The sequence below is a fragment of the Mustela lutreola genome, chromosome 4 (genome assembly GCF_030435805.1).
Source record: "Mustela lutreola isolate mMusLut2 chromosome 4, mMusLut2.pri, whole genome shotgun sequence".
NCBI classification, from domain to species: domain Eukaryota; kingdom Metazoa; phylum Chordata; class Mammalia; order Carnivora; family Mustelidae; genus Mustela; species Mustela lutreola.
In genome coordinates this window covers 168,698,214-168,986,571 of record NC_081293.1, presented here as the reverse complement: position 1 = coordinate 168,986,571, position 288,358 = coordinate 168,698,214, and the positions used below count along the sequence as shown (strand labels likewise).

The 288,358-nt window shown below is 35.6% G+C and overlaps 2 protein-coding genes and 1 long non-coding RNA gene across 7 annotated transcripts; 2 read left to right on the top strand and 1 right to left on the bottom strand.

Moving 5' to 3' along the window:
* Positions 1-19,979: 19,979 nt before the first annotated feature.
* On the bottom strand, positions 19,980-66,163 carry TES (testin LIM domain protein). The gene is made up of 7 exons (XM_059171644.1): positions 65,945-66,163; positions 42,486-42,571; positions 30,341-30,593; positions 29,123-29,458; positions 27,382-27,597; positions 26,818-26,976; positions 19,980-21,263 (listed from the first exon to the last, which is right to left on the bottom strand). The coding sequence occupies exons 1-7, from the start codon at positions 65,969-65,971 to the stop codon at positions 21,075-21,077; spliced, it is 1,266 nt and encodes a 421-aa protein (XP_059027627.1). The 5' UTR covers positions 65,972-66,163; the 3' UTR covers positions 19,980-21,074.
* On the top strand, positions 37,872-57,909 carry LOC131829654 (uncharacterized). The gene is made up of 3 exons (XR_009352943.1): positions 37,872-38,099; positions 39,056-39,194; positions 57,242-57,909. It is a non-coding gene; the product is annotated as an uncharacterized LOC131829654 (long non-coding RNA).
* Positions 66,164-103,125: 36,962 nt separating the features above from the next.
* On the top strand, positions 103,126-279,570 carry TFEC (transcription factor EC). Of its 5 annotated transcripts, XM_059171639.1 has the most exons (10): positions 103,126-103,193; positions 156,243-156,290; positions 157,237-157,483; positions 241,270-241,518; positions 248,278-248,364; positions 263,851-263,965; positions 265,075-265,131; positions 268,690-268,765; positions 273,659-273,806; positions 274,677-279,570. In XM_059171639.1, the coding sequence occupies exons 3-10, from the start codon at positions 157,286-157,288 to the stop codon at positions 275,055-275,057; spliced, it is 1,311 nt and encodes a 436-aa protein (XP_059027622.1). In that variant the 5' UTR covers positions 103,126-103,193; positions 156,243-156,290; positions 157,237-157,285; the 3' UTR covers positions 275,058-279,570. The 5 variants fall into 5 exon arrangements, with proteins under 5 accessions (XP_059027622.1, XP_059027623.1, XP_059027626.1 ...); XM_059171640.1 differs by lacking the exon at positions 248,278-248,364 and having other exon boundaries at positions 103,136-103,193; XM_059171643.1 differs by lacking the exons at positions 103,126-103,193; positions 156,243-156,290; positions 157,237-157,483 and adding an exon at positions 157,782-157,930.
* Positions 279,571-288,358: the final 8,788 nt, after the last annotated feature.

Genomic DNA, 288,358 nt, shown 5'->3' with positions numbered 1-288,358 from the left:
GTTGCTATCAGTTAACTATCATAAATAATACTTAGATGTAAATTTTGACATTTTGGTCAAATTTCCTCATGGTTATATATATATATATATATTTTTGTAGTATCAACATGAATGTAGAAAAGCAATGAGTATGTTGGTATGTGTGTTTGTGTATGTGTGACAGTGACAGGTACAGAAACAAAGACATAAAGAGGCAGAGACATTTAAGATGAATATTATTTGGCAACATTAAAAAAAAAACACAAATATTTGGGTGCAGGTGCCCCTTGAAGCTGACATTGTGGAAAGACACAAGTTGTGTTTGTACCTTCATAGCGTGCTCAGGACATTATGCTTCTTCCACTCAGCATTATACTGAATGTACATTATTATGTTATACTGTTAGGTTGTAACTCTCACTGCTAATGTATTCCCTGTGTGAATATAGCCATACTATTAGATTTCAATTTCTCTTTTGACCACCAATCTCTGTTGGCTAGAGAGCTGGAAAGAATTTTCGTATGTAATTGATATCCTGCTTCTCTTGATCAGTTTCCTGATGTCTTTTGATCACTTATGACTGCTCTCTTTTTGAGGCTGACAGTCATTGTATTTCCATGAGGGCACTGCTGGCTCTGAGGCAAATCCAATCATAGTTCTCTTTTTGTTTTCCTTGCTCATTCTTTCCTGAATTCTTCTGCTACTGCATATATATATGATCTATTTATCTATCTAACGTTTTATGTAACCCACACACACTTTTTTCATGCTTATCTCATATGCCAGTTATTCCCAATTTTTTTATATTGGGCAAAATGGGAGGTAATTTGGAGACATTTATATGGAACTTGTTGAAAAAAAATTATATATTTTTATTTATTTAATTACAATAAAATACAACATGTTAATGAAGAAATTAAATATTGTCTATATAAAGATGACAAATATTTGTAGTTTTTTAAATGAGAAACTTAAGTTTGCTTTGGTGAAAGAATCTGGTATTTTTGTGTCACATTTTATAACTCAAGTGTCTATAAATTTCCTATTCAAGTCTTATTAATGATGCAAAGTCTTGATAATTACCATCAATGAGACACTTTTTTGGTGCAAGTGTTAGAAGTATTAAAACCATTAAAATATTGTAACAATTTAAATTATATTTGAAAAATTAGCAATCTCTTTATTTCTTACTGACAACTGTAACATTGAAATTTCCTTTGCTAATGAGTCTAGATTTTTAATCCAATAGAATTTTTAAAATATCAAGTATTTGAGATAATGACAAAGCTCTATTTTGGGACACGCCTATCTACACATCAGAGAAGAAATCATACAGCCAGCACATCAACTGAAAACAGAAAGAAACATCCAATATATGGGAAGCTATAAATGTGGGGTCACTGTCCAGATCTATCTTCTTCCTAATATCCCATCTGGCCCCCTTCCTCCTCTCTCCTAACCCCTCTACCAGGTTCACCTTAAGCTATTTGGCCTCTCTGACCCCAACTCCTCCAGTGGCCTCTTGGCCTCATAATGGGTTGATTTGTGGCTCCCCAGCAGATATGTCCATGCCTTAATTCCTAGGTAGATGTTACCTTATTTGGAGAAAGAGTCTTTGTTTACATGATTAAATTAAGGGTCTTGAGATGAAGTAATCATTCTGGATTGTTTGGATGGTCACTAAATCCAATGACAAATGCCTTTATAAGAAGCACACAGGAGAGATTTGACATGATGAGGAAGTAATGGGACCATGGAGGCACAAATTGCAGTGATGCAGCCACAAGGCCACCATCAAAGAATGCCAGCCACCCCTGGCCTTGCAAGCTGCCCAAGGGCTGAGACAGACAGGATAGTGTAGCATGGCCAGTGAGCTCTCTTGACACACTATCTTTGAGGTGGCCAAATAAGGCTACTAGCGTTCAACTCACCCTCTAGTGATGCAGTTTCTTCTCACTAGGATTATTGACAATCTGTATGGAAAGAACAATTGTTTTCTAGAAAATAGCCATAGATTTGGTAGGAAAAAATATAGGTTTATGGTGGATCAGTACCAGGAAATTCATCCAGCAAAAAATATCCCTGACTTTTATTTTAAATTTTATTAAAGCACTCTTTGAGCACAAAGACCCTGAAGAGGTGGTAGATGGTGGTGGAAACCCTTCTATATTTGGGTTTAGAATTATCCTAAATTCGTGTATTAGTGTACTTGAACTTCATCTTTATTAGCTCTCTGACACATTACTTTTTGAGATATAACAAAAGTTTTGAGAAATTTTCTTCAGATCATTTCACATCACAGTTTGGTCTTTGCAGTTTCTTTGCACCAACCCTCTGTCTCTGCCTCCCCTGACCCCACCATGTGCTTCTCCTCAGGTAACACCCCTCCTGCCTCGTGCCAACTTTTCTGAACTTCGTACTAGGAGGAGGGTATTTTCACACAGTGGCCAATTGTTCCAGCTTATTGAAGAATTTTATAAAGAAAACACCAAAATAGACCATTTGGTAATTTAAAATTAGTGATTGGTTAGCTTTTGGGGTTCCTGCACTGCAGTGATCATCTTATAGATTCCATAGATCTTGGGGCAGAGTGGTAGAGAGGAAAGTAGATTCCCTTCTTCAAGGCCAAAACAGGGGAATGTTAAACAAACAAACACAAGCAGAACATGAGGAGTGGCTAAGAGTGGCTTCATGGGGTGAGAGAAATGACAGCAGTCACAACAGCGGTGCAGAGGACTTTCATTTCTAAAATTACCATTGTGTGAACACTGCTGGTGGAGTCCTCTCATCCCAAGGAATACTGTCTGAATTATAGTTGAGAAGTACTAGGACTGACCTTTTGGACATAAATAATCATTCTTGTAGCTTCTTGATAATATGAAGGATAAGCCCCTGGAAGAAGCTGGCACCTCTAGTCTCCCTGGCAAATATTCATTCGTGATTCATTTTACTTTGGCCAACTGATAAGACACAGAGTGTGACCACAGCTCCAAGTACAGTGTTCCATTTTACAGATAGAAATACAGGGCACAAAGATATTTAACAACTTGTTCAACATCACAGTTAATAAGTCACAGTAAGAATCAAACACAGGCAGTCTGGCTAGATAGTCTGTTTGATAAGATTTGATTAGCATTTAAGTCCAGGAAAGATTGCTCTACTGTTATTCAAATAATTGCTCCAAGAAATGGAAAGACATCGTGCATAAGGTATTTACTTGTTAGTGTAAGTTGGTGTCACAGTATGATGGGACAGTATCTCTGGTGTCTCACAACAGGCAAAAGTTATCAAGAATATCTTGCATTCAGTATTGGAAAAATTGAAACTGCCTTATGTACACAAGATTGAGATAATTTTTATTTCAGCAAAATATTTTAAGCCTGTTCGTTTTTGTACCCTGAGGTCTGGAAAACCTGGCATTCTCTTGCCTAGCTCTTCTAATCTACTTTAGCATCATTGTTCCCCATTTTCTAATACAATTAGAGTTTTAGGTTAAAGAGAAGGATTTATTAAAGCAAATGTTGTTTTTACTGTAATGTTGTTTAATTTTAAGAGACTGGTATCCAAGTTGCCCCTGGAACATAAGCTCTGTAGATTGTGAAGTTTAGGAAGGATAAAACATATAGCTGATGGGTATTCTTGAGGAATCTTAAATCTCAGCTCATATGTGAAATTTTTAATCAATATTTGAGAACATATGCAAAATGCTCTTCATTGCCATTAATGTCTAGGAAGCCAGGTTGTGGATTTTGATCCCTAATATAAAATTGAGAATCAGTTATTTAACTGTTTATTTATTTATTTATTTATTTGAGGGTTGGGGGAGATAGAAAGCATGTGCATGTACATGCATGAGGAGAGGGAGAGAGAGAATCCTCAAGCAGACTCCCCACTGAGCATGGAGCCTGAAGCAGGGCTTGATCCCAGAACCCTGAAATCATGACCTGAGTTGAAATCAACTATCAGACACTTAACCTACTGAGCCATGCAGACACTCTCAGAATCAATTATTTAATATACCTGGATTTTTCTTCAAAACTTAATTGTAAGTAAGTGATTTATGTCCATATCCTTTTGGGGGAGAGGCTAGCTCATCAAAAAGGTGGTAAATTTTCATACATTTTATTTAGAGATTAAAGATTAAGTCCATGCTAAAATTGAGTTTGCTCTGGGTTAGCAAAAGTTGTTTGAAGAGAGAAGCTGCCATTTAATTAAAAGCAACAGCAGGTGGAGACAGTCTTGTGTAAAGATGTTTTCAAAATCTCAGACTCCAGTTTCCCCTCTTTTCAGAAATTCAGGCACATCTTTTGCCAGGCACACCACCCGGCTATGATATTGGCATTTTAAAGAAACCTACTCCAAACAAAACACCATATTTGTCAACCTGGAAACTCCTCAAACTGTCATTTTGGATTTTTATGGAGGCCTCACCACCTAGGTATTACTGATTAAATCATTAGGCCATTCATGAATGATCTCAGTTTCTAGCCCCTCTCCCCTTCCAGAGGACTGAAAGATCCAGCCTTCTAATCATATGATTGGTTCCTCTGGCAAACTCAGGTGTGATTGAAAGGGGTTTCATATGAATAACTGAAGACACCTTTATCTCTTTCATCACTTAGGAAATCTGAAGGGTTTTAGGAGCTCTGTGCCATGAACTGGATGAAGACCAAATACGTATTTCTTATTATAAATCACAATATGACAACCTCCAACCTCTTTTTCTCCTGGTCACTTATATTCCTGTTAATGACCCAGTTACAGTGTTGTCTTTCCCTCTGAAATCTGATCTGCTCTCATCTCAACTCCCTTCATGCATCCCCTCTATGGAGGGCTTAACACATTACATGATAATTACCTATTTGCATGTCTGCCTCTCTCCACCACCATCTGGTGAGCTTCTTGAGCTCATTGACTCCTTGTACACCTTGTAAAACATCAGAGTCTTTTTGTAAACTCTGAGCGATTGGTTGTTGAATAAATGAATGAACACAAGTTGATGTTTTCTAATATTCATGAGACTATTATCTGGTAAGTTTGCTGACATCGGCTCTACTTGTTGACCATAACAGACTATTGACAGTGAGAGGACTTTTTTATCAAGCCACAACTGTAAGTATCTAACATAGTTTATTTATTATTAATTTTCATTTTCTCACATCATTCACATATATTTGGAAATACATATTATAAGGTATATGAAGAAATAGCTGAGCCATTTCTTTTAATGTTAACCAGAATTGCCAAGTATCAGACTTATTTCCATTTATAAAATTCATAAAGTAAGAAGGTATAATCATTTTATTGCCTTGTAACCAGAGAAAACTTTGGGTCACATGTACATTCTACATTTCTGAAACATTATTTATTCTCTGTAGTTTGTGAGTTTCACACATTTAGCTTTTAGAACAAATTCTAAGCTTATAGCTACAAATTTTCCAGGTTTTCTAGTCATTCAAAATGGATAAATTTTGAATTCACCAGTCTTTTTTTCGTTTAAGCTGTTTGGGCATTTTATGAGATTAAGCAGAAAAAAAATTTGGTTACCATATCTATTTTCTTTGAAATGAAATGAATTTGATAGCTGGTCTTAATTAATTTTGCCAGATAAGTGTATGTTGCTGAAAAGTAAGCCCATTTTCTTCAACTGAGTATAAACAAGTGAAGAAATATGGTGGGAAATAGTGTTCTTATGTCTATTATGACTTTCAAAACACATTTGTCTTGTAACATTCTTTAGCTTTCTTCTTGGCTTTAAAGATGTGACCTTTCAGACTTTACATTTGTTTGACAGAATTGATGCAAGTCTTTGCAACAACTGTGTGTCTCAATCATGCATCTTTCCACTTCAGCTCACCAAAGGATGGACTACTTTTATTACCTGAACAGGAAAACTGAGTCATCTAAAAGGGTAAAAAACCAGATTCTTTCCTAATCAGAGACCTCAGAGGCCGAATGTGTGCAACTTGGGTCCTATCCCTTTGGAGACAAACTTATGGGAATAAACTTTTCCATAGCAGAAAGACATCATGACTTTTCCGTATTGCACTCCAATTTCTTGAGAATGTGCTTGAAGAAGGATGTTGAACTAAACTCTAGATTTCTGTCTTCTATTTCAGATACATTCCATGCAGATTATGGCACAGTGTAGGGTATACTACTCAGCCTCCCACACACGATGATTCATACGGAAACCCCTTTTACTGGCTGCCAACAAATCAAGAGCTTGGGCTAACAGGGTTTCAGAGGGCACGGATTCAGCGTGAGCCGAGGCTGGGCAGGAACACAGTGTGCATTCCAGGTTGGCAGACAAGCACAGTTTACAATTGCAAGGGAAGGCAGAGTGCTGATGCTGAAAAACAGTCCAGGAGGCTAATAAATACTCGGTAAATGAGGCCCCTAAAACACACAATCGCTCTCTCTTTCTCTCTCTCTCCACTTTCCTTCCCTGTTTTTTTCTCTCTCTCTTCTTTCCCTATTTTCAAAGCTGCGATGTTAACTGTAAAATTTCCAAAGTCCCCTATTCATTGTGTTACAGGCAAGCTGCTGTGTTATCCTTAGCTGTGTCTGCAGATACATACTGATCCGCCCTTAAACTCATAATGCTGCAGTGTGTCCTGGTTTGAATCGGCATTGCCATACAAGGCAGCTTTGAATTCCACATGGTAACCTTTTATTACTCTTTTTAAGTTTTCCCAAGCACTGCCAAACGTCTTGAACTTTGTGGAATGATTATAAACTTTATAAACATAAACCTCTGATTCCACTTTGAAATCTGTAAAAGAATGCTGAAATTATATTCACAAGGCACATTTCAAAACCAAAGACCTAGAACACTATTTTGATTACTTCAAGCCTAGAAAACATTTATTGGTATCATTGGACAATTGATAAATGGGCCTTGCAACAGCTGTGCTGGTTTTCAGGAAGATATACAACCCAGAAACAAAGACTGGGCTGCAAAACTAGCCTGGGTGTCTGGATTGTTTGTACATGCCTCAGATATTTAGAAAGCTGCCCCTTTAAAATCTCCAAAACATTTGTTAGAAAACTTCATAATATAAGTATGTTTCCCTTGGCACCTCAGCAGGGCAGTTCTTGTTTTCGGCTCAAAATATGAGGGATTTGGTTCAGAAACAGAAAGGGTTTTGTCTTTAACGGGCTGACATGGGGCTGCTGCTGGTTGTGTGACCCAGAGTCAATGCAGTGTGGAGCAACTCTGTTCATGAGAGAACTTTCTTTACAAGAGGGGCTAAAGCAAATGTGCATGGAAGAAACCTCTGCGGAAGGACAAACAAGCAAGAGAAAACTTTTTATGTGGTCCTGGTATAGTTTATATGGAATAGGAAAGACATGGAGTCAGTATGGCAATATGGGGAGGCTAGATGGACAAAGTTCAAATGCTAGTTCTTCCTCTTCCTAGTTTTGTGGCTCTGGTTAAATCACACAATCTCACTGTCTTTAGTTTCCCTATCTGTAAAATGATCTGCTAAAACCTACCTCCAAGGGAGTGAGTACATATGTATAAAGCATTTGAACAATGACTAGCTCTGATGTTCAAAAGAATAGTAAGGCAACTTTAAAAAGAGAGTGACTAAGAATGAACTTTGTAAAACAATGTGTTGGCTAAAATTTGCTCTCCCGCTTACCCCAGCACCCACACTTAGGAAAGGTCCTTCTAAAGCTATTAACTCTTCCCTTGGTAAAATGCAGATTAAGTACTCTGAAAAAGGCTCTATGATTATTCCCCCAAAGATCTTTTGGCTAGAAATAAGTAATAAAAATTCCTGTGTTTATTCTATAAGAAACAAGAATTGAGACCTGTACCCCTGGGGCAAATAATACATTATATGTTAATAAAAATTAAAAAATGTTGATCATAGCTAGACACTAGGAGAGGAAGAAGAAGAAGCAGCAGCAGAAGCGGAAGCAGTAGCAGCAGCAGCAGCAGCAGCAAGAATTGTCTCCAGCCTTCAGTAAGGATACTGAACCCTCCCCTAGGGTTAGCCTGATGTGCTTACCCTGTCTTGTGCCACCATAGGGCAGAGGGGACTCTTTAATAAACATTAAATGGTGACGATGATTTCACAATAGTGCCTTACAGTTACCTCATAGATTTTGCAAAACAGCACAGGAAATTTCCTGATATTGGAAAATAAGGGGTATAGTGCCATTTGGTAGAAAATGCGGTGAGGTATGGAAAATTAATTCTGAATGAAAAGTACTTTAAGACACTGTGGTCCTATACCGTCCTCAGCTTCTCTTCCCAGGCCCTATATACCTTTGTTAAACAGGACTGCCAAAACTTTCACTTGTACTCTTACGATTCTTTTTTTTTTTTCTTTTTATGATTTTATTTGAGAGAGAGAAATCACAAGTGGGCTGGGTGGGGAGGGACAGAGGTAGAGTGAGAAGCAGACTTCTCACTGAGCAAGGAGCCAGACACCAGGGCTGGGTCATGACCTGAGACAAAGGCAGACTCTTAATCAACTGAGCTGCCCAGGCACCCCACAATTCACTCTTATATAAGCTTAAATACATTGAAGTTATGATCCCTAAATTGTATAAATTGCAATTCAAAAGAAGTAACTCATTTTTAAATGTGAGAAAAAAGAACTCTAAGAAATTGGGTGAATAAATGATGATGAATAGTATCACATACCACTGTTCTTTGATAAACTATAAGAATTGACAAACTTCCAGGTTGATCTCCAGATTTTATCTCTACATTTATCACAATGCGTAAAACGCCTATCTCCTTTATAAGATATAAGATTATGAACTTCTTGAGGGCAAGGCCTATGTTGTACATGGTTTTATACCCATAGTACTTGGGAGCTCGTGGATGATAATCAAATCCCCTTTCAATCTTCCTTAAATAAATGATGCTTAAAAACTTGGAAAATGAACAAGCCCTTGTGTTCTAAATTCTTTCCCACTGAATTCTTAGCAGCACTAAAGGTGTTTCTCATCTTGGCAACTGGAATGCTGAGGATTCCGTTTGTCTAGCACAGGAATTCAAGAACTAACGTCTATCAATAGGAATATAGGCCTTCCATTTTCTCCAGGACTGTTATACCAACCTCCAGAATGTTCTGTCTTGAAAACAGTGCTCGCCAGGTTTTCTGAGTCAGAATTATTATGAATGTTCCTTATGTTTATAAACTCTACAGGTAGAGTTTATAGACTTATGTTTATTAAGTCTGCACATTTGTATAAATCTTTAAGCCAGGGAGAGGAAAGGCAGATAAAAAGATGAGTTAATATCTTCAGTATGGTTTTTGTATAAATATCATTTTATAGTATATGGAGGAAATTTACATGTTTTGCAGGATTTCTCTTTTATGGATCAACTAATTCTGTTCAACATGACTTACAGATAGTAGGGCCGAGTAATGAATTACCCCCAAATTTTGTGACATAAAGCATCCATTTATTATACTCATGGCACCTATGGTTGGGAATGTGAACAGGACACAGTGGGTTTAGCCTGCCTCTGCTGATATTGGGGCTTTCGCTGGATGACTTGAGGCTGGGGAATGGAATCATTAGAAGACTCATTCACTTATGTCTGGAAGTTGATGCTGGCATTGGGCAGGGAGCCTCAGTTCTTCTCCATATGGACTTCCTCACATGGAATCTCCAAGTGGGCTACTTTGGGCCTCCTCACAGTATAATAACTGGGCCCCATTCCTTGAGATAGGCTAGAGAGATCATATTTGTGAGCTAGCCTGGGAAGGTATGCTTGCCACATTCTGTTCATCCGAGTAGTCACAAAGTCCTCCTCAGGCACAAAGGGAGGGGAGATAGATTCTGGATGGTAAGTGGCAAGGTCCTGGGAGAACATGTGAGACCACAAATATTACTAGGGTTATTTTTGAAAATGCAATCTGCCACATAGGGATTGATAGTCCCATTTTATAGATGAGAAATTGAGACACAAACAGGTTAAGTAGTTGTTCAGAACTTTCAATATCTACTGTACCAAACAGGAGTACCCAAACTACAAGTATATTTTTTAATTCTTCAGTGAAGAGAAAATATACTAAGCTTGTCTTAATTTTACCCTAGAAAAATAGTAACATGAAATTCATTTCAAAGTATCATTGACATATAGTCATGTTTCATAAGGAGACTAGGACCTTTTTTTGTAAGTTAATATGAGATGCCAATATAACTTTTATTTATTGACTTCTTTATCTACCTTTCTAGCCAGTGTTTCCTGAGGTTTAGATTTCAAGTTCCATATACCCCTATAACTGTCTCATACTCAGTGTTTTCCAAAGCAAATTTATTTTTCTGTCAACCTGTCTCCTCCACAAGGACACTTTTCCATTTCTGTCACTGCCATTCTTCCAACTGGAAGGAATGGGGTTTTGGGGTTGTCTTGATTCCTCCTGTCCTTCAATCCCACTGTGACCAGGTATTTTAGACTTTGTTTTGCAATGCTTTTATTTAACTATCCACTACTATAGGTAAATAATGAAAATAACCTCTGTTATTAGAGAAGACATTCCAATATCTCAGTCACTTTAGGATCATTTCTGTTGTCTCCTTAATTTTCTGTTTAGCTGTTTGTCTCCTCCATGAGACTATGAAGAATTGAGAGAAGTCTAATCGTATTCACCTCCTGTTTCCCAGTATCCCCAATATAACACTCGACCTAGTTAAGGTATGTTTGTAGAATTAGCAAATAATCTGCTTTATTTATCTATATTATTTAGGAAAGGCAAACTCCCATGAAAAACAACACTAATTTCAATGGCTTAAAACAGTAAATGCTTACTTCTTGCTCACATCATGTGCCAATGCACAATAGTGTGGAGAAGAGGGTCTCCTTTATCTCTTTGATCTTTTGGCTCCACTATCTTCTAAGGAATCTTAAGTTTTTTTTTTTTATATCTTAAGATTTTATTTATTTACCATATATCATATATAACATATCATATCATATATATCATATCTATATCATATATCATATATATAATATATATATATATATATATACGATGGCAAAAAGTTTTTCTTTCTTTTTTTTTAAATTTTTTATTTTTTATAAACATATATTTTTATCCCCAGGGGTACAGGTCTGTGAATCACCAGGTTTACACACTTCACAGCACTCACCAAAGCACATACCCTCCCCAATGTCCATATTCCCACCCCCTTCTCCCAACCCCCCTCCCCCCAGCAACCCTCAGTTTGTTTTGTGAGATTAAGAGTCACTTATGGTTTGTCTCCCTCCCAATCCCATCTTGTTTCATTTATTCTTCTCCTACCCACTTAAGCCCCCATGTTGCATCACCACTTCCTCATATCAGGGAGATCATATGATAGTTGTCTTTCTCTGCTTGACTTATTTCGCTAAGCATGATACGCTCTAGTTCCATCCATGTTGTCGCAAATGGCAAGATTTCATTTATTTTGATGGCTGCATAGTATTCCATTGTATATATACCACATCTTCTTGATCCATTCATCTGTTGATGGACATCTAGGTTCTTTCCATAGTTTGGCTATTGTGGACATTGCTGCTATAAACATTCGGGTGCACGTGCCCCTTTGGATCACTACGTTTGTATCTTTAGGGTAAATACCAATAGTGCAATTGCTGGGTCATAGGGCAGTTCTATTTTCAACATTTTGAGGAACCTCCATGCTGTTTTAAGGAATCTTAAGTTTTAATGGCCAAACCTAGAGGGCTCTTGCTGGGAAATACAGTCCCACTGGAGATAAGTTTGGTTATCATCTGTCTATCTATCATCTATCACTATTCTTTCAACTATATTTTTATTTATAATAGTCATCTTGTAGATCTGCCGGTCCTACACCTCCTTATTTCCATTCTGTTCTCTGCCTCCTTCTTCCGCCAAATCTCATTTGGGGACATTTTTAACTTTTTTTGTGTACATTGCATAACTCTGGCCTCTGGGCATAAAACTGGTTTGCCCAGTGAGAAACAATTGAGGTCAGACCTTCTTTTGGGGGAATTTGGAATCAGAACCTGGAAGCACTATTAGGGAGGAAAAAATTTTACTTTACCTTTCTGTGTTATTTGGCTGACAAATTGATATAAGACAGATTAATAGGGGAAAAACAAACTTAATGACAGATGTGCAGGAGCCCCATATGGTTATGAGACCCCACGGGAAGCTGGGCAGTTGAAGAAGCTAGCCATCCAGAACTAAGAAGGGAGTAGGGAGTCTGAGACTTCAAAGAGGAGGAAGACAAATTATAAGAAGATGGGAAGAACAAATATTTTGGTAAACAAATGTTTGCCATACCATTCAGAGACAGTGGGACACACTGAGGAATTTGCTTTCCAGATTATGCTGAGTTTACCCCCAGTTTACCACACCTGGTCCATGTTCTAAATTCTTTTAGGCAGGTCAGGGGAAGGTAAAGATTTTCCCCCAAGTCTTTGGGTCTTGATTAACTTCAGCTCAAAGTAATCCACATGCCAAAGTGGCATTTAAGGAGAGGCTCATTTTGAATCCCTTCAGCACTAAGCTCTAATAGTAATTTCTTAGGTAGTGGGGTATAAATGATTCATTTGGGAGAGTTCAAAGCCTTCCCTCAATCCACTCAGACTATTGAAGAGGTCTCAGTTCTCACATGTCATGGTAAAGTCAATGCTTAGAATCTTAGAGCAATTAAAACCTCATTATAGCTATTATGCAGTCCCTTATTATCTAGTATTTTTAATGGCTTTGACCTCTTCTTACTTTTTATATATTCTCTGCTCCTGAATCTTATTTTCCTCAGTTGGCCACATTTAATTTTATGTGTTGGAACTCTTCCATTCTCTCTAGAGCATAAAGCATCATGAGAACAAGAATTTTGTCTTGTTCACTACTTTGTTGCCAGTGCGTGCAGCCATTCCAGGCATATAGTAGATGTTCAATAAATACTGACTGACTGTGAGTGAATGTGTGAGTACCTAAATGTATGAATGAAGCAACGGAAAGAAGTGGACATGGCAGAGTGCAAGAGAAGAGAAACTGGGTAAGATTGAGGCTTGGGGTACTTGTGGAGAGAGGGCAGCTAGAGGTGTAAAGCAAGCAGGCAGGAGAGAAGAGCAATTTTATAAGTATTGCTGAGGGCAGTGTACTACGAACACTTTTATTTAAAAGTTCAGTGCTGGGGCACCTGAGTGGCTCAGTGGGTTAAGCCTCTGCCTTCAACTCAGGCCATGATCTCAGGGTCCTGGGATTGAGCCCCGCATCGGGCTCTCTGCTCAGCGGGGAGCCTGTTTCTCCCTCTCTTTCTGCCTGCCTCTCTGCCTGCTTGTGATCTCTCTCTCTGTCAAATAAATAAACAAAATCTTTTTTTAAAGATTTTTAAAATTTATTTATTCGACAGAGATCATAAGTAGGCAGAGAGGCAGGCAGAGAGAGAGGGGAAGCAGGCTCCCAGCTGAGCAGGGAGCCCGATGTGGGGCTCGATCCCAGGACCCAGAGATCATGACTTGAGCCAAAGGCAGAGGCTTAACCCACTGAGCCACCCAGGTGCCCCAATAAATAAAATCTTAAAAAAAAAAAAAAAAATTCAGTACTGTGGTGAGTGCTGTGAATTGTGTAAGACTGATGAATCACAGATCTGTACCCCTGAAACAAATAATATATTATATGTTAATAAAAAATTTTGGGGGTGCCTTTGTCTCAGGTCATGATCCTGGAATTCTGGGATTGAGCCCCGCATCAGGCTCTCTGCTCAGCAGGGAGCCTGCCTCCCCACACCCCCCCACCTGCCTCTCTGCCTACTTGTGATCTCTGTCTGTCAAATAAATAAATAAAATCTTTAAAAACCTTTTTTTTTATAAAGCACGTACTGAATAAAAAATGCCATTTCATATGTTGAAAAAAATAAAAATTTTTCTTCATTCTAAATTAAAAGATAAAAATTCAAGTAAAATTTTTTTAACTTTCTGAGCTGTATTTCTTCTATTGATCCATTTTTAAAAAAATTGACCAAATGAGTTCCATATCAACTAGTAAAATTCCTACCTGGTTTTCATGACTGATTCGCATGTCACTTAATTCCTTTTGTTATTCGCTATTTTGAAGGCATATATCATGTGTTAAGTGCTATATTGGGTTCCAGAAAAAAATATATAAATACTATTATATTCCTGCACTCGATTAGGGCAATGATGTAGGTACACTGGTACTATAGATCGAAACCTTTGTGGGAGCACAGAGGATGGGTCACAAACAGTAGGGTATGAGTGTGTCATGGATCAGCCTCTTAGCGGTAGCTACCTTTGTAGTTATGGATGAAAGACGTTGCAGGCTTCAACAAACTAAGCATTTGGCTATGGCTAGATAACAATATATATGTATGGACAGTTAGAAAAAGAGTCTGGATCACTGTTGGATTTTTAAGTAGGAGAATAGAAATTCCATCTTTGTTTTATACTCTGGGAGGAAAAATAGAGAAGGAATCACAACAGTGTTTCTCAAAGTGTGGACCCAAGTATCAGCATCAGCATCACCTGGGAACTTTTTAGGAGTGCAGATAATCAGGCCCCACCCAAGACCTACTGATTCAGAAACTCTGGGGAGTGGGGTCCAGTAATTTGTATTGAACAAGCCCTCCTGGTGATTTTGCTGCATACTAAAGTTTGTGAACCACTGAGTGAGCATGAGTGTGAGAGGGTGAGACTATAGCAGGAAGACCTGATAGGAACTTAAAATATCCCTGGTGAGAAACAGTGAGGGCATCAACTACAGTGTTGGTTATGGTATTAGAGAGGCAGGCACAGACAGATGTAAATAAATGTTTCAGATGGTAAGATAAGTCAGCATGGTAGGGGAGCCAAGGAATAAGATATAAGGAGGGAGAGAGAGAGAGAGAGAGAAACTTTGATAGAGGAAGTAACAATGACGTGTGACTTGAAATGGATCAGATAGAATGAGATGGAGGGGGGACAAACCAAGCAAAAATCTAGTAACCAGTCATTGCAAGAACTTCATAGTATCTCTTGCTGTGACTTCACAGCATCCCTGGCCATTCTCTAGCATTCTGCCCAAGAAACACACCCCAAATGATGCCCCTGTCTCATCTAACAAGCCAACACAAACCCCAAGCTTCAGAACTAGACAACTGTCCAGCAAGCCTATATCCTACAGCTAAAGAATCTGAACTCTAAATAATCATTCATCATAGTGGTCCATAGATTCTGAACTCCAAATAATTATTCACCATAGTGTTGAGTTGTTTGCCAATTCAACAGTCATTACCCCTCTTCCTGATTCCCAAAATCAGCAATTTTGTTCTGAGTGACCATGTGCCCAACCCTCAGCGTATGAATTATGATGGATAAGTCAACCATACCTATAGCTTCCCATTTTCTCTGAGCAGGTGACCAAGTTCTCGCTAAGAAATGGAAGGGTAGGAAAGTCTGTTGGGGGTTCCTGGGAAAGATGTTTCTCCTCGAGGGAGTAAAATACCCTTTTGTCCCACCTCTGCTTTACACTTTGGGTGCTGTTATGTGAAGAACTGGTTTTTGAATGAGAGGACAAACTTGAGAACGGAAGGCAATGCATATGGGATGGCAGAATAGAGAGATTAGAAAGAGCTTGTTCTGAGCCCCATTTGGACTAGCCTATGTCTTGTCTTTAAGTACTTACAGCCAAAAACATTCCTAATTGATTACTCATTCTTCTCTAGCAAACTACCAGAACTAACCTTGGTATGTTTCTCAGCTCTGTTTACTCCAGGCATCTAGATTTTTTGGCCTCATTTGGAAATCTGATATCATTCTGCTTTGTAAATCCCTTAATCTGGCCCTATCCCTTCCCACACTTCCTACTTGACGTCTATGTCCTATGAATTCCAACTTCTGTGAACTGCAAACTCCCTGTACTCTTAGCTGTGGCATCTCCTTGTTCCAACTGAGAACCAGTTATCCCTCAAGTTCTCTATTTCCTCTGTAGTATTCTCCAGTAGAGACCAGTAATTTTTGCTCTCGTACAGGCATTCCAGAGTTCCTGTGGTGTCAGTGTCTTCCTTGTTCTCTGTTGGCATTTTCACTAATTCCCTTTTTTTCCCCTAACAAAATCACAGCTCTTTGAAATGTGTATAGTAGATGGCCTCAGACTTTACCACCTATTTCTACCCTTAGTTGTCATCTTGAGTCAAATTCCAGGATACCTCATTTCATTTTTTGATGACTTTTGGCCTCTGGCTCATTCTTCTCTCCACCATTTTCCCTATTGTTATTCTTGGTGACTTCAATATATTTATAGATGTCTATCCTACCCTTGGGCCCATTATTTCCTAGACTCCTCACCTCCAATGATCTTTTCCCCCATCCTACTCAGCTATAACTATGAGGAGAAGAGAAACAGTCAAGAGATACTAAACCCAGCCTTCCTTTAAACTATACCATGATACCTTCACAGTCAGTATTTATGAGAGCATCAACTCTAACGTCTCTGCTATTCGATAATAGCAGATTCTAGTAAAGGTAACTGGGTGCAAGTTGTTTTGTTACTGTCTGAAGGTCAAGATATTCTGGGGTGAAGTATCATTGAGGAAAAATCAATAGTAGCCTTCATAAATGTCAGCATAAAATGCTGTTCAAAACAAGTATAAAAGCCTCATGATACCTTGTTTTGAGTGTTTCAAAATATATTATCAGATTAAATAGAAGTTACAATGACATGTTGTTCCCCATGAAGAGATAAAATAATTAGCTAAAGCTATTTAAATATCTGTTAATTACATGAAAAAAATTTCAATTAAGCAAGCATGTGTTTCAGATTATGTGCTCAAAACACACCTGAATACCCCAGCACAGTGGGTCCTTTTCATATCTGTGAGTATTCAGTGCAATCATCAAAGTTGTCATTGAGCATTTAAATCAGGAGAGGTCAGGTAGGGTCAGAGAATATCTAGTAAGACTCTGTGGTAAAATGCTATTTTATGAAGACTTTGATGGAGTCATAAGTTTTCTGAGGAATTAAGTGAATGCCCAGAAGACAAGTTCAGATATGCCAGGGTATCCTGAGACAAAGGCTTAATACTGATCTTGGGTTATGGTGTCTCTTTGGTAACCATGGTGAAGCTGGATGAGCTTAAACACTGCATGTTGGAAATTCCTTACGAATGAGTCAATAATGAATCTCTTGCCGGTAAAATCAGTCTGAAATACTTCAAAGTCAGATTGGGAAATCTATGCTTGAAGATTTCAGAGTTAAGAAGTCTCAGCTTGGGTTGATTAAAGAAGAAAACCCCTCAAAGGCCCTCATTTGAGGAAAAAAATGATATTTTACAACAAATAGAAATGCTGGTGTGTCTCTTAAGCAACTCACATTTCTTAATGGAATCAAATAACTGAAATCCATTGATTTCTCAAAATTATTACTGTATCCAAGGGTTACAAGCAAAATTCTACTTAGAGATGAACAGGATGTGTCCAGTTTCTGTGAATGAGTTCATGATTAATCATTCTAACATGTCAGATTCTTCTAATAAGGATGATAAATGTATTACCTCACCTCAGTATTCTTCAACAACTGATGTGTCAAAATCTTTTAACTTCCTGGGTCAGGAAAGAAACCTCTCTATTCTCAAGAACCTACAGCAGAGTAGGGAATAAGAGAATCAGAAGTCCCCACAGAACCTTTTAATATCCAAAATGGTGGCTTCTGCAGAAGGGAAAAAGACATCTCTTATTCTCTGTGGTCCTTTATCATGGTTCATATCCTGGTATTCTCTTCCTCCCATTCTAGTTTCCAGAGTATCTCTACTGCTAACTGCATAGACATGGTTGTTAATGCCTTCTATATTGACTACAGAAAGAATAAGCTGTATCTCTGAAAATAATTTGGGTGATAGAGATTTCCATTTACCCTTGAGAATTTAGGAAACAAAAACCTATTCTTCATTATCTACTTTTAAAGAAAAAGAATGCATGAATTCAGATAAAAATATTTATTACTTCCCTATCTTTTCTTATAGCATGGAGAGGATTTAACTTTGGTCCCTGTACCAAGTAAACCATTATTTAGAATTGGCAACAATGCAGAATATAAAATGATAGTGGAGAGTGAGGGGTGAGCATATCCAAATGCTAGAGGGAAAATAAATCATAGAGAATCTAGTAACCATCTTATTCTCTTGTTATAGGACAAAGTATTTAAAAGACTTTTTGTTTAAAAAAGAACCTATTTAAAAAATATTAAATTAAGATAAATTAAAAAATAGCACTCATTCTCTTGTATTACATAAATTTCATTACAGTTCATTTAGTAATAAGTCACAGTAAAGAGTTGAACCCAGTGGCTCTGTATTTCCCAGGCCAAAGTACTTTATTCTTTTAGGAAATGCCTAACATACATGCCATCAGTTATCTTGGGTAGTGAATGATGGATTTGGTCAATTTTCTTGGGCCTCTAACAATCCCCAGACAGCTTGATTCTACCTCAGCCCCGGGAATATAGGTTGCGCAGGCAGACATGTAGAGTAGCTACGTTCATATGTAGGGGAATTGTTTCAGTTTATCCACACATAGCCATGCCTGGGAAAGTTAACTTGTTCAACTTTGTGGAAAAAATGCTACAGAAAGTGGGGCGCCTGGGTGGCTCAGTGGGTTAAAGCCTCTGCCTTTGGCTCGGGTCCTGATCCCAGGGTCATGGGACTGGGGCTCTCTGCTCCGCGGGGTGCCTGCTTCCTCCTCTCTCTGCCTGCCTCTCTGCCTACCTGTGGTCTCTGTTAAATTAAAAAAAAAAAAAAAATGCTACAGAAAGTATACTTGTTGCCATCTTAAGTAGAGCAAGCATAAAGTGATATTTATAGATAATGATGGATACTTATGATATAAGCATTTAATACTCTATGATTAGATTACTTCTTCAGATAAAGTGACTTGTGTTCAAGATACTTTTTCATGGCTGAGGAAGGCATAATGCAGAAGGAATAAATGTGTCTACCTTTATGTTAGTGATAGGATGTGAGTGGTGAGATGGGATATGGAATTTAGGAAAAGCACTATCAGCCAAACAATCATGAACTGGGGAAAAAAAAATCCAAAGCAAATTATTCTGAGTATGTGTCATAGAAAACCACTACTCCCACTATGACAGAAATACTTCAGACTGAAAAAAAGAAAAAAAAAATGAAAGGAAGGAAGGAAGGAAGAAAGAAAGAAAGAAAGAAAGAAATCTCTTGATCTGCTAAACTAGGAAGAATTAATCTACTACTATACCACATCTTTTTCACACTAAGTAGCCAGAAAAAATTGTTAGAAAACCAAAAAACAAGTGTAAACAAGTGTAAGAGTAATAATTGTTAGATTCACCTCAAAAGGATAGAGCTTACCCAAACTTCAGTTAAAATGACACATTTCTGGGCGCCTAGGTGCCTTAGTGGGTTAAGCCTCTGCCTTCAGCTCAGGTCGTGACCTCAGGGTCCTGGGATGGAGTCCTGCATCGGGCTCTCAGCTCGGTGGGGATCCTGCTCCCCCCACCCCACCCTGTCCGGCCGCCTGCCTCTCTGCCTACTTGTGATCTCTCTCTGTCAGATAAATAAAATCTTTAAAAAAACGACACATTTCTTTTCTGAAAGATAAAACTTGTGCACGAATTGAAAACTTAAATTTGTTGTTTGCTTGATTTATTTAAGTGTCATAAAAGGGGCACCTGGATGGCTCAGTTGGTTAAACTTCTGACTCGTTGATTTCAACCCAGATCATGATCTTGGGGTCTTAAGATCTAGCTGTGTGGGGGACTCTGCATTGAGTGTGGAGCCTTCTTGAGATTGTTCTTCTACCCCTCCCTGATCATATGCTCTCTCTCTCTCAAAAAATTTTTTTTTCATAAAATGTATCCCTTCATCATAAAGAAAAGCTTAATTTCCTGTCTTGTGAGAAACAGCCTTTATTTTTGTTTGAGGCTTTCTCTGTGGAGATGACGCCCCCTGCTGTGACAAAGCTAAACTGCAGACTGATTTTTTTTTCCTCTAAGGGAAAAAGGATATGAAGAATAAAGGTACAATTGTTGAGGTGAAAGAGACTTTATTTTGAATATACATATCATTCATTCAGTTTCATCTTTATAGTGCATAGTATATATGGAAATATATATGGAAAAATAAACATAGAAATATCTAAAGATGGAAGTATACAGGCAAAGACGACATTCGATATATACCCTTGAACAGGTTTAGAAGCACCATACAACAGTATCCATTAGAAAAGAGTAAATTCATGCAAAAAAAAAAAAAAATCTATCCAAACCATGGTAGGCAAGTGCAATCAGTACAAGTTATAGTTTCTTGGGTACAAAAGGTATACATGTTCTTTGGACTGGAAACGTAAGTGAATGGCTTGGCTTTTATGTCCAAGCCAGAAATCACCTATAGAAGGAAAAAGTGGATACCACGTGTGACAATAAAGTATTTAAGGCCACAGATGGAGGTCATGAGCTTACAAAGAGAATACTGCGAGGTAGGGCAAGTTAAAAAAAAAAAAAAAAGTAGAGAAATGCAATAAAGCCACCTCTGCCTAAATGAGAAAAGAGCAAATGCAAAAGCATTAGAATGATAATAGCCCTCTGTACTCTGATGCGTTTCTCTTTTCTTTGTCAAAAGAATTCACTGAGTATCACTACAAATTTCAGTGAATAAGATAAGGCAATAAACGCAGAGCCTTGGCATTAGGGCAAGTTTAATTTCCTTTCATTTTACATGAGAGGGGGGAAAAGAATATAGAACTAGTAATGTGCATTTTTTCATTCAGCACACTAATTTTTAAGTGTTCATAAATAGTTTGTTTGGCACAGGGGGATAGGTGTATGAAGATTAATTAAACCCAGGCTTCCACCTCCAAGATTTTACATGAGGAAAGCTAAGGAAAGATAAAAATTCCTTACTGTTTTAAAAATCAAGTGCTTAAAAGGCAGGTTTTAAAAATTGAGATGAAAAAAAAAATCGATAAGGAAAAACAGCAAAGAAAGGCATTGAACAAAATCTCCTGGTTTCCTTTACAGTTTCTTTTTTTTTTTTTCATTTATTTCTCCAAATTGCATTTTACAGTAGAAATGCAGACCATTTAGGATAGCTATGGCTCAATACTGCTTGGTACTTTCCTCTTAAGACATCATCTTCTTACACTCCACTGAACAGAAAACCATCCCTTCTACTGGCATGAACTTCTGCCCAATGAGACACTTGCTGCAGCAGGAACACAAAAAGCACTCTGTGGACGCATGCCAGCTGAAATTGTTATAGGTCACCCGCTGCACTTCAGGGTCGATGGCATTGTGGCACCCTTGACATACCTGTTAAGTTGATTACATAGATAACAGAAGAGGATGAGAAATCAAACTGATAGTAACATTTTCATGTTAGAACAAACAATGTCTTTCTTTCAGATGGTAAATTAAACTGAGAATGACCACCTCAAAAATATATAACTAAGATTGACCTTCTAGTTAACTGTTTAGCCCACCACTGTTAATGGATGTCTATAGAGAATGGGTGTCTCTGAGAAATAACAGGTAAAGACCAAACAGATGATTTGGTGCTTGTAAGATATCCCCATGGTGTTGGAGGCAGAAAGTCTTAATGGTGAGTTTCAGAGAAGTTTCATTCTAGTGTATTCTACTTTACTAATTATAGAAAAGTTTTATGATTTGCTCTATAAATCCAAATGCTGGTGAAGATGTGGAACAACAGGAACTCTCATTCATTATCGGTGGGAATGCAAAATGTACAGCCACTTTGGGAGACAGTTTAGCAGTTTCTTAGAAAACTGAATATACTTTCATCATACAGTCCAAAATGATGCTCCTTGGCATTTACCTAAAGGAGCTGAAAACCTATGCCCACAAAAACTTGCACATTGATATTTATAGAATCTTTATTTATAATTGCCAAAATCTGGAAGCAACCAAGATGTCCTTCAGTAAGTAAAGAGATAAATACACTGTGGTAATCGAGACAATGGGATATTAACCAGTGCTAAAAAAGACAGAGCTATCAAACCATGAAAAGACGTGGAGGAATTTTAAATGCACATTGCTAAGAGAAAGAAGCCAATCTTTTAAAAAAGTAACATACTGTATGATTCCAACCGTATCACATTCTGGCAAAGGCAAAACTATGGAGAAAATAAAAAGATTATTGGTTGTCAGGGGTGGGATGGGGGATTGTAGAGAAGACCAGGTAGAGAGCACAGAGGACATTTAGGACAGTGAAAATATTCTCTACAGTTTTATTATGATGGGTATATGTCATTTGCCCAGGCTATACTTTTGTCCAAACCCACAGAATGTGAAACACCGAGGATGAACCCTGAGGTGAACTGTGGACTCTGGGTGATTATGAAATGTGAATGTAGATTAATCCTTGGTAAAAAATGTAGCATTCAGGTGAGTGATGTTACAGTGAGTGAGATACTATATGTGTAAGTGTAAAGGTTATGTGGGAAATTGCTGTGTCTTCCTCTTTTGTTGTAAACCTAACACTGCTCTTAAAAAACAGTCTTTAAGAAAAAAGATTTTCCTCAGTCATTAAAGCTTTGAAGCATAATTTTACTAATCTTACCTCTGATACATGAGATTATTAACATCACTGGTTTCTAGAGAGTATGAAATGAAAATCATGTTCAAAATAATTAAGGACGCAACTTAAAATACTGCCAGTGTTTGAGAATAATTAGTTTGCACTAAAAATTGTAGTTAATTGGCTTCTGTTCTAAGTCATAATTTATGTATAATCAAATATTATAAAATATTAATACTTATATTTTCTGTGGAATTCAGTGTATGTTATGTACAAATAAATACATGGCATGCACATGTATCCACATCCACAACACACACAATTTTCTTCTTTAGCTGAACATCCATATGAAGAAAATAAATGAATAACCCTCAATATTTTAAGAGAAAACAAAACTACCCTATCGAGACTTCCAAAACACTAGATAGTTCATAGGCTTTCCTGTTTGTGCATATTCTGAATGAATGGAACTATCTAAAGTTTTTAAGTATTTTATAACAAGTAAAGAAAGTGACAGACTGTCCTGCATTACATAGAAGTGTCTAATCTTCAGCACCTTTGGTTTCTTAATGTGAATCCTTCAGAGAGGAGGACATGTCATTCAGCCTGAGCCTCCTTACTTGAAAAGACCTTAAAACATGGCTGCTATTCAGTGGGGAAAACTGGTTTAGGTTGTGAAGTGAGGCCTTATTACAAATACCCACTTCAAATGTGCAATATACTTTCTATGCCTTTTTTTTTTTTTTTAAGGTTTTGTTTATTTTGAGAGAAAGAGAGAGGCATAAGGAGATGGGGGTAGAGATTTTGAGCTTGGCATGGAGGCTGACATGGGCTTGATCCCACAACCTGAGATCATGACCTGAAGAGAAATCAAGAGTCAGACACTCAACCGACTAAGCCACTCAGGCGCCCTGACTTTCCATTCTTTTTAGTGCTACATGACTTCTAATTACAGAGATTATAGCTATTTAATTCCCATGTTATGTCAACCTAGTGTTTCCTGAGAAGCAAGAGAGATATTCTCTTTCCATGATCAATATGTGGCTATTCCTGAATATGACAAAAATGGGTGTTTTAATTACAAGTGAGCTCTTAATTTGTAGCTGTATCATGCAAGCAATTGCTTTTGCATATATTCATATTTTGTAGATTTATATTTAGAACATTGGCCTTTGCAGTTTTCTATCTTTCATATTAATTTTTCAATATTTTAAACTTGTTTGTGTAACATAGACACATCTCACAAATTTTTTTAGAAAAAATTGTTTTTAGAACATGCTTTTAGACCATGACTTATCTTCTTTATCTCAACCCTCTAACAATACTTGTGGATCTTTTCATATCTTTTGAAATTCATATTTTTATTTGTGATTTTAAAAAAGATATAACTGGGGCACCTGGGGGGCTCAGTTGGTTAAGCGACTGCCTTCCGCTCAGGTCATGATCCTGGAATCCCGGGATTGAGTCCCGCATTGGGCTCCCAGTTCCATGAGGAGTCTACTTCTCCCTCTGACCTTCTCCCCTGTCATTCTCTCTCTCTCACTCTCTAGCAAATAAATAAATAAATCTTAAAAAAAAAATAAAAAAGAGATCACTACTATTCAATTATATATAAAATTAAGGAAATTGCTTAGGCTAAAAAAAAAAAACTAATGAACACACTGAATGGTATAGGAATTTAGGCTTTGTGGTTTCATATAATTTAGTTTTTCTAATAATTTGTCATTCATTCCAAATTCTGGCAGAGAGTCCCAGCTAAAACCTACTGCCCCTAATTCTTTATAAATCTGAAAGTTGCCTAGGCCTCATTGAGTGTCTGGGAGATGATGTGCTTTACCACTTTCTGCCTGGCATTTGATTTTTGGGGGTTCTTAAACTTAAAGTATTTCAATTTGTTCTGATTTCCTTCAATTTCTCCTACTTCTTTTAGTTTATTTGTATACACAATGTGGAAAAAAAAAAAAAACCACTAACAACACTTATTGTAATGACCTCTCTGGCAAGAGGTTCCTGTGAAGTCTCAGAGATGTGAATTCAGGAAATGGCCATTTGAGACCAGAATTCCAGAGACCATTCAGAGACAAACTAAGTGTATTTCCCACTATCCTCTTTCTAAGTTAATTTTTTTCCCACAGAAATATCCTGTTTTAAATTGAGTTCTTGCCTTCAGGTCCACAGACAATTTGTTTGTTTGAAGATTAAAAGATCTAAGCAGACTGATGCCCTGAACCACACAATCTTCAAAATTTTACATCATTTAGTATGTGGAAGGGATAGCTTGTTTCATCATTAGCTGGTTTGTGCAGGCAATGGAAAGAGCTGTTCATTTTAATTTTAGGCAAAGGGCAATAGTACATCTTACTGAGAAAGTAAACTTCCTTAAAGAAATCGTACCACATTATAAAGCTAAATGATTTATAAATTTTCTGTCTGTGTTTTCATAATATCTCTGGTTATTCCTCTGTGTTGGTTAGTTACAAGCTAAGGAAGAGAAGCTTATAACAGTTACATAAAGCAGCTTTATCTGTTTAAGGCTTTATTCAGTATTTACTGAGTATCTACTGTGCTGTTCTTGTGTTGGAATTAGAAAACACCGCAGACAAAGTTCCCTGCCTACATGGAATTTGCATCCTGGTCCTTGAGACTGAGGTCACACAGCCCTATAGTAAAATATACATTATGATAACAATTTACCTTCAAAGAAACTGTAGCAATAATATTCAGGGAAGCAGTTTTTAGCTAAATTATGTACCAGGTCACATGGTGATTCATAATCCTTTCCCCAGGTATAAGGAGGCCCTTGTTGATCCAAAGCAAATGAGAAATATTAGAGGACAAAGAAGTCACTTGAACATTTCCTAAGGGCAGACATTGAGGGCATGGAAATAAAAAGGCAAGCTCTGTCCACCAGCTGCTTATAGTCTAGGGGAGGAGACAGAAGGGTGGTATTAATTACACACAGATGTGCTCTGCTGGAGCACAGAGAGGCATCTTACCCAGAGAAAAATGGCTGGAGCTTAGGACCAAAAAAATTAAGAAAGGTATTCTAAAAAAAGCCTCCACTGAGTCTGAGCAGGTGAAACGGGGAACGGGGAGAGTGCAACAGATGGAGGAGTTAAGGTGAGTAGAAGACCCAGAATAGTCTAAAAGCTAGAAAATGCGTAACTTGGTGAATATGATTTGGATTGGGCAACTAGTAGAAGAGGCTGAACAGGCAAGGAGGGGCTGGATCTGGTAAGTAAAGGCTTACTGATTAGGTTTGCGTTTCAGAAAGATTACCTTCCATCATTATGGAAGGTGATTCTGGACAACATGAAGAGTGGACGTGGAGAGACCAAACTTGAGGTCACTATAATAATCCAAATGACAAAAAATAAAGGTCTGAAGTAGAGTATAGCTGTAACTGTGAGGATCTGAGATTTACGGACGAGGCAGAATTGATAGAAAATGACGAATTATACTCAGAGAGTAGATAAAGGTTGAAAACTGGCACTGGCATCAGAACTTACTACGTTATTCCCACAGTACCACACTCCTAGAATGATATAAATACAACAATGTATTCCTTAGCCAGAAGCCTGCTTTACATGATAGCTCTGAGGAACTTTAGTACATATTTTCCTGCTTATAAAGAAGTAGATGTCTATCATTTTAATATCCCTTGGATTAAGAGGTTTACTATATATGGCCAACTTTCTTTATCTAGCCTTTATCTAAATTGCTTATCTCTTGGCCTTCGTGCAATAGCAGCTCTGTGTAAGCAGGGTAGAGCCAAGAAAAAAATATACTCTCACATTAACTATTTGAATGTTTGGCTGATAAAAATATAATCTAAATATGTAGGTCAAATTTTGTTATAGTCAATCAATTCAATAAGGGTTTAAGAAACAGTCATTGTACAACATCCAGGTTAAAAAGAGATAATGAAGCCACAGTTGGGGGCCCTAGGAACATGGAACAGAAAGCAAAAACACTCAAACACAGCTAAATAACACAAACAGCTCCTAAAATCTTAATGTAAATGGACTCTGATCTGTATGATGAGAACCAATCAGTCTCATTTCTATTAAAGAACTTTTTTTAGTGGGGATTTGATAACTAAGTAGCACTTATAATCTATAGTGTAAACTGCACAGATAGAAATCTTGAGGTGGCTCCCAGTCAATGCATGTTATTGTTTTTGAATTACCTGAATTTTAAGACCCTATAGCAGGAATCACAGGTTTCTTACTTAACCACAGTCCTTTCTGTTTCTCATTGGCTTAAATAAAGGCATAGTGTTAAGTCCTCAAGCAGGTCAAAGCACCCATACCCCAGAGCACTTCTTACCACAGCATGATTCTTCACATAGCAGGGCTTGCACACGGGCTTGTCATTGACCATCACATATATTTCCCCAGCTAGGATGTTGTCACAGTCAAAGCAGCAGAAGTGTTTCAAATGCCAATTTTGGTTTTCTGCTTGGGTGTACTCATTGCTGAATATCAACTGGGAAGAGGGCAAAAATAAGAGGAATCACGTATTTTCCTTTTTGCTACAAATGACAAAGCTAGGTTCCATAGACTAGTAAGGGATTTAGATCCACAAGTAAAAAATCAACCCACTTTCCTGATCTCAAAGTCTGAAAATAACTTAATCCTTAAATTCAGGTTATTATTTCCTTCAGTCCAAATCAGTCTTCTATGTTCCTGGACAGTCTTTCATTAGTCAACACAGTTAACATAGACACCCCGAATGACTGAGTTAAAAGTTGTTTTCCCACTCAACTCCTCTGCGTGTAAATATTGGCTAATTCATGTGGACTTTCTGCCAAGGATGGCCCGGTGAAGATGGTTAGGGGACTCTATGGGGGCACCAGAGGGAGCCCATCTATAGGAGCTGCAGGGAACACACCTCATCGCAGCCAGCACACCGTGGTTTCTCACTGTCACAGTAATGTCTGCCACAGTACAGCTTCCCTTTCTTCCAGAAATAAATCATGTCGACCAGGAGCTCGTGGCAGGTACTGCAGACGAAACAAGCTGGATGCCACAGTTTATCATAGCCGGCCCTTTCAGCATAGATGGCTGGGTCACCCTCTTTCATACTCTGTTTGCAGCAGTAGCAGGACTGAAAGGAAACCCGTTCAAAACAATATGTCATTGTAAAACTGGCATTTCTCATCATCAGTGTCACAGGAATTCAGAGAAACAACTTCCAAGAGAAAGAATTCCTACTAAAATTAGTAATTTGTCCACAGAGACAGTAAGATGTCAGCATTTCCGGGAAATGGAATTTCTTGGCTTTCTCCAGGCTCTTCAAACCTAATTCTTGTGCCCTGCTGTAAAGGAGCACTGTTTCCTGAGTTATCACTTACAGAAAAAGGGCAACAATAATTTCCACCCCAACTTTTAAGTGGTTCTCCCAAAATCATTAACTTAGAGCTTATTGGTATTGGTATCTTTCTCTCTCTCTCTCTCTCTCTCTCTCTCTTTTTAAACAGGACTAAGCCTTACTGGTTAATGCATTATTTGTATCTATGAGAAATATATTACACTAAATTTAGCTCTTATATTTTGTTCATGTGTATCACAATTCTCTTTTAATTTCAAGGCATAAGAAAAAGACTTCAATTTCCCTCCTATGAGAGATTTTTAAAAAGTAATATTGGTTGTGTAGTTGACCCTCGAACAACACAGGGGTTAGGGGTGCTGACCCCACACGTAATCAGAAATCTACGTATAAATTTGACTTCCTCAAAACTCAACTACTCGGGCGCCTGGGTGGCTCAGTGGGTTGGGCCGCTGTCTTCGGCTCAGGTCATGATCTCGGGATCCTGGGATCGAGTCCCGCATCGGGCTCTCTGCTCAGCAGGGAGCCTGCTTCCTTCTCTCTCTCTCTCTGCCTGCCTCTCAGTGTACTTGTAATTTCTCTCTGTCAAATAAATAAATAAAATCTTAAAAAAAAAAAAACTCAACTACTAATAGTCTACTACTGATTTGAAGCCTTACCAATAACATAGTTGATTAACACATATTTTGTATGTTTTATGAATTATATACTGAATTCTTACAATAGAGTAAGCTAGAAAAAAGAAATTATTATTAAGAAAATAAAATGGAAGAGAAAATACATTTATAGGACTATACTGTATCGATTAAAAAAAAATCTGTGTATAAGTGGATCTACATAGTTCAAACCTGTGTTTTTCAGCGTCAACTGTATATCCATATAAATTTGAATTATGAATTTTAGGCATGTTCTCACAAGCAAAACTGAATTAACCTAATCATACATTATTCTTGTTTATGGGAAGAGATAAACAATTAACACCAAAATTATGTTTGGAAACAGATTCTAGAGGAGCATGTTGTCTTCCAGCATGACACCAATGCTAACTACTATGTATACATAAAACTCACAATTACCCTTGGCAACAGAGAATCAGAAAATTGGCGTTAGAGGTTTCAAATGTGATGATTGCTAAAATAAACCTAAAATGAATTTTAATTTATTTCCTTCACTTACTCCTTTTGGAAATTGAGGAATGCCACCCCGCCCGCCCCCCCCACCCCCCCGTAAAAAATATTCAAAGAATGGGAAAGAACCTGTAGAAACAGACCAGTTGGGCCAACACCAGGAGCTCTGTACTTACATACTGAGTTTTTTTGTGTTCGGCTGATTTGTCTTCCATGGCCCCCACGGCTGCTGGGGTGCTTCTATCCCCGCTAGGGATGTACATTCTGTTGGGGCCTTGAGCATCCATCTCACGGGGAAGTTTGACATCTCCTACTCCCAGAGCTTCGCTCTTATATTTCTTCACAAACTGTTCCATCTCCTTTACCTCTTTGGGAGACAACTCATGACACTTTGAAGGGTCCTGGTCATGTGCAGGGAGCTGCTTTGCCAGCTGTTTCTTTCGGTACTGTGCCCCCTCTGAGCCTGCCACTGGCTGCTTCTCCTTGGGCAGCATCTGCATGTACTGCCTGGCCTGAACCACAAGGAGACCCGTGTTAACTGAGAGGTGCCTTGGTCATCAGACAAGCAATATTTTATAACACACACCAGAAGCAAATTAAGAAAGAAGGGGGTTTTATCCATTCATAACAGTCTTTATAATATAAATATCTTAAGATATTAACATAATCAAAAAAGGTATTGTAAAATAGATTAAGTTCAGTAAAAATAAATACATTTTTCTCCATGAAATTAAACTTTTGTTGTCAGTGTATAAGAAGATTTTGGTTATTAATGTTTACTTGTGTTATATATACAAATATATAATTGCAAGAGAACACAAATTTTTAGCAGGCATGGTTAAATGTTTAGAACTGCCTATGGATCAAGAACATTTTATCATTATATATAAAAAAAGATATCGTAAGATTCACTTGAATGATTTAATTAGTCTTCTTAAAAGACTTCCAAATGTTATATTTGGTTGTTATAACAGTAAAAGGAGTTTGACACAAAATTACCTTTTTTTTCTTTATATTGTAAAATATACTGTTAAACACTTTTTGAGTTAAAAAAAAAAAGACAAATTCTATTCTTTCAGATAGTCCTTGCTATCTTAAGAGATACCTCTCAAGTATAAGCTAGAAGTTACTAGATATATACAAAATATGTTTTTCATCTAATTATTTAAAAATGTCAGACCATTCCCTCAAAAAGGTTAACATACCTGAGTAGTCAGGAAAATTCTATGAGGTATCTAATTTTACTTTCAAAAACCAATAAAAGTTTGAAGTCAAAGTAATGGGAACCCCAGAAAAATAACAGACTTGAGGTTGATTAGGTCACCAAAGGGACTGCCCTAAAAAAATAGCCCCTGAAATTTAACAAACAGACTGCCCTTCCCCTAATTATTTACCAATGCCTGATTCTGGACAGGAGGAGCCCATTCATAGGTAACTGTATTGATGGAGACATTCTTCTTGGCAGCAACTGGATTGGTCAATATCATAACATTACGTTTATACATGGGAATTCCATCTGATTTTAGCTTTGCAATCAGGGTGGTATATTTGGTGTCTTCAAAAAGTTTTCCCACTTTTCGATCCTCTTCATTGCTCAAGAGGACATCATGCTCTTCTTGGCCACACTTGCAGTTACGACATATTTTTCTATAATTTTGGAAATAAGTTGGCAATAATTAATTATACCTAATAAATAAGTAAGCATACTCATACATTTATAGTTTATAAAATACTTTTATACATGTTCCACAAAATGGTATGGAAAGGCAAGGTACTGGGCAGGGGGGCTTCCAAGAAGCTATCCATAAATTTAACCAAGGAAACATAAAAATGTACCTTCACATTATAAGACTTTAAAAAGTTAGTTGTTCTTTTCTTTTTTAAGATTTTATTTATTTATTTGAAAGAGAGAGAGAGAGATCACAAGTAGGCAGAGAGAGGGGGGGAGGCAGGCTCCCCACTGAGCAGAGAGCCTGATGCGGATCTCGATCCCAGGACACTGGGGTCATGACCTGAGCCAAAGGCAGAAGCTTAACCCACTGAACTACCCAGGTGCCCAAAAAGTTAGTTTTTAATTAAAAAGTGTACACTCAAGGGGGCATATCTGACCAAAGCCTCATCTGGTATTCCTCATTTTCTTAAATCAATAAGTAAATAGAATCACCCAAACACTATTACAGCAAGTTTCATATTTTATTGCATGGTAAAATTTCATAGCCATTACCTAAGTTTTTTGTTTTGGGAATTTTTTCTAAGTGAGAGGGAGGCTGATATAACTTTTCTGATCAAGGACTATAAAGCTATATGCAGCATTAGCTTTCCTCATCTCCTTTCCTGTCCCCTTGCTAATTTCCCTTCCTTTCCCATGTCCCGTTTTCTTTCTCTTTCTTTCCTTTCCTTTTATTCCTTCAAACATTCACTGACCACTTACTATGTGCTCTCATATGTATAAAAAACCAGATAGATGAAAGTCTCTGGAGTTTCAGAGAAATGAAATGAAAGATACCACTAGATGAAAGCTACTGCTCTCTTTCTCCAATCTGGTCTAGCAGGTAATCATTCTTTCATGCAACTTACATGAACATCCATGTGCTTAGCTTATATATAGCACTTAGCTAAGCTTATAGCAATGAACTTAGATTGATACACCCTATAACTGCATTTGTGATAGATAAGTACAGGATATTTTGAGAGGTCTAATTTTTACTTCGAACTGGTGAGAAAAGGGCTCCATAGAAATATTACTCCATAAGAAACTAACATTTAGGTTGAGAATCTGAAGGATAATGAAACAAGTATGGTGTGTGTGTGTGTGTGTGTGTGTGTGTGTTTGTTTACTTGAGATGGGATAAAGAAGAGAGAAGAAAAGCCTCCAAACATTGGGTAGAAAGTGTATTTGTGATGGTCCTGAATTAGGAAAGAATTTGTGCCCTTAGGTCCCATAATCAGAGAAGGCTGGCATGGCTGCAGTGAGGTAAATAAAGGGGGAGTGACAAGGTTGGAGAGGTAGGCAGGCATAAGATCATGTAGGGACTTGTAGGACACATTAAAAGATTTGGCTTTTACTGTAAGAATAAGCAGGAGGCACTGAAGGCTTTTAGGTAATGGACTAACATTAGATCTATCATTCTCAAAAACTCTACCACCTATTATATGAGAATGGATTAGGGGTAGACATAATTGGAAGGAGTGAGATCAGTTCAATTAATATGTCAATAATGCATCCAGTTTGCATGCTACTACTGCTTTACAAGTGGAATTTATATTTTGGATGGTTATTGTTGTGGTCTAGGTACAGTGTATTATAGCTTAGACTATAGTATTTAACAGTGGAGATGGGGAAAAAAAAAAGAACAGATCTCCTCAAAGGTAAAACTGATGAAACTTTGTGGTTGATTTGGATGTAGTGATGCTAAAGGGAAGGCCCAATCTGTCAGAAAATGAACCCAGGTTTCCAGGATGAGTAAGCTGGTGGAAGGAATATAACTATGAAAGAACAGATCTGAGATAGTTGGGAGGGGGGAAGCTGATCAAAGCTCTCCAAAATTCAACTACTGAAAAGTTCAAAATGTCTACAAAACAGGGTAAAGATATCAAGTAGATTGTAGGATATGTAGATCTGGTGTTAAAACTGTAGCCTGTTAGAAAATATAAATTTGGGAGTCGGGGAGTGACACATTTGCATGTAAAGTAAACAGATCACTTTCACTTCCTAGGCAAGAGTACAGGGAAAAGGTGGGGACTCCGGAAGGAGCCTGGCAGAGTAAGCAAAAGCTGGAAAAGGTGACTGAGGAAAACAGAGAAGTTGAGAGACTTTGTGGTGTTAAAAACATAAGCTGAAAGTTAATATAGGGCAATGGTAGTATATAAATCAGAGGGAGGAGTTTGAGAATTTAAAAAAATTTGTAATATCCTTACATTGTTCAGGAAGATATCGAAGATACAGATTAACATTTGATGTTGTTAAGCATGCATAGTAAGTTAACTAGATAACTTTAAAAAAGTTAATATGTTCTTAAAAAAGGACATATTACATATAATTTCTAAACTTAGAAAATGGAAGGGTGATATAAAATGCAAGTAATTAAACAGGAGGCAGTAAGAGGAGAAAAAAGAAACTTAGAAGATTAGGACATGTAGAAAGCACAAATTAAGATAGTTAACATAATCCAAATATACCAATAGTCACAGTAAATGGACTCAATGCTCCAGTTAAAAGACAAAGGATTTCAGACTGAGTAATACAACAAAATCAGACTTTATGCTACTTGGAAGAGACACTTAAAATTTAAGGGCAAAGAAAGGATGAAAGCATAAGGATGCAAAGAGATACATCAGGCAAATTCCAACAAAAAGTAAATTAGATAGTTATATTAATATCACACACTTTAGACTTTAATGCTCTTTAATGAATATTAAAGAGAATCACTACGTAGTGACAGAAATTTAAAATCACCTCTATAATGTAACAAGTATAAAATTAATATAGTTTAATAACCTATTCAAAATATATAAGCAAAAATAACAGAACTTTAAGAAATAAACTCATTATAATTAATAACACTAAAAATTAGAAATAAAGATTTGAATAATGCAATAATCCTGATCAAGCTGATCCATAAAAAATATCCTATACAGTGACTGGAGAGCACTTCTTTTGTGAACAGTTGATACACTTCAGGAAAAAGAACACATACTGATAGACCAAGTCTCAAGAAATGCCCAAGGAATCACCATCAACCACATTATCTGATCAGAATATAAGTATGTTAGAAATCAACAGCAAAAAAAGAAATCAGAGAGGGAGACAAACCACGAGAGACTCTGGACTCCAGGAAACAAACTGGGGGTTACAGAATGGAGGGGGGGGGGACGGGGTAGCCGGGTGATGGGTATTAAGGAGGGTACGTGATGAGCATGGGGTGTTATATGCAACTAATGAATCACTGAATACTACATTAAAAACCAATGATGTGCCATAAGTTGGCTAACTGAACATAATTTGAAAGAAAAGTAACTAGAAAGTACTTTTGAAAGACTCCTAAAAAATTCAATATTGAAACAATCACAATAGGAATTAAAACTAACATTTTTAGGAAAAAAGAAAACAAAACTATTACTTCTTGAAATGCAGAACACAACTGAGGGGTTGCTTAGGAGAAAAGACATAGCTAATATGCTCAAGCTGGAAGACAAAAGAATAAAATTAGTAAGTTTAACTCAAGAAGTTAGGAAAAACAAAGAATAAGTCTAAAGAACATGGAAGATAATAAATAGCAGAAACTAATAAAACAAGTATTTGCTTCTTATAAGATACAGGGGAAAAAAAGAAAAGCATTCCATACATTTTAACATCTCTTCTGACTACATTTTGCTTAGTAGTTTTAGCTCCAGAAGAAAAACAGACAGAATTTTAGGAAGGGTTTCTGGGGAAAAGCCCACACTAAACATACATCATATTTAGTGCATTTGTTTCATCAAGAAAGCAACCTTGCCATCACTTCACTCATACAGTCCTGTGGGTGCTAATCAGAGCAGTAAGAAAAATCAAAGAAAGTGAAGTTATAAGGATTCATCAGAAAGGAGGAAACTAAACCGCTATTGATCACAAACACTATGACTGATCATACAGAAATGCATTAACATCAGTAAGAGTTTAATAAGTTTTCTAGACTTAAAATTGGATTTCTCTATACTACTTAAGTTAGGAAAAAACAACTAAAAATTCTTAAATGAATCTCTTTGCCAAATAATAAATTATTAAATGATTATAGATTTTTGTGTTTTGTTTTCTTAAGGTGAGGTATCAAACTAAAAATATTAGATTTGACTTGTGCAGTCCAGAGAGAGAGAGAGAGAGAGAGAGAGACAGAGATATAGGGGGTGGGGAGGCAAACTAACTTCCTTGTGCACACATTGGTTAGAAATCTTTATTTGGTAAGAATGTGCTGAAGAGTTTGCATATTCTAGTTCAGCTATAAAAGACTCTTAAATCTGGTTATCTCATCCTCCCACCCAGTGGAAAGGAGCATCTTATTCTACTACAGTATGTTCTTTATTCTTGTTCTTTAGTTAACAAAAACAATATAATCATCCATAAAACTATCACATTGCTTTTGGTCCAAGTTTAAAATCATACCTTCCTGAGCAGTCTTTAGTTCTTTAGGGGTGGGAATTTAGTCCTTAATATAGATAAATAGATCCTTATATGTCTGTGAACTATGGCATGCATCCTAATAATTAGCAAAGTGATTGACTAAAGAAGGGAGTAACAAAGTCACAAAGATATGTGATGAAGGATATGGACTTCCTCTGGAAATGTTTATTATCCAGTTCTACTCCATAACAACATGTGCACCCTAAAATAAGGGGAGTTAGATTTTAGAATTTGAAAGACAAAAAAATATGTGAAATAAAGTCTGGTGGTTTCTAAAGCATGAACTATAACAAGCTATAGAATAAATAAGTTCTATTTGCTATGAAACATTATATATAAAAAGGTGTATTAGCCAATGATATAAGAGTCATCTCTATACTTTTTTTTATTATTTGTTCTGGCTATTCTTGGAAGGTTTACGTTCTGAGAATATCTATCTTCCCCATCCATCCCTTCACCCATCCACATACCCTTATTAAGTAGTTTAAATCAGGTTAAAACAGTATACCAATAGCAGCAGTGATGAGGGGAAAAAGAGGTTTTCAGTTTTCTCAGTGGGGAAAACCCATGATTGATTCATGATAGCTTTCAAAGTCCCACACACATTATAAACCTCATCTGCATCCTCGTGGCAGCATGGTGTCTGCAGTAATAGAGCACTTGGCAGGAACAGGGCTGAGGGGTGGAATGGTTCTTTCAGTTTGAGTTGTCATCACTAAGCAGCTGGAGTGACCACATCCCTTTGGGATCCCTTACTCTAGAGCTCCATTTCTAAAATACAAGGGGATAGCTACAAACCACAGTTCAAGAAAGAGACCTATAAAATCTGGGCCAGGTGCCAAGAGCTATCCATTATAGAAATCAATGCTATTTACTAGTTCAAAAAATTATTTTAAATAATATGGGGGGGGGTCAGGCTACAGTGTTTTACATTTGAATCAACTATTTAAATTGGAAATTTTTATTTCTACAAATCTCTCTTAAGAGAGATTTATTTATTTATTTGATTTTGATTTATTTATTTATTTATTTGATTTTGTTTTAATGTATTTATTCATTTGAGAGAGAGAGAACGAACATCAGCAGGAGAGGGACAGAGGGAGAGAATCTCCAGCAGACTGCACCGAGCGTGGAGCCCAATGTGGGGCTTGATCTCACAACCCCAACATCATGACCTGAGGCAAAATCAAGAGTCTGACACTTAACCGACTAAGCCACCCAAGCACCCTCTTTTAAGAACTTTTAAAGTCATTAGGAAGATATCCAGTAAGTTTATCTAAACAAAAATTTTGTTGAGAAATCAGGGGAGAAAAGGATATCATTATCTTGGTACCCAAGAAAAGGTATGAGACTGAGTAGGACATTTATTACAGAATTAACTTCAGCCTAAAATCATCCAGATCTTACACTTCGTAAGAAAATGAAGAATTTAAAAAAAAAATTGATTTTATACCAACCTAAAACAAAACAAAAATGCCATGGGTGAGCACAGTAGTACCCACATGCTGGGGCAATGTTTGTAAGGTTTGTTTAGTATCTTTCTTCAGATGCTTCACTAGTAATGCTTCACTAGTAATGCTTCACTTCTGATGATTTATGCAGACAAAAGTTTGTTTACTACATTTATATGAGCTATACCAATTTGATAACAATTTTTGAAGGAATTATAAGTCAGTTACCACACTTAGCACAGTTGCCAAATCTCTAAATCTTCTAACCTATCCTTCCTATAGAGCACTACTCAAATTCTCCATAGGATGTTAATAAAAGTTAGATTGGGGAAGAAAGAAGGGAAGTGAATTCAGAATTAAGTTTATTTAAAAGAGTCTTTTTAACAACCTTTTTAAAAAAGTTGCAAATGTAATCTGACAGGCCAGGAAGCTCTAAGGTATGGGGGAGTAGGGTTATTTGTACTAAAAAGTTCTTTGTACAAAAAGTTTAGGGTGTTAACACATACACATGTAAAGGTTAATATGCATGACAAATTGGAACTGTATACTCACATTTTTATATTTCAACTTTGGATTTCTTGAGTTAAATCCAGGAGAGTTCACCAAAATTTAGCAAAAGTATTGTCTCAGAAAAATAGAGATTTACAGTTTCAAGCTGAAAGCAGTCAAGATACTATTTTTCATCCCCCACACCCCCCCAAAGAGAAATTATTTTGTATGACTCTTTGTAAAAAATATTATTTTTACAAGGCAAGTAGCAACAACTGGAGTGCTTTGACATGCTGCCAGCATTCACAGAGATTTAAAGGTATGGTCACAGCACAGCTACAAACCATATTTTAAAAGGGTTGGAAGCTGCCGTTTTATAACAAGGATATACTTATAAGGACTTAAGCATGGGCCTCTGTTACAGGATTCCACACAAGGATTAATCCATTTATGGTGGGAAATTTTTAGTTTTCAGCCAGCTCTAAACCAATCAAATCCTCTGGACAGATGTGTGCTATATTGAAGTAACACTTTTCTTACAAAATGCTACTATCTCAATAGAAGGATTTATCGAAGATAAAAGACTCATTCTATTACTTACATGATGAATAACTATTATTCTAATGATATTACTACACTTTCAAAATGAAACGAATGACTATAAATTCAAAATCTTGGGTTTGTGTTCTAACATCTCATAAATATTTTTAGCTCTAGATATTATTTGGAAGTGTGTCCAGAAGACAGCACTTCTTATTGAGTAAATATCAGGCATCCTCAACCTTTTCTTTTTCTCTAGTCTTGTCATTACTGATGCAGTGAAGAAAGAGAGAGCTCACAGTTAAAGCATCATTGTCCACAAAGATGTATATGTCACAAAAGCACCACACTGTAGAGAAGACAGCCTGATGCAGCCCCTAAAGGTCACTGATCACAAACATAGGCACATGGGTTTTAGCTTGTGTTCTGCCTTGTAGAAGGTGGTGTGATGAGGAAGGTTTTGGCAAAAAATTTGGGTCCAAATTCCAGCTCTGCTGTCTATTAGCCATGGCTCTGGTAAGTCATTTAATTTCCCTAAATCTTTGATTTCTCATATAAAATGGAATACTATCACTTACCTCAAAGGATATTATGAAGATTGGTTACAATGAGGGACATAAGATGCTGAAGTAAGCAGAGTTCTAAGATGGCCCCTCTGACCTGTACCCTCTGGTGTTACCCCCATTGATTATGTTACTATGTAGGACAAAGGGAGATTACCCAGGTGTACCAAATCTAATCACATGAGCCCTTTGAAAACAAATTTTCTCTGGCTGGGCACAGAAAAGGAAGCTCAAGAGATTTAAGGCACAGAAAGGATTCTAAGTGGTGTTAGTGACTTTGAAGACAGAGGTGGCCTTGTGCCAAGGAATGTGGGTCGCTCCTAGAAGCTGGGAACAACCTCTGACTGGCAGTCAGCAAAGAAACAGAGATAACCTACAACCACAGGAAATGAAGGAAATGAATTCTACCAACATCACAAATGAGTTTAGAAGCAAATTCTAACCCCACTTTCAAGATTAGAGCCCAACCTGGCCAAAACCTGTTTTCAACCTTTTGAAATCCTAAGCAGAGAATCCAGCTACAACTGCCTTGATTTCTTGCCTAAGGCATAAATGGAATCCATTAATAAGTGTTGTTTTAACCTGCTAAATTTGTATTAATTTTGTTATGCAGCAATAGAAAATCATTACAAGTGCTTATTAGTGTGTGACACATAGGAAATTTCATAAACTATATTTCTTATTAATATCTAATAGGCTCAGACAAGTCATTTTAACTTCCTTGGGTTTTAGGTCTTTGATCTAAAAAAATAAGGTCTGACTAGCTAAGTTCCAAGTTCCCACTCTAAACTTCCATAAGTCTAAGAATTCATTTTTAGATGAATTCTCATTAATTCATTTTCCACAACTGTTGCAACACACCTTGAACAGGCAATCATGACTGCTGGATCTCTTTCTTTCACTCTCCAGATCCATTCTGCACCCTTCTGCACAGTACCCTGAGCCATGCTCTAGGCGGCTAGCATTGGAAGATACCAGCAGGAAATCTGAGTGATGAAGAACAGTAAGGTCTAAGGATTTATTTCCTGGCTTCCTACAAGTGTACAAGGTGCTCAGGCCAAAAATGACCTCTTACTTTACTTGGGGATATGTAGAAGCAGGGAAGAAGGTGTCAAAACTGAAATGTGCCACCCCAATCCCCTGATTTGTATATTGAGGCCCTAATCCCTAGTGTGATGTATTTGTAGATACAGCTTTTGGGAGGTAAATTTAAATACGGCTCAGGTCATGGTCCCGGGTCCTGGGATTGAGCCCCACGTCGGGCTTTCTGCTGAGCGGGGAGCCTGCTTCCCCTCCCACTCTCTGCCTGCCTCTCTGCCTGCTTGTGGTCTCTGTCTGTTAGATAAATTAAAAAAAAATTTTTTTAAATGAGGTCATAAGAGTAGGGCCCTAATCTGATAGGATTGGTGGCCTTGTAAGAAGATGAAGAGAGAAATCTCTCCATGTGCATGCACAGAGACACGTGAGGACACAGAGAGAAGGTGGCTATCTGCAGCAAGAAAAGGTTTCTCACAGAACCCAGCCATGCTTTGATACTGAACTTCTTGTACTTCCAGCCTCCAGAACTAGGACACTATGTCTGTTATTTCAGCCATCCAGTCTATGGGATTTTGCTATGGGAGCCTGAGCTGACCTAGACAGGGAATAAGGAAGAGTTCTCAGAGGTAATGCTTGAACTGAGACTTGAAGAATAGGAAGGACTTTTTGTTTCATGATGGTAAGATGTAGGGTCTTTCCAGCTAAAAGAAACATACACACACACACACACACACACACACACACTTACCAGAATTTCAGGGAACAGCATGTAGCTCAGCAGCTGATGCACAGAGTGCTTAGAAGGGAAGTGAGAGAGAATACACAAGCAAGCAGGAGTTGAGGTTTGAGGTCAAAGATTTTGCCTAAAGGATCAAGCCCAGTGGGAAAGCAATGAAGGTTCTTAAGCTATTGGGAAGTACACAGTTGTATCCGTTTTCAAGACCATTCTGTGGCTGCGTGGAAGTCAGATTGCTAAAAAGTGCAGAATAATTTAGCTCTGATTTTTATAATGTGTCCCATGAAGACCTAAGGGTCCTAGAAGTCAACAGTTACCATGAAGATGGAAGAGGAAGCTCAGTGGACAGGATCCTAGGGCTCTATGTCCACTGTAATCACAGCAGTTCTATGGCCCTGGACCAGACCTGGAATGTTCATTACATTGAGGACAACTGGCCTAGCATATTTTACTTCAATAACTGTACTAAAAATGGCTCATCTGGAGGTCAAAGGCATCTGCCCTCTAGCCTTCCAGTTATGGAGAAAAAGTCAGGGAATTATCAAGAATTTTGAGAGAGAAATGTGTCTGGATTCATGCCAGGAATAAGACAGAACTACTAAGTAATATCTTCTGGACAAACCGTATAAAACTCAAGTGAAGTTGGAGACTGTGGCAGAACCTTAGTCTATTAGGGCTCCTAACAGATTCTCAGAGTATACCAAGGTAAGTAAATGCAAAAATTAAAATTAAAAAGTGATTTTCATGCTATAGAAGTCAGCTCTTCTCTGACATTTTTATCTGAAAGTCTCAGATTATAGTCTGGATAGACTAGAAGAGAAGAGAATACAGTCTGCGATAGAAAAATCATATAGCACAAACAAGAATTACCCTAAACTAACCTTCTGCTTTAGAGAAATGATGCTATCACTTAGGAATGCTACCACTTGGGAATGGCTTTAAAAATGTCATTAGCAGTTTTTGGCAACTGTAGTCAACATAAAAAAGATTATTTTGATTGTACAGTAAGAATCATGCCCAGCAGAGGGCAGTGCGACTCTCTACACAGCCCACAAGTAAATGGTGTGCACCTTATGAGCTAAAATACTCTAATCCAAGCAATCTATTTTGTGTCTAGTGACTTTACCTTTCAAAACCATAACGGACATGCTGCCTAACAGCTATGTCCCTTGAGAAGGGGGCACAGGGAAGAGCCATGAAAGTCTTTTAAAAACCTTGTAATTAAAAACCTCCCTGGAAAACTTTAGCTCCCTACAAATAAAGACCTATACCATCAATTCTTGGCAAGCTGAGGTTTCTGTTGCCTTCACTATTTATTTATTTATTTATTTATTTATTTATTTATTTATTTGACAAACAGAGATCACAGTAGACAGAGAGAGGGAGGGAGAGAGGGAGGGAGGGGCAGGCTCCCCGCTGAGCAGAGGGGCTTGATCCCAGAACCCTGTGATCATGACCTGAGCCAAAGGCAGAGGCTTTAACCCACCGAGCCACTCAGGCATCCCTGCCTTCGCTACTTAAAACTGTCTTTGTTTCCTAAAACTTGCTAAATGAACTAACTTTAAAAAGAGCCTAATATCTCAAATTTTGTTTACATTCTCCTTTTTTTACATTGTATACAGTCCCAATAGCAGATTAAATTTTTTATTCTATAGTTTTCTATGGAAATGCAGTACAGAAGTGGTTCTCAAGTGACATTTATTCTAATAAGGCATCTGCCATCCTAATAATGTATAGTTGATGACTAACTTTTTATCCTCGTCCTAATGATGTATAGTTGATGACTTTTTTCTTCTAACAATAACATGCTGATTCTAACTTTGAACAGATTTATAAACTACTATTACAGTCCTTGACAGCCACTGATGAACAACACTTATATTCTTTATAAGAACAGGTTTAAAATAGTAATTTTTAGATTTATATGACCTACTATCACTTTAAAATATGTAAATAAGGTCTACACAAAATTCACATTTTTGTTTCCAAAAATTCACATTTTTGATCCACTAACATTTGTCTGCCATGTATGTGCACTTGATTCAAACCAAGACCATGGAAATGAATTATTTTTTTTAATTTAAATATTTCAAAGTTTCTCAGCAGTATATTTATAGCTGAAAATTTCGAAGAGCCCTTAGGTTCAAGTCTACGTCCTGGCAACTAACACATGAATGCTTAATTAACCATATTTATTGTTTATTGCAAATATATAGGTAAGATGTGCAAAGTTATCAGTTTTTAAGAAAAGAATTAAAATAAACAGTGACAGATTACCATAAACTTATTTGCCACTCAGAAAAGAGACATATTCAGTAATCTAAACTCATAGGAAATCTGAAGGACAGCAAATAAACAATTCCAGATATAGTTACTATGATCTAATTAGCCCAGTCACACTTAATGATAGGAAGACAAAATAGATTTATTTGTTTATTTCTTAGACTATGACAGATCTACTTCTGAGTAGCCATGCTAGAGAATTTGCAAGAGATCTCCACTGCCTGAGGAAGCAGTGTCAAAGAGCAGAAATTATTCATGTGCTTACAGTTTTTAGAACATTACCTCCAGAAGTGTAGTTCGAATCCTTCACATTTTTCTTTGCATTTTAAACAGGGGGCTCCAAATCCTTGCTCATGACCTAAGCCCATCTGTTAAGGAGAAAACATTGTATATTATAATAGTTTTTTAAAATCTTATGAATTCAATAAATTCCACTTACCACTCCTATTGCTGTAATTTCAAACAAATCTTTTATGAGTATCACATTATTTGGTTAATGATGACACCTAGATATGGATATGGGGACTAGAAATACCTACACAACATACCTTTAATTCTTATTGGCTTTTTCATGAAAAGCACCAGAATACAACTGTGTAGAAGACTATAAATACTGCAAGTTGCAAAAAAGTCATAAATTTATCTCTTTGGCTACTACATGCCCTGTATACAATAGGAATAGGGAGCAAAGAGCCAGAGCTCGGAAAGCAAGTCTGCCCCCAATTAACATATTTTGCAGCAAACAAGGAATATGAAAAAGATTTTAGGAATTATGATTAAAATAATATTATTTCATTTTATTATTTACTATTAATTTATTAATATGTGATCAATTTTATTATATCACATTTATTATATTCAAAATATTATTTATTATAAGTATAATAATAATAGCAACAAGCATATATTGAATGCCAGAAATAGAAGTAAGCATTTACCTAAATCTTAAAAAATCTCATAAGACACTTACAAAGTAGGCAATATTATTCTCTATTTTAGAGACGACAACTGAAATTCAGAGAGGTTACAGAACTTGTTTAAGCTCAAAGTGTAAATAAATGGTAGAGAAGTGATCTGGGTCCAGGTCTTTCTGACTCTGAAGCCTGTGCTTTTATGCCTAGGGTGGAAATAGAAGGGATGTACTATTGCCCTTATTATAGGGCAATAATTTTTTTTAATAGGGCAAACTATTTTTTTAATCATATTAAACAATAATTCTTGGGAACTTGCTGAGACATGACTTAATACACAGAAAAGAAGGTGCAGATGAGGGAAGGACACAAGAAGGTCATGAAAGCTCTTTTACCCAGCTATTGACATTAGAGTAAAAAAGACCAGCCCACTTTACATCAGCACATCGGCAAATCAGCAGTGACCAGGTCACTCTGTATTTTAAATATCACATCAGTGACTGCTGACAGATTCATTACCACCTAGTGCCTGGAGTAAGAGTTCAAGTTGTGTCTTTGCTATGCAATCCAAACCAAACTGTTACTTGTTCCTTGAAAGATCAGTCTCACCATGCCCTCAAGTTTAGATGAAGCCTTTCCTTTTTTTCTGAAGAAAATGACCATATCCTCTTACCATAACTAAGGTCAACCCAGCTGCTCAGGGGAAACAACATTAACTTTTAAGCCAGGTCGTCTCAAGCATACTCTCTAAAGGTGATACAACTCTGTCCAGTACTAACTAAACTTCATCACTTTTGCCATGTCCCCATTACCAAAATCTAAAAAGATTTTGAAGCTGTATACTTTAATACTAGGTGACACTTTCTCTTGCTTGCTTGCTTGTTTTCTTGCCTTTTCTAGGGGAATCAAATTGTTTCCTTGTCACTGATGATCACAGCTCACAGTGCAGAAATAAAGTGGTTTAAGCAATAGAGAGAGAAACCCATTATTTGAATTTTCTTTTCCTTTTTAAGATTCTATTTATTTATTTGAGAGAGAGAGAGAACATGAAGGTGGTGGTAGCCAGATGCTGGACTCGATCCCCACACTTGGGCATCATGACCTGAGCTGAAGGCAGACACTTAACTGACTGAGCCACCCAGGTACCCCTGAGTTTTCTGGTCTTTGTAAGGAATGTGATTAAAGAGTTTTCTCCATTACGATATCCAGACTAAAACGAATGGAAAATCTAAAAAAGGGTACTCTTTTTTAAGCTCTAATTTTCCATTACAGGAAAGTTAACAATCCTGAATTCACCAGGTGTATGGATTTCCTTCATAAGGTGTTTCATGTATTCCTACCAAACTCTGATCCCAAATAAAAATTAAGATGACATTATTAAGGCTTAATCACATAGTTTAGCTTAAATCAGCTGCTTCTAAACTCTCCTGTATATAATTCACAGTAAGAAATACATTTTATCTCATAACTGAGATATGCACACACACATTAAATTAAACGTCCACAAATTCCTACCTGCTTTCAAATCTGAATCACCTGGACTGAGCAACGCCAGCCTTGATAAAATCCTGCAAGCATACTCGAAAAATAGCACCTGATTCTCTAATTCTGAATGGAACTTGGAAGCTTAGCTAATATAACTAGAACCCCAATTGGTCAGCAGAGGTTTTATACTAAGGCCCAGTGCTATTAATTGCCAACTTAGAAAGTCAGCATTGGAAAGGGGCAAATTGTTTCTTTCCTACCTGCTTTTTATCTTTTTACAATAGTGATCGGTTTACCTATAGAATTATTAAAACTGGTGATGTTTCATGAATACATCTTCTAAAGTGGCCCACAAATTCTTATTGCTGGACAGGTCTAGGCATCCCCCTGATGTAAGAGGCCAGGAAACTCAAATCAAGAGGAAGGCGGTTGATGGCACAGCCAGTCAGCAGCTTGCTAACCTAACACTCCTGGTCAGGCAGGTACTCCACTGCGCTGCAGATGGACCTGCGCAGAGCATCGGGTGCAAGCCCGTCAGTTCTCCAAAGATTCCCTGGTTCATTTCTGCTTCAAGGAAAAGGACTACAAGCCTCTAAATGCAGATGACTGAGAGCTTTAGAATGGGAATGTACAAATGTGTCAGGAAGGCTGGGGAGGCTCCTTGGAACAAATGATGCTTGAACTGAGATGAAAGGATGAGCAGCACCTGACTCAGCAGAAAGAGGAAAAAGCACATTTAGGGCAGAGGGGACACCTGATGTCAAGGTCTGTGGCAGAAGAGGGCATTGTTAGAGCTGGGACACCTTACGGCACTCTAAAGGTGATCGAATCAGACTTGCAGCAGGCTGGAGGGGGCTTTTTTTTTTTTTTTCTTTCTCCTTTTCTTTTCCTTCTCCCAAGGAAGAAATAATCTGCTGAGGATGAGACTGGTAGGGAACAAGCACTGGAGGAAAGCCATGCAGGCAGTGGAGGGGATGGTTGGGGACTGGGGGAGCAAGAGCACCCCTCAAGCTTGGCTAGCTGTGCCACAGAGCCCCCTCTGTGGAGAGCAGGAATCTGGCTCTGAACATAGCAGCCATTTGAGGAGAGGGCTCTGCAGCCTGCCCCAGAGAGCTCAGGAACACTGCTCCAGGGTCCCGCAGGCCACCCCCACACACACCCCGGGTTGAGCCTGAAAGGCCAATGAAATCTCTGTCTAGGTTCCTTGGTCCAGTACAGGTTATGACTACCTGAAGAGAGTGGCCCTCCCACCTTTCCAAAGACATACAGTTTCGTTTTCCCCAAATGCTCAGACACAAGGAGGGAGGCGAATCTGAAAATATCACAGAGAAGGAACAAGTAAATGAAAGAGTGTGGAATGAGATCATGGCAATATGATACATATGATAATTTCTAGTTAAAAATAACATACAAATGAAAAAGACACCTAGCTTTCAAAACCATTGTTCATAGCTAAAGGGATTAGAGAGAGTTTCAGACTGGAAAGTTGTTTTCCTAGAGGAATTTCATTAAATTATTTTATAGCTGTTAAGTATTTAACTATAAAACTTTAACTTCCTTGAAACCCAGCAATAAAGATCTCTAACCTATGCCACTTTTTGGGTGAGACCTTCTTCCATATTCTGACTCTATCAGCCTCTGTTAGGCTAAAGAGGCACAATGCCACTAATAACAAAGATACACGGTTCTACTCTAGTGTCTTCCCTAGTGTTTGCCCAGGTCCACATCTAGAATGCAATGTGTTCTCTAATCCTGTTAATTCCAATTTATATGAGAAAACTACACCAGAGTGGACATATCTCTACTGGTGAGAGGCAAACTTCTGTTTCTGTTTCTACCACAACTTTGGCATTTAGGCATCTGCTATCCTTCCCTTCACAAGTCAAACATATTTCAGATGAAGGAAAGTGTGCTCATTCTGCTCAATAACAAAATGAGTTTCCGAGCCAGAGCTGCCCCAGGCACAGTTTCTTGGGTCCTCTTCCCAGACTTCTTTGGGCAGAGGTCATAGGAGCCGGATTCCCCCAACTCTTCTTAATCTTAGTCCAACGGTCTGGAACTCCATTATCCTCAGCCAGTTTCTCTCCCTCCTTCACTTTTGTGTTCAGGATTCCTGGAAGCGCAGGATCCCAGATTCTTCTCCCTCTATCTCTTCCATCTCCTTTATCCTCAACACAGGCTGCACCTTCTGGTTAGCATCCTTGTGTCTTCAAGGGCCCTGGCTGCGACTCTTAGATATCCAGATCATGTAGGTTAGATTCTGCCCAGGCATCTGGGCTTGAGAATTCTTGGGGAGGGGTAAGACAGGGAAGGCATTATTTAATGATACCCAGGATGGGTGCAGGGGAATGTGGGAGGAAGTGGTGAAGGGGAGGGGGCACCCAGAAAGTACTGGCTCCTCAGCTAAGGCAAGTGAAGCTAAATGAAATCCAGATCCCTGGACTAATACAAACACCGAGATATGTGTGCTCACATGTAATAACATGTTGTGAGAATTAGCTATGCCTGGTATTAAGGAAATGATCAAGATCTACATGGCTAACCAGAGAACTGAAAATGCAAAAAGAGCTCCTGAAAGAGTCAGGAAAACTGTGATCTGGTCCCAGGGGTCCCTGACAAGTCCAATGATGTCAGAAGTCATTTTTCTTCTCTGAGCTTCTTCGTGTAGACAATGAAGGAACTGAGAGCAATTCTAACAATCTTTTAATTCTAAAATTATGACTGCAAATCAGGTTTCAGATTAACGTGATCTGAATTTATTATTCAGCATGGTTTTCTGCTCAACATTTAAACACTAAATAGACAATAATCATTTGAGAAAGCTAATAGATTATTGGCTCTTATAGGTCAGAATCATTTCGAATTCAGTTTGGAAGAGTAGTTTATAAAGGAAACAAAAAGTTTAAATTCTGAGGTATAAGACACAGTTCTGTTGCAAGTAATTATTTTAGCAGCAAATGTGATATGGTATTCCCTGCAGAGTCAACACTTAACGCGTTAAAAAAAACATGTTTTTCATAAGCACATAGGTCCCAAAGCTCTCTACGTACTTCATATAATTTTAGTAACACTTTCTGGCCAGTATCAATACAAGGATATAACAGATTAATTTCTCTTCAGCATCCAAAAGAGCAAATCCTTTGGGTTGACTATATTTGGAAAAACTACAGTCAGGCTTTGGGAATACCTATCAAAGTTCTTTCAGAAAATAAAAATGACTCTATAGTATTTACCCTGAAATACTAGTCTTAGACAAATAAGATTTTTAAAATATCCTTAACTAAAGGTTCCAGATCCTGAACTTATATTACCATGATCTATGCCTCAAAACATCCCTTGTCCCCTGCTTATTCTAGGGTAAAAAATGGGAATGGAATCAATTTCTCCATATTCATAATCTCAGGTAACCAGATAGGTTGGCAACATTTCAAGTGACCCTGCTGACCCAGGAAAGAGTATTGTATGTCAGATACTTTAAAGAAAAAAGAAAGAAGGTTAGGGAACATCTGGTATTTCAAACATGGTCTGAATTGATTTGGCGATAATTTCAGTCTGGAAGATATTATGCAGTATTCAGGGTGAGATCATCTGATTCATGCTGTTTTCATAACCAAATTTCCCTCTGGAGCAAAGAATCATATGTGGTTACTAAACAAGCAAGTGTTACTAAGACTTCTTTAATCATTTTAGAATGAAGCAGACCTAGGTAGATTATAGGAAATATGCATATCTTCTCTTTCTGTACATGTGCATGTTATTTACCTACTTATCACATATGCAGACATACATATATTCATATTACAGTCTTAAAGAAGCATTTTAGATCTCGTTCAAACAAATGAATATTCTGAACAAAGGAACAACATTTCCAAAAAATAATTTCTCTCAGCACATGGCTCTTTTAAAAACTTGGTGTGATCTGGGAAGTTCCCCCAACCTGAATCTATTTGATTCATCGGTGACACAAAAATTTAAATTGTTTTAGAATTTTTGTTCATTGGCTGTTTCCCAATCTCTACCAAGATTTGCAGTACTCACCACCAACCCCTAGAAAGCCAGACTTAAATATAAAAACAGAGGCATCCTTCAACTTTTGGATAGTTTGGTAAATTTCTTAGATGAGAATACAAAGAAATAATTTATGATTAAGAGCTACTATTAATCATTTCTAGCAAAATTGCTATATCTTTTTTTTTTTTTTTTGCTTGCAAGAACAAAAACTTTCCATCTCTCATTTAAGTTCGACATACTTAAAAGGAAGAAGGAAGAAAAAGTTGTTACCACTCACTTGGTTGTACAAGCTGGGGCCCAGAGTCTTCCTTGTCCCTGTCAAGCCATGCTTACTATGCTCCAAGTCTTGCTGGTCTCTCCTCTAAAGACTCCATGGTTTATTCCCCTCACCTCCACTCCACTGCTCAGTTTCACACTTCTATCATGTCAACCTGGACCACTCTCCTCAATGATCGCTCCCTTTGATGGTGTCTTATTGCCACTCTCAAAATTATTTTAATAAAATCTAAAGATGATCACAACATTCCCCTTGTTAGATGCTTTTACTTAGTTCAATGAATTCCACAAGTCTTAACATGGCAGAGAAGGTTGTTTTCAATCCACACCTCTCTCTTGTTCCTTCTACTCTCTTCCTCACAAAGCTCGGCTTCCCAAAGGAGCTTCTCCCCTTTGTTGGATCTCATTCCTTCTCCTCCCTCTGGCAAAATCCTTCTTTGTACATACCCAATTCAAACATCAGTTACTATGCGATGCCCTTCTTGGACTATTCTCAGCCAAGTACTATATCCCCATCAGTCTATTACTTAGTCCTTTTTTACTGTGCTATGACTGTTTAACCTCAGTTTACCCCATTAGATTACAAGTTTCTTGTTCATATTTGAATCCTTATGCTTGCCACAGGGCCCAAACTTGACAGAAATGCCAGAAAGTTTTATTTAATATTTGCCTTAATTATCTAATGATCTTTAACATAGTACTTTTATCTCACAAGTTCACATAGTACTTTTACCCCAGGGAATCCCACTGGATTTCAAAAAAGAGAAAAAAAGAAAAGCAGCTCTGGTAGGGCTAGTTATTGCCCAGCATGGTTCTAAGATGGATCATCTCATTTTATCCTTGCAACAACCCCATGAAAGTCTCTGAGATACTATTAATTATCTGCATTTTCATCCAGATGAAGAAACCAAAGCAGAGAATTTTTAATTTGCCCCAGGTTAATTAACTTAATTTTTAAATTGTATTGCAGAATGCCTATTCTTAACCATTAGTGCCTAAGTGTAGGTCATGAACATGGAAAGATCCTGGAGATAACTACTTAGTAACTTAGTACTACTTAGTAAGTTAGTTTTTTAACTACTTAGTAAGTTAACTTTTTAAAGATAGAAAGAATAGAATATTTAACTTGATACCATGGATTATAGCTCAAGAATAGAATAATCAATTAAGGGTCTTTAGTTATAAGATACTTCTTATACAGAAGCAAATGGGAATAAAACTCTTCACTGTAGATTCTAGGATTTATTTCCATATTCCTTCAGTTTTTCAGTGCCATAAGTGCAAAACCAGAGCCCTACATGAATCTGTATCATAAAATTCACTATGAGCCAAGTGGACCGACATTTTTATTCACACACAGTAGTACACCATCACATAGATTATTGTGTTAGGAAAGAAAAGGAAACAAGTGATCTTTCAACCTAGTTTATACTAAATTATATTCTGGAGGTACTGTGTCACTCTTCCTGGAACTTTAACAAATTAAGTAGATAACTCCCACTCAATCTGTCCCTACATTTTTAAAGGCAGACCAGAATCAGGTAAGCGACATACGGACTGTCACCAAGGCAACTTGTCTACTTCAGTCTGAGATGTAATCAGGTGACAGCAGATCTCCTAAGACATCTATACAATTTCAATAAATATGATAACTTTTTGACAAAGATCAGAAGTAGATCCTGCTACTTTTTTCTAGTTCTGCTAGGATACCTTGAAACATTTCTAACTATGCTTTTTCTTCATGAGCAGTGGTGATTGTGATGGTGGAGCTAAAAGTACCTCCACCACCATTTGTTAAGGTGTTAGCACTGCCAGGCACAGCACATATACCATCCCATTCAGTTCTCCAGACAAGCTTTGGCAAAGTGTTTTCTTCTCTGTTTCACAAAGAAGGGAAGTAGGATTTGGACATATTGAGTAATTTGTCCAAGACTGACCAACTAGCAAGTGGTAGAACTGAGACTTGAATCTTAGCAATTATAACTCCCAAGTCCTGAGCTCTTTACTCCAAAGCCATCATTTTTTCTTCTCCAAAATGAGAGTTTGAAGATAAATAATAATTTAAATAAGTAATATTTCTCATCTGTAACTTCTCTGGAACATTAGGTTTTGATCTGAAAAACTGTCTATTCCTCACTAGCCAGGAGCTCCTCCTTCCTAGACAAATGTGAGACTGGTTATAAGGAACCTGAATGTCTGCACACCAGCTGCACTAACACTGAAGGCCCTGAGGTGATTATTCACACATGCAGGAAGGCCTGCAGAAGAATGGGGTGCAAGTCAAGGAAAATCTCCAGGGTCTGGACACAAAATAGGTCTCTTCCAATGTTATATCAAGAGGAAAAATGTTTTAAGAGAAACAATGAATCCAAAATATATTTATATCATGCCCTGGAAAAAATAAAATAAATAAAACAATGAAATACAGATGAACAAATTAAATTTCAAAGCTGGAAGATGCTTATTCAAACTAGTAGACTTAACATTAATACTGAAAATTATTTGCTATGTTATCTATTACCTATACATATATATTATCTATATATACATTATATAGGATATATATATATATATTTATTTATAACCTATATACACGTTACATAGAAGATACCATATAGTGGCCAAGGGTAATATAATGAGGTAAAAATTGAAATAATACTTTTCATTTTTTTCAAATCACTAAATTTCTAGATTTATAATGTTAAATGTCTGTACTGGTTACAAATTACCCCCAAAACTCAGGGCCCGAAATAAACATTATGATCTCACAGTTTCTGTGGGTCAGGCCATCTGGGAGTGGCTTAATGAGATGAACTGGCTCAGGACCTCTTGCCACATTGCAATCAGGGGTCAGTTAGGGATGCAGTCACATCACAAGGCCCAAATGGGGCCAAGACCCACTTTCAAGCACCCAAGAATGAGAGCACCCAAGACAGAAGCTGTGGCCTTTAATCCTGGAAGGGACATATAATCATTTCTGCCATGTTATACTTTTTGGTAGCAATTGACCAGGTTCAGCTGACACTCAAGGGGAGGGAAATGCACAAGAGTATGAATTCATGTGGTTGTGAATCAAATGGGGGCCATCTTAGAAGCTTCCTTGGGGCACCTGGATGGCTCAGTTGAGTCAGTTAAGCATCGGACCCTTGGTTTTGGCTCAGGTCATGATCTCAGGGTCCTGAGATTAAGCCCTACAATGGGCTCTGTGCTCAGTGTGGAGTCTGCTTGAGGTTCTCTCTCTCCCCATTCCCCTGCTTCTTCTGTCCCTCCTCCTGCTCTCTCTCAGCTAAACAAATGTTAAAAAGAAAATAAAAAGCTGTCTTCTACAACCTCTTTTCTGTTTTGATTTTAAATCCAAAGACAAATGATTTGTGAGGAGACAGACATATTACAAAGGGAGGGGATATAGGGTGTGCATATCTACCACTCATCTTTATTTTTTTTCCATTTCAAATGTTTAAGTGTCTCTTCACCCAAATGGGCATAGTGAACAGAACTTTGCCCCTTCCTTATAAATACTTCTATTCCTATTGATTTGTTAGCTGTTCACTCAGTCAGGAGCAGGGAACAATCTTCCAGAAGATAGGGTAGAATATGATTTTTTTTTTTAAATCTTTTTATTTTTATTTTTATTTTTTTTATTTTTTTTTTAAAGATTTTATTTTATTTGACAGAGAGAGATCACAAGTAGGCAGAGAGGCAGAGAGAGAGAGGAGGAAGCAGGCTCCCTGCTGAGCATAGAGCCCAATGCAGGACTCGATCCCAGGACCCTGAGATCATGACCTGAGCCGAAGGCAGCGGCTTAACCCACTGAGCCACCCAGGCGCCCCAGAATATGATTTTTCATCTCTAAATCTTATTTTCCATTGATCTCAGCACATATACATACTTTTGGTAGTATATATATACATATACATACTGCTTGTGTTTTAGAACACAATCATAAATTGGAATATAAAATGTCAAGTTTGAATAGCAAGAAATAATCAGAAATCTATTTAAGAGAAAAGTTTCACTATTTTTATACTATGCCATAGTCCTCCTTAATAAGTACATTAAAAATAGAAAAAAGATTTATATAAACTTTATTCTATTACATAAATTTATTTGATGATAGAATTAAGGAAAAAAAATTATAGCACTTCTTTGTGATGTCAGAATGCAAATTACTTGATTCCAATTAGGCAGTAGTTATAGTCAGGAGTTCCTAACTGTACTGCTTACCTATTCAAAGTCTAATGTAACCTTACAGTACCATGAGGGAAAAAATAAGTTAGAAAAATCTACACTTATTTTAGGTAAGCAAATGATTAAAAATGTATTGTTTGTTCAGTTTATACTAGTTCCTTATTTTTCAAACTGACTACTATCAAAATGTTTTTATACTATTGCTTAAAAGAAGTTGCTTGAAATGTTCACCAATAGAATACGTCCTCGCAGACTCTATTCAAAGAAGGCATTATCCTCAATCTGTTAATTTGAGAAGGACAATCCAGGCTATAACAATGTCACAATAACAGGTTATGATTGCTACTGAAATGATTTCTTAATTAGGATCGGCTGAGCTCTGGCTCTATGGAAGGACACTGCAGTGGCATGTGCTTTTATACGCAGCCCTCAAAACCTCCCAATTATTAGCTATAAAAGGGATTTTTAAAACCTGATTCCAAAAGGCATCTGTAGTAGTCCCTTAAAAGAATTTAGATCATAACAAGCAATCCTAATTTGGTCTTGTGTCACTACCTCAACAGCTGACTCTAAAAAGTGTATCCCACACATGGCTGTATCTTCAGAGGCTCTTACTAATACTCTGTATGTCCTAAAACTTGAGTGTTGTCATCATTTTTGCCAGGCCTAAGGGCTATAATATTATTTCTTTAGGAGTAACTTGTTATAACAGATGAATGAGGGTGTGGGGAAGGTAACTATATACTTGTTTTACTTATTGCCCTTAACTGCTTATCTAATCAGAACACATACAGGAAGAGAGCAGAACAGGCATGCTTTTGCAGAGCAGAGAATGAAGGGAAAGGCTTGAGGCACTGGCTGAGCCATTGAGGGAACAAGAGGGTCCAAAGGAACCTGGAGAGTCAAGCCCAATGGAGAGAAGGCATAGAAAAAGAAGGGGGTGGGGAGGATAAAAAGCACAAAAAGACAGTCTTCTCATTTTCTACTCTAGCCCAGAATTGGCATTCAGGGACATTTAGAAAAAACAAAAACAAAAAACCAAAGTCCAATAGCACAGACAAGGGTCTTGGAAACTGCATGTTGTCACAAAATTCTTGATGATATATTCAGGTGCCTGTTAAAGGGTTTTAAGTTCTATGCAGAATTTTCTTTCTTCTAGGCTGAATTTATTGATAGTGATCACAATTCATCTGTTTATTGTCTATGTGCAAGCACCATACTTCGTGCTTTAAAATGTCCACTTCGGTTATCCTTATACCCCTGAGAGATCAATAACTGTAACCCATTTTCTGATCAAGATCCCAAGGTTTAGAGTGTTAAGTAACTTTGCCAAATTCACCCAGCTTGTAAGTGTCAGGGCAAAGAAATGAACTCAGGATTCTAAAGCTGATAACTGCTGCAATTCAGCTGCTTCAATTCATTTACTTATTGATGTCAAAGTCTAGTTACCTAAACAAAACTGATCAGGGAACATTAACAGCATTTAATAATTAACACTAATTAAGCACTTGCTAACTGTGCTGTTTACATACATTGCTTTGTTTAATGACAAAATTACCCAATAAGGAAGTATTTTCCATGTTTTATAGATAAACTCCCTGAAGCTAATGAAGCTAAGAAACGTGTCCAAATTTCTAGGGGTGTATCAAACTGGAATTCAAATCTCTGTCTGGAGCCATCAAAGTCTGTTCTGCAGCCTCTAAAGTCCCTAACTGTGCTCCACCAGAGTGGGCAATGGTGGACCACTGGAGGATCCTGTCCTCTGGGTTGACTTCATCTGGTCCATGAGAAAGTACCAACATCTCTATTGTTTTTACTTGTGACATCTTAAAAGCAATATGGATATTAAGCCATCAAAATCTGTCTTGCCTGACTTTACCTTTAATTTCTCCCAATTTCTCTTGGGTTAATTTTCTATTCTGCTACCAATGGCACAGTCTAACACATAGCAACATTTGAATATTTGTGAAACCTACTTTCAATTTGTTGCAGTAACAGAATTTGTAACTCCTCTTAGAAATCTTTGACAACTTGCCATTCCCCAGAAAACCCCCAGAAAAATGAGCCCTACATTTATTTACATGGAGATCACATGACTTAGGTGGAGTGAGTTTGAAGAGGTCTGAGTCTAAAGGCTAACAGAAGAATGAGAAAAGGCTCCTCTAAAAATCAACCAAGGGATACTGAAAGATTAATTTTCCTTTATAATTTTTCAAGAGCTTTTGAAATATCAGTAGTCTGTGATATTGTGTAGAATATCTTCTCAGAATAGACTCTGATACATGAGAGATCTTCAGGAAATTATACTTCAGCCCACAAAATTCAACAGTCCCACTCTGGCATGTGTGCTAGATTGAAGTAATGATCCCAATTCTTCATTGTCAGGTAGCAGTATCAAACATTCACACCCCATATTAGGCTTAGTGAAATAAGTCAATCAGAGAAAGACAATTATCATTTGATCTCCCTAATATGAGGAAGTTGAGAGGCAACGTGGGGGGTTTGGGGTAGAAAAAGAATAAATGAAACAATATGGGATCGGGAGGGAGACAAACCATAAAAGACTCTTAATCTCACAAAACAAACTGAGGGTTGCCAGCTGGGAGGCGGGTAGAGAGAGGGTTGTGTGGGGTTATGGACATTGGGGAAAGTACATGCTATGAAGTGTGTAAACCTGGCGATTCACAGACCCCTACCCCTGGGGCTAATAATACATTATATGTTAATTTAAAAAATTATAAAAAAAATTCACACCCTTGCCATAGCTGCATAGTCACTAGAATGGACTGCTCCTCTCTTTGACTTGAGTTTGGATACATGGCTACTGGGGAATAGCAGAGGCTTAAAATGTGTTCCTACAATTGGACATGCCCTCTGCCACTCCAGCCTTTACTTCAGGGATCCCATGATCTAAAGATATATGGAGTCAAAGTGGTCCCAACCCACAACCTGGAACCAAACCCAGCCTACACAAATTAGACCCCAGTGTGAAATTTCCACCTCTCCTTCAAGAGATGATATAGTGTAATAAATAAGAATCAGGGTTAGGACGGAGAAACAGATCCTTAACAGCAAGCTCAGTGACACACTTCCACAATTTGAGCCTGTAACTGAGGAAAATCAGAAATTACTGCAGATCACCTACCTTTGCTTTATTTTAGAAGAGTCAAACTGAATATGTTAATGGAGTAAATAACAAAGGTTTACTGACTTTTCCCTTTTCACTGACTTTTCTCTTGGTTCATGCTGTTTATTCTTCTTGCAATGCCTTCTTTGCCTAATGAAACCCTCTTTACCCAATAGGAGTTAGTTGTTGTTGTTTTTTAAGATTTATTTATTTGACACTGAGAGAGAGAGGGGGAGAGAGAGAGAGAGAGGGCGAGCGAGCGCACAAGCAGGGGGAGAGGCAGAGGAAGGGGAGAAGCAGAGCAAGGGAAGCCGGATGCGGCACTCGATCCCAGGACCCTGAGATCATGACCTGAGCCGAAGGCAGTAGCTTAACCCACTGAGCCACCCAGGTGCCCAATAGGAGTTAGTTTGAATGTTGTTTCCTCCATAGAACACTCCCCAATCCATCCAAGTTAATTACTGCTGCTTTGGAGACTTCATAATAGTTGTCGGTATTCTTGTGATTGCAGTGCTACTCAAAAATGTGGCAGTCTGTGAACTACTGGTTATTAGTCTGTGATGAGACATATAAAGAAACTGAGAGTAAGCTATGAGGGATTATTAGCAATTTGACAGTAATTTTATGGCAATGCAGTTAATAATTTTTTAATTGGCCTCATCTTTCTTTTTTCTTTTAGCAATTCATTTTTAGGTTTTTTTTTTTTTTTTTTTTTTTTTTTTTTAAATACTGGCCCATGAAAGATTCAAAGTTTAAAAAAAAAATGGTTCCTCCCCACAGCTATTTTGAGCAATCCTATGTTACAGCACTTACTTCAATCTATCCAGCACTACAGTTAACTTACATATCTGTTCAGTTTGTCTGTCTGCCTTTTACCGACCAAAGCTGACATCATAGCGTTTGGGGGATACACACTTAACAAGTGACATTGATAGCAATGAAGTTTTTGTAATCTTACATTTTAAACTGCCCTTTAATATTCTCTATGAAGAACAGAGGGTAACTTTGTTTTGTTTAACCCCCAATTACTTTTATTGTAGGCTTATACCTCATGAAGGAAGAAATATTCTTTACCTTTACTTTGTGACTCGCTCTATGAAGACTTTCAGAGGTTATACTCAAAGAAACAAAAATCCACTTGACTTATGCAAGATCGTTTTTCAATGAAAACATGCTATTACTTTATCTTCAAACAAAGGAAGGGCAAGTTCACTGTGGCTGCAGACTTATTAATGGACTCAGCACCAAGGCATTTGTGCGGGCTCTCAGCCTCTTTTTTTGCTAGGCTTGCTGCTTAGGTAAGAAGCTATCCAACAGAGCACCTGAAACTTCTTTTACAGTTTTGTACAGTGGTCAGAATGTCCAAATAATAAACACAGGCTGAATCATTTGTGATTTGAGAATGATCCAGCATTTCAGAGATTAGATATATTTGTTAGCAGCAAACATGTTGTCATGTGGCAGCTGAGATGTCAGCAGTCCTCAGTGCCTGGCTTCTCAAATACAGCTTCCCTTCATGCCTTGCTCAAACCCAAGAAGCCCTGCATTTTTAGTAGACTACCCAAGGACCAGACAAACTGGGAATCTTAAACTATGATCTTCTGCTTTTTAGAATATAACCAAAATAAAAGCAGCAATACCTGGAATCAACTAATTTTTATAGCTATGTACTTCTCAGTGTGGCAGAAACAAAGTACTTCCACAGCATGTTCTCAAAATATACCTCATGAATTTCTTGTGGTTCTTTTTTCATTCACCTTCTGTTCTTTCCTAATATTTTTGTCATAGGCAGTGGGTAGTGATTATAGTAGTTGATTGAGAAGGAAAGAAGAGAGAAGCAATTAAGAAGTCATTTTAGGGGCACAGCACGAGTTTACATTAGAACATTATAGTCATGCATACTCTTATATCTCTAATTCCTTATTATTTATGTAGGGAGTTAAGTAAATTGGATACTTGGGGGAAAAAAACAGGTAAAACAATCTAAATATGACTGAAGCCCTTTTATAGGAAAGTCAAAGACTGGGGCTGGATAATTGAAAAGCATACAAATTTTAATACATGGACATTTACCCAAAGAGCAGGTGTGAACTTACCAGTTACCAAGTTATTTTTCCTTAAAAATCCTGAAAATCTATGAAGTTTTGATACCTGTTTTCAATTTGGTTAGTCTGTTTTCCTCTCCTCGAAAATGTTGGTTTCATAATTCATAGTTTATATAATGTTCCCTGAAACTCACCACCTTGTAAAGAGCAAAATAATTTCCTATAGGTACTATATATTAGTGATCTAATGAGCATATTTTAAAAAATCATAGTTTCATGTCAGTAGTTACCAAACAAAGACTAGTAATGACTGTAAACAGAAAACATAATCCAGAGATGCCTGGCTGGCTCAATTGGTGAAGCAGCGGCCTTCAGTTTAGGTCATAATCCCAGAGTCCTGGGATGGAGTTCCACATCAGTCTCCTTGCTCAGCTGGGAGCCTGCTTCTCCCTCTGCCTGCTGCTCCCCCTGCTTCTGCTCTCTCTCTCTCTCTCTCTCTGACAAATAAATAAATAAAATCTTAAAAAAAAAAAAAAAAAAAAAAACCCAAAACCACAATCCAGTAATGACTCTTGTAGTACATTTCTAACTAGGAAGAAGACTTAGTTTGTGTAACTTTACAGGTATAATGTAACTAATTACAGCCTTATCAATTTGTGAGCTTTTTCACATCCTAATATGTAAAAGCTGCTTTCTCATTCTTTTTACATTTGCCAATAAGATAAATAAGAATTCATAATTACAAAGTTTTCCAAACCAGGAACCAATACTATGAGTTACTACCAAACAATGCCCCTTCTCTGTGTTAGAATTCTAGTGTATTGCTGACCAGTAAGTAGTATTATATTATATTATATTATATTATATTATATTATATTAATGGGTATAATCCCAGTTGTGCTTTTGATAATTTATTTTTATATTTACTTTTTTGGTCTATCAAGAGTGTAAATTCTATGACACAAGGTACCTTACCTTTTCTGCTCATACTACACTTGCAAAGTCTAGAACAGTGCTTGGCACATGAAGTACTCATAATTTTTAAATAAATTATCTTAATTTGGGAAAGAACTTTTTTTTTTTTTTTTAAGATTTTATTTGTTTATTTGACAGACAGAGATCACAAGTAGGCAGAGAGGCAGGCAGAGAGAGAGAGAGGGAAGCAGGCTCCCCGCCAAGCAGAGAGCCTGATGTGGGACTCGATCTCAGGACCCTGAGATCATGACCTGAGCCGAAGGCAGTGGCTTAACCCACTGAGCCACCCAGGCGCCCGGGAAAGAACTTTTAAAGACAATAAAAAATCCATTATTTTTTCATTTTCTTGTAATTAAATACCGAGGAAAGTGATATATCACACCTAGGATTAGCTGACCTAATGAAGCAGTTTATTATGCATTTGAAACTTCATACTACACATTTAAAATAAAATAATTAAACTTAATGTCTTCAAATACTTTACAAATAAAGGTGAGTTAAGTAAAAACAAGTTGCAAAGAGTTAAAATTTATTAAAAATTATTTAATTTATAGGTTTCCTCATGAAACTCACAGAACTGCATAACATTATACACTATACTATTTTATTAAAATTACACATATTTCTATATTCTTGCCTTATGTGATTTCTAAGCACTGTGGAACATTATTACACTTGGTAATTTATCAAAGTCAAAAAGAGTCACAGGGTCTGAAGAAATCTTAGAAATCACTTGATTCCCCTGTTGATTTTTATAGATATGGAAACTGAGAACCAAAGTGGCCAACATCACAGACACTAGAGTAGACGAGGATCCACTCACCAGCTCAAAATGTCACTGACATCATACTGATAAATGGAAGTGAGAAAGCTGATATACTACAGATCTCTCCATTCATGACAGGTCTTTACATATACTGACATTTTCTGTTTTTGGAGCACACTGGATAATATGGTTTGTAAAAAAAACCTTATATTCAAATTAGCGTAGGGCCAAACTGTATTCCTACTTATAGTTCTCAGAACAAAGAATACTGGAAGTAGTCCTCTTTTGTCAATTTATCATGTTCTTCCTACTAAGTAGGCCTTTCAGAGTAACCCTTGTTGCTCTCTGATGGCCCTTAAGGTTAATTCCATGTTCACAGCGCTGGTATAATTCCAGAACTCAGGGAGAGCCTCGTGAAATAGTTGATCATTTTGGTGTTTGCCATTGCTTTTTAATAGATGTTCTTGTATCAAGAATGGGAAATTTAAAACAATAATGATAACAACAACAACAACAACAAAACAGTTCTCCTTCCAGCACTGATTAATTTTTTTTTTTTTAACTCCCCTATTCTTTGCTATCTGGTCTGCTGGTCCAGTGGCACACTGAGCACTTTGCTGCTGGGGGAAAGAAAGGTTTAGCCTATCAAGCGATGTATGGATAAAGCTTTCTATCAGCTCGGCTTCAGCAGGTAGACGGACTCTTCTACAGCTCAACCCATAAGTGCCTCGATACAGTTCCAGTTGTCACTGATAACCCCAAGCACAGAGCGAAATGCTGGGTCGCTATTGTTCAAGGACCATATTTAGTAGCCAGGAGGCAGCATTACCGTTGCTCCCAACAAAAGCTGGAACGTTGGAAGAATCCTAAAGGCTGTGGTCCAGAATATTATTGGAGCTTATAAAATTTCTTTGCCTGTAAAAGTCTCTGAGAAGGACTTTTTCACAATATGTTTATTTTATTTAGACTTTGTGACTGTCCAAAGAACGTCTGTGGCAACTTACACTAAAGGGTAAATATACAACATGGATAAAATATAAATAAGATACAGAAAACCAGTAGGGTGGTAATTTTATTGGAATAGAAACCACTTCTTCCAAATAATTCCTTAAAACAAAAAATATGAAATGCGCTCTTTTGCTTATTTCTTTTTTTATATTAGGGTAATTCATTTAACATATATTTAGCAAACAAGGGAAAGATATAAGAGGACTCAGGGGCTAGAGGACAGGATGGAGAAGAATGGTTCTGAAGACTATGGCTCAAGTTAGGTTAATCTGAAACTGCCAGAACCTATCTAAGCCTGCTTCTTTTGTCTTAAAATGAGGCTAAGATCTACTTCATAGGATTGCTTTGGACAGCAAACAAAACTATGCAAGTATAAATAGAAAAGGAATTCACTGTTCAAGAAGCTTGAAATCTAGGTAAGAAGAAATCATAATCTAGAGGGAGAAAGGAATGAATGTCCGAAGAGTTACAGATTACAAACTTTGCGAATTCAGAAGAAAGAGATATAGCTTCTAGCTAGGAATGAGAAGAAAGATTTCCTGGAGGACAGGGCGTGGTGGGGAGGAGGGGAGTGTCTTGAAGGATGAGTAATATTTAGTATTGTAGATGAGAAAGCGAAGTCAAGGAGTGAGGTGATGGTATGTGGTAATAGCCAGCAGAGAGATAAAACCCCAATTCTACTTCATAGGAGAGCATAAAGGAACAAAATCAATAGAAAACCTACTACAGTTCTATTCAAACCAATATTCAGGGCAAGTTAGAGAAAGTGACTTTTCATATCCAATTAATGTAATGAATCACCCCATGGGTTAGCAGAGATAAAAGCCCAGCTGAGGACCACTTCACTTTCTTCTGTACTTGTTCTGAGAGACAGAGTAACTGCCTCTTAGGCAGAGACCTGGCAGTACCTTGCCCTCCCATTACCCCCAGCTTTGCCAATGATTCTCACAGCAAGAACAGCTTCAAGCCGAGAATCCAACTGTAGATTTGAACATCCAGGTCACCATTTACTTGCCTTTTCTGCTTCAATCAAGGGCCACCTAAGAGAAAAGTCTCGTTGTAATTCCTAATGGAAATGATCTTTGTGGTTCAGTACTCTTGCCAACTGCAGTCACGTGGTTTCACTATGTTTCTCTGGCTAATGACAGAAGCTTTTAAAACAAGTTTGGATGCTGAGAAAGGGGATTTTTTGTGACCTGTAATTGTAAAAGTGCATCTCATCTTTTTAAAATAAAATTAAAGAAACAAGGAAGAGAGTCCTGGGAAAAATATGTAAGGCGTTAGGAAGGATCAAAAGACAAAGGTTAGAAAGGAGGCAAGAAATGAATAAGAAGTAAACTTAAAAGCTCTGCAGCAATTCCAGGCAGCCTAAGGGAAATTATGGGACTTCTCCTTCTCTCTGGTATGTTTTTAAAGGGAAAAAAGTGATTCTCATGGGAGAGTAACACAGAAAGGAAAGAGGAAAACAGCTGGCTGTGGGCCATGATTTACCATTCACCACAAAATGAGACTCTGTTTCTGCTTTTGAAAGGCCATTGTTTTTTCCAAGCAGACATGGCCTCTATTATACAAAGTCAATTACAATGAAGAGACATAAAACATAAGGAAGAGATCTAGACAAATAACTCCGAAGACAGGGCACAGACATAAAAGTCACATTCCACTCTAAAATATTAAAACAAAAACTCTGTATAACCAAACTAGCTTCACATCCTAGCAACAGCTCACTTGCTTCAAACAAAACAAAATATAGCAAAATTTAATTATAAAAATCTCTTGTTTTTATGATGGTGGGTTTTAACTGGTAATTACTCCAAATCTGTGCAAATGATGTAGACACCCAAGTTCTCCTTTTATAAACCAAGAATCCTATAATAGTATCATCTACTTAAGTTGTTATGGAATAAGGACAACCTTTAATTCTTTTTACACAAAATATTAATGGGAAAAAAAAGTAACATTTTTCATTTGCCTGGGGAAAATTCATCATGAAATCAAGAGTATAAGGGTTTTAGAAGAAAAAAAAATGCCACATATCTTAAAACTGACGTCAAAACAGTTTTATATAAATGGTTGTGTCTCTGTTCCAACTTCTAACCTGGCTTTTTTAAAGGTACATTCAAACTATTACTTTCTTGTATACCCAAGCCAAAAAGAAGGGAGACTTGAAAATTAGCCTACCAAAATGATAATAGATCAGAGATAAAAATCTTATAATGCTTCCTTCTTCCAATATGTTGGAAAACATTTTCCAAAAGGAATGCAAGTTTCTTTTTCAGATCACGGCTAAAACTGTAAAATCTATTCCTGGAATCTCCAAACATTTTGTACAGGAAAACTTTCTGTCAAACCCATAGAACATCAAGCCTGTCGAGGATTCTACAAAGGCACAGAAAGGATTATGGTTAGCAGTCAAATTGGACATTTTCTTGGGATCCTTTAGTAGTTTCCAAATTATTGGTTGAGGACTCTGCCCTGAGAATCAGCAATGATGACAAGGTGGTGAAACAAGCATTTGTTACTGTCATGGGATTGTAAGAGCTTTAAATTTATAGAATCCTTTTTCTCTGGGGTAAAAGAAGGACAGAAGGAGGATTAGAGAAAAGGGTAAGATTCTTGGATGAAAAAATAACCTTTTAAACTAAAAGGGAGGTGAAAGAGAAAAATTATATCATATATCAAGGGCATTTTAAAAATCATAATCCACCTTTTAAAACTAAGGAAATTGTTTATATATAATGTCTCAATTTTTCCCTTGTAAGGACATTAATTCTTAACTTTGGACTTTCTCCATCAGAATTACCTTTTTTGTCTCAAATAATTTCAAAATCACTTTTAAATGTTGACCCCTTGCCCTTAAGTGCATTTCCTTTTTCAGAGCAGTTTTATGTTCACAGCAAAATTAAGCACAAGGTATGGAGTTCCCATATAACTCCCTGCCCTCCTATCTCCCACATTATCCTACCACAGTATCAATATCCCACACCAAATTGGTACCTTTGTTACAACTGATGAGACCACACTGACACATCATTATCCCCCAAAGTCCAGAGTTTATTTTAGGGCTCATTCTTGGTATTGTCCATTCTATGCATTTTTACAAATATATACTGACATGTAGCTGCCATTGAAGGTAGCATACAGAATATTTTTACTGCCCTAAAAAATCATCTCTGCTTCACCTATTCATCCTTTCCTCCCCCAAAGGATGCTGACTCTTATTTTTTTTCTTTTTTTTTAAGATTTTATTTATTTATTTGACAGACAGAGATCACAAGTAGGCAGAGAGGCAGGCAGAGAGAGAGGAAGGGAAGCAGGCCCCCTGCTGAGCAGAGAGCCTGACGTGGGACTCGATCCCAGGACCCTGAGATCATGACCTGAGCCGAAGGCAGCAGCTTAACCCACTGAGCCACCCAGGCGCCCCGGGTGCTGACTCTTAAAAAGTAGTTTTTGCATCAATATTTATAAGCACAGTCAAGACCTCCCAAATTTTAGACAGGTATTAAATGGCTCTTACCCACTTGAAAAAATTAGCAGTTTTCAGCAACAGAAGGATAACTAGGCAGCAAACAAAATGCTTTCCTAGTGACAAGCAAGATTAACAAATGTTGTGTCATTTAAAAGGTCAAGAATAAGAAATCAAAAGGGAATAGAAAAGACTACATTACTCTTATAATTTACATATGTTTTCCTGTCCTTAGATTCCCTTTTGAATGTCAGTTCTACTCATAAGTGATAAGCTAATCTTCTACTGCAAGTTTTTATATTTCAGCAGCTTCCTAACCTAATATTTTACATTTGCCTACATTTTCAAAAATCCATTTGTGGGCATGAAACAGAATTAATGCTCAAGTCAAGAACTCTGTCTTTAGCAGATGAAATAATAGCAACATTGGCAACCATAGTGGACAAGAGAAGAAAATTAGGTTCTATTTTTTTTTTTTTTCTCCTTTCTCTCTCTCTGTAAAACTCCCTTCTCTATTTGATAAGGGACAGCTAGCTTAAATTTACCGCAAAGTAAACAGGAGCAATTCCCCGCAATGAGACCTTTCACAAAGAATGTTATACTGGAATGTGACATCAGCATTCCTTCTGAGTCACAGTCTGGTGCCCACCCCTTTCTCCCAGGAGACTTGAGGCTCCCGTAGTCAGGGAGCAGCTCAGGTAGGGCTGTGGGTCCTGAAGCTCCAAAGGGAGGCAGAGGGAGCACGGGGGCTGGGGGCACAGCCAGGCGGGAAACGTCCCCGGCGTTAAACCACTGGTGACTATTGACCCTTTGGGGCCAGCTGCCGAAGAGGAAGAACGTTTTCTCTGAGAGATAAAGCACTAAGAGGAAGACAGTGCGTGGGACGTCAATAATGAATGGGGGGGAAAAAAAAAGGTGGGGGTGGGGGAGAAAAAAATCATTTTCACGTTATCACCAGCCGCGAATGCGAAGGAAGTGCACTAAATCAGCGCTCACTTTCGAGAGGCAGAGCAGCCAGGGTGGGAGGGGAGGAGGTCGCAGCTGTCGAAGTCACCTCACTGCTCCTAAACCACAAAGGCTTAATAAAGTTGAACTTCCTGAGACAGGAAGAAGAAGTGTCACGATCTCGCCCGAACTCGCCCTGCCCTCATCCTTTTCTTCTGGGGAGGCACAGGCGCCGCTGAAACATACTGAGGAAAGTTTCAGACACCTCCAACCGTTGGACGTGGGGAGACGGGGAGCAATGCCCCGCGCCCGTTCTCGCTCTCGCGCCCGACTCTCCGTCGCTCCCGGATCTCAGGAGTTAGGCGGGCTGCCAGGCATCCCGGCTACCGGGAGAGGCGGGTACCTGGCCCGGGGCTACCGGAGACCCGGGGCGGGCTCGCGCCGGCTGTCCCCGTGCGCCCCACCCGCCGCCCGCAGCCAGGGGGCGGCGTCCCGCGCAGGTGAGGCGGCTGCTGCCCGCCGCCCGCTTCCCTCCTACCTTTTTCACTTTGGCCTCCAGGTCCATGTTTGTGTGTCAAAGGAGTTCCTCCTCCCGTCCAGGATCTCACGGCCAGGATCGCCTGGCCTCCGGCTTCGCTGCGGTACTGGTGGAGGACCTGCGGGGACTCCAGCGCCGCTGCCGGAGCCACTAGCCGGCGCCGTCAAACTTCCGCCGCCCAGTCCGCCGCAGCCAGCCTGCGGCGGGGCCCGGGAACAAAGAGGCCCAGGCAGCCAATGGCAGCGGGGCAGCGCCGGCCAGCCGCCAATCACCGAGCGCCGCACGCACCTTCGCGGCCCGAGCGGGTCGCCGGCAAGGTGAGGGGCGGAGTCGCATTCCGATAGCCCTGACCTGGTCTCTTTCGATGCACCGAGCGTCTGCAGATCCTCTTCGGAAGAAATTGAGTTCCACCCAGCCTCCACCTGAAGATGAGGAAGACCCCTTTCCATTCTGGCAGCTCGTACCTGTGTTTGCCTGGGACTTTAGATATGAGTCCTTGGGGAGTACTTATCTCACTGCTTTGCTTCTTGGTTTATTTTCAGAGCAAAGAGAAAGACTTGAGATTGTGGAGACTGTTTGGGATATCTATGATGGTCATTGCACCCCAGTTTCACCACTGAGTTGTAGAGGTGGCCATTTCCCAAATGCTTTTCTCCATAATCCCAAGCACTGGCAAAGAACCTCATTCACAGACTTAATGTCCATAAACAAGATTATACATGTTTTCTGAGCATTCAGTTGTTCAAAAAGGGCGATGATGTGAATCGCTTCGGATAGGTTGTGTCATTCCTTTGGAAGAAGGGGCGTGTCCTTTGTCCCTTCTACATGAAATGGTGTGAGGCTCCTGCTCATGTTCTCTTGCCTTGATGAAATTTCATAGTCATAACAAGCAGTACTAGTGCACCAGAGCTAGGATCCATTTATGGCCTCATTCATTACAGCCATTACAGCGAATACCGTCAGATTGGTGGGTCTGGAAGGGATCCTACGGATTTCTGAGTCTAGCTTTCTCATATTTCTGGGAACTGAGAACCACGGAGGTGTAGGGATCTGTCCAGTTTCTTACTTGGGGGCAGAGCTAAAGCTCATGAGGCAGTGCCTCCAGCATGTTTGGGAACATAGACACAGTGTATTGACTAAGAGAAGAGAGAGAAGAGCCCATTTCTTTTTCAGTTTGTGATAATGACAAATAATTACAATGCACAGACCAGGGGTGACCTAATCTAGCATCTATTTTTAAAAAGAAATCCCCCCACAAATGTAGATATCTGGGTACAGATGTCTCTTCCTTTACCTCTGAAAATTCAGTAACTGAAAGCAGCCAAAACTCGTATTAGTCAACACTTTCAGTGTTTTGCTCACTTGGCTGTTTGCTAGCACCGTTCAACAGAGCATTGATTTATAATGTGCATGTTTTCCTCATCCTATTAATAAACTAAGAATGGAATGATCAAAATGGATTGTGAATTTTTCATTCTAACTCAGTTGAAGTAAAACTTTCCTTTCTCATTTTCCCAAACCATCTTGAAATATTTGGGCCCCTACAATGTTTACCGGGTATAAGCTCCCTGAACAGGAGGCTTAGCTATGACTAGGGAATTTGGTCTCTTTCAGGGAGCTTAAGAGATGGATAATGCCCAATAAAACAGTCTAAATAAGGCATCAGAAAAATGTTATGACATAAATTTTGGGCTTATTTGGTGGGATTTTGGAGATGACACTAAGAAAACAATTGGAGACTTTTTTTTTTTTCCTTAAACCATGAAATTCTGCCTTCTCCCTCTCTTTCTTCCCAGCTCTCCCAGCCTCATTTTGTGTTGGTATCATTAGCAAGAATGGAAGTTGATTTCTATCTGGAATCTACTGTGCCAATATTATAGAAAATAAAATGGAGGTGGATAAATGTTAAGTTAGGAGGATTAAATTGTGAGTCTTCATTTAGTAATTCAGGGGTTAAGCTAAAGAGATATTAAAGAGAACTTGTACTCTTGACTAAGCATAATTGACAGAAAAATAAATAGAAGACAGCATACATGTTTCTGGTTTGATCACCTATGTAGATGGTTCAGGAAAAGATAGAATATATGATGAAGGGCACAATTTTGTTTCATCGTGCTTTCTCTGGGGGATGGTGGAGAAAATGTTCAGTTCTGAATATATTGGATTTGAGGTTGGGATATGAGAAAAAGTATCTAAATACAAATCTTAGAGATGAGAGCTGGACTGAAATGGTGATTTAGGACTCAACAGCCTACATAGTTAAATCATTAAAAGTCATGGACAGAGTAAGATCAGCATGGGAGATGGCAAAATAAGAGAGTATTACAATTGAGCAAAGCTGAACAAGAGAAGCACAGAAAGGACATGAGAGCCAATTAGAATATAAGAAAAAAAATTCAAGTAGAGTTCTAGCAACCAAGAGAGGAAATTCAAGAAGGAATTAGTCAACAAGGTCAATTGTAGAAGAGGGCTGAATTCCCATTGGATTTTTAAAAAAGAAAATCATTAGCAAACTTGTGAAATGTTAGCTATATCTCACTTGAAACAGGTTGAGGGCCAAAGTAGGACAGTTGCAAAGGATATGGAGAGTTAGAAAGGGTAATCAATGTTATTAAGGAGGTGGAGAATATTGGAATTGATTGGTTTGAAAGGAGGGAAGATAAGGAGTCTAGAATGACTCTTAGGCATCTGTTAGGGAGAATGGTTTGATAGATCTAACTCAATAAGGTAAGAAACAGAAGAGAAGGAATATTGAGAAAGATCATTGGTATTTTGTATATGGGTTTTTTTGTTGTTGTTGTTTGTTTGTTTGTTTGTTTTTAGAGCAATTGGATTGAGTCTGGTGATCCAAAGAAAGATGTGGGTTAGAGATTCAGATGGCTGATTATAAATACAAGGCATACACATATATGTATACACATATACATATACACATATAAAGAAGCACACATAGTAAACATACCATAATCACTAGGAAAAGGAAAGTTTTCTACACAAGTGAGGTAAGATTTCAAGACAGAGATGATTATACCTCTCTCCTCAATTGTTAATGTGGTTCCAGAAGTCCTCTTTAGAAATGTTTATTAACACATGTTAGAGGAACTCCTGTGCTACTGGTAGAGCTATTATTGCTCCTTAGCAGCCTGTATAGGATTACATATTGTCCTGTAGGGATGTACCAACATATCTCAGAGCAAACCATTACCTATAAAAAATTTTTTTAAGTTGACCAAACAGTAGGCACTGGCTAAGTTAGTAATGGATGATTCATATGATAGATTTATTAGAGGTTCTAAATTATAGTAGCTTAAGAATTTTTGTAATAGTGAACAATTACATTATGGGAACAAAATAAAATATAGAATTATATACAGACTATGCTCACAACTATGTAGAAATACTTTGCACAGAAAAGGGACATGAGAAAAATACACTAAAATATCAGTAGTGGTTTGTCTTTGATTGGTGGGTCCCTGGGGATTTTTTCCTTCCTTTAAAAAATATTGCACGATGAGCATGACATATTTCTTAATGGAAAAACCTTCTTTAAAATATTATTCAGAGCATTTTAGGAAGACGGGACAGTGACAGCGTAATTTTCAATCTCTCTGTAAATCCCTATGAAAAAAACAAATTAACTAGTTAGCAAAACCAAAAGCCCATGGGCAACCTTTGCAATGAAACTAGGTGATAAGGTATCTGCATAAACCCCAAAATACAAGCAGTGAAGACAAATCACTAAGAGCCTCAAGACATGTATGTATAAACAATTTTGTGGGAGGAGGGAGGGAAGGAATAGGGTGATGTCTGATGGAAAAAGAACTCAAGATGTTCTCCACTTATGCATCTTATTTTTTCCAGTTCATTTTAAAATGTGGCGGGCATTTTATAACAGCAATTGACACAGTAAGAATGATTAAAGGGGGTGAAGCAATCTCGTGATACTTCAAAACTGGCCTTCAAGGATTCCCTTGTAGAAGGACCCACAATAAGAAACTGCCCTGAGGAAAATAAAAATTGAGTAAGATGGGGCAGAACAGATACTGAAAAGTGAAAGGCTACAGAAGCACTCTTTAACATGCTAACCAGGAACCACATGCAGTTATTTAATGTTAATTAATTTAATTAACATAAATGAAAATTTAAAATTCAGCTTCTCAGTCACACTAGCCATATTTCAAGTGCTCAACAGCTAGAAAGGGAAACAGAATCAGGGACCCAAAGGCACTGCAGTATTTTTTAATATGTCATAAAAACAAGGAAAGATGGAGTTCTCTGAATTGGGGCACAATTTTCTGAAAACTGCCTGTTGATAAAAGTTTAGGAAAATTAATATCACAAAAATGAGCAACAGTAAATTATCAAGCTCAAACTAAATACAAAGTTATCATAAGAAAAAAGTCATAAAAAGAAAAAATAAAGCAGAATAACTTCCCTACAGATAATGAAAGAACATCAGAAAGATGTGTTCACAAAACGAAACTGTAAACAATTATTTCAAAACAAGCTAAAAGACATTAAAAAGTTAACATGTCAGGAAAAAAAAACACACAAAGCAGAATTAGAAAAACTCAGAAGAGAGGTGATAGAATTCAGAAATGAAATTAGAAATGAAAAAAAATTACAAAAATGAAGACTAAGTGAAAAAGAATACAAGGGCAAAACTGATGATGCCTCAGAAAAATAGGTAAAAAGGAAGGTTTTTATCTAAAAAATCAAAAAGAAATGAAGGGAAAAAGAGAAAATATTCTAGAAACAGTAACAAATATTGAAAATAAGATAAAATGATAGACATATGAAAGGGAGTATCCTTGACGAAGAAAATCAAATCAGAGGAACAAATACCAAAAACTGTAATTCAAGAAAACTTTCCTGAGTTCTTGTCAACCCAGAAACTTTCCCACTATGATCTGTCCAAATTCCTGGTCCACAAAATTTCTAAGCCTACTAAAATGACTGTTCTATGCAACTAACTTCAGTGGTTTGTTATTAAACAATAAATGCTACAACACATTTTGAGTTTTACCAAAACAAAAACAAACAAAAATCTAAAATGTGGCATTGGCTTTGGGCAGGAGTGAGAAGAAACTCAAAGGCATTTGAGGATGCTAGCTGAAAATCTAAGGGACTTTTAGGAGACAGCTGAAATTGAAGGACTTTGAGGAGGCTATCAACAAGGGTTTAAAGAAAAATATGCACATGTTACTGGAAGTGAGAGAAGAAGCAGCAACTGCTAAGTATAGCAGATAGTTTGCCAAGACTATTGTCTAAAGTGAGGCAGAAATACTAAATCCCTAGAACTTGATGACTGCAGAATATAAAAATGCCACCTGGCTTCTTTTTACTGCTTATGGTAAAATGTGAGAAGAGATGAACTGAAGAATTCTGGCACTGTTACATTAGAAAGAACTGGTACTTTCTGGTTTGAAAAGTAAAACTGTTTCTTATACTCAGCATTCCCATAAAGCAAATGACTTTTAAATTAACAATTAAGATGTGGTATATATACACAATGGAATACTATGCAACCATCAAAAAATGAAATCTTGTCAATGCAACGACGTGGATAGAACTAGAAGGTATTATGCTAAGCAAAGTAAGTCAATCAGAGAAAGACAGATATCATATGATCTCACTGATATGAGGAATTTGAGAAATAAGACAGAGAATCATAGGGGAAGGGAGAGAAAAATGAAACAAGATGAAACCAGAGAGGGAGACAAACTGTAAGAGACTCTTAATCTCAGGAAACAGACTGAGAGTTGCTGGAGGGGAATTGGGGTGGGGGATGGGATGGCTGGGGGATGGACATTGGGGAGGGTATGTGCTATGGTGAGTGCTGTGAATAGTGTTAAAAATGATGAATCACAGACCTCTATCCCTGAAACAAATACTATAGTATATGTTAATTAAAAAAATTTAAAGTGGACTTCTAGAAAAAGACCAAATCTAGAGTGGTATATAGGAGCCTTTTTTAAGACTTCAGAAAGATCTAGAGGAGTGACTTATGTATAAGCTTTTACAGACAGAAGGCCCCTAATGTCTCAAGATTATGCTTCATAAATCTACTCCATTATGTCTGGAGCCTTTGCTGGAAGACCAGAAACCTAGGGGTGGCTCAGTGTTTGGGAACTAAAATCATCTGAAGTTACCTTCATGTGTCTCGTTGCTGATGGCTGTTAACCAGTACTACCAGCAAGAACATCTACAAATGGTTTCTCCATGTGTTCTTTCAGCATGGGTTAGGTTGAACAGCTTCACATTCGGTAGCTGGGTTTCAAGAATAAGTATCCCAAGAAAGCAAGGTGGAAGTGAAGGCATTTTCTGAACTAGCCTCCTAAGTCTTATGGCATCACTAAATTCTGTCAGTTAAGGTAGTCACAGAGGTCCAAGGGGACATAGACCTCACTATGCAATAGGAAAAACATCAATATCACATAGTAAGAATGTGGTATGGAAGATAATTTTGTGGTCATCTTTGGAAAATACAACCTACCATAGGCATGTATTTCTTTTTTTTTTTTTTTTTAAGATTTTATATATTCATTTGACAGAGATCACAAGTAGGCAGAGAGGCAGGCAGAGAGAAAAGAGGAAGCAGACTCCCCACTGAGCAGAGAGCCGGATGTGGGGCTCGATCCCAGGACTCTGGGATCATGACCCAAGCCGAAGGCAGAGGTTTTAACCCACTGAGCCACCCAGGCACCCCCCCAGGCATAGATTTGAATCCATAGCAACGAATTGGGTCTTTACCTCATCCATTCTCAATTTAATTGTCTTTTGTCGACCAGACAATAGCCAGAGATGGTAAAGCCTTCACCCTGCCATTGGGCTGATCCCAGGTTACTGTATTCTGTAATGAGGGGTTGAAGAGGCAGCCAGGCAGGGAGTACGCAACAGATAATTTGGTGAATCACTGGAGATTATACCTTCCCCATTTCTCTGACTCCTTCTGAAAGCACCTGTGCAAGCCAACATTACATTTAGTAAAAGACAAAGTGTTCAGTCTTGGTAATCAGCAGACTTTCTACTTCTTTGTATTTCTGGCTACCAACGGAAAGGACTTCTCTTAACAAAACTGTTGATTGATCCCAATGGACCCTTTTCCTCTCAGATGAGCCAGCTTGGATCCTAACTTGCTTCTGTCTTATAGTTTATTAGAGGCTGTAAGAAGTCATCAACACCTCCAATACCCTGACATTTGCTGTGGAATTTTCCCATGTTACAATTTTGGTGTACATGGCCTGTGTCCTAAAAGAAAACTGGAAAGAAATTTCACCAAGTCTCCTGAGGTCATTTTTAAAGGATTGTTATCTCCTCATAGCCTCCCTCATTGAACAGAATCACATTTTAAGGTGTTTCCTTTGCAATACATGCTTTAAGATAGTAATTTCTCAGTGTCTTGTCATTATCTAGTTGCATATGACAGAAACACAGTCTGAATTAGTTCAAACCTGTTGGGTTTATTGACGCTATTAAAATTTTCTTTTCTCTTTCTCTTCCCCTCTTCTTTCTCCTTTTTCTCTCTCTCTCTCTTTCTGGTAACTTCAGATTCATTCTCTCAGTTTCTCCATATACGGAGGATGTGCCTACAGACAGTTCCAGGTCACATCTTTCATAACCAAATAAACGAAGGTTCTTCTTTTCAAGTTCAAATTGAAAAACCCTGGGAGTGATCTATAATCAATCTAATTTTCTCTTTTTACTAAAATGAGGCGATATAAGCTAACCTTATTTATATCTGTCCCTCATAATCTTAAGGCAAATGCTGGCACAAAATACTCATTTTTATATTCTAGGAACAAAACTTTTTTTGTTGTTATTTTGATTGAGAAAACTCCATAATATTGCACCAAAATGTAGTTGGATTTATTTTTAACCTAAACCTAGAGTACTGAATAATCCCTTTTGAATTGCCGAATGAATTTAGAAATGATGTAAACAGTAGAAAGGAAAGATACTGTCTGTTTCCCGCACAAGTCACTGTGAAATGTTAACAATAATGCTAAATATATGCCCACTACTTTCCTAGGCAAACAAGGAAAATGTGATGTAAAAGATAGGATTGTAATAGAAAAGTACGAGACATTATAGCATTGCAGTTTATTGAGGTAATTGGCTAGGAATCCCTGTGTGTCTTGGAGTGGAGAATTTCACATCATTTCTAAAACAAATATTTCCTGGTGGGCAAATGAAGGGAGTGCTGAATGATATTTCTGGAATTATTGTCTACGCAGCATGTTCCCTGGGTAGAACGATACCTTTTAGGAATAAGCAATTAGGGCTTTTTTGGTTTTGCTCAGTAATCAAGACAGCTATGGAAACATTCTGTGGATAAAGAACCATGGGCACTGTCATGGACTGAATGTTTGTGTCCCTCTAAAATTCCGATGTTGAAACCTAAACCCCATGTGATAGTATTGGGGGGTAGGGCCTTTGGGAGGTGAGGTCCTGAGGGCAGAACCCTCATGGATGGGATTAGTGTTCTTACAAAAGCGATCTCAGAGAGTTCCCTTGGTGTGAGGAGGACACAGGAAAAAACTGTCAACTATAAACATGAAAGCAGGTTCTCACCAGACACCTAATCTGCCAATACCTTGATCTTAGACTTCCCAGTATCCAGAACTGTGAGAAATAAATTGTTTAAGTCACCTAGTCTATGCTGTTTTTGTTATGGCAGCTAGAAAGGACCAAGATTAGCATCTTGCAAAGTTTAAGCAAATATCACAGTCTTATATTCTTTTAGCTATTGTAGCAATTTGTTTTCTAAACAATGTAATTATGGTTTTCCAGTAAAGAGTTGGTACGGTGCTATAGCATAGAAAAAGAGAAGTTGACTTGTATGTGAGATAGTGTTATGTATAATTCCTACAAACTCAAAGCTCATAGATATTTTAATTCCACATTAATTATAACAGAACACCTTGCTTTAATTACGACTTAATAGTGAAACTGTAATTTTATTTTATAGTACAACATTCCTCTATCCATCATATTGTCATTTAATAAACTTTCTTACTTTAACAATTTAAACAAGGCCTCATTTTTTAAAACTGCTTTTTCTTGGGTATACCATTTCCTGAGAGTCCAATATGTTACTGCTAAAGGAAATGTTGTACTTTTAAGATTGCCTCTTAACTGTAATATAAATATGAGTCTCTGGTAAGTCTCAGTGTGGTCAGAAGTTACTAATTTATTTTTCATAAGTTGAATCAGTCCTAAAAAGGGATGGCACCAGCCTTTTGGCGACTATTTTCGTGTCGTGCTTACTATAATAGCTGGGTAAAGAGGAAAATCAATTATAGTTTTGAAAGAGATGTAGATTTTGTTCACTTAAAACTCAGGCTTTTAATCTGTGGATAAAAACCTAGCCTGGAATTCGTCTGAAAGACATTTGCTTCTACCATAAGAGGGTGTAGTAACTCTAGGCACCTATCATTTAAACAAATGGATTAGTCACAATAATGATGTGAGAGATTCTCCAAATAAGGCCAACATGTTCTTTTGGATACGTGAAAAGTAAATTGTGCAATAAAATTTCCATCATATTTTATCTGTTTCCACTAGGTCACAGAAGTTGGATCAGTATTCATATGCATATGAGAAATTCCAAGAATATCAAAGGTGAGTGAATTAATTGACTTCTTAAGATGTAGTTTCTGTGTAACCTTAAAAAGTAAAGACCCAAACATATCCAAAATATGTATACAGTTAATTTTATTTTATCCTATTCCTTCTGCTTTGGTGAATTAACAGGAAATAAACTATGTATTACATAGTGTTACTATGTGTTACATTTCACTGCCCACAGCATACTACCAACTCCATTCAATTTAACTCAACTCAATTTAATTTATTTCATACTGAGAGCTCATGTCTGTCCTAATCAATATTGTATATACCCCAAAGATGTAAAATTATTTTCTTTCTCTCAGGTCCTAGTGTGAAAAGAGTAAGTAGTAGGAAATAGTTAAATAACTATTTACTTATTCAATTAATGGGAACTCCCAATGATAGACAGTAAGTGCTATAGACTTTAAAAGCAAGATGTGTATAAACATGTTTATAATAGTTCTCTTCATAATTGCAAAAACTAGAAATAACCAAATTGCTCATTTTCATTGAAGAAGATAAGTAAATTGTTTATAGTTATACAATGGAATGCAATTTTTAAGAGGAATGGAGTATAGCTAGATGCATCAACACTGATGGATCTTATATATAATGTTGGGTTGGAACAATTAGGTAGCTGCATTTAAAAAAAGATACAGTTTGGTCTAGTCATACTGTATACTTTTATAAACTCAAAGATTTAAGTGAAATCATTTGAGTATTGGAAGAAGACATAGAAGAATTTCTTTATAAAATTAGATTAGGAGGGGTGCCTGGATGGCTCAGTGGGTTGAGCCTCTGCCTTTGGCTTGGGTCATGGTCTCAGGGTCCTGGGATCAAGTCCCGCATTGGGCTCTCTGCCCAGAGGGAGCCTGCTTCCCCCCGTCTCTCTATCTGCCTCTCTGCCTATTTGTGATCTCTCTCTATCAAATAAACAAATAAAATCTTCAAAAAATAGATTAAGAAAGTACTTTTATAGCTTTGATTAAAAATCTGGAGCTACTTTTAAAAAGATAAAACTAATTTTTTATATATATATATATATATTTAAAACAAAACAAAACAAAACAAAACACTGTGTGGCCAAACTACCATACTCAAAGCCAAAAAGATAAATGACAACTAAGAGAGGAAAATTATTACTCATGTAATGGTAAGTATTAATATGCTAGGAATTGATTTTTTAAAATGTCAATAATCTAAATGAAAAAATATGCTGTGGCATGAAAAACTAGGTCACAGAGAGCTTAAACATAAGAAAAACATACAACTTCACTCAGTGAGACAGTTTCAAATGAAACAACATGATGTATACTTTTCACCAATTAGATTAGCGAGAATCTAAGTTTAATGAGATAGGGAAACAGGAATTTATATGTCATTGGTATGAATATAAAATAGTGCATCCTTTCTGAAGGGCAATTTGGTAATACCCATCAAAATTACAATCATATTTCCCCTTCAACCCAGAAGTGCCACTCACAGGAATTTATACTGCAGGAATACATGCATGCAGAAAAATGGAGTCTTATTATCTGCATCATCGTATTTGTAAAAGATAAGAGAATAACTCATTGTCCATTAATTGAGTACTGGTTATAGAAACTATGGTAGATGCACACCATGGAATGTTATGCAGTTTTCAAAAAGAAAAGAATGTGCTATCTTGTACAGATATGGGAAGATCTATATGCGATATTAGGTATTTTTTTAAATGAAAAGGTGGGAAGGGAAACATAAGAACATATAATACAGTTGTGTTTGCTTATATTGGAAAGATCCAAAAGAAAATAATGAGTGATTTCCCATGGGAAGAAGGTAGAGGGGGACATACGATAGTTATAAGGGGAAGAAGTAAGATTTTTCAGTATATTGTATTATACTGTTGTATTGTTTTGATTTTGGAACTTATACACAATACCTACTCAAAGTAACTAACAGACGTATGAAAATAAGAAGGAACAAAGTACAGAAGAACAAATACAGTGTGATTGCTCTTATGTGAAGTTTAGAAAGAGACAAAATATATTAGTTTATTATTTTAGGTTATATACATGGATGATAAATACTGTAAAACAAACCAGGAAATGATTAATACAAAATCCGGAATAGTTATTACCAGTACTGGGAGTGGGGAATCAAGGTATAGAGCAAGGTAGATGCAACTTTAGAAGGAAGGGAGGGAGGATAGAAGGTTGGGAGGGAGGGAGGCAAGCAGGCAGAAATGCAAAAAAGAAAAAAAAGAAATCAGTGAAAGCTAAAGGAATTCGGTAAACCTTCCTGGGAAGGAGGGAGACTTAAATTGATTCTTGAGGGTGTGGATTCCAGTAAATATAGTTCACATTGATGTATTATTTTATAGCTTACAAAATGTTGTCTATACATAATGTCATATTGAATCTGGATAGGCAGAGAGGGACGAGAGCAGGCATCCAAAATTAGGAAAATAGCTTAGCCAAGGCAGAGTGGGCACATTTTGTGTTACACAACCTTGAGCGATCAATGTAGTTGGGGAGTGGGATTGGGCCTTAATGAGCAATAGATCAACAGGTTCATAAAGTTTGATTATAATGGGATTGGGAGTTTATCTTAGAAGCCATCAAATGTGTGTTTGTATGCAAAGACAGCTCCAAGAAATGGTTGACAGTTGAACATAGTAGCATTTTTTAGGCCCTGCTAAACATTGGCTCTAGCCTTGAGACGCCTCACTAACAATCATCTGCAGGACCAACACTGCTCATTCCAGCTGCTCAGACAGGTATATTTTTTATTACTTAGGAGGGTGTTCTTTAATTTCTACATATTTATAAGTTTCCCAACTTTTTTTCTGTTTTTGTTATTTTCTAACTACATTCCATCGAAGTTGTGTCTTAGACAACATCTCCGTCATAGAGGAAAAAAGATGAAGGAGTGGGAATTGCTTCAGATTAAGGGAGACATGACAGCCAAAAACAGTGCATGGTCCTTGACTAGACTTTGGTTTGAAAATGTAAAAACAGGGATGCCAGGGTGGCTCAGTCAGTTAAATGTCTGCCTTCTGCTCAGATCATGATCTTAGGGTCCTGGGATCAAGTCCTGTATTGGGCTGCTTGCTCTGTGGGGAACATGCTTCTCTTCCTGCTGCTATTCCTGTTGGTGTTGATCTCTCTCACAAATAAATAAATAAAATCTTCTATATATGTATATATATAAACAGCTATAAAATATGTTTTGAAGACAAGTAACAATATTTAAATATAGATTGGGAAATAGAAAACATTAAGAAGTTTTCTAAAGTTGTTGGATGTGTTGACAGTACTGTTAACAAGTGGGAGATGCTCTTATTTTCTGAAAATGTAAGCTAAAGTAGCTGGCTTGAAGCAAATAATGTTTATTATTTATTTTATAATGAGTCAGGAAAATCATGTTGAGGAAACAAATATGGCAAAATATTGATTATTAAGTATCTATGGGTGATATTGTGCTATCTCTACTTTTCTGTATTATGAACATTTTCATGGTAGTAAAGTTTAAAAATCCAATATAAAATTATATATATATATACATAACTTAATTGCAATAGAATCTGTTGGAGATAATGGAGTCGTTACAGAAAGAAAATCTGCAGAAATAATTAGAAAAATGCAAAAGTTTAAGAAACAGACATTTTCCCCCCAGCTTTATGTAGTTTCATCTTTTCTCATTCTAGGGAACAGGCTTATTTTCTCTCTCTCTCTATTTTTTTAGAAGAAAGATAGTTTCTAGAGTCAGAACAACATGATGGAATTTTTAAAAAAGAATAGTTCTTGGGGCAACAGGGGTGGCTCAGTCTGTTAAGCGTCTGCCTTTGGCTTAGGTCATGATCCTGGGGTCCTGGGATCCAGCCCCATATCCAGCTCCCTAACCAGTCAGGAGCCTGCTTCTCCTTCTCCCTGTGCTGCTCCCCTCTATTCGTTCTTTCTCTCTCCCCTTCTCACTCTCGCTCTGGGTCTCTCTCTCTCTAGTAAATAAATAAAATCTTCAAAAATGGAAAGAATATTCAGCTCATTCCAGGCTGCCTGAGGGCCTTACTGAACTTTATACTATCTGTATATTGGGGTCTAGTGTGTCCTAGGCAGATACCCAGTCCCAGTTCTTGAAATAGGGAATATGCGCCATTCACGTTTCTTGTGACAGTGGTTGCCAATACAAGAGACTACACAGAGGTCAATAAGTCACAGACCAGGAATTGTTTGAAGGACCAATCTGAACTTCAGCACAGTCAAGAGTGCCAGGCATCCAATAAACCACTGCTGTCATGAACACCTGGTCTTCTTGCTCCTTGGATATCTCTATCTGCTGGAAAAACTCTTAAAATGGTAGCTGCAAGATACTTGTTGAAGGCATTGCCTGATGGACCTTGCAGAAGATATTGGAGACCCCTGGTGGCAACATAAATGAAAAACAGCTCACCACAAATTCCCAGTCTTCCTAGTGTGTAAAACAGAGTAAATGGAAACAGCCATAAAAAGGAATGAAATCTTGCCATTTACAACAGCGCAGATGGAGCTAGAGAGTATAATGCTAAACTAAATAAGTCAGAGAGAGACAAATACCATATAATTTCACTCATATGTGGAATTTAAGAAACGAAATTAAGGGAAAAAAATGAGAGAGAGAGAGAGCGGCAGGGGAGAGAGAAATCAAGAAACAGACTCTTAATTATAGAGAACAAACTGATGGTTACCAGAGAGGAGGTGGTGGGGGGGAGGGGAAGGAATGAGTTAAACAGGTGATAGGGATTAAGGAGGGCACTTGTGCTGAATCATGATGTCATATACCTGAAACTAATACAGCACTGTATGTAAACTAACTGGAGTGATAACTTAGCAACAACAACCAAAAAGAAACTAAAGCCATCCTCTCTGAGTCCCTTTTATTTCTCTGACCTTTCTACTTAATTTTTCGTTTTCCCGGTCTTTAAAAACATTGTCATTCCTTAAAGGATTTTCCTTGCTATCTTTTCACTTACATGTTCTCCTTAAATGACCCCATCCATTCATCAAATCACACATTTAACATGTTTTTTTCTATGGAGTCTATGTTCATATTTCTAACTCCCTGCTAGCCATTTCTATTGAGATGGCTCTTAAACTCAACATGTGGAAAGAATTATTTTCAAAATCTGTTAATCCGGTACTTCTTAGGAAGTGGTGTCACAATACAGCCAAGCCAAAGGACATATACTTCAATAAAGTATAAAGGTACAAAGAGTCTTGCACACTTAGCATGTACCCGGAACAGGGCTAGTGCTGGCACAAGGAAAGTAAAAACACATCTTCGAGTAGAGTGAGTAAATAGATCCTTTATTTTTTTTTTTTTAAGATTTTATTTATTTATTTGAGAGAGAAAGAGCATGAGTGGGGGGAGGAGCAGAGGGAGAGGGAGAAGCAGACTCCTGGCAGAGCAGGGAGCCCGACTGCTCTGCTCCACATGCAAGGTTCCACGTGCAAGGCTCCATCTGCTGGTCTCCACTTAGGGCTCCTTCCCAGGTCCCTGAGCCTAAGGCAGACACTTAACAGACTGAACCACCCAGGTGCCCTTTAATGTGAGAGGAATGTATATTCTGTTTTGGGAGTTTTGAGAAGGAGATTTAACCCAGCCTGAGTGGGAAAGATTCAAGAAGAAGGATTTATAGAAGAAATTCCTGCCAAGCTATGCATTATAAACACGAAGAATTTGTGTTATGAGCTGAATTGTGTCTCACCAACATGCATAAGTTGAAATCCAACCAGTACTTCAGAATGTGACTGTATTTGGAGATGGTCTTTAAAAACCTAATTAAGATGTGGTCATTTGAGTCAGCCCTTATCCAATATGTCTCTTGACCTTGTAAGAAGAGGAAATTTGGACACAGATGGACACAGAGGGAAGATGATGTGAAGACGTGGGGAGAGGATAGCACTCCACAAGCCATCAACCCTGTCGGTACCTGGATCACGGATTTCCAGCCTCCAGAACGGTAAGGCCATAAATTGGTGTTGTCTAACCTACCCAATCTGTATTATGTCGTTATAGCAGCCCTAACAAACATGTATTCTGATTTCTTTTTCAGGATAAAGCTAAGACCTTTCTAAGTAGAGGGAAGAAAATATGCAGAACAACTAATAATGAAAGATCATAGCTTAGTTGGGAAGCTGTAAGTAGTTCAGTAGGACCAGATTACTGGTCATGCTGTGGGGAAGAGACCTGGGAAATTTTGAGGAGTAAGGTTAGAAAGACAGGAAGAGGCCAGTTTATGAGAAGAGCTTGTGTGCCAAATTAAGTAGTGGAAATTGGGATGAAGACATTATGGAATTAAGAGAAGTAGTACTAAAAGAGACCTTATATTGTAGTTACCTCCCCCAAATCAAAGTTAATCATTGGTGTACAACTCTTAGGGCTCTGTCTAATCCAGTTTTCCATGTTAATAACTATTATTTCATGAGGTCCACTGTATAAAGAAATATTTTAAGAACTACATTGATCCTTTTCTCTCACAAGATTTTTATCCCCCCAAAACAACCTAAATACTTCTTTACTGAATTTAATATCAATATTTTTCCCTCTACCCCTTCATGCCAAGATTCAATGATTTATTCTCTCCAGGGTTTATGTTTTAACAATATGTGGAATTTGGAACTCCTGGGTGGCTCAGTTGGTAAAGGTACTGATCTCAGGATCGTGAGAAGGCATGGGTGGCAATTTATTTTGGTTGTTCTATCTGTAATCTACCTATTACCTTTTAATTCTTTAGTCTCCCATGGATAGAACAGAATTGTTCTGCTTTTGTAAAATAAGGTGTAAGCTCCATGAAGGCAGCGGCTGATAGAGTGCCTGATACATAATTGACAATAAATGTATTTTTGGGAAAAATACAATTTGCACTTAGCCATCAATCATCAAATCTTCACAAGGTAGTTGTTCCTGAATTAGAGAAGTACCCAAGAATCCCCTGGGGAACTTTTCCAATATGTACATGTGCTATTTCCTCTCAACACCAAGTCTGGATTTGGAAGAAGGGGGATGGAGTGATCCAGGCATAAGTACAGTGAAAAACTTCCAATATTACTATGATATCCCCTGCTGACTGAAGAGGGCAGAATTTGTGATTCCTTTCATCTCAGTTAAACCCCTCCCACCTGAGTACAAGGATGAGGAAATATGTTAGGTAGTGGGGGAAATGTTTTGGAAAAGGGGATTTTGCCTAGAGCTTTTCAATACATTCTTTAGCTGCTTCTGTTCCTAAGGCTGGTCTCCACCGAGAGCAATGTGCTGTGTAGTCTTATCTTAAAAATGGGGGTTTTGGAAAGATGGGAAAACCACTAAACTTAGAATCAAAAGCCCAGGGTTTTATTGTTAGCTTAGGGTTTTATTGGTAACTTACTGCACAGTTATTAGGTTTGAGGTCTCAAGCAAAATAGATAACTCTCTAAGCTCCAGTTTCCTCACCTGTAAATAAAAGTAATGATGTCTATTTGAAAAATACAAGTATTCGAGGTCTGAACTGTTTTTGACTAATGGCTGTACTTGAAAAGTACCACTTACCATTCTGACCTTGAAGGCATGTGTTTTCCCTTAAAGGAAAGTGCTATTTATGGGGGAAAGGAGTGTGAAGTTCTTAGTAACAGGCTTCTAGAGTTAGCTGTCTTCACAACTAGAATTGCTGCAATGTGATTTCTCTTCCTATAACACAAACCAAGGGCAGATGCAGTGGCTTTTGGTAGCAGAAAACTGCCCCTTTTGCTACCTCTTTAGGACATGGCAAGTCTCTGCTATGTCTTTTAAAGCCTTTATGTTAGCAATTTGATGGTTTGTTACCACTAGAGTTTTTTCTGCATCTTTCTCAGGGACTTTTTTATTCCAAACAACTGAAACCTAGAAGGTATTTTGCTCTGAACATGAGAAACTGTTAAGATTACAGGGGATATCATGGACCCCTCAGTAAAAAGGTGGTGTTGGGCCTCATAAGATCCTGGGTCAAGAGCTGAAAAGCCACAGGTGCTGAAGAATGTCATAAAACATTAATATCCTACATGTTTGGGGTGCTTTGCAATGATGACTCTCATTTAAAATAGGGAATATGACACAAAAGATCAGAGAAGTTGATCCTTTAAAAAATAAGGACATCCACAGTCTTGAATATTTGGCTGTTGAGCCATGAACACTAATATTCTTTAAAATTTTGTTTTAAAATTTACTTTGAATTTTTTATTTATTTTAAAATTGATGAATACATTACTTAAATACTGGAAAACAGGAAAAAGTAAACAAAATGCCTTATTTTTCTATCATCATAACACAGAACTATTTTTTGGAGCACATTTTCTGATGCATTTCCCCCCACCCCCAACAAATACCAAAAGGAAAGCAGGTAACCTCTTGGTTAGGGGTTGAAGGTGGGGTACCCACAGGAGTGCCTTCCTTATATAGACCGATTTCTTTGAATTCTTTCCTTTGTGGCATTCAAGGGAAGCTGCATAATTTAAACCTAATTTGTTTGTGAGACTGCTGTGAGACAAAGAAAAATATTGATGTTTAGCTGGAGTGGTGTGTATTCTTCTGGAAGACAAAGGGAATGCTCTCTGCAGATCCAAGGTAGAAATAGTGTTAGCCTACTGGGACAAAGACTTCAGGAACCCAGACGGCACTAGTCCAAGAGTGTCCACAGGAGAATGTCCACGGGAAAGCTGGCAGTGAGACTTTCCAGGGCCTTAGAGAAGTGTGCAGGGGAAACAGCACCACTAACTATTGAAGAGACATGGGTGAACTCTATAGATAGACATTTATGTAAAATATCAAAGAAAAAAAACCGAGATAGGAAGGGTAAATCCAGCAGGATAGAAGTCCTAAAATAGCCAAAAAATTATGTCAGGAAGAAAACTATCAGACATAATAGAAGAAAACACCTCAAATTAGGAGAGACACAAGATTTAAGATAGAAAGAATACATAGAGTTCAAAAGAGGATGTAAGACAAAATGACCCATACCTACACACATTCGAGGGGGTTCAGGTATCCAGAAGGGGAAAAAAAAATCCCAATATTGATAGTTTTCCTAAAATATAGATCTGCAGTACTTGGACAATTCGAGCCACCAAAAATAATTTATTTATTTATTTATTTTTTTAAAGATTTTATTTATTTATTTGACAGAGAGAGATCACAAGTAGGCAGAGAGACAGGCAGAGAGAGAGGAGGAAGCAGGCTTCCTGCCAAGCAGAGAGTCCGATGTGGGACTTGATCCCAGGAACCTGAGATCATGACTTAAGCCGAAGGCAGAGGCTTAACCATTGAGCCACCCAGGTGCCCCCCGAATAATTTATTTATGCTCCAATAAAAGATGGAGACAAAATTGAGGGATGCCTTATTTGGTCTTTGAATGTTTTATGTGGTAGAAATGATTCTAGATTGCTGCTCTGATATAATGGATGAACCTCTGTCACTCCACTGCCTCTCCTAAGAGGTGGTAAGGGAGTTGGGGTGCTTTTCACTTTTCATAACTGGAACAAAAAGATCCTCACCATCAAAGTAGAAAATAAATGGAACTTTATTTTAAAAAATCCAAATTAATCCTCTTGACTAATATTTCTCTCTTAGAGTTGCAGATTTTTCTACGCTCTCTTGCAAAAAAACCCTGGTTAATTAAGGGCCCGAGAAGAGGCCCTCAAAGCAGGAAACAGGTAGCCAAATATACTCTTAAACAGTCATGTTCACAGCAGTATTATCTGTAAGTAACCAAAAGGTGGAAACAGTACAAATGTCCATCATCAGCAGCTAAATGGATAAATATCTCTCTCTCTCTCTCTCTCTCTCTCTCACACACACACACACACACTGGAATGTTGTTCAACCATAAAAAGGAAGGAAATACCGATACACACTACAACCTCGATGAAACTTGATAACATTATGCTGAGTGAAAGAAACTAGATACCAAAAGTCACATATTGTGTGATTCCATTTATATGAAATATCCAGAATAGATAAATCTATAGAGACAGAATGCAGATTTCCAGAGGCTGGTAAGAGAGGGAAACAGGGAGAAATTGCTTAATGGGTATGAGGTTTTATTTTGAAGTGATGGAAATGTTTGGAACTTCATGAAGTGGTGGTTGCCCAATAATGTGAATGAACTAAAGACCACCAAGTTGTCCCTTCAAACAGTTAATTTTATGTTATGTGAATTTCACTATAATAAATTACTGAGAAAACAAACGAATCAAAGAAACACTTGAGACAGGCTTTAGGCAATTTTCTTCAAGCTCAGGACACTACATTTCATCAGACAATTCCATAGGAACATTTAATCCATTTTGCCTGATATTTCACGATAACAAAAGTTATTTCTCCAAGGACAAATTCATTACCTGTTCTGATCACTTTGCACTAAATGTGGTCTCTGTGGTGGTAGAATTCCTACCAGTGGTTGGCTGGGAGTAGGAGTTTGATTGGATATAGCGTGAGAAAACTTTTCAGGCGATAGAATGCCATATCTTGAATAAGATAGTGGATACATGGATGTACACATTTGTCAAAAATTCATCAAGCTGTATACTTATAATTGGTCCACTTTATTAGATGAAAATTATAATTCAGTAACTTTGATAAAATTAAAAGAAATAAAATAATCACGCAATGCATTATTATGATGACACCAGGAAAAATAAAACCCAGAGATACTAAAACATGCTACCTCTGATGAGTGGGATTTGGGAAGCAGTGTTGGGTGGGAAACAATTGAATTTCACTTTATATACTAAGTTATTCTATTTCTGTGTGCAAATATCAGAGTTTTTTTTTTTTGTTTTTTTTTTTTTTTTTTTTTTTGGTGTTTTAAAGCCAAGAGAGGGAATCAGGGTGGGAGTGGGGTAGTGAGGAGGAAGGGCTTGGATACAGAATTTAGATGCCTGAGTGTCATCCAAGGCTCTTGCTGTTGAAATGAAAGAGCTCTGGGGAAGGACACCATTTAAGCAGCAGGAGCTGTCTTTGTTCATGACCTACCTCAGTCAGTGCAGAATGGGGCAGCCTCCTTCTCTGGTCAACAGTTCTTATCTGCTTTATACATTGAGTCCAGCCACTGTGGGAGGAAGACCATCACCCTGCCTGTGCTTGAGGATCTCTCCCACTGCATAGGCAACAATCATCCCATAGGTACTTTGAATCCTTGTACTTGGTATAATTCTGCCCCAGTTTGGACCTTTTGCTGTTACAGTCCAGGGTATTGATGAAGGCAGGGGCAAGTTGAACTTTGGGGATAGGCATGACCTCTAGGACAGCTGAATTTGGGGATTAAGGAAGTCAGTATTCTTGCTTTGTTTAATAAATTTTAGACAACTAGGGTAATTTTGATGATGTATGAATTTCTAATCAAGAAGTAACTTTTTTTTTTTTTCTTAAGAGAGAGAGAGAGAGAATCTTAGGCAGGCTCTATGCCCAGCCGAGTATGGAGCCCAAGGTAGGGCTCAGTCTCACCACCCTGAGATCATGACCTGAGCTGAAATCAAGAGTTGGATGCTTCGGGGTGCCTGGGTGGCTCAGTCAGTTAAATGACTGTCTTCGGCTCTTCGGCTCAGGTCATGAGCCCAGGGTCCTGGGATCAAGCCCTGCATCGGGCTGTTCTTGCTCCGTGGGCAATCTGCTTCTTTCTCTCCCACTCTCCCCTCCTTATGGTCTCTCTCTCTCCCTGTCAAATAAATAAGTTAAAAAAAAAAAAAATATATATATATATATATATATATATATATATATATATAAAGAGTTGGATACTGACTGAGCAACCAAGGCTCAGAATGCACTTGGTGCATTCTAAGTGTTAATATTTGTTGGATGAATAATATTTATGTGATTACATAAATTCTAGAAAATAGAGGAAAGAAAAACAAATTACCACAACCTTAATCTGTGACGGTTGCAAAGGCACCCCAAGAAGGAACTTTTTCAAACAGGGGAGTTTTGCCCAGGTGGCAGGAGACCAGTGAGGGAGGAGGTGAAGGTCACAACCTGATATTTTTGATGTTGCTTGTGTTTATTCCATGTCGAGCTCTATTCATTGGAGCCAACTTCATAGAAATTAAAAAAGCAAAAAACCAAAAACCCAACAACTCCTAGAGTATTATTGGCATATATATTTGACACTAATTCTTTGAAGTCTAAAATAAAATAATTATTTGCTTTTTTTAAAATTTGAAGATAATTTATTCTAACCAGTAAGGATTTAAATTCGATATACCATGTATCTTGATGTTTATGGATCCCCTTTCTCTGAGAGGTAACAATTGAACAGTTTTATTTCTCTGTGTGTATTATAACCTGTCAAACCTGTCATGAAAGTACTAAAGACAGACTGTAACTTTAACAGTATGACAGGGTTTTGCTGCCACCTAATGGAAAAGTATCATATTTTTCATTATTCTGCAATAGACAGTTTTCTTTTTACCTTGATTATTTTTGAATATTACCTTTTATATTACCTCGAATATTATCTTTGACCTTGAATATTCATATAAATCTGTATTCATTATTTTATTAAATATACTGCAGTTGGAAATGATTTTTTCTTTTCTTTTCTTTTTTTTTTTTAAGATTTTTGTATTTATTTGACAGAAAGAGAAAGAGATCACAAGTAGGGAGAGAGGCAGGCAGAGAGAGGGGGGAAGCAGGATCCCTGCTGAGCAGAGAGCCTGATGCAAGGCTCAATCCCAGGATCCTGAGATCATGACCTGAGCCAAAGGCAGAGGCTCAACCCACTGAGCCACCCAGGTGCCCTGATCTTTTTTTTTTTTTTTTTTTTTTTCATTTCTATTAATTTTAATGTTATTAAGGTTTGTGCGCTATGTATATGTGTTGTGGTGGTGGTAATGCAGGAGGTATAATAGAATGTAAAATTAGTTTGAATAAGTTTTAATATAAGCATCATGATTTATTTTCTATAATTTTGTTTAAGTGAAATTTGCTAAAGGTTTAAGGATATAATAGATGGGTTGTGAATATTGAACTATGAACTATGAATATTGAACTATGAATTGCTCTATGAACTTAGGCAATTTGGGTAATCTTGTGAATGAAAAGAATTTTTATTCATAATATGAAAGGATGGCAGGGAAATAAACAGCAAAAACTTATATATGTTAGGAAAAACACATATATGTATAGTTAGATAGATAAATAGATTTACCTACTGATCTAAAAATATTAAAAGTTGCTTTTTTCTTCTTATAATCTACTTTTACATTGCACTTATTTAAAATACATGCCGGAATTGCTTTTTGACTCTTTTCTTCACTGATGAATGCCTGGTGTATTCTAAGTGTTAATATTTGTTGGATGAATAGTATTTATGTATTACATAAATTCTAGAAAATAGAGGAAAGAAAAACAAATTACCACAACCTTAATCTGTGACGATTGCAAAGTTTGGTTGCAGAATATCTCATCTGCATATTCTGGAATAGTCCCCAAATCCTAAGGATTTTCTCCCATTCCCAGTTTCCCTTTGGGCTCTATATACACTCTCTGGAATATAGTTGCCCAATATATCAACATCCTTTTCCCAGTGGACCCATAGAAATTCCTGGCCACCATATTCCTTTATCTCCCATAAAACCATCATACCCAGTTTTCAAAAAATATATGACTTTGAAAAATATCTTTCCTTCTCATTTTGAAGAGACAGATGCTGAGGCTGTATGATTCCTGAAAGACATTGATTAGGAAGGTTACCTTAGTTTTTAGTTTTCAGTCTGCCACCATTCCTGAAAATTCTTCACACTTTAAAAAAAAAAAATTCATTCTTTCCTTTATTTGTTTCTAATTAAACTAAAAGGAGGGAACATGGGTATGTCTCAGAAGTTCTATTTTTATGTCAAAAATACATTAGCTTTAGACATTGGCGAAAAACTAAAAGCATTATAAATATGTGTGATCTTGACCTATTTTGAAAATTCTGATATCCATATAACAAGTAAGACCTTTCTTTTTTTACTAAGATGTAATTGACATATAGCATTGTAATTAGTTTCAGGTATGTGACTTCTTTACTTTAGGTTGAGAGCAATTTAAAAAAGGAATTACAAGGTCAAAGGACCAAAGTTAAGTTTAAGTTAACTTGACATTTCTCTTGAATCCCACGTTATGGAATCTAAATACTTAGAGCTTCCCTAGGATGGGCATTTATGAATGCCCTCTGTTCCACCTTCTAAAGATAACTGGCTAGTCATGTTTCCTTTCCCACTCTGCACTCCCTTCCTCAACATTTTCCATTTGAAATTCTACTATATTCTCTTGGGAAAACTCTACCACTTTCCACAGGAGAGGGCTATCAGTGCTTGGATCCACATGAATCTGATACTTTGTGCCTCAGTCTAATGGACACTGACATTCATTACCGCTCAGTCTCATAAGGGACGATGAATACAGGTCCATCTATTAGAGCTTCTTTTTTAATGCCTTCACAGCAAGAACTGTAAGGTCTGCCAGCCTCTTTATTAGCGAGCTTATTATCCAACATATCTTTTGCTAAAGCAAATGGTGAGGAGTGATTATGGGAGGTTAAAATATAGGTTTTCCCATTCAGCCATGCAAGCAAATTTTCTTTATTTTGATCATTTATACATGCCTGCTATTTTTGTACTGGGAAATTTGAAGGATGGGCATAAACATCAATTATAAGTAACTTATACTTTTCAGTTTTAAAATGGTTTCTTTGGGTTAAATTTAGTATCTCCTATATTAATCTCAGTCTTTCATATAGTCTCTTCTTCCTTTTATAAAACTTATCTCAGGGTCAAGGAAGAACATCGGCTTTGCAATTTCCCTTTATCTGTGTATTCCGTGGACCTTGGGTTGGGTTTTTTAAACATCAAACCCCACTCTCCTAACTTAGTCTTTTGATGATACAGAACTTACAGTTTACCAGGGCCTTCCTTGAGGACTCCATGTCCACTGTTGCCACTTCTAATGTGTCCTCGGGTGACATAATTTCTCTTTTGTTCTCCTGGTATTGACGTGGTGTGGAGATTGCTCCTCATGAACTTTGTCACCTCTTCCATCTGGCCAGGTTGTATCTTGACTCTTTCTGGCTTTATGTTTCCCTTAAGGTTCAGCTATGACTCTAATTCAGTCTCTTAATATGGGGCATTGACTTCAAATCTCTGTGCTGTAAGTTAATTTCCTACTCATCCAAACCCCTCCTGGAAGCTCACTTCATGTACTTTCTACCACACAAGGGAACTAACTACTGGATTGCTTCTCTGTTAATCAGGAAATGGAGGATATGGAAACACCCTGCCCCATGTATCTAGGCACCTTTCTCTGCCTTTGCTGCTTTGCTGTTCTCCAAGGTGTGAGACAGAGTTCTAACTTAGTTGTTATCAACTTATTTGGAGTTTCAGAATTTTTTCCAATCACTGAATTGAGGCCTTTTCAGGTGCCTACATCTTTTTTCTTTGTCTTGGACCTGTTTTATCTAAATTTCTCTTCTTTTTCCCTCCACCTCCCATCCACCTCCCCACCCCTATACCCAACACTCTCCTTCCCAAACATCTATTCAAATCCAGTGGGCCCATTTGAGCTTCAGGATATTATGTGATACCTTCTCTGCCTGTATCTTATTGGAAGATTTTATATTCAGACATCTGAGCTTGATATGCATAGGCAGACTTTAGATTTTGGAACATTCTTTATTCTTACAATAAATTCTGACTTTTAAGAGTATTTTCTTGATGTGGACTCAAAAATTTAAACTTTGTATTTTAGAAAGAAGCAGTGACCTCTTTCCTCTTAACCCTTTCTCTTTTTTTAAGGACACTGAACCTTAATGCCTTAGCCTTAGTGGTGGAAAAAAATGTCTTTAAAGAAAGGAGAAAAATAGATTAATACAAGGAAAAAATATGATGTGAAGTATTTCAATATGCTTTCATTTTCAAACTTCTATTTATGTATTTCTTAGGGCACGGAAGAAACCATATTGAGAAAAGATATGTTCTATTACCAAAGCTTTGGGGCACCCTTGGTATGATAGGTTCCTAGTAATATGCTGAAGAGATAGGTAAAATCACAGAAGAAGATCTGTTTGTAGTGGTTGCTACTGCTGTGACATGGAGAATGGCAAGGCCTGGATTGTACCATTTTGCTTTTGAATCACATTCAGATAGAAGATATAGGAATATGGATATATAGCTAATTCTGTATGTATTATATCTGTATATCTTATATACAGGTTCTCTTATAATCATAAAATAAAAATTTAAAAATCATAAACACAATTTTGAATCAAAATATAGATAAAATTTAGTGATAATATATTAACAATAACAATTTTTCTTTGTATAGTAGTTGCCAAAATATTTTTATTTCATTATGTCATATAGAAGCTTCAAAATATTTTAAGTTCATATACACTATGGAGTATTATGCCTCCATCAGAACGGATGAATACCCAACTTTTGTAGCAACATGGATGGGACTAGAAGAGATTATGCTGAGTGAAATAAGTCAAGCAGAGAGAGTCAATTATCATATGGTTTCACTGATTTGTGGAGCATAGCAAATATCAAGGGGTGTTAGAGAGGAGAAGGGAGTTGGGGTAAATTGGAAGGGGAGGTGAATCACGAGAGACTATGGACTCTGAAAAACAATCTGAGGGGTTTGAAGTGGCGGGGGGGTGGGAGGTTGGGGTACCAGGTGGTGGGTATTATAGAGGGCACGGATTGCATGGAGCACTGGGTGTGGTGAAAAAATAATGAATACTGTTTTTCTGAAAATAAATAAATTGAAAAAAAAATGTTTTAAGTTCAGAATGATATCCTATTTCACAGATGAGAAACAGAATCCAGGGAGGGCTAAGTGCCTTTCTCACATGTGTTACTAATCAGTGTCATCTCATGAATGGTGTTAATCCATATATGGTTGTTGTTATTATTGTTTAAATCATTCTATAATAATTCTAATAAATGATATAGTTAGTAATCGTAATAATAGCCTTATCTCTTTTCTACATGACAATCCTTTACCTATTTGAAGGTTCTTATTATGTGTCTCCATCTTCTCTTGTTGTTATACCTATCTTAGTTTTGAAAAGAAAGAAAGGAAGTAAAGAAATCTAGTGGGGGGGTATAGCCAATATGGGTGAAAGAATCATCATCAAAAGAATAACAGGAGGGTGCAAAACCAGGAAGCTGACCAGAAAGTCTACTTTGAAGGCATTATAATTGCACTTAGAGTTATTTCTCTTGACTTTTCCATCCATTAGAGCAAGTCAAATATGTGCCCTCCTTAAAGAAGGGCACTGGGTGTTATATGCAAACAATGAATCATGCAATACTACATCAAAAACTAATGATGTACTATATGGTGACTAACATAACATTAAAAAAAAGAACAAGTCAAATAGAATCTTAAAATTGGGAGTAAAATAGCAAAGGTAGAACTATTCAATGCTGAAATTCTGTAGCACCCAGTGGTGTCATGGCAAATATTTAACCACCAGTTCTTAGTGGACAACAAAGGCCCTTGTTTTTAGTGTTTGCTGATTTTTGTGGTGTAAATACTCCCATGAGGGCCAGTTTCAACCTACTAAAATGATGTCCACAAACATGGAGTTTGGAAGAGGTGCTAATAATTATGTCTTGTGAGATGGTACAGGCCAGTTTAACAAACCACTGGTAGGTTGATTGCAACCCTAAAATGCTACCTAGTCTTAGCTTTGAATATTTTTAGTGTCCCACATTACCATTCTACTATTTGACAGTTCTAATTATTGTAATTCTTTTCCTGATCTTGCTTCTAAAATTACTTTTGCTCCACTTTATCTCTTTGACCTAGTTCTCCTTGTTTACTGTCATCTTAAATCTTTTCTTCTTCAGTATATGTCATCAAGTCAATATATATATACATATATATGTATATGTATATGTATATACATGGAAAATGTCATATATCCGTATATATGACATTTTCCAGAGGTCAGATCACCCTGACAAACTACTTTGACAATATTCTTCATTGTTACTCTTCCTTTATGAATTTAATATTTATAATTGACCACATAACAGAGCTCAAAAGAACTCTTATTTCTCTCTAAATAGATGTTTCTAATACAGACTAATTCTATGTTTCTTTTTCTTTCTTTTTAATTAATTAATTAATTTTTAGCAGTCACATGATATAACTTGACTTTACTTTTGAACTTGTGATCAACTGTCAAAAATCCCCTTGGTCTTTTTCATGAGGATGGATGTTTTTACATGTGTTCTCTGTCCTAATCAACTGAACTGTGGAAAGTTAGCCTTTAGATTAGCCCAAGCTTCTCATTCTAGAGATGAGAGACCTAGAAATCACAGAGAGATTAATTTATTTAAATAAGACTACATAGTTTTTTTGGTAATAAAGTCAGGTCTAGACCCAGATCTTCTGGTTCCTAATTCTTTACTCATTTTCTTGTATTCTATTATTTCCTCTTACTCTTAGAATACTGTGAGGTAGGAAGAGCAAGATCTATTAATTCTACTTGACATATGATGAAACTCGGAGTCAGAAATACTAAGTCATTTGTCTAAGATACATGGGCAATAATGCCAACTGAATTTTTGAACCTAAGTGCAAAGCTGTTAAATACTATATTTTTCAAGTATGGCCCTTTACCTTAGAATATAGGATAATTTTAATTTTGACTCTGTGATCCAGTTTTAACTATCCCTCCCATTTTCCTATCATTTATAACAGTATAAAGCATAGGCCTCTATCTGCAGGGTCCTGGCAAAAAAACAAGCCAACTCATGGTTCAAGAGACTTTAACAAAGGTATTCTATTGGTTTTCCAGGACTGCTATAGCAAATTACCACAAACTCAGTGGCTTAAAACAAAAGAAATTTATTCTTTCACAGTTAAGGATGCCAGAAATCTAAAATCAAATATTGGTTCCTTCCAGAGGCTCTGAAGGAAAAAAATGTCCATGCTTCTCTCCTAGCTTCTAGTGTTTTCCAGCAATTCTTGGCACTCACTGGTTTATAAAGGCATTGTCACATAATCTTTGTGTATCTTTCTGTGTCCTCTCCTCTCCTTATAAGGGCATTGGTAATTGGGCTCAAGACTCACCCTAAATCCAGGATGATTTCATCTCCAGATCTTTAATTAATTATATCTGCAAAGATCCTATTTCCAAATAAGGTCACGTTCTGAGGTGCTGGGTGAACAGGAATTTTTGGGCAACACTATTTGACCCATTATTGGTACCATTTACTAAATTGTGTGTAGAATAAGGAAAGAAGCAAGAATGACAAGCCCTCACCGGTCCTAGGCTTGAAGGGACAAGAAGGTAAAATTGTGTTCCAGGACCTCAGTGATCAGGAGCAGTAAAGAAGGGAACCATTATAGGGGCGCCTGGGTGGCTCAGTGGTTTGGGCTGCTGCCTTCGGCACAGGTCATGATCTCAGGGTCCTGGGATCGAGCCCCGCATCAGGCTCCCTGCTCTGCAGGAAGCCTGCTTCTCTCTCTCTCTCTCTCTCTCTCTCTCTCTCTCTGCCTGCCTCTCTGCCTACTTGTGATCTCTGTCTGTCAAATAAATAAATAAAATCTTAAAAAAAAAAAAAGGGAACCATTATGGGAATTCTAACTATAAAGGGATACAGCCCCTGTTAGGGCTCTAGACTCAGAATAAGTAGAGAACAGTAGGGAAACATTCTACCATTTCTTTCAATTTCAAGTCTCCTTCCAATGATTCTTATTAACCATATCCAACCAGAAGCCAGATGTATTAGCTTCCTATTATTGCTGTAAAAGTGACACAAACTTGGGGGCTTAAAACAATTCAAACTTATCATCCTGCAAACCTATCATTGTTCTATAGGTCAGAAGTTCTACAGACAGCTCAATGGGTTAAAAATCAAGGTGTCAGCAAGGATTGTTTCTTTCTGGAAGCTCTAAGGGAGAATCTACTCCCTGGCCTTTTCCAGCTTCTAAATGCCATCATTTACATTTCTTTGCTCATAACTCCTTTACTCCATCTTCAAAGCCTGCAATGACAGACTGAGTAACATCACATAGCAATCACTCTTACCTCTTTTGCTACCTAAGGTAACATATCCACTGGATGCAGGAGTTAGGATGTGGACATGATTGGGAGGAGCCATTCTTTTGTCTATCATATCAGTGAAGGGTTTCAACCTCCTGTGTAGGGTTGGATCCAGGTTATGGGGGGGATAGAGCTTATACAGGTAGGAGGCCATCTGTAGGAAACATAATTCAAAATTGACTTAAGTACAAGGCTTTACAGGGACAATAGCTGAGTGTCCCTGAAGCTGAAACTTCATTAGCTTCCAAGTAAATCAGCCTCTGCTCCTGGGCACAGAGAAGGGCAAAGCAGGACAGAGAATAACCTGGGGTAGAAGTGGGGCAAATGGGCAAGAATCAGAATAGCATGCCTTATAAGTTCCCCTAAAAGCTGGTTAAAATTTGGACTTGTTTAGAATGTCCTGGCATTCCATCAGTGCTTGTACTTCAGGATGATCTCATTGTTCTTTAGTCAGTCATGAATAGCTAATATTTGATCTTTTTGTTTGGGAGGATAGCATGAGAGAAGGTCAAGAGCCCTGTGAAATGGACTTTGACCATGCATTCATAGAGCTTGGGCTTCACCCATTTTTTCCTCTTCCTGCATTTAAGCAAATGTGTGGTAATCCTATGGGGCTTAGTGCATTCCCACTCAATACTATTCCTTCACCTTTGAAGGCAGTGTAGATTTTACTGACTCCTTTCTCTCCAGTCTTCCCTTCAGATGACCTGTAGTAAGTTGTCTGCTCAATAATCCAGAGAAGGTACCACTGAACCTTAGACTTCATAATCAGAAGTTCAGACTTACTGTGTTGCCAGTGGAACTCCCACCTAGCCACAGTCTATTCAATTCTAAATTTGCTTTTTTTTCCTTGTGACTATGTAGTGATTTTGATACAGAATTTTCCTGCTAGACCCCTTCAGTTCTAGGACTTTACAGTGTAGTCATATGACAGCGTGTCAGCAGTTCAATTCCAATATCTGCCCCAACACCACCCAGGGACTTTCTAACAAGAACTAGGACTGTTATTACTTGTATTATTACCCAAGTAGAATAAAGAGGAACTACATGAATAAGAATAGAGAAGTGAAGAATACCAATTGCCCATGTCTTGGTAGTTTAAAAAAAAGAAAAAAAAAGGAGTAAACTCCACTGTAGAGTTTATTCTATGAAAATAGATCTTCTTTCTGAAGAAAGTTTTGTTTTCAGGGTATTTTCTTGCTGTGTTTATTTTATCTCTATAAGTGATGAACTCCCTAATTGCCAGAATTGTACCAACCTTCCAATGGGGGTTGCATTGAAAACAGAAAAAGTAAGAGAATTAATAGTACTGATAGATTGAAGATGTTAGCATACACAATCTAATGATGGACATTCTGGCTAATGTTCTTTCTCAGTTTAGGTCCACTGGGCAAGTCACAAAAACCAGTAATGAAGTTAGGTATGGGCCATTTCTAAATTCACAGTATGGGTTCTGCTTCTTACAATCTATCAACCAATACCTTCACTTGATATTAGTATCTTAAAAAAGAGAAATTTCTAATTTTGTGTAGAAAATTTCTTAGACCTTTTGCTCCAGTTATCTAAACAAATATGAAAGGAAATGTTAGCAGTGGAGTAAAAATCAAAGGAAACTCAGGGAAAGGGAACTTAAAATGAAAGTGAGGTTTATTTGAAATGCTAGAACTTTCCAGAAGTTCATTGCTTGATTTAATCTAGTCCATGGAGCACAATTTAATCTTTGATTCAACAATGGCACCAACATAAAATGCTTCTTTAACATGTCCTATGCAAATCTTAAATACTGAGAGACCTGACTGGCCTCATGACTGTCACTTACTAGCTGTATGATTTTGGGTTAAGATAAATTCTTTAAGTCTCTATTTTCTAAGATTTAAAAATGAGGATCATATTATCTTCCTTAAAGTGCTGTAAGAATTAGTGGTAATGTGTGTAAAATGCCTATTGCTACTGCAGGCAATTATGGTACAGTATTAAAATATTACATATTACATAGAAATTCATAATTATTTTCTATAACTCTTTTATCACATATTTACTTTTAAGTAAGAATTAGGGGGATGCCTGGGTGGCTCAGTCAGTTAAGCATCTGCCTCTGGCTCAGATCATGATCCCAAGGTCCTGGGAGAGAGTCCTGCATCAGGCTCCTTGCTCACTCAGGAACCAGCTTCTCCCTCTGCCTGCCACTCCCCCTTCTTGTGCTCTCTCTCTTTCTCTCTGACAAATAAATAAGTAAAATCTTAAAAAATAATAATAATAATAAAATAAAATAAGTAAATATTAGAATTTAAAACTAACCTCTGGCTGGGGAATTATATGCATTTGTTTGTTAATGGAGATGATCATTTGGGGTGAAATAGACAACATACATCTTTAATCTTTCTCAGTCAAAGGGGTTTTACTTTGAGGACATGGTCTGCAGCTGTTTATTAAAATGTGTTTCTCAGAGTCCACAGTCTCTCCATGGTTCATCTCCTCTGACTTTCCCCCTTTCATTTTCCCCTTCCTTCTCCTAATGTGCTCCATGTTATTCCTTATGTTCCACAAGTAAGTGATACCATATGATAATTGACTTCCTCTGCTTGACATATTTCACTCAGTAAAATATCCTCCAGTCCCATCCATGCTGATGCAAAAGTTGGGTATTCATCCTTTCTGATGGCTGAGGGTTTTAGAGGGGAGAGGGTGGGGGGATGGGTTGGTCCTATAATGGGTATTAAGGAGGGCATGGAGCACTGGGTGTTATATGCAAACAATGAATCATAGAACACTCCATCAAAAACTAACAATGAACTGTATGATGACTAACACAACATAATAAAAAGTAATCAAAAATATGTTGAAGGAAAAGAAAAGAAGGGCTCAATCACAGCTACATTTTACATAGCATGTTCTATAATTCTTAGTCTTCTAACCATGGACCACTGATCATTTTTAAAGTACTATGTGGAAAAATAAAACTATTTCCAGCAGTATTTGGTGTAAATACAAAGGGTATAAATACTTAAGGGAAACAAGTATATGAATATAGAATCATCATAGCGAATGATAGCAAGGAAAGTCACTCACTGATTTTCCAGATTTTTCTGAATAAGTTAGAAGATACTATAAAGCTATATTTTAGTTTCTTCCTCTCAGGTTCCATATTTGTAATCCTTTGTGAAATTCCCCTGTGGCAGAGTCTCCTGAATGTCACAGAGATCAATTCTTCCCTCTTTTATTAAAAGGACTCCTGAGTTTCAGCAGGGTGCACGGTTGCCCAGCTAGCCATTGTTTCCCAGGTTCCTCCCTCCCTCTCCCAGTTCCTTATCAGACTTCATTTTGACCAAAAGAATGGAAAAGAAAGTGATATGTGCTACCAGAATCTGACTGAACTGGGACAGGGATAAGTACATTGGCCCAGAGATAGAACCCCTTAAAGTAACAGATAGCTCACACCAGTTCTGAGACCTCTTCTCTGTTATGACTCTAGGAGCACAAGATAAACGCCCCCCTTTAAGCCATCATTATTTTAGGACTCTGTTGCAGAAACTTGGCCTGTGCCCTATTCATTCAACCCATCAGAAGAACACAGCGGCAGCCTAGAGAAAATGTTGGCATTTTCTAGATAAACATTATTGTGGTGTCTTGACCACTCTGACTGTACACTACTGACAGCCAATGGCAGCAGTCAGAAAGGTCAGAGATCTCTAAACATTCCAGAGATTTTTTAACTGAGCAGCGGTTTCTAGGTCTGAGCTGTGCCAGCATTAATCATCTTAGGTCATAGTAGCTATTGGAGCAACTGCTGCCTCCTGTTGCTGTGACTTTGTGATGTAGACTGCCAGCAGTATAAATGTCTCTCTTCTTTGGCCCTGGACTTTGCCCTGTGGCTTCTTTGGTCTGGGCCTCATACCTGATCCATGACCCCCCAACTGACTTGAACTTCTGACTTTGTAATTGTCCTTGGGAACTGCCTGGGAGTGCGGGTCCTTGTTTGTTTTCTCTGGCATTAAATATTAGGCTCTGTTTAAGGGGGTCACTTCTTGATCAGCTCAAATTTCACCGAAATTTAGGGAAATGCCGTCTGTAGAAAGTTTGAGATTTGTAAAGTCAGACACTGGTAATAGTCCTGCTGATCACGTGCACCAAAGGGAAATTTCCTTGCAACAATAGAAACTGGCGACTACTGAATATTTTGCAAAATGACATGTCACAGGAATCCCACCATGTTTTCCACCGGTGGATTATAAGTCTTACGGAAGATTTCACTGATTTACAAGCTCATCTTATACCTCCAGGCTGATGTCCTTGTTGTACTTCAAATACCTGTATTACTCTTCCTGGCTGTTCTTTCCAAATAGCTCTTCTGATGTCTCCGGAAATTGGTCTTCAGGGTTTTTTGTGTGTTTGCTTGTTTGTTTGTTTGTTTTTAGTCATGCCCCATGATCCACTGTTTTCTATCTAGATTGTCTTGATTCCCAAACTTCCTCTTGAAGATAGGTTTTTGAAAATAATCAGCCTTCAGCAAGTAAAAACTTTCTTCCTCCTTGACCCTCTTCTTTTTCTTCCTTTTCTACAGATGTTCTTAAGGCAAATTCTCTGCATCTCTTAAGGCAAATTCCTCTTTCCTTCCCTCCACATATGGAGAGGCTTTGGTCCTGTCATATATATATACCCCTACATATGCAACAAATTCCCTATCTTCACTTGATGTGATGAGCACAGGGTGATGCATGGAATTGCTGAATCACTATATTGTACCTAAGCTAGTATTGTGCTGTATGGTAACTATACCGGGATTAAGGGAAAAATTCCCTGGCTCTCCAGTTTGACTCTTGTCATGGCATCTCTGAGAATGGATATAGAAACTGTTATCTATCTATCTATCGATCTGTCTCGATATCTATATCTATATATATCTTCAGGTATATGTGCAAATGAGATAAACATATAAAATTATATAAATATAAAAATAATACAGATATATATATAACAAACTACTTGGAACTAATTGTCTCACCTGGACTATTTCATTAACCTTCCAATTTACCTTCCTGCATCCACAGTTGGCTCTCTTACAATCTATTCTCCACAAAGTAACCTGGATAATCTTTTGGAAATGTAAGTCACATCATGTTTTTCCTCTGCTCAAAACCATCTAAAGCTCCCAACCCAGAAGAGCAACACATCAGCCTAGAGGTGTAAGATGAGCTTATAAATCAATCAAATCCTCCATCAGACTTGTAACCAATAGATGGTAGACAAACTGAAATATTGTAGGATTACTATAACATGGCATTTTGCAAAAATACTCAATATTGCCAGTTTCTACTGTTGCTTCTTATTTTTCAAACATACTAAGAACACTCTTTCTTGGGGTCCCTTACTGCTGTGCTCACTGCCTGGAATGCTAGTCCTTCAAAAATCTACATGGTTTATATTCCTTCACTGAATTCTCTGCTTAAATGTCTTAAAAAAAAAAAAAAAAAAAAAAAAAACTTCTCTTCTTTGAAGATTTTATTTAACTTTTTATTTGAGAGAGAGAGAGAGAGAGAAAGCACACATATAAATGTATACATGCAGAGGTGAGGGGTGAGGGGAGGAGCTGAGGAGGGGTGAGAGGGAGAGAATCTCAAGCTGACTCCACACTGAGCATGAGCCCAACATGGAGCTGGATCTCACAACTCTGAGATCATGAGCTGAGCTGAAACCAAGAAAGAGTTGGAGGCTTAAACTGCTGAGCCATTCAGGTGCCCCTCTGCTTAAATGTGTTAACAAGGAAGCCTATACAAGGAAGCCTTTCCTGACCACTTATTGAAGTCTTCCTTCTTTCCTTCTTCTCTCACACACAGCCTTTGCTTGTCACTGCCTGTTTCTGTCCATTAGAACAGAGAATTTATCTAATTTGCTCAATTATCCTCTCTTCTAGTGCCTTAAACAGTACCTGGCATGTGGTTAATGATTAATAGATATTTAACACATTAAAAAAAATTGAAGACTAACAATGTATTTCCTGAAAGACTTGTTCTTACTTAGTCTACAAACCAGAGTTAGACATCAACTAAAGGCTTACATAATTGTTGGAAAAGAATTTGCCTTTAGTTACGAAACATTTGTTCAGTACCCATTGTGACAAAAGATACTTTACTAAGTGATTGGGGATTTAAAGTACAATAGAACATATTTCTGTCCTCTAGGAAGGGCAACACATAAAACTTGTGTATTATTTTATTTGATACTGAACATTGTTACAGAGAAAGATACATTATTATTGTCCCTATTTGTAAAATGGGGACATAACTTAAATGTAACTTAAATGTAGAGTGCTTAAGTGACTTGCCCAAAGTAATACAAATTAGTGAGAGGTCCAAGCTTTGCTACTAACTAGTTTGCCTTACTTGGACAACTGTCCAGAGTTCCAAGCCTTGTCTTCTTTCCAGTCTACCACATTGCTCTTCAGCACATCCACTGTCTCTGTAGTGCATATATTTGCCACATTTTGCCAAGATGGCTCATAGGAATGAGGAGAGGTTTATTCTAGATATGGATAGTTAATGGTACAGTTTTGAAAATAGAGCAACTATAATTTTATCCTCTGAACCAGTAAGCATTGGCTAGGTTAAACATATAACTTCCAGATCTAAGTAGTTACTAAAATTGTTTCTCATTTATGCTATAATCTCAACATAGGTTATAGGAGGGCTCTGTCCATTAAAGTTACTTGGGGTCCTGGGTTGATGGAAGCTGTTTGGAAACCTAAACATGGTTTGGAAACCATGATCACAAAGACAGACGGAAAGGAAGACTGTAGAACTGGGTACCAGCAAGTAGATGTTTCAAACCCTCCCGTTTTGCTGCCATGGTCTCATGGCCACTCCAAACTTCGGGTGAGCCTGAAGTGTAGGAGAATGGAATATGGGTGAAAATGGTGAACACTGGTAATGATTATCCCACCCACCCACTGACAAATACACACACAGACACACAGATGCTTTGTATGTTACTTTTTTTAATGGAAAGATGACTCCTTTGTCCTCCAAAATCTTTGTGGTGAGACTGTATTTCCTACTTGTGTTTAACTGTTGACTTTTCTGGAAGGGTCTTGTAAAATCCAGGGAAACTGAACCCAGATGATGATGACAGAGAAACCATTTATCTTCTCCCAGGAGCCTTCTTCCATCAGTAGTAATTTTGTCCCCTTATTACACATTGAAATTTGTCCTTGCTTCTCAGTTTTTTAACATCACTTTTAACTTTCATTTCTATACAGATAGTTATTGATAAAATAATAAGGTTTTTGATAGATGGGGGAAAAAGAATTGGGCTTTTTTTTTTTTTGTAACTGCAAATTGTTCAAATCGTGATCTGTTAAATATTACTCACTCTCTTTAACATTATAGTTAGGAATATGAGAAATGAATGTAATGCCAAAAAGAGGAACTAAATCATGGTTTATCTAGCTCAGTCTCACTTAGAAGGAGAACACGTAGAGAAATCGGAGTACACAGAGCTGTAATGCTTACAGTACATAAAAAGCAAATGGAGAGATTGACTCTTAAAGATTATGCTCCTGAACCATTACCAAAGGTAATTTTTTTCCTCTATGTTATTTAATTAGAATAATAAAATATGAAATTACTTATATTCAGGGCTTGAAAGCACATAACTCTAAATTGCAACTTAATTTTACATGTTTAAGTCTTATAAACATTTAAACTTTAACTTACATTTTGCTCCATAAGTTAGAAATAGATAAAAATTTTAATGCTGTTTTTAAAATTATTGGTCACATTTTATTATAAGGTTTCATTCTTATAAATTTAATAGAAGAAAAAGGAAATGGGGAATTGAAGAACTGATATGTGAGATTTCTAAACATTATTCTTTTTTGACTGTGCAGAAATGGCTTCAAATTTTGCCAAAATCCATAGAGAACTGGAATGAGTATGTTTTCTCATTTTATAAAATATATGTGTTACAAAGAATTCACTGAAGACATGATTATTATATATATGATGTAAGAAATGTTTATATATCTATCATCTATCAATCATCTAATTTTTTAAAAAAGCACAGATAAGGAAGTCATTTTATTGATATGTTTTTGATGCATTATAAATGTGAAATTTTGACAATTATATTTCCTTAAAGTGAGGCATAGGTTTGAATTTTGTAATTTAAGTTGAGACACCTCTCAGTATCCACTGCAGTAAATGTACTTGCAATTTAGTGCTCATATCATTTATCACATTTAATAGCATTCAGGAAGCCCTTGCATGGGGAGAAATGAGTTATTTAAAAATGAAAACTGTTAAAATAAATAAATCACTTGAATTAGATATGAATGATATTAAATATGGATTATTCAAATCATATTTGTAAGGTTGACTTTCTTTTTTGTTAAAGCATGATAAACAATGTAACAATTAAATAATTAGTACAATTTATAGTGTTTTAGGGACAAAAATGAAAGAATATTTGATTATAACTTTTTGCTACTTCATATTTTTAATATGAGCAAATATAAAAAAAAGCAAGTACAATTAAGCAAAGACCTTCAACTCAAATCATATTAATAGGGATTTGTGAAATACTATAAAATAGAAATTATGTTGTTATAATATGGCATTAATATTATATTTTTACAGGTGTATGCTATCACAAAAGAAAGAAAAAATATATCTGCTTATCCATTATTGCCCATTTTAAACAAAGACTGTACAGAACTTCACAACATATTTTTATAGCTCAGAACTCAAAAAATTTCCCCCTTGGATATCATTAAAATTTCCTTTAGCTACCTTTCACTTTTGGGGGGAATTCTGTCAGAATTTGAAAAAATAGAAAATAAATCGCGTAGAAAGCATTATTAGGATGTGAATTTGTTAAATTCAGCTGGAGATATATTTAGTTGCTTAAATTACATGAGACCAACAAGAAGAAGGAATACGTACTTCAGAGGTTTGCATAATTTTTCATACAACTAAATAATTTGATTTACTCACGTTAGCTATTTCCTTTCTTGTCCATAATTCTCATGTAAAGGTAGAGTTTTAGTTGCTATTTCTCACTGAAAATACAGAACAGATTAAAGAAATAATCATTAAAAAAATACTTGATAGGCTGTGAAATGGGTCAGAAATATTTTTTTTTCTTTTTAAAAATTTATTTATGTATGAGAGAGAGCATGCACAGGACTGGGGGGGATGGGCAGAGGGAGAGGGACAAGCAGACTTCCCGCTGAGGACCCTAAGATCATGACCTGAGCCCAAGTCAGATGCTTGACTTACTGAGCCACCCAGGTGTCCCCAGAAATATCTTTTCATAGTGTTATACTGGAGAATCTCAGGTGACAGATACATGATTGAATTTTAGATGTATTTTTCGGTTGATTTGCTTATGACCTTTACCATTCATAGACTTCATAGAATTTCCTTTTTTGTATTTATAGTCAAACCCCAAAATTCCGATGGCACTATTGTTATTTCTTAGAAGAATGTTAAAACACATACAGGGGGTAATGGTAATGAGTGTGAGCCACACTCATTATTAGAAAGATAAATATGAATGTGGAAAATGGAGAAGCATTTTAAATGTGTGTGGAAAAATATAGGAAAAGGGAATATACTGAAACCACTTAAGTATCTTAATATAATAAAGACTTTCTGAGATCTGCTATGGGTAGTTTAACACAGTGTTACTTCTAGAGAATACGTTTTAAAAATCTTTGGAAATAATTTCCAAAATGCTAGCTGTTGACTAAAATCCTCCCCAAACAGACTTCTGGTGAGATTAGTGCATTCTTCCCCAGCTCAGAATAGAAAGCACAGAGCTATTTTTCTAGTGAGAACAGGCTGCTCTTCTGAAAAAGCACCTCCTATGCAGCTCCCCCAGCCAGTCCCTGGCTCTGTATTGTAGTGCTCCCCGTCACCCTGACCAGAAACCTCAGATGGTTAGATTTTGTGAGTCCATAGGTACTGCTTGAAAATGCAGGAAAGACAAGAGCTGCTGTATTACTCTGCAGGGGAAAATGAAACTAAATTTAGATCCGCATTCACCAAATCTAGCATCAGTTGTTTTGTGGCTCCTTCATAGTGCTTTGGGCTGCTTTCGGATTTGCACATTTCAGGAACAACATTGTGGAGACTTTGTTAGTCTGCAGTGGTCCATTGGAAGGAAGTTGCTCTCAGTGCTCAACTGTTTCCGGTCTCTGTGGGAGGCCTGCCACCTCTGAGTTTCAGTCTCACACTGTACAACTTGCTGCCCTCTTGTCTCACCAAACACCAAACCTCAAGAATCTAGCTGCCAGGGATCAGGTCATTTGCTGCTTCATCAGCCTGAAAGCTTTTTTTTCTTACAGAATCCACTTTAGTATCTTTCAAAACTTGAGCCTTTAACGCAAAATTTTTGTTAACTTTCCAGTGCTTAAGAAAAGTTCAACCTGGGGCACCTGGGTAGCTCAGTGGGTTAAAGCCTCTGCCTTCAGCTCAGGTCATGATCCCAGGGTCCTGGTCCTCTGCTCGGTGGGGAGCCTGCTTCCCCCTCTCTCTGCCTACTTGTGCTCTCTCTCTCTCTCTCTCTCTCTCTCTGTCAAATAAAATAAAATAAAATAAAATAAATTAAAAAAAAAAGTTCAACCTTAGCTATTTCACTTTAATCCTGAGGTAGTATTTTCCTAATTTTATAAATGAGGAGATTGTGGCTCAGGAAAACATTTTTAAAACTTGTTGTGTTTATGTGAACAAATAGGGGACATAGAATTTAAAACTAGGTACCTGATATGTGCCAGAAAAAGAATTCAGAGTTGGATAATATAGACATGTCCTCAAAGATACTGGTATGTAGTGGGAAGGGAGACAATAGATACACAAATGAATTAATGCCTTTCAGTGTGATAGAAGTTAGTGTGAAATTATATTAGAATCTAAGTGAGAAAACAGGAGGGAATGAACAATTCAGTATGGGGTGTCCAGGTAAGGTTTCTTTTCTTTTCTTTTTTTTAAAGATTTTATTTATTTCTTTGACAGAGATCACAAGTAGGCAGAGAGGCAGGCAGAGAGAGAGAGGAAGGGAAGCAGGCTCCCTGCTGAGCAGATAGCCCTATGCAGAGCTCAATCCTAGCATCCTGGGATCATGACCTGAGCTGAAGGCAGAGGCCTAACCACTGAACCACCCAGGTGCCCCACAGGGGAGGTTTCTAAGAAGAAGGAACGGTCTTGACAGTTGGGAGGAACCAAACATTCAAAAAGAGGGGAGAGTCAGGGAGAGTTATTTTGAGTATCCTTGCATTTATCATTTCCTAGTCAGTCCCATCCCTACACTTAATGTCTTATTTCTTGTTTTCCCTCTGTATCCTGATTTCCTCCCCCCAACAAAAAAACAAACAAACAAACAAACAAAAAAAGAAAGACAAAGAAAAACCACTGGCCAATGCCTATTAAGTATCTTTTATCACCACATATTGTGTGTGGTCACTAACCCATTTGAGTTATGGACTATGTTTTCTTTGCTGTGCTATTCCATTTACACTGATTATAGTAAGTATATATGTATACTATTGAAAAAATTTTGATATGTAATGTTACTTTAATTTCCTTGTTTGTTCTGAACATCTAGTATCTTCTAAACTGTTGTTAGGGAAACTAATGACAGAGAAAAAGAAGAAAAAAATGGGGAAAGTGAGCTAAGGAAGAAAAAAGAAGAAAATGGTGAGAAAGAAATAGAAAAAGGAATGATTGTTAATAACTGTGGGCAGGGTGCCTGGGTGGCTCAGCTGGTTAAGCAACTGACTTCAGCTCAGGTAGTGATCCTGGAGTCCTGGGATCGAGTCCCACATTGGGCTCCCTGCTTGGCAGGGAGTCTGCTTCTCCCTCCAAACCTTCCCCTTCTCATGCTCGCTCTCTCTCTCTCAAATAAATAAAGATTTACAAAATATATTAAACAAACAAACAAATAAACAACTTTGGGCAGCAAGATACTAGCTCTTTCCACCTGCTTGCAAATTTTGTGCATGTGAAAGGAAAGCTTTCCGAGACAGGAAATTTTAGGGATTATGATATGAAAATAGGACATGAAAAAGTATAGGAAAAATCATCAGAGACATGATGGAGGCCTGATATATGAAATCAGAACTCGTTCTTTGACTGAAATCCCCAAATTATTTTCTAAGTGAGCAATATTAGTTCAAGATACTTCAGAATAAAGTTTGGTATTACACACAAATGTGGAGATGACAAGAGAAGGCCTCTAAGGCCAACAGAAGCCAAGTCTTCCATATTGTCTAACATGTGTATATAGAGAGAATTACTTGATCATAGGATGTGAAAATGGAAAATTTGTTAATAACCTTTTAGTCTCAAACATTCATTTTGGAGATGAGGAAATGGAGACCTGTATGCCTTTTCCAAGCACAAACAAGGAGCTGTTAGGAGACCTGACTAGATTTTACATCCTGGATTCCTTTCCTAGTAAACTGAAGCCTATTAACATGGACATGGAAGATGTCATAAGTGGACTACACTTAGGAGACATAAAATTAAGCACTTGAGAAGTCAAGCAGAAATTCTAGAGAATCATAATAAAGAGAGAACTACAAAAACATGTTATGATTTCTATGTAGGCCAAACTATTTGAAGATTCAAGGCTGAGTGAGGGTGGGTGCAGTTGTGGGGAAGCAGATGTGAAATTAAATATTTCTCTGACTTTTAATATCTCATTTTCTTTTTTTTTTTTTTTTTTAAAGATTTTATTTATTTATTTGACAGAGAGAAATTACAAGTAAGCAGAGAGGCAGGCAGAGAGAGGAGGAAGCAGGCTCCCTGCTGAGCAGAGAGCCCGATGCGGGACTCGATCCCAGGACCCTGAGATCATGACCTGAGCCGAAGGCAGCGGCTTAACCCACTGAGCCACCCAGGCGCCCAATATCTCATTTTCTATCTTTTAAATGTCTTGCTAATTGTGGGTTGATTATTATATTAGAATTGTAATCTTAGGACCAATAAAAAGTTGAAGTAATTTTTAAAACAGATTCTTCTTTTTGAAATGTATTTCTCAGATTACCCATTTTTTTGGAAAGATTTTATTTATTTATTTGATAGACAGAGATCACAAGCAGGCAGAGAGGCAGGCAGAGAGAGAGAGAGGAGGAAACAGGCTCACTGCTGAGCAGAGAGCCCGATGCAGGGCTCGATCCGAGGACCCTGGGATCATGACCTGAGCCTGGGATCATGACCAAAGCAGAGGCTTTAACTCACTTAGCCACCCAGGCACCCCTCAGATTACCCATTTTTCAAAGAGATTAATTGCTTTATGTTAGAAAGAGAGGGAAAGAGAGAAGGAATGGGGGAGGGGCAGAAAGATAAGGGGAGAGAGAGAGAGAGAATTGTTAGCAGACTCCACTCCCAGCATGGAGTCCAATGAGAGCTCAATCTCATTACCCTGAGATTCATTACCTAGGTCAAAATCAAGAGTTGAACGCTTAATTGACTGAGCCACCTAGGTGCCTCAGTTCCTAGTTTTTATAAATAAATAATGAGATTCAAAAATGATAATATCTAATATTCAAACTTGTTAATGCAAATGTGGGCAATTGCCTGTCATTGTGCTGTAAGAAAATTTTCTCTCTCCTCTTGGTAGTTCTTGTCATCCCACTAAAGGGAAGCCTCTGGGGCCATATAGACAGTTGTCCCACTCTGCCTCCAGTATTGGCTGAAGTTCCTTCAGGGAGCAACAAGAGCTATAGGGTCTGTATTAGGGTAGGAGAGACAGGTACTTGCCTCTGGTGCAAAATTTAAGGGAGCACCAACAAATTCAGAAATCAAGACAAATAATATTTTAATCCAATATTTTTTTAAAAACTGAAAGCTTTTAGCACACACAAAAAACCTGCCTAATGAACAAAGTATGACAGAATCAGTAATAACATGGTTCCAGGCCATATCAGAGCCTGAGGCAAAAGAAAAAAAACTCAATAATACTGATCTAAGAGTTGGGGAGAATGGGGAGTTTTATTTTATTGGTAAGCTGCATTTTAATTAGACAGCCATGTCACAAGGAATGTTATATAAAAGGTGGAAAGATAGAACGATTTATTCAGTCAGCTAATCTAATCTTTTTGACATGTTAGGATTTCCGATTAAATGTGTGCCTTGAGGGTGGCGAGGTGGGAAACATGCTTGGGAGATGCTGGAAATGGCAAATGAGACGTTTTTAAAAGCTGGACATTTCTCATCAGAAATGTTTTTCCAGTCCTGGGAAGACATTAGTTTTGGTTAAAAGCAAAAATATTGCTGAGTTTAATAGAATCACAATAGAACAAAATAAAGCAAATCTTTTAACTAGTCTTTTGAGGTAGACCCTGACAGGCTTGTTGTAGGTTCAGTGACACAGTAAGAAGTACAACATGGAAATATGTCAGCCATAGAGCAAGCAATTGCATTTTGTAGAATGTAGTCCTTCTTCAATACCTTAAATAATGTGATGTTTGACCACATGGCTATGGCTGCTTCCCTTCACTTGTTTAAGTTCTATTCATACTGCAGTTCTTAATTTAAGTATTAATTCCTCCAGGAAACTGTCTGATTTACTATAGAGTAGATCCCCAATTATATATGTTCATTCGACCACATATTTGGCATTAATCAAAATGATTAGCATATCAGTGAAAGAAAAAGAAATCATACTAAGTCTTTCAAAAAGAGTGAATTTAATAGAAATAATTAGTTATGCAAATGGTGGAAGGGTTGATTCTACACCCTGGTGTCTTTCTATTGAACAGGGACCTATTAACATTGATATTGGGGATGCTAGATTTGTGGGGTACCCTCTGGAAATGTAAAAGCAGGGTGAGGTAACCCAGACTGGGACTGTGAGGTAACCTAGACTGTGTTTGTGAGTTGTCAGTGTTCCTAGCAGGGCTCCACAACTGCCAACGAGGATGATGTCGCATGGGCTAGTATAACTGAAGTGGGGAAATCAGGGCCAAGGATGGCACCCCTAAAAGGTCGTAGCCACTTTGAGAGATACAATCACAAGGCAAAGAGAGAAGAACAATGTCCAAGGGAGGGGGGAGAGCCATGACTTCTCCTCTCCTACCGTCTTCCAATTTTGCATGAATGCCTCTTATTGGCCAAACCTAACTGAAGGTCAATTGACAAGGGATTCTGGATAATATATTTATAGAGGTCCCTGGACCCCTATGTGACAGCACAGAATATGGAAGAAAGACATGGAGCTAAGGCACACAATGTAGTAAACTAAATAATTATATTAATTAATGCTGTTATCAGGGTAATGCTAATCTTTCTAGGCAGTGTAACTTCTTTGGGTCAGTGTTGTGGCTGCCTTATTAACTAATATATTTCCAACACATTTCATAGTTCCTAGCCCACTGAAGATTTTGAATGAATGGAAAAAATGTATGAATAAATATTGTCATTTCCATTATACTTACAAGAGTTATGATTTTCACCAAAACTTAGTAATGTGCTCCTTCCAACAGCAATGTGAATAGGAACTCCATGATTTACCAAAAGAAACAAGTCCTCTATCTAAAAAAAGTGAAGGATAGAGGTGAGAGAGAGGAAAAAAAAGAAGTGTGTTCATAATGGTTTCAGAGCTTAGAAAATTTTGTTCTGCCTAAGTCTTAACTGCTTTATCCATCTAGCCCTTATACCTCATAGGACACTCTAGTATATGTATTAACTAAGGAAGATTTTTCTTTTTTTTTTTTCAGAAGTAGCAACACTGGCATTAAGTGAAAAATGGCCACTATACCTCAATACTCATAACTAAGATTAAAAGATAGTCTTTCTAAGGCTGGTTCAAGGCAATGCTCAAGTAGACACTGTGTTCTTTACCGTTATGGTAGGGCAGGACCATTCTTTTCTCCTTACGGTTTCATCTAATTCTCTGTTTAAAGGATGGGCCACCAACCCAAGATTTTAAAATGTAGCAACATTTTAAAATTTTAGGAAACACTTCTTGTTTCCCCTCTCCTTTTGAGACTCCAATTACATGTATATTAATTCATCTGAAGTTGTCTCACAGCTCATTTGTGTTTTTCATACTTTTTCCATTATTCTAATTTTGAATCTTTTCTATTGTTGTGTCTTTAAATTCACTAATCATTTCTTATGTAATATTGAATCTGCTGTTAATCCTATCTAGTGCATTTCCCCCCCCCCCTTCATTATAAATTTTGTTTTGTTTGCTACAGCAATGAAGAAATAGGGGCTTTGGTTTTTTCTTTGCCCAATTACTAATCACTAATAATCACTACTGGCAAAGCAAATGATCAGAGTAAGAATGCAAAACACAAAATGAGTAATAGCAACTGTGACATCAAAAAAAAAGAAAATAACAAGATCATCATCATTGTTTACCTGAATGATAAGGAATATCTGCGCTATTTATCCAGCTTATTGGTTTTTACTGGTTTGAAAGCTTCTGCAGTTCCCTGGCTAGGATTTATGTTATCCAGTGAAATTTTCATTTTAGATACTATATTTTCCTTTTCTAGAATTTAGATTTAGGTCTTTCAAAATATTCAAAAACCTTTTTTTAATAGGTTTGTATATTAAACTTTTTTAATAGGTTTATGCTTTCCTTTACCTTCTTGAACATGAGGCATATGGCTATAGCGGCTGTTTTTTTGTTGTTGTTATTTGTTTTCTTTTGTTTTGTTTTAGATTTTTAAATTTATTCATTTGAGAAAGAGAGAGAGAGCTCATGAATAGGTGGGATGGGGAGAAGGAATGGGAGAAGTCAACTCCCTGCTGAGGAGGGAGCCAGATGGGGCTCCATCCCAGGATTCTGGGATCATGACCTGAGCGGAAGGCAGATGCTTAACCAACTGAGCTACCCAGGAACTCCATAGCAGCTATTTTAATGGCTTTTTCCTGTTGCTGTCATTTGAGGTGTTTGTTGGTCAGTTCTTTTGAATGATTTTTCCCCCATGTTATTGGTCATATTTTCCTACTTCTTTGTATGCCTGAAGATTTTTGATTGGATACCAAGCATCATGAGTGGTGGCAATCTTAGTAATTTTAAAAACACTTCGAGTTTTGCTTAGTTGCTTGGAAAAATTTTGATTCTTTCACAACTAGGTTTAATCTTTGCCAAATGGAATTATAGTAGTCTTGAGTCTAAGGCTATTTGTCCCTGTAAGTCAGGCAATATCTTCTGAGTACCTGCTTGACACATGCCCTATGCATTATGATGTTTCTTATCTCTGGTTCTTGGAAATGTGAACCATTCCCAACTTTGTATGATTGCTGGAAATTGTTCCTTCTACTCCCTTCCAGTAGTGCATTGCTCAGCCAAAAAGTAGTTTGCTTACACACATGCTCTGATTAGCATTAAGTTGAGGACTCTGGGAGACCCTCTGCAGATTGCAGGAGCTCCCTCTCTTTGTAGCTCTCTCTGCTCTGATACTCTGTCTTGTAAATTCTGTCATGACCTTCCCAGATCCTCATTTCTGTCTCTTCAATTCAGAGAGAATGCTGGGCTCTGTTGTGATTTCCTCTCCCTGTGACTGAAGTTTGAAAATTCTTCCCAGGTAATGAACTGAAACAATCATAGAACTTACCTAGTTTATTTCCCTTCTCTCAGGGTGGCATTGCTCTCTGCTGCCTGTTGTTCAATGTTTGAAAATATTTTGTTTGACTTTTTTTAGTTGTTTAAGGTATGGGTGAAAATCTAGTTCTTGGTCCTCTATCTTGGCTGGCAGTGGAGCTTCTTGATGTTTTTTTTTTTTTTTTTGCCAAACTAAAGGTCCTGCCCACATTGTTCCTTTTTTAAAACAGATGTATTTATTTATCTTAGAGAGCATGCACATAAGTGGCAGGGGGAGGGCAGAGGAAGAGGGAGAGGGAGAGAATCTCAAGCAGACTCCCCACAGAGCATGAAACCTGTTGTGGGGCTCCATCTCACGACACTGAGATCATGACCTGAGCAAAAACCAAGAGTTGGATGCTTAACTGACTGAGCCACCCAGATACCCCTTAAATGTCATCTTTTAAATTTAAAATTTAATCTAGGTACACTTGGGATCTGAATGTTATTCTGCACCATCATTTGGAAAGGTTTTAATACATGTTTTAAGAAAATGACCATAAAGAGAGCTATGTTTATGTTTGAATTATTACTTCCTACATTGGGAAAGAATGAAAAAAATTTCAGGAATTTAATCTTTGTTGAAGTCCAAGGTGCTTACCAAATTAGCATGAATGTCTCCATGAACAAAAATTTCAAAATCCAGTGAAACAAATCAGTTCAGATTTTGTTATTATCTTAGGAACTAATTAAATTGGCCATTTCATGTTATCTCAAACTCGAGGTATTCATTTACTATTTCATCCACTAAAAGGTAAATCTCATTATGAAAAGTTATATAATTATATAAGAGATAAGTGTATTTGTCCTGCTGAATGAAAGAAAATTCCATTGTAACAGATTTTCATTCTCAGAGAGGAAAAAAAAAAACACTATTAGGATAAGAACAAAAATTTCAAAAGCTAGTATCAAAGGAGAATATTCTCTCTTCAGGTTAATGTTAGAGAAATCTATTTTGAATTTAACTAAGATTGATCAAGCAAACTTCCAAAAGAAATTCAGACTTTCTCATATATTTATTCATTTTCATATGCTACTGATACAGTATTATGAAATCCTACCTGCAACTTGCTCAAATAATGCAGCCCACTGCATTATTTTCAAAGGAGATTAATGAAAATATTGCAGTTTGAATAAAATTATATTTAGAATTTATAGTTTTAAAACCTCAAATTTTGATTTTATATGATTATTTATACTCATCTAAATGAGATGCATCTCAAAATGAATGTTTAACAAATTAAGTTTTGAGTCAAAACAAAGCCATATATCACAAGGGCTTTATTTCTGTATGAACAAATATAATTTGAGTTTGAGTCACACTCACATGTCTTCCAATCACCCTTACTTTGCCTCTGAATGCTAATATAAGAACACAAAAATTCTTCTCATGAATTTTTAAATGTTAGTTTCACTTCCACTCAGCAAAGTATTAAAATAGTATTCCCCTGACTATACACTCAACAAGAAAGCACTATTACAATAAAAATGCAAACATATTCTATAATATAGATGCCAGAGTTGTTGTTGTTGTGGTTGTGGTGGTTTTATTTAATATTCTTAACCATGTCATATATTACCATGTGATTGCGATGGTTTATTGTTGCGCAAGAAGATAGGTTGTGGATTTTTTTTCTTTAAGGCCACTGAGTCTAGCTCTAGTGACTCCAAAGAAAGTTGAATGACAAGCAGGCCTGGAATCATTACATTACTTGTATTCAATATTATATTAGACGTCCCAGAAGGCATAATACAATTTATTCCCTGACTTTTAATTTAAAACAGATTTAATTCTTTTTATTATAAAAATAATTCATGCATATTATTGGAAATCTTGAAAATGAGTGAAATTGAGAATGGCCAGTCATAGTTCCACTACCCCAGGAAGAGGAACTTTAACAGAAATAAGGTCTTTGGATTAACATTAAGCAATTTTAAGTAACAGAAGACCAGTAGTAAAACTCTAAGAATAAACAAAGTATAACAAAAAAGTTGTAGATTAAGCAAGAAAAATGTTTTGGTGTGTTGAACTGTGTAATAATTTAGACTTTAAGAGCCAACAGAAACAAACTTGTACTTTTGAGAATTAATTTACCTGATGGAGAATCAAGATAGGGAGAAGGAAGCTTTTCTGTTTGGTCTGTATTCTGTACACATTGGCTGTCATAAAGGAGATTATAGGGGCACCTGGGTAGCTCAGTGCATTAAAGTCCCTGCCTTTGGCTCCGGTCATGATACCAGGGTCCTGGGATCGAGCCCCACATCGGGCTCTCTGCTCAGCAGAGAGCCTGCCTCCCTTCCTCTCTCTCTCTGCCTGCCTCTCTGCCTACTTGTGATTTCTGTCTGTCAAATAAATAAACAAAATCTTAAAAAAAAAAAAAAAGAAAAAGAGATTGTAGTATGGATGCCTATTACCTAGCGGCAAGGCAAAATGCTTGAGGAGGTCATGGTGAATTGCCAAGTTCGGTAATGTTTCTTGGAGTTCTCTACTGTGTACAAGCTGGAAAGTTGTCTGAATTTTTGTTTTGTTTAGTTGGGTGTTGAATGCAAGTATTGGGACCATTAGAGAAAAAAAGTGCATTTCTTTTGTTATTTGAAGGTATCACCAAATATTACATCAAATGAAATATTATTTAGAAGTAATTCTTTTTTTTTTTTTTTAAAGATTTGATTTATTTATTTGACAGACAGAGATTACAAGTAGGCGGAGGCAGGCAGAGAGAGAGGAGGAGGCAGGCTCCCTGCTGAGCAGAGAGCCCTATGCGATGCGGGGTTCTATCCCAGCACCCTGAGATCATGACCTGAGCCAAAGACAGAGACTTTAATCCACTGAGCCACCCAGGAGCCCCAGTATTATTTAAAAGTAATTCTTAAAGTCTATGTTCACAACTGTAATTTAAGAAATGGTGCTCAAACTTACACACACACACACACGCACACACACTAATCATACCCACTCCTCCTTTGCATGTTATTCTTACACAGTATTATAATTAAACATTATTGTAATCCCCCAAATTAGAATTATTGTTTTTGATTTATTTAGATGCTTGTTTAGATTTAACTGCTTACTAGCTACTTCTGTGCTCACCATTCATTTTTAGCCCTTCAGACCTTGCTTCTCAGGTCATTTTCTTCCTAATCCCTTTAGTGAATGTACGTTGATAGTAAACTGTCAATTTTTATGTGTTTGTCTGCAAAATGAGTTTATTTCATCCTTATTTTGGAAAAATGCTTGAAACCAGTTTTTTGGTCCTTCTCTTTTCCAACCTCCTACATTCTCTTTTCCAGCTTAAGCCTCGGCTGATGATCTTGCTTTCTATTCAGTGAAAAAAATTGAAGTCATTAGAAGAGAACATGCAGAGATACCCAGCATGTTTGGTCTGTGTTCTGTACACATTGGCTACTTACCTACACCACCCTACCTACACCCTGCTGCTCTGACTGAAACTTGAGATGACTCACTGCGTCCCACCTAAAATCAAGTTTTCCAGTGTGTGCTTGTCCCCATTCCTTTTATCATCTCCTCCAGCAATTCTTCCTCTTTCTTCTACACAATCACTGTTTGTTTTCTAGAGGACTGTCTCATCAACATACAGCATCTTCTTATTTCTCCCATGTATTTCTGAAAAGTTTTTGTCTTTATTTGCATGGTCAGCTACCACAATATTTCTCTGCTTCCCTTTGCAGCAAACCTCCTTGAAATGATTATTCTTTAAAGCCTGTTTCTACTTCTCTCAATTATTCTATTCAACTATCCAATCGGGTTTGCGCACCACTAATTTTCCAAATCACTTTTTTAAAGGTTCAGTGACTAAATCCAATGCTGAATTCTCAGTTTCCATCACAGTCCACTATCAGCAGCATTGGACACCATCATTCCTTTAATATATTTTCTTGACGTGGCCGTACAATACCTCTTCTGGTTTTCCTTCTCACATGGATCGGATTACTCTCTCTCAGTATTTTGTACCCATTTCTCCTCATTTCCCTAACCAGCTGAAATTTCCCTAGTCAACCCTTGGTCCATTTCTCTTTTATATTCACACTCCATCACTTTGTCATCTTGTCCAGTGTTTTGCCTTTAATTGCCATCCATATGCCAATGACTCCCAAGTTTACATCTCTAGTGAAGATCTTTCTCCTGAACTCTGGATGAAATTATCTAACCATTAGAGACTCTTAATCTCAGGGAACAAATAGGGTTGCTGAAATGGAGGGGGATAGGAGGGATGGGGTGGCTGGGTGATGGACCTTGGGGAGGGTTTGTGCTATGGTGGGTGCTGTGAATTGTGTAAGACTGATGAATCACAGAACTGTACCCCTGAAACAAATAATATATTATATGTTAATTAAAAAAGAAATGATCTAACTTCCTATTCAACAGCTCCACATTGATATTAATAGATGTTTCAAAGTCAACATGTCCAAACCTAATTTCCAATATCTTCCCTCTTTCTGTTAAGTTGCTTTAACCATAGCCACAAGGCAGATTAATGACCCCCCCCCCCCCTTTTAGCAGCTCAGATAGAATGTTTTAGTCATCTTGATTCCTCTTACCAATCTAGCGGGAAATTCTATTGTCTATATCCACAATAAATCCAGAGTCTAGCCATGACTTACCACTTCCCTGCTCTCACTCTAGTCTGAAGCATCTTTATCTTGAGCCTGAATTACTTCAAAGTCTCATAACTGGTTTTCTTCTTTGTCACCACCTCCAGCCACATATTTGCACATAGTAGTCAGTAGTCAATGTGATCCTGTTAAAATATCAAGTGTGCCACTGCACACACTTCTTGCCCTCCATTCCCTATTTCACTGAGTAAAAATCAAAGTTCTTTTTTTTTAAATTAACATACAATTTATTATTTGGTTCAGGGGTATAGGTCTGTGATTCATCAGCCTTTTTTTTTTTTTTTTAAAGATTTTATTTATTTATTTGAGGTAGAGAGACAGGCAGAGAGAGGGGGGAAGCAGGCTCCCTGCTGAGCATACAGCCCAATGCTGGGCTCAATCCCAAGACTCTGAGATCATGACCTGAGTCAGAGGCAGAGGCTTAATTAGCCACCCAGGCACCCTTGATTTCTTCAGTCTTATATAATACCCAGCGCTTATCACAACACACACTCTCCCTAATGTTCCATCACCCAGTTATCCAACCCCCCTTCTACTCTCCCCTCCTGGAACCCTCTGTTTGTTTCCTGAGATTAAGAGTCTGTCATGGTTTGTCTCCCTCTGGGGCTTCATCTTGCTTCATTTTTTTCTCTCTTCCCCTATGATCCTCTGCCTTGTTTCTTAAATTCCACATATCAGTGAGATCATATGATAATTGTCTTTCTCTGTTTGACTTAATTCACTTAGCATAATACCCTGTAGTTCCATCCATGTTGTTGCAAATGGCAATATTTCATTTTTTGTAGCTGTGTAATATTCCGTGTGTGTGTGTGTGTGTGTGTGTGTGTGTGTACCATATCTTCTTTATCCATTCATCTGTGATGGGCATCTGGGCTTTTTCCATAGTTTGGCTCTTGTGGACATTGTTGCTATGAACATTGAGGTGCAGGTGCCCCTTCTGATCACTCCATTTGTTATCTTTAGGGTAAATATCCAATAGTGCAATTTCTAGGTCATAGGTTAACTCTATTTTCACCTTTTTGAGGAACTTCCATACTGCACCAGCTTGCATTCCCAGAAAATAAAATCTCACCTTTTTAATGAATTCTATTCTGACAGCCCATTCAAGTTTATTAACCTCTGTCTTTTCAGTCCCCTGGTTCACTGTTTTCACAGCACACTTTCCTTATTTATTATGGTTATTATTTATTGATTGTTTCTCTCTGTTGGAACATAAATTCCAGAAAAGTAGGAATTTTTGGGTCAATTTTTGGTAGATTCTAACACAGTATATGAACAATACATTCTGTTGAATGAATGATTGAATGGGACATAACTTCATGGGGTGTAGGATGCTACATTGACAGCTAGTTTTTCTCAGTACTTTGGAGTTATCATTTATCAATCTTCTGGCTTCCATTATTGTCATTAAGAAATCAGCCCCCAGTCAAATTTTTCCTTTCAGCAAATCTATCTTTTTCCTTGGGACGTTTTAAGGATCTTTTTTTTTTTTTTTCCTCTGATGTTTTGTAGCTTCATTACAATATGTCTGAGTATAGTGTTTTTCATTAATACTGATTGAGACTTATTGAAGTTCCTCTGTGTCTCATCATATCAGGAAAGATCTCAACCACTGTCACATCAAATATTTCTTCTACATTTTTTCTCTCATTCATTTCTGAGACTCCAATTAATAGACATATGTTAGACTCTCTATTTTCATGTCTCTTAACTTTACTGATTTTCAGTCTTGGTTCTCTGAATTCTATTTTGAGTAATTGATCCATATATGTCTCAGAATTCACAAATTTCTCTTCATTTTTGTATAATCTGTTGTATAATCCAAACTTTGCATCCATAGTTCTTGTTACTATGTTCTCTCATTTAAAAATTTTTAATTTTTTCCTTTTCAAATATCTGTCATTTTCCATGATCCCTTCTTCTGCCACTGTACTTCATAATAGTCTTTTCCAGTTATTTAAGCCTATCAAGTAAACTCATTTTGCATGCTTCTTATGATTATTAGAAGAGAAACCATCCAAAAATATTACTTGGCAGTTTCCTGATTTATATCTTGTTTCTCACTTCTAGTTATTTAACCCTTCCATGTTTGGTGATTTTTCACTGTGAGTCAGTTTTGAAGCATCAACTGATACTTTTTTGAGGAATATGTAAAGTGAATTTTTCTCACTTATGTTAGAAACTTATGTTTACTACCAACCTTGAATCACTTTAATCTACATTTTATATTTGTCAGCAACCTGAGAAATTTTGCCCGCTCTAGTATTACCTTGTTTTAGTAAGTTGTCAGGGATATTTCTGAGATAATGTGAATAAGGAATTCAGGTCTATTTGTATTTCTTTTCCTTATATGCCTGTGGTTCTTGGTCATGCTGCTTTGAAGAATGCAGAGGTAGACCACATGAAGAGTGATGGGCAGCAAAGCAAAGTTTACTGAAGGATAGTTAAGTTTATTGAGCAATAGTAGTACAAAGCTCCAGAAGAGGGAGGGGACCGGTGTGGGTGGCTGCAGGGGTTTCAAAGTCTAACGGTTTTTATGAGACTGTTGATGGGTCATTTTAATCTAATTAACCCTCCATGCACCTGTCACCTAATCAGGTTTTTGTTCATGCACTCATCTACCTATCAGGTAGTGGTTCAGATGGGAAAGGGTGGAGGGCTCCTTCTAGGATGGTGTAAAATTCCTTTAAGGATAGTTTCCTTTTAGAGTGGGGTGGAGAAGAGGGAGAAGGGGAGTGGAGCTTGTCCCTGCCTGCCTTTTTTCTGACTATCTTTCATTATTTGCCTATGGATTCAATCTAAATATCTGGATCTAAATTAATCCAAAGTAACTATTTCCTGAGAGTGTTTCTGGACCTGAAACTACATGATACCTAATTAGAGCTCCTGGGTCCTTTAACAAATCAAAACTTTATTTTTGGCTTCTGAGTCCTGGTATCTCTGATTGGAAATATTTTGGTTTCTAAGAACTGCCTGTAATTGATTGAGCTCTGGGCATTTGCTGGGTAGGAGTCTAGTAATTGTGATCCTCTACATGAGTGCACGAAAGGAAGTGGCCTCTGTGGTGTGATTTGATGGATGCTGCCCAGACCTTTTTGACCAAACGATTTCCTCCTCTCTTTAGCTGTGGCTCAGAGATGACTGTTTTAGCCATTTCATAATCAGACAGCAAAAACAGGAATCACAGTCTTCAGATAGCTCAGGGGAAGGGTAGTATTTATAGATATCAGCTTTCTCCTTAGTATGGATTTGATTATAGGGATAAGGTGAATGTCATTGTGGAAGGTTAAGAGCCTTTGGAGAAAAGATTTAGGACTGGTAAATTTCCAAGGAAAGAAGAAGAATCTGTCGGAAGTCATTCGGACAATTTACTGTTGTGAAAGGACAAGCATTAAAAATTTCCAAAGGTCAGGGGAAAACGTTGGGGTGATTATTACTGTTGCAAGATTTTTTTCTCTGTTGGTGCCATGGTTCTTGGCCACACCCCTTTAAAGAATGTGGAGGTAGACCAGACAGAGTGGTGGGCAGCAAAGCAAGGTTTATGGAGTCATAGCAAAGCAAAGCAATTGCACAAAGCTCCCAAAGAGGGAGGGACCCCGGAGGGGTTGGCGACAGGAGTTTCTAAGTCTAGGGGGTTTTATGGACTTATTAGCTGACTCTTTTAATCTGATTAACCCTCTCTGTGCCTGTCATCCAATCAGGTTTTTGTTACCAATCTATCACTTGTGAAAGGGTGGAGGGCTCCTACTAGGGTGGTATAAAATCCTTTTAAGGGTGGTTTCCTCGTGAGGGGGGATTTGTCCCTGCCTTCCAATTGTCCTTCATAATTATTATTATTTATAAGATTTATTTATTTGAGAGAGAGAGAGAGAGAAAGCAAGTACAAGTGGGGGAGGGAGAGAGAGAGAGAATTCTAAGGAGACTCCCTGCTGTGGGTGGAGTCTGATGTGGGGTTCCATCTCATGACCTTGAGATCATGACCTGAGCTGAATCCAAGAGTTGGTTGCCTAATTGACTAAGCCACCCAGGCTGCTGGGGTGATTATTTTTAGAATACAGTTTTATTTGTATTTATTTTTACTTTTTTTGCAGTAGTTAGCCAGGATTACATACAGTCTATATGTATTCATCAGATTTCTCCAAAGAAAGAGAGAGGAGACTGATTTTTAAACAATTAGCTTACATGACTGTGGGAGGTGGCAAGTCTGAAATCAGTAGGGTGTGCTGGTAGGCTGGACCTTTAAGTCAAGAGTCGATGTTGCAGTTCTGGGTCTGACTGAATTCTGCAGAGTAGGCCAACAGATGGGAAACTCAGGCAGGGTTCCTATGTTGTGATTTTAAGGCAGAACTGAATATTCTTTAGGGAAACGTATCTTTTCTCTTTAGGCCTTAGTAACTGAATAGATGAAGCCCACCTACATTATGGATGCAATTTGCTTTACTTAAGGTCTACTAATTTAAATACTAATCACATCTAAAATATACCTACATACCAATATCTAGACTGGTGTTTGACCAAATGACTGAGCACCATGGCCTCGCCAACTTGACACAAAAATTAATCATCACACAATCCTATAAAATTTTAGTGGACTGCTTGCCAATTTCATTTAACATGATTACATTTGCTAATGCTTCATAACTTTTATATCATGCCTTTTGCATACCCAAAATTAGTAATCCAGATACCCACATGACTGATAGTCATGGAGTTTTTGTGCTGAGGTGCTAACTTGATCAGTGAATCAAGACATGTTTGCAAAATACCACGCTAAGGAAAAGTGTCTGAGAGTCCTTCATCTCCAGTTTTCTCTGGGCCTCTTCCTTCTCCATAATCCTGTGCTAAAGTTTATAGTTAAAGGCATTGCGATGTGTTTGTAGAAAAGGTAGAGACAGAGATAATATATTGGAAGAATGTGAAAGGTGGGTTTCCCCACTTCTCTGACTACTCCCAGATCTCATTTCAATGGTCAAGATTGCACAGTTCCCTGACAGAAACATCAGTAACATATACAGCAAGGGGTCATGTACACAATTCAGTCTATCAAGACATCAATTCATTTCTTGATTTAGACTCAGCAATTTCAGTACATTAAACGTGTTTTCTGTGTCTGCTTCCAGCTGGGAAACTCTAAACTGATGTTTTTCTCTTTCATGTTGTACTTCATTGATTATCATAAAGAGTAGCCTTCAGGTTTTGAAATTCTCACACTCAACAAAGAATTCTCCTAAACCATTGTCATCTATGGTGGAAATGTCATTTGAACTTTAAGAGATTACAGGGAGGAATTGAACCAACTACTTCAGTATTGCATAACAGTCAGCTTTTCACTCTGAAATGAGAATTACTACCCCATATATCTTCTATTCAGCTAGCTCTGGATTTTCTCTGAATGTCTGTCATGGCAACCTCTCTGTGTTCATCTGGTCTTCGGTAGCAAAAAGAGCTCACAAGACAGAGATAAAAATGAAATAAAAGTTTATTTCTCTGACATGTGGATAGTCTAAAGTTAGGCTGTAGTCTGAAGATAATGGTAGAAGGTTTTCTCCTAAAAGGTCAACAAAGTATCTTGGTTGGTGGGTTGGTTTTGTCACCAGAAATTTATTTCTGTTTCTGGTCCAAGGCAGTTGTTCTACTGGTCACTGCATTCCTACTAGTGAGAAAAGAAGCTGGTTCAGGACAGGCTGCTTATCTAAAAGAGGTAGTCATAAAAGTTACATGCATCACATTCACTCATCTCCTATTTGGCTGAACTCAGTCATATGGCTACAGCTAGCTGCAAAGGAAGTTGGGAAATTTAATCTTTAGTTCAATAAGCCATGTACCTAGCCAAAACCCAGAAGGTTTTATAAAAGAAAAAAAAGAGAAGAAGAATAAATACTGGGTGGCAGTCAGTGGTCTGTGCTATACTTACACTCAGCATTAAACTGTTTGCTATTCTTAGTTAAGGCTTTTTTGTAAATATAAATAATAAATATGTTTGAGCTGACTTTAATGAAAATAGAGAATGTATTGTAAAGACAAGGGAACTTGAGTGTGGGAATGCAGCTGGACCTCAGGAAGAGACTAGAAACAGGAACTGAAAATTATGAGGTCCCTCCTGTTTGCATCTCTGCTTCTTTCTGTAGTTCTGATTCGTTCTCTCTCCATTGCTTGGCTTTCTGCAACCCTAGGCTGCCTAAGAAAAATAGCATGTACAGAGATCCTGAGCTAATCTGAGACAACAAAAGCTGCATGCAGATTTTGTTTGGCTTTTCTGAATCTCAATTCAAAGTTTCAGGGTGGGGGGCGCTGATTGGTCCAGCTAGGATCAAGTGTCTACTTTTGTCTACTTCCTAGCAGCAAAGGGTCAGGTAGTGTAATTATAGCTGGTAGAGCTCAACACTGTGCGGGAGTACGTTCAGAAAAATGAGGAGGGGTTCCCTAAAAGATGTCACTACCTCCAGCCTTATTAGTATTCTTAGAAATCCTCCACTTAGATATGATCCTGACCTTTTGTGTCCAGCTTTTCCAGTTTACTGCTAAGGCAAACATTCGTAGAGAACAACAGAATTCATAGCAGATTCTTATTTATTGAGTTGTAAAGGATTCCTTCTGAAGATTTCTTATAGTATGGACAGTCTTCATCACAGAAGACTGTACTTGAGAAAGAGAACAGCTAGGACAGCTGTCTGCTGGTAGCTGGCCTGACACCAACAGCTAAGGAGGCATGATGTTCTGCTTTTCCGAAATAGCACCAGTCACCTCTGATCACAATAGAAAGACAAGGATAAAACCCTGCACAATGCAGACAAATGGCCGAGTCCCTTTCTCTCCTGTCTAAATGAGTGACTGCTGCCTGTTTACCAATTACAGCTTTAGACTCATTGTGTTTTTGCTGATGCTGAGAAAACTGACACCCAACTACTGAATTGCTTGTACTTTCTGATAACATCCAACCTAGTGCTGGGCTGATTCTTAGTACCTTCTCTAAAAATCATCTAATAGAAGCCCAACTCTTATAACTAGCTCCCCGCTGCACCCTTGAACTTAGGTGATCCATAGCTCCTCATGGGATATGGTCTCCCTGGCTCTGGCAAGCAATCAATCCAACTTTGTTTGACATCCATGGTATGTCTATAGTCCTTGGATGATGGTACTTCTCTGAGGGATCTGACTGAAAGAAAAACAAAGCAAAATCGATAAAACAAAACACTCTATACACATGTGCATACACACAGAGACTCCCTTTGTCTCTTGTATTTTTTGTCCAGTGGTACTGAGCATATTTTTAGGTAAATGAACTGGTTCATTTAGAAGATGATTAAATATACTTGTTATAACTTGAGGAGCTCAATAGCTTGTTGCAAGGGGATGTTACAGAAACTCATCTTTTTTTAAACTTAGCTCTTAAAACTTATTAAAATATGAAAAAATCACCTTGAAAGTTTATTTATTATTCATTACATTAACATAAAGATGAAAATAGAATAGTTTGAACTGCTCCAACTCCTTTTTACAGTTCCACATATTTAAAACTACTCAAGAAATTTAAGTTTGAAAATGGCAATTAGCCTTTTAATTTTTACTTTTTTTGGTCACATCCTGCCTGACATATTCTTCTGGTGAACTTTTGAACAATTCCTACAGCACTTCCTTAATTAGCATGTAATATAAGTGCTTGTGCTTCTCTTAAGGTATTTCAGTGATTTATTGATTATAAATTTCCAGAAGGTGTTGACCATGTAATAGAGGAGTTTGTTTACTTGCTTGTTTTTTTCAAGTGTCCAACAGGACTTGGTACTTTATTCAGAGTAATCATTTTATAAATAAGTGGCTGATACCTGTGTGGTGGGGGAAATTTGGCGATGGCCCAGAAAGGACATTGGATTCAAGTACTTTGAGGGCATAGATTGTGTCATATTCAACATTTTGTCTCTAGTGGATTAGTAGCATGCTAGCACATTATGACTGCCCTATAAATATTTGTTGAGACATGAAAAGACTGTAATGCTATATCCTCCAGAGTGTGGAGAGTCTGGTGAAGGTCACAAATGGGAAGAGAGAAATTGAAGATGATTTTCACCTGAAATATCATTTTGTCTGTAAGCCTGGGTCTGTGGACTACCATATTTCATTAGGCAATACATTTAAAATAGTAATTGATAAAAAAAAAATAAAATAAAATAGTAATTGATATTCATATGTTGTATGCTGCCATAGTATACTGCTAATATACCAATGCTTTCATTTATTTTTTAATGATATAATACCTTGAAATTTTATAAAAGTTGTCTTCTATACCTCCATAATACCTCCATAATACCCACCACCAGGTTTACCCAATCTCCCACCCCCCTCCCCTCTAAAATCCTCAGTTTGTTTCTCAGAGCCCACAGTCTCTCATGGTTTATCTCCCTCTCCAATTTCCCCCAGCTCACTTCTTTCCATCTCTCAATGTCCTCCATATTATTCCTTATACTCTACAAGTGAAACCATATGATAATTGACTGTCTCTGCTTGCCTTATTTTACTCAGCATAATCTCTTCCAGTCCCATCCATGTTGATACAAAAGTTGGGTATTCATCCTTTCTGATGGAGGCACAATACTCCATTGTATATATGGACCATATCTTCTTTATCCATTCATCTGTTGAAGGGCATCTTGGTTCTTTCCACAGTTTGGCAACCGTGGCCATTGCTGCTATAAACACTGGGGTACAGATGGCCCTTCTTTTCACTACATCAGTATCTTTGGGGTAAATACCTAGTAGTGCAATTGCAGGGTCATAAGGAAGCTCTATTTTTAATTTCTTAAGGAATCTCCACACTGTTTTCCAAAGTGGCTGCACCAACTTGCATTCCCACCAACAGTGTAAGAGGGTTCCTCTTTCTCCACATTCTCTCCAACACACGTTGTTTACTATCTTGTTAATTTTGGCCATTCTAACTGGTGTAAGGTGGTATCTCAATGTAGTTTTGATTTGAATCTCCCTGATGGCTGATAATGATGAACATTTTTTAATGTGTCTGATAGCCATTTGTATATCTTCTTTGGAGAAGTATCTGTTCATGTCTTCTGCCTATTTTTTGATGTGATTATCTGTTTCGAGTGTGTTGAGTTTGAGGAGTTCTTTATAGATCTTGGACATTAGCCCTTTGTCTGTAGTGTCATTTGCAAATATCTTCTCCCATTCCGCGGGTTGCCTCTTTGTTTTGTTCACTGTTTCTTTTGCTGTGCAGAAGCTTCAGATCTTGATGAAGTCCCAAAAGTTCACTTTAACTTTTGTTTCCTTTGCCTTTGGAGGCCTATGTTGAAAGAAGTTGCTGTGGCCGATGTCAAAAAGATTGCTGCCTATGTTCTTTTCTAGGATTTTGACAGATTCCTGCCTCACATTGGTCTTTTATCCATTTTGACTTTATCTTTGTGTATGGTGTAAGAGAATGGTTGAGTTTCATTCTTCTATACATAGCTGTCTAATTTTCCCAGCACCATTTATTGAAGACACTGTCTTTTTACCACTGCATATTTTTTCCTGCTTTGGAGAGAATTATTTGGCCATAGAGTTGAGGGTCCATATCCGGGCTCTCTACGCTGTTCCACTGGTCTATGTGTCTGTTTTTGCGCTAGTACCATGCTGTCTTGGTGATCACAGCTTTGTAGTAAAGCTTGAAATTAGGCAACATGATGCCCCCAGTTTTATTTTTCTTTTTCAACATTTCCTTAGCAATTTGGGGGTCTCTTCTGGTTCCACACAAATTTTAGGATTGTTTGTTCCAGCACTTTGAAAAACGCCAGGTTATTTTAAATTGTTTCCGGCAGTCCTTCACCCCTCTTGATAAACTTTTGCACTCTTGTCTTAACAATCTAATCTGCTGACTGTATTTCTAGAACATTGCTTCTATTGCCTCATGTCCCAGCATAAGACAGTATAATGGCTCCCGATTGCTTTTTAAACCTGTTGTCCTATCTCTCCTGAACCTCTACAATCCAGCCTACTGGAGGTTATGTCTATTTCTGTTCAAGCATCTCTAGGTGCCCAGTCTAGCTGGCTTCTCTGTTTTTTGCTTATGTGATGACCTTTTTTATATCTGTGTTCTTTCACTTGGTGGTTTCCCCCTGGTCTCTCCTTTTCCTCCCTTCTTCCTCCCAGTTCCTGGAATACTTTAGATTTAGTTTAAGCTCCCACCCCTCTATAAACCTGTTTTTCCCAGACACAAATATAATCTTCCCTGAATTACCATAGTAATTCTTCCCAGGATCCCATAGTTTATCATTAAGTTGTTTTCTAGTTGTTTCTTCTGATTTGGTTGACTTTCCTAACCTTGATCATAAACTAAGTAAATTTAAGGCTTGATGGTTTTAACTTTTTTTTTTTGACATTACCTCCATTCTTGGCACACTCCATAAATAATAACAAAAAAATACTAAAGAGATGAAAGGTGAGCTTTAATCAAAGGAAAGCACGATCAAGAAGTGGCTCTTGAATGGAGAAGGTTTGTTGAAAGGCTGGGGACGGGTTGGGAAGCGGTGAGAATGGCCCATTGTTCCTACACGGTGCTGGATGGAGTGCTGGGCAGAGAATGGAGGCTGTCAACTCTGGTTATACTTGGCCATTGTTCCTGGGAAGCCCGTGTTAGCTCTGAGTAAGAGATAATTCATCAGAACGCTCTTGTACTTTTTTTTCTCTCTTGCTCCGGGGCAGAAACTGCTCTACTTCACAGGCTGAACTTTTTACCTCTTGCCCTGCGAGGCAGAAACATGCTGCCTGAGTGCTTCCATTTTGAGACACCTTGTAGGAATCCTTATTGAATTGCTTTAGAAGAGTAGATTCTCAGCCCTCTAGTGCAGCAATCTGCCACAGCAACCACAGAGGGTGTTATATTTCTGTCAGAGGCAGAAGCCTCCTGTAACATGGGCTCACTGGGCTTTTGGGGGAAAAAAGAGCATTTTGCAAGCCTAGTTCTAATTGAACATCTCCACGTTGCAATTATTATTGTATTTCAGTCTTGTAGCCTTTGTTACAGAGGTTTTTGTGTGAGTTAGGAGGGGACGCTTTGGGTGACTATTCAGGCTTTTACTTTTTTTCCTTAATTTATTAAAGTTCAAATTAAACAAGGCTCCTGCTGTTACCAAAGTTTTCTGAACTATTTTGTGTAAATGTTATTCACTCTTTGAAATCAATACAATTAAAAGTTGTGTTAAGAATCCTCCTTTTCAAGGCTGTGAACTTTTATTCTAAGGATTTTGAACTTGTTTCAGGTCTTTGATTTCTTAAATGCATTTCAGAAAGAAGATATACATGTTCTTTAATTGCTTCTTAAATTGGCAAAGTTATATTCTGTCTCAGACAAAAAACTTTAAATGATTGCGTTTCTCTGTAGATTAGTAGCTTGTTAATTTTGAGGATGAAATGAAAGGAGGGATAAAAATCATTTGACAAGGTATCTCAGGAACTCACTTCAAAAAGAAGCAGTAGATGCAGATTCTGTCTAACAAGGCCCCATCTGAGATCAGAGCTTCTGTATGACGTGCTGGAGACATCTAGTGGACAAAAGTCAGAATGGAACATAAAACAGCATCCAGGCGGGATCCTAACTTTGAGATAACATTATGCTTTAAAAAATTAGAAAGGTATTTCCTTCCTGCATGAAAACCAGTATACTTTCTCTGAAAATAAATTGTCCTGTGTGTTTTAAATCTGATTTTAACTTTGTTGTTTTGAACTCATTATGACTATAATGACCTATATTGCTTAACTTGGCACAGTTATCTGTGTCAGTGTCAGATTTTAATTTAATATATCCTATTCGTAGAGGGAGATCTCTCACTACCAATCTCGGAGAGGTAGATTTACATGGAACAAAGGACTGTTGTATTTGGCTAGTTATGTAGTCTTTTTTTTTTTTTTTTTAAAGATTTTATTTATTTATTCGAGAGAAAAAGGGAGAGCAAGCGAGCACGAGTGGGGTGAGGGGCACAGGGAGAAGCAGGCTTTCTGCTGAGCAGGGAGCCTGACCGGGGCCTGATCCCAGGACCCTGGGATCATGACTTGAGCCGAAGGCAGATGCTCAACTAAGCCATGCAGGCGCCCCTAGTTATGTTATCTTGGGAAAACCTGTCTGAATCTCTTCTTTCACATGTAAAATGTGTGATTAAACAAATATTTTTTTCTGGTTTGGAAATCTAAAAGCTTATTTGTATAGTATTATCTTTGTTTTCTATACTCCTTGACACTTTTGAGAGGGTTTTCACAACTATCATTTAAACTGACTCTTAATAAGTGTCCTAGTTATTTACTATAAAGTTTGTTCAGTGATTCTCTGGAAGGTGAGGGGGCTTATGACCTGAAGAAAGAGACCAAGTTTCTTGACATTCATTCTGACACACACCTGGTGGATCCCACTGTTGATGCAGTTCGAGTAAATTTCTTAATGCCGGGGAGGTGGGGGTGCTCAGCTCAACTTTCAACAGCTAGTAACTACCAGCTAACATCTACAGTTACCATATCTTCTACATACATTATTTCTAATCATCTTAGCAACCATGCAGAAAAGGATTATTAAACCCAATATAAAGTTGAGAAAGTTAAGACTCAAGTAAGTGAAGACTCAAGCTCACCAGAGGGTCTGTGACAGGACTATGTGGACATTCCAGTCTCTGGCTTTATTACACAAAGTTGGAGAGCATCCCTTGACCAAACAAGGGAACCCCCTGAAAGCTGGTGCTGTGTGTATTTTCCCCCTGAGGATTAAAAAGCCTGTGGTAGGTGTTCCCAAAGTCTCAAACTGGACCTCTTAAACATAAAAACCTGGAAACATAAATACAACTACACAATGAATGTCCCAGAAGATCTCTTAAAAATTATTTTAAAAAACAAATTAAAACAACTTGGTGAGTCTTTTATCTTGGGGGAAGAAGATCATCAAGAAACTATTTGACAATTGCTGGTCACTGTGTGTTATATACTCATGAAAAAATGTTTAAGACACAGCAGAGACGTGATAAGACATGTAAGCTTTAAGAATAAATTAGCCAAAACAAAGGTATAGAATAATTTTAAACAGCAAAATTGATTAAATTTGGAAAAACAGTACACAGAATTTAAAAAGTACATATTCTAGTTGGCCTCTGAATATGGATAATGCAATGAAAAATATTCATTAGGAAGCTTTTTGGAATAGAGAGAGGGATCAATTAATTAGATATGGTGACTTAAATACTAATGATTTATTCTGACAACATTGATCTGGTCACTTTTAGTTAAAGTATTTTTAAAATGTCTCTAACATTAAATGCTAACGGTATCATTAGAAACAACACTTTTTTAAGTATTTCATTTATTTTATAAACATGTTCAGTTTTATAAACAATTTGAAAAACTACTTAGATGAACTGCATAGTTATGTAAAACAGTACTCAGGAATAGATTGTTATATGAAAACTTGAAAGTCAATGAGCCAATATTTTAAATAACTTAATATTAATATTCAAATTTCTATTGGGTTTGGAAATATGCTCTGATTCATTAACAGTGAAACATTTACATTATTATCGTTGCAATGTTTAAGAGAAATCCACTGTGTTCAGTAATTACATCTTAAAAGAATAAATCTTTCATGACAAAAAAGGATCCATTTACTAGTACATAATTATAGATTTTGCCTCAACTAGATCTGTAATCCTAGCAGCATGCCCTATTTACAGCTAAACCACTGGCTTGATGAAGTCTATAATTTATTCAGTTGTTAGCCTTTATCCATATTTGAGTTTTATGTAACTCAAATTAGTATACTTTTTAAAACAATGCTTTGAATTACTAAGCTATTTGGGCTTGTTTTCATTAATAAAGCTCAAAATATTACTGCTCACAAATTTATATCCATGAATAATGTCATTTAATTTTGGTCCCCCCCACCCCTGCTTTTTTTTTTTTTCTGAGTAAATTAAATGCATAGCTTAAAACCAATTTCCTACACAATGCATGCAGTAATTGCAATACCTTATCGATACATTTAGAGGAACATATGAAAGACTGATGTAAGTGAACCAAAAAAACTGTATGAGTATGCAAAATAAACAAATAAGTCACATACATACTAATAAGCCTTAAGTAAAGCCCTCTTTTATTTACTGTGAGGAACCGATCAGTCCTTGCAGAGAACCCTAAAAACTAATTTTCTAAAGCAATTTTTTTTTCATGTTAGTTTTAGTGATCGTGCACATTATAGAAAGGTAGTAACTAAATAAATATTATTTTAGTTTAATTGGATTAAAAATTAGAAATGCAAATTCTCCTTGTACTATATCTATAAGCCCACATCTCTGTTTTTATGGTAATACCCTTTTCATGGTTTAAGCCTATGAAGAAAAAACACTGAAGATTTTTAACTAGCTGCTTTGCAGGGGGCAGAAAGGAGCAAAGAAGATTTAGTGGTGAAAAGAGCAAATAAATAGGTGCTCCAAGATTAAAAAGAGGGTAGAAGTGCATGCTGAGCTGTTGAAAGACCTCTCTGTGTTTAAAGAAAAATATTGTTTGGTGCTTTCACCAGTGCATGATCAAAATAAGAGGTACAAATTAGTTCATGGCTGCTGAAACTACAAAACATCATGCAGAGAGCTGTCTTTGGGAACGTTTTAATGAGGAGAAGAGGTCATCAGACTGTGACATTGCTTTTCAGAATTCTTCAAGAACAACACAGACTTCCTGTTCCAAATGTGGTAGAGAATAAAACAACCTTAGTAGTAATCGTACAACTTTTGAACCGTGCTCCTTGGAAATGCCGTACAGTGCTCATTTTGTAGCTTTAGTTAGCCATCTCAAAGGAAACGCTTCCATATTTTCCATGTGCCCTTATTTCAAAAGTACAGTGAAACGGTGGAGCTTTAACATGGATTATATTTATAAAATAAAGTTTTATTCAGGCTTCTAAAGAGATTTTAATGTTTTCATTGCTCCAGGTGAAATGGTACATGGTGGCTCTGTTCATTAACATTTAGCATCAGTGCAAAAAATCAAGGATTACCACATACAGCATAAAAGGAGGGATAGTATGACTTTGAAATTAAATTCACTACAATCTTAGTTTTGCCGCATTTCAAAACGTGATTTTAAAATGTATAAGTTGTTAATGACATTCTAGGTCAAATATTCATAGTCCAATATCAATCCTACAGAGACTGGCATTATTCAAATGTGTAACGTATTTGAACAGAAGCTGAAGAGGTTTTCCTGACGCTTAATAAATAAGACATTTATTTTGGTTTCAAAGACCAGTGTTATAATATTATTTAATACTTCAAGTATGGGTTGGTGCATTTTTGCCACTCCACCATGAAGCTACAACCTTCCTTTTGTTTTCCATGGATGTGATGCATTTGTAAGATGTGTATAGAGAAAGAAAATATTTACGTCCATATATTTAATAGTTATAAAAATAAGAGACAAAAAAAGGTGACTAGTTCTTTATATGGTAATGCTCACAATCTTGTTAATCTCCAAGTTTTCTTATAATATTTTTTTCTTCCAAAATAAGGGATTCACAAATAATCACATTTCCTCCTGATGTGTAAAATTAATTGTCAAATGCGTGAAAATAATGTCAGACCTACAGGGAACAGTTTGAACTTGAGTTGAGATGGAAGACAGGCCATTTCTGCACACAGCAATGTTTCTGATTAACTTGTGAGAGGTGATTCAATTTGTGTTCAATTAATTGATTTAGAGGTAGCATTTTTTCCTTCCCTCTTCCTTTTTTATCTTATTTTCCTTTTCATTTTCAGCATAGAACAGTAGTCAAGCATAGACTCTCTGCTTTTCATATGATAAAGAATAAAACTGTCATACTAGCTTTATAGCTTTTCAACTATTTCATTGAAAAGTTTCTTAACTTACATAGATCATTTACGGGACTCGGTCTTTTATATTAATTTTATTTCTTTTAATGTATGCAGCCTTTGTTTTTAAATGTTCTTATTCATAAACCAGACACATTTATGTTGACATCCTTAGCATGTAGAATTTTCTACAAAGATCTACTATGGTAGTTATTTTTAGCCTAAGCTCTCAGTCTGGTTTGTTTGGCCTGCTCTCTTTAGCTTGCTTTGTAGGCGTTTCCTGTCAATGATTTATACATTACGAGCTCGTGTCAATCTATTTTTTTTGCATTATTAGCTTTCTGGACCTATTCTACTTTGCACTATGAGTTCAACACTATGCTACTTCATAAACACTGTTTTTAAATCTTAAAGATGTCTTAAGATCTAGTAAGCTGCTGTTCATGAGGCTTTAGTTAGCACTTACTATGGTAGCTTAGGGGAAGCCCTGGAAAATAACACACAAAAAAATGAGAAATAGATAAAAATCTAAAATTTTCTCCCAATTATTTCAAAGTACAATTCTGCCAGGAAAGAAAAAGGTGAATTTTGAGGACATCAAAAAGAGTGGCATGAAAATCTTTAATTTAAGTAATTAAAGTATGTTATCTTTCCCACAAAACATTTTTTAGCAAAGGAACTTTTCTGATAAAGGAAGGATTTTTTTTCTTGCTAAATAAGATAAGCTTATACTTTCTGTTAGCAGGAATGTAAATATAAGGCATTGTGATGTAAACAAAAATCACTATTAATCACTATTGTATAATTTTTGAAAATCAACAAAAACTTAAAAAGACTATAAGTCCTTGAAAGTTTATGATAGCTATTATTGCATACATTTATTTCTCTCTAAGGTACTATATTAATGGATTTCTTTATCTCCTAATCTAGGAGAAAGCTATTATGAAGAAAAATTTAAGAAGTAATTGGACAAAGCTACAAAATTGACATTGTTCTGGAAAAGGGACAAATAAAGAATGGGATAAAAGGCAAAAATAAAAGTGATGTAAAATTGGCACATATTATATTGGTTACATTTTGATAAGATTATTCATCATATAAATAGTCTCAGCAAAATTTGGAGATATTTTGCCATTTTGAGAAAAGAATTCTCATCTTTTTTTTCAGCTACTACTCTTCTCTAGTTTGTTTAAATGTTGACTAAATGTTATAGTTCTCAGAAAGTATTCCACAATCCCCAGGGCATCTCCAAGACTCTTTCAGGAGACCCACACTGTCAAAATTATTTTCAGATTAATTGTGAGATGTTGTTTGCCATTTTCACAGTTTTGATATTTGTACTGATGGTGCAAAAAACAATGGTGAGTAAAATTGCTGGTGCCTTTTCAAGCATCAATGCCTCAGGGCAGTGGCACCAGACTGGTCATAATACTTACTGTGTTCTTCTCAACCATGTACCCACAGATAGAGACAAAAGATATCAGTTTTACTTAAAAATGCCCTTGGTCAGGCAGGAAATATTAACTTATTAAATTTTGACCCTTAAGCATATTCAGTTTTTCAAAAGCTGTACTTAATTGCTGATATTCTAAGCACCTCCTGAATATGGAACTTTGATTTTTTTGTATTTGTATTTTTTATTCAGTGTCTTCCTAAACGGCCAAGTACTTCCTCTGACACATAACCAAAGAGGCCGCAGTTTGTTCGAATCCTTAAGAAAACATCAAGAAATGGTATTTTTTAAAAAATTTATTTATTTGACAGATAGAGATCACAAGCAGGCAGGGAGGCAGGCAGGGGGTGGGGGGAAGCAGGCTCTCCGCTTAGCGTGGGGCTCGATCCCAAGACCCTGGGATCATGACCTGAGCTAAAGGCAGAGGCTTTAACCCACTGAGCCACCCACGCGCCCCAAGAAATGCTATTTTTAAACAGTGTTGTGTGAACAGCACTGAAGGATACAGCTTTTGGCTGACTGAAGGGATTTCCATGAATAATTTTTATTATGTACATTTTGGGGGACTCATAGGTCAACTGTAAGCACTAACTTTTCAAAACAATGCTGCCAACTCCTTGGTACAACTCAACACCTGGTGTGTGTGTGGTGATGGAACATCATCCAGATCTAGAGGGAACAGCACTACTTTCTGATTAAAAAAAAAAAAAATTCATTCCCATCTTTCCATCAAATAATCTCTATTTTGGCGCATAAACTGAATATAATAACTTAATATAATTATAAGCAACAATAATTAAGTACCTGGAATCTACCATTTATTGTTATGTAGAGAAAGCTCTTCTGAAGCCACTTTCTATTCAATATGTGTTAACATCTCAGGGTACTAAATACTATAAATCATCATTTGCTGTGAGTCCTTCTGGAGCAGAGGCTCCTCTTAATTTTACCATTGCTTAGCAAATTCTCTCTTTATGGCTGGTGGAAAGACATAAAAGACAGAGGAAACAAAATATTTAAGGAAACAATTTTTTTAAGTACTCTCATGTTCTCTAGAAAAATATGCTTAAAAAAAAAAAGCATTGTTAATTAAAATCTGTCCTTTCCCCCCTTTTTATTTTAGAAGACTCTTTCTATGAGGCAATGTTTTATCTGCAATTAGTAAAATGAATATAAAATAATATGATTATACTTGTTTTTACAATAAGTATAAAGTTACTAGACTGGTAAATGAGGAATCTATTCTAGGTATATATGTTCATGATATCTTTGTGATCACAGTAAAGATCAATTTTCTGAATAATAATATCATTAATTAATTATAACTGATTAGCAGACTAGTCTTAATTAATGGGTCCATATTACCCCAGAGGGAAGTCTCTATTGACTGATCTTTGTGCCTTGTTTTTGTTTTTATCCTGCCCAAGATATTTATTAATTATTTGCATGAGGATGCAGAAGTCATATTGATAGCATATTGACCCATTTTCACATGGTGTAAAAGCATGGTCATGTCTGTTTGCCATTGATATTTCATATTTAATAAATAAACCTACTTATAAATAAATAAACTTATCTTAAAAATTTGCTGCACATAAGCAACACCATAAATGAGATTGTGGCTCTCAATTTCCTAGGTATAATTTTTTATTAACATAGATTAACAAATTTTATTAATGTAAAAGGAAAATTCAACCATATAATCATGTCATATAGTTAAATTAGTGTTTATACTATACTTTGAGTGACTTTAACTTAGGCAGAATCTTGGCAAAAGGAAAGAAAATGGAAGGACATTTTTGAGAAATAATGAGAAACAGCAGGGCTAGAGGTTAGCTCTCAATGAACAGTCGTACAAAGGTTAAACCTGATGTGTCTGTGATTCATAGGTGGAGCTGTCCATTAGTTGGTTGGAAATATGGCTTAATGGAGTCATAGTTATCACTGGTATGAAAATTATTAATTGCATATATTACTTCATTTGACATTCACAATAAAGCTTTAACTCAGTTACCATTTTCATTTTATAAATATTCAGTCACTCACCGATTTATGCAAATAATATTTATTAAGTGCTTACCTCTGCCAATAACTATTTTAAGTAGTAGGATGTAACAATAAAACATGCAAAATCCCTATCTTCAAGAAACTTCCATGCCAGGACGAGGAGAAAAAAATAGAAACTTAAAGACAGATTAACTAACCTAAACTAGTAAGTGGTAGAGTCCATACTTAAACCTTAGTTGTTATTAGTTTTAAATATCAAGTCTTTGATCTTTTCTTTTCTAAATAGAACTCAGATTAATAAACCATGTCATGTCACAGAAGAGAGAAACACTAGTAGTACTTATATTAATAGATATGATACATAGAATGAGGAGAGGTCCATTTCCACCACAATTAGATTGGTCATCTTCTATCTGGGGTGTTATATTCCGTTTCTGGCATGCTTGGATAATTCTTATGTAGTGGAATTTTTCAGAAGAGATGTTATCATAAGCTATGCTATATGGAGGAACTGAGTACACTTTGCATAAAAAAATGAAGACTTAGAGGAGACTTGGTAATTGTTTTATGATTATGAAGAACTGTGAAGTGATAGAGACTTGATTGGTCTGAGAGCTGTGTGAGACTAGATAAGGTTGCTCGACGCTGACAGTTTTCAAGAGCTTTGGGGAGATTTTTTTATCATATGAAACTGAGGTGGACAACAAAGGTCCTTTCTAACTTACAGAATATTGGATGGATAACATAAAAATTTATGATTCTATTCTGGGATTCAAATGTCTTATTACTTCCGCATGGTTTTCCCTTCCTTTCTTCTAAATTAGTTTTGCTGTGAATTAAAATATAGACTATACACACTTTTCATAGCAAAGATTTTTACTATCTTTTTATTTGCTTCTATCTTGTACAATTTTGATAAAAGCTCTACCAACTGATGTTTCCTTCCTGGTCTCCTATATTTGGATATTTATCACTTCTTAATTTCTTTTTTATCATTTAGTATCTTAGATAGGAATTTCAGTAATAATATGAAGTAAATTTAGAACAGTTACCTGGAAGTTTACAGATCTTTATACTCAGTGTTCGGACAACATGTGCCTTCTCAGTCTCTTCACTGGACTTCCTCCACGTCTTAAACATATAGTACTAGTTTTTCTCAAGGGTCACCATATTATCATTTTCATTCCCTTTTCTCTGAATTTGATATAATTCCTTTCATTTACTTGCATCTTTGTTATGCTGTCCCAGATTGGCAACAGTGAAAAAGACAGATTAGGTTTTAGCTTTCATGGACTTCCTATTCTAGCTAGTGAATGGATAAGAAAACAAATTGTGAGCACTTTGTGGTAAGAGCAATGGTAGCAAAACCATAGCAAGGAAATAATACACCTAACCTGCACTTGTTTAGTCTGAGGAGATTTCTAGTGAATAGGGTTTCAGATCTGTAAGTGAACAGAAAGGAATTTGCCAATATGTGTGTGTGTGTGAGTGTGCACACTCATGTACGTGTGTTCTTGCATTAATGGTGGCAGGAATATTGTAATGCAATAAGAATGCAGACAAAAATATTGAATCATTAGCATTATAATGTGTGGGAGAGGAGATTACTGGGTGTTGAAGGTGACAGGGAACCACCATCAAAGAGGAAAAAGTACAACACAGAAAGACATCTGGGAGAATCGCAACAGCCTCTTTTTCTTCACAATTTGGCTAAGAACTAGCTTTAGAAATTATTAAAATGTAAGAATACTGGGAACCAGAAAGGTGACAAGAGAAAAACCATATAAAAAGGTTAATGTTCTAGATCTTGTTCTATTACCACTTTGTTGGTGAGGCTTAGAAATCAATTTTATTACCTTTAATACACAAGTGATATTTAATGCTTTCCATATGCTTATTGAAATATGGTGTGCCAACATAAAGCAACATATGAAAAAGAAAATACAAATCTGTGTTTTCCTTTGTCTCTCAGTAACAATTCTTCCTCTACATGATACATCCTTATGTGGCAGCTTTTCTCTGTTGCCCTCTCTAACCCAGTCACACTTAGACACTGCTGCTATATTACTCTTCAGCTACTTGCCTTGTCAAGTTACTTTGATTTTGTTTTGTTTTGTTTTTACCAACTGAATATTTGTATAGTCTTTGGGTTTATAAGACTTTTCTAAATTTGAAATCCCCTCGAAAAACACTGATAGATGAACTAAACCAAGAAATAAGCCAAAGGATATATAGCTTCTCTAAAGCACAAACTAAACGTCCTCTGAAGTAAAATTCAAAACAGTCAATAGAACTGAAGCTGTGAGCATACTAGTTTGAAGTTACACTCTCCATATCTAGAAAGATAAGTGATGTTATATCCATATCAAACAGAATATCATATATGAAGCAAAAATATTTAAAGCAAGTAGAGAGAAAAAATTGATTATTTTTTTTTAAGATTTTATTTATTTACTTGACAGAGCACAAGTAAGCAGAGTGGCAGGCAGAGGCAGAGCAGAGAGAAGCAGGCTCTCTGCTGAGCAGGCAGCCCTAGGCAAGGCTCGATCCCAGCATCCTGGAATCATGACCTGAGCCAAAGGCAGCCACTTAACCAACTGAGCCACCCAGGCACCCCAAGAATGATGATCTTAAAAGGGGTGAGAATTCGTTAATTGAAAATTTCTCATCAGCAACAACAGAGGCCAGAAGATAATGGAGTAGTGAAGGGAAATAATTATAATCTAAAGTTTTATACCTAGCTAAACTATTACTCTAGGGTCAGGTCAAAATAAACCCATTTTTAGAAATATAAATATTTTTAGAAAAGAATTATTCATCAAAATAAAACTGATGCCATTACAAGAAACAGTGATGAGCCAAGAAATGGCAAAAAAAAGTCAATATATTTATTTAACTATTGACTGTATGAAGCAATTAATTTTTATTTATTATTATTATTTTTATTTATTTATTTCAGAGAGAGGGAGAGGAAACAAGTGAGTGGGAGAAGGGGCAAAGGGAGAGAGAGTCTCAAGCAGACTTTGTGCTAAGCACAGAACCTCATATGGGACTCCATCTCACGACCCTGAGATCATGACCTGAGCCAAAACCAAGGGTCTGTTGCTCAACTGACTGTGTCATTCAGGCACCCACCTAATTTTTATTTTTATAAATCAAATTTAAACTAAAACTATAGGCCAGTACTACTCAAAGTATGGTCATCAGATCTGTGTCTGTGCATGAATTACTTGTTATTGATCTTCTGTAAGTACAAGAATTAAGAGTAATTACTTTCAATTGTTTTAAACATTTGACTGTGCCTCATTATTGATTAGGGAGATTATTCTCACCTACTGAAAGCAGAGATTATTAAATTGGATGAAAAAACCTAAGTCCAGACATGAACCATTTTTAAGAGTTCCATCTAAAACAAATCCCTTCAGAAAGGTTGATATTACAATAAAGAACAATAAGCCAGGAAGCTAACATTAAAAAAAAAAAATCTGTAACAATATTTGAAACAGATAAAACTTTCCATCTGACCTGTTCCAAACTCCTAAAATTACAGTTTCTCTACAGAGAAACACTCCCCCTTCCCCGCTGTCTCAAGAGTTCTCCTTTCAGGAGTCCTCTGTTCTCTTGCTTCACTCTGTACAGGTTGTTGTGTAGACGCAGGACATAGTAATCCTTCAGGTGTCCTTTGTCTTCTTTTCTGTTGGAGTCCCAGTTTTTAGATTTTTGAATTCCACTCCTTTTCTTTTTTTTTTTTTACTTTCATAAATGACTAACATACATTATTCAGTAGTGGATCAAATGAACATGCAGAATTTCAGAATTTCACAAGTTTGTGAGTTTTTTTCCCCCACCCACACACCTGCCTAATAATTAGGATGGTAAAGAATTATAGAACAAAAATCATTTTCCCTCAGATTTTGAGTGCTTATCTCCATTGTTTCCTAGCTTCCCCAGTTACTGATGTCGATTCCATCTCAAGTTCTGATCCTAGGTTTCTTTCTCACTAAAATTTCTTGGGAGTTTGATTTTTGTCATGCCTTAGGCTAGTTGCTTAATAGTCTTTTCAAACTGGAAATTAATGATCTAGTAAATTTTATTTATCAATTTATTAATTCTTTGATCATTTCATTCCCTCTTTTTTTTTTTTAATGGATCTCTTGACTCTTCATTTAATAACTTATTTCCTATTTTTATCCTATCTATTTCCATCACATTTTTGTTTATGCTTCTTTGGATAGTCTCTTATGTTTGTTTAGTTAATCAAAATTGATTTCTGCTATTTTTAGTGCATCCTGATTTTTATTTCATAAGATACATTCTTTTGTCATTCTGAGGCTATTAATTTTAGGCTCCGTTTTTTTCTCATTGTTTCTTTTCTTTTTAAGTTTTGTTTATTTATTTGAGAGAGAAAGCAGAACAAGAGAGAACATGAGCAAGGGTGAAGGATGGAGAGAGGGACAAGTAGACTCCCTGCTGAGCAGGGAGCCTGATCCCGGGATCCTGAGTTCATGACTTGAGCTGAAGGCAGATGCTTAACAGACTGAGCCACACAGACGCTCCTCATTGTCTCATTTTCTTTAAGTTTCTTTCCTATAATGACATTTTTGGGGAATTTTTTTCTATTGCTTGGTTTAATTTCTCTAATGTGTAAAACTCCCACCTTCTAACATATTGGTAGAGGACTAAATACAGTGGGAGGGTATGGTGAGCTAACTGCTCCTAAGTCATCAAACTGATTTCCTTTGCTGCCATCTGTACAAACTCTGAAATTTCAGTTTGTTCAGTTCTTATACATTCATTCTAGATGGTTTCCAAATCTACAACTTTAACTCTGATCTCAGTTGTCCTATATTGTAATTCACAACCAGATATTTCCTTTTGAAAGGCACTTCAAGCAGGAAAATATGGCTTAATGAAGTAGTCAACTCTCCAAAGATACCAGCCTTATCCCTCTTTTATTCTTAGTTTCTTGAAGTGGCATCATCTTTGAGTTCATTCTCTCAATTATCATTCATATTTAATCGATTCAACCAAATCTCAATTTTGTTTCTGTAAGATCTTTTGGAATTATCTTTTCCATTTTCTCCTGGTCACTACAATATATATCACCAGCTTTACTTTTTCCCTAAACTACTGTAATATAGCCTCTAAAGGGATCCCCCAAGCTTCCACATTCAGGACCATTACATGCATTGTCATCTGGTTAATTGCCCCCAAGCAATGCCCCGATCCTGTCATTCAGCTGCTCAAAATTTTAATGACTTCTTGTTTGCTAGAGTAAAGCCAAATTCTTCAGCCTAGAATTGAATGGCTTCCATATTCTAGTTCCAATCTAGCTTTCTGATTTTATTTCTCATTGTTTCATGTCACATTTTCCATATATCCCAGTAAAAGAAATTAATGTTCTCTTACCCATCCTAGCTTTACCAGCTCTGTGACTTTGCACACGATAAAACCTCTGCCTGGAATGCTTTCTTTAATATCTCTCCACCCTGTATATTTGAACTATGCATGTGCTTTAAGACAAATCACTGAGTCTACCTCTTCTATCAAGTAATCTCTTGTCCCTATTTTGCTGTACCTGCCATACATTTCTTAGTAGACATACTGCTCTCAAGGGTCAATTTAGTAGTTCCTTTACTTTTTATTCCCTAAATGTCCAGCATAACATCTTGCCAACTATGGACATTTAGTATCTGTTGAGGCATGAAAATATAGATTTTATGCATAGTATGTGGTATACATACTTGAAAGCTACCATGAAATTATTTACTATCTATTGAATATATATTGGTCTTCTTATCCCAGAAACACACTTGAGGACAGGGTCTATGGCATTTTGTTCTTTGTTTCCCTCTACAGTGTCTTGCATCATGCCTTCATATGTATTCCTCTTTTGTGGTAAAATAGCAATATATACAGCATATAAGTAATTATCCTTCTGTGATGCCTTTGAAATGTCAGCTTGAGGAATTGGGGGGGGATTTACATAGGAGAAGCATTTTTTTTTTCCTTTCCTCAAGATAGAATCAGCTGCTACCCCTTAAAATAGTCTAATTATTTTACTGGAGGCCTAGTTATAAAACTACTTGCAGTTGCACTAGAAATAGAATTCTGGTGTCACTTAATGAGATTTTTCAAGTTCACATTACTTATTCTGCAGACTTCTTCATTTGAGTAGATTGTTTAATATTTTATTTGTTTTATTATTCACATTTTGGGGGTAAAATATTTCCATTCACATTCGAAGTTGGTTGAATTGTCTGCCAGAGTTTGAGTGCAGAGAACTTTCTCTTCGTTCTGTTATTTCCAAGTGTGCCCCTATCTGGTGTGTCTGTAATTCACATCCCTGGAGCGGGTTTGCTTCTGCTCTCCAAGAAGCAAAACTTTGTCTTACCCCAGAATGCAAGTGAACATTTCCTTACCTGCTTCACAACAACTTCCTTTTCCTCCTGTGTTGTGAAGTGAGCTTCTCTGTCTGCACCCAAACTATCTTCTGCAGCAAACTTTCCTGATTAAATTGTACTATATATTTTGAAGTATATTTAAATGCATCCTTGTGTTTGGGGGTATGGTACTTTTCTATCTAATTTGTCACTTCCATTTTACATGTTAATTGTGGATAGAATTTATTTTTCATAGAATATGATTCCAGAAATCTTACCCCATTTTACACTCCCTCTTCTTCCCTTGTCCCCCACCACCAGACCACTGTCTCTTTCTAAGTCAGCCATTTAATTTTTTGCATTCTCATGTTCTGTTTAACACCATACTGAGATTTATGGAAAGTGTGTTGAAGCCATGAAACTTCCTTTGCAGAATAGTATGTGTAAAACAATTAGAAAACAATTAAAATACTAAACTCCATGGTAATGACCACGAGTGTCAGAAAGTAGAGAAAAAAGAAGTGAGCTTTGTGGAATTTGGATTGGCCCAGAGGACTTGGAGGTGGGTAAAAGGGTGGCTGTGTTTGAGATCTGGAAGCAGTGAAGTAACAGTGATGAAAGTAGCCTAATGCACAGGGAATATGTGTGCTGAGTGGAGTGTGGGGTTGGCTACACAAAGCTTGTAAAAGATCATGTCAGGGTCCTTAAGCATTCAAGCTTGTAATAGGGAAGTGGGATGACAAAAGTTTTGTTTAAAGAGATTAATTTCAGTTAAAATGCTTAGGCGTTTATGGCGTATAATAAAAAGAGAGGAGGAGCTCAAAATGTGACAAAGTAGGCAGCTCATTGTGAAGATTAAAATAATGGTAACTGTAAATAAAATACTTTAAAAACAATTCGAATTATAAACTAGGAGGAACAAGGCCAGAGTAAAAGGAACATGAGAGATTGAAATCCAAGGGATGAAAGAAGAAGCTTCAATGTTACCTTACGTTTTTATAACAAACCCCAGTATTTTTGGATTTCACTGTGCTTTTATTCAAGTGCAATTATCCTGCTGGGGCCACTAGGTGGTGATCTTTGTTAGTCGGTAACGTGATTCTTTAAAGAGTTCTGCAATTGTGAGAAAACCCATGTTTTTGTTTCATACAATTCCTCATATACAGCATTTTCACCTATGGTTATACATCCATAAATGTTTTTCCTCCTCCTTTATTCTTTTTAGCCTGTGCTTTCAGGTAAGATAAGGGAGATGGGAAGGAAGTAAATATGAGATCTCAGTCCTCACACCTGTTTGGTTTTAACACTCCTGGCATTTCCCAATTCTGGTCCCTGTGCTTTGGAACAGTGGAGAGAGAAAAGGCATCATTTATCTTGTTGGCCTCATCAGGATCCTCTGCCAGGGTTCTCTAGGATAAAGCCAGTGTTGACTATGGTGTGGTGAATGGGGAGAGATGGCTAGGTGGCTTGCCTGACGCGTAATTCCCACGCCATTATTCTGTTTTACTGGTCCCCAACCCTCATTATGTTTACTATCCATAGAATCCCATCTTCTGCCCCTATAAAGACCCCACCGTGATGGAGTTTATAAACTAAGCCCCTAGGTTCTTATGCCAAGTTGCAAAGAGCCTACTACCTGGCAGGTGGAAAGGGATAGAACTTGTCCAGTGCCTGTTAAATGAGTGATCAAAGGATGAAGGCACAAATGAGCATTGGTAATACCCTGGAGGGAGGGGGAGGTCCCAGAATACCAAAATGAATGTTTCCACGGAAATCTTTTGATTTGCTCTTTAGTACTCTTGGTGTGGGTGTTGCAGGTTACCTGGCCCATCATACCCTGTTGACATAGAGTCCAACCACCATAGTTAACATTGTTCTGTGGGGAAATGCTTCCTGAGTTCCAAACATTTAACTTACTAATGAACTTTTGTTAACCTGTGACTTTATAAGAAGTTCTTATTAAATTAAATAATAGCACAGTTCATAAAAGTCACTTTTGAAGTTCTTAGTCACAGCAACATGTAATTAACTGTAAAGGCTTAAAGTGCAAACACTTTTTTAATGCCAAGTTTCCTGATGATCTTTAATAAACCCTTGCAAGTGTAACAACAATTACAACTTCAATGGCTTAGTAAGTCTGAAGGCTCTTCCTAAATTTATTTCCAACATCTCCCTGTAGAGAAGAAATTCTGGGCACCTAGCTACAGCTGTACATCTGTTACCTGTTCTGAAAATTAGGTTGTCAATTTTATCTGTAGTGGAAGAAAGGAAGGTTATTTTCTTTCCTCCCAATAGCTAAATTTTAATGAATTTTTTATTTCACTGATTTAGTCTTGACTGCTTTTTCCTTTCCATTTGACCTTTTGGGCCAATCAGGCTTTTAGCCAAGAATCAAAGAAATTTGGGTCCAGGTTTAGGCAAATCCCAGATGCATTTCTCTTACCTTATTTCTCTGTCTTATCTCTGTCTAACAGAGATAATCACCACTTAATATTTATGATTTAGAACTCTGACCTAGAAATAGTAAGTCTGTAACATAAAATTTCTTGATAGCAAGTCAATACAATTAAATGGTGCTACATTTTAAAATAGTCTTTTGCTTTTTATTTACGTTTTGAGGTGAAATTCACATCACATAAAATTCACCATTTTAACCATTATGAAGTGTACAATTCAGTGACTTCCAGGGCATTTATGGTAATGTGCAACCATTATCACTATCTGATTCTGAAACATTTCATAACCCCCAGAATAAACCCATACCCATTAAGTAGGCATTTCCCATTCCTCCTTCCCTCCCTCCCCTGATCACCATTAATCTGCTTTTTCTCTGTATGGATTGGCCTGTTCTAGACATTTCACATAGAATCAATTAAGCAGTATGTGACATTTTTGTGTCTGGCTTTTAATTAACATATTGTTGAGGTTCATCCATGTCATAATGTGTATCATGACTTCATTCCTTTTTTATGGCTGAATAGTATTCCATTGTATGTATGCAACACATTTGTTTATCCATTTGGGCTGTTTCCACTTTATTTGCTATAATGAACAATGCTGTTATTAATCATGTTTAGGTTTTTGTTTGAATACCTGTTTTTAATTCTTTTGAATATATACCTAGGAGTGGAATTACTGGATTATATGGTAGTTATATCTTTAACTCTTTTAGGAACATAGTTTTTATTTTTATATATAATAATATTGATTATTCTTCAGAAGGTTATTGGATAGGATTTATTATTGCAAACACAGATATTATTTACATATGATGTCTTGGGCTATAATATTAATCAATTAATCTACTAATTCTTGTCTCCATATTCAATAATAAAACTTCAAAGACAGAGTAACTCTGACAGTTAAGAAAACATGAAATAGTATGTCTTCAATCAAAATTACTGAGGCATATTTTCTGTCCTCATCCTGTGCTTTCTTTAAATAAACATTCACTGTGTTCCAACTGTGCATCAAGAATGATTTTAGGAACTTGGAATACAGACAAAAAGACAAAAGGATTTTTACCCTTGTGGAACAGGGATATAAGAATATAAGAAGGGGGAGAGAATTTTAGATATGGATAAGAACTATGAAGACAATTATGTAGGGAACTGGTATGAAGTTTCCATCCTAGACTATAAAATTGGTACTTCTCAAATTTTAAGGTGTTTGAGAACACCTTGGGATATTATTGAACTACAGATTTGAATTCAGTGAATCTTAGGTGAAGTGCCTTGGGCCAGGCAGAGAAGGCCTTACCGTTTAATGACTTTTCAGCAGGGACATGAATATGGAGTATGCGTCCAGAGCCAGCCTAGTCAAAAATATGAGAGAAAATTCCAGTGAGAGGAAACAGCTTTTGCAAAGGTTCCATGAAGGGAGTAGGCTTGGCATATCTGAGGGAAAGCGCTGTAGAGTAGTAGTCCCTCCCTGACCCATACTTGGTTCGAAAAACAGAACAAGCCAGAACTCTTTGATCTCTTATATCAGTTACAGCCTCTTCCCCAATAATCAATGAATGAATTCATTCTTGATTGAAGTGTACCTTTAAATCAGCTTCCTTTATCTTTTTTTTTTTAATTTTTTTTTAAATTTTTTATTTTTTATAAACATATATTTTTATCCCCAGGGGTACAGGTCTGTGAATCACCAGGTTTACACACTTCACAGCACTCACCAAAGCACATACCCTCCCCAAAGTCCATAATCCCACCCCCTTCCCCCAACCCAGCTTCCTTTATCTTGTCCAATCTATGTTTGCAAAAATGTCTTCTCGCAATCCACTTACTGCAGCTCTAATTTCTTTCTAACCTTTGATTTCATTTTTCTTTTTCTTTTTTGTTTTCTTGCCCTTTCACTTAACATTGTGAACATGTCCAATGAACTAAACTATTCTGAAACTTGATTTTACATGGAGATAGCTAGGTATATTTAGGAGTTCCTGGAGTTTTGTAGCTTTTGTTGTTTTAATTCTTTTGGAGGGGACTATTATAAACAAGACTATGTTGTGTATATATGTTTTTATACAATATAATTGTATATAAATCCAATGATGTATCTCCAATTAGTTTCTTAGAATAAATTTTTAAAAATGTAGTAACTAGACTTTTGATAAACAAAGCATAATTGCCCCCCAGAGAAAAGTTCTAATTTATATTCATACTGTCAGCAAATAGTCCTTATTTCACCTCCTTTTCCCCCATATTAACTGACAGAATAATCATTTTTTGTTAACTTTTTATTGAGATACAACTTATATACCATAAAACTCATTTATATACCATAAAACTCATTCTCTTAAAGTATACAGTTGAGTGGTTTTTTAAAATGTATATTCATAAGTTTGTGCATGTAATTTTATTTTTTTTAAAGATTTATTTAGTTGAGAGAGAGAGCATGTGCATATGCAAGCAAGAGTAGGAGTGGCAAAGGGAGAGAGAACTTCAGGCTGACTCCCTGCTGAGCATGGAACCCAACACAAGGCTTGATCTTGAGACCTTGAGTCATGACCTGGGCTAAAATCAAAAGCCAGATGCTTAACTGACTGAGCCATCTAGGCACCCCTTGTGCATATAATTTTAAAAATTTTGTTAAATTTGTATGTTCAAAGTCTTGTTATTTACAATCACTTTTTGTTGTTTCTCTTAGTTTTATATATAGTTACTTGGATCATTATAAATAATAATCATGTATTATTTCTATTAGTTTTAACTCCTTTCTCTTTCCTGACCTATTTCATTGGCTGTTCCATACTTTTCTTAATGACTGATAAGACTATTTTGCTCTATAACATAGGAGTTTGGAAAGTCAAACTCATCTGGATTTAGTATTCTGTTTATTAAATACATAGTGTGGTGCAAACTATTTGTGATTGCTGAGTTTCAAGTTCTCCATTTGATAACAATAAGGAGTATTCATAAATAGGCTTATTGAAAACATTGAAGTAGATAACTAATATAAAATACTTAACCAAGTGTTTCGTATATGGTTGATATTGATCCATGTATGGTGGTATTGATTCCTTTTTCATGAATTTCTAAAGATCATTGCTGCCCAGGAAATAAAACCATGTGACAATAATACACAAAAGAAGACAAATGCTACAACCAAATTATGTCCATATAAATAGTTACTACTGAACAATATCTTCTAGACACCCTTGAGCCAGACTATCTCTGCCTTTTCTACATAGAGTTATTTTATTTTATTATGCTGCCTACCTATATCCAGGATCCCATTTATGTCAGCTCAGAATTATAGCTGTTTGCATCATTAAAAATCTCCAGAGAATCTGCATTCTCCCTTGGATAACTCACAAAGGTGCCTCATAGCCCTTACAGCCGTAAATTCTTAATCTCCAAATTAGATACTTCCTACTGTACTTTTTGGGCTTTTCTCTTTAGTATAGTAATCTTTCATAACATGCAGCTATTGAGTTTGTTTTTGTTAGAGGAAGACTGTTAGACTATACTAATCATATCTAAATCCTTTAAATGCACCTCATTTATTACATTAAAAAATAATGACATAGCCCTGAACAATTGTATATAGGCGCAGGAATTATCTGGGGGGAGAAGAGCCACCAGAATACCTGAAAGTTAATTTCCTTGTTATGGGAAGATTCCAGCAGGCAGTCGATTGATCAAAAGAAACTGTTTAAACTTGTAAAGCAGACACAATCAGCTGGCTATTTTTAATATATAATTGAGCACAAACATCTTAGTGAAGAGCTTAGTAATAACTCTGAATAATAATGCAGATTATTTTGGTACTTGCAAACATTTTCCAGTTGTGAATATATTTGAAGTGGAAGAGATAAATAATTGAATAGAAAGTTTTAGTGTTTTGTAAATGCTGAGAAATGTGTTTTCTTTGTTAGACTGACCATCAGCAGTGGTATGAAATGATGATTTAGAGACAGGGTGAGTGAAATGTCTATTCTTGTCCCAAGTCAAGGCATTCACTGAAAAAATCGCTTCAGGCCATAACTTTGGCATGCCATGGGTTAAATAAAGGTCAACTCCAAGTGAAAAATAAGAATCAGTTGATCTTTTGGTGTTAAAGGGGCAAAATAGTTATCATTTTAGATGCTTTTAGTGCTCTTATAATTCAAGGATTTTGGATTTCTTTTTCCCTCAACTGAGAATTTTTAGGCCAGTGGTGTCCATAATGTATACGAGTGCCTGGGGGCATTTTGAAGGGGAAGAGAAGAAAATTTACCATATTTTAAAAAATGTTCTCACCTATACAGGCTCTTGCATGATATTTAATAACTCAGTGATGTGGCTAGCCCTCAGGGGTTTGCAGTGCTTTTTATATTTAAATTAATCATAACCATTTGGAACACAGGTTATCTGGAATACGGTGTTCTAAGCCCATCTTTGGCTCACTGTTTACGCCTATAAAAGAGATCTAAATACAGACGTATAATTACGTCCCAATATTTCTTCTAACTTATTTGTTGTCTCTGTTAAGAAGGTTGTGGTGGCAGCCTTTGTCAGTCAGTGGGAGCTCAGGAGCTCTCCACGTCCCTTTGGCTTTTAATCTTGGGCCCCAACCCATTGTTTAGAGAAGCTAGGGGTGGTTCCTGCCCAGCCGGGTGCTGAAAAGATTGCCCAGGACGGTTCATATGATGTAACCATCATATAGCAAGAGCTCGTTAAAGGTCATTAAGGGTTATTCTTATCCCTGCTCTGTACTTTCTGCAAAGAAAATATTGAAAACAGCAAAAAATAGAGGACTTTCCAGTTATCTGGTTAATTCTGACACATACTAACAACTGTGTAATCAGTGCATGATGATGTGTTGTGTGGGTGGTATAGATACTAGACATATTCCTCCCAGGCGTTGGAGACTTTCTTGGATTTACTGTGTAATTCCGATAATTCTCTAAAAACAATTTCCCACAGCCAGGGGGATTTGGTGAGAGGTAGCTAGATAGCATCATAATAATACCTAGGACAAACCAGGCTCGATAGATTTCTACTACAACTAATTTGTGAGCTCAAAGGAGGGGGTGAAGTTTCTGAATACCTTTGCTAGAGACAGTGGCAAAGCACAGACTCTGCCAAAAGTGGCACATGGTCCAGATTAAATGAGAAGTGTCCCATCTTTCCCCTTTCTCTTGGTTACAAGATGTTGGTTGTTATTATATTTGATTGCATAGGCCAAAAAGAAAAACACCTAAGCTTGTGAGGTAGAATTCATTTCTCTTCTTTTAAGAAAACTCTTCCTCTTGGAATGTAAAACTGGTTGATTTTTTTTCCTATTAAAAACTGATGCTTTCCTCTAGGAAAATTCTTCCTGTGACTGGTAAAAAATGATTGTGAAAATAAAGGCTTATTGTAGATTACACTAGACCAGCCAGAGAGCCTTGGAGTTAAAGAATTAGTAGACCTTTCCAATGAGAATCAGCCTGAAATTATGTCTATTTATGCGACATGTGTTCTTATTTGCTCATTCATAGAATAGTAGATTCTATTATTTTTGGAGTTGTAAGGGGCCTTACAGGCGCTGCACACAGAAGGTGGTCAGTCAATATTTGCTGAATAAATGCATGAATGTATTTTAATGTCCCTCTCATTGTTGAAACCTTTTCCATTTTTTTATATACTACAAAGAGTCATTTAGCCTATGCTTGCACATTCTAACGGACTAAAAGCTTACAAAATTCAGAGGCAGCCCTTTTCATTGGTAGATCACTCTAATTATTGGATCTTTTACTTTCTTACTTTCCTTTTTTTTTTTTTTTTGAGCCAGTTTTTATTACCGTGTAATTTCCACCCTTAGGTTTTAGTTTGGTTTTATGGGAGAACATTAAAATAAATCTACTTCCCCTTTCACATGAAAGTTCATCACATATTTCAAGACAGCTATCATGTCCCCATAATTCTTTTCTTCTCCAAACTAAACTACCATTTTTCAACTGATAGTGTTTCCAGTTCCCTAACCATCTTTATTCTTCTTTTCCTTGTTTTTGGTCAATGTTTCTAATATATTTAGTTATTTTATCATCTTCTGTATAATGAGTACTTTATGAATCAACAATTGTGACAGCTACTTTATTTACATTATTTTATTTAACTCCCACACCAACCATATAAAGTCTGCTTTTCCCAGTGAAAACACCATGCCAAGGCCATCCAGCTAAGAAACATGACTTGGATTCATACTAACTGTAGATAACCACCAAATCATGTGCAAGTATCTTAGCCTTTCTTTGCCACTGTTTTCTCATCAGTGAAATGAGGATTATAATCATCCCTACATCCTAGAGCTGTCATAAAGATTAAATGAGTTCATATTTGTAAAGCACTTAGAAAAGAATCTGGCCAATAAAAAGCACTGTAAGTGTTTGTGAAACAAGCAAACCTACTTTATGCTTCCACACCCTACCATACCTTATAATGTGTTTGGTATGTCTCATCAAGGTCCCCCAAGTATATCCCTGTGTTAATTCCCAGAACTTGTAGATATTACCTTATACAGTGAAAGGGACCTTGCAGATGTGATTAAGGATCTTGAGATGGGTAGACTTTCCAGGTGGGCCCAATGTGATCATAATAGTCCTTATAAAAGGGATGCAGACATTTGAGTCAGGGAGAAATCCATGTGACTGTGGAAGCAGAGATAAGAATGCTGTACTCTGGAAGAAAGAGCCACAAACTGAGAAATATAGACTATTTCTAGAATATGAAAAGGCCAGGAAATGGATTCTCCCCTATTGCCTCCAGAAAGAACAGCCCTGACAACACCTTGACTGATTTCAGACCTCAGTCCTAGAAGATAAAAAATTTGTGTTAAGCCACCAAATTTTTGATATTTTCTTACAGCACCCACAGGAAACTCATATAGCAATTGTCCCTATTTGATACCTTGTGTTAGAAAGATCTCAAGTATAAAGAACCCGCGTTATATCTGTGATGAGTATCATAGGCATTGTGTCCTAATCAACATCCAGGAAAATACATTTTACATCCAGAACATTCCTACTTGCCTGTGATAGTCCCAAGAGCCTTGAGAAAGAAGTCTAATTAGCAAAAGGCCACACTAGCAACATTAAGTCTGCTCTACCTTCCCCCTTTTCTTGGGTATCAGCCATGCTCCTGACAATCGGTAAGGGGGAAATTTATCTCATTGGTGCTTTTGTTTTTATCCTTTGTCGAATGCCCTCCCTCCCCCTTTTGTTTAGGGCCTCCTCTGCATCTTTGAGAGTGAGTTGCTCTTTCTAGGTGGTATCTTCCTTTAGCCCCTCAAATGTCTGTTGTCATTCTTTGCACTTCAATCTGAACTGAGTGAGTCTGATATTCCTTACTGCTGGCCACAGTACATCTTGGAAGCTGCTTTTGTAAACATTCAGTTGTTTCTAAGAGGTAGAAGAAATGTCTTCCACTGAGATCTACTTCCTGTGGCACAGATTTGCAATCCTACAGCCTTTAATCTTCCTGAAGTTTGGATAAGAATATACAGAAATCCCTCATCTCCTCTAAAATTCTACCTCCCTCATTGCACCATGTTAACCATTGCTAAACTTAAAGAGGAGCATCACTGCTTTTAGAAAAACAGACTTCTTGTCCTCCTTCTTCGTAAATTATCATAGGTTTGCATATACATGTCAATTCATCCCAAATCCTCACCTTTGTTTGCTTTGTTTTGTTTTGTTTTTGTTTTAAAGGCCACAAAAAATGCTATTCACACACATTGAGTCTTTGGTCAACTGAAATCTCCAAATCTATCCCATATAAATTAATGGGGAGCCTGGATATTTCCCAACTTACATCTATTTAAATTTTGAACCCACATGAAATATTGTGTATTTTCCACCTAAGTGGGTTTGGCCCACTATCTTAGGCTATCACACTATTAATAATAATAGTAATTTACTGAGTATTATGTATCCAGTACTATTAGGGGTTTAAAGTATTAAATTGTTTTTAATAATAATTATTACTAAATCATATTGTTATAATAACAATCAACATAATAATAACTTTATATTTTTAAATGCTGATTTTGGCATTCAGTCAATGTTATTTCTCCCAAGTTAGTTTTCTTCCCCCATATTTGAGCAGTACCCATACTACGTATTTAGCTGAGTCCTGTTAAATATGTTAAACAGCAATGCAGAAATGAAAGGTTCTGTGTTGGGGTGCCTGGATGGCTCAGTTGGTTAAGCATCTGCCTCAGGTGTGATCCTGGAGTCCCAGGGACTGAACCCCCACCCCCACCCCAAGTTGGGCTCCCTGCTCAGCAGGGAGTCTGCTTCTCCCTCTCTGTCTGCCCCTACCCACCACCCCCCCTCATGCACTCTCTCTCTCTTGCTTACTCTCTCTCAAATAAATAAATAAATAATCTTAATTTAAAAAGAGAAAAAAGAAAGAAAGGTTCTGTGTCCACCATTACAAATGTTACTCAAGGTCAGTCTCCTAAACTTCTTTGCATTTGTCTTCAAAGAGGCCTAAAATATAGATATCCAAGGTCTGAGAACTATTTTTAATATATCAAGTGAAAACTTTGGGAAAAATTAGGCTCATGTTGAAATATTAATCAGTTCTCTTTGGGATTGATAGTTTTAACAACTTTGCTTCACTAATAACTGAGCTCTTGTGATGTATTTTATCAGTGAACACATTATAAAAGACTTTGTAAAATGCTTCGCTGAAATTAAGAACTGATATATTATAATCCTCCTGACAATCATCTTAGGAAGATGCATCACTAATTTTATTTTATAGAACACTGTATTAGTTTCCTAGGGCTTTAATAACAAATTTAAGCCACATTCACAGTTTCGAAGGCCAGAAGTCCAAAATTGAGGTATCAACAGGAGTGGTCTCTTCTGGGGGACTCAGAGGGAGATTTCCGTGCTTCCTCTCTCCTGGCTCTCTCTCTGTCATCACATGGAACTACTGTCTCTACCTCTGTCATCACATGGAACTACTCTTCCCTCTGTGTCTGTCTTGTTGGTGTCTCTTTCCCTCCCGTAAGAACTCCAGACGTACGAGTCAAGGCCTCACCCTATTCCAAGATGACCTCATCTTAATGAGCAATTTAATTACATCTGCAAAGACCCCATTTCCTAATTAGGTCATATTTACAGATACCAGAGGTTAGAACTTCAACATTTTTGGGGGGGGGGTGGGTGGGGAAGGACACAATTCAACTCATAACAAAGAGAGAAAAGGTGAAATCACTGAAGTGACCAGGGTATGCATATGGAATGTGAAGCCAATACTTTTGTCATCATACAATACTCTCTTGTTTCCAGTTCCCTGTCTCCTAGCAAATTTCACTTTATTTTCCATGTCATCATAGGCTAGCTGCTTAATAATTTGCTGTAGAACTTCATGGGAACCAAAAATATATCTCACTAATTCTTGGCATCCAAATCTATTATTTCCCATCTTTATTAAGTTGTTCTTACATTAACTCAGGTTCCTCAAGTACTTTTCTTGTTTCCAAACTTGCATAATTGCTTTTGACATTTTATTTAGATTGGTTTGCTGATTCCTTATCACCCATACTCCTATACTGGGCTCAATTTCATTTTAATGATTATTCTATATATTCTAGTTTAATGCATAATGAGTTCTTCTTTTCCATGTGCATATCCATTGTTCCTGCTCTGTGATTTGTCATGGAAATCACTGGTCTTTTCCTGCATCCACCTTCCCTTTATTGTTCTGGTATCTTCCCCTAAGGATTGGCAGTTCAAAGTAGGGCTCAGCCAAATCCAGTCAGTTAACCAACCAATTGATAATTATAGGATTCCTATTATGGGCAAGGGCTGTGTAAGAGGGGGGTGGGTTCTAACAATGTAAGAAGCAACACATAAGAAAACTTGTCCTTGAGGAGCTTATATTCTAGTATGGGGAACACAACAGAATAAGTAGGTAATTGTAATAGTATATGGTAACTGCTGTGAAAATTATTGGGCAAAGATGCCCATGTACAAGAGGAATATCTTACCCATCTTTTAAATAATTGCTAGTACAGCATTTTTGTAATTAGTTGTGTTTTTTCATATATTGTTCCCTTATTATTCTATCATAATATCTACTTTTTGAAGACACGTGTTCCTTTTATAGATCTGGTGGTGCCTAAGACCAGAGCTCCCACATTCTGTAGCCACTGTATTTTTTTGCCTTATAATAATGGCAACATATTAATCAAATAAGAACAGTATTATTAGAGTTAATAATATTAACCTCCTCTTTTTTTTTTTCAGATTCATATCAATGATATTGTTCTTTAGAAGAAAATCAGAAAAACAAAGGTTGGTATGATATCTTACAAACGCTTAAACCAGAGTTTATCTAAAAGAGGTTATTTAAAGATATGTTAGAGCATTAATTCTAAATTCCCTGGGGTGCATTTGTTTAATCCAGACACTTCACATTATTACGAAGTCTTATGCAGTGGGAGATTTTATAGAGACTCGAAAGAAAAAGATATTTTTCCAGATACATTGAACAGTAATATGGACGGCCATTAGCTACACATTCAGTTCCTCTAGCAGCTTCCTCGTTTTACTTTCATGGCTTTTTAAGAGGTTACTTCTAGGACAGCACTGCTCTTCAGTCTGCAATAGCTCAAGTCAGAAACGGAGTGGGGGAAATGCGGTATCCATTGTGGTCTGTTTTTCTCTGTGACAGTTGTTCCTATTTTGTGTTTATTTCTCTTTTAATGAGGATACAACTTTCATCTAGGGAGATGTATGGATCACTTGCTAGTGCACTTAAATGCACTAAGGCACTCCATCAGCTGGAAATTGTGACTTGTAGCTGAATTATTTTTGCACAGCGAATGGTTTTCCTTTTGACATATTTTAATATACTTGCACACTGAGAGCAAGAGTGGGTGAACAGAAAACAGACTGTTTTATTAACCCAGCAGTCACCTTTGAGGTTTGTACATGTCCACTTTTTTTCTTGCCTTTGTACATAATCCCAAGAGGCTGGTACCTGGCTTTGCTCAGAATAACAAAGTCAGGCACAAATCTCCAAACACAATTGTTAGCTGAATGCCAACTGTTTCTTCTCATCTTTTTTTTTTTTTTAAACTTGAGCATTAAGAATTGTATCTTTATGGGTGAACCATAACCATTAAAGAATGAGTTTGTTTTTCTATTTTAGATGCTTCCCCTATCATTTACTAGATTTATTTCACAATATATAATCTTAGATAATAAAAGAGAATAATTTTTTGCATGTTTTTTGCAGAGCTCCTTTTTTTCAAATCCATTATTAGTGAGAAGAAAAGAAGACAAATATGTTACAAGCTCTAACCGGACTCCAGTTTCAAAAGAAAGAACAATTAGGAGAAAAGGAGAGAAGACTTCATCTCAGCCAGGAAGCCAGGGCCCAGCATACACAGTTCCACATGCAATTTTCATACAAACCAATGTTTCAGAGACTTTTCCCAGTAAGACCAGAAATTTCTTCAAGTCAATTATCATCCTTTTCTAAGGTATATATCTATCTGTGTATATATGTATATATATACACACATATAGAGAGAGCCATAATTTCTAAGTAAATACAGTAGGTAATCACCTCTGAAATTTTACATTTTACACCTCTGAAGATTACATTTTAATTTTACTCAAAAATTGAAGAGCAAGTAATAAAAATCCAGAGCCTTCTCCCAGCTCCCAGTAAGTAGCTCATTTAAAAGAATGTAAGTATCAGAGTGACAAAACATCCAAAGTACATAATTTTCTCTTCCATATCATCTTTATCAACATCAGCATTGTGATAATAACACCAGTTGGTATTTCGAAGGCTTTTATTCTTTACAAGGAAGTTTCATATCATCTCATTTGACTATCCAAACCAGTGAGGTGCGCCTTATGAACAGAAACATTATTAAGAGTGAAAAGCCTTTTAAAAGCATTCCAAGACTTCTAAAACACAAGTAAGTGGTGTGGTATATAGAAAGCATGACATCTTTGAGTTAGAATTCTGAGTCTACTTTGCTGATTCTATGATATTGGGCCCTTTAAAGCATCACCTTGTTGAATTGTTCAATTTGAGAGATAATTATTCCAAGATTGGTTATGGAGTTTGGTTGAGGATTACCTTTTGTAGAGGGTCCGTTTTAGTGTGTAAAGGTAGCAAATGTATTTTAAATGTGATTTTTGCAGGGGAGCGGGTTAGAGAACACAACTTTGAAGACAGACACAATGAGTGTATGATCCTAAAGCTAGCAACCTATTCAAGGATACACACCTAGTAGATAGCAGATGCAAGTTTAGAATCCATTTTTTTTTTTCCTGACTCCTAGTGTGCATCTAGAATTCAGTTTCATTTAAACACTCTATTTTGAGTCTTTGACCAGTTTCTTGATCTATAATTATAAGATACAAATATGAAAAAGAGAGACCTTACTATGAAGATTTTGTAATGTAGAAGGGTAAGCAAATAAATACATTAAAAGAAAGACTGTACCCTACGTGTGGTACATAGTAATTGTACATGGGTTCGGTGATGCCATGGAAGGCTTTATTATTGTGAGGCATTCGAGTTGGACCTAAAAGTATTGCTACATCCATTTTCAGGGAATAGCTATATCAATCATATTTGCTTTAGCTTTCCTATTAAGACTATTCTTAAAAATAAGACCATTCGATTAACCTCTTATAGACTTTCAACTGCAAATGCTTATTTATTGTAAATTAAGCTTTCAAAAATCATTGCTCCTTAAGGTCATAGATATCTTTTGTTTATACTTATTTCTGACTTTATTACATTTTTTAAAGTCTTTCTAACTTGTATTTACTACTCTGTTTAGGCAGGAATTTTTTTTTTTATTTTTAATCTTTAATTTTTAAAATTGAAATACAGTTGCTACACAGTATTACATTGATTTACAGCATAGTGATTCACCATCTCTGTATGGTTACTCTGTGCTCCCCACAAGTGTAGATGCCGCCTGTCCCCATGCAAAGCCATTAAAACACCACTGATTATATTCCCTCTGCTGTACCTTTTATTCCTGTGACTTATTCATTCCATAACTGGAAGCCTATATTTTCTACTTATCTTTACTCATTTTGCCCAACCCCTGTCCCTCCCCTCTGTCTTCCTAAGTAGGCTTGCTTTTCATGGAAAAATCACGTAAGATTGAGTGCTATAATTTTTGTCTTCTTAGGGTTCTCCTCCCACCCCCTCCTCAAAACCTCATTATCAAAACAATAAAATTTTAGCACTTTTTAAGCAAGTGCTATGGGAGAGCCATCCTATTAAGTACTTCATGTACATCATTCCTAATTTCTTAGTAATTCAGTAGAAGAGTTGTAAGCCCCAGTTTGCAGATGCTGAGCGAAGGCTCAGAGATTTTAAGAAATTAGTTCAAAACTACACCATTAGCAAAATGGCAATATTGATATTTATTATTTTTCTACATAGTTGGAGTATATCACTTTCTTACTAGGTTTATTAGTGAGAACTCAGATGGTTTCCAGTAAGAATACCCATGTAGAAGCAGATTGAGCCACCAAGGGAATTGGTTGGTTTCTATTCCTAGGAAGGATAGCTGATACCAGGGCTAACTGTACCAGGACTTCAAATATGTTAAGAATGTGTTTGTCTCTCATCTTTGCTTTTCTCTGCATACTGTGTTTCTCAGACCAACTCCTCCTAGCAGCAAACCACGTAGGCTTCATTCCCTCCAGACTTACATTCTCACAATTTGCAACTTAAGAAAATGGGGGCTTATGTTACCTAGCTCCAGTGTGAAAAATTTCACATTAAGACTTGCCCGGGATCACAGTTCCATCCTTGGTCTGGTGAGTGCTATGCTTGTTTTTTATTGGTCAGGCGTTCACTTCTGCGACTGTAGGGACAGATGGAAGGGTTAGAGTGTTATTTGAATTAGGTGGTTGATACTCTATAGATATGCCTCCCAGGAAATAATTAGGAAGTAGTCCCAATTTGTGGCTCTTTACACAGGCCATTATGATACCTGTTCTCATTGCGTTTGTTAATTTTCTACCAGTAACATCCCTAACTGATGAGATCTATTAAATTATATCTGCAAGATGGAAAATTTCTCTCTAATTTTACCCACTAAGCAAAAGTACGTAAAATTTGTTACAAACATTTCTTTATGGGGAGGAAGGATAGAGGAAGAGGAAGTCTTAAGCAGACTCCGCACTTAGAGCAGAGCCCCACTTCTGGCTCTATTTCATAACCACGAGATCATGACTGGAGCTGAAACCAAGTCAGAAGCTTAACTGATTGTGTCACCCAGGTGCCCCTATATATTATGAGATTTCTTAACACATTTTAATATAAGTTTCAATAAACATTTTTTATTTTGAAGTATGAAATGTGGCTGTTTTAGAGTATGTAAGATAGGCATCTTTAAAATGGAACATTTCTGGGGCGCCTGGGTGGCTCAGTGGGTTAGGCCGCTGCCTTCGGCTCAGGTCATGATCTCAGGGTCTTGGGATCGAGTCCCGCATCGGGCTCTCTGCTCAGCAGGGAGCCTGTTCCCTCTCTCTCTCTGCCTGCCTCTCCATCTACTTGTGATTTCTCTCTGTCAAATAAATAAATAAAATCTTTAAAAAAAAAAAAAAAAAAAAAAATAAAATGGAACATTTCTTTCTGAGCATAGTCATGTGCCATCCCTGTGTAGAATGTTAATGGACAGACTCCATGTAGGAAGCTCTATCCTCTGGAAGTATCTAATTTCATTTTGTTGATAACATGTAAAGGGGATAAAAATTATGAGAAGAATGTAGTCCCTTTTTTTCTATAATAATTTCAAACCTTTCTTAAATTTCCCACTGCCCTTCCAATACTCATATCTTACTTGGGGATGGGTAGGGCCTAAGAGATGGGGAAGAGGAGATGACTAATTGGGGAGAAGATAATGGGATAAAAATTTAACTTTTAGATAAGTGTATTTCAATCTTTCAGTTTAAAATGTTTGCTTTCAGGTTAAATCTGTGTCTTTTTAGCAAAAGTTGTCTTTCATGGGTATGAGGTAAAGCTTATGTGCCTATGTGTCCTCTGACTAGACTTCCTGTTGGCTTTCACTGCTAGATCTATGGCTAATGGGATTCATGCCTCTCCTCTTGGCTGAGGCAGCATCAGTACTCAATGCTGGTTGACTCTGAACCTCAATCATAGAGCCGAGGCTGGACTTCCTTATGCTACCCCTTAACCACTGGGGGCCTGAAGGAATACTTGTCAGATCACCATTTCTGATATGCCAAGGTCACTCAACACTATCAGAGTTCTAAACGGAACACAGACTTAAGGCTCCTCTTGTTCATGTTTATTCTCCCCATTGGGGTTTCTGTCCTTTTCTAAACTCTCTAGTGCATACACAGTAGTGACTTTGCTCCAGAACAGGGAATTCGAACCCTCATGTCTGTCTTGTTGTTTCTCTTTGTCTTCTTTCTATAATTATTATTCACCCCTGGAGGAAACATATTAATTCTTCTTGGCCTATTAAAAACCTCCTATATTTCCTTTTTCTAGTATTGACATCCACCTTTTTCTCTGGGGCCATGAGCAAAAGGGTAGGGAGTTGGTATATGGAAAGGAAAATATATAAGAGGTATATGTCAAGAATATTAATCCTAATTTGGGTATAAAACTTACAGAACAAGAGAGGCAATTAAAAAAATACCCAATCACAGAATCAATTGCTAAACATTCCATGCTTCCAGTTTTCCATTGTACATTGGTTGTTCTAAATTTGTCAAATAACCTGTAGAATTTGGTTATCTCCTCCAGATAAATCTCGTTTCCATTTATGTTGAAAAACCTTTTGAAGTTATCTATTTCAAAGACCTCTTAATAACCCTTGATTAAAAAAATTAAACTCAGACTTAAAAAGTAAATTATGTCAAGTGTCCTGTGTATTACCACTTACATACTTTAAAAGTCCCTCTGCCTCTAGTGTTGATAAAGGGAAATTACAGAGACTATAGAGCTAAAAAACATTAAGTGACAGCTATGCCTTATCTATAAAAGTTTTTTAAAATTGGAATAAAGATTTTTCCCCTCCAAATTCCATTTGTTCTAAATAATAAGGAATGCATGTTCAGACCTGAGCAAATGTAGCTGCTACTCTCTGATACCAAGTGATGGGTGACCTGAAATGCTAGCAGCAGCTCAAGCTAAGTTCATCCAAGTTATGATCATCTTCATAATCAAGAAGCCTAAAGAACTCAACTAACTCATTGTGTTCTCTGAATAATACATTATTCATTATTATACATCTGAGACCCTTAGTATCTAATACCCTGTGAAATAGCTTTATAGCCCAAGAGTTTACTAATGGAGGAAAATGGCTCACTGAAGCCAAGGGGTACAAGAGTGGGAGTCATCTGTTTCCTACAGTCTTCAAGAATAAGACAGTCTGGCACTGTGATTCATATTGATCAATACCTGCTTTTCAGGAGCCATCTTGATTTTAGGTAATGAAGCAGAGAGAATTATACAACCTTTTGGGTAATATTTTGTGGCATCCAAAGATGTTATAATATTAATGTTTTTCTTCACCACGATTGGCCTATAATTTTAGCATAATTTCCTTTTACTTACCTTGAAACATAGAAAATTGGTTACCTTTAACTTTATAATTGTCCTCCATAAACGTGAAGACCATTGTCCATTTTCAGTTCTTCCTTGTATATCTCTTTTTTTGAGGCTTTTAATAAATTATTTTGGCTAACAGTCACCTCTTCTAATTTCTCATGGTTACCTTGAAACTGCATCATAGGGATTGACCCCAAAAGAATTCATTAAAGTGTAAAATAACATGTACTCAACATACAAATTTGTTTTATGAATTTTTAATAACAATGCTCCTTTTCTTCATTTTCAATTACTTGTTAAATATGAAGTCCAGTTATATACATGCTAATTATTTCTATTAGCTTCCAGTAGATGAATAATGATATTTATATGAGCTATCTGACCCTGTGGATAAAATCTCAAACACAAAAAGCTGAGAAAAGCAGAAATGGTATATACGTTAACTCCAAATTACATTTTTAATATTAATCTAAACTATATAAGCAAAGAGATTCAGTTCAAGATTTAAGGTGGTGTCTGGATGTTTTGTGAATTGTTTTAGCTCCCTAGATTCAACTGTTCCCAGTCTCTCTGGCCTTCCTTTCAACTTTCTCCTGTTTAGGTCCAAGGGATTGCTTGTCTAAACTTTTCTGAGACTTCTCCAGTCTGATTACACACGGTGTGAGCAGCAGTTTTGGCAGATCCTCTTTTCACTTGCTAGCAGAGAGAAAACTACCTTTCCATTTTCTTATTCTTGTTTGGTTCCTAGTTACAAGACCTTCCCTTTGTCTATCCAAGACCATTTACCCCTGGGGCTCCAGACTTTCCCTCCTGACTCCCTCCTACACTTGCTCTATCTTGTCACCCGCTCTTAAAGTGTTCTACCACATTCCAGGCTCTTGTTCTTACCATATACTGTTTTATTTTCTACACGGCTTTTCAAAGTTTCTGAAAATAACTAATCTTATCGTGTTGGGGGCTTTTGGTATTGTTTATTTGTTTACTGGTTGTTTGGCTCAACCATTGAAAATGTAAGCTGCATGGGAGAGTGGGTCTTGTCTATCTTGTAGATGCAGTTCTGGGGACTAGAACAGAGTCAGTGCTTACGAAGTATTTGTTTAATAAAGGATTCTCCTTAAAACTGTGCTTTGGGGATACATTTTTTTTTTTGAGGGGGGATGGCTTCTTACACTATCCACAGGCAAATTAATATATTACCATGTTTTCAATAAATGTAAATGCTCTAATCTACAAAGATTAGCGGTGATGTCCTCTGAGCTGACATCCAAATATCCAGCTGCTTCTTCCTAGAGGCTTTTTCAAATTCAATATATCCCATGCTAGATTAGTAATCTAGTGTCTCCCAGTGCCTTCTCAAATAAAACAAAACGAAAACCCTGCTCATCATTCCGTGTTTTGTACTTCATAACTGGAATATTTATCCATGCATTTTCTCAAGTCTTAAAACTAGGCTCATCCTTTCATCCTCTGTTATCGTAAATTCTTTTTGAGTATCTTTCATACTGTTGAATTTGCCTCATAAATAGTTCTCAAATCTACCCACTTTCTTCTACTGCTGCTAGTCAAGGTTATTACCATTTCTCATGTGTTTAACTACAGTGCTCCCTATTGATGTCCTTGCTTTCTGTCTGGTTCCCATCCAAACTTTTGCACCAGGTGTCTTCAAGGACCTTTCACCAAAGAAATATGACTGTAGTACCCTTTTCCCAAATAAGCAAACTCACCAACAAAAGCTCTTCAGTGGCTTCCCCTTCTCTTTCAGATAAAGTTCAACCTCCTTAAGTTGCTTTGAGGAGAGATGTATCCTTACTCCTCTTACCTTTCTTTGCATACTCTTAAGAGTGAATGATTGAGCTTTAGGCAATTTCCCCTATATTATACTTTTCTCAGATGGACTATAGCTAGAAGCAAATTTGAGATTATATTATCCCATAAGTACCTTATATCTTGCTTTTCCATATTAACATTTGAGAATGGAATATTAAAATTTGAAAACAGAAGGATGTGGTAGGATGAACATTTTATGATAAAAAAAATACATTTCTTAAGATTAAAATACACAAAAAGGGTTACTAGCAGCAAATCTTGGAATTTTCCTTAAGAATCATCTTTGGACCTACTCCAACACATGAACAAATGTTCTGTTCAATTACCATTTTCAGACATAGCTAAATGGCCAAATTATTTTGGTCTAGAAAATTTTCAAAACACTTATTAGTTATCTCCAATGATAGCCATGGAAATGTATTAATAACACCCTCGATATTTTCTAATTCTGGGGTATCATCTAATGCTTTTTAATAATTTGCAGTATATTCATTATTATCTCCCATGCCTACCCCCAAGCTTTTTTCTGCAATCAGTATTGTTTTAAAAGCAAAAATTCCTTTACTAGTTCTTATGAACAAAAACATTCCTTCTCTTTCTTCAGCCAGTTATTTATGTAGTCAGTGAGGTCTGCCATTAAGGCAAATAGTTTCAATATTTTAAAGACTTCAATCCTTGAATTGTGTAAAGTGTGAAAGGTACATATATGTTAAGCTTATTTAAAATGGTTGCTTCCTAATTCTACCTTCATCTTCTTTTCTTCCGTTACAGTTGGAGCAGATTGCAATTGCTTCCTTTCACTGTTATTAACTTTTCCCCTTTCATCAGAAGAAAGATCTTACTTTCTTTGATTCTCTTACTGATATTTTAAAAGTACTTTTTTCCCTCTCGCTGTCTCTCAGGCAAGTCCCGACTCAATAGGACTTTGTCATTCACTGTCAGTCTTTGTGTCCATCCTCTTATCCCAGCCTAGTTTTCTTCTTTCTTCTTTTTCTTTTTTTTGGGGGTGTGGGGAGGGCGGGAAGAGGTGGAAGTAGGGAGCATTGGTGTTGAGAGTCTCACATCCATTTCTGGCCTTAAGCAAAATGAATTAATTTCAAATGGAAATTGCAGTTTACATCAAAAAAGTTAATTTTTTTTAAATGAATTAGAGCCTTATGTAACACATACTCATCTAAAGAAATTTTAGAATAGGACCTCCAAATAACTAATAACTGGAAAATTCTGATCTTGGGCTGTAGTCACTGAAGATAAGGAAAGACATCTGCTTCCGTACCCCATCTGGCTTTTACACAGGCATTTCAGACTCAGTATGCTCTTGCTCTTTCTTTTATCTATGCCCATCTGCTTGTATGGTGTGTTCCCACCCTAACATATTTTCAGACCCTTGCCATAGGGCAGAAGTGCCAAGCAATTATTTGTTGAGATAGATAGCCCACATAATACTGTAAGTGACATCTGTTCTGTAGGAAATCCCTCCCTTGTGGCAGCAGTGTCATATTGGCAGCTCATAGGAATATCAAAATTGACATACAGGAACAATTGAATGTTTCATCTTTTCCTGAATTCTCACTCGGAGAGCATCCAATACCAGATGCTTTAGAGGGCCCTGTAACCCCCTGACTCTCTCTCTTGTTCTCGCTACACCTATGGTAATTGGCAATACTACACTATGGGGAAAATTTCTTCCTGACCCCAGCTGGTAACCAAATTATGCCCTAAAGCATGAAGATTGGCATATTTTAAGTTTATTGTAGCTAAGATGGTGAAAAAAAGGATGTTTTTCATATTAATGTGCTTACCAGATTGTTAGACCTAAATAAATAACTTGAATAGTAAATCCTACAAATTACACTTAATAACTCATTATTTGGCAAAATTACAATGACAAATGAGCATTTTAATCTTTTAAGAGTGCTGATCCCCATGTTTGCCAATTATTTCCTTCTTCTTTAAACTATTTCAAACAGATGATAAGAAAAATGGTTCACAGTCCATAATGGTTCAAGATTTGAATTTTTGAATAAAAGTGCATTTGGTAAGACATATTAATTCATTCTCAGTAAACTCTGAATTTCTTGATTTTTAGCCATTTCATATTAAAAAGACAAGCAGAATTTAGAGGCAAAACCATTATAGGCAAATTAAAAATGTAATATACAAGGTAGGTTCTGAATAAATTCAACCTAACTCAGTTGCCCCAAAACATCTACATTGGTGGTGTTACCCTCTTTAGTGATCCTCAGAACACCACAAACAACCTCAGACTGAAAAAAGTTAGAATGGTATAATTGTGAAAGGTTTTTAACATTAGAATTAAAATTAAATTACTTAATTATATGATTGAATTAACCCATTTACTTAAGTTTATGTTTGAGTAGGATTTAAACATTTGGTATGAGTTGTATTTTGTAATACCTACTAACATGAGAATTAGTGACTTAAAATAACTTTTACCTCTTAATAATTCTCTATGCTAGCAATATGGACTGGGTTCATTTTAGTGATTCTCTCTCTCTCTCTCTCTCTCTTTTTTTTTTTTTTTTTTTGCTGTCCCATTGGCATACTGTCTATGGCTTGATGGTCTAAGACAGCCTCACTCAGAGGTCTGGTTTTGGTGTTGGTGGTCTCCTGGACCATTTTCTCTAGTAGGATAAGTTGCCTTCTTCCTATGTTGCAGAGTTCTAAAAGCAAGAAGAAAGGAACCAGCCTTAATGTGGAAGTTATTTCTGTTTGCATACTGTCTCACTGGGCCAGACTCATGTGAAGCCCAGAGTCAATGTGGGAGAAGACTATAAAATAGAGCAGATACAGAAAGGTTTTATTTTTGTGGATGGTTTAACTGTAATAATCTACCACATCTTGTTACTGTATTGCTGGCAGGAATTTATGGTACCACCATTACTGGAATATTGTGCTAAATTCTGTAAATCTGTAAGCGAATTGTGTAAATAATATAAAGATTGGTAAAATTAATTCTTCTTTCTATATATTTTAGATACAAGTTCTTTGTCAAATATGTACTTTGCAAATATTTTCTTCCAGCCTATAGTTTATCTTTTTTATCTTTTTAATAAGGTCTTTCATTTTCATAAGAGCAAACCTTTTTAATTTAGATAATATCCAATTCATTAATTATTTCTTTTATGGATTGTGTTTTTGCTGTCATGTTTTAAGAACTCCATTTATACATTGCTGTATATAATCTGTTTATTCAATTTGCTAATGTGTTGTTGAGGATTTTTACATTTAATCCCATGAAGGATATTGGCCTATAGTTTTCTTTTTTTCCTTTTTCTGTATTGTTTTTGTGTGACTGTGATATTAGGATAACACTGACCTCATACAATGAATTGGAAAATGTTAGTTCCTCTCCTATTTTCTATAAAAAATTATGTAGGGTTAGTATCAGTTCTTACTTAATGTTTGGCAGATTCCACCATCGAAGCCACCTGGGTCTGAAGATTTCTTTTTTGTAAAGTTTAAGTTACAAATTTAATGTAATGGTTATAGAGTGTTGAAATCCCCAGTAAAAACTGTGGGTTTGTTTATTTTTCTTTCAGTTCTATCAGTTCTTGTTTCATGTATTTTGATGTTCTGTTGCTTAGTGTATACCCATGTAGGATCACTATGTCTTCTTGGTAGACTGACCCTTTTATTATTATGTAATACTCTTTGTTGCTGGTAAGTTTCTTCTCAGAAGTTTATTTTCAGATCTGATACTGAAAGAGTTTACTCTTTTTTTAAAGGTTTGCATGGTATGTCTTTTGTAATCCTTTCAATCTATTTATATCATTTTTTGGAAACAAGTTTCTTATATAATTTGATCATGTTTTTTATCCATCCTTTTTCTTTTTTTAAGATTTTATTTGTTTATTTGACAGACAGAAATCACAAGTAGGCAGAGAGGCAGGCGGGGGGGGTGGAGGGGGAAGCAAGTTCCCTGCTGAGCAGAGAACCCAACTAGGAGCTCGATCCCAGGACCCGGGGATCATGACCTGAGCTGAAGGCAGAGGCTTTAACCACTGAGCCACCCAGGTGCCCCCATCCTGTTTTTCTTTTAATTGATATAGCTGAAACAGTTAAAATTAATGCAACTATTGATATGTTAGTGGGTAAGTCTTGCATTTTATTTGTTTCCTATCTGTTTCTCATTCACCTGTTTTCCTTTCCTTCCTTTAAATATAATTTTCTTTATTTTATTTTCTAGATACTTTTAGCTCACATGAAATGGTATTATAATTTTTGCTTCTACTAACAAACATACTTTTAAAAATTCAAACTCATAAGACAATTTAAAAATGACTCAATTCAAAGTTGGGCAAAAGTTGGGTTACTGAAAGTATTTTTTTTTAGTTTCATTTGACTTGTTTACAATGTTTTTGAGTATACATCAATATATCATTTTTAGCAATGACTCTAGGTATTACTGTATACATATATTTATTGTCACAATCTACATATGTCACTCTCTACTAGAATTGACATTTTACTGCTTTGAGGGTACTTTACTCAAAGCAGGAACTTTACAACTGTAAAGTAGAATTCCATTTTGGTACTTTTATCCTGACAACTTTTTAAATATAATTTTCTTTATTTTATTTTCTAGATACTTTTAGCTCACATGAAATGGTATTATAATTTTTGCTTCTACTAACAAACATACTTTTAAAAATTCAAACTCATAAGACCATTTAAAAATGACTCAATTCAAAGTTGGGCAAAAGATCTGAGCAGATACCTCACTAAAGAAGATATACATATGTCAATTAAGTGTCTGGAAAGATGTTCAATACCATATGCCAATATGGAATTTAAAATTAAAACCAAAATGAAATACTACTACACACCTATCATAATGGCCAAAATCTAAAGTGCTAATAAAATACCAAATGCCGGCAAGGATGAGAAGAAACTCTTAATTACTGCTGGTGGCAATGCAAAATGGGACAGCTTCTAAGGGAGAGAGTTTGGTATGTTTTTTTTGTTGTTGTTGTTTTGTTTTGTTTCTTACAAAACTAAACATGCTCTTTCTTTCAGATTTTCTACATAGAGGACATACCATCTATGAACAGAGTTTTATTTCTTTCCAATATATATATATTTATTACCTTTTTTTGTTGTTCATTTTATTGCATTAGCTAGAACTTCCAGGAAGAACCTGGAAAGCATTGGTGAGAGTCAGTATATTTGCTTTGTTCTTGATCTTAGTGAGAAAGCTTCATTTCTTGGGGCGCCTGGGTGGCTCAGTGGGTTAAGCCGCTTCCTTCGGCTCAGGTCATGATCTCAGGGTCCTGGGATCGAGTCACGCATCGGGCTCTCTGCTCAGCAGGGAGCCTGCTTCCCTCTCTCTCTCTGCCTGCTTCTCCGACTACTTGTGATTTCTCTCTGTCAAATAAATAAATAAAAATCTTTAAAAAAAAAAAAAAGAGAAAGCTTCATTTCTCAAAATTAAGTATAATGTTAGTTAGATGTTGGATTTTTGTAGATATTCTTTTAAAAAACATTTTTATTTTATTTTTAAGTGTTCCAAGCGTTCCCACTGTACAGTGTTCTAAGATTCATTGTTTAAGTACCGTATACAGTGCTCCATGCAATACATACCCTTCTTAATACCCACCACCAGGTTCACGCATACCCCCAACCCCCTCCCCTCTAAAACCTTCAGTTTGTTTCTCAGAGTCCACAGTCTCTCTTGGTTCCTCTGAGGAACTTCCCCTCTATTTCTAGTTTGCTGAGAGTTTTTATTATAAAGGGATGCTGGATTTTGTTAAATGCTTTTTTATATCTATTGATATGATTATGTGATTTTTTTTCCTCTTCAGCTTGTTGAGATAAGGGATTACATTAATTGATTTTTAAATGTTGAATCATTCTTGCATATCTGAGTTAAGTCCTAGTTGGTCATGGTGTATAATTGTTTTTATAGATTATTGGAGTCAGTTTGCTAGTACATCAATTTGTTGAGGATTTTTGCATCTGTGTTCATGAGAAATATTGGTATGTGGTTTTCTGTCCTTGTAATGTCTTTGTTTGGGTAATGCTGCCCTCATAGTTAGGAAATATTCCCTCTGCTTCTGTCTTCTGGAAGACATTGTAGAGAATTGGTATCATTTGGTAGAATTCACCAGTGAGTCCATCTGGGCCTAGTGCTTTCTGTTTTGGAAGTCTATTAATTATTGATTCGATTACTTTAATAGATGAAAGTCTCTTTGGACTGCTTACTTCTTGTATGAATTTTAGCAAATTGTGTCTTTCAAGAAACTGGTCCACTTAATCTAGGTATAAAGGGCATAGAGCTGTTCATAATATGTTTTATTATCTTTTTAATGTCTGTGGGATCTGTTGTAATGTCCCTTTTTCATTTCTGATATTGATAATTTGTTTCTTCTTTCTTTTTTTCTTAGTTTCACTAGAGGCTTATTGATTTTATTGATATTTTCAAAGAACTAGCTTTTGGCTCTGTTAATTTTCTATTAATTTCTTTTTTCAATTTCATTGATTTCTGCTCTGATTTTTATTTTTTGTCTTCTTTTACTTACTTTAGATTTAATTTGTTCTTCTTTTTCTAACTTTCTAATGTGGAACCTTAGAGTATTGTTTTAGATCCTTTTTCTTTTCTAATATATGCATTCAGTGCTACAAATATCCCTCTAAGCACTGCTTTCACTGCATCTCACCAATTTTAATAAGTTGTATGCTCGGTTTTATTAGATCAAAATATTTTTCTTGAATTTTTTTTTTCACCCATGTGTTATCTGATCCGAGTATGTTGTTGAATCTCCAAATATTCTGAGATTTCATGCTATCTTTGTATTATTGATTTCTAGCTTAAATTCGTGGTTTAAGAGCACTCAGTGTATGATTTCTATTCTTTTAAATTTATTAAGATGTGTTTTATGGCCCAGAATGTGATCTATCTTGGTGAACATTCCATAAGAGCTTGAGAAAAATATGCATTTGGCTGTTGGATGAAGCAGCCTATAGATGTCAGTTGATTAATTGCATTGAATTTAAGTGTGTCCTTAGTGATTTTATGCTTGCTGGATCTGTCCATTTTTGATATATGGGTATTGAAGCCTCCAACTATAATAGTGGATTTATCTGTTTCTCCTTGAAATTGTATCACTTTTTACCTCATATATTCTATGGTTAGATGCATACATATTAAGGATTATTATATCTTCTTTGGGAATTGACCTCTTTATCATTATGTAATACCTTTCTTTATCCCTGATAACTTTTTTTTTTCACGAGTCAACTATGTCTGAAGTTAATGTAGTTATTCCCACTTTCAATTGATTAGTGTTAGTATGGTATATCTTATATTTTTCACCATTTATTTTAAATCCATATATAATATATAAATATTTGTGTGTTATTATTATAACATTTATATTTAAAGTGAGTTTCTTGTAAACAACATATAGTTGGGTCTTGTTTTTTGATCTACTCTGACTATCTCTGTCTTTTAATTGGTGCATATAGACTATTGATGTTTAAAAGGATATAGTTGGATTAATATCTACCATATTTGTAACTGTTTTCTCTTTGTTGTCCTTGTTCTTTGTTTCTATCTTTGTCTTCCACTCTTTTTCTGTCTTTTATGGTTTTCACTGAACATCTTTTGTGACTCCATTTTTCTCTTCTTTCTTAGCATATCCATTATACTTTAAAAAAGCTTTTTAGTATTTTTTCTAGAGTTTACAATATACATTTACCACAAATCCAAGACCACTTTCAAATAATACTACATCACTTCATGGTAGGGCTAGTACCTTCTAATAACAAAATAATCCCAATTTTCTCCTTTATGTTTTCTCCTTTATGTTCTTTGTATCAACTATTTTACTTATACATAAGCATGCACACACACACAAACAAGCATGCATAACCAAGTACATTGTTGCCATTATTATTTTGGATAGACTGTCTTCTGTTAGATCAATTAAGAATAAGAAAACTAGGGCACCTGGGTGGCTCAGTGGGTTAAGCCGCTGCCTTCGGCTCAGGTCATGATCTCGGGGTCCTGGGATCGAGTCCCGCATCGGGCTCTCTGCTCAGCAGGGAGCCTGCTTCCTCCTCTCTCTCTCTCTGCCTGCCTCTCTGCCTACTTGTGATCTCTCTCTGTCAAATAAATAAAATCTTAAAAAAAAAAAAGAATAAGAAAACTAAAAGCTTTTATTTTTACCATCACTTATATTTTCGTTTCTTTATGTAGATCCAAGTTTCACCTATATCATTTTCATTCTTGCTAAAGAGCTTTTTTTTTTTTTTGTTAGGTTTATTTATTTGAGAGAGAGAGAGAGATAAAGAGCACATGCAGAGGGGGAGGCAGAGGGAAAGCAAGAAGCAGACTCCTTAAGAGCAGGAACCCCAAGGAGCTTGATTCCAGGATGCTGGTATCATGACCTGAAACAAAACTAGATGCTTAAATTACTGAGCCACCCAGTCACCCCAAGAACTTGTTTTAACAATCCTTTCAAGACGGGTCTACTGGCAACAAATTCCCTTAATTTTTGCTTATCTGAGAAAGTATTTCTCCTCACTTTTCCAGGGTAATTTTTCAGGGTTCTAGGTTGATATTTGTTCATTTGTTTGCTTTCCTCTCAACACTTTAAATATATAATTCCATTCTCTTTTTGCTTGCATGGTTGCTTTTGCCCCTAGATAAGGTGTTTTTCTTTCTTTCTCTCTCTCTTTTTTTCTTTCTCTGGCTTCTTTCAACATTTCTTATCTTGGATTTTTTTAAAGTGTGAATATAATATACCTAAGTGCAATTCTTTAAGCATTTTTTTCCTGCTTGGTGTTCTCTAAGCTTCCTGGATCTATGATTTGATGTCTGACGTTAATTTGGGGAAATTCTCAGTTATTATTGCTTCAAATATTTTTTTGCTCCTCTTCCTTCTTCTGTTATTCCCATTATATGTATGTTATACTTCATGTGGCTGTTCCACAGTTCTTGAATATTCTTTTCTGCTTTTTTCAGTCTTTTTTCTCTATCCTTTTCAGCTTTAGAAATTTGTATTGTCATATCATTAAACTTAGAGTTTCTTTCCTCAGTCACATCCAGTCTACCAATGAGCATATCAAAAACATTTTTCACTATTATTATAGTGTTTTTGGTCTCTAGCATTTCTTTTTAATTTCATTTTAGGGTTTCTATCTATCTGCTTATATTAGCCATCTGTTCTTGCATGTTGTATACTTTTTCTAATAAAGCCCTTAACATGTTGATCATAGGTTACATATTTTTAAAATTCTTGGCTTAAAGTTCCAACATCCCTGCCATATCTGACTCTGGTCTTATGCTTCAGTCTCCTCAAACTATGCTTTATTTGCTTTATTGCCTTTTGGTACACCTTGTAATTTTTTTTTTTTTTTTAGAAGTGGACATGATGTATTAGATGAAAGAATCTGCTACGAATAGACCTTTAGTAATATAGTGATAAGTTGTACGGGGAAGGGAAACATTCTATAATCCTGTGATTAGGTCCCAGTCGTTTGGTGAGCCCATGCTTCTGGACTTCACACCTTCTCAGTTTCCACTTCCAAATACCTTACGTGAGACAAAATATCTAGATGGGGCTGACATTGTGTATTTCCTTCTCCCAGGTATGTTAGGATCTGGTAAAATAGTTTCTCCTGAAGGAAAGTCTTGTTAAGAAAAACAGTGCTCTAATGTACTTCAAAATCATTATTTTCTCCTACCTTTTGTCCGAAGTAGAGGGGAATTTTTCTCTGATTATTCATTGTGAGAACATGGTAGAGCTCCTGGAGATAAAACTGATAAAAGCGGGAGGCCTCATATGTCTGTCTCTCCAGTTTGGTTTGCCCTGTGACCTCACTATTCTGACAGATCTAAGAAGAGTTGTTGATTTTTCAGTTTGTTGTTTTTAATTTGGGTGTAGGATGATGTGGCTACTTTTAAGTTCCTTACATTTTGGACCAGAAACCAGAAGTAACACATTTCCTTGTGTTTTATTTTTGTAATTGGTATAGTAGCATGAGTGAAATGTTTTCCATGTCCAATAAAACACCAACACTTCACAGAGAAAATAGGTTTTAAGGTGAGCTAAGGCAACAAAGTTTAGAAAATTCAGTGGTTTTATGGCCAAATATTAGACTGCATTTTGAAAAGGTCAAACTCTAAAAGGAATATTAAGTAACCAACTCTGTATTATAAATTCTATAAATCTTGGATACTGTTTTAATGATATCTTTGCAAGTGGGTATTACACCTGTTAATTGAAGTTGAAAAAATAACCAACATCCTCATTATTAGTATCTGTAAGTAGCAATTCATCTGCTGGGTATCTGAGGCATATATATTTAAAGCACAATGTGCTACATAAAATCAGTGATAGTTTAATTAGCATCTGATGGGAGTTAGCAATTTAACTTCAATTTACAGCATAAAGGTTAGGTGTGGTGAGCTCATTCTATAATCCTGATGCTATTATAATAATGAATAGTAAAATGACCACAGAATATAAAAATAAGAGTAGAGGAAAACCATCCATGAGTTTGGTAATCTGTAAAGGTACTAAATCCCAATAAAAATGTACTCTAATTTTTAATTTTTAATGCATTTGTCATTACATGGTAGTGCTTATGGGAGGCTAAAACCTGAACTCTAGTCTAGACCTAGACATAATGAGAAAAAGTAATCACATTAACATCAGTTGGTCTTACATTTGACTTCAAACCAGTTCTGATTTTTATAAAACTTTTCAGGTTACCAGATGCTAGGGGCAAATTCTTTGTAGTGTTTATGATTTCACACTTCAGAATCAAGATTATTTATGTCCTTTTCTACCTTCTTAATGTATTTAAAATAACCTTATATATTATTTTGTTAGTTTTTAACCATCTCAGTGGTTTCTATATTTGTCCCTAATGCTTTTGAATTATTCTTGTGGTATTTGTCTTTATAAATTCATCTGACATTTATAATAAACTCTATCAATTTGTACAGTTTGGGGGGAAATGGAAAAATGAAACAAAACAATAGCAAAACCCTGTGTATAAAAGTTTTACAAACTGCCTTTGGAAAGTTGGTATTTGAGGAAGATATGAAAAGTGAACAAAATCAAATTTCTGATATTGACTTGGTTATATCTATACAAACTTTTAAAGCTTACAGTTCCTCTAAGTAAATCACCAATGAATAGATTTTCCTAACAAACCACTTAGATCTTTTTTCACTATCAGGGCATCAGAAATCAATGAACTCATATAGTTGGGAAAGAAGCAGGGATATTTCTACAAAAAGCAATAGATTATTTTAGGCATAAACAGATGTGACAAAAAGACTGTGGGACATGAAGTTACAAAGAGAATATGTGTTTGCTAAGAGCACAATGAATGACAGAGCAATAAAATTAAGCATGATAATAATAATAATAAAATAAGAAGCAAAACAAAAGCTAATCCACTCTAAACCATTTAATAGGGTAAGTCATTTATTATACTGTAAATTAGGTAAATTTAATCTTCAGAATTGAACACTCAAATTCTACATTTTTAATTTTTCTTCCTAAAACACTTTCTGCCTCTCTTGCTGCCTTGTGCCTTTGTAATCTCTCTTCCTCACATATATGTCCCTGAGAAATTTTCTTTTGCTTTATAACACAAAAATGATGGCCTTTTCTATGAACTGTACCTGTAGATTTTTCTTTTTTTTAACTTTCCACTTTTCAAGCATAAAATTATATAGACAACACTGCAGAGTTCATGTGTCTTACCATGGTTTCATGGATGTCACGTCTTGCCTCTTACTAGGAAACTTCCCCTTGAGGACAAGGCCCAAGACTACTGCTTTCTTTGAAACTTCAAAGTATTCAGTCTGCTGATGTGTTAACTCAATAGGTACTCAGTAAATGTTAATTGGTTGAATATAAGAGCCAATGAAAGGAATGCAAATTCTTTGTTAAGACATGATTAATCTCTTCTTTTTTGGGATTGGTTCAAATTGCTGTAAGGGCATTCCTTGGAGCTGTTTATTAGTTTAACTTGTTTTTTGTTGTTGTTGTAGAGCTTAAAGACATTGGCTAGTTTTCTGGTAATCATCATATTCACTTCTGTAGTATACTTTTAAGACACAGGATTAGAGATCTGATCTGGCAATTACTCACTGACTCCTGAGGTGACCTACATTTTCTACATTAAAAAAAAAAAGTTAAGGGAGCAGTAGTGACAGTCTTATTTATTCAGTGGAGATTGTCTAATTTTAAAAAAATTTATTAAATCATTAAATTTGCTAATGTGGTCAGTCTCTCTTTAGCCATGGCCCTGATTTTAAGTCAGTTTAACAAATATTACCAAGGAAGAATGTATATTGAGTAAAACTTTAATTTATACACACACTTATCAATCTTTCTTTTTAAACTTTGGGTTTTAAAACTTAACCATAATGGGAAAAAATCTTTAGTTGGAAAATAAAATGCTAAAATATCTGATTATGCTTATTTTGCCTCAGGTAACATATTTATTTTAGAATTGATGGGATACATGAAAGATATATTTGCCAAGATTTTTGTCTATTTAAACCCACAGTTCCAAGGCACAGTTTTAATCCTATTAAAGCTAATTGAATGGAGTCTGTAGGCTTTGTCAGTTAGATGAAGTTCAACTTGTAACTACTATTAAGGAAAGAAAAAGACAAGAACCAAACAGTAATGTCTAACTTCTGTCATTTATTATTTCCACTTGAACCTTAGGGCAATGTGAAAGAATGCTTTCTGAGTTCATAGGGCAATTCATTGAAAACATTGGGATGAGGTCTGATCTCTTAAAAGGACAATTAGTAGGGTTAAAAAAAAAAAAAATATATATATATATATATATGGAGAGAGAGAGAGCCCCTATATTTGGAAGTTTAAATTATGTCTTTATGGGGGATCCAGTAGCTCTACTGGAGATAAAGGTCTGACAGTGTTTCCATTAAAACACCATTTTCCAGAGCAAACACTGTCAATGTAAAAATTTGCTCCAGGCTAAAGTTGGCATCAAGATTCTAGCCTAGAAGCTATTTTGTTTTAGAAATTCATTTGGGCCATTTTAGCTTTTAGTTAAGGGGATGAATATATGCGTCCAATTGTCCAACTGCTTTTTTTTTTAATGTAGTTATGAAATTTTTTCGATCGTATTTGCAATAGGATAGTTTTTTTCTTCATGCAACTAAAACAGGCATATGTTTATAAAAAGAGCAGTTTGGAACTTGGCACATTTTCAATTTTGGATAATTTTGTAAATTAGGTTAAGTGATTATAGTTCTGGTTCATTATTATTTCAAAATTTCATGTTGAAAATGTTTCTCCATTTAGAGTGCAACTTAATTTTTATATCCATTGAAAGCCAAATATCTTTGTTTATGTAGGTTCTTGAATCTATGCTCTTATTCTCCCATAGAAAGATTTTTTAAGTAAAGAATGATGATTTTGTAATGGTAGTGACATTATAAATGTCTATGAATTACTTATATTAAAAGCCTCCTATTTGTGATGGCCTGAGGGAAAAACAAATAGGGGAAAATACAATCTTAAATTTTTTTGAGCACCTGCAAATTATGTATGTCTATTATTTTTACATATTTATACTCATGATATTACTTATACATTTTCTAGATTTAAAAAAGTTTCATCTTTGAGAAAAAATAAACAAGTTTTAAAGACTAGTATTTCCTACTTCCACTCCAGTGGAGAGACCTCACTTTGAAGCAGCATCCTGGATATCTGCTGTCAGTCTGTGTGATGGTTTGACACATGTGGGAGGAGTCATGCTGACTTCTATGGTTAGGGACCGCTTCCCAATCTCTGACATCCTAGGTCTCTGGACAGAAGAGAAATTCCAGGGATCATGGCTAGGATAGAGCTTATGCTCTTTGTTTTAAAATCAGCTTCTTCATATTATTCTATTTGTGTGCATTTTCCTCTCATAGCTAATGGTTGACATCTACCGGTTCTCAAGGCCCAACTTCAATGATTCCTCTTCAGAGATACTTCCCTTAGTCTCTTCCACCTCAGTAGGAATTAGTATCTCTTCTTCTAAATCATTATTCAAATTTAAAGAGTAACCATAGCTGCCTATGTCAGTTTAGAAATATATATTTATATTTTTTAATCCACTTATTTATGTTTTTCAGCCTATAATGCTAATAATGTATTTCTATCATTGTATCCCCATCAATGTCAGTCACTATGATTTGTGTAGGATGGTCATTCAGTAAATGATTTTGGCTAACCTCTTGTTCAGGCCACTATAAAACCTTTTAAATGGTCTCCTTGCTTAAGGGTCATCCCCTCCCCATCATTTTGCATATTCTAACACATTACATTCCTGAAGTAGAGCTCCACTTGAGTCATTCTTTCATTAAAAAGCTCTCATTGGCTCCTTTTCCAATTAAATGTAGACTCTTCATCCTTCTATTCAAGGCCTTAAATAATCTGGCTCATTTCCACTTTTTCACTGGTAGTTCTTTATTACTTTTTGTGTACCATGTTTTCAGGTTCAGGCATTATGCTTAAAATTCATCAAATACACTCCATGTTTCTTGTGATAAATACTATGGAGTATTATCCATCACAGGATAGATATTGTTTCCATTTACTACAGATGTAAGCCAATACATGGCAAAATCATAATGAAATATCGATTTAGTGATAATGTAGTGTGCTGAATTTATAGTTGGCTGAATATTTATACATGAAAAGATTTTTTAAAAATATGCAATATTATATTACTTTCATGTGTACAATATATTGACTCAACAATTCTATACATTACTCATTGCTTACTTACCATGTTAAGTGTAGTCATCATATGCGGTTATTATATTATTGACTGTATTTCCTATGCTGTACTTTTCATCTCTGTGATTTATTTGTTTTATAACTGGAAGTTTGCACCTTTTAATTCCCTTTATCCATTTCACCCATCCTCTTATTCATCTCCTCACTGGCAACCACCATTCTTTGTATCTTCTTAGATACACACAAATAGAATAATATGAAGAAGCTGATTTTGTTTTGTTTTTTAGATTCCACATATAAGTATACATAAAGAGATTAATCATAGAAGAGAGTAAACAACTTTTTCAAATTTGTACAATCACCAGGTTCAAAAACTGAGGCTTGGACCCAAGATTATGTCTAAAGTCTCTTCCACCTCATTAACTAAAGTGTAGTTAATAAATTTCCCTCTCTATATAGACCATTTTGTCCCTCTTTTCCCACCCCCATCTCTGTATCTCTGTCTCTGTATATGTATGTGTATTATACTTATATAAGTATATATTCTTAATATCTTCAGCGATGATGTTAAATGTATTTGCACTTCAGTTATCTGGAACAATGTCTAAGATGAAAAGTAGCAAATATAAATGTTAAGCTCTTCATTTATATTTGATAAATCAACACTGCAAGTACAAAGTTGTCTAGACACAGTTTTAGCATTAGGTTATGTGAAAAAGGAAGGGTTTTAGTTGACCACAAAAAATAATGACCAAGATTTATTGAGACTTTCCTACGTACTAAGGACTTTTCTTAGATTTTCATATATATTGGCTTGTTATTTACAGTAACCACAAGAGGTGGATACTGTTCTCATTTCCATTTTATATATAATGAAACTGAGGAACACAGATGTTTATCATCCTGTCACATTCTTTGGTTTTCCAGTTATTTCACAAATATTTAGTGGACATCTACCATGTGCTCAGTTTTGGAGATGAATAAAGCAGTTCTTGTTGAAAGAGAGCTGGCAGTCTAACTGGAAACATGGAAGGAAAAAAAAATTACAGTGCTCTAGGAAGAGTTCCATAATGGGTCAGCACACATTTCTATAGTTCTATAGCAACACTAAGGTTGGAGGTGGGGGTGGTTAAGCCAATCTTTGGGAGCTTTAGAGAAAATTCCCCAAAGAAGTTTATTCCTAGGTTAAGATCTGATGAATAAGTATATATTATTCTTATATGAATAAGAAACAGATAGCCTGGATCGTAAGGGACCAAGAAATAGTGGTCCAAGCACAAAGAACAGCAGGTGCAAGACTCTGAAATGCGAGAGATGGTGAAGAACTTAACAACAAAGTCATACAAAGAAGGATAAAGAAATATGTTACATTTATATATGTATATATATATTCTTATATGAATAAGAAACAGACAGCCTGGATCGTAAGGGACCAAGAAATAGTGGTCCAAGCACAAAGAACAGCAGGTGCAAGACTCTGAAATGCGAGAGATGGTGAAGAACTTAACAACAAAGTCATACAAAGAAGGATAAAGAAATATGTTACATATTTATCTCAGAAATTGGACTGAAGGCAATTGTGAAAGCAAGTGTTTTCTGAAAGATTGTTCTATGGAGAAAATAATCTTAGTACACATTATTCCAGAGGGAAAAGTGACCTACAGGAGTTAACATGAGTTAGAATGTGGCGATTTGCAGTTAGGTAAGATAAAAAATAAACACTTAATGTACTAGATTGATCTAACAGCAGAATGCGTTTGAAATTCCTATTACTGGAGGCATTTAATTACAGGTTGAAAGATTTGTTAATGAATACTGAACGACTTTTTTTTCTCTCTTCGGGAAGGAGTTAAATTGTTCTCAGAGATACTTTCTACCTCCCCTACCCCTGAAATCATAACTAGATTGTAAAGGATGATGTTAAGAAAAGATGAACAATGGAATGTAGCATTCCAATTTGTGAGTAAAGAATTTGTAGAAAAGGAGATATATTTGATAATATTTAAAGTACAATTTGTGAGTCAACCCCTAGGTACTTTGGAAAAATAATAAAGGAATATAAAATGTTGGGGTTTTTTATTGTATATATTATTATATACATTTTCAATTTACATGTGGAAAGTAGGATAGATCTATCCCTATCAATATTTCTTAGTAACCTATACATTCTATTTTGGTGGGTTACATATTTCAGAGGGCCTAAATATTAAATACATCATTTTTTATTTTTTAATTTTCACCCGAAACCCTTTCTTAAAAGATAAATAATTTTGTTGAATCTATGAATTGGTGAAGTAAAATATTTAACACAATTTTAAATGTCATTCCCAAATAAATGTATTTTAAGCAGAGTTTTTTTGGAATAAAATTCTGGGCCCAAGTTTGTGAATTGGTGGCATCTAGGCTTAGTTGGAAGTTTTTAACATGGGCTGAAATATCTTTTCTTCCTTGACCTCTAATTGATTGTGGGTCATGTACCAAAGAGTTTTGTCATAAAATTTCCAGTAATGGTCCAAGTAGTGGCAGATTAAGCCAGAGAGTTAACAAATTTACCAAAGGAAAATAGCTGTCTTATTGCTGTTGCTGCTCTACTCTAAAGATGTCACTTCACTACTTTTGGCAGATTTATTTGGCATTTGGCAGATTCAGAACTATCTCACTTGTAGATCCAGAAGGAATATGTAATGGAAGAATAATCTCGTGAGACATAAGGAAACAACTGTGGGAGCAGAAATTATATAATTTTATAATTTCCATTCTGTTTTAGTGTAAGCAGTTTGCTATTAGTACAAACAGGGGAGGGAATTTTAAAATAATGACTTGGCAGAACATTCTACTTTCTCTCTTTCCAGTTAAATACCAACTGGCCATTCTTCTAGGACCTCATTCCTAAAAGTAAGATCCACCTTTCTCCAAGTATGGATATTGTCACTTTGCATTTGGTGCAAACAAACAATTCATTGAGAGAAATGCAGTGTCTGATAGCATTGCCATTTGGGAAACAGTGGGTAAGGTAATGGTAAAGAAATATTCAAGATTCTAAAAAATGATACAAGAACAATTGAATGGTAATGTGGAGTTGGCTCTTTCTAAATCCCTGGTCCTTAATATGGTGTCATTATTTTAGGAAAGTGCCCATTATTAACCGATAGCCAGAAATAGAGACAGATAAATATTTAGTTTGAAAAAACTGGGCTGGGGGAATGAAGGGGATTATAGTAAAGCAAATAAGTCCTTTGACTTCTGGGGCAGGGGTTAACATCAATTCAGAGCACCCTTCTTTAAGTATGGAACTTTGAGTTAAGAGAGTAAAGTCATTAGAATCAAACTACTTTTTAAAACTATCATTTACCTTTAATTTTTATTAAGGAAAATAGCTTAATATCTTAATAAATCATGTGTGAAAGAAGTTAAATTTAAAAGAGAATAATTGGCATTCTAAAAATGAGAAATAGGCAAGCTACAGTCTCTTGAAAGATGTATTTTTGCAGATGTTATGTAAGAGTCCATTAATTCATGGGACTATTTTTGCCTTCCGAATGTTAATGTTAGAGAATCTTATGAAAGAGAGGTTAAAAGGATACATTTAATAACTTTGGAATCATAGTTGGTTATTTTTGTGTTAGCTTTATCAAAAGGTCAATCTGGAAAGTTCTGTCATCGGTAACACTGTGAATAAACTAACCAAATACATTTAATACATAGCTCCAGCTAAAGGTGATATCTATGTAACTTTGAATGAATGATTGGTCTAACCTCACTGGAGCTAATAATTTCATTTTAACTCCATCTTGGGCTTATTTTATTCTTGTGACATTTAATGAAATCTATAAACAAACTGTTAAAAAATCTTATTCAACAATTACATACTTTGGGCTTTTGAACATATTTTTATTTAAACCAAGAAGTTATTGGCCTGTTCTTTTGACATAATTAGTTTGTGGGGCATAGCATTCTATCACCTGTTTAATGAAGATTAATAAATGCAATCCACGTGGTTAAACTAGTTCTTTAAATTAAACTTTTAAGTAAAGTTTTATCAGTTCATGCAAAAAAACCTCTCTCTACCACAGAAGTAATTAGAAGATTTATAAAATTTCTACTTAGAAACAGGTTTCATGTTTTACTTCTCTCTTTATTATTTATTTATTTATTTATTTATTTTTAATTTTTTTTATTGTGTTATGTTACCATACAGTACATCATTAGTTTTCAATGTAGTGTTGCATGATTCATTGTTTGCGTATAACATCCAGTGCTCCATGCAATCCATGCCCTCCTTAATACCCATCACCAGGTTTACCCATCCCACACCCCCTCCCTTCTAAGACTTTCCATTTGTTTCCAGGATTCCATAGCCTTTCAAGGTTTGCCTTCCCCCTTCAATTTCTCCCCCTTCATTTTCCCCTTCTCCTAATGTCCTCTCTCTTAGTTTAAAAAATCTTTGTGTATTCTTCTCAACAGTACAAAAATCAACCACATTATATGCATTGTTCTTTAAATAAAATATAACTTTTTGTCACAACTTAAAACACCCTGAGTGATGTGACTGTTATCTATCTTCCTAATCTAGTTCCAAACCATTCTTTTTTTCTCTCCTTACACTGCAAACTGGCCTTAGATTAGTTCCTCAAATTCTACAAGTTTACTTCTAATGAAGAACTTCTGCATATGCTATTCCTTCTGCCCTATCCTTTGTATGGCTTCCTTAAGTTGATGGCCCTGTTTGTTAATGAGTCTCCTCCTTCTTCTAGTTAGCCTCTGTTAATTAGTACTCACAGTAATGTTTATCTGTTGATCTTCTGACGACACCATTAGACTAAACTTTTGTGAGGGCAGAGACCCTGTATGATTAATTCACTCTTTATCCACAGCAGCCAGAAAATTCTTGTTATTTAGTAGCTGCTCAAAAATTACTAATCAATGAAAACACAACTGCAATAATTGAAAAGAAATCAAGTACTTAATTATTGCAAAGCTCTGATAAAGGCGCTTTCAAACAATTGTCAAATACTTATGAAAACTGAAATATATTGGAAGCATGGATTCTAGAGGATTTTGAAAATATAAAGAAGTATGAGGCATGATATGCTTTATACATCCCAGGAAGCACTGTAAGGCATGATTATTTTCTTGAAATTGTTATTTCAGGATTATTACAATAGTCAAATATGGAAAATTTCCATAAGCTCCATAGACTCACCAGTTGATTCCATTAAATATCCTGATACTTTTGAAGTAGTACTTAGGTCATATATTACGGAAACCTCACCAACATGCCATAATAAAAACTGAGTCTTTTCATTTCAGATCTTGGCTGACAAATGGGCAAAAAAAGTCATTTTTGTTAAAATGAGTTATGACTCAGAAGGGAAGAAGAGCAATTTAATATTATAAAATGTTTAGCAATTAGTTAAAATAATTTTGTTATAAATAATATTGTGTTTCTGGCATAATTGGTACAAAAGAAAATTTAACTGCTGTACCATCACTAGACGTTTAGGAAAGATTATACTATGAAGTAAAGTTTTAATCACATCTTAAAGTTGTCTTGGTTTCTTTTGTAGGCAACCCAGTGAAAATATTTTAGGCAAAACTTGAAAAGATGCTGGAAGGACAAGCAAAAATGCCAAGAATTGGGTTAATTGGCATAATGCAAGGTGGCTGGGCACAGTTGGGGAAAGTGTCAGAGTAGGGAGAATCCCTACCAAGAAAGACGGTTTGTGCAATTAGCTCTCTGAACTTTAACCCTTCGAGAATAATTAATGAGTAACAGAGGGGATCAAGACAAAGACACAAAGTGATATGGTGGGTGCTAGCAAGTAATACATCAAAGAATGCTCGTAATTGGCCCTGTGGCTTTCATTCTTTGCCCTATTTCTTTCAATTCATTGACTCAAAATAATGGGTTCAGGTTCATTATCAACAGGTTTTTAGCTGTAAGACTACAACATTACAACAAAGCTTGGATTGTGGCAGTGTTGATGGCCACGTTAAGAAGTTGTAGTTGGTAACCACTCCTGGCAGAGAGGAAATAGCCGATTCTTTCTTAATGGATCAACAGCATTTACACACATATTCAGAATCTTGAAAGCCTTATATTTTTCAACACTACAATGCTGGAATATGGTTGGTGTGGGCAGGTATGTATATTTCCATTTGAATGATGTATGAAGCTGTGGTGAAAGGATTATATTCCCTGTATTATTTTAAATGAAACTAAATTATTGGCATATGACACATAAAGACACTAAGGATTTTGTCTCTCCAAACACGTAACTGTAGATTCTTTCTTATATTTTTGAATTATATAGTTGGCAGAAATTTTGATTCCTTTTATTTACTTTAGATCATAATGACAGAAAAAAATGGAAAGTTTCCCAAGAAATTCCTAAGACAAGTGTTCTGAATTCTTTTAATTTAGTAAGCCAAGCTTATTTAATATTTGGATATGTTTTAATAATAACTTGTATTTTTGTGCACAAGATATGCTAATATTTTTAAGATTTACCCATTGTTATTTAATTTTGTGTGTTCATTATGTAAGGCAAGGTAAATTTTATTTTGTTGCACTTGGATACTTGAAAAAATATCTTTTTTTGCTAATCACTCTTAAGTTTCTAGAGGAAGTCAGCACTGTAGTTATTAATTTATCTTATCATGTTAGTACAACTAATTTCAATTTTAGAAATTGTCATGATATAATTGAAATATTATAATTGCTAATATCTATCAGCCTAAAACTAATTAATGCACATGATTATTTAAAATGTCATATTTTTATAGTGCTTTGTATTATCATTTTATCTAAAAACATTTTAAACTTAAATTTTATTAAAAGCTTCTATATTTTTAGCTATTATAATAATATTATAAAAAAGCAGCCTGTGTATTGGCAAATACACCATATATTTGTTGATAATGTTTCAATCAAATTTATCTCAAACTTTAGAGACAAATGGAAGTCAAATCCAATAGATATTTAGCTTTGTGATTTCTCTTAATTTAACATCTATTAAAATGTATTGGAAATGATTGATGGATATGAGGCTGACTAGAAACATAATTTCATTATCTCACAAAAAATGAAATCTGTACTAATTACCTAAGATGTGTCTGCCTACAGAAAAATTTATGACATCATCACTAATTAATTAGAACATATTGTTGGAAAATTATTATGATTTTAATCCAGGAATCTACAAATTTAGCTTTTACATTTCCTGGTGGACAGTTTTTAACTCAGCATATTTTCCTCTGTTTTAGAGCATATGATATATTAGATTTTTATATGAAGAAGATACTCATTTTTTTCTTCAGCAGTAACAGAAAGCACCTTTTTATTTTGGTTAATAAATGATTTGTTAATACACAACATTAGCCAAGTATTTTCTGTGATTAGTTAAAATTTTTCTGGATTTATAATTTTAGAGATTTAAGAGTACCTAGAGAATATCTTTTGACTTTAGTTTACCAGGTTAAACTAGCAAAAGGTCCTCCCAGCTCTAATATCCTATGCCAAAGTCTGGGTGAAGTAGTAAATTTAAGAGTGGGGCTTTTGGAGGATTTGCCTCTCAGTGTTAATGTCTCCACTTACCCTGAAGCAAATGGGTATGTACACATATTTATTATTTCTATATGCATTCCATGAATTAATAGGTATTAATGAAGGATTTCCTGGTATAACAAGCATTGCAATAGAAACATTGGAATATCAAGGATGAATAAAAGCATTATCACTAATCTCAGAGTCTCTTGGAAGAGAGAGATGTGTAAACAAATAATAACAACATAGTAATGTTCAATAACATAATGAGTATATAAATGCAATTCTTTCCAAGGAAGAAAGGAGTCATTAAAGATGCCTGAAGGTCTCCTAACGGACTTCATAGAAAAGGTAGCATTTAAACTTGGGCTTTAACTGATAAACATTAATAAGTCAGGAAAGGTTAAATGTGGAGGGGATGTATTATATGAAGGTACTGAGGCTTAAAGAGCATATCTGTTGAAAAAGCAGAAAGTAAGTTGCTTGGAAGATTATTTTGAGTTTTGAGTACTTACTAGAAAGTTGAAGAGTATTTGGTTAATTTTGTGTGTGTGTTGGGCGGGGATTAGGCTGAAAAGTATTTTGTATCTGTGCTAAAGGTTTTGGACTTAACTTTGGGAATTATAGGGAAACTTGGAATATTTATAAGAACATGTACTTTAGGAAGACAAATGTGTAGTCAATGAGTAGCTGATCTGGAGAGAGTAGAGATTGGTGGCCTGCGGCAAAAACTTTTTGGCAAGATGCTATGATTATTTAGATTATAAATGGTGACATACTCAACTGAGGCAGGGGCAACTAAGCATGGAAGAAAATAGAACTGATTCAAAGATTGCTGAGACAGAATCCACAGGATTTGATACCGCCAAGTAAAGAAGTTGATAGAGTTGAAGGAAATTACCCAAACTCTATTTTTTTGGTGTTTGGGACAATACAATGTATTATTTCTTTGTAAGAAGATAATGGGATTAACATTCAAAAATAGTGTCATTGATACATAATTTATATGTAATTTAGTTCATTCACTTAAAATGTAGAATTCAGTGGTTCTGAGCATATTCACAGTGTTATGCAAACAACACCACAATCTAATTTTAGAATGTTTTCATCATTCCCCTGAAAAAAAAAATCACACCTATTAGCTGTCACTCCCTCTTATTCACATTTTTTCAACTCTGAGCTACCACTACTATGCTTTCTATTTTTGCCTATTCTGACCATTTAATATAAATGGAATACACAATTTTTTGTGACTGGCTTCTTTTGTTCAGTGTAATGTTCAAGATCCATCCATATTATTGCATGTATAAAAACATCATTCTTCATTTTTATTGGTAAATAATATTTCATTATATGGGTATATTACATTTTATTCATCCATTAATTAATTAGACATTTGAGTTGCTTTTACTTTTTGGCTATTGTAAATAAAGCTGCTATAATATATATGTAGAAGTTTTTGTATAGATGTAAGGTTTCACTTCACTTGGGTGTATACACCTAGGTGTGGAATTACTGGGTCTTACAGTAATTCTATGTTTAACATTTTAAGGAACTGCCAAATTATTTTCCAAAGTAACTGCACAATTTTACATTCCCATCAGAAATATGTGAAGGTTCCAATTTCTTCATATTCTTTCCAACACTTGTCATGATTTTGTTATGGTCATCCAAGTGTGGCTGAATTCATTGTGGTTTTGATTTATATTTCCCTAATAAATAATGATGCTTAGCCTCTTTTCATGTGTTAATTGGTTATTTTTATATCTTTTTTAGAGAAATATATATTCATATCCTTGACTGTTTTTAAATGGAATTCTTTATATTTTTATTTTTGAGTTATAAGAATTCCTTTTATATTTCATATAAAAATTCTTTGCCAAGTATATGGTTTGCAAGTATTTTCTCCCATTATGTGGGTTATCTTTTCGCACTCTTGATGGTATCCTCTGAAGGACAAACATTTTTAATTTTGAGTCTAGTTTATATATATTTTTCTTTCATCCCTTGAGCTTTCACTGTCATTTCCAAGAAACCATTGCCTAACCCAAAGACACAAATATTTCCTCTTATGTTTTCTTCTGAGAATTTTATACTTTTAACTCTTATGTTTAGGTCTATGGCCCATTTTAGGCCAACTTTTTGTTTGGTGTGAGGAAAGGGTTCAATTTCATTCTTCTGTGTGTGGATATCCAGTTGTCTCAGCACAGTTGTTGAAAAGATTTCTTTCCTGTTTTATTTTCTGAACACCCTTGTTGAAAATCAATTGACCATAAGGTAGGGTTTATTTCTGAACTTTTAATTCTATTCCATTAATCTATGTCTATCCTTGGCTAGTGCCACCTGTATTGATTATTGCACTTTTAAAATAAGTTTTGAAATTGATAACTATAAGTCTTCCAACTTAGCTTTTGTTTTTTAAGACTTGTTTTGGTTTTTATGGATCTATTGAATTTCCATATGAATTTAAGGATCTATTTCTCAGTTTCATCTGCTGGAATTTTGATAGGGATTTCATTGAATTTGTAGATAAGTTATCTGCAGATCAATTCAATGTTATTGAATCTGCATTGTAGATTCAATTTAACAGAATTGAATATTCCTATCCATAACCATGGCACAACTCATCAAATATTTAGATTATTATTTTCTTTTAGTGACATTTTGTCAGTTAAGATAAATATCTTGCATTTTATTACATTTATTCCTAGAATTTTCTTCTTTTTGATGCAATTGTAAATAGGGCTGTTTTCTTAATTTTATTTTTCAGATTGCTTATTTTAGTTTATAGACATACAAAATTTTGTTTATCAATCTTGTATTCTGCAAACTTGCTGAAATCATTCATTCATTTTAATAGTTTTTCAGTGGATTTCTTAGAATGTTCTATGTACAAGATTGTATCATTTGCAAATAGAGATAGTTTCTCTTTCCAATTTGGATGCCTTTTATTTATTTTTCTTGCCTAATTGCCTTGACTGGGCTCTCTGGGACAATGCTGAATAGAGGTGGTAAGACTAGACACCCTTGTCTTGTTCTGAATCTTAAGGGGAAAGTATTCAGCTGTTCTTCATTAAGTATCAACTTTTGATGTCTGTTGTTGTTGTTGTTTTCAAAGATATCCTCTATCAAGTTGAGGAAGTGCTCTTCTATTCTTAGTTTGTTGACAGCTTTTTATTATGAAAATGTGTTGAATTTTGTGATTCTTTCTCTAGATTTATTGAGATAAACATGTGGTTTGATGAAATGGAATTTAAATTTTTTTAATTTTTTTAATTTTTTTTAAATTTTTTATGGTTTTTTTTTTAAGATTTTATTTATCTATTTATTTGACAGAGAGAGATGACAAGCAGGCAGAGAGGCAGGCAGAGAGAGAGAGAGAGAGAGACGAAGCAGGCTCCCTGCTGAGCAGAAAGCCCGATGCGGGGCTCGATCCCAGGACCCTGGGATCATGACCTGAGCCAAAGGCAGTGGCTTAACCCACTGAGCCACCCAGGCGCCTCCGAATTTAAATTTTTAAATTTAACAGTCCATGGATATATACCAGTACACTTATAAGTCTGCTGAAACATTTTTGTAACAAATCTTATTTTTAGAAAAAAAATTTTTTTAATATTTTTATTTATTTATTTTTATTTTGAGAGAGAGTGAGAGAGAGCATGAGAGGGGAAGAGGTCAGAGGGAGAAGCAGACTCCCCATGGAGCTGGGAGCCCGATGTGGGACTCAATCCCTGAACTCCAGGATCGTGACCTGAGCCGAAGGCAGTCGCCCAACCAACTGGCGCCCCTAGAAAAAATTTTTTTAAGAAAAAACTTTAGGTCCAACTACAAAAGCATGATCTGTATATCCTATATTTCAGTATCCCATACTGAATATATTTTTTGTGTGTAAGATTTTAAAGCAGTTACTGTTTTTTTTTTTAAAGATTTATTTATTTATTTACTTGACAGAGAAAGCAAGAGAGCACAAGCAGGCAGAATAGCATCTAGAGGGAGAGGGAGAAGCAGTCTCTCTACTGAGCAGGGAACCCAATGTGGGGTTCGATTCCAGCTCTGGGATAATGACCTGAGCCGAGAACAGACGCCTAAAGACTGAGTCACCCAGGCATCCCTTGTGTAAGATTTTAAATGTATGCTGTCTATAAAATAAAAATAACTGAAATTATTTCATAAACACACACAACAATGCAGCCCTAACTATATTTTTATGCAGTTTTCAACAAAGACAAGAATAGGGGCTAATCTTTAAGAAAGAAATAAACAATGAATAAATTCACTTCTTAGAATCTTGATATATTTCTATTATGAAAAATACACATTTTCTAATTAAGTAATACTATATATTTTACTCAAAACTGTGCCATACAGAACTAAAAATGGATTTCTCATTCGATATGTGGTATTAAAACTTGAGAAAATTCAAGCACATTATCTAGACAGTGAGGAATCATAAACAGATGTTAAGATCAGAATAGGAAGTTATTAGCATTCATAAGAGAATTATTTAAAATAAGATTTGTGTATTATGTGGCAATTGCAGAATTTCTTCCACTGTATCCTTTACATAAATATAGCAAACAATATAAAGAGATTAAAGAAATCTTTCTATATCTAGTTAAGTAGAATTTTTAGGAAAAGGAAGGAGAGCTATTTTTCAAATTTAGCAATTATTCTTAAAGTAATGTCATTTCTTAAAAATATCTTTGATTATATAGTATATTAAAATCTCAGCTCAAGATAAATATTTCTGTATTGCTGCATACCTGAGTTGTCCTTTAAGTACCTAATAACTTGATTCATATTCAGTTTTTTTTAAACTTTAGTCTGCCTGCTGTGATGAAAGAGCCATCTCATCTTGTATTAATTTCATTTGATATATAGAATATCATTATATCACAGCTGTTGGGAAGCTTAAATTTCTGAAACTCTCTAAACTCTAAAAGTAATATTTTAAACTTTTTGTGTTGGGAGTGTTTCTCTTTTCATTAAGTTGACTGTTTTTAGCATCACCTAAATATAGTAAAAAATGTTAATTTTTTGATCAGAAAAAAAAATTGTATTAAAAAATCCCTTTCTTGTTTAATAACCATATAAAATAGCTTTAAATGTCTGTGAATGTATTTTGTCATTTGAATCCTTGCCTTTTTTTCTTTTATCATTTCTGCATAGAGAATTGAGATCATTCTCAGTCTCAGCTGAGAGGAAATTTTAAGTCAGTTTCCTTGTGCATTCATTACCTGAGTGTGTATGTGTCTGTGTGTTATTTTGAGGTTTGTGCCCTTATGTTTTTGTTCTGTCTTACTCTTCTCTGGGGACTATTTCTTCAAGTACATTTCTGGGAAAAAATTTTTTTTCATATTTCTATGATGAAGGTAATATTGGTAATTACATTATTAAATTTGACTTTAACTATGTGATAAAGATATCTAAGAGTGTTCCATAATTTGGTATAGAGGAACCTTATTACTTTAAAACTAAATTTTTTCACTGAAACTTCAACTTAGATATAACAGACCCTGGTATTTATTGTGATATGTATTAAGTGATGACATTCTAATCAACTGCCAAAAAGAATGTGTATATTGAATGTGCTTTTTTTCCACTTCCAATGTGTTTATATTTATATTTTCCTCATATTTATCATATAAGTCAATGATACTCCTTTCTAAGGATATAACAGTAGATTCTTAAGTACCAAAATACTAAAATACCTAACACCATAGTTTTGGATTAGATGATCTGAGAGAATTTATTAGTTCAATATTTGTTCATAAATATTAGGTTTATAAAGAATCTTTTTTTTTCCCTCAGATAAAGACATGGTGAGTATTTTTGTATAAATAAACACAAATGACCCATTTGTTTGCATTAGGGATTAATGTGATCTTTTGATTTGTCTGGTGACAGAGAAATAATAAATGGATATACTTGACGTTTTAATATAAGAAACCATGTTGAATTTTATAGATTTTGCTAAGAATTAACAAGGTTGGATTTTTGGGGGGATTTTGAAAACAGCTGTATACTCACACACATTTATTTATATTGCTTTATATATGCATATTTTATGTATATACAAAATAAGTATGTATACTTATATTGTTTTACTATTATTATATATATGTTTATTTATATTATTTTAAAAGAAGCAGATCTGAGAGAATCAGACTATATATAATCACTGGAGGCTAAAAATGGTCAAATGTCTTGATAGATTAAAATTACTTGATTGTGAATTTGAGGTAATTTTCTAAATATATATATATTTATTTAAGGATTTGTTTATTTATTTTAGAGAGAGAGAGAATGAGTGGAAAGAGGGGCAGGAGAGGGAAGGGGAGAGAGAGAGAGAGAGAGAGAAAGAAAGAATCCCAAGCAGACCCTGCACTAAGGATAGAGCCAAATGCAGGGCTTGATCTATGACTCTGAGACAAAACCAAGAGTCAGATGCTCAACCAACTGAGCCACTGAGGCACCCCATCTAAAAATATTTTAAAGTTGATTACTAGAAAGATTAATTAATTTTGGTTGGCAAAAAAATTTTTTTGGAAGCTTTTATAATTTTTGGTACAGAAATCATGAACTTACCAACTAATGCAGGGGCAGTGAGGAGAAAGGTGGGGATTAACTGATTAACACATTAGTGGTATAGGATTAATTATTAATTATGACCTCTTTGGAAAAAGAAGCAGTGCTCACTAAAAACCTACATGAATAAATAATGTCAATCTAAAATTATAGCTCAGAATCATGACAGACATCTATTACATTCTTGATTAATAATGGTCTCTTTACCTGAAGGTAAGGTTCTAACAGCATTTCAGAGAATACTTTATTTCAAATTTTCCTTTCAAGATTTTTATCATTAACATAAAAAGGGAGTATGTGTCCAATATGTTTTTAGGATTACTCAAGATCTTTGGTTCTTACTGAGTCAATTCTGATAAGATGTATTTTTTTGGCAATTGTAAATTTTGCTTTCAAAATCATTGCCATATCATTTGCTCTATTCTCTTGTAATTTTAGTCTCTTCTTTATTTCCTTTATTATATTGTTTATGTCTTCTCTATTTTTTGATCAGTTTTTCCAGAGATTTATCTGTTTTGTTAGTTTTTTTTTTTTTATCTCAAAGAACGAACGACTGCTTTGTTGATCTTCTCTACAGTACTGTGGTTTCTATTTCATTGAACTTGAAGAATATTTACTCTTTCTATGTATGTGAGCTTGGCATGTTAGCCAAGAATCAAGTGTGGAGAAATGTAATGTTAACAAACCCCAAATTTAATACATCTTAACAAATAATAGTAACCTATTTTTCCTATTTCCAAAAGTTGTGTTCTTATTTCTGTTGTTTCTTTGTGTTCAGCATTTGCATTATTTTTATTATTTCAGTGTTTAAGTTCAGTATATTCTATTCTTGGACCTATTCTCAAAAAATATAAATGTTACAGTAAAAATGAGAGTGTGGATCTTTGTTAAATAGCCTGCACATACACTGAAGAACTGGGTATATCTAAGAGATTTTCTGCAGTTGGTTTATGACTTTGGGATATATTTTTTGTCTCTTACTTTTAGATTATTTATTACTAAGACTTGTGAAGGCAGAGCATTCTTTTCTGATAGTGTTAAAAATTATTAAAACTTTGTTTCATAGATAAACTTTATACACAAGACATTTCTCCCACTTTGTTAATTATTTCAAAAATGAGTCAAATTATTCAAAGAATTATAACTAAATGTACATATTGTTTAGACTATTAGAACTTTTTAATGTCAGGAACTCAATTTAATTATTTTTTAGACATAGATATATATTTTTCAGCTTTTTGCTTTCCTATTTGCTTACCTCCCACAAATCTAATTCTGTCCACCCACAATTTACTCTCCTTTCCTTTTAGGTTTTTAAAGTCAGATTCTCTGAATGTTTGTTTTCAAGTCGTACTTAATGTAATACTTAAACTATTTCTAGGCTTAGCAGACTTGAAGTAATTTTTTGCCCAGGCTCAGGGAGATCAGGGTCAGGCATATAGAAAAGTAATCATCCTGCCATACGATGCAAGGGAAGCAGGGACCTCCAGATCTCTTCAACCTCTTCAAAAATATAAAAAAGAAATTGCTTCATTTTCCTTGAAATTCTCATTTTGTTTTGAAACACTCCCTGAAATTCTACCTATTAAGCATTCATTCAAACATCCATGAATAATAAGTCTTCCCTAAGCATCTGAAATAAGTAAACCAAAGTTTGTGGAAAATTGGGGAATCCTTAGGGTAAGCCATGAAAAATAGAGTTTTTTCTAGTTCCTGCCTCATGTTTTATGGCCTTTTCCTTCTGGGCTAGCAGGGCTGTTCTAATTCTCCCCTTTATAAAATTCCATGTGCAGTAATTCCAATCTGAGAAATTTTAGTAGAAAAATCAGAATTTAAGTGTTAAATTAAAATGTGCTTTACAATTTATACAAACTAATCTCAAAGATCATGATTTTTTTTTAAATTTCATTGTATTTTTTAAAACACAAGTAGTTCTTAGTTGAGAGAATGATTGAATTCCCAATATTTAACTTGAAATCACCTCTTGGGTAAGATGTATTATAGTTTTCATATAAATTGTACTGTGACTTTAATAGATCATACACTCTTACTGTGTAAACTGCTTAGGGAATAATTTAGTAAGTTGCAAATTGCATTATCTTCTCAAGACTCTTAGGGTACCCTTGAGCTACTGAAGATGCAATTTATATAGTAGAAATAATCTATGATATATATTCAGCTCCAGAGATTTTTTTTTTAATTTGTAAGTGAATTGTTTTTAAACGTCACAGAAAACAATTACAATTTGGTTAAACTCCTTTATCTGAACTAGTTTAACACTTCAAGTTCAAAAGTTAAGTTCAAAAGCTCTCAAGCTTTTTAAATGTTTCCCAGGATCATTACAACTCAGAGAAAGAAAATTTTTAATCCCAAATGTAAGTCAATATTTTAAAATTAGAATATATGTTGCTCTTCAGCTTTATCTCAGACACATATTCCCCAGCAGTTTTAAAAACATTATCCTCTGTTTCATCACCACTAACTCAGAATTACCAACTAAAAAAAAATATTTTCCAGCATATTAAATGTTGACTAATATCTTAGGGAGGAACCCACTTTATCCTAGATGAAAATAAATGTATATTATAATAAGAGAAATGCTACTACCTCAGTTGCTACATATTTGTGTCCTCTGATGACTATATCTGATCTTTATAGCTTTGTGATGGGCCTGGAGTCAGAATAAAGAACTGGTTAAGTGACTCAAACATTTAATGGCAGCAGGTAATGAAATATCAGTGAATTTATTTCTTCATTAGGCACAGAAAAGCCACCAGGGCCATCAGGCTGTGTTAGGTAAACAGAGCACCTTCTTCCCTTGGTAGGCCTTGAATGAACATTGCCAGCATTTACCAGAAAGATTCTAATTTTACTTTATTTACTTTGCTGACCAAGGCTCTTTCTGTTTGCTATATTCTTTCTTGAGGTAAGATAATAACTTCAATCAGGTTGTATTCACTTTTTTTTTTTTAACTGACTGGGAAGCCCTTTTCTCACTTTAGGATGATGCTGTGTGTAACTTTAATGTGATATTATGTCTCAACTGTGCTGCAGAAGACCTGCTAAAATTCCTAGGGGAACAGCAACTGCATCAAATCCATACATAAATGTGTACATATGTTTAGACACCTATATTTAGCCACCACCATACAATAGGTGATGAAGCTGTCACAAGTTCAAATGATGAAATATTCTTTGTTTTAAGAATCAATTTATAATCAATTTAAAATTCATGCCATAGTTGGTAAATGTGCTATAATCTGTACTGAATATAAATCCTTTGTTGGTGTCCATCTTTATCAGTGTTATACGTAGTCAAATAGTTCAGCATGGCTTTTAAAAAAAATCAGTGTTCTACCACCTCACCCTGTCCCTTCATTTTCTCTGTCCCAGAAGCATCTCCATTCATGACTTTAGCTCATGTGTTTGGTACTTCAAGTCTCTAAGTCATGTATTTGTAGGATGAATTCCAATAAGTTATGTTATTTTTTCCATGTGATATACTGCTGGATTCAATTTACAAACTTTTTCTTTAATATTCTTTCATTTATGTTCATAAAAATATAGATATGTAAAATATATATAGATAAAATATAGATATGTAAAACTACATATAGATGTGTAGTTTTCTTGTTTTGTAAAATCTGGTTTTGGTGCAGGGTAATACTAATTTCTGGAATGAATAGGAAAAGATTCCCTCCTTTTCAATTTTCTGGAAGAGTTTGTGTAGAACTTATTTTATCCTTATCAATGAAGCCATCTGACCTTGGAATTTCCTTTACAGGAAAATTTTTATTTCTTTTTCTTTAATAGATATAGGCTATTCAGATCACCTGTTTCTTCTTAAAATCTTGTTTCTGTCTTTTAAAAATTTTTTCCAGTTTATTTTTTAAAGTTTTTATTTTTTTGGCAAAAAGATGTTTGTAATATGCACTGATCATCATTTTACTACTTTTGGTATATATAGTAATGCCACCTCTTTCATTTCTTATTGGGTGGTTTTTATTTTCTTTCTCTATTTTCTCTTCTACCTGCCTAGAATTTTGTCAGTTTTGTTTATTTTCTCAATAACCAGATTTTTTTTCATTAATTGATTTCTATTTCATTAATTTTCATTCTGATCTTTAATATTTCCTTTCTTTTACTTTGGGTTTAATCTGTCCTCTTTTTCTAGTTTCTAAAAGTGGAATCTGAGGCCTTTGATATGAAGCATTTCTCGTTTTTAATATAGAAATGTGCTATTAAAAATTCTTCCCTAAGCACTGCTTTACCAGCATCTCATAAATTCAGCTGTTTTATTTTTATTTTCATTCAGTTCAAAATACCCAGTTTCTCTTTTGATTTCTTTTTTGACTATGTGTTATTTAGAAGTATGTTGTTTTGTTACAAATGTTTGATTATCCAGAGATCTTTCTGTTTTAATTCTGCTTTGATTACAGAGAACATACTTGGTATGACACGATTTTTTAAAAATGCTTCAATATTTGTTTTGTTGCCAATACTATGTTCTATCTTGGTAAATTTTTTCATCTACACATGGAAACAATGTGAATTTGTTGTGCTTGGGTGGAATCCCTAAGATTTCACGGGCGCTTGGGTGGCTCAGTTGGTTAGGAATCCAACTCCTGATTTTTTTTTTTTTTTAAAGATTTTATTCATTTATTTGACAGAGAGAGATCACAAGTAGGCAGAGAGGCAGGCAGAGAGAGAGGAGGAAGCAGGCTCCCCGCCGAGCAGAGAGCCCCATGTGGGACTCGATCCCAGGACCCCGAGATCATGGCCCGAGCCGAAGGCAGCGGCCCAATCCACTGAGCCACCCAGGCGCCCCCCAACTCCTGATTTTGGCTCAGGTCATAACAGGGGCCTGGGATTGAGCCCAGCATCTGGCTTGTGCTCAACGTGGAGTCTGCTAGAGGTTGTCTCTCTCTCTCTTCCTGTGTTCTTACCACCCCACCCCAGCGCCAGCTCACACACTGGTGCTCTCTAAATAAATAAATAAATAAATAAATAAATAAATAAAATATTTTTAAAAAATCTTAAGATTTCAAGATTTTCTATTTCTTATTGGAGTTCCATCAGGTTTTGCTTCATATATTTTGAATTTCTGTCATTAGTTGCATGACTGTTTAAAATCATTATGTCCTCAACACTTTCATTATTATGAAATGGACTTCTTTATCCTTGCTGATATTCTTTGCTCAGAAACCCACTTCAGTTGATTCTTTTGACTAGTGTTAGTATAATATAGTTTTTTTTCCCATTCTTTCACTTTTAAAGTATTTGTTACTTTATATTTAAAGTGTATTTCTTGTAGGGAGTATATGGTTGGGTCTTACTTTTTTAAAAAAATGCAGTTTTACAATCTTTGCCTTTGAGTCAGGTAATAAGACCATTTACATTTAATGTAGATTATTAATTATTAGTTTGGGTCATTTAAACCTATCATCTTAATATTTGCATTTTTTTCATCCATTTTTTGTTCTCTTTTTCTGCTACTTCTTAGATTAGTCAAATTAAACAAATATAGTTTTATGTACTTTGATGGCTTATTCATTATAATTCTGTTTAATTATTTCAATTGTTACTTTAGGGCTTATAGTTTATATCTTTGACTTAACACAGGTTACCCTTAGTTGATACTATACCTCAATGTGTACTATTAGAACATCACACTTGTAGACTTCCATTTCTTCTCTCCCCCTCTTGTGCTATTTTTTATTAATTTTGCTTTTACAGATATTATAAACCTCACATTGCCATTGTTATAATTTTTGTTTAAAGAGTCAATTATCTTTTAGAGAAATTTAAATAGAAAAAATTCTTGTATATTTGCCCATAAATTACTATTTATAGTCCCTTTCTTCCTTTGACACTTATAGTATGGATTTTCTGGTAATGAATCTTTCAGATTTTGTATATCTAGAAAAGTACTTTACCTTCATTTTCAAAAGATATTTTTGTTGAGTTTAGAAATCTGGGTTTATCATTTTTATCCTTTAGTATCTTAATGATGTTCTTTCACTGACTTCAGTGACAGAAACTTACTGTCATCTTTACCTTTGTTCCTCTGTACATAACATGTTTTTCCCCTGCCTCTGGCTGCTTTTAAGATTTTGTCTTTATCACTGGCTTTGAACAATTTAGTAATATATGCTATGATGTTTAGGGCTTGGGGTTAATTGAGCTTCTTGGATGTATGGGTTTATAGTTTTTATCATATTTGAAAAGTTTGGGGGCATTATTTCTCCCAATATTTTTTTCCGTTCTCTCTCTCTTCCTAACTCTGGGGATTACAGTTGCACTTATTTTAGGTTACTTGAAGTTATCCCACAGCTAACTGACACTGTGTTCATTTTAATTGTTGTTATTCTTGTTTACTCTGTATTTCTTTTTGAATTGTTTATTTTGTTATGACTTTGAGTTTCCTAAACTTTTTTTCTCAACAGTGTCTAATCTGTTGTTATCCCAATCTAGCATACTTGCATCTCACAGATTGTTGTTTTCATCTCTGGAAGTTTGTTTGAGTTTTTTATATAGCTTTATGTAACTCTCCAAATTTTCTCAAATATACAGCACAGTTATCATAATGTTTTAATGGCATTTTCCGCTTATTTTTAAAGATTGATTTTTCTTTTTTTCTTTTTCTTAAGGATTTTATTTATTTATTTGACAGAGAGAGAGAGCAGGAGAACACAGGCACAGGGAAAGGCAGACGGAGAGGGAGAAGCAGACTCCTCACTAAGCAGGGAACCCAATGTGGGGCTAGATCCCAGATGATCTGAGCTTAAGACAGATGCTTAACCAACTGAGCCACCAAGGTGCTCCAAGAGCAATATTTCTTGATTGATTTTTCTCCTCACTTTGGGTTGTGTTTTCTATTTCTTTGCATCTTCGATGATTTTTTTTTCTTTTTTACAGATCCCAGACATTGTAAATTTTACCTTATTGGATGCTGAATATTTTTGTATTCTTAATGTTTTTGAGCTTTGTTCTAGGACACAATTTAGTAACTTGGAATGAATTTGAAAATTTTGTGTCATGTTTTTAAGGGTTGTTGTTGTTGTTGTTAATGTTGATGTTGTTGTTTAGATAAGAGTAGAGCAGCACTAGTCTAATCTAGGGTTAAGTACCCTGATAACTGAGGCAAGATCCTTATGAGTTCTCTACCCAATACCTATGAATCATGCTTTTCAGAATGTCTGCTGCTCTAATCATTTCATGTGGTCCTTTTTGGTTTGGGTTATTTTTCTCACATAAATGCACAGTTTAGTGTGTAGATGAGTACTTTGAGAGGGATACCTGCAGATATCTGGAGTTCTTTCTCTGTGGAGCTCTTTTCTTCCCAGTATACTGCCTTGAGAACTGTAGGCACCTTAGTCTCCCGATATTCTCATTTCTGCTTTCCCCACTCACAGAATCTGCCAGCTTCTGCTTGGGTTGACTTTCTCTGTATCAGGGGCTGGAAGCTCTCATGGCAGTAAACTAGGGAAATCATTGAGCTTATTTTTTTCTTGAATGTCTCCTGTCTCTCAGGGATCATTCTCTTACTGACTCATGTCCAGTTTCTTGAAAGTTGTTTTTTCAAGTTTTTTTGGTCATTTTTTAGTTGCTTCAATTAGGAGGGTAAGTCCAGTCTCTGTTAGTCTTTGTCAGCTGTAGTAACATTGAGTTTGTGCTTTCTTAACAATATTTTGCTACTGTTTTAGTGAGGTTTAACAATATATAGCAATAGTTATGATAAAGATAATAGTTATCTTTAAAAACTGCTAATTATAATATCAATGAAAACAGAAAGAATATGGCACAGTATGTACCAAATAGAAGCACCTAGAAATGTAGGTTATCATAGTGAAAAGATCATAGAAACATAATAGGAATATCTGGTCCTTGAATGAAACCTGCAATTGATTAGTTTGTCAGTCAGATTTTAAACTTTTGTTTATTCTTGATTTTCTTATTTGCAAAACAGATTACTACAGCCATAATACATTCATCACAGAATTGTGAAATCATTGGGATGATGTATATATATTACTTTGAAAAATCGACATTTTATGTATAAGATCTCTTTAAAAGTTTTACATTTTAATTTTATAAAATATTTATTATAAATCTTTTTACAGTATATAAGTACATATATTTCTTATGTTGCTTATATAATTTGTAGGGAAAGCCCATAACATGAAAACAGTACAAAGTCCAAATAGACTATAAATCACTATAAAACAAATACTATAAAATATTTATATGTTTAATTCTTTTGGAATTATTTAGCTTTCTATTCTTTCTTATACACATATATTTCTATCTTTTTTGATTTTGCCTATATAATTCAAAAAGGGTTTAAATTAAAGATGAAATAGGATGAAATAGCAATGGAAAAAGAAAAAAAGCCATATTTAAATGACAGACATTACTATAGCATTGATTCCAAACTACGGGGCCTATTGCTTTTAAAAGCACAACTTCAAACACAATGCTAAATTTGTTTTAAATATAACTATGGAATTACTGAGAGGGATCTTTTCCCATTTATGTCAGAGATGAAAGATGATTTGTGATAATGCATAGCTATTTTCCTGTCATCATAATTGGACTTATTCGCTAAACTGAATTAACAACATAGATGATCAGGGAGTCTGCCCATTGATATCTAATTACACATATAACTAGTGATAAAAATTTTAGATTGCAGTTTGTGCTTTTAAAATACTTTTGCTTTTATAAAATGCCATAAACCTTTATATAGTCATATGAATGTAATGTAAAATCATAGAATGAAATTTATTCTAATTTAGCAGACTAGGAGTATAATTCTGACTTGGTAAAACTTGTTTATTAGTTTCCTTAAATTATACTGATGATAAAGATATATCAAGTTTAGGAACTTAATCTGTGAGTAGGACAAATCTGAATTCAGATGCTGACTCCATTAGTAGGCTTGCCAGAGAAAACAGATGATGCCCAGCTATCTCTGAGTGTCAGAAGAATAATATTTTGTTGTTGTTGTTTTTATGACCCACACAATAGTTGGGTTTTTTCACTAAAAAAAAAATCATTTTTATCTGAAATTTCAATGTATCTAGGTATCCCGTATTTTTATTTGCTAAATCGGACGGCCCCATTCATCTATCATCATCAGTATTGATCCTCTTCATTTATTCTCTGATCTGGATCTGTGTCTTTCTCTGGATCTGGGTCATACTCTCTAAAACTGGTTTTGTCTCAGTCATTTCAATACCTCTTAGATAATATCTTTAATACTTTGGTCTTTTAATCCCTTGATCTTTTTTCCTCCTATTGATCTTTATTCCTCTATTATGTTATCCATCATTTTACATGATTATATTCTAGACCCCATCATTCCAGATATAGGCACATCTTTCATGATTTTTAATTCCGGGAATTTCATCACGAACTAACACATCTTATTTTTTATTTCATATCATTGAAGAACCACAACTGCAGCATTAATTCTTTTTTACTCCATTGGGACCTGCAACTCATTGATCTTTCCACCATTTCATTACCTTTATCTTTCATGATCGTAAGTAATTCTCTCCTTATTCAATAGTTTCCACAATTCTTCATGGCAGTATAGAATTACTGTTATATGCAGCCAGACTGCCTGGAATAAAAGGCTTAAACCCTCCCTTTAACATTTACTAGCTATAACCTTCAATAATTTACTAAATCTTTCTGCTTCAATTTGCTAACCTATAAAATGGAAATGATAACAGTTATACATGCCACATAAGATTATTATGAATAAAAAATAAATTATATAATGTGCTTAGAAAAGTTCCTTTTTGGCACATAGTGTACACTATCAGGTTAGCTTTTTTTGTTATTGTCCTCAGTACTAACATTATTTTTTTAAAATATTTTATTTATTTATTTGACAGACAGAGAGCACAAGTAGGCAGAAGAGGCAGGCAGAGAGAGAGAAAGAGAGAGAGGAGGAAGCAGTCTCCCTGCAGGGCAGAGAGCTTGATGTGGGGCTCCATCCCAGGACCCTGGGATCATGACCTGAGCCGAAGACAGAGGCTTTAACCCACTGAGCCACTCAGGTGCCCAGTACTAACATTACTGCCACAGGAAATGTCAAAATGCCTTTGTTCACATTTAAATTTTTTGTCCACCTCTTTCTTCACCTTTCTTGTCTACCAAAATCTCAATCCTATTTAAATCCAACTATACTCTGTACATGCCCACACAAAGTATAGGGGAGAAAACCCAAAACAAACTGGCTATTTGGTTTCACTTTAATAACTATGAATTTCAAATTGGTTTTTACTATTGCCCAGAAAATCAGTTACATGTCCAAATGCATTCTGTCTTTGAAATCTCTCCTTTCTCACCAACCTTAAATACCTCTCCCTGCTCTTACATTCTTCACCTAGGAAATGGGAGCTATCAGAAGAGAACTTCCCAAAACTCTCAACTCCACAGTTCCCATTTCCCACTTCCTAAGTCTGTCCACACTCCCTGGCTTCCTTTCTTTCACTCAGAATGGACTCTTGACCACCACCTTGACCAATCTTCCCACCGTGCACACCACCCATTTTGACCAATCTCCTCCCTATTTGTGCTCTCCTGTACGTTTGCATTTTGCTATCTAATAGGCATATCAAAGTTAACATGCTGCAAACCACCCTGCTAATTTCTCTAGCAACCCCATCCTCAGGACAGTCCCTCAGGACGTAGCCCTTTGCTCCTCTCTTCTCACAGCACAAATCTTTTCCATGAGGTTCCAAAGAGCACCTGACGTGCCACAAAGTTAATTTAACTAGTCCTTAGTTTGACAATATGGATTAAGGAGATGATAAAAAGTAACACCCCTCAAAAATTTTTGGAAGAGTTAAACCAATAATACATGAAAAATGCTGACCTCAGTGTGTAGTCAACATTCAATAAATGTTTGCAGCTATTTTGAGTATTATTAATGCTGTTCCTTTTTCTGTTCCTCTTCCTCCTCCTCCTGAATGTCCTAATGTGGATGAATATACATACACATGCATCTGAATATGAGGCATCACAAGCATAACTGTTGTGAGATGTGTATTCACACACAATAATACTATTTGCATGGGTTCTGTAGAAGAGGCAATTCCTTTTGGACTATTCTGTGAGTTTAACTTGAGAATCTCATCCCTAGAAATCATGTTTTATGGCATTAAGAATTCAACTTGAGGCGTACCTGGCTGGCGCAGTTGGAAGAACACATAACTCTTAACTTGGGGGTCATTGGGTATAGAGATTACTAAAATATATAAATAAACTTAAAAAAAAAATTCAACTGGAGCCAGACTTCCTGAGCTTGAATTTTACCTCCAATATGACTTTGTGTCTTACTTGAACTCTACACCTCAATTTTCTCATCTATAATATGGGAATTATCAGTACCTCCTCATAGGATTGTTTAATTTTTCCATATTTGTATAGTTTTCAGTATAATTACAGAGATATTAATAACACTTTGTAAGTGTTTGCTCTTGTTTTTATTGTAATGAAGTGGTCTTTTCTGTAAGAAGGTTTCAAGACATAAATTCAAAAGATTGCATAATAGCTCATCTCCCTTGCAGGTGTTAGAGTCTATACATATGGGAATAGTTTTTTTACAACTTCAAAAATATAAATCGCTGTGAGATTTTTTTTTTTTGCCCCAGATCCTTTGCCTTTTTTTTTTTTTTTTTTTACTTACATCTTTCTGGAATGAGACAGGATGATTTTAGTCGCACTTAATGTACAGGGAATATCATCCATATGTTTGTCAATTTCATTTATTCATTAGAGAGCTATTAAGCACTAATTATATGTTGGGCACTAAGTTTTGTGGTGGGGTTCAGTGGTGATTAAGCTGAAAAAAATTTCTGTTCTCTTTGAGCTCATGAAATAAGAAAGAGATATTTTTCGCATAAATTACTAGAAGCCCAACTTTTCCTTTCCTTTATACCTGTGTTAAATTATGATCCAGCTGACTTTACAGTATCACACGGTGCCAGTTTTTAGGCAGCACAACAACACTGGGATACGTGTTCAGGTTTCCTCCATGCAATTCCTTGCATAATTGGTAAAATCAAATTTGGCTTCCTTTCCACTGAAGTAGACACTGCTGCTCAGTGGAAAATAATTTGAAAAGGAGAAGCCCTTGACGGATGCTGGCCTGTCCCAGTTGGGTATTTTGCACCTTACATAGGCAGGTTCAGAGCGGAACTACAGATTATGCCTCCAAGCCTGAGACCAGTCAGCTCTCAGATGCCTGAAGCCAGCAGGTGTATGCAGTCAAAATGCTATAGGAGAGAATGATACTCAGCATCTGACTGTTTACTAGGATTCCCTTTATTGTCTAACCTTAAATATGCTTCCCAAATGGTTGTTGCTCAAAAACTGAGGAAAACACCAGAACTAAATAAATTGAAGAACATTTTGTTGATATGGTAGCCCAAAGAAAATAAACTTACCATTCTGATAAGATTTTGTAACTAAACAAGTATAGGTTAGTTACATCTATTCTCAGTGACCCATGAAAGGAAAGAATATTCCAAACAATTTAATTCCAAACAATTTAATTTTATATTTAGACATGTAATAAATCTCTTGTTTTGAGTATAAAGAGGCATAATATTAGTACTAATTAAGAAAAAATGCTTATTCTCATTAAATAGATTTTGTACAAATACCTTAAAATATCAGGTAAGAAGGGATAACACATTATTGGCCTATGGGGTAGCCCATTGCTCTAGCCATGATAGAGAATATGCATAAAAAAATTTAGACTGTTAAATAAATCCCACTCTTGTCTTCTTTAGGTCAACTCACTACTATGTTTAATATTCAGAGGGTCAATTTCTCAACTTCTGAGAAAAACTTTACATTTTTCCTATTGGAAGACTTAGGTGCTAATTCTGCCAGAAATTTAAATGATCGAATTTTAGAGATTGTAGATTACCTTTTTATTGTTGAGCAAATAATTATGCATTATGTAGCAACTGAGAGTCCCAGAAATTGGATGGTAGTGGCTTTGTAGTTCATGTTCATGGGAAGACCCCATATAGCAGGCAGAAGAGTTCCTTAACAGCATTAACAATCCTACCTATACATTCTCCTTCAGTAATCAAAGAGTGTTTGGTTTATTTTTCATGACCCCAAAGTAGACCAAATATGCATGAGAAGTTGACCTTTGATTTGTCAGTGTATGAGTAAACCCACTGGTGACCTCCCATGACTTTTCTCTGTAGCAGCATCTCAAATGGTCACAGTCTCAAATACTTAGATGTGCATTTTTGTATGGGTTTCCTTTCCTTTTTCTACTTAACTATTACTTGCAGGTAAAACTATGTTGTTTTTAATATCTTTTCTTTGAAAATAAGAAATGTTTTATTCTTAACACATTTTTATAAATGTAAATAGATATCTCAAATTTGATCATAGCTTGCTTGGCCAGATTTGCTAGATGAGAAATGCCTATTTTTTTAAATCCTCCTGTACTGTGATTCAGTTTTAACAATTCATGTTTTAGCCTACCATTTTCTCCTCAGGCTTCTATGAGGGACTTTTTAAATGACTTTTCCATTCATAAGCTTATTCCCCTTTGTATAACCTTAACTTACAATGCATATAGTTTTTCAAAAACTTTGGTCCTCTGTTTGTAGAGTGTGAGGCATCTATTATTAATAAACTATTGGTAGATTTTTTTTTCCTGAATTGTCTTGAGAGAATAATGTTCTATTACTCAGGAAAAAAAAGTCTTTCAGAATGGGGTATTCTTACAGAAAAATTTTTATATACACATATGTTCATAAGATACACTATTAAATTTAGTAGTCCCATCACATGTAAGCTTCAGATATTGTTGCTTTAATGCATTCCCTCACTACTTTGATAAAAGCCTTAAGATGTTGCCACTAGTTCTTTGATGATTTCCTCTGATGTTACAGTACCTTTCTTTTTTTCTCCAAAAAAATCTATTTTGCATAAACATGAGAAGTCAAGGCAGTTTGAGTTAACAAGTAAAGAGATTCAAGTTTTAGCAACAAATGTACATATATTTGTGATCAGTTCTCCCACACATTATGGCCCTCTCTTTCAATGTAAGGGAAGTTTATTTTAGATTTCTGGAAAATATAACCATTATCTTTAAAAGGAGTCCAAATAAGTTATTCAAGTTTATAGTTTCAAAGTTTATTCAGCCTTTTCTTCATTGAATTAATGAAGAGTTATTAACAAAATTTAGAGGGAAGAGAGTCATATTGACCTAGATATTGGCTTACTCTTACTTTTTTCTCCCATCATCCCTGCCTGACTTCTGAATATGTCCTGAATTCTGCTGGATTCAGGAATGGATGGTGTTTTTGTTTTTTGTTGTTGTTGTTGTTTTTTTAATATTTAGCTCTAACTTCCAAATCAGTTTGTGCTAATTATTTTGAACAAAAAGCCATTATATCCCTAGTTAGGTTTTATACTCCTATACAGATGAACTTTTAGCAAATTAATAATGAACTTAGCATTGTCCATTTAATTATGAAGTTCTGCTTTCAGTTAGACTATAGTTAATAATACAGTTTTGTATACCTGAAATTTGCTCAGAGTATGTCGTAAGTGTTTTCACTATAAAAAAAAGGATTGACTGGGAGTTGATGGGCGTGTTAATGATCTTGATCGTGGTAATTATTTCGCTATGTAAGTATATAAAATCATTATGTTATACATTTTAAATACACATAGTTAAATTATTTCATCACTCTTCAATAAAGCAGGAAAAATTTTTAACAACTCCTAATATTCAGAATTAAATAATATTAGTTAAAGAACTCCAAATTTACTTTTGATATCAGGTGGTATCATCTCATAGCACTTCTTTTTATCAGGTCGTCTACATTGTGAATGTTTCCCTGAGCTCATGTAACCCATTTAGTTGTTCCTTCTTCATATGCAGTGCCATACTTCTAGTGCTTAGGATGTATTATGTATATTTTTTTGTAGCCAAGCATGTTCATTTGTGGTTCTATTCTAGAAAAGAATGCTATTGTACCGACTGTCAGTGGTACCTGTAGGATCGCATTTATCTCATTGTGCTAAAATGTCATTTTCACTTTGCTTCCTATACTCTATGAATTGATAATATAGACATCTAAAACCTAACTATTGTGCCTGATACTTTTACCTGTTTTTTCTTTTCTTTAAAATTAAGGTTACTAGGCACCACTTTCACTATTGTTCCTTCTAGTCACCCTATTGTGTGTCTCTAATACCTGGTTTATAGCTTCCTATCAGATTGCCAGCTGAAGATGAACAGTTGTAGGTCTGCATATTGTGTGAGAGATACATCACTTGCCTCTTGTTTTGTGAAATGTCTGATCATGAATCTATCTTTTAGAAGTGAGAGTCACCAACAGCCATTTTACTTATGTGTGTGTGTGTGTGTGTGTGTGTTCTCTTTGTTTCAGAGCTGCTATCCAAAACAGGGGAGCATGGCAGAGGACACAAAACCTGTGAAATCCCTGTGTTTTTAGAAGCGCAGCTTTTCCTGCTTTGAACTGAAACCAGACAATGAAGTACAGTTTTCTAATGATTAGCAAGATCTACACACAGGAGAAAAGAATTACTTCTGAGTACACTATTACTTGTCACACATTTCAGATATACCAACATGGTTACTGACACTTACCAACTCTTTTTCTCTTACTTAACATAGGAACTTCTCAAAGCTTTGAATTTTACAGTCTCCTAACTTTTTAATATCTGAAGTGTGTTACCTTTAAAAAAAAAAAAATCACGTTTTCTACAATACACACAAACACCACCACCTAGTGCAAGTCCCGGCACTTGGTCCATATACCCAAATTACCTGAATGTAGAACTGATATTTGAAGAGTATTTGGCTTGTATTTTATGATAGTCTGCCACTTTCACTAGCATTTTAAAAGTTCATTACATTTTCATTTCTTTTTTTCTTTTTATATTCTCCTCCTTTTTCCTCATTAGATTATCAAAAAAACAAAAAGAAACATTATCATATGGGGAATGTAACCCATAGAAATGTTCTATGGAAAGATAAGGCAATTCAGAGCTCACATCTAGTGCAACTGATGTGTTTAGACACACCCAGTAATTTACAGTTTGAGAAATATTTCAGTTACCAGATTTAACAGGTCCTTCTTGTTTAAATTTCACAAGAGATAGATACTCAAGCTATAGGAACTAAGTATCTTGGGAAATTAAGTATTAACCTTCCCTTGAAGGAAGCCTCTACATAGTAACATATTCGATTCTAAATTTCCTAAACCATAGCAGTATATCTAATCTCTCTCTCTCTGTCAAAATAAAAGTGAATGATCCAAAGTTAATTTTTTAACCATTTGGCCTAATATTCTCACAAACGTGGGGTATTGCAAATCTGGGTTAAATCATATTGCATGGGTTCCAAATGGCAAGGGTGCAGTTGGGAAGGTAGTTTGGAATGTGTAGGATGGTTTTCACTGATCGTCATATTAGTGGCTAGATGTTGTGGATGTGTGATTCCATGTTTGTACTTGCTGGGTTCAGTGTCCTTGATCCAGGCACTCAAAGCTGACCACCACAACACTGTACAATTTCAGTATTATATTATCAATTTTTAATCCGGTGTGAGAAAATAAATAAAAATGAAATGCTTGAAATGCAATTGTAAAATAAAATCAATATTAAAATAGCAGTCTTTCCATTTATAATTTCTAATTTATATGTCCTTGTAGAAATTTAAGGGAAAAGTTATTTTAAATGCTGTTTTGAATATTTATTTTGGCATCTTTCTTCTGAACCCATATGATATACATGTAATTATATTTTATTTTTTAAATCAGGAAATAAGAATAAATCATGCTGGCTACTTCCTAAGATACCAAGATTCCATTAAAACAACAACAACAACAACAACACTCTTCCTGCCAATGTAATCATTTTCCTTGGGATTTGTTGACATCCTTATTAAAATCCTGCAAGCCTCATTTTTCTTTGTTTTATTCCCATACCATGAAGCACCTACTGACCAAAGTGAATTTAGATACTATTGACCTTTGTGGTCACCAAGAGTAGGAATTATCTTTAACAGATCATTTACACCTTACTTTATTCTACTCTTTTTGTTCAGTTCACATCTAGACCGCTCCCTTCTTCCATTTCTTCTTATTTTACTTTGTCAGAATATAGTTTTATAATAGATGAAAATATCAATGAAAAATTAAAAATTAAAACAAGGGATGTGCATTGAATATTCTTTAGCATGCATGGGCATTTTTAAAACCTCTAAAGGAATTGAAAAAAAAAAAAAAAAACCTCAAAACAGAAAAACGGAAAAATATTTCTACATTTTCTTCTTCCAAATCTCTGCTCTTATTATCTTTTCCAGGTTTTCTTCCTTTAAACATAAGTGTATTGTTGCAACTATTATAGTTTCTTCAGGAAAACTTTATCTTTGCTTGTAACAAAATATATATTTGTGAAATGTCTCTGAAAGATGACAGTTTCCCCCATGTAGATAGATCCTGGAAGGTGTTTTGGCATAGAGAACGAACATCATAATACTGACAAACACACATATGCTTATACACAGAGTTTGTTTTTATTTTAGTTCTTACCTCTCCAAATCATGATGATCAAAATTATCATTCTCATCTATCTGTCTGTTTCCCCTCCTCTTCTGTACTGAGTCTCTCCTCTTATTTGTATTTATAGTGAAATGACTCAGAATAAAGTTCACAGCTTCTTACTTGGTGGACTGAAATTCTTAGGTGACATTAAGGAAAAACACACCTTCACTGAGGAGTAATTCCCTGGGAAAAGTTGATATATTAAAAGCTATTAAGAGAATGTTATAGTCACTGGCCCTAATAACAAATATCCCTGTTCTCTCTCATCAACACATAGGAGGATTGCAGGTTAATTTCCTTTGAACTAGGCATGGCCCTTGATAGCTTCAGCAATGAATGATAAACAGAAATTAGTCACTTCCTGCAGAAACTTAAAAAATGTGTATATATGGTTCTCCACATCTTGTTTCCCTGCCTCGGTGGTATTGAAAGCATATATGGACTTGGGGTTTCCATAATGCTGGGTCCTTTAGCAACTGTGGCATAGAGTTCTTCCCTATTCCACACTGGACATGTAGAGTATGAAAGAGCATTTTGTTTTTAACACTCTGGGTTTTCTGGAGTTGTTTGTTTCAACAACATATCCTATCCTTCCCTGGCTGATACAGAGCAACTGTATGATTTTGGAAGACTATAGAGAACTTGTCATTTTTCCAATCTCTAGTGAGCTGCAATGTCAGTCATGGGGCATGGTGTCTTACTTGAAATATCCTAACATTATAAAGGAAGAAGATTTATGCTTTTATTTATTTTATGGATAATACATTGTCTAGTCTGAGCATAACAGTGCTCAAATTAGATGGCAGCCCCCATGGAATATTTTTGATTTCTGGAATTTTGTATGTAATAATTCTTTCACAAATTTAAATATATCTTCCCTCTTTACCTTAAGGATTCATTGTGTTCCAAATGCAAATGTTTTTGGGAGGGAGAGTATTTTAAGTCTTATCAGTCATTTATTTCTTAGTGAATAAAGTGGATAATGAATTAGAGAGTCTTCTAAAAATAGTTTTAGATAGCAGAAAAATTGGCAGATGATAAGGAATCATGGTACCTATCTGGTAAAAGGGAAAAGGACATAGAGATTTCATGTTAAAGACAAATGTTGACTACTACATAATTTTCAGAAGGGCTGGTTCTTGTTTAATACCCTAGTGTATGCCAAGATCAAGATCAAGATCAAATATCAACTCTAGGGAAATCTCAAAGCCTTTGGCATCATAGAAGAATTAAATTATATTACTGCCTTAAAGGTTTCCAGAGACTTCTTGTTCTTCAGAACTGAGTTGTTGGGGACAGAAAAACTTGGAAATGTCATTTGATTCTCTTGTTAGAATTTACCCATTTATCATGGAACAATGATTAAGTCCATGCACTTTTGCTAATACAGTTGGATTGATGAGTTAATGTTTCTGAAGTTCACTGAGGTAGATGGAAAGTATTTTATAAAAGTAAAAAATAACTACTGCTGCAATTGTATAATGATATGCATATTTTACTGCTGTTTCACAGCCCTTGTAACTGGTTCCTTCTGGTTAAGGACATAATAACTCTGATAGGATAAAACTTAAGTGCAATTTGAAAGTTTTGAAAGTTTACAAATATTATACTTGCTTGTATGCTAATAAAATAGTAGAAGTCTAGATAAATTTTGATGTTCATATTTTAGTGGGATTAACTCTTGTCTGTTAAATGGTCTGTAGTTCTCAAGTATCAGAATTCAAGATCATTTGGTGTTTGTTTAAGCACTATTCAGGCAAAACTTGGAGTTATGACATAAAGACATGGGATACTAACTTTCTAACTTACATTTTCCCAAACTGATAATGAAGTCAGAATTTTAAATAATCAATGCTAATTATTTGCCAAGTGACTGAATTATATTATTAATCTCTCCAAAAGCATGATTCCTATTTATGGGTGACATAAATTTCAGTTCTACTCACAACTGATTTTGTTTGTTTTCTATCATAATATTGATCTTGGACATTCTTTCCAAACTTCTTAGGAGAGATATATCATTTCTTTTGATTTATTTGATTTATTTTTAAGAGAGAAACTAGGTTTCTTCAGTGTTTATCAAGTTGGAAGTCTTCTGTGAAGTAGTGATTGTTTTTAACGAAGCTACTTGTCGGTAAGAAAAGAGCTATATTTATGAGCGTAAATATCCTCAGTATTGCAGGTGTATAATTATAAAATCAATTTCTATTAAAAAGGTTTTTACCTTTTATCTTCAAGACTTCTATAAAAGAAATCTGAATTAACAACAGATGTGTTGTTTTTCCTTTTTGAAAGGCTAATATGCTCCCTTCTATTCTGCTTTTTACCAATCTGTAGAGCTACTCTCTTGAGTCCCTTTCCAAAAGTATTAACTGCCATTTGGCAAGCAGTGAATTTTTCCCATGATCTGTTAATATTTTTAATGCTAACATTATTTAACTTAAGCACGATATACTATTGATTACCTTAATACCCCCGAGTATGTTTGACTTTAGAAACCCACCATCCTCCACTTTCATCATATTTCTTATTTCAATATCTTATTTTCCTACAAAAATCAGACAAAAGAAAACAATCTTTTCATTCCTTATATTATTTTTGTTTGTTATTTTAGATCTTACCCCATTAAATTACTGTTTATCTGTCTTTTAACTATTTTTAACCATGGGTGATTTATCTTTCAAATTCTATTAGATTTTAATCTCCTTGAGGGTGAGAACCATGTTTCTCTTTGTATCCTAGTGCCCGATAAATGGTAAGCATCCAATAGAAACTTATTAACAAATGAATAAATGAGCAAATGTGGGTTTAGTTTTGATGGGAAGGTTAATGTAAAGAACATGAAAGCTTAGTATTTAATACAGACTGTCTAGTGTGTGATAGCACTAGCTCTAAATAACTTGGAGCAGAGACTACTGGTGTTCTATCTATACTTCCTCATACCTCTTACTGTTTCAGTGAATGACAGCTTGTCTCCCAACAGCCTGCAATGGCAGTTTTGTCAGAGGGCTGCCCTCATTGTGACAGAATCCACTTTGCTTGCGTGTAAGTTGGGCAGGATGTGTCTAGGAACTGATTTTCCTGGGAGGCAGCCTGAAAACAGTGATTGATAGATTTTGAGGGCTTAATTATTCTATATTCTTTACTCCCTGCCTAGGTTAAGTTAGAGATATGTAGTTTACATAATTTTCAGTGTCATAAAACTAAGTTAGAATCACTACTAATAAAAGAAGAAAGAGTTATAATCCAATCCAGCAATAAACACATTTTCAGGTAAGAAAACAAAAAAAGAAAATAATTAAACATTTATAATGTAGTGGTGACAATTAACCACCTAGTATATATTTTCTAGCTACAGACAAAAAAACCCAGTTTCCCAGTATTTGCTTGGTCAAATTATAAAAGAATGCTTCTTTTCTTAGAGAGATTTTAATATTTATGTAATCAAATATGTTGGAGAGTCTTTTGTTGATGTATTACTCTGTAAGTTATAAAATAATCACTCATTTTTCTAAGTGATGTTTTGAAATTTTTGTGTTTAAATATTTAAGGTTTTAAAATTAGATTTTTGGTGTAATAGAGGTATGAGTCTCTCTCTTTCTATTTCTCTTCCCTTTTTTTCTCAACAAATTGTCACTTATCCTTAGGGTATTTGTTGTGGAATGTATCAATTTCCTACTAATGTAACATACAACCTTCAATATGTACTAAATTTCTAGAAATGCAGATTTGAGTTTTCTATTATATACTAGAAGTAAACTGTTTTAGTTAGTGTAGTTTTATAATGTGTTTAGTATCTTGTTTTTCAAGTACTTTCTCCCTATTTTTTAGTTTAAAAATATTTTGCCCGTTTTTCATTTATTATCCTTAGTAAATAATAAAAATACCCATAGGAAGTAACTAGAATTTTGAAGGATATTATATAGAATTTATAAATATATTTGGTATTAAAATATATTGACATAACATCATAGAAAAATGTGTAAAGTTCCATCTGTTCACACATACACACAAGTACACTTTCTTTCTTTCACTGTTTTTCAAAAGAATACCATAAACAGAAGGTCAGATATGATCTATACTTTGAAAAAAGGAGATCTTGCAGCAAGACAGTCTAAGCAGAAGGATAGGAGGATGTTTCTAATCTAATAAAGCTTGAAGTCCAGACTCAGACTGGGTTGTGAAGACTTTTGTAAGCTATTTTAGAGAATTTGGATTCCAAGTTCAAGCAATAGGAAGTTTCTGAGGGTTGTAAGTAAGGAAAAGAAAATGATGGAATCTGTGACTTAGAAAGATAACCCTTTAATCACAGGGTTCGTTCCTGTGGCAACCAGCCCCCACCTGAAGCTATTTAGGGGCCCACCCAGTTACCTCATTAACATAAAGGCCTGTGAAAGGGACTTATTATGAATTTGAAAAGATGCTTGGCTCACTGTATCAGTAACCAGGGGTGGACACCAAACATGGATTTTTTTTTTTTTAAAGGATTTTATTTATTCATTTAGTTAGAGAGAGAATGAGCGCTGGGGGCGAGGGAAGCAACAGGGAAAGGGACAGGCAGGCTCTGCTCTGAGCACAGCTGCGGAGCTCTAGGAGGGGCTCCATACTTAATTGCTCCACCCTGAGATCATGATCTGAGCCGTAATCAAGAGTTGGAAGCTTAACCACTGAGGAACCCAGGCGCCCCATGTGTTCTTCATAATACAGTATCACACAAGTAGTATGCTATCCCTAAATGTTTTGATGTATAACCTAATTTTTTACATTAACATTATATTTTAATCCAAAAATGTACATGTTTATTACATAAAGTATAGAAACTATAGGTAAAAATATATATTTTTTAATGTAACTCCTCTGTTGGACCTCTTAAAGAGATAAACAGTTTCTTCAGGCGTATATAGTCAAGTGTGCATTTACAACTTTTCAAAACCAAAATGTATGCTCATATAGTAATACAGCTTCAAACCTTACCCTCTGAATCACACAAATGTATTTTAAACTGTGATTCAATCTGAACTAGTTTCTCATATGAATTAAAGCCCTAAGTGTTTCTCTTTCTTAACAATGTCTCTTATCCATCTTATTTTTTTATTTATAATATGAATCTAAGTGAGTTTTATTCTAAATTAAATACTTACTCCTTCCTATTGCCTCGGAGATTTAAATGTATGATAACATCATTGGAAAACGTAAGATGACTCCAAATTTTGCTACTGAGAAGAGAACTTTTTCCTAATAATTTTACTGTTCTTCAAGCAAGATATAAAGTGCTGAGATATTTTCACATAACTTCTACTCCTTGAAAAACACAAATATCAATTTAATTGCATGAATTTTCAAAGCAAAAAGACAAGAGAAATCTGAATGTAACCTTTGCATTAAACTTCAGTAATTAGTGGGAATGCTTTACTTCATATATTGTTTTAAAATATAGATTTAGATAAAGTAAGCAAATGGTATAAGTTTATAGAATAAGTGTAGATTTTCTCAGTACAAATTATAGTGTGGGAACAAAGTTGCATCTTTAGATTTTTAAGTTCATGCAGATAACTAATACATAAAAAGAAACCTTTTGAAAATTTCATTTGTAAAGGCAGTAAGTAACCAGTGCTCATCTTCCTTAAAAATACAGATCACACTGGAATATGAAAAAAAAATTACTAGGAATCTTATAAGCTGGATTATATATCTTCCACCAACATAGGAAAATAAAATATTCTTGGACAAGATGAAAATTAACCTGGAGTCACTTTGTGTGCAAAATCATATTTAAGGTAAATGTGATTATTTGAAATATGGGAAATTTGATGGCCTTAAGCAAAAACTCAAAATCTATTAGTGCTCTAAACAAAACTGCAATTCTTAAAACCTGAAAATTAGGACAGGGCAGTTTGTTGAAGAACTGTTAACTGTGAAACTTAACATGTTGCAATAGATGTGGGATCTTAGTCCATTTTGATAACAGCCATGTGCTGCTCGTGTATAGGCTAGGAAGAAATGTTAATTACGGGGCAATAATGGGCTCATGGAGAGTTTTTACTGTGACCACACTACTGTAGAGTAGTTTTTTTGGAGTGCTGTTTCTCAAATTGGTAGCATATTTCAGATAAAGAAAGGAAGTCCCCCTACTTGAAACTGCTGTGTCATTTCTTCTTCCTTAACTGAAATTCCAACCAAGTTTCAGGAAATGCCCTAATGAGCCACTTCTCTTTTCTCTTTCCTCAACTAAGTGGATTCCAACCAGCCCTAACTCTTCATTATTCATGATCAGATCATTTACTCTGGTTGTCTCTTTTGGCATGCTGCTTATGTTATGGGAAGAGGGATGATAATTTGGTGCTGTTTGTAGAGGTGATAACACTGATAGAATCCAATCACTGCTGGTAGGTAACTAAACTGGCAGGTTAATTTTCTGTACTTTAAAACAAACCGTGAAGACAAGTCTAGTCAATACTTATTTTACTTTGATATGTGTGCCTTGTTTATACTTATGGTTTCATCTTGTGTGATCATTAGGTATCATGAGCTGTGATTTGCTATAATCTAGGTAAAATATATCTGAAACTTTATTAATGTCTTATTTTTAATCAAGATTAGAAATCACTGTTTTAGTTCATGATAACCAAAGCAATTTCTTCTTCCAGTTTAATATTCTTATATACTTACTAAGTTGTACTGATTTAACATTTTATTGCATCTTATATGTTATTTTATGAGTAAATGTTAATTTCTGTTTACATTTTAGCAATATATATTTTATTGGCTTTTGACAGTAAGAAAATATGAGTTCTGTTCATAGCTGAAGTAACACCACATAGTACTTTAGTGTATGTTATTTTTCCAGGATTAAAACTTATTCTGGTTTTTTAAATGAAGATTTGGATCTGAAAAGTTTGTATAGGAGAGGTCAAATATTTCAAAGCAACAATTTTTTGTAGTAAAGTTTTCAATTGTTATAATTAGTAGAGTTGTGGTAGGGACCTGAAGATCATGTATCTGTTTATACATATATGTACACATCTATTTCTTACATATTTGTTCCTGTGAATTATAATCCCATATTTTCAATATTGCCCTAAATGTTTCATTGAAAATAGACATTTTGAGAAAAAAAATAAACCTGAAGTAATCTTTCATTCATCCCAAGTAGCTTAATTAGTAACTTATTTACAGGAAACTTCATTTAACATTGACACTAAAATAACCTCTTCCTATTCAGAGACTGTGTCAACAAAGCAAAGTGAAACAGAATGGTGATTTCTTATCAAAATTATTCAGACCATTCTGCTTTACTTCTCTTCTAGATGAATCTAAGTGTAGCTTTATATTTTCAAGTCATTTTTGAATGAATACTAAATCTTTCACTTTTTTGGTGGAAACTACCTTGAAGAGGCCAAATTTGTGATCTCCATTTTGAGAATACAAGATCTTTTTTTGCTATTAAAACAAATGGAATATATGTAATTTCCATGTTTATTTTTATGGTTTTGATTATTAATATTATTTTTTAAATTTTCAGTTTCATTACAAAGCAGTAGAACAGTTAAATGCATGAGTATATTTTGTTGAACTGAAACTTGGAGCTCATGTTAAAAATGAAACGAGCTGAAAAACGTTTCTTAAGCGTCAGCTGAATTTTAATGACTATGGCACAGGGTTTGTAATAAGTTCTAAACAACCAAAATAATTATAGACATTAAAACATGATGTAAATATCTAGCATAAGTGAAATTTTCACAAACTGTAGTAATTAACACAGTGGAAGTTGAAAACAGTGGTTTGAATAGTCAAAAAGAAGAAATAGGAAAGGAAAAACTGAAAGAAATGTAATTTCTTACACAATCATTTCAAATAAACTAATGAAATACGATTCAAAGGGGATAATGATAGATATTGGTATAATAATAATCATAATTATACATGTGGAAATGCAATCATTCAACTCATTGGAAATCGATGTACAAATCAAATTATCTGAAGTCAGTTAGACATGCCAGATTCTTACAGAGATAAATGTAACTCTTTTAGTAAGAAATACTGGATTAAGCACCAGAGAGATACCAGATCTAAAGAGGTGAAGTTTACTAATAGCAGACTGCAAATTTTATGCTATTTGGTAAACGGAACAAAAGTAAAATGTAGCATATAGTTCCTGCTCAGGTTTACTGATTGTGTTTACTAAGATCAGTAGGAAGAGTCTGTGAAGCATAGAGCTGAAGATGTGTGAGGAAAGCGTGAAGAACCACAAGTGTCTTCAAAAACACAAGCTATGAGGGGAGAGCTTAACAACAGTCTTATAGAAAAAATGAGTAGCAAGAAACTACTGTATACTACTTATTTTATAGAGGTGTGGATTACCAGCCCATTAAGGAGTCTGTGGGCTGGGGTGCAGGTGTTTGGAGACATATCAAAGATTTGGCAGACATCACTTTGCCTGTGAGAGCTTAGTGAATACATAATTCTATGATTCTATTAAAGTGTATTCATTGGAGCATGGGAAGTCTGGCCGCTTACTCATCAGCAAAAAAAAAAAAAAAAGAAGAAGAAGAAGAATGGTATGAAAATGTATTATAGGTAGTTTAAGTTAAATGTCAGAAAAATTGGGGGAATCTGTATTATTGAAAAGTGAAATTGTAAGGTAGGTTGTAGAGTTTCCATAGGTAACCAGTTTAAAGAACAGATTGGTCAAGGAGAGAAAGCCCTTGTTACTGATGTTGTAATTGCTCTCAAGACACAATGGAAGGTTGGACCTAATGATCTAAAAGATGCATTAGGTTGCTGTTTTTCTTTTTCTCTCTTCAGGTTTGAAGACTAAGTGAGATTTCATAAAATAGGACTAAAAAAAAAAAAAAAAAGCAAGAAGGAAATAAATCTAGGAAGTAGAGATTGAGTTTTAATAAGGATTCTTATGTTCCCTGATGTTCATTCCCAGGAGTTACCATGGAAGAGTATCCACATTAATTTCTTACCTTTTCTGAAAGACTTCTCCTTCACCTACATACTAACACACAATGTGATTCATTTTCTGGGTTTTTCTACTGGGCCAGAAAATCCCACTATCCCTCCCTTTTATTCCTTTTTTTTATTTCTTATTTTATGAACATGTTTCCAATACAGAAGTTCATATGCACATGAACAAATTAAGTTCTGAAAGATATTCAGCTTGCTGAGATGTATTTCCATCCAAATAAGAATTTGAGCTAGGGGTCGCTCTCTCTCTTCAATCAAATATTTTGCTCTGTCCTTTTAACTTCCCTTTGCCAAAAACTCATTCTATCCACCATCTTTCCCTACTCCCACCAAAATCTAGACCAGTACCTACTACTTTGAAAATCTGTTACAGACAGGCAATGATCTCAGCTGGTGTCTGCAAGGAGTATCTCAGCAGCTAAGATGTTTATAATCTCTACTCCCTTTGATCTTGTACAGACTCAAAAGGATCTGAACCTATTGAACAACCCGAGGTCTGCAAAAAATTTTGTCAGCAGCATTTTTTACCATCAGACTTTAAGTTCTGGTAAACTTTTAGGCTTCTTCTTAATTACTCTTGGGCCAAAAGGGCATTAATCCTTTGGTCATACTTGCAAATGTTTCTCTCCATTTAGACAATTTGCTTTCTCGCTTCTATAGCTTATGTTTATCCTTCACATATGCAAGGCTCTTTTCACATGATGGATGATTTGCTCTTTCCATCAGAATTAGATCTACACTTCAAGACTTTTTCCCATAAGTATATTCAACCTTCTTTACTTTCTCTCTGCTCTCAAATTATAAAACATCTATTGTTATTTTTATTGGAAACAACCATTTTTTTTTCCTTATTAGACTTTTGACATGTTGTGGTCATGTAGGGTTATAGTGTTTGGAAAACTCTGAGAATATCCACTCTTAGAGTGTATCCACTCTTACAGTAGGAACAAACCAGTGGGTGAGTCTGCCCAGTGAGATGACTGATGACACTGTCTTCTGGAGAAGGTAGAAAATGTATAATTTTGTCTTCAGTGATAACTTAGTTAATATCTATGGTTAAGTTGAAGGTATATAAGTAGAGGATTGTACCAGGTGCAACACTAGTTTTTAAGGATGCTAAAAATGCCTAAGATAGGGTACCTGCCAATGAGTATTTGAGGCATTTCAACAATTAATCGCACTGACAAGTTTTAAAAGTATATATCAATTCCCTATGAGTCTGGGGGTTTGGGAAGGGTTCAAAGAACCCTTGAAAAATAATTAGCTATTCTTTAGGCAGGCAAAGGATAGGAGAAACGCATCAGACAAAAAGACTAGCATGTGCAGAGTTGTGAAAAGCATGGCACATCCAGGGGTCTTTGATTAGAGCTTGCGATCATTGTGGGGAATAACATAAAGTAGGGCTGGAGAGTTAAGATGGGGGCAGACCATAACTATGCTTTTAAGGGTTTTAGGATTTTAACAAGAGGAGTAGCTTGATCTGATTGTGTTTTAGCTGGATATCTCTGGCCATTTGGAACACAGTTTGGGGGGATGAAAGACTAGAGCCATTAGTTTTAGATTTTGTTTATATAGTGCCCCTGTATCTGCTTTAAGAGAAAAAGGACAAGTATGTGCCTCTGCATAATACTTTGCAAAGTCGTTGCACCTCTGGCAAGAACAGAAGGCAAGTGCTTTGCTAAAAATATGACAGAACCTACTTCATAAGAAAATCAAAGGTGGTTGACTGTGTCATTTTCCACTATAGAAATAACCACTGAAATTGAACATGGATTAGCTCCCAAACCAGTGGGCCAGGCAAATATTTGCAAGTGACTCAGTGATTTCTTTGTGGTTGCCTGGTTTAGTGTTGGTAGATCACACTGAAATGGGAAGTTAGAGTTCAGCATTTGCTTCTAACTTGCCATGTGACTTTGAATAAGTGTGTGTGTGGAGGGGGTGGGTTTTCTGAGTATTCTAAGTTGAATTAATATCTGATGTGGAGAGTGAAGGGCTAGGGCTGGGACTGAATGTGAAGGACAAGGGGTCTGGTGGTAGTAAAGTTTAGGTCTCCTGTGCCTGAAGAGTAGCTCTGGATTCACTCCTGGGATTTCAAACTTAGATTGGATGTGGGAACTCTAAGATTGGAAATCTAGGTCGGAGCCAAAGGGAGGACCTCTCTTCTTCTCCCTATGGGATCTTTGATCTCACATTTCTGACAGATATTAAGAGCATAAAACATAACCATGGACTACTATCTTGTATTTCTGGCCCCTTTCCCCCCCTCAATATCCTTTCTTAAATACAGGCTCAGAGGACCCAAACTTAGGACAGAGCTCTCAGAGCAAAATGAACTAGAGCATGAAGCAACTCTGGATAATTTGGGAGGTAACTTTTAATTTGTCTTTCTTCATAGGTCATTTCGGTTTTTCCATATTTTCTGGGGAGGTAGTGCCAATTCACTCACATTTGTGTTTGTTTCAACATGAAATACTGGTTGTACTAAGTAGTATCTAAATTCATTTATATTCAACCTTACTGAGGACACCCAGTGAAATGTATGACAAAACTTCTGATCATTTGCTTACGATGTATTTCTTTCAAGACAAAAATAAACAACAACAACAAAATAGTAAGCAAAGATATTCCAGAATATGCTAGAAGGAAAGAATTTATAAAATAAATGCATAAGCTAAAATAGTAAGTTCTCTACTTTGGGATAAAAAGGAAACAGTGACTGTTAACTACTCCTACTTGAGTAGCAGTCATCTTAGAAGAGTTTTCATGAATATCAAAAGCAGCTATATACCTGGACTCTTCTCTTCTCCAGTTGATAAAAGTTAACACTGATCAGGCTCTTATCCGGTGCAAAAGGCTTTGCATGTATCACCTCATTTGAACCTGAAAATACCCTTGAGGCAAATGCTCTTATCTCCATTGTTCAGAAGCAAAAAAATGAGATTTTTTAGAAGATAGGTAACTTTGCCAAGGTAATCAATGAGTAAGCGATGGGGCAGCGACTTGGTTCTAGATCTGCTAGGTGCTTAGACACAAGCAAATTATATAATCTTTTTTTTTTTGTCACTTTTAGATTTAAACTTTCTTTGTTGTTCTATTTCATTCATTTTGAACAAAATCCCACCTTTATTGCAGAGAAGGGGAAACAGTTCAAGGGAGAAAGGTTGGGGGAAATCAGAAACCATGCTATGCTAAAAATGGTTTCCAGGCTTACACATGGATAACGAGGTCTTTGACGGTATTAGATTTGCAAAAATAGCAGTTACAGAGGTAACAAGGGACCAGAATAGATGGCTCTATTTCATAAAAGAAAGGGGCAAAGTGAAAAGACTCATTAATGTTGAAGCAGTAGATGGATAACCAGTGACAAATATCAAGTAGATTTCCTTCAGTTTGGTCAGAGAAAGGTCATTGATTATTTTTGGTTAAACTGGTTCACAGAGGCCAGGTCTCCACTAAAAAAGGGAATTAATTGCTTCCATTTCCCACTAATTGCCTCAACATTTCCCTTTGCTTTGTCATTGGAGATTTGGTCAGAGAGGCAAAAAGTCAAAAGTCAGAGTGTGATGGAATCTACATAAAAAGGGAATCTGAGGAGACCAAATTATGGCATTTGGTGTAATAATTATAATGATATTTAGCATTTTTCCCTGGGAGTGCTGTGGATTTTTAGAGACCTTTTCAATCTTTAATCAGACCGTAGGGCACATTTAAGAGAGTTCACTGTTTTTATTTTCATCTAGAGGATAAGGCATCACAGAGAGATGAACTGACCTCGGGCAAGTCTCCTGAGATATTAATCCTGTATGTTGGATTGCACCCTCCTATGTTGAGTTTTAGCTAGAAGCCTGGGCTCTTCCCAGAAGTATCATTCATTCATGCTCCTTCAGAGTCTAAAGACTTTTGTGCACATTATCATCTGAGATTACTCCTTCTATCAATGACAGAAAAATCACCCAAGAAAACAGCATGAAATGGTCTTGATGTCACAACTGTTGCTCAGTTTTCAGCTTATTAATTGACATTCCAGCCATTTTCAATTAATAAGACATTTTATTTTGTGTTTGATAACTCAACCAGTCTTTGAAATGCTGCCCAGCTCTAAGTTCTCTGGAATATATGAATTTTGTATTCCAGACATTTTGTTTTATTGTTCTGAAACCCAAAGTGGCAGTATAGAAAAGGGAAAGAACATGAGCTCTGGATAAGTCAGTGTTTACTTGCACTACTTTCAGAGGCCCAATAGACAAATATTTCTCTTTAGGAAGTCCCAAATCTTCAGTATCAACTACTTTTCTTTGCTGGAAGAACCAGAAATATGTTGTTAGTAATTAGATAGTTGTTACACTATAGGTCACTTATGACCTATTTGAATGAGCATAGGTTTTAAAGATGGTTAGGTTTCAAAACCAGCTCTGTCATAACCAGTTGTTTGATCCCAGACAGGTTATGTAATTTGATTGAGACTCAGTTTCTTTATGTGGAAACCTGAAATACCTCATTAGGTTTCAAGGTTATAAATGAGAAAGTAGTGGTGAAGCACCTTGCTTAATGCCAGCATAGAATGAGGACCTAGAGACCTTAGACATATGCTTATTGTTGCTAGAAATTATAAAGATATTAAATAATATAACTATTAATTGGGACAAGGTTTAAAAAGCTTAAGATGCTGGTATAAAAGAAGTCCAGTATTCTTTAGAAATAATTTATTTGAATAAGATGCTCTCATAGTTTTGGTGAACTTGAGCTGGACCTTGTTCCTCTGGTTGGATGCCTCTCCATGGCAAGTCTTCCTTACTCTATCCTATTGAAAGTGTTTTCTTCCTATTGCCATTTGGTAATCAGAACTATTATGGGAATTGAGTAATATTATTGTGCCCATTTTAAGATAAGGGTATTTACATACTGGGAAGAAATTGAGTGGCCCAAAGGCACACAGCTTGTCAGTGAGGAGTCCAGGTTTGAAGTCAGGTAGGCTGATTCCAAAACCTGTAATTCCAACTGCTTCTCTAACAGTGCTTTTGAAACATCAGACTGTAATTTTAAGTTGTCATCCGTGCAAGCTGAGAAATTAAATTGCCTTCACCTCCACTTTAAAATTAATTAAGGAGATTCTTAAAGCTTTCCTTCTTTTGACAAGAATGGCTAATCAAACTAAAATGGAAAACCAGTCAACAGTGACATCTATGTGACTAACCCTACATTGGTTTCTTTCTAAGTGTTTTAATTTATTTTGTTTCCAAAAGTAAAACTAACCCAGTCTTTGTCAGGACACAGGTCTCAGTCCCCTAACCAAAAAATATTAGGAGCTGGGCATATGGGTCCTTCCTGCTTCCATGGTGCTTTTCTCTTGGCTGCCTTTCCCCTGTCCCCTTCTGTAGCTCTCTGGCAGGCCCAATGAGCCTTTTCTCCCCAGCACTGAAGCTGAGGACCAACTCTGAAGAGAACCCTAATTGTCTAACTAGTTGCTCACAACATTTTTGTCTTGTTTCTCTTAAACAGTGTAACCTAATAAAATTCCTTTAAAATATATAAACAAGGCCTACCTACTACTAACACAGGAAGGGCTAAGACTATGTATACATGGGAAACCTGGTTTGACTGTTTTGATTACTTGACTGCTTGAGTCAGTCAAAAAGTAATCACCAGTGAAGCAAACCGTTCTGACAGATTTTTGGCCCACTGTGACTGCTTATTTGACTGGCTTGCCTGTCAGGTTGAAGTGGTCAGATTGACTGGAGACAGTCTGAGAGATTTAACTCTGGAGGACGTGGGTGTCTGTATACCAGAATCACTTTAAATAACTTTATTTGAAATCTGTACCTATTTTCCTGGGACCAGCGGGAGAAATTTGAAAGTGACACATTGCAGCATTTGACTTTCTGGAGTGAGATGTCTTGTCGCTTGCTAGAGTTAGCAATATATTTATAGGCTACAAAACAATCACATTTTTCCCTATGCACATATAGAGTTCAATAGGATTGAAACTCTACCCTAACTTGGCCAAGTCTTAATAAGGCATCATACTCTGTAACTCTTCTGAAGGGTTGATGATAGATATGTGACAGCAAATGACTTCTCAGATATCAGGATACCAGTTCAGTCATTAGTGACTTGTGGTAAGGGCCAAGTTGACCTTGCCACTAATAGTAGTTCTTCTAAGAAGAAGAATGTATAAGAGAAAGAAAAAAATCAAAATAAAATACCAAACAAAACCCTTGGTCAGATGCAAGAGAATCTGGTTGACATTATTACTTGAGCTGCTTTCTGAAAGCAAGCCACCTTATATATCTACGCTTGTGTTCCTTTTGGAAATTTACTTTGAAATGAGCTCCCAGGTTTGGACAAGACAACACGATAAGGATGGGAAGAACAATTTATTCTCACCTGACAATATTGGATTTTTAGGGGAAGAACACATTGAGGTTTTTATCTGCTGTAAGCACATTTTTATATGGTCTGGTTTATGTTGGTTGAATATCCTAATATGTTTACATTGAGAATTTGAAATATCCTGTTCTTGTTTGAAACACTTATTCATGTGCTGCTCTTTAACCTTCCTAAAATTCTAGCTTTACTCACAGACATGGAAATATTTAGTAAATGTCTGGAACTTTGATGCTAACTCATGTACTTCTATTAAATGTATTTAATAATAAGATTAGGTAGAAGTTAGGGCTACAGTGTTAATAAAGACTTTAAAGTTATGACACTTTCCTAAAATAACTTGCTTACTAGTCATATTTTCCCTTGCTTTAGAGTCACTTGATGTATCATTCTGGTTTTGGTTTTTCTTTTTTTGAATTTTGTGATTAATTGAGGGAAAGGAAGCTTACTTTAGTTTTGTTTTCAAAGTTTATACTTTTTAGTCATTTTATGATTAAATGTTTTTAGCAAAAAAGCCCTTTGATCTGAGTAAAAGAGAGAACAAAATCAAATCTCACAGTTTAAAGAATGCTACAGAGAGGCCATTGGGATATATATTTAAATATTACATGTGCTCTACATTATAGAATCATTATTAATTATGTTTCAATGATCATCTTGATGCTTCAGGGTTTTTACACATCTGGATTATTTCCTTAGGTTATGCAAGTGTATTGCACAAATTTACTTCCTTAATAGTAAGTGACCTGGGTACTTGTTGCATTGTTCCCTCCTCAGCACCAGGCATTAAGAATTAGAATATATTTTGTTAAGTTTAAAGGCAAAAAGCTAATTACTTCTGACGAGGAACAGAGATTCGTTAGTGAGACCAGCGAGGATTTGAACTTTCGCTTTGCTTCAAAGTTCCTTAATGTAGCCTCTAGCTTCACTTTCGCCTCTAGAGAGAATTAGGCTGCTTACCTCAGTGGCTTTCTATGAGGATTGCCTGACACAAGGTAATCCAAGCTCTGCGCTTGACACAAAGCAACACTTACTTACTCACTATACTTATTACCAATTTATGCCATTATTGTCATTATGATTATTAGTGTAATTTTTAACTTTGAAGAGAGTATGGTGTGAGCATATGTGGATTAATTTTTTAACTGTGTCACTTCTATAACTTGGTTAACCTCTCTGAGCCTTAGTTCATCAATAACATGAATAAAATAAGGGATTAGAATCATAAGGAACCAAATATGAGATCACAAAAGGGATCAGTGGATAAAAAAGTGCTCTATTAATAGTAAAATACCATATAAAATAGAGTATACTGTGTCCTATTCATTCTATTTATTATTGTCTTTGGATTCCAGGCAGTTGTCTGCTTACCCTATAATCTTGTAGCTGCATACTTAAAAATTCAGTTTCAGTGACAGAGAAGACTCACATAAACTGTGACAATGATGGTGTTATTAAATGGTGGAAACTGTTTTTTATTTAGTCCCATGGAAATATCATATTCAAAGTTAACAAATGTCCACCGTTTTGTCATCATAAGATATTCTACAAGCAGTAAATGAGAAAATTAAGACCATGTTTGATGCTATAAATTTTGGAGATAATTTCCCATTGAGAAGAGGAAGCATGGTTGATAGTACACTTCACCAATAAATCTTTTATGGTAGTATTTTTGCCATGACCAAGCAAGTGATCCGTGTTAAGAAGCTGGGACATTTATGGGGATGTTGGCTGGTTTCCTTAAGCAGAGAGGTAGTGAGAACTGATAGGAAAAATGAAAATGTAAAAGTTGACAGGGACAGATTCTGTGGAGGACCTTCTTCAGAGGATTTCAGAGGATGATCCAATGTCCTAAACTGGGGCCTCAGCCTTCCAGCTTTCTTGCTCTCTTACTCTTCATACTTTCTCTGTGGTCTGATTGAGTCTTAATATACAACTATCCCCTCTTCTCACCTTTGGGCCTTTGTTTCCTCCCTGTACAGTCTTTACTTACTTCTGTCAGTTCTCACTGGTAGAGGTGCTTTTTGCCCCATTGTCCTGATACAACTGACCATCCTCGACCAGCAGAGCCTATCAGCTGCACCTTAATCCTTAATTTGATCACACCTTCAAAATCCCTTTGTAATGTAAGGTTACATATCCACAGGTTCTGGTGATTAGAACTTGGACTTCTTTGATGAGGGAAGCATTGTTTTACTTACCACAGAATAATTGAAAATAATTGGTAAAAGCTTAAAAGACTAAAACAGTATATTTACTAATTATATATATATATATATATATATATATATATATATATATATTTTAATTTCAATGAAAAGGTTTTATTTTAATGCTTTGTCTGCTCAAATTAGAATGGAAATACAATTCTGGATCTTCATCTCTGAAGTTACAGTAAATATTTTCCACATATTTCAAAGCTACAACATTAACTAGCATTTTGAATTTTTTGTTATTTCTCAAAAGCAATTGACACGCACAAAAAAAATCTTACAAGGAAGTTTTCTGTTATTTCACCTCTTGCCAACTATTTATATGTATTTTCTTATATCATAAATTTATTCCTCAGAGCAAGAAGATTAAAGAAATCAAATAGAATAGTCATGATATTTATTTAGAGCAAGCCAAGGTGAAAATACTATTTTCTGCCTTCCTCACCTCCTCCTTCCCCATCCACCTGTTCTCTATCAAGAAATGGTGTTAGATGTTTTTAGGAAAGAAACATTTATGTAACAGTAAAGATAATATAAGGAAACTTCCTGGGGAAGAGGGCTAGGACTCTTCAGAACAGTGTACATTAAATACCCAGATCAAAAGAAAAGTGGGACAAAACATCTTTAATAAAAAAAAAAAAAAAAAAAAGAAAAGAAATACTCATCTAAAGTTAGTATTTCCTGATGGTAGATTTCAACTATAGCATTGTCCCATACTGTGTAGAGAAGCCAGATCTTACATCATGTGAGAGTTACAAGAAAAAGTGAAACACAAAAATAAAATCCTGAGTGAACCAAATCAAACTTAACTAATCATGGGGAAGCAACTGCAAAGGTTTTTCCACCAGAGTCAGCTGGTGGATACTTGTCTATGGATATAGGACACATCTTTTTCTAATAATAGAGGCTGGAGTTAATTTTTATTATCCTTGCAAGCTGGTAATAAATACCTTGTAGTTGAAAGAATACCCTACTTGCAATCAAAAGATGTAAAGTAGAGTTCACTTTTTCGTCTGAGTGATTGTGCGCAAGTCCAATAGCCCATCTGAGCTTCTGTTTCTTCATCAATGGAGTGAAGACAGAAGTTCTTCCTCAGACCATTGGAATGTTGGATTCCACGTGTGACGGTGGCTACCCTAATACGGTATTCTTGAAATTTCATTTATCCATGAGGTCCTATGATTAGTCTTCTTGATAAATTAATGTTTCATGGCCAGGTACTTTCTGTAACTATAAAAAATTTGCGACAGAAGTATGTTTCTTTGATTCAAAAGGAACATTATTCTTCAGTGACAATGGGAAGGTGAAACTGTGTGCAACAATCTGTAACTGAAGGCCTTTCCTACATGAAGGCATGATGGCTGGAGGAATTTGATTAAAGTAGATAAAGTAATAACAGATGCATCTGAAACACAGAGTCAGACATCATCCTATTTACTAGTTAAGTAAAATAAAGACAATATAGATTTTGCCCTTTTTTTCCTGGAAATACTAGTAATAACTATAAAAATTGAGTGATAGAAATGTACTTATGAAACAAAGCCATTTTCTGCAGTTTGTCAATCAAAATGAATAATTTCAAAGTCTCATTTTCAATTAGATTATTTTAATATTTAACTACCTAAAATGCCCCAATCGTATTCTTTAGAAAATGGTTAGACTAGAATACCACAGTTCTAATGATGACATTTTATTATCATAAAAATGACTTCATTAATTGATGATCATATATCAACTCATAAAGTAGATAAAGGACATAAAAAGTTTTCAAGCCTGAGATAGTATAAAACCATTTAAATTGTTTAGAATTTTTTTTCAGGAATAAACCTCTGTGATCATTTTATTCTCACAAAAAGATGTATGAATTTGTTATAAATTCAACTACCTTAAGAGACCTGTGAGTTTGTTTTACGACAAGGTCTTTATAAGTTGACAATATGTGGATATTATCCCAAATCTAACCATTGAGATATATTAAAAATGTAAAAATATAATGCATTTGTAACAGAATGATGCAAACGATGCAAATATTATAGGGAGTTTGGATTTTGTCCTAGGAGTTCCTATTGATGGTTTTGAATCTATTTTAGAACATGTAAAATTAAAAATAAATTCACTCATGACTTTCTAAGATATTTGAAACAAGACCTCTTAAAGAAGTCAGTCTTGTTTCTCCTTTATTCTCTGAATCCTTGAAAGAACATTTACAACTTCATAATGAAAATGATTTAAGGTCACTATACTGAGGATGAAAAAAAGTACGTTTAACCACTACATGAGAGCTTTGTTTTAAGTTGAAAGTAGCTGTGAAGTATAAAGTATCATCTAAACACAACTGTTGGTTTCTGAAGCAAAGAGAACTTATAAAAGTTCTTTTAATAAATATTAATGTTTAAGCTTTAATGCAGTTAAACTTTTAAAAAAATTGAAGACATTTTACTGAATCTAGCTTAAGCAACTAACTTTTATATTTCTACATTTACAGAAAAAAATTTAATTATATGAGAAACTTCTGAAAGCTTTGGGGAAGAGTATTAACTCATTTAAACACAGCTAAAAGCACTACATATGAATATGTTTAATATCAAAATATAATCTTACACCTGAACCTTCCCTTCTTTTTTTTTTTTAAGATTTTATTTATTTATTTGACAGACATAGGTCACAAGTAGGCAGAGAGGGAGGCGGGGGGGGGGGGGCAGGAAGCATCTGAGCAGAGAGCCTGATGCGGGACTCCATCCCAGGACCGTGAGATCATGACCTGAGCTGAAGGCAGAGGCTATAACCCATTGAGCCACCAGGTGCTCCCCCCTCATTCTTTCTTTTTAAAGGAAAAACACATCTTTCATTCATTCACTTGGTCTGTTGAATCAAAAAGGACATTTCCTCATGTCATTAGTTCCCCAAGAGATAACGTATTCTTCAATATGAATTTTGATTTTTGACACATCATCATTTCAGAAAATAAAATGAAGTTAAATATTGTGCTGAAGTTTTAAAAAATAACTGTGGAGGCCCATTCAAGTTTTTTATTTATGATAGTATATGATTAAATAATATTATTTATTTAAAATCTATAGCATAATCCCTTCTGCAGGCTCTTTACTCAATAAACAAAAAGAGTACAAAATCTATTATCGAAAAACTTAGGGCTAGATGTGTTTTAGAATTCTCAGTATTTCAGATACAGTATATATAGAGAGGCCTAAAATGGCATACTATACTCAAACACATTAATGTATCTGCAGAAATGCCGACTAATATCTATTATAAGTGAGACGAAGAAAGATTTTAAATAGCCTTACTTTATTTCAGACCTGATTTTGCCACAAAATGGGTTTGCACCAGACTGAAATCAAAAACAAAAATGAACTTCTGATTTTCAGAGATTTTTGGATTCTGGAATTACAGTTAAAAGATTGAGGACTGATAAGGACTGATAAGGAGAGTTGCAATGTACTTGGATTAGGAAAATAAGTCTGTATATCAAAGGGTTGAATATATCACTTTGGAAATAGGAAAAACAAATAATGATTTTATTAAGGAGGATTTACTCCACTGTGTAACATATACAAACTTCAAGTGAACTCTTGCAAAGTGTGTAAAAAAAACAACAAAAAACAACAAAAAACAGAATCTTGGGGAAAACTAGAGTTTAGAATCAGAATTGATTACCTGGTGCGTAATTAGAGCGTGGGAGTCCATCATGTTCAGTTCTAGGCCCTCTCATCTTTTAATTCTGTACATCTCCCCCCAACTCATCTCATTAGTTACTATCTAAGTGTAAATGTCAAACTGGCTTCATCCACAGTGCATACTTCTGAGTTCCAGACCCCTGTATCTGGCTGCCTACTTCATACCTTCAAAACACCGCAAACTCAATGTGTTCAAAATCAAAATTATGATTATCTCCCTCCCAAAACCCCAGTCTTCTCTGTGAAGAGCATCACTATCCATTCTCTCACTTAAGCCAGAAACTCAGGTGATTTCTTAATCCATTTCTAAGCATCTCTGAAATCCAGCTACTTGTTTCCATGTGATCCCTCACCCTTATCCCATGACCCTAGTTCAAGGAACCCATTTGTCTTTCCTGGACTCTCCTTTTACCCTGCTAGAACTCATTTAACTGAACTACTAGGGTCCCCTTCCCTGTGATAAAGAAAGTAAGACACCTTTGTACACCTAAAAGCATTGCAAGGATTGACCCAACTGGCCTCCTCAGTATCATACCACACCATAATCTCTCTGCTCCCTCACGCTTCACTCCTTTCAAGCATTTTTCTCACCTTCCCTCCTCCCATCTAGGTCTTTGCACATGGTGTTCCATCTTCCTGGAATACATTGTCTATACTCTTGCTCTAATTACTTCCTTTTCATCTTCCAGATCCAGCTCTACCATCCCTTCCTCAGGTAAATCATCCCTAACTTTTGTCTAGATAATTTCTGTCCACAGGCTCTTAATCTTGTGTATCTCTCCTTCCTATTCTAACAGCACTTGAGAATTTACAGTGGTTCATGTGATCGTTTGACTAAAATCAGTCTCTTCTGCCTGTCCATAAGCTGCATAAGGAGAGGGACTATGTTTCACCTTCCTCACCACTGTTACCACATAAATGGCTACTGGATAGAGGCACACATGTTCATTTGAATGACTTGTTTCTCTTTTATGTCTGTCTGCCTGCTTTTGAGATACCTTTTACTTTAAAAATTTTATCACATTGTGTTACAATTATATGTTTAGTTATATGTATCTCTTAATACACTGTGAACCTTTGAAGACTGGGCTATGTCTGTTTTGTTCATAATTATATCCCCAGAACTTATCATAGTAGCATAAAATCTGATGTGCAATAGGCACTCAAAAAAATATTTGTAGAATCAATGAATGCTCAACCTGTGAGTACAGGGTCAAATGTATTTTAAAGTATTATGGCTCAAGTTATCTCCATGTTTCATATTAACTTATTTTGGTCATTGATGATATTGCCAGTTGACCTTAGTGTGCACATGGCCTGTTGTGTTCTTTTAAAGCCAACATGAGGTGGTCAGTCTCTGATGTCATTTGTATTTGACCTTTACAACTCAAAATTCCGAATACACAGGCCCTTAAGAAACAGAGCAGAATAGGGGCGCCTGGGTGGCTCAGTGGGTTAAAGCCTCTGCCTTCAGCTCAGGTCATGATCCCAGGGTCCTGGGATCGAGCCCTGCAGGGTCCTGGGATCGAGCCCTGCATCAGGCTCTCTGCTCAGCAGGGAGCCTGCTTCCTTCTCTCTCTCTGCCTGCCTCTCTGCCTACTTGTGATTTCTGTCTGTCAAATAAATAAATAAAATCTTTAAAAAAAAATAAAGAGAGCAGAATAAATAAACTACAATTATTGCTTATATTTGTTCTAATTCTCTTAAAGGTATAATATGGTGATTTTCCTGAGGTGCTAACATAAACAAAACAAATCAGCAAAAGCATAGATAGAATTAGACTGAGTTGTAAGGGAAGCTTAGACTTTAAAGTGTAAATATGAGTGCTTATGGAGTGCAACCATTTTTACTGCTAGAACACTACTGAATTACCAAGGGAAAAAAAAAAAGACCTCTGCTTAATAATATTCATGCCTCTTTAAACTCTCATAAGTGTGGGTCTCTCCTCAAAGACATACCATTGGAATTACCCAAATTCAAATGATTGGGACTGACGGGATATGTTACAATCACATTTTACATTATTATCCATTAAATAGCTTTGGATTATATAACACTCATCTGAAATATGCTGACAGTTATTCAGAAATCTAACTAAAACTTTTGATGAACCAGGCCCTACTTTGTTCAGTAGTTATATCTCAATCAGACAAGCTTGACTGTATAATTTTAGGTTTAGTCAAGATGAGATTTATGGGTATATCATATCCAAAGACTGCTGCAAAGAAAGTAAGACTTGAAGAAATGAGTTATTAATCTTTACCATATAACATTAACAAATGTCGTGTGGCTTTTATAAGTAGCTACCTAGAGGTAGTAGATTCATGAGCCCCCCAAAATAGATTTCTTCTTATATACCTCTGATGCTAGAAACATAATGAATAGTCACCTATTATTCACTTGTGAAATCCAAGCTTTTACTTCATTTATTAAATTCAAGTTTAGTACAAAATTAACAAAATTAAATAAGGACTGTCATGCCATAGTGAATGGGATTTTCTGTCTTGCTTTTCAACAGGGGTCTGTGAGTGTGTACATACATGTAAATGTGTGTGTGTGTGTGTGTGTGTGTGTGTGTGGTGACAGTGTACATGTTTTTCTTTACTATCATGAGGTACCATATTTACTATAAATCTATTTCTTGCTGAATATATTTCTGTTTCTCCTCTTGCAAGTAGACTAAACATGCTTATTAGGTAGTGCCCACGTTTGCTTGATTGATTAGCTTGGCTAGTCAAATTAATGGTGATAAAAAGTCTTGTTATTGAGATAATTGCTTGTGTGATGTTTGCCGTCACTTTTTAGTTTGGAGTTTCAAAAGGCCGGTACCCAGAAGGTGTTTTATCTCCTCCCAGGTCCTGTGCCCTCAGTTTAGATAAGTGGTCTCCAGGTGGATAGTGACATGTGGGTCATAGACCTGCTTTCTAGAGAGGAATGACTTTCCCTTGGGACTAGCTTTAACAAAGAGCAAACTCTCATTAAATGTTAAACTCTCAGTAAATGTTGAAAGAATTAGCTGAGGGCTTTTATCATCATCTTATGGTTTCTCTATAAAAAGATAACATTTTAAAAGAAGCTTATATATATATGTGGGAATCATGTTTATAAGTTTTTATATGATGTACAGCAGTATTAAGGAGATATGATACAAGCAGACAATCTTACAGATACAGAATCACAGGGTTTGTTGGAGTCCTTCAAAGATTTTTTTGGTGCAACTACCTACTTGCTTCTAAAATTTCTTTGTACATTATACTCTCTCTGTTGTTATCCACTGGATGGGATATGAAACCCATACAAGAACTAGGTCAAAAGACTACAGTATAGAACACTGAAAAGTAAATTGGAGGAATGAACTCATGTATCTAGGAGCATAATTTGAAAGCCACTCTGTGAAAATAAGAATGACTCCACGTGGGGGCATAGAGAGTCCTTCTAGCCAGCACTGCATGGCTAGCCCACATTACTCCACAGTCTTCTACCTACCAGGAGGCCTTATACCCAAATGCAAATAGGGTCACTTAATAACATTTTGTTAATCCTAATTAATTCCTAACAAAATCTTCGTTGATGTATAAAGTTGAACCCTCCCAAGCCTCATCTAAATTCTACGACTTCAAAAAATTTTATCAGACATCAGTTACCCTAAATCGTTTCCTCTTGTTTCACCTGCTATTGTCAAGAGAATATAGCTGACTTTTTTCTATGACATTTGGCTGCTTTCTCCTGGACCTCCCATCAATTCTCTTAGTAGTCAGGATTCCTGCATCTGTTCTAGCCCAAGAACAAATAGAAAAAGGATACACACACACACACACACACACACACACACACACTCACATACACTTTGCATTTGTAATGTGATCCCCCAGTCATCATGTTTCTTGCAACCAGGAGAATGCATTTTTTTGCTTCCTGACCAAATCCTTCCCTTTAGGTTATTGTATTTGCAGGAATTTGTGTGATTCTAATTTTTAAAAAATAGTTTACCTGTTAAGCACATTGTCCTGGTTCTCTTATTAGTGGATCTAAGCATTTTTTATAGCTCACTAATACACTATACCTAATTTCTTGAAAGACCCCATCCCTTTATTAGAACATGAAAATCTAAACTACATTTGAAACATTAAAAATGGACTTTTTAAGCTAATTTTTTCATTTTATTAACTCCAAGTAATGGAACTTTTTTAAACACCTTATTTTCTATCTAATGGTTAGTTTGAGACCATTGTGTTGGGGTGATGGCCTTACCAGGTGAGCCTCTGGGTTAGTCTATCTAAAGATGGAGTCTGCTGTGTAAATTGCTTGGGAGGCTGTGAGTGCTATCTCAGGGTCCAGTCAGATTTGTACAAGGGTATGTATTTGGGCTTCTCACTGGAGCTGATTCATATTATGCCTTTGATCAGAAATAAAAATAGTGTTTGTTATGGTACATTGCCTAGATGATCCCTTTCATAAGTGAGCCACTTTTCCCTCCACCTGATCCTGTTGTCCTCATCCTACTGTGGCTGAGATTCTGAAATCAACCCCCAACAAATCTCCTGCAGGCATGTCTCAGAGTATATTTCCTGGGTAACCCAACTTAAGGTGATTTTTTTAAAAATATAAGCATATGAAGAATTTCTTTGCCTATTTTACAAAAACTGCTATTGGGATTTTGTTCAATATTTTAAGTCCTCCATGAAAAAATCCAGTTTATAAATTCTCAGATATTATTTGTAAAAATATTTGTCTTTCCTCAGAACTGGTATGATCTAATTACTTAATAAGAAATATATATTAGGTTGACCCATATAGATTAAAAAATATATATATATGTATATATATATATATATATATACATATATATATATATTTAATTCTCCTTTTTCCTTGGCTGCCAGGATGTTCATGGGTAAGTTTTTATACTTAATTGAAATTTAATCTTCAGCCTACATTTCCTGGTGTAAATATCTCTTACCACATTCACACTTCATATTTATTTATGATGTCTTGGAAAATAAGGAGACTATAAATATATTCTTTTAAGTGAAATAAAACAGATTTCTGCATGCAGGCATTAGACTCAGCATGACCATGTCTATGTTTAGTTTCCAATGGCGGTATATCCTAGTGGTAAAGCTCAAGCATAGTACTAAGTTCTGGGGATATGATTTACTTATTTGTTTTCATAAGCAAAATTCCTTTACATTTGAATGGTCTCAATCTCTTTGACAGTCCAGTGAACCAAATCACAGTCTACAGCTGCTCCGGCTTTCTAGGTGAAGACTTTGACATTCTGGTTATGGTTTACCAGCTCTTCTAGTAGATTCCCAAAGCTCTCTGGGGTCATCATAGTTATTCAAATGCTGAACTTCAATGACTCATTCATTCATTCACTGAACGCATGTAGATGCATTTTTAATCACCTGCTGGGTGCCATTCTCTGGGTTATGTTCAGGATGTATGGCAGGAAAACCGTCAGCAAGAAAAACACAGTCCTTGCCCTTGGAGATCTTGTATTTTTCTTCCCTGTCCAAACTCTGACTAGACCGCCGTTCTCTGAAGGCAGGCACTGTGCTGATTTCCCTTCTGCCTTCGATGTACCTCTCAGCACACAGACACTTGGCACTCACAAAATATTTCTTGAATAAGTGGATAAATGAACAAGGGCAACCTATCATTTCATCTACTTCATCTCACAAAATACTGGGATCTTCAGTAAGGGAAAGCCCGTAGTTTCATGGCTTTGTCTTCAGATGCCGGGCAATTTAAAAGTGTTTAAAAATGGGCTTCACAAGGGGCACCTGGGTGGGTTAGTCAGTTAAGCATCTGCCTTTGGCTCAGGTCATGATCCCAGAGTCCTGGGATCCAGCCTCATGGGCTCCCTGCTCTGCGGTGAGTCTGCTTCTCCCTTTGTCACTCCTCCTGCCTGTGCACTGGTGCGCGCTCTCTCTCTGTCAAATAAATAAATAAATTAGTTTAAAAAAATAGGCTGCACAGGGTTTAGCTGCTGCTTTACACTTAGTTGTCTCATTGTTCTGATAATCAGTTCATGATAGGAGATGATGGAGATTTTCTGGGGAGTACTTTTTTCACATTCCATTGTATCTTTCCTGCTCCACTAAGCTTTTAGTCCCTTATGCTCGCTGTACAGATGTTCTGTAGATGGGGTCCCAGGCGGTCCTCACTTTTGCCCTCTAACCCATTGTAATTCTCTGTAAACAAACAAACAAACAAAAACCCCAAAAGACAAAACGACAAAAACTCAGTAATTTTGGCAGAATTAGAGTTAATCCCATTTTATGTTTTGCTTCAACTCTATAGAATGGTCTGCAGAGGATATAGTGGTCTTGTTTTGAGAAAGGAAACTCTATTCATGTGAGTTCTTTTTCACAACTAACATATGTGAATGCTTCCCAACTTTTTTTTTTTTTTTAAACAAATATCTCTATTTGGCTGCAGATATAGAAGTTTGTTTTTTGTTTTTTTAAATCTACTTATTTGACAGAGAGCAGGAGAGAGAGTGAGAGAGAGCACAAGCAGGGGGAGCCAGCACAGGAGAGGGAGAAGGAGAAGCAGGCTCCCCACAGAGCAGGGAGCCAGAGGCAGGGCTTGGTCCCAAGACCCTGGGATCAGGACCTGAACCAAAGACAGAAGCTTAATCTACTGAGGCACCCAGGTGCTCCTTTCTCCCAACTTCTTTTCTTCTTTCTTGTTTTCTTTGATCTTTTCTCTTGAGATTTCCTTCCTTTTCCCCTGTTCAGGGCCATTTTCTTCCAACACCTGATTTAAAACCACTTCCTCTTATAATTCATTTTTTAAAAATCCACTGCTTTTTGTGGCATTTTTAATTCATTGTATACATCACTGAGCTTTTCCTTTGCACTCCAGTCACTTCAGTTATTTACTCAGGAGCCAATAGTGCACAGAGTTTAGGTAGACTCTGTATTCCAGCTCTGTCCCTTACTAGCAGAGTAATGAGAGGTGTGTTATTAAATCTCTCTGCCTCTGTGGCTTTATCTACATACGGCAGTGGGGATACTAATGATACTTCCCTCCTAAAGCTGTAACAAAGATTAAAGGAAATAATGAATGTAAATATCCTGGTACCTGTTGCATGTTATTATTATCATTGTTGTTTTTACTGTAGTTGATATTAATACTGCCTAACTACATCATAGGCCTGTAGAGCCCTGGGATCACATTTACGACTTCTCTTGATTTAACACCAAATGCAATAAGTACCCTAATGAAAGCTCTCAGAGTCAATGCATGAAAAGTAAAAAATGAATTAGTTAATGAATGTTGTAAATTCTGATTCAACATACTTTTCTTAGAACAAGAGGCATTTTCCTTTCCTGGGGATACAATGCTCTTTAGTCTTCAATTACATCGTATGATTTGTAAATCTGGAGATGCTATTTATAATGTATATTTTGTAAATGTACACAGATTAGAAGGATTAACTAAAACTGTAAGATAATCTAAATAGCTACCCTAGAAAAATTATCACTGGCATTTTAATGAAATGTTATTTTACAACTTTAAAGCTCATAGCAATATAATTAGTAATATGTATAATCTTTATTACCAATCTTAATCTTTTTTATATGACTGAAAAATTATTTTATGGTACTACAATTAAAATAATGCTAAAAATGTCAGCATAACAGAATTAGACTAAAGTAACTACTACAATATTGTACCCCAAACCAGCTAATTTAAATGCAAAATACTTTGTAAAGGCTATTTATCTGGGCTAATGCATGTTAAGGGATTTAAGGAGTAGTTTGTGTAGCTGAAATAAAAGGAAAAATAAGCACTGTACAGCAATCTTTACTATTGTTTAACATGAGGGAAATATTAAATAGGTTTATATATAGGCCACTTGAGGAAAATGTATTAGACGCCACATCACAGCATAGTAAATATAAAGAGGACTGGCAGGCAATGCTACTTTCAAAGTCTTTTATAGGAAAAGCTTGACATGGTTAAAATTATACTTCTGCACTCCATGTTATATTGTTAACTGTGATAACTAGCCAGAATTTTTGAAATCCCTTTTCAAAACACAGGACAGTTGTTTAGTTGGCACATGACACTGGTTAGCTTTTTCTCTGAATGCTTCCTATGATTCATAATCATCTACACAATTATTACTAAGTGAGAATATAGAAAGCTTAGAAGTAAGATTATGTATGTATGTATATACCTATGTAATCTCTACACCCAATGTGGGGCTCAAACTCACAACCCTGAGATCAAGATCAAGCCAGGTGCCCCTAAAAATAAGATTTTTAAAAAATAAAAATAGGATGTGCCTGGGTGACTCAGTTGGTTAAGCATCCGATTCTTGATTTTGCTCAGGTCATGATCTCAGGTTTGTGGGATAAAGCCCAGAGAGGGCTCCGTGCTCTGCCGAGAGTCTGCTTGAGATTCTCTCCCTCTCCCTCTCTGTCTGTTGCTCCCCCCACTGGTGCTCTCTCTTTCTCTCTCTCTCTTTCTTTTTCTAATAAATAAATAAATAAATAAATATTTTTAAAAAATAAAAAGTATAGCACAGAAATTTTTAAAATATGGAAAAAATTACTTTGATTACTTAGATTTCACCACCCATATCATACTTAATATTTTGTATATATATTTCTAGTTTCTGTTCATCATGAGTAATTTTTTAAAATATTTGATAAAAATGATTTGTGATTATGTCCCATGGAATATTTATATGTAATATTTAAAAATCCAAGAAATACATATTATATGAAAATTCCTCTATTTTCCTTCTATTATTTTAGGCCTCCTTTTCTAGAACCTCAAAATGTATTGCTACTTATAGATTTATTCTCATTTTTGGTTCAGTTACCTGTTATTTTGAGAGCTGTTCTTAAACACTTGGTTACCATTGAAAATGTTTTAGTAAGTTTAAGTTACTTCTTAAAAACTGTCATCTATTAGTAGGGTATGTAAATTATGACAGAAGCATAAACCGTAAATTCGAGAGAAGTAGATGTTGTAACGTGTCTATTAACATAATTCAGTTGTTGAAAGTAGAACTCTGATTTACCAGGTGATACTACACATTGTATTTGTTTGACTTTTATTCTGTAGGTCTCAGCACATCTGGAAAATCCTGCAAAATCCCAGCTACAGAGAGTCCAGAGACAAGTAAAACCCTTTATGACCCTTGACTACCAGCTTGTCAACCAGACTCCTAAACGGTCACACCCTCCAGCTTCAAGCAGTGCGCTTCTGGTGCAGCAAGGACACCTATCTCCCGAGAGTGACACTGGCTTTACTGGAAATCCACTCACCAAGTTACTAACTCTTGGGAAAGAAGATGACAATGTGGAATGGCATGTATGTCTAGTAGCTACTTATGAAAATATATAATCAGCTTTTGAAAAAAACTGTAGAGAAACTCTACATTTTTATAGTAAACATTCCAAATGCAAATGTATTTAGCAAAAGGGTTGTCTTAATGTATTCATTTATAATAGTTAGTTATTCACATATTGATTCCTCTGCATAATAAAATATAACAGTTCATTTCTCAATACCTCCTTTCAGTTATGTATCAGTGTGAGTCAAAATGGGCTCTAACAGTCATTTATGTTAGGAAGATTTAGCTTTGTAAGGATTGTCTGGTATATTTAGTTAAAATATTTATCGGTAGTTGTATTATCTTAAATACCCATTAAAATAAAACAGGAAGAAGTTGTTTAAATAGCAGTCAACACGTGCTCTAAAATAAGACTAAAAATGTTATTGCACTTAATGTTTTATGGAATTACATTTGGATTTCTTACTATTAATTATTTATTCATTCATTTCTATTTTCAACAAATACTGTCTACCGTTTACTAAATAACAGGAACTTAGAGGTGCCAGGGGTATAAAATGAATAAGAATGTGTACCGTCATGGAATTTATATTTATCGTGACCTGCTTATGAATGAACCTTCGAAAAGTACTGAAGAATGAATTGAACTGGCAAACCACCAGAACTGGGAAAAAGACTTCCTTTAATATCTCAGTGTAGAAAAACAGCATTTATAGCTGAGCTTTCTATTCGTTTCCTTTTCTTTCTTTCTTTTTTTTTTTTTTTTCCATTTGATTTGTTAGATGGAGCCATGGTCCTGTGATCTCCTGTGTTTAATCTTCCAGTCTACATTCCTGATGATTATTACTGATTTCAGGTCGCTGCTTTTTGCTATGAAGTCTGTAGCCTCCAGTCACCAAAGAGTAATGCTCAGTGTCCCATTATGTGAATTCCAAAGTGGTAGAGGAAGATTTCACTTTTTTACAAATTTTACATTTATCAGGCAAAGGGAAAATAATAAGTATCTGGTAGACTGCTTAATAAAATAGAAAACAACCACAAAATAGGACTCATTGAAATCCAAAGCTGAGCATAAAGCTCTACATGGGTATTTACTGATACTTCTCAATAGTGACTATATAAATAATTGTTTAAAAAAAATGTAAGGTTAGTTCTCTAGTCACTCTATGAAGAGCGTAAAAATATATGTAGGATGAAAATCATCTGTATAGTAAATATTAGAACTCAACCAACATAATTTTTCTTACTACCACCTTCTTCCAAAGTTCATTTCATTGTGTGAAAGATTGATTTCTAAGGGGAAAAAGCAAATCCCTAAGGATTTGCATATGCCAGTCAGTTCCAGGCAAAACCCAGAACACGATATTATGTATCTTATGAAATATGTTTTCTAAAAAATAGGAAAGGATAAGTAACATATATCAGTGTTCTCAGTTTTTCTTAGTAAATGTTTTTATTCCCTAGGCACACAACTTACATTTTCTTTCATAAGAATTTTTTACATTATAAAAGAAATCTATGTGGTTTTAGTAGTCTTTTATGTCAAAGGAAGCTGCTAAGAAGGGCTGAATGCCCCAAAGGTGCAGAGCTCTGGGGGCAATGTGCACATTAGGCACGGATTTTTTTTTTTTTTTTGCTATTTTTTAAACCATTGTACCTTTGGCTATGTAAGTAAAGTTTCTTCTATAGTTAATTCTACTTAATCATAATTTTTTCAGTATGTTGTAGTTTTCATCAGTGTGTGTTCTCTTGAAGTCCACTTCTTATGTGCACGTTTTCACATTCTGCCACCATTCACGGTCTTGTTATCTTTCACAGCTAAGATGTATCCTATGTCATTGAAAATTCATAATATTTTTTGATTCATGGGGTTAGAACCACCATTTATTTACTAGCTGTGTGGTCTCAGTCCTTAAGCTCTCTTCCCAGCATTCCTACAACTGGAAGAGCTGCTTGCATTTTTTAAAGGTCCTAACACGAAGGCAGAATGGGGGCTCAGGAGATGGTGGCTATTGCCATTCTTTGGCGTTTCTTTTTCCTGAGCTTGTCTTGCTGGGACATCAGAAAACATTTCATTAATTCAAAGAAGAAGTCAGATATCATGGCTACTACAGATTAAGTCTATAAGAACATCCTTAGTTTCAGGATTTGGGGTTGGTATTAGGAGTAACTTGGTGACTAATGGTCTCTGAGACAGTAAAATACAAAATCAAAAGAAGCGTTCTATAGCCTGGGCCTTTCCAGAGGATAAAATTTGTACTCCTGGCACAGAGGACCCTTCCATATTTAACCCTTGCCTCCTGATCCAGACTTATTGTTCAGCTGGCCCATGGCACTCTGTGCTTCAGCCATATGGGTTCACTAGTGGTTCTCACAGTGGCCGGGTTCTCGATTCTTATGTCATTTCTTTACCATCTACTCATTCAGTCTTCACCATTTGTCGAGATTCTCAGTCTCTCTCCAAAATTCATCTCCGGTTTCTTCTCTAAGGTGCTTTTGCTGGTAGTTCCCTGTGTCGAAAAGCATTTATTCTTTGAATTTTCATAGTAACACCCATATCATGTAGATAAAAATTGCATTTATCACAGCATTTTCATAGCACATACTATGTTTTAATTATTCATTGTCTTGTTTTCCTACCAACTGTAACTTCCAGGAGTTATAAGTTGAATGGATGAGAAAAAAAATTAGCAAATAATTATAATATTATGTAGCAAGGATAATGGTACAGATAGGAGCATGAAAGTGCTGTTCTTATTCAGAAATATCAATAGTAAAACTTGGAGAAAGTGGCTAGTAGAACATTTACACAGATGAAGTAGGATGAGTGGAAAATAAAGATGGGGAAGAGCAGGAAATGCAGTGAGCAGAAAAAGGGAACAGGTGGTAGCAAAAGATGAGACCAGAGATGTGGACAAATCACAGAAAGGCTGGTACTCCATGCAAAGAAATTTCAAATCCTGGGAAGGTTTAAATGTGGGGGCTGGAGTGACATAATCAGATTTGACTGTAATATCATTCTGTCTGCTATGGAGGAGAGGAATCCTGGAGAGAGAGGGCCAATTGGCAGATTACTTCTATAATGCAATGAAAGGTAATGAGACCCTCTATCAGAACATGCTAGAGTTGGGGTATCTCAGAGATCACCATGTAGAGATGCCAGTGACAGCTAGAGATCCAAGTTTGCCTCAAAGAGAGTGATCTAGACTGGAAAAAGAGATTGAGAGTTGTCAGCATGGGGTGAGGGAGCGGGGGACAGGGGGACACTTAAAAGTTCACGTGAGAAAGAGAGCTCCTAGAGATCAATGAAGAGAGTAAGAAGAGCAATGAACCAAGGATGGGATTGAGCCATTAGCAATATTTAGTGGGTGGTCAGAGAGGAGGAACTATAAAAGTAAAATAAACACATAGCCAGTGTGCGGTCATCGAAACCAAAGAGTTAGCTTAAAGAAGTTAGTTTAAATGAACTATACACTCAAGTGTGGTAGCCAACTCTAGCAAAATAAGGGTTGATAAATATCTTGAGTTTGGCTGATAAGCAGTCAAGAAAACAACAACAACAACAAAAGGAATTTCAGTAGGATGGTTGGCAGAAACCATTCTTCCACCTTGAATTCAGAATTGACAAGAGGTGGAGAGGTTGAAACCTGGGATGTTTGGGATCACTGGGCCAAAAGCTAATAAGGCAAAGACAAGAGAGAGAGTCATAAACTGAAAATTGTTTAGTTGACTTGCAACAGGCTCTAGATTGGATCTAAAAGGAAGATTGTGTTTTGGTCAGTGAGATCATAGAATTTAAGATTTTAGAAATGAAGTGGTTTAGAGGATGACAAGACTCAAGGCCTATGCTGAAGAATAGGTGAAAGGAAGGCTAACGTCAGATTTACAATTTTGAGAGAGGTGAGTTAAAATATTCAACTGCAATTGTTGATTTACTTTTCTGTAGAATTCTGACAGGTTGCTGCCATAGATATTTCTAAATGCATATCAATTTATGATCATTTGGCATTACTTTTCCTTTAAAATTTTATCTTGATTCTTATATGGCCCAATATTAACATTGCTACTGTGTTTTCCATTTGGTCATATTTTCCATTTGGTCACAATTTTCACTTTATTTTCAATTTTCTCTTATTTTGTTTTAATTAACTATTATAATACTTTTTAACAAATCCAATTTGAGAGATCGTTTCTCAAGCAGTGTGTTAGCTCATTTACATTCCTTTTATTACTTCTAGGATTTATTACTTCTTTAATATTTTAAAATTACTATACTTTGTTTCATTATTTGTTTTTTTTTTCTATCCTCCATTGAGCAGGTCTTTTTTCTCTCTTTTCTTTTTTGTTAGTCTAATTTTTTAAGATGCAATAGTTATATCTTTTCCTATATCTATGTTATTGTTCAGCAAGATCTATGTCATATCCTTAAGTAAAAATTTTCCTTAGTATGGTCTTACCGCCTTGTTCTCACCTATCGTCCTATATTGGGACTTACAGGATCTCTCTCTTTCTCTCTTCTCTCTATCTATATTCTTGTTTAGCTCAAAAAAAGTTTACTTTTATTTACTCGTTTTTCTTTTTCTTTTCCTTTTTCTCAGAAGATTGATTTATTTATTTTAAAGAGAGAGAGGAAGACAGCGTGCACGCAGGACGGGGGTGGGGGTAGGAGGAGAGGGAAAAGGGGAAAAGCAGACCTTGAGATCAAGACCTAAGCTGAAATCAAGAGATGGACCCTCAACCAACTGAGCCACCCAGGTGCTCCTATTTACCCATTTTTCATTTGTATAGATTTCATTATTTTACTTTTCATCTAACTGGAATACTTCCTGGAAGAGTGTTTTTCAAAGGCCTTTTTGCTGTAAAACTTTTGAGTATAGAATGCCTTAGAACAATTTTATTTCGCCCATGTACTTATGGGATATTTTATTGGTTATAAATGTTTAGGTTCAAAGTTCTTTACCTTTAATACTTCAGTTATTATCATGTCTTTGTTCAAATATCAGTAAGTCCTTCTCTGACCATTTTCTAAAATAACACTCATTCCCATCAAGCTCTCTCCCTACCTGATTTAATTTCTTCAGACCACCGTCTGTTATTAAGCTGTTTCTTGTCTGTTTCCTCATTAGCGTTAGAGTTCCAAGAGGGCAGAGGCTTTGTGGTGTTTGTTTTTATAGCTCTAATACTTGCAACAAGGTCTTGCAATAAATACTGCTCAACAAATATTAATTAAATTAATATTGAAAAGTGTTCCAATTTTTTTTTTTTTTTTGGCATATCAACTTTGGGAGTATCTTAATAGAAGCCTGAATATTTGATTCTCTAAGGTTCTCAGAAATCTTGCTTAGAAGATAACATTAACAGAATCATAAAATATTCTCATACATCTCTCTGAGTTTACTCCTAGTTGTTTCTGCCTATGTTATAGGAAATTCAGAGTACTACAGTTGTATAAATTCAGCATTCTCTTTACCTTTTTTTTTTTTAAGATTTTACTTATTTATTTGACTGAGAGAGAGAGACAGCAAAACAAACAAACAAACAAACAAAAAACACACAAAAAAACACACAAGCAAGAGGAGTGAGAAGGAGAAGCAGGCTTCCCGCTGATGAGGGAGCCTGATGTGGGACTGGATCCCAGGACTCTGGGATCATGACCCTGAGCCTAAGGCAGATGCTTAATGGACTGAGTCACCCAAGCGTTTTTTTTGTTGTTGTTGTTGTTTTGTTTTGTTTTCTTAAATACAAGACTGTGTGTGTGTGTGTGTGTGTGTGTGTGTGTGTGAGAGAGAGAGAGAGAGAGAGAGTTTATATCACCTGCCTTTTTTTTTTCTTTTTTAATATTATGTCAATGAATTTTGGAACACTACACCAAAAACTAAGGACATACTGTATGGTGACTAAATACAAGCTTTTGAAATCTTCTCCAGCTAAAGTACAGGAGAGAAGAAAGTCTATTTTAGAAAGGAATTGGGAAAGAGAGTAAGACGGTGACTTAAGTTAGGACTTTAGGGCCAGATTTCCAGAATTTCAGTCCTGCCTTTGTCGCTCACCAGTTTCATAATCTGGAATGAGCTATTGAGCACTTTTTTTCCCTCTCAGTTTCTCCCTCTGTATAATGGAGATAATGATAGTATCACTTCATAGAGTTGTTGTGAAGATTAAATGAGCTGATGGATGCAAAGCACAGAGAAAGTGCCTGGCATATCCCCCAACACTGTATGATTGCTTTTGTTGCTGTTTAATGGGCCAGTGACTATTGTTGTTGTTGATATTCCTATTATTATTATTATTAGCCATTAGGGAAAGTTGGATAATATGTTCCCGTGTAGTTTGTATCCATGTGGACCAAGTGCCTGGTTTGACCACTGCTATTTGAATATCCACCTGTAAGATGCAATCAAAACATTTCAAAAGGAAAGTAAAGTTTGTAGGAAGTCATCCCTCTACAGGTTAAGTACACATGCTCTGGCTTGAGGCACATGATAACCTCTCTATTTATATAGATACTGATTTCCAAGGGACTGGCCCACGGTGATTTGCCCAGCCATCACCTGCCAGCTGGCGGAAGCAAATGCACGGAAAAGCAACACAGATCAGAGTGACAGGATTTCTTCATTTTAAGCTCTAAAGTATTCTGGGTTTTGATATACATATAACCTTAATTTAAATATTCTTTAAAACTTTGAAAGATTGCTAAATTTTTTCTCTCTGAATTCAAGCTGAAGCACAACTCTTATCATTATGCACAGTATTCTAAATGTATTATATCTTGCTAGATGGAAGACGTAATTGAGGATATAATCGGTATGGAGTCAAGTTTTAAAGAGGAAGGAACAGACTCTCCTCTGCTAATGCAAAGAACAGTAAGTGTTTCTAGACCTGAGGAGGTCAATGAGATTGAAATAAATAATGGCATCCGATGATTAAAAAAAAAAGAAATTTAATTTGATTAGTAAATGGTGTCTTCTATGTTTTTGAAACAGATACAAGATAACAGATGAATATTAGGAAATATTATTGGTGCAGAGAAAGATTATGTAATGTTATTGAGGAAGATGACAGGGCTTGTGATATTTTCTCTCTCTCTCTCTATCTACCTATCTAATCCTTATAAACATCCATTTAATTAAATATCTGCTATTTTCCATGAGTGATTTAATCTTTAACATATAATCACAGCATATAATCAAAACATCCTCATGAGCTAATGGCTAAGTTTTGACTAATTTACCACAACTAACAACTATCAGATTCAGAGGCTCTACACTTTGTAGAGACAAGAAAAAGATTATAACAACAAGAAATATGACTTCACTTTAGAACCAATAACCAGAGATCAAAGATGAACTTAAGAAAAGCAGAACAGGCCTCACCCTACTTTAAGGCCTGTAGACAGACCTCTATGTTGCAATCAGCACAAATTCCTGGAACTATGTGTCATGAAGGAATGGTGTCTTATCTCCTCTTTGACTGCTGTTGCCTTCTCGTTGTTCATTTATTAAATCACTAAAAATGTTATTTGTAAAGGGCATGCAAGATCTTTTCACCTGCTTTGAAGGGTTATTGTTGGTTGGTTTGTTTACAGTTTTAGATCTTTTCAAAAAGTAGGAAAAATATGAAAGATTGTGATAGAGTTGTTATTTTAAACATTTCATTTAAAGAAAATGGATTCTGACTATATTGTGTTGTATGGATATTTTTCATCAGCAAATCAATGAGCTGGGTTATGTTAATGATGAACATATAAATTTAAGACCTAAAGAAAGTATCCATTTTTTTTTTCTTTTCTGTTCCTTTTTTCCCAGACAGAATATCTAGAGAGAAGTATCCCTTTCCTCTGATAAGCAGGGCCTCCTAGAATAGGTCACAAATACTGGCATTATCTGACAAAGTTCAAATGAAGTTTAAAATTTAGTCTTTTTGCAGACTTTATTTTTATTTTATTTTATTTTTTAGGATAGACTGACAATTCTTTCTACCTCTTCTCTCTTCAGATTTCAGGCAGCATAGTTATAAGAAATCTGACTAATTCTCTAGATAAATATATTATTAATGATAATTTCTCCCTGTCTAATTTCACAGCATGAAGTTACTATTTTCTTAACTAGTATTCAACCTCTGGGTTTTAGGAATTGATATTAATTTCCTGCAATCTATTCTTTGTATGTAGTACTCATTAAAATTGTATACTGAAACATTTTCTTTGTCAAATTATCTTACTTATTTTGTAGAGGCTGCATAGAATGCCTTACTCAGGGCAAATTGGTGGCAATAACTATTGGAATTTGCATATGATAGCTAGAGTGTTCTTTTAAAAAGATAGATACTACAGGCCTACCTGCACTTACATCAAGAAATACCTGTGTTGACCAATCAGCAATCACTGATAAGTCCAGATCTACACATAAAACCAAAGAGTTCTATTAGCCAAATGCATTTATTCAACATGTATTATGTACAAAGCATAATCCATGTACTATCGGAAACTCAAGTTGAGTAAGACACAGTTCACAAGTCAGGAGATCACATGATAGTGGGGCAATGAGTGAGGTGCACCGGAGAGGCAGGGAGGGAGAGTGTGGATCTCAGTGTTAAACCCAGATTCTAATCTAGATGTTGTGCAAGTCACTTAACCTTTCTGCTATCTTCTGCATTATAAGAATAATTAAAATCTTTTATTTCCAATATACATTATAAGAATAATTAAAATCTTTTATTTCCTATATATATATATATATATATATATATATATATTCCATATATATATACTATGCTTACCTTAGTATACTAGTATACTACATATGTACATTTGAAATACTAGTCAGAGAGTTGCTCTGGGGTTCAAGTGAAGGAGAAACCATATTACATTGAGATTTTTTTGGAAGTGCTTTAGGAAAAGATGATATTTGAAATACAGTTATAAGGGATACTTAAGATTTTAAGAGGTAGCCAGGAACACAGAAAAGTAACAAGTTAAGAGAACAACATAGGAAAAGTCAAGAGGTGAGGGGGAAAAAATGCTTAAGAATGGCTGGTAGAACAGATAGGAAACTCTGAAGGATTTTTATAGTTCATGTGGATAAAAATAAAGACCTGTTGGATTCAGAGGAATGCTTTGAGTGAGCGTGTTAGCAAGTGAACTTTTGGTTCAGATGGTCGAATCTGGCTCATCTGGGGCTTAAGCATGAAAGAAATTTGTTGGTTTATGTCACGTGTAAATTGCTAAGACTATCGCATGCAGGCAGCCCTCCGTAACTTTGCCTTTGTGTTCTTCTGTGCTGGCTTTTTTCCCAGCTTGCGAGCAAACACTATCATAGCCTGTTCCAAGCTATGCACATAGTTCCACATAGTTTCTTCTTGCTAACCCAGTTTTTGTTTTGTTTTTGTGTTTTGTTTTTTTGCCGACATCTACTTCTTCACAAGGAAGAGAAGTTTCTGATTAATCTAAGCCAATCTTGGTGGCCCTGCTTTCCCCTGGCAGAGACAGTTTGAGGAATGAGCTTGTGTTGTGATTTTGACATGTTGAGCAGCTCCCTGGGAATTTTCTTAAGTCTTTAAAGTAGACCCAAGAAATAGAAGGGTTTTGCCTCTCTGTGATGTTGTAGGACAATGTGACTGATGTAGTCATTTTATTGCCCAGAAGCTATGTAAATAAAGAAAATCAAAAGAAACAAAGGGAGAAGAAAAACTGAAAGAAATCCTGCTTATATGACCCTGGAGAATTCTTTACCTGTGGATTTCACATTACGTAAGATTTTTTTTTTCCTTTATTTTATAAGCTAAGTGTATCAAAGTTTTTTGATTGTTATATAGCCAAATTCATCTTAATGGATACAGTCAGTCAGGGTTGGCAACCTAAGGGAGGGAGAACATCATTTTCCCCTTAGTTCCAGTTAAATCTCTGGGATGATTCTTACCAGAGCGATGTCTGTCATATGTCTATCCCAAGTCAATTTCTCTGGGTCTTGGGCTCACCCTAGAGCTGTGGATTGAGCAGCCCCCCACACCAAACTACCTAGACTAAGAGTGAGAATGAGAACAGGAGTTGTGCTCGCTTCAGCAACACATACATTAAACTAGAACAGGGAATTCTAACAAGGCTAAACCAACAGATGTCCATTATAGCAAACTTCAAAAGTGAGGTAGTTATCAATTAACAATAATTATTATTAATTTCTCACCTATTATTTGAGACTCACTTTTCTATATATTTTACTTATAATTTCTAGTTCTCCTAGAAATCTGTAGAATCTCAGGGCCTGTTAACTGAGTGTGCTGTTAGTCATTTTAGCATTCTCTTGCTGTGGAAGCAGGAAACCTTGGATCTCACTTAGCTAAGATTTATCCTAGGAACACTGCATATAGGCTTAACTAAAAGTCACATAATAACTTTCATTGATGGGAAACTTGAAAGCTCCTGAGGGGAATCTTGGACCACTTGTGGTCATCCTTCCCATTTATCCAGGTTGAATGAAGGAGTTCAAAGTCTTTGCAGATCAATTTAGCCCACGTATTTCTGACCCAGAAATGAATGTTGAATGATGAGTGACTAGAGTTAGAATAATTAAAAAGTTACCTCTTGTTTTTCTAACCCTAATGTGTCAGCATCTTCTTACTGTAACAACTATGTAAACTAGATTGCAAAGAGCCAAGGTGCCAGAAACATTCAGCCAAACCAGTCATACTTTTGACAAAACCCTAACCTGTCAGTTTCTCAGTCTCTTTAGTGTCAATTTATTTTTCTCTTCCCCATTTAGCCATTCCTTCACATGATTGCATCCTAGATCTTGTTATTGCTATTTTTTCTATCCCATAAGATCTTCATTTCACACTTTTTAACCCTAACATTCTATTTGTACCTCTACTGTAGTGTTATTATTTCATCAGTTGTTCAAGCTCAAAATCAATGGACTCTATCACTGTTTTCAATAGTTATGACTTCACACTCACAACATTTTGGAAATTTCTTTAACCTGTCTAGAGTCCTTGGTCAAGCACTCTAACCAGTCCTCTTGCAAATACTCCTAACATCTCCCCTCTTTTTCTTCATTTTACTTCCTTGGCAAAACCCCTGCCCTGATTAGACTTCTCTCATCTTACTCCACATCTCAACCCGAGCAGGTTAACGGATAAAATTTCACCACATTGTTCATAGTACTCACCTCAAATACATCACCGAAACTTCGCAGGGCCTTTCACCACCCATTCTGCAGGTGTACATAGCTATGCCCTGTGAAAGTTCTCATTTATTCAGACCAGTTTTTAATATCTCCCCTTCTCTCCTCAAAACCCTGCAATTCATTGCCCATTCTTCATTTTGCAGCCAATTTCTCTTTTACAATGTATTTTAAGGAGAAATGTATGCAACACTATTGGATTCATTCATTAGTAGATTGGCATCACCAATTCTACTAAATCATCTGCATCTGTTTTAATTTCTTCTGTCATCTCTTCTATAATTGCTCCTGCTCATAATCTAAGGCCAGCCCACCACTTGTGCCCTGGATCTTACTCCTTCTTACCTTCTCAAGGTCTTTCCTTCTCTAAATAGTGAGTCCTTCTCCTCCATAATCAGTCTATTCTGATCTATAGGGTTATGCATATCATCATTACACTGGTCTTTAATAACACTCCCTAAAAGTAAAACCAAAACTCCTTCTGAACACATTTTCTCTCTGGTTGCCACACTATTTCATGACTGACTTACTCACAGAAGGGCTTCTTGCTTCCATCCTCACCCTGCCACCATTTCCTACCCTTCTGTTTTCTAGTCTCCAACAGAGCCATTGTCCTCACAATTCTAAAGGAGCTCTTAAAACCAACCAAAGTAGAAGCCAATAGTAAAAAAAAAAAAAAAAAAAAAAAAAGAAGCCAATAGTAAGGTCTTCGTTCTCACCTCACTTGGCTTCTCGGTGGTATTTGCCGTGGTTGATCATTTTTCTTTCTTGATGTATGATCGGGGATTCTCTGGCACCACATTTTCTGCTTTTCTACCCACCTTCCTGGTTATTTCTTTTCTAATAGGTGTCTCAATTCTCACCTGTTCTAAGGCACAGACTTCAGCCCTCTTTTCTCATGTATTTATACATCTTACAGGTAATCTCTACCCTTTTCTAGCCTACATCTCTCTCCTATATGCGAGACCCATTTATCCTACTGCTTGACATCTTTAATGCTTCTAACAGACATCTCAAACTTAATATGATTGACAGAAATCTTCCCCCCCACCTACCCAAATCTACTTTTGCTTCATCTAGAACCCCTACTCCTAAAGAGTCATCTTTCTTCTCACTCTTACTCCCACACCTTCACATTCTCACAAGCGTTCAAGATTTCCCAAATCTCCCAGCTTCTTATCAGCTCCTCTACTAAAAACACTTTTCCAAGCTACCATCATCTCTCACTTGAACTTCAGAAACAGAATCTAGCCTAACTTCTCTGCTACTTCTTGCCCCTTACAGCTGTTCACACAGTAGACAGAATGATCTTCCCAAAGCAAAAATTAGATCCTGTTTGTCCTTGCTTAACATTCTGTTAACTTCCTAAAATCCTCAGAATATAATCCAGACATTTTACCATTGTCAGCATTTCCCTTTAACTTTAGGCTTTGGCCTCAATAGCTTTCTTCCTGCCCCTTGAACATGATATGCCTACTCTCATCTTAGGACCATTGAACTTCCTTTTTTGTCCCAGATCTTTGCATGGCTGCCCCTTTGCATGGCTGAAGTTTCCAATCTTCAGTCAATGTCAACTTGTCACAGAGGCCTTCCACAATCAGGCTAGCTAAAAGACCCCATCTCATCAGTCCCTAAATCACTGTCTTATTTTGATGACCTCTGACACTTATTAGAATGATTATTTTATTTACCTATTTATTGCATGCTCCCACCCCTAGAATGTAAACTCTTTGAGGATAAACATTTTGTCTGTCTTGTTCACTGCTATGTCCCTGGAACCTAGAGCTGTGACCTGTTTATTATTTTATCCTCAGCACCTAGCATAATGCCTAGCACATCATAGGGGTTCAGCAAACACATGTTATATAAATATTTCAAAATCCACACATATTGAAAAAATTATTCCCATTATACATTAGTATTTAATATTTTTTTTTAACAGAAAAAGCAGTAGCAACAAGGATAACAACTATTATAATAGCTACTGTGCCTCAGGTACTTGTTCTGTGACAAGGATTGTGCAGAATGCTTTTTGTGAAAAATTGTATAGATCATCCCAACAAACCTATGGGAGAGAGGCTAGTCTTACCTATAATAACTTTACAGTTGAGGAAAGAGGCTTAGAGAAGTGCAGTAATTTGTCCTGGTTAATGCAGTTAGTGAATGGCAGGGGAGGTTTTGAATCCAGTCCTGTAGGATACCAGATACAACAACAATCCTACCCACCCTCCTGTGCCAGCAGCCTCAGAAGGAAGCTGTTTCCTAGAACTGAAGAATCCTAAGATTTGAAGGAACCCCGGCCTGATAGGATTCTCTGCCACACACATGTAGGCTGATAGCTTAGCCGGTGAGTTTAGATCTGTCTCCCTGTAATTTCCACCCGGTGGTCTTGGTTTCACCCCTTCCTTTTCGAGACGTGGTGGTACCGAGTAACTCATTTCTTTTATCATAGATAGCTATTTTTCAATCAGGTGTCTCTAAATGCTGGTGGCATTTGGCAATCTCAGTAAACTGTTATAGTTCAAGACCATTCCAGAGACAAGGACTGAGTAAACATTAACAGCCCCTTGCATTTGGTTGGAACTTGAGAGGAGGGCATAACATCAACAAGCAAGCTTTTGTCAATCACAATCTAGAGCAGATAGTTTTAAAGTCCAAGGAAGAGCCAAAGTTCACCTTGGCGCTGAGTTTTCTGCCCAGTCCTCTCAGCTATTGTTTGCCAGTTTTTAAGGAAAAGAAAATGATGAAGTAGAAAGAGAAAACGGTTGCTCTCGTGAAGGTTAGAGACACTGCAGCGTTAAAACTGGTGAGCAAGTGCATTTTGGAATTCTTTCAATGTCTGGAGATGAAGCCACCTTAAATACTGAATGTCAGCTTTATAAACTAATAGGCCATAAAACAAGGTATGTAGAAATTGAGCTTTGAAATGCATAATATTGTACACCAACAAACTTGTTTACTTACAACATAGTGTTAGGTGCTCTGGATACAGTAAAAATACTGTTATTGTCTCTGTAGTAAGAAAAAGAATTGTTAAAAATGTACATTGGGACTTTTCTATCAGAAAGTGAGGGTTCCACTGGTTATTTATTGTAGTGTTTATATTAAGTAAATCGCTGTTTTTATTAATTTAGTATTAAGTAGATCATATGCATATAAAGTGTGTGATGCAAAAGTATTTCTAAGTTACCATCTCTACTTTGTGTTTTATCTTTTCTACTTAAGTTATAAGCCAGCTGGCCAAGGACAAGGGACCTTCTACTCCCGCCCAACACATTATTTTTCTTCACTCATAATAGAACAAAAATAATAATAACTCAGTGGGACTTCCCTATTCAATGTTTGTCATTCAAACCTCATATGTAGCCCTGCTTTTGCAAATAAAATACAGAGGGAGATCAATAGTGTGTGTCTTAAAACTAGAAAAATCTAGTTTACTACATTTAAATGAACAAATACCCCAAAGGAAAAAAATAATCTTTTAAATGCCATTTTTTTTATGTATGCATACATTGTATGGTATGTTCTCCCCTACAGTGCTCTCTCTTTATGCCTGATGTTTCTCTTCTTTTTATGTCTACAGTTATTCTAATAATTTCAGGCTTACTTTTACCATTTTAGTTCTACCGTGAATGTCTTCACAGAAAAGAAAAATAGAAGATCCAAACAACTCAGTTTTCCCATGAACCTTACACTAAATATGTGATGTAAATATAGACACATAGATATCACACATACACATATATATGTAAGGGTATATGAAGTTTTTTGCTTTTAGTGTTTATATTGAAAAATTTTCTGAAAATATATAATAAATGTATTTCCTTTCCTCTTTTGTATTTATAATGAGATTATCTGAGAGAAGGACTTATCGCACACACAGACCACACATACATATAGACAAACATACATAGTATACATATATAATACATCTATACACATACATTATGCATACATATGTGTATACACACACACACACACACACACACATCTCTCCAGAAAATTCTCAGGCTTTTAGATAAGTAATTTTCATGAACACGGTAAGTAGTATATACTACAGTACTCTCTTTGCTGAGTGGAATATAATAAATGAAGAGGGGTAAAACAATAAATATAAACTAAATTATTAAATTTATGATTGAGTTTATCAGTCCTGTATGTTTTGGTGAGGAGAAAAATAAACTGCGCTGCCATAAAAGACAGTGTTGGAGAACGTTTGGACTTTAAGTTGAGCCTTAGAGAGTAGGTTGGATTTTGATACTTGAATAAAACTGAGAAAAAAGTTGTTCAATGGCTTCCAACTTTTTGCATGTTCAAATCACTTCTTACCATTCAAAGTGTTAAGGAAAGGATCTTTCCAGACTAGGGTAGGTAGTAAAGAATCCAGCCTTTGTTTCATATAACCCAAAATTAAATCCCAAGTCCACTATTTATATAACTGTATGATCTTGAGATAACTTAATTTTTTAGTTTTAATTATTTTATATTTAAAATGGGAAACATTTTAACTCCTCATGGAGTTTTTACAAAGATTACTTGAAACTGTCATATCATCTTCCACAACAACTGCATCATTTCACATTCACATCATCAGAAAAGGTTCCAGTTTTTGCACCTTACCAACACTTGTTATTTTCCTTTTCTTGATAATAGTCATCTTAATGAATGTGAAGTGGTATTACATTGTGGTTTTAATTTATATTTCCCTAATGACTAATGATGTTGAGCATCTTTTCATGTGCTTATTGGCCTTCTTCTTTGGAGAAATGTCTATTCCAATCCTTTGCCCATTTTTTAATCAGGTGGTTTGTTGTTGCTGCAGTTGTTGAGTTGTTGGAATTTTAAGAAAATATAATCTGGATATTAATCTCTTATATGATTTGCAAATAGTTTCACTATTATACTGATGAGTTATCTTTTCACTCTCTTTTTAATGTGCTTTGATGTACAAAGCTTTAAATTTTGATGAAGTCTAAATTCTTTTTTTTTTTTTTCTTCTGGTTGCCTGTGATTTTAGTGGTAGATTAAAAAAATAATAATAATCACTGAGCTCATTATCAAGATTTCACCCATCTTTTTTCTGAGAACCTTCATAGTTTTAGCTCTTATGTTTAGATCTTTGATCCATTTCAAGTTAATTTTTGTATAACGTATAAGATAAGGGTCCAACTTTGTTCTTTGCATTTGGAATCTACTTTCTCCAACACCATTTTTTGAAAAGACTATGCTGTCCCTATTGAATGATCTTGTCAAATCATTTCACCATATGGTTGAGGGTTTATTTCTACACTGTGCCTGAAATAGTGCAGAAATCCCACTCCATTGGTCTATGACTGCTATTATGCAAACACCCACTATTTTGATTATTGTCACTTTATTGTAAGTTTTAAAATCTGGACGTGTGCGTCCTCCACCTTTGTTCTTTTTCAAGATTGTTTTTGGGGATCCCCAAAATTCTATATGAATTTTAGAATGGGTTTTTCTTTTTCTACAAAAAGTGCTTTTGAGAGTCAATTGAATCTGTAGATCACTTTGGGAACTGTTGTCATCTTAATAATATTAAGTCTTCTGATCAATGAATATGCAATGCCTTTCTATTTATACATATCTTTTTAAATTTCCCTTAGCAATATTTTTTCATTTTTGGTGTATAAGTCTTTTGGCTCCTTGAGTAAATGTTATTACTAAATATTTTATTCTTTTTGATGTTCTTGTAAATAGGATTGGTTTCTTAATTACCTTTTCAGATTCTTTATTGCTGGTGTATAAAAGATACACTGACTTTTGGATGTTCATTTTATATCTGGCAAATTTGCTGTATTTCTTTGTTGGCTCTAATAGCTCTGTGTGTATATATATGTGTGTGTAATCTCAGGTTTTTCTAGATATAAGATCATGTCATCTATGAACATGATCATTTTATTCATACTTCTCCAATTTGGATGACTTTGTTTCTTTTTCTTGCCTAATGGCTCTGGCTAGAATTTCTAATACTATGTTGAACAGAAGTGGTAAAAACAGACAACATTGTCTTGCTTATTTTTAAATCTCAACTTGTACTCTTAGTATTACCTTTCTTTCACTTGAAATAGTATTTAGTTATTCTTAATTCTTTTTCCTAAATCTTTCCAGAAACATATCATTCCTGTTAATTAAAAAAAAAACAAAAACAAAAACTTGCTTTGTGGATCTACTTTTATATTTTTTTCAATAATTTTTGTTCTTATTTTATTATCTTTTCTACTTTCTTTGGGTTTATTTGGTTATTTTCCTAGCTTCTTGAGAATGATAATTTATCAAATTTCAAATTTTTATCTATTTTTTATGTTCCTTTTTAAAGGTATAAATTTCCTCCTATAGCATTGTTTTGCTATAGCCCAGAAGTTTCTTTATGTGTATTTTTAGTATCTTTTACTTATTTCAAAATTCCAGCATGATTTTGTCTTTACTTTTGAATTATTTAAAAATTTCCAAGGATTTTAGAAATCAAGTCTCTATGAAATACATTGAAGGTGTTTTTTGACAGAGTTCATAATCAATATTTATATATGTCCCATATATACTCAAGAAAATTATATGTTCTGTAATTTTTGGATATGATAGTTTGCAGTGTCTATTGGGCCAAGCTTTTAGTTTTTTTTATTCAAATGTTCTATAACATTACTGATTATTGTTGTTTGCTTGACTTTCCAAAAATGAGGAGAAATGTCAAAATTTCCCACTACATTGGTTGATTTATTAATTTTGCCTTACAGTTCAAAACATTTAGTTTTGCATATTTTGAGGTTATTTTATTATATGAATGCATGCCTATAATTATAATTCTTTTGTGAGAATTTCACTCTTTGTTATTATGTAGAGACTCTGTCTATCCCTAGTACATTTTCTAATTTTTAAATCTATTTTCTCTGATATTTATATAGGTATGTCAGTTTTCTATGGTTATCATTTACTGGCTATATCTTTTTCCATCCTTTAATTTTCAATCTTTGTGTGAAAATCTTCACTATGTAGGTGTGTCTCTTGTACTGTCTTATCCAAACTGTCAGCCTTTTTGCTGAGAGGTTTGACTCATTTACACTGATATGTTTTCACCTGTTTCTCTCATCTTACTTTATTATTTAAGTGTGCCCATTTATTTCTCCTTAGTTTTAACTACTTTTACACCCTTGGGTTTCCTTTTGCTTTACTTCAATCATATTGATATTATCTAAACTTTAATATCGAGTTATATCATTATATATTTCATTTTTTTTACCTTGGTTCTCCTCATCTTTTTTAGACTACAACCACTTACTAAGGTATGTGATCATTTTTATTTTGTATTTTTGAAGCATATTCTTTAAATATCTTCTTCTATTTAGGTACTTTATCTAAAACTGTTCTCAATGTTAGTTTTTCTGGGTAAACATCCTTAAGTATTTTATGACTCTAGGAATATTTCTATCATGGCCTCATTTGTGAATGACTCTTAAGCTGGATATAAACTTGTGTTTTAAGTTCTTTTCTTTCAACATTTAAAAAATACTCACTTTCGGGGCGCCTGGGTGGCTCAGTGGGTTAAGCCGCTGCCTTCGGCTCAGGTCATGATCTCAGGGTCCTGGGATCGAGTCCCACATCGGACTCTCTGCTCAGCGGGGAGCCTCTCTCTCTGCCTGCCTCTCCATCTACTTGTGATTTCTGTCAAATAAATAAATAAAATCTTTTAAAAAAAAATAAAAAATACTCACTTTCCTCTTTCATTCAATGTTGCTATTGAAAAACTCTTACGTTAACCAGATTCTTGTTCCTTTGGACATAATCTTACCTTTTTCTCTTTAGGCTTTTAGATTCTCCTCTTTGCCATTCTATATTCTTAAAATTTCACTGGAATATGTCTGGGATAACTTTTTCCTATGTATTTTTTAATAAAAATAAAATCATAATAAAATAAGATATAATAAAGCAATAGACTTTAGTTAATTCTCAGAAATGTATCTCCATTATTTCTTAAAATTTTTTTCTTCTAATTTTATTTCTCTTTCTCTCTGCAACTTTTAATATTTGTATTGTAGTTCTAATACGTCTGTCTTCCATACTGACTAGACTTTCTTCTATATGTTCTATTTCTGGGTCCTTTTCTTCATCCTCCTGAAAGATTACTTCAATTTGGTTTTATAGTTTACTAATTCCATTATTCCTTTCTCACTGTGTTCATGATGCTATTTTCCATTTTATATTCTTTATAATACTATTTTTCAAGTACTATATTTTTAAACCTCTTCTTTCTGCTTATTCACTTTGGCCATTCATATGTTAATTTGTTCTAATATAATTAATTATTACAAACTTTTTATTTTTTTAGAACAAACATTAGACTAATTTAAGAAAATTGGTTTCATGTGATCTTTCTTTTTTTTTTTTAAATTTTTGCTTCTGGTGTTATTTCTCACATTGCATGTTGTTTTACTTTGAAAAAATCATTTTCCTCAAATGTTTTGATATGTTGACTAGTTTGTTTATTTTCTTCAGGGAATATCAGCTACTGTGAAATTACATATGTGAAGGTACATATGTGGGAAGGTCAGGGCCTAATCTACTTCAGTCTTTATAGTCTCACTAATGGAGGTGTGACTAAAATCTAGGGTGGAGAACCCTAAACAACAAGAACCACTGGCAATCACTCCTCACCTGAAGGCAACTTCTGAGATCAGGGGTTTATGCTTTTTACCAGAAGGAAGTATTGTCTTGAGGAGTATGTTCTAACTTCTGAAATAATATTATGATAAATTCTTTATTATATATATTTAAAATTTGTGATTTTGTTGTTAATATTGATATGTTCAATATCATGTCATGTCATGTCAAGGGTTTGCTTTATTGAAAAAGCAATGTTTTTAAAACCAGAATAATATGTATTTCTTCATAAAATATCTATCCAGTTTCCTACTAATCTACAAAATAAAGTTAATACATTACCTAAGTAACATGTACCTTTGAGAAAAGTAAATACAATTTTGCTTTGTAAGTCTTTTCAAGGGTGTATGTAATCTTTAAATTTTCACTAACATTGTACTCACATATTTTAAAGGAGGAAAGGCACTGTAGATAACAGGAGGTATAATACATATTTTGAAATTGAAACCAGTTGTCTAATGATATTCAAAAAGTGATTAGCCATTTACATGAAATAGAGTGGTACCTACAGCATAAAATTAAATATGATATTAATCATTATGCTTTAGGGCATAAATTAAACAATAATCAAGGTCAGAAGAAAATGTAATATACCTATAGTTAAGCAGGATTAGATTCATTATCAGAATTCCAGCACCATTTCTATATTAGGTATGGTCTGACCAAGTAACATGGACCCAGAGTAATGTTATAGTTGGGAACTTATCACTTTATTGTTACAGTATATATATTATAGCTCCTTTTCTTCTTAAACATTTTTGCAATTTGCCACTGCTGCATTGAAATCCATCTGAATTCAAGCTCTTCAGAGAAAAGTGCCCTTTCTCTGGTTCCTTCCCTCTTCCTTCCCCCTCACTCCCTATCTTTTTTTACAGCACATCCATTATATTTCTCAAAGGCACAGAGGAAATGTACAATCCAGGTTGGTGATGCCTCAGCTTATAACCAACAAGATTTTCAAAAAAGGTCTTGAAATTTTTTACTTTTACAGTATGACTACATGACTCACACATTAGGGAAATATCTGCTTTTAGGATTTCTTCCTAATTGTATTGTTCCTATATAAGCACTCATCATCTATCCAATTTGATCAACTCTTTTTCAGATGAGGAACTTGAACATGAATAAATATTCAACTTAAGTGTTCCCTTCCAAGATTTATGAAGTAAAAATACATTTTAAAACAGTGAGTTTATATAAAATAAGGATGAATCTTAATAGAGTAAATAATGAAAAGAACCGACATATAAAAATATGTATCAGAATAACATATTCATCCATGATATCCTTATTGATCTACATATTCACATATATTAGCCTGATTTCCACTGTATTTTTCAAGTTCCTTTTCCTCCAAAATTCATAATATTTGTTACTGTAGTTTAATGGATTATTATGTCAGAATTAACTTGGGTCTTAAAATGTTCTTTCTTCACATTTATTTTCAGTCTGACTTTATAAGTATCAAAAATTTCCCTCAGTTTGAATTGGACTTTTACAAAAAGTCTAAATAAGGAATTAAGAATCTCTATAATAATAGAGTTATAATTTTGTTTGATTATTTGTATTATTTCTAGGTCCTTAAGAAAAGAAAAAAGTTACTACTTATTTGGTTCTTATTTTACTGCCCAGAAATGAAATATAGGGACTTAAAATGAAAATATTTTAAATGTTCAAATCCTACATTTTAAATGTGGGTTGCTTTGGATTAATGAATATTAACTTGAATTATGAATATTATTTAAATTAAATTTTCTTGGGAAGTCAAATCAATAAGCACATTTTAAATAATAAATTTGTACAATTTTGAATTGTGTTATAAAACATCTTAGTTTTCTGAAAAATTGTTCTCAAGAAGCACATTAGAAATTGCAGTGTTTCTATAATTAGATGTACCCTATATCCACTAGAGGCAAAAGTAGTTTTAGACTACTTTTGGTTACCAGCTGGGATATTTATAATAATCTAGAACATTAAGTGTGCGATGAGAAAAAGTATGCCTTCCAGGAAGGAAAGAAAGTTTCTCACTTAATTAACAGTGTAAAACACCTCTTGACTGTGAGTTGCTGTTAGCACTGATGGCATTAAGAAGGCTTCCAAAATGTTCAGCCATTATACCTAATTTATGATATGCAGTGAACTTTACAGCTTTGCTAATATGTATTTTGATTTTGTCCAAGCGATTTTTTAAAATATTACTCATTTATAACCAGGTAATGTGCAGATCAAACTTCCATAACTTTGTAAATATTAATCGGAATTTTCTTTCATGAGTGAACTAATTTCTATTTTTGCTTAAATATAAATAGCTTTTTCTCAACATATCCACAAGCATCCCATAATGATTTTGAAAAGTCAATGCATACTCACTCTTGTTTACAATTAAAATGCTGTATATAACAATTACTAATAAAATGGCAAATTTAAAATATGCATCTAAATATATCAGTGTCTATAGGAGGTTTAATTCATCTTTTCTTCCTTTTATTTCTAAAGTTGTCTGGAAGTATTTTGGACGTGTATAGTGGTGAGCAGGGAATTTCACCAGTTAATATGGGCCTTACAAGTGCTTCCTGTCCAAGTAGTCTGCCAATGAAAAGAGAAATTACAGGTAATGTTGCTTTTTAGTTTTATCCCTTTTAAGTCAACTACTTCCTTTGTTATATAACAAATTATCCCAAAACTTAACAACTTGAAATAATAAATATTCATTCTCTCATATCATCTCTATGGGTCAGAAATCCAGAGATGGCTTAGAAAATTGGTTTTCACTCAGTCTTCCATAAGACTACAGTCAAGATGTTGTCCAGAGGTACAGACATTTGAGACAAGGCAGGCTAGAGGATGTGCTCCCAAAACAGTTCTGTTGCAGGTCTTGAAAGTTAGTGCTGTTTGTTGGCAAGAGACTTTGTTTCTTTACCACGTGAACCTTTCTATGAGTCTGATCAAATGTCCTCATGACATGACTGGTGTTCCAAGAGACACTAAAGTGGTACCTGAACGTGTCTTTTATGACCTAGTCTTGGTCACACTAGTGATCACACTAGTCATTTTCACATATTCTGTTGGTGTCCCAGGTCAGTCCTGTCTAATGTGCAAAGGAACACCCAAGGATGTGAATATCATTGAGAATCATGGTAGGCAATGTTGGAGACTATCACAAATGCTTGCAACCATGTAGCACATAAAGTGTCATTTCCTGGAAGCGTTTGATAAGAATACCTAAGAAGTGTTGCTGTTTCCAACTCCAGGGATGTAGAAATCATAGTTAATTATGAAAAATGTTGGTTGTAAAAATTAAGCTGAAATAATTTTGAATAATCTTAAAATTCTTAAAATAATAATAATGATGGAGCAGTTTAATATTTGCTATGCACTGTACCTCTTTTCATCATCACAGTGATCATCAGATAGTTATTATATTATGCCAATTTTACAGATGAGCAGCTGAGACACAGAGAACTTAGGTAATAGATCACATGGCTATTAAAAGGAAGGCCAGAATACAAATCCAGGTTTTACTATTCAAACCCTAAAAGGTTTGCCAATGCCTCTTATAGAGTGCTCTGCTCCAAATTTCTAAATATTGGCATAAAAATATTATTATGCCATTTGGAGCAAGTAATATTGTATTTTCACCTAATATTTCTGGAATTAGGTTGACTAGAGTGGTTTTAAAGTAGAACTAAGCACAATTTAAATTATCTTCCTTTTGATCAGAAACAGATACACGAGCTTTGGCAAAAGAGAGACAAAAAAAGGACAACCACAACCTCAGTAAGTATATTTTCCTTTTTTTCTTAAAAAAAAAAAATTAATGCAAGAGGAAATCCATGGAAGTTAAAATATGTGGTCTTTTATTGTCACTTTGTAAGTATTATTATGAGGTCATATAACCAAAATAACCATAATGAATAGTATATGTTCACTAGTTGTGCTATTTTGGGAAATTTAAATCATATGAACTCTCAGAAGAGCTACATATTTTTAGGAAGTGAAACATCTCAAATTGTCTCCTTACATTTGAACTCTGTTGTGACTCTTTGACTCAAAGGTTTAGAGATAAAAGTGGCTTTAGAAAATGTACGCCACTTATAAAGCAAGAAACAACTCCATGTTCTCATCTTTCTGTGTCAATCTGCCTCTCCCTTCCTAATGATGTTATCTGAAAGACATTGCTGACATTGTACTGCTGAATTCCACCTCTGCAAATTAATCAATCAATCAATCAATCAATCAATTAATTAATTAAATGTCTGTGATGCCTTCCTAGGGGTCAGTTTGACTCTGATGACTGGTCACATGAGATGAGAAATACCAGTGAGGAAGTAGGTTAACAGCAGTAATGAGCTTGATAGTGTTTGGTCACGTCTCAAGTGCTTAACTGCCTCAAGTGAGCTTGTCTGAGTGTGAAGCCTTCCTGTTTTGGAAGGCCAATCAAAAAATGAGAAAAGAATAAAATAGAATAAACATAAATAAAAATTTCAAAGTTCTAAAACAAACCAGGATTTTTCTTACATGTGGTTAGCGGAAATTGATCCTTCAGGGACCTGTGGACCCTACATCTGTCTGTTCATATTGTACCTGCTACATCACAGGCTGATCGGGGTTTGCTGATGGCGAGGTTGCGAGGGAAGAGCTGAAAAGTGGTTCTAACCATCTGTGAGGTCGTCATGGAAAGGGAAATGTTCTCACTCTGATAGTCCTTAGCAGTGGAGCAGATCACCTTTAGTCCAAACTGTGAGATGAGTAGAACACAAGTAGGGAGGAACCAGTTATTGATAGAAGGGATTAATACAGCAAGGAACTATGGGCTTTTCTCGTCTTTTAAAACCTGTTAACTCATGACTCTCCTTGCTCTTTTCTTCTCTTCTCTACGTCTCCAATTTAAATAGCAGGTCATTTAGCGTAAAGTATAATAGGTGCCTAGTATGTCCATCGTCAAGTGTTTGCTACTCTGGATTCCCTTACTGGAAGATACTGCTTTTTGGAGATCTCAAAGTTAAAAAACACTTTAATATCCTATTTTAAATATGATGAATCTAGGACCACCCCTAAAATTTTGGGGGATCATGGCAAGAGGACAAATGGAGACCCACTTACCAGAAGTTTAAATATTTAAAAGTTGTAACTCAAGCTAGAGAGTGCTACCTTAAGTATTCTCTATTCTTTCTAAATACCGGAAGGCCAGATGTGAATTAAGAATTCTCAGATCATCGGAGCTCTGAGTGGGGGACGTCAGGGTAAGGCAAAGCTGGCCTTAAGCCAGCAGCCCATTTCACTGCTCTCCCGACTCCTTGTTTCTTTCTGTACTGCCAGTGGCCTCAGACATGAGTACGCACATTTGTCTTATACATTTGAACTCCACAACCACCTGTGTAAATAAATTCCCTCGTCTGAATCTTAAGCCTAGAGGTGAGCACATCGGTGTCATGGTCCTCACTCAGGAGGACCTCAGGAGAATGGACCCAGGAAGGAGCCTGCACAGGCTCTGGAAGTGGGCCCAGGGAATTTGGGAGGATAGCCCCAGTGTGAGTTACTCAGTGTAGCTTGACTCCATGCACTGACTGGCTCGCTGGGAAGGAAGGGTGTGGTGAAAGAAGGCAAAAGTGGCTCCTCTTAAGTATGGGTCCAGGATAGTTTCCTCTCTCACCCTGATCTCAGAACAGGAAAGAATGGGTATATCAATGCTGTGGAGAGTGAAACCACACACGGCATGCACTAACCTTGGTAATTTCTTAAAACTTGACTCCTTCACAAAAAACTACTACTGGATATGAAAACATTGAGGAACCAAAGTTCTCATTATAATTACCCATTAAAAATTTATCAGGTACAATCTAAGAAGAGTAGAGTAGGAACTTCTGATATCTTACATAAGGTACATTTAAATAATAGATTTTGAAGAAATATTATAGGACTAAACCTTATTTTGAGGTAAAACTGTGAACATCCTTGATAGCTATTCTTCATCTTATATTTAAAAGTTTGTTTTATAATACAGTAGTATGTGTGAACATAGAATTGTTAATAATTTTTACTGTGAAATATGTATGTATTTCTATCAGCTTTACCTTTGTTTATCTTTTCAGTTTTTTAATGTGGTGTCATTGTTTTTTGAATTAACTCCCTCAAGAATCAATTATATTCTAATTTTAGAGTAATCCCAATATATTATTACTGAAGGTCAAATCCATCCATGGTAAATTACTTTGTAGAGTCAATTATTATTCTTTCATGACTTTCCTTGTTTGTGGTAGCAGATCTTAATTTTTAGCATGCATTAAGTATTTTCAAATATTTTTGATATATGGTTTTCTTCTTCATTACCTTTTTCTTCCTCCATTTTCCTGGAAAGATTTTTAAAATGTTACCTATTGAAAAAATACTGTGTAGAAGGATATGTTGTGGTTCTTGATTCTAGGAATATAGAGCATATTGTAAGACTACACTCTACTCCATAAGACTGCTTTCTCATAGCGGTCAATATAGGAAACTCTACTTATTTGTATATCTGATATTTACTGAATATTAATTAGATCATAAAATTTCCAAAAGCAGTTAAGTCGTGGAAATGCAAACAAAGAAAACGGTCTCTGAATAAGAATTTATATCAGTAGTTCTCAAAATGTGGTTCCTAACAGCATCAACATGACCTGGAAATTTGTCGGAAATGCAAATCCTTGGGCCCCAACTGATGTATGCCAAAGGTTGAAAGTCATTACTCTATATATTATTGAAAAATTTTAAATTAGAAAATTTTATTTACAGTCTAATCAACATTTATTTAATATCTCCTATATGCCAGACCCTCTGAGAATAGAAAAATGAGGAATAAATGACCCCTGCCCTCAAGAAGGTCACAGTCTAATTGGGCACACATGTCTGAGATCTGTCAAAAGTTGTGTTGGGTCTCTGGGGATTGTATAAGAAGAATAAAGCATGGTGCAGATCCTGATGGGCAAAATGAGTATATGTGAAATGGTGATCCTGATGGGCAAAATGAGTATGTGTGAAATGGTGATCCAAAAAGATAAGTATATATAAATACATATGCATTTCAGTATGAGTGAATATTATAGCATTTCAGAAAGTGAAAAAAGTTGTTTTGAGAGAAAATGTTTTTAAAGCATTGTCAATAATAGAATCACAATTCTAATACTGTCATTTTTTACTTTTAGATTAAAATATATTTGAATTTTTATTTTGAATACTCTTGATTATAAGGAAATTTTTTCATTCACTCTTTTTTAAAGATTATTAAGAAAGTTTACAGCTGTCAAAAAGTGAATTATGCTTTAATGAGAATAATCAATAACATTTCTTTTTTAATAGTTGAAAGAAGAAGAAGGTATAATATTAATTACCGAATCAAGGAGCTTGGCACTCTTATTCCAAAGTCTAATGATCCGTGAGTTCAACAATCATTTCTGTAATAATGTAATAGTTTGAATACCCTCCAACATGGGTGGGAGGGAAAAGAGGGGAAGCGAACCAATTGCTAAGAAACCAAGTAGCTTATGGTAAAGGTAAGGCGACTCCTGGTCTTATTAAGTATCTATTCGAGAATGATAGTTATTAAGCATCAATGTTGTTCCTAACATTTGCTCTTCTGAGATGTAGGAAATAAGGACATTATTTCTTCTCAGTTCATAGCAGGTCTTTCAATATGGCACCAATATTGGTAAATTTAGTGGTAGTATCAAATGTTGTCTATGACACTTCTTGTATACTCAGTTTACAGTTATAGCAATTCTTCCAATGTGAGATTTATGTATACATGAACATTGAATTGTTGGGTTTTCAGAGGTCCCAAAATTCTGGAGACGTGTAGGTAAAAAATAGGTTTGTAAAAACATGCTGATTGATGCCAACCAATAATTAGTTATTGTAATTAAATTTTCAGCCACTTTTTAGTGTCATACACAAAGTCAGTTAAACAAGATGTTTGAAGTTGTAAATTTCCGGGAAGAATTGATTAATCAAAGTATCAAGTTAGAATGTGGAATGTCTCTCCAAAACATAAAAATAAGATCTGTTGCATTAATAACGACTTCAAAAACATTTCACTCAAACTGAGAACTGGCCTCTCCAAATACCAGTGATCATCCATTATTCAAAATCAGTGATGGGGGCGCCTGGGAGGCTCAGTGGGTTAAGCCTCTGCCTTCAGCTCAGGTTATGATCTCAGGGTCCTGGAATCGAGTCCCACATTGGGCTCTCTGCTCAGCAGTGAGCCTGCTTCCCCCTCTTTCTGCCTGTCTCTCTGCCTACTTGTGATCTCTCTCTCTCTGTCAATAAATAAATAAAATCTTTAAAAAAATTAAAAAGAATTAAAAAAAAAAGTGATGTTTGATAAAGTGATATATTAGTGAGATTTGGAGATACTTTTTCCCTGAATCCAAATGTGCCAAGTCACATGGACAATTCAATAATTTGTAATAGAAGGGAAGGTAGTATTTCTCCTCATGGACATATTAGGTGGAATGGCACATAGAGCCCCTTTTGGAGAGTCTGAAGAACTTGGTCATAGTGTAGTTGTCATTTGATAACTCTTCAAATTACTTAAAGTCTCTAAACATGCAACTCCTCCCGTTAGCAGAAGAGAATACCCATTGTCCTGATGGGACTTTTCTTCTTTAGCACTTAATATATATACATGCACATTTATTCACCAAGCATTTGAGGTAAAGCCAAGGCTTTTTTTGTTTGAAAATATGTTTCAACTTTTCTTTCCTACATAAACTGCACTAAAATGTATAGTTTAATTTCTTTAAAATAAAACAAAAACTTATACAACTTAAATATAGAGAGACTTTTAAAATGTTTGTTGTAAACCTTATTTGTGACAGCACATTTTTTAGCAACCCAAATTTACAAACATTTTAATTGAGTTTTTCCAAAGCTTTTAATATAATCTTCCTAAAAACAGTAACTATTTTTATAAGTGCTTTCTTTTTTGGCATTCATATTTTATTAGCTAATGTACCTATAATTTAATTATATTATCATCATAGTAATTACAGTGGGCATTAATTTAGCCTCTCAGTCAGAGGCACCACACTGACAACAGAAATACCTGGATGTATCAGAGGGTAGCCCAGTGCTCTCTATTACCTATTTTGTTCTGTCAACAGTCAGTGAACGTCACAAAGGGAATGGAGTATTATTAACCTTGAAAGTGATTGGGTAAAGGTCAGCTGAGAGAGGTTCTCTTGTAACTGGTGGAAGCTAACCCACAGTGCCAGAGCATGGTTATATGCAGAAAGCCACATGAAAATTCAAGACTGGACTCTGAAGCCTAACTGACCATCTTCAGATGTCACTATGCCTATAAAGCACCAATCGTATGGTTGGGTTTTTATAAACATAAAGCCAAATACTATGTATGAGAATACTGTACAAATGATAACGCTTCTGTAAGCGATGATTATTCTATACTTTATAGAAACTTTGGTTATAAAAAGGTTCCTTTCTCCTTCCAACTCACTGTCTGGAACAGAGAATGGCCACCTTTTCCTGTAAGGAACCAGATAGTAAATATTTTGAGGTCTGTGGGCCACATAGCCTGTGGCAACTTTCTAACTGTGTTGCTGTAGCATGAAAGCAGACATAGACCATATGTACATGAATGAACATGGATGTGTCCTCTGAAACTTTATTGACAAAAATAGACCACAGGTCCTCATTTGTCTGCCCCTGATCTAGAATATAGAAAATCAATTTATCACAGAATCATATTCAAAAGAGACTCTCACTGGTTAAATCTTATTTTAAACATTTTTAAGTGTTTTCCTCCTCTTTATGGACCTCAAGAAGAAGTATCACTATTTATTTTAATTGTATTATATATATGGAAATGATATTTATTTTAGGTCTAATTAAAAACATTAATTAATTCAACATTGAAGATATCTATATGTGGCTCTGGGCACATAGCAGGTAGAAGAGATGCTTTATTGTTGGCTGTGGCATTCCAGACATCCAATACCAATTGTGTTTCAATACATTTTATCCCTTGGCTTGCTGAGGCCTCACCTGTTACCCTAGGGCTTCTCTTGAGGGCCTATGAGTGTGAGTCCCATGGGTGAATTCAGAACACAGCCTCTTTAAAACTTGGATCCATTGGGGGGGGGGGCACATGGGTGGCTCAGTCAGCTGAGCATCTGACTCTTGATTTTTTTTTAAAGATTTTATTTATTTATTTGACAGAGAGAGATTACAAGTAGGCAGAGAGGCAGGCAGAGAGAGAGAGAGGAGGAAGCAGGCTCCCTGCTGAGCAGAGAGCCTGATGCAGGACTCGATCCCAGGACCCTGAGATCATGACCTGAGCCAAGGCAGCAGCTTAACCCACTGAGCCACCCAAGCGCCCCCGACTCTTGATTTTGACTCAAGAAATTGGTTAAGAAGAAACATCACATATTAAAATGATTTTAAAATAGAATGAACTTAACAAATTTAGTGCAAATGATGTCAGATAGAAATGGTCAGAAGACCCATTGTGTGGTCTCTACCACCATTCTTGAAGGTTTATTTTAATAAACAGTACCTTAAACTTCAAAGTCGACTGGTGATTATCCTTTCCATATTATTTCTTCTGTATTTCTAATTTTCATTTTTGTTTTGTTTGTTTTGTTTTTTCCCCATGAGAAGAAATGAAACAAAATCAGGGCCAAAAGTCTTCTGCTGCAGCTTAGGGTTTTAATTCAGGAGTTCACCTTTTTGAATTACAAGTACCTTCTTAGCTTAATGACAAAAGTAGCCTCTTTCTCCATAGTCTTCCCATCACCTGAGAAGTCACCGTGAGTGGAATGAGAGTAGCAGCTATGATGGCCCTAGAGGACCTGACAAAGCATTTTCACACTCTTGACAGACTCTAGTAATGGGTTGGTGTCTTTTGGTAGAAAATGCTTTAGCATTTTCTAGTAGGCATTTTCACCTGCCAGTAGAAAAGTTTATCTTCCTTTCATTTATTGCCCCTATTGGAAGTATCACCTAACCTTAACTTCCAGTGAGGAATATGCAAGCCAGATTTTTCATAAACTATATTTTCCCACTTCTGATCACTTAATACATACATATTAATTTCATTCTATCTCACATAGATCATATAAAACAAAAGTACATAAAGTATAATTCTAAAAGAATTTTCCTACATGCTGGGATGCCTGGATGACTCAGTCGTTTTTGATTTTCGCTCAGGTCATGATCTCGGCATCCTAGGCTCCACCCCCACAGTGGGCTCCATACTTAGTGGGGAGTCTGCTTAAGGACTCTCTCTCACCCTCTCCCTCTGCCTCTCCCCAACCCACTCATGCTCTCTCTCTCTCTCAAATAAATAAATAAGTCTTCACTAAAAATTTCCTACGTGCTTACTTATGCTGTACTAAAAAAATAATCTCATGACTCTGAACTGAAAATTCATCAAGGTTTTCTACAACTCTGATTAAATTTAGCAATTAGTGTGATATCATTCTCCACATGTATTATTAATTCTCATATGGGATTAAATTCATTGACGTATTTTTTCAGATGTTGCAACCGATAGCTTGTTTCATAATTCCAGATTTATAATTTCTCCTGACTTAAAAATAAGCTTTAATAAAATATTTTTCCTGTGCTCTAAAAAGATTATCTGGTAATGTTTAATTTATTTACTTGTCTTAAATGTATTTAAAAATAGGCATCCAACTTTTAAATCAAGTATTGATGTCTTTGTGAAGAAAAATTTACCTAATGATTCTAGAAAGTTTTGCTCTATTGCTTAAAGTGATGTTGCTGAACTCTGATTTGTTTCACAATCACTCAGGATCACCATTCAGAAGGGACCTTATTTTTTTTTTCTTAGAAGCATAAAAGCAACCTTATTAGAAAGTAGGTTAAAAGACTGGTACATTCGAAATGATCTTAAAAAATTTAGGCTTAAGTCCTCAGTAATGTACATTTCCTAGTTCATTAATGCAGAAATACCGCACATAGATTTTAATCTCAGAGTTAATAATAAAAGCAATTTTCACTAAAAATATAAAAACTGTAATGGTAGAATCATGATATTGCATTTAGCTCTCCCACAAAAAGTCACTTTATTACTTTCTTTTGACACTTATTTTCATTCTGGGATTAATTTTACTATATAAGGGCTTCTTAACTATTCTATTAAAATTTCTATTCAGAAGCAATAATATCTAAGAGTGAATAATAGTCATGTAAATCATTATTTCATATTAATGTAAAAGATTTTGTAAGTTCTTATGAATTCTGCTGACATGCACAATTGTGAAAAGGTTATCTCTCCGTTCTATAGTGATATGCGCTGGAACAAAGGAACCATTCTAAAAGCATCAGTGGAGTACATCAAGTGGCTACAAAAAGAACAACAGAGAGCTCGAGAATTAGAACACAGACAGAAGAAATTAGAGCAGGCTAACAGGCGGCTTCTACTCCGGATTCAGGTTTTTACAAAAATGTTGCCATGAACCACGTCACTTATATATGACTTATCCACCATCGGTTTTATTCATTGTCTCATTTATTTTTCTTATTAACAATTATTTTCCTTCTAAAGGATAATTTTATTGCCTTTTAGAAGCTCATGAATTGGGTTGTTTCAGTTAGACTTTGATTAGATGTCCACGATCAAGGTGGCTTTAAAAGTAGAATGAATAACAACTAACTACAAAATGCCTAAAATAGAACCAATTTGATAAGCACATGATGTTATCCCAGCCAAAAACTAATAATAATTAAAACATTTTTTCTTTATATCATATTGGACTCTAAATTGTTCTCTCTCCCTTTTATTTCTTTAGTAACATTGCTATGGATTTCATTGCCGCAAGGCATATTATGCCAGTATATATTAAGTCAGTCCTCATCTGTTCATGTGACACAAAATATCAAAATATGGGTTTTCATAACTCTCAAGATTTTTTTTATGTGAGCGTGCTTATTGCCAGGTAAAGCACCACTCTGTTCCGTGAAATGGTCCTATAGTGAGAAATTAATCAGGACGAACAAATGAAATATTTTCCACTATCTCCAAATGGTTATACTGTAATCTGAGACACTATGGAACCATTCTATGTTATGCATTCCCTTGAACAGCAATGAGAAAAGAATTTTTTTTTAATCTATATAGTTTTCTCAGGGTTATTTTTCAGGCATTAGAAACACACTCAGTTCCATGACTTGCAAAGAATATTATAATATGTATTAGTCTTCATTTTGAATGCTTGTTAATATTTTTTCTATTTCTGGTTTATTTACTAGAGTTATGTCCACTTGCAAAGTCATAATTTAATTATTATTGTTTGAAATTGCAGGAACTAGAAATACAGGCTCGTGCTCATGGTCTGCCAGCCCTGGCTTCACTTGGTGCAGTGGATTTAGGTGCTAATGTCACCAAACAACAGACCCATCTTGAGCAGAACTCAGTAGACTATTGCCAACAACTGACTTTGTCTCAAGGGACCAGTCCTGAGCTCTGTGATCAAGCTATGGCCTTCTCTGATCCTTTGTCACATTTCACAGATTTATCCTTTAGTGCCGCTTTGAAAGAGGAGCAAAGATTGAATGACATGCTACTAGATGACACAATATCTCCATTTGGAACAGATCCTCTGCTATCTGCCATTTCCCCTGCAGTTTCCAAAGAAAGCAGTAGGAGAAGTAGTTTTAGCTCAAATGATGGGAATGAATTATAAAAAAGCAAACAGGCTCAATTCATCAACTGGGAAACAATTCTACGCTGGTGCTATGCAAGTATGTTCTGTTTCATATATTGCTTTGGCTTAGTTTTCTCAAAAGGAATAGACTGTTCACGAAAAACTAGAGACGGCAGAAGAAACATGGTGTTGAATAATTATTGAGGACAATTAAGGATTTTTTCTTCTTTGACTAAATTGTGTTTTCCTGAAAAGAGGTACAGAATAAGAAATAACTCCCTACTAATGTTGTCAGAGTGGAGATGTGGTGATGTATCACTGGAACCAACAGACTGCAAGGAGAAAACCTACTGAAATACGCAAACCATTTTTCACTTACTCACTTCCAACTCTTCTATTCAAGTCTTATGTTAGTCATCAGGTATCAAGATCAACAGCTCTGATGGTTCATTGACTTTCACCACTGTCTGGGGGGACATGTTGTTGAAAGTTCAAACTTGCCAGAGGAAATAGTTAAAAGATACAGAATCTGTCATATTTTAATTGAAAAGTGAATATTTAGTAAACATTTGAATTTTCCACAATAAAATACCAAAAATTTATGAGAGCTTTGCTTCTTAAAATGAGGCCCTAATTCCTCTTGTCACTTCAAATACACTAATTCTGAGAGTGTCTTCTGCATATTTATGGAAACATGCGATGTTCAAAAAAAGAATATGTTGAATAATTTCCTCAAGAATATGAGCTGAAATTTTACTCCTTCCCACAAACATACACTTACACACAGACACACAGACACACACGTAGGTAGTACATGTCTTTTTTATTTTCCTTCACTTTCATGGTTTTTCTAATCAGGATCAGAAATTGTATTCCAAATATTCTTTACTTCATCCAAAAGAGATACTGGATAATCAGTTTCAATAATTAGAATACCCCCCCAAAAAAACTTTACCAGGACTTCTCAGCTAGCTACAAGTTATCGCTGTCCCTAAAAATGGATGTAAATTAATTAGTTGATACAGTTTTGCTCCACAAAATGATAAAATATAGAAAATTTGTTTGCCAACTGACAAAATAATTAGTGAAACAGAAACTCTTTCTTGTTATATTGAGCTCTGAGTGGATGATAAAGCTCCATTCCCATAAGTACTTAGAATACCCTGTGACATTTGCTAGCTTTGTTAACATTTATTAAAAATATTTATATCTATATGCTCTACTCAAAATTTTCTTTCTCAAAAAATAAAGCTCAAGCTTGGGATTAGGAACTGACTTACCAAGCAGGTTGCTCTGTGCTAGATCTCCATGAGTGATCATCTGAACAATGACTATTTACGGAGAGATACTCAGACTTCAGTGGACTCCGTGAAAATGTAGAACAGATGAACAAGATATGGTCATACTCCCCAGGGAGTAACAAAACTACATGAGGAATAAAAACAAAAGATAGAAGACATATAGAATTAAGCTCTGCATGGTACAGCAAAAGCTATAAATACAGAAGGTCAGAGAAAATGGAAATGAATGAAGAAGGTTGGAAAATCACAAGTCTACAGGAAAGTAGAATGTAACTTCTTTTTAAAAGCATAAGTTTGGTGAAAGGGAGGGCATATTAGGGAATAATATCAACCAAATGACAAAAATGAGAATAAATTGAGGAAGTGTCTTCATGGAACATTCATTAGAAAGATCTGGCCACCCTAGAAGATGTCTGCTTGAAAGTCCTGGAAAATAATTTTGGCAACAGATTATAGAAGATCTTGAATAGTAGGATGAAATGATATGGTACAAATTGAATTTTTTTTACTAGGTGGGAGAAGCCTAAAAATTAAAATGCTACTGTACATTACTAAAGTAATTCAGAGGTAAATCTTTCTTGAATATTAACTTTGGGATAAATTTTTGAAAGGGTGCTTTAGGTATTACTCATAGGGAAATATGTCATCACAAAATTTGAGACATAATGCTAATGAAAGTGGGAAAATATTAAATTCCTATGGTCTAGTAATTATCTCAGGCTTAGCTTACAGCATTAGCTCAGAGTTTAGAGAATTAAAATAATTTTTATTGTTTGACATGGAAAAAATAACTCTAAATTTATAGGAATAGTCATTAAAGCCAGATAGATAAATTCATCTGAAATAGGCCATGTGAAAAAGAGCAATAAAATACACTTCAAGGATTTTTGAGAGAACATTATATGCTTTTAACTTCATGATAAAATTCTACTTTATTATCTAGGTTGATAGTTTAATATAACAATACAAATCATAAAGAAGGAATATATTTTTAAATCCATGCAAAATACATTCTAAATAGAGGCTAATTTCTGTTTTCATTTTATCCGTATTCTCATTTCTTCGTATTTTGAGAAGACCTACACTGGTGATGTCATTTACTCTGTCATTCTTTTCAATTCGGTTTAAATACTACTACTCCATTCCTGAAGGTCATTCCTCATAATCTTAGCTAATGTAAGAACTTGACACAGGTGGTAGTGTCTGAACAAAAGATCTGAGAAGAGTACTACTACTATTTCTGCTACTTTAAGATGATAATAGCTATCAGGGGATTGTAAAATGGGTAATGGATTTTGAAAGACAAAGCAGAGAGTGGTGCTGTGTCACAGTCAACTGAAACAGATTAAAAAATTAATTTTAGTCAGTAGTTCTTAACTTTTTAAGGTATTGAGAATCTAGTGAAAGTTATAGATTCCCCCAGAAACATACAGAGTTGTACATACAGTCCAAAATTTGCACGCAACCAAGAAGTTTTAGGGAGCTCCCAAATGTCTTGTTAGATGCCAGGTGAAGAATTCCTCTATCAGGAATTACTTTAATGGAAACCACTGTAGTTATGTATCCATTAAGAGCTAAGTGGGTAGTGAATATCATCTACAGTGATGGAGGAGGGAGCCCTGTTTATCTGTACATCACTCTCCCAACCCTAAGAGTGTTGAGGTTGCCTAGGGAAGTAAAGTATATATACCAAACACTCGACTATTCACAAAGGAACTTGTTTACTTATAAAGTAGTCTCCCTTCAAACATCCCTGTTGTTTATATACTTCCTATTATATACTCATGTTATATATTCATGGTCAGTTTCTCTACGATTATTGAATATTGTAAACATATGCCAGTAACAGTTTAAAATAATGCAGTATGTATATCAAGGCAAAAATATGTAAATTCAAAAGCAAATTATGTGAGTATCTAAGAATCGAGAGAGATCCTTGCGATATTTTTGTAGAAATGAGACTTGTAATATTAAAAGAGTTATATTGTTTATCAAACGGTTTTGTCACAAAAAAGCATCAGCTGTCACTGGACTATTAATAAGCAATTAACTAAGATTTGTTCACTCAAAAGATTATTGCATAATTCTAATTACTGTAATTGTAATTATAATTACAAGTAATTGTAATTACAGTAAACTTTGTTTAAAATAAGATACAAGTTTTATTTACTTTTAGTTATCTTTTCAAGATAATGTCCCATGCAATCTTACATCTCTATTTATTATAAACTGTTGGCTCTCTTTTTTATGGCTATGTCTTTTGTGTAAGTAGCCTTTCCAGTTCCAAATTATCTTAAAATAACGACTACCTCCTTTGAGTACCTCTCCATATATTTCTTCTTTTTAGTGTCCTTTCCCATTACTGGAAAATTTATATATACAGAAAAAATTTCCTCAGTTTACAGACATGGTATCAGTGACTATAGCCTTCCTTATGTGGGTACAAAAGCTCTAAATAATAAATACCTAGATGAGCTGGGGACATTGAGAAATAGCCTTCCTCCTTTTTTTTAACTCATTTTTTTCCACTCACATGACTATAAATAAAATATTTAATAGCTCTTACTTTAAAAAAATTAGGTACAAGTTTCTTGATTTGGCATGCTCATTTACCTTTATGTCAGGGGAGAAGTTAGATTTCCCAACACTAAGAAGAATGTATTTTTTCTTTGTTTTGGTAGATTGAGTCATGTTAATTTTTTTATACTTCAAGGTATCTTGAAATTTTTTTTTTGCTGTTCTGATACTATGGAATTTTGATGTTTAAATAAATGTCATAACTAGAAGTGTTTCAGTGTTTTTACAATATCTCTAGGCTGATATTTACTCTTCTTATAATATCTAAGATGTAGATGAAAACTGGAATCAATTAATCATTTTGCTGTGTTATCAGCACTAGATCAACCATCTGGGTTTCTTGAAAACACCTGAAGGATTGAATTTTACTTCAGTATTGATAATGGCACAGCCTATATAAGCTACATGGAATGACATCATTTGGCCTTCCAGTGCCCTGCATGTTGATAAGTGTAAGATGTCAACTCGAGTTAGTGTAAGTTACATATGCGGAGATGTCATTAAATGTACTTAACAAATACTAAACACATTTAGAGTGTTGCTTATCTAATGTGTCATATGACCTTCCCACAATCATTATTCATTTCATGTACCAATATTTTATCATTTGTATGATATTTAATTTGTAAATAAGGAACCTATTAAAAAACTGATAAAAATAGTTTTCTTTAAAATTTTTTGTGTTAACTTTTTTTTCTCTGACATTCATAGAGAATTTGAGTGTATAGAGATTATCAGAAAATAGTTCTTTTGATTAAAAAAGCAACCTCCCACTGGATCAGTTAATTTAATGATGAAATACTATTCTCTGCTGCTCGATACATAAAAGAGGATGTTTTGTCTTCTTCTTGTGAAGAGATTTATTTATGTATTTCTATATATCCAAATTATTTCTCTTAACCCTCAGTAAAATGTCTTTTTCCTACATTTATTCAACAGGCTTCAAGAATAAAATTAAAGATTTTTGTGTTTGCAACACTACCTCTCCTATTCCTTCACTATCATCTTATTATAAAAATTCTGTATTTTCAACTTTGTTTTTTCCACAGAAATAAATGTTACTTAAAACTGATGGTTATATATAACAAACAAATGAGAAAATATGTAAAAGAAAGGTAGACTATCATTTTGCAGAAAGAATTATATCTGATCAGAAAGTTACACATTATATTATTCTTTAATACATGACAACTGAAGTTTAAAAGCTAACTAAATTCAAGGATCTTACCTAACAGCATTGAAGTTGCTTATGGCATACAAGGCTAAAATTAATTCAGCTATTTAATCTTAATAATAACAATGTAGTTAAAAATCTTTGACTTTAATAGTGTTTTATACATATGAATAGCTGAAGTAACATTCCTATAACTTTAATCTAACATTGCTTAGATCAAGAAAACATTGCTAGTCTAGTAAGACCATAGAATTTGTAATTATTGCTATTTTTCACTTTTATATAGCAAAGTAATGTGTCTTATTGTCTAGGAATATGAAGAAAACAGGTGTGTACCCTAATACATACATAAATCTTTGTGCACATTCTTTAAAAAATGTACCAATATTTTCTTTGAGTATATTAAATGAAAGCACAAACTTATTAAATGCTTTAATATATTTTTCATTCTGCCTTTGTCTATAGAGTGCACTGGAAAATACAAAATGTGGGTTAATCATCGGAAAGGATACTCAACAGCCCCAAGAATTCATAACTGACAACGGCTCTCTACACAGTCCATGTTGAAAAGAGTGACCCAGTAGTTCCCTATTAACAAAAATAATAGTTACATTCTTTATTATAGTCTCCTACCATCTGCTTTTCCATGCTGCTATGGTTTTGACTTATGGAAAATATTTATCAAACTGTTGCAAATTTGCTAACAGGCATAATCGTAGCAGTGCAATCACTAAGAAACACTGCAAAATCTTTTAATATACTAGATGGTCCCCAGATAATCTAGGGTAAATAGAATACTGTATTTTAATATGTAAAACATTTTAAAGCTGCTAATTGGTATTGACTAGCCCTATCCCTTGATAACGAAATTAATAAGGATTTCAGTTAAATGTTAAGACACTCTAATATTTAATACCATGTTTATGAATTTTCATCTACATACCTTCTTCAAAAATAATCAAACAGGATAGCTCCAAGTTGACTATATAAAATAATATTTTATGTTCAAGTATAGATTCATTCCTTTTTTAAGGCTATACCATATGAATATTTTTTAAAGCGTTAATCAATGCCAAAAAATACTGATCAGTATCGTAATTTCTGTGTGGAAAGAAATAACTAGTATAATATAGGTCAAAAAATCAGGATAATTTTTTGGCCCTATACAGACTTAAAAAATGGATGACTGAACAGATTTTATACCTGATTAATTATATTTATCATGTATATATATACATGTGTGATGTGTTTGGGAATGGATATATGTGTGCCCATGTGGGAGCTTACAAAAAAAGTTTTCTAATGTCTTGGTGTTAGAAAGGACTCTACTATAAGAATATGTTATTCTTGTATTATTGTTTATTGGAACCTACACATAGGCACTATTTGGAGTTGTCCCCAAATATGGTCTATTAGATACACACGCGCGTGCGTGCGCGCACGCACACACACACACCTTGCTCTGAACTGAGTCCAAAAGGTGGGATGGATGAAGACAGCTGTAACAGGGTTTTACTATTTTTGTTAAAGTAAGTGATACATGTTGCTATCAACCATTTAGATAATAAGCATTGGGTTTACTGACCACCAATATTAGCACCTGCAGTGTTCTAGCTTTGGGGTAGTTAAGTGGTAAAATGTAATAAGGCTTATTGGTTAAGTAGTGGATACCCATCATGTAAAATATATATCAGTTTTATTAATTGGCAAGCATAAGACAAGAGTACAGCATTCTAGATGGTGATGATTTTGATAGGACCGACCACATTGCGGTTAAGTATATGATTCACGTAATAAGAAAAAGGTGCCTGCAGGCTATTGTTCCTAGCATGGATTAAAATTTACATATTGCTTCTCCTTATGTCAAAACATCTGGTGCCTGAAAATGCTAACATTTCGTTAAAAAGTTTCACAAGCCAGGAAAAGTGGATTGGAAACATTGCATGTGAATCATTCAAGCATTATAATAGAATAAGAGCTATATTCAGAAAAAATTAAATTGCTGCAAACAATACTATAGTCAAGATTGTAATTTATTTGCTTATGCAAGTGAAAGGTGATGCTGTGTATCTGTGGAGAAAAATAGTGTTTGAGTTATATGGTTATCTCTTCAAAAATACTTATTTCTTATAATTACATGGAGCAAGTAGGTTTCTAAGTCCTTCAGGTTTTACAATGACTCTCAACAATTTTAGAAGCAGTCTATAGTTCTATAAAAGCCCTTCTGTTATACCTAAGAATGGGAAGAGGGCGATATCGGAGATTTTATTCATTCTGCCATTAAATTTTTATTTACTCCTTGGTAAATATAAGAAGTATGTTTGAGGTACTGATGAATTACCTTTTCTATGCATGTCCCCAAATCAAGAAAGATAGACATCCTTGCACCTTCCACCATAGTCCAGCCTTCTGTTCTATAATCTGACAAGGCCACTTCAAGATCTGCCTACTTTTAAAGCTTTCTTCACCACCCTACTCCACAGTTATCGTTAGTATCATGGTTCCTGCTGGCTATACCAGCTAGCTGCTATTTAAAATCTTTGTATTGCTTTTTATTATAGCTAAGCATAGGTTACCTGCCTCATCAAAATGGACAGGCATTGCAAGCAAAAATCATGCCTTAGCTTTCTCTGTATCCCACGTTACCTAACACGGTGTCTTGCTTGACATGTTATTTCCTTTAAAAATCAATAAGCGATGGTTAATTTTAGGTAAGGAAAGTGTGCAAGTGTCAAATAATTCAGACAATGAAATGGTCCTCACTCAAGGCTGTGACAATCCATTGGAATGAATCTCTTCCAAGCTCTCTTTCAATTCTTGCAATTGCAGTGAGATAAGTGTTTGTGTTTCTTTTGGCTTATCTAAAATATGAGTTTGAGATATGAAAATATTATCAAATGTTGCAAAAATGGATTTAGAGAAATCTACTCTAGAATTCATCCATTTATTCATTCACTGTTCCTTTAATAAGCATCCCGCAAGGACAAATGATTGTTGCTCAGGGGAATATAAAAGATGAACGTAATTGAAATTTTTCTATAAAGGGTAGTAAAGGCTATGTTGGCAGAATGAAGGGTGCTGGGGAAGCCCAAATCAGGGCGTCTATACCAATATCAGGGAAACTAAAACCTAGGGGCAAGGTGGGGGCTGAATGTGGTACAAGACGGGCAGGTGAGGCAGAGGTAAGTGATCTTTAAGCAGAGGCAGCAGTCTGATGACAATTACTGATTGAGAGGGCTCATCAATACTTTCAGTACATAGAATATAACTGGGTGGCATCAGAAATTTTGGACTTATTTGGAATAATTAGTCTTGAATTCATATTTATCACACAAGATCCAGGTTATTCAGATACTTGGTCAGAGGACCCTTGTGTTACTTCTCCTAAGCCTGGAGTAAGAAGGCATATATTACATATCTGTGTGTGTGTGTGTGTGTGTGTGTGTGTGTATCTCGGAAGAGCATAAGTATACTGATATGGTGAACGAAAGTATATAGTTCTCAAATTATTACTTTTTCCCCAAAGGTTTATTTATTGGAGAGAGAGGGAGTAGAGAGAGAGTGAGCATGACTTGCTGGGGGGAGCAGAGGAAGAGGAAGAGGGTGAGAGAGAGGGAGAGAAGCAGACTCCCCAATGAGTAAGGAACCCCACACCGGGCTCAATCTTCATGACCCTGAGATCATGACCTGGGCCAAAATCAAGAGTCAGTCCCTCAAAGAACTGAGCCACTGAGGCATCCCTATTCTCAAACAGCTTTACCACTACCCACCCCTCCTCCCAAAATAGGTGATGAGCTGCTTCTTTTTCTTATTCGTAGAAAGAATATAGTAAACCCTACGCTTCCAGTAGTAGTTCCTCCTTGAAGTACCTTTCCATGCTGTCTGTGAATGCCCAGCAGTATTCAATTACACCTTGTCCCTTTTCATTCATTTTCTACATATGTCATTTAAGAAACCTAGTGTGAAGAGAAAACTGCCCAAGTTGAAAGGCATACTATATCCTTGGATGGGAAAACTCAATATAATGAAGATTTTAATTCTCTCTAAATTAATTTATAAATGTTATCAATACCAATAAGTTTTTGTAAACCAGACAAGTTGACATTAAACTTTATAAACAAATAAGGAAAAAAAGAAATATCTGAAAAAGGGGAGAAATGAGGAAAGATAAGCACTACCAGATATTAAAACGTATCCTGAAGTCTCACGAATTAAAAATCTGTGGTATGGGACGTGAATAAACACACTGTCCAAAGGACAGAAATAAGCTTAAGTATAATTGGAATTAAAGAAAAGGAAGCATTGCAGACCAACAGAAACAAAACTATTCTATAAATGGTATCAGAATTGTGCCAAATGCCCATCTATATGAGAACTACAGCATGTCTGTGTAATGGAATATTATGCCCCTGCAATGAGAAACAACAAAAATCACTCTGTGTTTTGATATGGAAAGGTCACTGTGAAAAGCTTTTAAGTTACTAATATATGGCTCTGAGTTGCATGTAGGGTATAGTCTCTTTTGGGTGATGAGAAAGATAGGAATATGAATTTATATTTGCTGTGTATGCAAAAACAAATTGTTGGCACACACACAAGAAACTAACTGTGTTAAAGTGGGAATAGACGTGGAAATATATTTCACTAAATATCTTTAAAAAATTTTTTTGAGGCAGCTGTGTAATTTTGGTAGAGTTGATTCCATTCTGAGTTTCAAAGGTGGGTTTTTACACTAGGGATTGGTTCAGATAACGCAGGCATGCAATTGGTTCATGGCTTTTCCTTGGTACATAATTGGTTCAAGGGTGTAAAGTTTGGGAAGCTCAGAACTTTTGTTTAATGATTTTGCAAAGTGATTTGCTTGCTTTCTCTTTATGTTTGTGAACAGGACAGCATGTGGGACCAGTTAAAGCTGGCAGCCATCGTGTCTTCTGGAGGAAAGTCAGCGTAAGGACAAAGCAGACATATGTGGGGAGGGAGAAGCATGGAGAATTCTGGAGGAACAACTGCAGCACTGATTGAATCCCACCCCAGTCCTGCCCTGTCCCATGTCTTTTTAAGTTCTGTGGTTTAAAACAGGGCTTCTTTCATGTTTTAGCCAGTTTGGGTGGGAATTTCTGTTACTGGCAAATGAAAACATGCTAATAGATACAGCAGAACTAAGACAACATTGCCTAATCTTCTGACAGACATGGCCATGTGTGGGAGGCACCGTCACCTGCAGAGCATTAGAGCATGACTCCCACGTGTTGATGTTTAAGACAAGAGCAGGAGATTGAGAGAGCCTCCCTCTGTGCTCTTCGAAGGCTGCATGGAATTGTTCACAAGTTGAAACCTCCATGACCCTGTTTAGGGAGATGGATCCAATGTGCTCAGTTCCTCTAGCCTGAAATGTGTGTGCGAGGAAACTTAGGTGTCAGAAGACAGCTCTTTTTCTTTTCAAACAGAGCAGGACTCGTCACCATTTTTTTTTTTTTTTTGCATCCCCCATAAGGTAACTAGTCTCTTGCATTGGTGAAAATAAGTTAACCAACATCGCTTGCAAAGTTTCTTTACATTTACAGAAATGCGAGTAATTCTGAATGCAAAATGGACAGGATCACCATGAAAATGTGGCTTCTTCCTTTGACCCATCTATCCATTTCTCAAACAGTTCTTGATTTCCTGCCAGGTGTCTGGCTATTTTACATCTGTCAATGGTTAACAGAGATTAGGTTGCCCGAGTTCCCATCCTTAAGAGACTCATTGGTGGAGAAGAGGAACCAGTATACCCACGAACAAACACAGAATCATATAAGAGGCCCAAGTATCCAGATTTATGGGGCTTAGGAAAGGATTCCTGGAAGAAAACGCTTCTGCTCTGAGTTTGTGGTGAGTGTCGCTATTCCAAGTCACTGCAAACAGATTTCTTAAAATTTTAAAGTAAATTATTTTGCCTTTTTTTTAAACGTAAATCAGTGTTTTTCTTTTTAAAGAAATAGCTAATAGCTATAAAGTCCAAATGGTATAAAATAGTACAAAGAGCATGATATTTAAAAAGATAAACTGTACAATTATATGTAACAGTCTGAACTCCTAGAATAGCATGAAAGTATGATTTAGTCATCAAAATCTATAACAAAAAATTTTTATATGACCACTCAGATTCCCACGTTGTAAAGAAAGATTCCATTGATCTTTTCTCGTGTTCTTCAAGCCTGTTGATGTGTTTTTCTGCACGTGTGTGAACGTGTGTATGTGTCTAAGTGTACATAATGTAGATAAGGTTTGTTTTTGAAAAAATAAAGTTGTACTGAGTTTACTTTTTGATTTATTTTCGTAGGGATATCTTTTCTGTCGTGGAATATTTTATACATTTTTATAAATGCTTCATTGCAAAGATGGACCTGATTTGACTTAACCATTCCCTGTTGGTGGACGTTACCTTTTCACTTTTACAGAAGATGCACAAATCCCCATGTACATGTCCCCCTAGTACACACGCAGACTTTTCTCTAGGACCCATATATGGAAAATTAATATCTAGAATATGAGGTAGTGTCTTCAAAAGTAGGAGTATTATTTTGTATCCTCACGTAAAACATTTGCTTCTTCCATATGGTCACAACTCAACAACACTTGATTTTGTCTTGTTTTATTTTTATCAATTTTATGCGATAAAATGTTTGTTTTCCCTTATTTTACATTTCACTGATTCCTACTAAGTATAAATTTTGAAAGTACATTTTTGGCCATTTGGGGGTTTTTTGTGTGTGAGCATTCTCTTTCTATCCTTTGCCTCTTTTCTTGTTTTATTGTTTGTTGTCTGAAACTATTTTTTAGTTGATTATAAGAATGTATTCTGGATGCCAATTCTTTGTTGCTTAGACCTTTGTAGATATGTTTTGCTAGACTGTGGCTTTTTTTTTTTTTTTAATTTGTTGATGCTATACCCTTCAAAACAGAAATTTTAAACTTTGACATAGTCAGATTTTTCAATCACCCTTTCTGAGTTGTATTTCATATATTTATCTAGGAAATTTTTTTATACCCTTGTTAATTGAAGATACTGCACATATTACCCTATAATAGTTTAAAATTTTTATTTTGCACACTTAAAGTTTTCATGTGCTTATTAATAAAAAATCAACATTTTAATTCCAAAATTCCAATATCATTTATTCAGTCCTCTCTCCTTTATAAAATGTATATTTACCATATATTGTATTATATGCAGGTATTTTCTTGTGTTCTCTTTTTGTTTTGTTTTTCTGTTATATATCATTTTGTCAATTCCATACTACTTTAATACTGTTTTAATGCAATCAGTAACATACAGGAGAGTATGTTCGTATACCCTTCCTTCAGAATTCTCTTTGCTGTTTCCAGGTCTGCATGTGAATATGAAAAATATTTTTCTAATTTTGTAAATCATGCATATATTTTAAAATTGTATTTCATTTAAAGAATAATTTGGGGGAAATTTACATGTTTAATATGTCATATCTTTCACTCTATGGCAAGTTTTATGTGCCTAACCGTGTTTTGTAATTTTTTTCTAAGGTTTTGCTTATCTTTAATTACATTCTTGCCTCTGTTTTTAATGTTCCTCCTACAGGTGCAATTTTTTTACATTAAAATTTTTTGGTGCTTATTTATATTTGCAGTAGGAAGGCTTTTATGTTTCTAGGAATTTTCCCATCTCATCTAAATTTTCTAATTTATTAGTACACAGTTATTCATAGTATTCTCTTATAATCCATTTAATTTTATAAGATTGTTAGTGAAATTCTCTCGTATTCCTGATTTTAGTAATTTGAGTCTTCTCTCTCTCTCTCTCTCTCTTTATTTATTTGTTTGTTTCCCCCCGCCTTGGTCAGCCTAAGCTACTGTTCTTTCTACTGTCCAGAATTTTTGCTGGATTTTTTTGTTAGTTATAATAATACCTTCATCGATGTCCTTGAATTTTCTATATAGACAGTTTCTCAAAAACTTTTTTCTTCCTTAGTAATTCTTATATCTTTTAGTTCATTTTACAAGTATTAATTCGTCAACTCCTGTTACTACTACTAGTGTTAAATTAGCAACGATAGGGGCTTCCCGACTTCAGTGGCGTCAATAAAAATTATCCTTTCAAGAAAAGTATTCAAAGTTGGAAAAATATAAAAGAGAACATGGAGTGATTTTTTTTCAGTGCTTGTGAATTTGACTTTTTATTTACTGAATGATTTTACAACTCTGAGGGGGTAGGTGTGAACTTGCAGAAAATTGATTGCAATGTAAATTATTCTCGTATTAGAGAAAAGCAA

What these genes read in the sequence shown, in the direction of transcription:
- TFEC (XM_059171639.1), top strand. Translation starts at nt 157,286, where the DNA reads ATGTTACAAGCTCTAACCGGACTCCAGTTTCAAAAGAAAGAACAATTA. An exon ending in CTCTGCTAATGCAAAGAACA is followed by an intron (nt 248,365 to 263,850) that starts GTAAGTGTTTCT and finishes TTATTTCTAAAG; the next exon opens with TTGTCTGGAAGTATTTTGGA. An exon ending in AATGAAAAGAGAAATTACAG is followed by an intron (nt 263,966 to 265,074) that starts GTAATGTTGCTT and finishes CCTTTTGATCAG; the next exon opens with AAACAGATACACGAGCTTTG.
- TES (XM_059171644.1), bottom strand. Translation starts at nt 65,971, where the DNA reads ATGGACCTGGAGGCCAAAGTGAAAAAG. An exon ending in TGGAGGCCAAAGTGAAAAAG is followed by an intron (nt 42,572 to 65,944) that starts GTAGGAGGGAAG and finishes TCTCCTTAACAG; the next exon opens with ATGGGCTTAGGTCATGAGCA. An exon ending in TTCGAACTACACTTCTGGAG is followed by an intron (nt 30,594 to 42,485) that starts GTAATGTTCTAA and finishes CCAAAATTATAG; the next exon opens with AAAAATATGTCGTAACTGCA.